At 43.9% G+C, this 236277-nt stretch overlaps 4 protein-coding genes and 1 long non-coding RNA gene across 28 annotated transcripts; 3 read left to right on the top strand and 2 right to left on the bottom strand.

The window, feature by feature from the left end:
- Window positions 1-30480: 30480 nt before the first annotated feature.
- On the top strand, window positions 30481-64991 carry CFAP97D2 (CFAP97 domain containing 2). Of its 2 annotated transcripts, none has more exons than XM_078443205.1 (4): window positions 30481-30574; window positions 44274-44354; window positions 45271-45388; window positions 64458-64991. In XM_078443205.1, exons 1-4 carry the CDS (start codon window positions 30524-30526, stop codon window positions 64475-64477), a joined length of 270 nt encoding a protein of 89 aa, XP_078299331.1. In that variant the 5' UTR covers window positions 30481-30523; the 3' UTR covers window positions 64478-64991. The 2 variants fall into 2 exon arrangements, with proteins under 2 accessions (XP_078299331.1, XP_060492580.1); XM_060636597.2 differs by having other exon boundaries at window positions 64455-64991.
- Window positions 64992-80729: 15738 nt separating this feature from the next.
- On the top strand, window positions 80730-125657 carry CDC16 (cell division cycle 16). Of its 4 annotated transcripts, XR_014135985.1 has the most exons (19): window positions 80730-80932; window positions 82616-82670; window positions 82772-82869; window positions 83811-83849; window positions 84191-84331; window positions 85814-85973; window positions 86927-87018; window positions 87712-87845; window positions 88682-88761; window positions 89805-89854; window positions 91044-91117; window positions 92850-92975; window positions 103209-103361; window positions 104684-104747; window positions 107282-107343; window positions 108459-108594; window positions 110311-110401; window positions 124599-124712; window positions 125252-125657. XR_014135985.1 is itself a non-coding variant. In XM_060636581.2 (18 exons), the coding sequence occupies exons 1-18, from the start codon at window positions 80885-80887 to the stop codon at window positions 114157-114159; spliced, it is 1863 nt and encodes a 620-aa protein (XP_060492564.1). In that variant the 5' UTR covers window positions 80732-80884; the 3' UTR covers window positions 114160-114382. The 4 variants fall into 4 exon arrangements, 3 of the variants coding, with proteins under 3 accessions (XP_060492565.1, XP_060492564.1, XP_060492567.1); XM_060636581.2 differs by lacking the exons at window positions 124599-124712; window positions 125252-125657 and adding an exon at window positions 113900-114382 and having other exon boundaries at window positions 80732-80932; XM_060636582.2 differs by lacking the exons at window positions 103209-103361; window positions 124599-124712; window positions 125252-125657 and adding an exon at window positions 113900-114382.
- LOC144617379 (uncharacterized) lies at window positions 124408-126574 on the bottom strand. 6 transcript variants are annotated; one of them, XR_013557788.1, is made up of 3 exons: window positions 125709-126574; window positions 125554-125618; window positions 124408-124796 (listed from the first exon to the last, which is right to left on the bottom strand). It is a non-coding gene; the product is annotated as an uncharacterized LOC144617379 (long non-coding RNA). The 6 variants fall into 6 exon arrangements; XR_013557782.1 differs by having other exon boundaries at window positions 126404-126574; XR_013557784.2 differs by having other exon boundaries at window positions 124408-125618.
- A 28-nt stretch (window positions 126575-126602) lies between these two features.
- On the top strand, window positions 126603-156954 carry UPF3A (UPF3A regulator of nonsense mediated mRNA decay). Of its 12 annotated transcripts, none has more exons than XM_081790986.1 (12): window positions 126603-126809; window positions 127807-127913; window positions 129252-129358; window positions 132631-132729; window positions 132854-132964; window positions 137178-137233; window positions 137324-137482; window positions 143198-143358; window positions 144983-145280; window positions 146016-146110; window positions 147332-147480; window positions 156158-156245. In XM_081790986.1, the coding sequence occupies exons 1-12, from the start codon at window positions 126603-126605 to the stop codon at window positions 156163-156165; spliced, it is 1557 nt and encodes a 518-aa protein (XP_081647112.1). In that variant the 3' UTR covers window positions 156166-156245. The 12 variants fall into 12 exon arrangements, 10 of the variants coding, with proteins under 10 accessions (XP_081647112.1, XP_081647091.1, XP_081647083.1 ...); XM_081790965.1 differs by lacking the exon at window positions 156158-156245 and adding an exon at window positions 149297-150375 and having other exon boundaries at window positions 137324-137470; XM_081790957.1 differs by lacking the exon at window positions 156158-156245 and adding an exon at window positions 149297-150319.
- On the bottom strand, window positions 156205-183532 carry CHAMP1 (chromosome alignment maintaining phosphoprotein 1). 4 transcript variants are annotated; one of them, XR_009611240.2, is made up of 4 exons: window positions 183394-183532; window positions 179656-179785; window positions 161649-161711; window positions 156228-156313 (listed from the first exon to the last, which is right to left on the bottom strand). XR_009611240.2 is itself a non-coding variant. In XM_060636578.3 (3 exons), exon 3 carries the CDS (start codon window positions 175035-175037, stop codon window positions 172566-172568), a length of 2472 nt encoding a protein of 823 aa, XP_060492561.1. In that variant the 5' UTR covers window positions 175038-175091; window positions 179656-179785; window positions 183394-183525; the 3' UTR covers window positions 171543-172565. The 4 variants fall into 4 exon arrangements, 2 of the variants coding, with proteins under 2 accessions (XP_060492561.1, XP_060492562.1); XR_009611239.2 differs by lacking the exon at window positions 161649-161711 and having other exon boundaries at window positions 156205-156313; window positions 183394-183530; XM_060636578.3 differs by lacking the exons at window positions 156228-156313; window positions 161649-161711 and adding an exon at window positions 171543-175091 and having other exon boundaries at window positions 183394-183525.
- Window positions 183533-236277: the final 52745 nt, after the last annotated feature.

The following is a 236277-nucleotide window of genomic DNA, read 5'->3' as shown; positions in this document are numbered from 1 at the left end:
CCAGAAATGCCCAAACTTCTTATTAAAAGTAAGTAAATACATATCAGGTCAAGACCTGATGTACTCACAGAAACTTTATGAGACAATACCTATTGTGACCAGACATAATGTCTTCTACAATTTTACATTCTATTCCAGATTCAGTGAAACTAATCTTGTTTATTTGATTTTTAATTGATTTCAGGATCCTCAATTAGGCAGTGAGCCACTGGCGTGCTACAGATACCAGTTCACAAGATCCAACCGTTAAATTTTCAACAGTTTTGCCAGCTGGTTGTTGAACAGAATCATTATTAAAAATGAAATTATGGGGCACCTGGGGGGCCCAGACGTTTAAGCATCTGACTTCAGCTCGGGTCATGATCTCCCAGTTCGTGAGTTCAAGCCCCTCATCAGGCTCTGTGCTGACAGCTCAGAGCCCACTTCAGATCCTCTGTCTCCCTCTCTCTCTGCTCCTCCCCTACTCACGTTCTCTCTCTCTCTCAAAGATAAAACAACATTTTTAAGAAATGAAATTATGTAGGGCACATGGTAGCTCAGTCAGTGAAACAACTCTTGATTTTGGCTCAGGTCGTGATCTCGCGGTTTGCTTAGGGGGTCGAGCCCCAACAACAGGCTGGGCACTGACAGCGCAGAGCCTGCCTGGGGTTCTCTTCCTCTCACTTGTGCTCTCTCTCTCAAAAATAAATAAACACTTTGAAAAAGTTAAATTAGGTTATAAAATTACACGCACCGTGCTCTGGAGGCTGCGAATGCCTGTTATGTGGTGGAAATACTACCGGATGGCAGCTGTTTGCACGTCTTCCCACCGTGGAACGCTTGCGCCGTGGAAATTGGCAAACGCTACACACTCCCCCCCTTTCATTTCCAGCGGGATGTCAGGCACTTACCAGCACACGGGTGCTGTGAAGCTCGGTCTGAAAGCCTCCCCTCCCCCCACCGCTAGCTGGCTTCCTCCCCTCCCATTCCACCTCATGCTTGATGGTGAAGAGACTTAAGGAAGGTTGCAGGAGTGGCTGGGTCGGGACCAACGAGTGTCCGAGCAGGAGGGGTGCCCTCTCTGTTCACTCTAGGTCCAGTGCTGTACCCAAAAGTCCTGCCTCTCCTCTGTTCCCCCACATTGCAGGTGAGGGTGCCGGCATGCAGCTGGGCTGTGAGGCTCCGGGGCTGGAAACGGAACCTTCTCCCATCCAGGGCTGATTGCCCCTCTGGAGCTGTGGGCGTGGAGGGTGGGGAGTAGGTGCCAGGACCGGCGGGCAGCCAGACACTGGTCTTCTTGCTTAGGCAGCTGGTGCTCAGCCCACGGTGGGGTTCTGGGCCCGGGGGGCAGTTGTGGGGACTCAGCACCCAGCTTTCCCAGACCTGGTGGGTGAAAACATCTAAGTTCAGTTTGCAACAATAAACAGAACATTAATCTGCATCGAGACTGATGATACTCTGTAGTTTCATCTTTTTAAGAAAATCCTTGAGAATCTACTCCATGAATGAATTGGCCTATCCAAGCTGTAATAAGAGTGACAACGCAGGTGGTAGTGAAACCGTGCCATGCTAGGCATCACACCCTCCACATCACCGGACCCTCACAGCAAGGTGACAAGTCCCTGTGGTCCCTGCTCCATGTAAGTGCAGAAAGTCTAGTGACTTTCCCAAAGTCATGCAGAACTTTAATTTTATGAAATTCTTCTTGCAGCCCTTTGCAAGAAGAAAAAAGTCCAGTGTCCATTGGACACCCTCTCCTCTTGCTTTGAGAACCAAACGTCAGGCTTTTTGAACTTCACACATTGTGCTTTAAACCATCGTGAAACAAATCTGAAGACCTTGCGTGTGGGTCCCAACATCTGAACATTTCACAGGCCGTCCCTGGGTGGGGCGCCTCAGCCTGAGTTGGATGAGTCACCTGCCACCCAGATGCTCACTTCCTTCCTCCTTTCCAGAGCAGGGCTCCCTGCAAAGGGATGAGGACTGTCCCCACTCTGCGGTGCAGCTGCAGTGGCCCCCAAGCAAGTCCTCCGAGTGTGTGTGTGTGTGTGTGTGTGTGTGTGCACGCGCGTGCGCGTGTGTGGCCTGTTTTCCCTGCTTTCACCTCCCTTCACTCACACACACAGGCTCCTTTCACATCCATTGAAATAAGCAACTTTAAAAAAAGTGAAAAAAAGAAGAGTGACTAGACCCAAATGGGAATTAAAAAGTGGATTAAGATGAGAACTAAGGTCTGTGGCCTCGTAACCACTGTTGTTGTGATTGAGGATGTTTTCCAGTCTCACAGCTGTTTTGAACCTGACAACCACAGCCTCCCCTCAATAGTCGATTGAGGGTCCCAGAAGCTAAAGGTTGGTGGGTTTTGTCAGGTGTTGAGGGGGTGGGAAACCGCCAGCACAACTTCTGAGCCAGTAACGGGACGGAGACACCTTGCGTGTGGATGTCCCCGCATTCCCTCTCCACCGTTGAAAAAGGCAACTGACAGCGCATGGGGAGGACAGTGCACAGGTCCATCTCCTCCGGCTCCCAAGTCGGTTAGGGCAGAGCTGAGAGGAGTAAACAGGGGCAGGCCTCCAGCTCAGCGCGGGAGTCGGGTCCTGACAGTTTCCTCAGGTTCTTGTCTCCCTCGTGGGTGTTTTCCGGTGCGTGTCTCCATTTTCCCATGAAATAATCAGAAATACAAAACAAATGGTTGTACAGTGTTTTGAAATTCTTAGTCAAAGGGATGGTACCTGGTTGTTCCTCCTTTTTGAGAGGACTTGTTCTCTTGTTTCATCTTTGTTTTCACATTTTTTGTTCCCTAAACTAAATGCCAACATTTAAACTATTGTGTGATCATCAACACAGGACTCTCAGGACAGGTGTCCACAGGCTTTGCACCAACAGAATTCTCTATGACTCCCAACCACGTCCACAATGCCCTTGAAAGTTTGACTTTTCCCTGGACTTTAGAGGTAACTGGAAAGGCCCAGGTCAACCCAGAGCCCTGGCAGGGATGGCCAGCTCTGTTAGTTTCCTGAAACGATGGCGAAACGCTTAATCCCTGGCTCAGTCCTGGGCTGAGCTATATGCCCTCTGTTAAAAACTCTGAGCGGCTCATGTCACTGCTGATTTTCTCCCCGAATCCAGGAGTCATGGGAACCAAGGTATCTGAGCTCAGTGGGCCGCAGACACTGTAGTAAGAGTGTTGAGCACACCCACTCAACTGCATTTCTCAGTCACATACTGTCATGAGGTAGGACACAAGGTTTCCACTGTGGCCTCGACAGGCTGCTGCGACTGACCAAGTTTTCTTCACGGGCAGAAGCAGAGCTGGGGGCTCAGGGCCCACGTCCCCCACTCCACTGCCTGCAGCTCAGGTTATGCCCAGAGGCCCCATATTCGTGGCTCTCTACCCCTTTGCAAAAGACAACAAGCCCCGAGACCACAATCACACACAGAAGTCACAGGAAGTTGGTATCACATGGGGTAATTTCGCCGGTAGCAGAAAATAACCAATACTATGTGCATTTTATATTAAGACAACTGTGAAATAATGGGGAGATGACAAAATTTTATAGGGCCTCTGTCTTTGCTTAGTCTCCATTTTTTTCCTTAAGAAATAAAAAAAATCCTAAGGGAAGTACAAATCAAAACCACAATGAGATATCACCTTACCCTTGTTAGAATGGCTACTATCAAAAAGACAAGAGATAACAAGTGTCGGCAAAGTGAAATAAGGGAGACGGAGACAAATATCCTGTGATCTCACCTGTATGTGGAATCTAAGAAACAAACAAAGCAGAAACACATTCATAAACACAAAGAACAAACTGGAGGTTGCCGGAGGGGAGGGGTGGGGGATGGGTGAAATAGATGAAGGGGGTGAGGGGTACAAACTTCCAGCTATCAAATAAGTAATTCAGGGACATGGAAAATACATCATGAGGAATGTATTCGACCACACTGTAGTAACTCTGTATAGTGAAAAAAACGTACCATGGTGAACATCACATGGTAATGTATAATTGTTGCATCGATACATTGTGCACCTGAAATTAATATAACATTTTATATCAACTGTACTTCAATTAAAAAAAGAGAGGTTACATTTCTGGTCACACATGTCACAAAAGCACCTTATTTTCTTCTCTGTCCCACTGAAGACATTTCACAGATTTTTTTTACCAAACTGGGCACACCCACACGTCACCCACAAAGCACAGCAAATTCAAAAATGTGGTTGAGTAAACAGGCACCAAAGTCCAGAATATCCTTCTGTATCTTCTTCCCTCAAAAAAATCTGTGATTACCAGTGTCACTGTTTACTGGAGCAAAAGAGAATTTTCTTTTTAATTATACACCCTGCACTCAAGTACTAATTATGCCAATCACAAGTGTCTCCATCACTGCTGATGGCAGAATCTGACTGCAAGTAGTTTGCAAATATATACGCCTGGTGTCTCAGCAACTAAGTCAACTGTTTGGTTTCCTCCAATTTCAAAGAAGGGTGATTAGCATGTGCCACCTGCTGGATATAATGACAACGTCCTCATGTGAACAGAGAAGCCTGGAAGGGGGCCCCAGAGCAACCCGGGCACCGGGGCCTCTCAAGTCTCCGCAGATCTCAGCTGAGTTGAGACCACTCCTTTCGGCCCAGGGAGCTGGTGGTCAGTCCACCATCTGGCAGCTGAGTGGAGCTGTTCCACATCTTCCCCAGCCTCTGGGCTACAGAGCACAGAGCCCTCCCTGGCCCCTCCCCAGACCAGCCTGGAGCCCAGCACCCCTGGAGCAGATTCTCAACCCTTAGCTGCCATCATGTCCCAAAGGGCCAGATGAAAGCAGCCGGGCAACCCCCCTGAGGTCCTGATTCAGCAGGTCCAAGGAGGCCCAGAGCCTGCATTTCCATCCAGTTCCCAAATGATGCTTCACTGTCCTTCCAGGAGCTGGCGACCAACATGTCCAGTCTGCCAGGAACTAAGGAGGGCTCTCAGGACGTGGCACTTCAGCTTTAAAACTGGAGCATTCCTGGGGCAAACCAGGGCAAGTTGGCCTCTTGGGGACCCCATTTTGAGAACAGCCATCTGAAGTATGTACCCCAGTAATGGAGTCATGCTTCTAATATTTACTGTTCAAAACTGTGTATTTTTATTGCAGACTTCCTCCTCTGAGACGTAAATGCATGAGGAAGACAGCAGAGTAAGTCGTGTGGTCTACCACAATCTCCATTCTTTTAACAAAAACTTCATTTTCTCTGAATTGTCTTTATTTTCTTTTAATGTCTGAGAGAGAAAGGGGGCAAGGAGGGGCAGAGAGAGAGAGAGAATCCCAAGAAGGCTCTGTGTCATCAGTGCAGAACCCAATGTGGAGCTTGATCCCACCAACTGTGAGGTCATGACCTGAGCCAAGATTAATAGTTGAACGCTTAACCCACGGAGCCACTCGGGCGCCTGTGAATTGTCTTTAAAAGTAACATGTGAGAACTTTCACCCTCTCCTGCTAAGTAAGTTACGGTTTCTTGGATCATGGAAAATCAATCCAGCCCTAGGCTGGCACATGACAGGGCCTGCTGTAAAACAATGAGTGGACCCATCATTAGTTCTTTCCCAGGACTATGGACAGGGGACACTCAGATGATGAAGCAGGCAGCAGTGGGAACTGATGCTGGACACAAGCACAGGAACAGAGCACCCCTGAGTTGGGGGATCATGTTGTGCACGTCATGTGCAAGTCACAGTCCGAGCGGCAGGGGCCTGAGGTGGAGAATATACACGCAGAAAGTCAGCACTCTTCTTAGTGCAGGAAAAGAAATTGGTGGCCTAGAGGCCCAGGGCACAGAGTCAAACTCCTTCAGCACCCCATTCTGAAGGCCCTCGAGCTGTCAGGGACCCCAAGCAACCTGCAGAGCCAGCCTCTGAGCCCCTCCGAATGTGACTCCAGCTTCTAAGTTTCCTTCTCCCTGGGGGTCACGCCAGGGTCAGTCCACTACCTGCTTCAGGGCCAGCAGGGTGAGTTCTCACTTCCTTACACACACTGCATCAGTTGAGACAGATGATAGATAGATAGATAGATAGATAGATAGATAGATAGATGATAGACAGATATTAGATGATAGATAGATGATATATAGGTAGATAGATAGATGATAGATATTACATGATAGATGATAGATATTAGATGATTGATAGATATTAGATGATAGATAGATAGATAGATAGATAGATGATAGATGACAGATGATATATAAAAGATAGATATTAAATGACAGATGATAGATAGGTGATAGATAAATGATAGATATTAGATGATAGATGATAGATATTAGATGATTGATAGATGACAGATGATAGATGACAGATGATATATAAATGATAGATGATTGATAGATAGGCAGACAGACAGATGATAGGTTCTGGGGTGCCTGGATGGCTCAGTCAATTGAGCATCCAACTTTGGCTCAGGTCACAATCTCACAGTTCGTGGGTTTGAGCCCCCATTTGGCTCTGTGCTGACAGCTCAGAGCCTGGAGCCTGCTTCGGATTCTGTGTCTCCCTCTCTTTCTGTCCTTCCCCGGCTTGTGCACTCTCTCTTCCTCTCTCTCAAAAATAAATAAACATTAAAAATAATAACAAATAAATAAACAAATAATCATTCAAATTAATTTGGTCATTTTAAAAAATAAAATTCATATTTACCTTCAAAGACCAAAATTTCCTGTATTTAAAGACGTTCCAAAGAACGTGTCACTGCTTTGAAGAAGCATAAAAACGCTTTGAAGGGCAGTGGCATCGCCTATGTGCAGCACTGAACGTGTGCTCTGCCCTCTGCCCACTGCCCACCCAGCGTGCAGGCTCTGTGCAGGACCCTGGGTGTGCCAGGGTCACTCGGCTCTGCATACCGCGAGGCCGTCATTGCTGCCGGCACCGTGCCCACGGTGACAGAGCCGGTAAGTGGCAGAACCACGGTTTGCATCGGTCCCTGCCCCCAAGCCAACGCTCAGTCCCCCAACGTGGGAGCCCCTCTACTTAAGCATAAAGGTGTAAAGGTGGTCCTGGGCCCCAAAGCACAAGGTCTTTCCACCATTCTGCTTGGAAGAACTACCTTCGTTTGTCTGAATAAGTTGCCACCGGCTGCTTGAAAATTAAGTGACCCACTGCTTGCCAGCAGGTCTCCTGTTGGTGGAGACATGGCGGTTAAGTGGAACCTGCTTCGGATTCTGTGTCTCCCTCTCTCTCTGCCCCTCCCCCACTCGCTCTCTCAAAAATAAATAAATAAAAACATTTTAAAAAGTTTTTAAAACGTTTTCTTGTGTTCCTGAATAATCTTTCTTCAGGGTCTTCTTCACGAGGCCTGCCCCTCCCTGGGGGCGTGTGCAATCACCAGCTCCCCCCTCACCCTGTGACCTTCTCCGCCTGAGCCACCTCTCACCTTGGGCCTCCACTGTCAGGCAAGAGCCACAGCCTCTGGTCTCCTATTCCATTCGTGGTCCTGGCTTTATGCATATTCTAGTTCCCTTACTGCATTTTAGGAGCGTCTCAGCAAAAGAAAAGGTAGAAAAGACAGTTGTTTGTTTCTAGGAGTTCCCTGTTTTGCTTTTTCCATAGTGGTCGATCATGGCCCTGGTACAAAGTTCAAACCCTGGGGAGGGTAGTGGTGACCTACAGACCTGCCGCTCACCCACCCGTGGCTGCGAGCGCTTCCGCGCAGAGTGGGTGGTCTGTGCGCGTCCAAGTAGAGACTTGTATCTGCACATGTGTAAACACGACCTGCGCACTGGTCCCCACTGTTTGCTTCCCGTCGTCCGTGTTTTTGTTTATCTAAGTCACCAAATACAGAGCTACCTCGCTAAAAAAAAAGCTTCTGCATAGTTTTCCATTGTACAAATGTGTGGTGGCCTGGAGTTTTCTCCTCTTACACCCTCTTGTGCACATTTTTCTCTTTGTCTTTCAGCGCAGGGCACGTGTTCACGTTGGTTAGTGGCTCTGCTCCATGCACTCAGACACGCAGCTCCTTTTGTCCCGGCGTCCTCTGAGCCTGTTTGGTGGCGGCCGCATTCCTGGTCGGGCCCCAGGAAAGGCAGAGGAGGCACAGCTGTGACCCCAAGGCCCCAGCCTAGAAACAGCACGTGGCTCTTGCACTTCCTGCCCACATGAGGGGACCTGTGGACACCTTTGACCCTTTGCCCATGAAGGAAGAGAGAGTGGGATCTGTGCAACTTGCAGACCCCATCACTGACCTTGTCAGTTTGCACTTGCTGCTGTCATGAACCTCTTACAACGTTAAGGCCCGTGTGTTTCTTTTGCTGTGAAATGTCTATTCATCTTATGGCCCATTTTACTTTGGGCCTATGGTCTTCTGGATTAATTTGCTGGTACTCAATGTTGATTAAAGAAACAAAGCTTTTGTCTATGATTATTAGTTGCAAATACTTACCCTGATTGGTTATTTTGCCATTGGATTGTGTGTATGCTGGTTTTTTTGGGGGTGGTAGTGGGGTGACGATATATTCTATTTTTAAGTAATGAAATTTACTCATCTTCATTCTTTTATTTTCTGGAGTTTTGTATCATACTTAGAAAGAACTTCTCCTCTTGTGTTATTTTTCAAATCACTCATATTATCATTTACTCCCTTCATGCTTTTATTTGCTCCAATTAAATTTTTATTTATCTAGAATTTATTTTGGTGAGAGTTGTCAAGTGGGATTGAAGTTAATTTTTCAGATTGCTATTTAGTTATCACAAGACTGCATGTTGACTAACCCTTTAGTTCATGATTTGAAATGTCATTTTTATCAGTAAATTCCTATATAAACTTGAGTATATTTCTGTATTTCCTGATTGGTTCATTTATCTGTCATTTATATATCAGCATAACCCTACTGCCATGACTCCTTTTCTCTATTTACCTTGTCTATTTAAAAAAAAAAATACATACTACATGCTAACATTTTTTTCAGGATCTTTTGCCTGATATGGCTATGTCCATTCTTTCATTGCACACCCTCCGATCTCCTGTTTCAGGTGTGTTCCTGCACATGGCACATTGCTGCGTTTTGCTTTGTGATTCAACACCAAGATTCGAGCTTATCTCGGGGCATTTACTGAGTATCAGGAATGCACAGTTAGCCCTGTTTCGTGTTCTAGTCTTGCTGTCACTGCTTCTTCTTAAGAACTACAGGGTTAGGTTTGGACTGTGTGTCCCGAGATGGGAGGACAATGTTTCTGTTCCATGAGATGTGTTTGATCACAGTTTTCACACCCTTTGTGGCCACATTTTTTTGCAATTGGTTTTACCATATCCTTCCCCTTTATTTCATAGTTTTCATTCTTACTCTATTTCTGTGTGGATCCTGTGCTGGTTTCTTTCTGATTATGACTCATCTTCAAGTATGCTGAGTCCTCCCTGGATCAATGTTTTATAGGAAAATCAGTCTGGAGATCCAATCCCCAAAAGTGGGGTTGGGTGTGAGTGATGGGCAAGTGTGGGTATTCACAGTGCCGCACCCCCTTCCACCTGCCTGTCCAACATGCTGCTTCTGGTAAGAACACCTTCCCTAGTGGCCTTAACCCTACTTCTTCTGCATGTCAAGTGAGGCCCATGCTCCCCCCCCACTTTTTGCTCAGGGTATGACACTCTGACCCGTAGTGACCCACAGCCTCTCAGGGTCTCCCTGCTCCCTCGCCCTGTTTTCTCTGCCCACCCCCCTCTCCCCCCCCCAACCATCTGCAGTAGTGTAGACTCGTAGCTGTGTCCAGCTTTAGTGGAGGTGAAATGTGTTTCTCTTTCTCCTTTTCTTTGTTTATTTTTGTTCTCAGAAAAGAGTGGGGAAATGCCCTGTGCAGTCTGTCATTTCACTGCATGGCATCTCAGTCGCCTTCCAAAGTGTTGCCACGGGTCTGAAGCCAATGTGTTTCCAGATCCTCATATGTGATCTGGTCTCTCCTTCCTGGGGCTTTCAGGTGGGGTCCTCTTCCAAATGTCCTGAGACACCCACTGGCCGGGGCTCGGTGTGGCTCCTTACATCCCTGGCTTTCTCAGCCTGGAGTGGGGGCGGTCTCATGACTCACACCTTCTTGCAGCTCTGGGAAATTTTCCTGGTATGTCCTCATGATTAGTCATCCTTCTTTGTTTTCTCTGGAGCCCTGAGTGCTCAGATACGTTGCTCCTCAGCTGCATGTGTATGACTTTGTCTCTCCTTGCTTATCTCATCTCTCTGTTTTGTGATATGTTTAGCCTTGTTCTCTTCTGTGACATTAAAGTCAGCAATCATTTTTTAAATCTCCTTCCCGTTCTCTACCTGTTTGCAAATAGCATCCTGTTCTTACATTCTGGATATCCAATATTTTCTAGACTCTTTCTGAGACTTTTACTTTAATTTCTCCAAGGTAAGTTGTCTTTGTGAATCTCCATTTCTCTCTGCCATGTCGCTGATTTTCTTCTCAAAGCCTGGTGGTACTTGGGTGCTCACATATGTTAAGAATCAGTGGCTTGCTCTGATGAGCTGCTGTGGGTTCTCCATAAACTCCTCAGAATGGAGAGGCAAGCCAAGAGCTCCGCGCCCACAGACGCGTTTGTTGGCTGTACTTCGTTCAGGATAGTTGGGTGAGGAGCTGGGCAGTAGGCAACAATTTCCCCTCTTTCTCACCCTCTGACATCCCCTGACCTGAGCCAGAATGAGAATGCTTTTACCCAACAACCCCAGACCCACAAAGAAAGCTGTAGCCCAAAGGCTGTTTGTTCAAGGTCTTTGAAGAGGAGCTCTTTGGTGTCTGCAAGCTGGAGATGGGCCTTAAGGGGCGAAGGGAGAGGAGGGCAGGGAAGTAGATGGCAGTTCACTCACAAAGCTGTGGACTCACAACTATGGCCTCTCAGAGTCCCTCTGGGTCCCGCGGCAAGATGGCACCCTCCACCGCCACTGTCCTCCACCCTTCCCACCCACCAACGCCTTCCGCTCCCTTTCACCTTTAGAAACTGTCCTCCTAATCTCCCATTCTCCTTGCTGTGACAGGCTTATCCTCCTTCCTCTTGTTTTCTTCTAGTCCTTGGGGCCTGAGGAGGAAGGAGACCACACACGCTCATGAACCCAGCAGAGACTCCATTCCACCAGGCTCGACTTTGGGACAGAAGCCCCGAGCCACAGTGCCCAAACCTGGGGGGCATTCTGCCTCTTCAAAGCATGCCCTATGTAGTATTTCTAGGGTCCTTCTTAAAACGTGGACATGAAAATTAGACACAGTACTGTTCTAAGAGCTTGAATACTGCTGAGTGTAGAGGGCAACTACTGTCTTGAGTCACACTCTTCTATAGGGTACTCTGTAGCAGGTGATCTTTTTAAAGTCACAACTGTTCTACTGTTGACTCATTTCAATGCATAATTTTTAGGACCCGCAATCATTTTTCCTTGTCCTATTGTTTGTTAGTTTCCAGCTTGTGCTGAGATGCTTTGACAGTGTTGGTCCTTGGTACACCTCTGTCACTACTGAATGTGGCCCCTGTGGATGAAATGGTTTTCTAGGTAAAGGTGAGTCTCAGGAAGGTAAGGTTAACACACAAGTAGTGTATACTGAAGGCCTCTGGGATAGTTTCATTCTGAGCCCCTGTCTGTGTAGAGCTTGCAGGATATCACTCCCTGCTTACATGCTCCCGGATGTGCTGCAGAACACAGGGTGTTCCCATTGACAGCCACTCTTTTCTCTTTCTCCCATCCTCCCGTCCTCCCATCTTCCTGTTCTCCCATTCTCCTTTTCTTTCTGTCTTTCCTTTTTTTTTTTTTTTTTTTGGTGATACTTCTTTTTTAATTCCAACATGGTTAACACACATGTAATATTAGTTTCAGGTGTACAATGTAGTGATTCAACAGTTCCACACAACATCTGGTGCTCATCACAAATGTGCCCCTTAATCCCCATTACCTATTTCCCCCACCCCCCACCCACCTCCCCTCTGATGCCAACACTTTGTTGTCTGTTGGTTTGTCCTTTTTTTCCTTTATTTTTAAAATTCCACATATGCCTGAAATCATATGGTATTTGTTTTTCTCTGACTTATTTCACTTAGTATTACACTCTCTAGCTCCATCTACATCGTTCCAAATGTCAGGATAAGATTTCCTTCTTTTTATGGCTGACTAATATTACATGTATGTATATATCTCCATTCATCAGTCAGTGGACACATGAGCTGCTTCCACAATTTGGCTGTTGTAAATAATGCTGCAGTAGACATAAGGGTGCATGTATCCTTTGGAATTGGTGTTTCCAACTTCTTTGACTAAATCCCACAGCACGGCTGCAGCATGTTCCCATTGACCACCACTCTTTGTGTTTTATCTTCCTGGGTGCCATCTCATCTCTAGTTAGAAGAATGCTTTGTGATGTGAGTAAAAACCCTATGGTTTCACTAATATTCCAAACCCCTGTGCTCAAAATGTAAAGAAAAGAAAAAACTGTCTTTCTGACCATATACTCTTAGCTACATGTTTCACCTGGTGGCTCTATCAGATTGGGGAAAATGTGCTGATTCATTGTCCAGTTCACTGATATCTTTTAAAATTAGATATTGTAGCAAATTTTTCCATGCTCATGACAAAATCATATATATTAGCATGCTATTAGCACTAGTATTTAAGATACCAGCTGTGGACTACTTGAAACTATGGTTTTCATAATTTCTATGAATTCCAGGACATTTTCTTCAAACAAAATTAAGCACAACACCAACATATTAAACATATTCAAGAAGAGCTTCTCTGGTTGTGCGGGAGGCTAATAGGGTGCTGCCCTCTGAGCTGCGCATTCTGGTGGCTCAAAGATCTCCCTCAGGGTACATAATGGTAGAGAAAACACACTAGGAATGAACCAAGAGCTCATTTCAAAAGTGTGTGTGTAAGTAGACATAACTCATAGATAATAACAGAATCCATGGGAGTAGAAAGAATTTTCCAGACAAATAGAGGCCAATCCGGGTTTGCTGGAGCCTGAAGCTGATATAATTTGGTCATGCTGGGATGGAGGTGTAGCATCAATCAAAAGGAAAAGAAATTAAAATTACAGAGACAAAATAAGTAGGGTCTTCCTAAGACCTTGGGGGTCTCTGCAGGGAGGCTCTGACTTAATCTTCTTCAGCTCCAGGGTAAATCTGCATTTTTCTCCCAGAGGGTCCAGTGGCACGGGAGCCAGTCAAACAGCCTGCAGAGAGGTTGGGGGTGGGATGGGAACAGGAATCTTTGGGTTTGGCAGTGAGCAAGTAAGACTACGGAAATCTTAATTAGTGTGGTCTCCTTCAAGATTAGAGGCCGGAACCTGATTGGAAAGGGTCCAGTGAGCATTAGTTGTCAGGAAGCTCCCACAGCAGAGGAAGCAGATCGTGGCAGCCCATGAACCAGAGGAAGGAATGCGGGCACTATCGCCCCCGACTATCTCTGTCCCTTTACTCAGATGCGCTGTGTTAGTAACATGCAGGAATGAAAATCCTTCACCTGTATCTCATTACCTCCAGGAAAGCAACAGCTTGTCTCAACCAAAGGCCTGGTTGAGTCTTCTGCCCAAAAAGAAACAGCAGGTCCAAAATGGACTTACTTGACCCACTGACAGCAAACAAAGGTTTAAATGCAGTTTCAACCTTTCCCAGGAAGGTGACCTTGAGCCAGTCCATCTGGAATTTCCACTAACGAAGCTGCCTGGTAGACCCCCACCATTCCCCAAAGGAAGGTGACCTTGCCTGAAACAATCCACTCTTTGCTAGAAATTTCCTTTGTCCTTTCCTTCTGCCTATAAAAGCCTTCCATTTTGTACAGCTCCTTGGAAATTCTTTCCATTTGTCAGAAGGCATCCTGCCTGATTCGTGACTTAAATAGCCAATTAGATCTTCACATTTTTTCAGTGGGATTTTGTTTTTTCATAGATTTGGTGGCAGCAGTGGGATCTGAAGCAAACTTCTAACAACATTAAGGGGCAAGAAACATGGGTGTGGTACCCGTGAACCCTTTTTTTTTAATTTTTAAAAATGTTTTTATTAATTTTTGAAGGAGAGAGAGACCGAGCGTGAGCAGGGGAGGAGCAGAGAGAGAGGGAGACACAGAATCTGAAGCAGGCTCCAGGTTCTGAGCCATCAGCACAGAGCCCAATGTAGGGCTTGAACCCACAAACTGTGAGATAATGACCTGAGCCAAAGCTGGATGCTCAACCAACTGAGCCACCCAGGCGTCCCTACCCACGAACCCTTTTTAAGTTCTCTGCCTCTCCTGCCACTTCCAAGAGATGTGGGTAAGTTCTTCTCAGTTCTGAGCTCCACTGTCTTTGCCAAGAACTTCTGACCTAGTTGGCTTTTCAGTCCACAATTCCCAATTTGTGGAAACTCCCAGCCCTTGACTCTTTTCCAAAATCCACATGAGAACTGATAGTGACAGGTTGCAACTCTCTTTTATGTGGAGCTCCCCCATCCACAGGTCCCATTGGTAGAGGTTTGCTGGTTCAATCCTTCTCCAGTCCAAGGTTCCACAGGAACTGATAGAGGTACACACAGGGCCTTCCTGTGGCCAGGACACCATAACATCTCTTGGTTACTGATGCTACATTAAGGTGCACATGTTTGCTTTTCTTGTTTTGTGTAGATAAAAGCTATCACTAACAGAGATCTTGGAGGCCAAAAAACCACAAAAATTTGTGGGCATGGGTTAAGCATTTAAAAGCTGTTAGAGGGGCACCTGGGTGGCTCAGTCAGTTAAGCATCCATCTTCAGCCCAGGTCATAATCTTGCAGTTTGTAAGTTTAAGCCCCACATCAGGCTCTGTGCTGACATCTCAGAGCCTGGAGCCTGCTTCAGATCCTATGTCTCCCTCTCTCTCTTCTCCTACCCTGCTTGTATTCTGTCTCTCTCTGTATTTCAAAAATGAATAATAGTTTTAAAAAATTTTTTTAAGCTGTTAGGGTATTTACCACCCAACTCAAAGACTTCCCTGTTAGGATAAGTTGGTCATGGAATGGGCTAGATAGACATTAGGTCACAGGGCAACATCAAGAAAATTTCTGTGCGGCAAGTACACTAAAACACCACACAATCCCCAACAGAGTGGCACATCCCTTTCATCTAATCGTTTGGCTGCCAGAGACTTAAGAGCTTAGCCAAAATAAATAGGATCTTGAAACTCTAAAAGAGGTAGGCATGCCGCCTTCTGGGACATCTGTTTATTTTATGTCTAAAAACTATGGTCCCAGAAACTATAAATATCTACAAAATGCAAAATCTTACTCAGAACAACCTAGAATTACAATGGTCATTATCAGGAGTGTTCCAAATAGATAAGATCAAGTAGGAAGTGCACTTGAAAGTAAGGATTCCCATGGGTGCCTGGATGGCTCAGTCGGTTAAGCATCCCACTTCAACTCAGGTTATGATCTCATGATTCATGGGTTCGAACCCTGTGGATTCTCTGCTGTCAGCACAGAGCCTGCTTTGAATCCTCTGTCCCCCTCTCTCTCTACCCTTTCTCCACTCTTTCTCTCACTCTCTCTCCCAAAATAAATAAAAGAATAATTTAAAACAAACTTTAAATTAAAAAAAGTAAGGATTCCCATATTAAACAAACAGAATGAGATATCTATTTTAGAAATTTCCAAAAGGCTTCAAGATTCCAAAATAGCTTTATTGAAAGTATCATTGCAAAAGGCTAATGAAAAATTAAAGACACAAAAAGGATTTAAACAACACCTTGGCTTCCTTCATTATACCCTCCTAGAGGTTCATCATCACAACTGGCCCAAAAATGGTTATCGCATTTGCAATCAACTGGGACACCAGAAAAGAAATTGTCCTTAAAGGTTTTGTGTAAATCCTTCAACATGAACTCAAATGCCTTCATATTTGCCTTCAAAGGAGGGCTCCCACATGGGGTGCCCCCATTCCCTGCCAGCATTGACAGGCCTCTCATGGATTGTTTGGTAAACTGCTATGTTATTCTCTTAAACAGCTAAAGAAAAGTAAAAAATTAAAATTGATTTTAATTTTGATTTAATTAATTAAATGTAATTTTGATAATTAAAACCTTGCCAAATTCTGGTAGATATGGGAGCCTACAGAGGGCGCCCTGGGAAAACAGAAGCTGGGTGATGATGAGAGTCCTTACCAGAGTCATCTCTCCCAAAAATGTCTGTCTGTAGTGCCCAGCTGAGAGAAGGTAATGACATTTCACATTATCCCTTCCATTCTGACTTGAGACTCATTGGTTATTGACCTCTTTTCTCTCAGGGACAACTACTGCCTTCCTGCTTGTCTTGTTTTATGTACTACGGACTTGGCTGGCTGTCTGCCTGGGATGTGCAGGTTATTGGTTCTTTTTTTGATCACCTTTGGGAGTGACTCTGGGTCTTGGGAAGGTGGTGACCTTTGCTTCCTCTTTGAGGACACCTCCTGTAAGAGGTCCCATGGGTTACTTAATATTTCCAGAAATACTGTTTGTTCCCACTGAAACCTGACAAGATATTTGAAGGAATTTAATAACTCTATGATCAGAAACTTGGCCAAACTGGAAGCCAATATTCAGAGCCTTGTAGGAATTTTTTTAGGACTTCTCTCCTAAGTTAAATATATCCAGAAAGAAAGAAAAACATTCCAACATAAGTGGGTGGGTGTGTTAGTCCTTGATACCATGTAGGAGGTGGCCCAAACAACAATGTTTCTTGTTTTACAAGTGTAGTCTTTATAGGATCAAAGGTGTGGACCCAGAAACAAGACAGAGTCCACCAATCCTTTCTACCAGTCTCCAGACCTCCTCGGTTTATCTCAAAGGGCTTGTAAGTATTGTAAAAATTCTGGTCATAAGAGCACAAAAGTCCTTCTAGAAATATCTTACATTCTTTCCCCATGCCTTTAAAATGTCAGTGTTCTACCTGGTTTTCTCTGGGAGCTCATACATTTTTTTCTAGGCCAGCTCTAGCATACCAGCTTCAGGGAGGTAATTTTCACCAGGAAAAAAAAAGGGTGGTGGGAAGTGCATTTGAAACTTAGAATCATGGCAGTAATTTGAAAATGAAAGCAGAGAGGTCCCTGCTGGTGTCTGTCTGTATGCTCATGCATGTTGATGTATATGTATTGTAGACATGTGGTTTTTTCTATGTCTGGGTGGCATTGCCTAAATTAATCTATAAATGAGCTCTATTTAATTGGATTAAGAAAAATTAAGCACAATATAAATTAAATTCTCAGAAATATAGTAGAAACTAGCCCAAATGAAGTTCAGCTATTACTTAAAAGAGCTAAATTTTTTTTAAACAACTATTTAACTTTTTATATTTGCCTGTGAAGTATTTAACTGTCATTTTGGTTAAATAAATAACTAAGTATTATTTCACAATACCCTGCGATCCTACTTTACCAAGTGTTTTAAAACCTTCCAATATTTTTGACAAGCTTTCTGAAATCAAATTCTAAATAAAGTCTTTTTGATCTTAAACTAATTTTGGGTTTTCCAAAGATTCCCTGAAACATCTCAAAAGGTTTGCTCTCCCCTTATGAAAAAGGAGATGTTAAGCTAATTAGGCTTATTTAATGTTAAATTACATGGAAAACATTGTCATATAAGTAGTAATAGTTCTTTTTATGTTGTATTTGTGTATGTTTACAAGTGTTACAGAAATTGTGGGACATTCCTAGAGCCCTGATATGTACCAATATTATGTTATCAGTCATTATCCGGTTATTATCTTAAAATGTTTTGTGCCACAGAAATAACCAAATTTCCTTGGTAATTCCATTATAATGAATTATCATCAGGTCTTTAATAATGGGCATTTTGGGGTCTTTTGTCATTTACAGAGCATTATGGATTTAGCCTGATCCTTTGCAAAAGTATGTCACCTGCAAGAGGTTGCATGGAAAGGACTCTGGCCAGCACAGGCTTCTGACAAAACTGTAAGATCATAAAACTGAACTGGGTAAGAATTTCCTGACCTGATGGAAAAACTTAATTCAAGCAGAACAGATATTAATAACACAGGACTGAATGAACCGAGAAGAATGGCTACAACTTTCTATGACTTTTTGTTTGAAATATTGCTGATTCCTTAATGTTTTATTTCTCCAGATTTAAGGAAACCCTTTTCTCATAAGCTATTTGTGTCTTACAGCAATTTGGTAAAGTCCACCTTTGTCAAAGATGGAAGATTACTTTCTCTCCCTACTTGATTACTCCAGAATTTGGAAACTGTTAAGTATTCCTTTATGACAGTACTGTTAGTTATTTGCATAAGTTCAGTGAGATCCCATCCTCCCTGTAATATGACAGAATGGGAAATCTTGGTTATATTACCAAGGCTTTGACTGACAGGAATTCATCCAAACTATGGTTATTACAGGTAAAATATGACGGCAAATCTTTGGCTTAGCTTCCTGGCCTCCAGAAGTTTGTAAGAGTTCAATCTGAGGTTTCTTATGAAAAGATCCAGCAAAGCAGTCCTAAAAAGAGCTTATATGCTCAATTGCTATTCTTAGCATACTAATATAAACAATCAGGGCAAGTTTAATACAAATAAACTATTTTAAATGTGATTAGGTCTAGTGAAAAGTGGGCATAATTGTAGAGAGAATAATTATGTTTGCACCTTTGTAGATACTAGATTCTAGTCTTGTTGACCGTCTTTGTTATAAAACCTGTAAACTGGGCTGGATCTTGAGTCCAATTCTATAGGCTAACATTTCCATTTTTCTCCTACCCTTCTGATGTGGAGTTATTGAGAATGAAGATTGCCCTTGACTCCCCTCAACAGGGGCTGTACCGCATCTTCTCACTGGCTCCTGACCACTGACACCACAGTCACACCAGAGGCAGTGAACCTTGGGTACAACCCTCATGGAGAGAAAGGCGCCACCTACCCCTGGTCTGGAAAGGTAATGCTGGCATCCTCCTCTCCCAGACCATTGCTAAGGACTTCTTAGACTGCTGGATTTGTTGTTAGGAACTCTGATCTGTCCACTAACAATGCCACCTTAGCAAGAGTGGTTTGTGCCCCAACAGGATTTATCTTTGTAGTGATTATCGTTGTTCCTGGGCCTATACATGCCTACGTGGCTGGTGCATAACCCAGCAATGCCTCTGACGCTCTCTGACTGTGCCCCTAAGTGTTCACAAACAGATGGGGATACCTCATTGATCAGATTCCCTGAATTTTCATCCTTGATTAGAAAGGAACTTCCAGGAGACTTTCATGATTCAGGATTCACCCCTTTGGCAGGTCCCTACTTCCCTAGTTGAGAGTAAATGCAAACAAGGCTATGCTCAGGAACTTCTTCACTCTTGAAACTACTACAGACTCTGCTGCTAAGGCAATAGCTGCCCCTGAAAAGACTTAGACTCTCTGGTCAAGATAGTTCTTGATACTAGAATAGCCCCTGGTTACCTTTCAGCTGAACAAGGAGGTGTCCGTGCTGTGATCAATGCCACATACTGTACCTGGGCTAACACCTCTGGGGAGCTGAAACTCAGTTATAGAAAACTACCGAGCAAGGCACTGGTTTTAAGAGGTGACTCCTTGGGGCGCCTGGGTGGCTCAGTCGGTTGAGCGTCCAACTTTGGCTCAGGTCATAACCTCGCAGTCTGTGAGTTTGAGCCCCCGCGTCGGACTCTGTGCCGACAGCTCCGAGCCTGGATCCTGCTTCGGATTCTGTGTCTCCCTCTCTCTCTGCCCCTCCCCCGCTCATGCTCTGTCTCTTTCTCTATCTGTCAAAAATAAATAAACATTAAAAAAAATTTTTTTTAATTAAAAAAATAAAAGGTGACTCCTTTAATGAGGTCTTTCTTTGACTTTTAAAATTTTCATTGGTTTGGGTCTTGGGAGCCATAACTCTGGGGTGCACTCCAGATATTGGGAACTATCCTGTCCAGATAATACACTCCCTGGCATGCTGTATTCTCTCAAAAGCTTTAAATGCATGTTCACAGCCACTGACTGCCAAGCAAATGGTCTCCCTAAGCCTGGGTGGTCAGAGAAAGAATGAAGAGAATGACCAACTTAGAAGTGTGGGCCTGACCTGCGAGTCACAGGGGTTCATGAGGAAGAGAACCACAGAGCAGTAGCTGAGAGAGAACCTACTGCCACGAATTCTGAACAAACCCTCAGGCCGAGAGCGCTTAAAAGGGTGGAGCTGTTAAAAACAGCAGGTCCCATTGGGGCGCCTGGGTGGCTCAGTCGGTCGAGGTCGAGGTCGAGCGTCCGACTTCGGCTCAGGTCATGATCTCACGGTCCCGTGAGTTCGAGCCCCGCGTCGGGCTCTGTGCTGACTGCTCAGAGCCTGGAGCCTGTTTCAGATTCTGTGTCTCCCTCTCTCTCTGACCCTCCCCCGTCCCCCGTTCATGCTCTGTCTCTCTCTGTCTCAAAAATAAATAAACGTTAAAAAATTAAAAAAAACAAACAGCAGGTCCGAAATGGAGTTACTTGCCCCATCAACAGCAAACCAAGATTTCAGTGCAGTTTTACCCCTCCCCAGAGTGTGACCTTGAGCAAGTCCGGCTGGAATTTCCACTAGTGGAGCTACCAGAAGACTCCTGTCTTTCCCCAAAGGAAGGTGACCTGCCTAAAACAATCCTTTCTTTTCTTTTGCTAATCAGTAACTTCCTTGTCCCACTTGTTTCTGCCAATAACAGCCTTCCATATCCTACAGCTCCCAGGATTTCTTTCCCATCTGCTGGACAGTAGTTGCCCGATTCATGAGTGCTGAATAAAGGCAATTAAATCTTCAAATTCATTTAGCTGACTTTTGTTTTTTAAGACTTGTGACTTTTACGTCCTTGAAACCAGTCATCTATTTGATGTCTGTGATGTCTTACCACGGAAGCACCTTGGTGCATGTCACCAACACATTACAAACACAAATGTCAAAGCAGAGGAGAATGTCCCTGGACCAAGAATCAGAACACCTGGGTGTCAGGTATGTCTCCGTACCGGCTCGACCTACCGTGTGAGATTGGAGCCATCGGTATTACTAGTTACTGGGTCTGGGTGCCATTTCACAATGATCACGTCTATTTTTAAAAATTAAGCAACCCCAGGCACCTGAGTGGCTCATCGGTGAAGTGTCCGACTTTGGCTCAGGTCATGATCTCACAGTTCATGGATTCAAGCTCCGCACTGGGCTCCGTGCTGACAGCTCAGAACCTGGAGCCTGCTTCGGATTCTGTGTGTGTGTGTGTGTGTGTGTGTGTCTCAAAAATAAATAAATAAACATCTTTAAAAAATTAAAATTAAAATTAAGCAACCCAAGAGTGTCACTGGCCCAAGGATAAGATGGCAACAGAACACTCTTCTGACTTAAAACTCAGTTTTGTCCTGGGAGAAGCGTCAGAGCTCATCAACTTGCTATGGGTGAAGTGACAGCTGGTAAGGAAGAGGGAACAGGTCTAAGGAGGGAGACTAGGGTCCTAGTTTTAAACAAACCATTTAAACCAATATAATTGTATGACTGTAAGCCAATATAACTGGGTTTCTGTCTGAGGAACCCAACATAATGTCCAGATTCTAACTACTCAGTGACTGTCCAGTTAGCCAGGCCATGCAGAACACCTTCATTTTAGGAAGTTCAAAGCACTTTAAAAATTCTTCATGCCAGGGGCGCCTGGGTGGCTCGGTCGGTTAAGCGTCTGACTTCAGCTCAGGTCACGATCTCACGGTCCGCGAGTTCGAGCCCCGTGTCGGGCTCTGGGCTGATGGCTCAGAGCCTGGAGCCTGCTTCCGATTCTGTGTCTCCCTCTCTCTCTGCCCCTCCCCCACTCATGCTGTGTCTCTCTCTGTCTCAAAAATAAATAAACGTTAAAAAAAAAATCTTCACGCCAACGTGAACCTAAAGATCTTGCAAGTATTTCTTTGGTTTTCTAAGGGAGAAATAAAGAAAGCCAGTCAACTAGAAACTGCAGGTTTTTCTATTCAAGAAGACAGTCACCTGCACAATTTCCTGGGAGGACAAACGTGAGCAACGAGCAAAAGAATTACTTCCCCTTATGGTCTAGATTCTCTGGGTTGGCCTGTGTTCATTGCGGATGGCTCAAGACTGAAGGAGAACTTATCAGCGCTTCTTGCAGCGCTAAACCAGTGCCCAGAATGCCACCAGGAGCCATTGACATCCTGATGCCCCTTCTCTGCTCTTCACATCTCTGGAGGCTGTTTCTCCCTGATTCTACGTCCACAGGGTGGAAGGCAGCTCCCTCGACTCCCCAGGTTTTGTGGGTGTCCCGGTGCCAGCACATGCTGAGACAGGCTAGTTGAACCCAAATACCAACTTCAGTTTCTAAAAGGATCGTTTTATTGATCCACTCAACTGAGGCCCAGGCCAGCAGCAGTGATGGGCATTACATGGTAGGACCATGGCAGCCAGGGGCAGGTCTGGGGAGGGGGGAGGGGAGCTGGACAGACCCAGCTGGTATCTGTAACACACACTTATAATAAGATTGTAATGGAAAGAGAGCAGAGATGATGAGATCTCCCCACAGATTTGAAGAAAGCATAAGAATGGAAGTTAAGAAGCCCAAACCCTGACAAGCCCAGGGCTAGGGAGCTGTGTTCCCTCAAGCAGACTCACCAAGACCCCTGAGACACAGCTACCTTACTGAAAATATGAGACTGGGCTCGGACTAATGCTATAACCCTGTCCATTCTCCCTGACTACTCATTCTTCCTTCCATCTGTTCTGACGACCAACCCCTCCCCCTGCCAGAAGTGCTCCTTCCACACTGGTGCTGGCAGGTCTGAGTTCCAAATGGCTGTGTCGAGAAGGAGGTGAAAATAACTTCCAGGACGACAGGGACACCAGGACTCAGCACCCTCGAGGGGGGAGGAGTGGGGCATCCCATCTGAACTCCACCCACCAGATTCTGACATGGGGCCCCCTCCTTCCTGCCCCCACTCCCCCTTGTGAGTTGTTGCTTCAAGTGATGCTCATTTATGGTGGAAGGAATAATGAAAGAAGGTGAAGCAGCGTAGCCTAAGGAAAGGGGTGAAGGTGGAGGGGAGACAGATCACAGCTGTCCTGTGCAGAAAAGCATGTTTCTTCAGCGTGACTTCAACTGCCAGAATTAGAATCAAACAGTAAAGATCACGAAAAGGTAAATTTCAGATCATTTCAGTTAGTTTCTCAGTGAATTCGAGTTGCCCTAAGTTGAAAATGCTTCCACTGGAAACCTGGATGCCCCATCCCTGTAGTTATTCACATATCAGAAATCTATGAATTGAGGAGGGTCAGAGCAGACAGCACTGTTCAGTCTGGAGACCTGGGGACACCGTTGTTTCAAAGTCTTCCCCTCTGGTCCTCTCTTCCTCTCAAAGCAAACCTCGGACGTCAGGTCCCTGTGTCTCACCGACAAGGACGCCGAGGTGCAGAGGTGAGTGACAGCATCAAGACAGAGCTGGGATTCAAGCCTATGCCTCAGACTTCTGGCCCAGGATTCCCACCCCAGGCGGTGCGGTGCGGGTGGAACCAGGCAGGTCCTTAATCACCGTGGCGGGGGGGGGGGGGGGGGGGGGCAGGGGGGGTGCATGTCTCAGCACACACTTCGTTCCTGTACATCCCGGCTGATGGACAGCGTGCTGAGTGCCGATAAGAAAATGATTTGTCAAATTTGATCTGTCTTTCTAATCAGTTTTGGTGAACTTGGCTCAAACTTCCAAACGTAGTTTGAACGGCTTGTTACCCTCTCCATGGCTTCTGTCAATTCCCACTCTTCCCACCTCCAAGGCCCTCATTTCTGAGCCATGTGCATAAATGCTTCTCCGTTTGGTCCTGAACTAGTAGGCACGCACCACACTTCCCCACCAGGAAACCCGTTTGCATCTGGGTTTTGAGAGCTTACAAGTTCCTGAGGACAGCTGTACCACACGACAGTCACTGGCTTCTCCCGCAGCTCCTCCAGCCCTCCGTCTTCCCCCCTCACCCTCACCCCCAGCCCACCCCGGCCCCTCACAGGCACAGACCCTTCCCAAGGGTAGACCTGCCTTCTGCTCCAGCTGTTGGGTACGACCCTTCGACTCTTCGGGCCAGTCTGCCCTCGCCGGAGGCCTGGAACTCATAATAACGATTTATAACAGCCTCCCTTTCATCACACAGGAAAGGGACTGAACTGCTCTGATTTTACGAGACTGACCTTCGGAGAGAAAATCTCCCTCAGAACTAACCTAGTTATTTACCCTGCCTGAAGTTTCACCCATCGGTGGTTCCCAGCTGGGGGTGACTTAGCCCCCATGTCTCCCAAGGGGCAGTTGGCAATGTCTGGGGACGTTTTCGGTTGTCACTCTGGGAGGGAGGAGTGGCTAGCCTCCTACAACGACAGGACTGAGAACCATTCGCGCAGTCCTAAATGTCAACAGTGTTGAGGTTAACAAACCCTGAATTAGCCCATTTTTCTAGTTGCCTCACTGGAAGGTCTTCCAATTAGGCAATAAGCAATCTTGTGAAAACGTGGGAAGGGGTGGGGAGCATTGCTGGGAACAGACCCAGCAATCTCTCCACCCAGATTACCTAGTGGAGGTAACCCTCTCTAAACTCACAGGGCTCTGGGGGAAGGAAGGGAAGGGGACGGAATGACGGGCATGGGCATTGTCCCCGACTAGCCCTGCCAGAGACGAGGCTCCACAGTCAGCAAGCAGAACAGAGATGAGGCCCCCATTCACAGCCACCCTTCGGTCTCCTCACGTGCCAGGAGGGCAGCGCCCCACGGTGCGGCTCCCCAGCAGAAGGTCCAGGCACCCCCGCTCGGGTGAGGGCTGGCCTCTTCTCTCGGTCATCCTCCTTCTAAATTGGAGGAGAAGGTGCAGTTTTTCAGTTGCATTTTCTCCTTTTTCTTGAAAGGAAGGATATGTTGCCAAAAATACTCATGAACTGCTTCTTTGTTTTTATGATGAAGAAAATGCTTTAATTATTTTACAACTGCATCTGCATTTAAATGGCAGCAAGGAACCGTGGGGGAGAAAGCCTGGGGCCCTGCCCCCGCATCCGGGCTCTGGAGGGTCCCCAGGACAGAGTCTCTGGCCCCCCCACCCCGTTGCACTCACTCACATCCCCGTGCTTAGCTCGTGCCACCGTGAGCCTGGCTTCAAGGGTCTGGAGACCAGGGCAGCCACACCAGGCCCGGGAGGACACCCCCCAGCAGCCTCCTGGCTTGTTGGTTCTCCCCCCCGCCCCCACCAGGGCTGGCCGCCCTGCTGACTCCTCTTCAGCCCACACCGCCTCTTCCCTGCACCCTCACCCTCAAGGAGTGACCCTCCCTTGCAGATGACAAGAGCTTTGCCCAAACGCCTGACTTGGGGACCAACAGCAAGTGACAAAAAGTGGCTGCCAGGTAAAAAATAAATTGGGGCTGAGGACAGGGTGCTGTTGCCCACGTGACAGTCTCTGCAGGACAGGGAAGAGCGCCACCCCCAGCCCCGCAGCTCTGCGTCTTTCTGACCCCGCCGCTCTGTGCCCTCCCCTCTCCATGCTGGGGGCTGGCAACTTGGTGGCTTTGCTGGGTTTCTGAGCAAAAGCAGGCTGAAAATCCAAATCAGGACTCTACTCAGCCTGGTGCGGAAGAGGGAGGAGGCAAAAGAAGGGTCCCTAAGATCCTGTCCAGATGACCTAGCCGGGAGCACGCTGTGACCCTGCAAAGGTCACAGTGCTTACAGTTTTCTTAATCTATGGCCTCTCACTGCAGACGCGCTAGCTCGGCCACACACGGTGACGGTGACGATAGTGTCACTGCTGCTGCTGGTGAAGCTGTGATCCATCCACTGGCCGTGTGATCGGAGAGGGTTGTTTGCCTCACAAGGGGATCCATCTGGGGTTGGGGTGAGGGACAGAGTTAGGTTTGTCTGATTCTCTGAATTCAGTGGATGTGAGAAGCAGAGTCGGGGAAGAGATGCTGGGCTGTAAGCACTGTAAGCAAGTCCTAATACGCACTTCAAATGCATTTGTTTAAAATTAACCACACAAATATGATAAAATCCATTTTAAAAATTAAAATTAAAAATCGCTTAATTCCCTCCTATAAGAAGTCAGGTTTTCCAAGATGTCTTCTGGGCTCTGTGAATCTTCCTGAACCTTCCTGACTCTTACATATTGCAAGAGGAATTATTTGTTTCTGCTTTATCGGGTTTATAATTTTCCCAGTCATGATAGTCTCTGCTGCACATTAACAACATGCCGTCTTGTTAACAGGAGCAAGGCCTCTGCCTCGTGGGCACTGGGGGAGCAGCTCTCCACCAGCAGGGATATAGAGTGCACTGAAATTCATCACTAGTGGGCATAGCCTTTCCTCTCTCTAGTCTAACTCCCTGAGAGCATCTCAGGCAGGAATGACGGACCTGAGTGAACCCTCTCAGGACTAACACCGTGGAGATGCTATTGCACTGAGTAAGGTCGACAGTCAGCACCACCATTACCGATGATTGGCGTTTGGAATCCATCACAACACCCAGCACATGTATCCAGTTCAGCTTGAAAGCCCCTCTTGAAGGTCACAGGGACATCCCTGTCTTGTTCCTTGCCTTAGAATTGCATTGCTTCATTTCCAAATACACGGGATTCCTAGTTATCTTTTGTTGTTAATTCCTAGCTTGATCCTACCGACAACATGTTTTACAGCTCCGCACAAGGCTGAATTTTGTAAATTTTGTGGATGTTCCTCCTGTACTAAGAACTTTTGTGGTTTCTGTACCCTGCAGATATTTCCTTTTTTTTTTTTTTACCCCTTAAAACAGTAAGTGTAGTTTCCCTATAATCCATGTCTCATGACCTCAGTGTCTGTTTCTCTGGGGTCTGCTCTGAGCTCTCTGCTGGTTCCAGTTGGAGACATTCAGTTTGCCAGACGCTCATGCCATGGAGATGCCAGAGAGTTTGAGGAGCTTGGGAGGGTGGGAGCATCACTTTCTCTTAGCACCTTGAGACATGGTCAGCCCAGGACTACTTTAGCCAATTTCACTATTTGAGGGCTGCTCAAGCAACGTGAGTTGTGGCTGCAACTTTCCTCCATTTTGGTCCCTTGTCTGTAGTAACTCGGCAGCTGCTTTGGGGGGAAGTCTTATTAAGACAATATCCAGTATTTTCAGTTGTTTTCCCTGGGGGAAGAGCCCAGCCCACCCTTGCTGAAGTAGATACCCCAGTTCTTTGGTTTGGCCTCTCCAGTGACCCATACTCTACAGAGGGCACTGGAGACACATTCATTCTTCTGTGAATCAGTATTTGCCTCCAAAAACTGAATCAATCTGAAGTAATTTGAGATTGTTTTTAAACTACTCTGTCCTGTGGGATAAAAATGAAGTCTGTTGCTTGGTTTTGATCTCATTGCTCTTCTGGGAAGGCAGAGGAACACAAAAACCAAAGCCTGAACTTAAGGTTATAGTCACAAGACACATACAAAGAATTATGAATATTAAGGATTTAATTACCATATATTACTTCACAAATGCTTTATACCATTTATTATATACAATATTATAATCAATTGTACAGGGGCGCCTGGGTGGCTCAGTTGGTTGGGTATCTGACTTTCACTCAGGTCATGATCTCACAGTTCATGGGTTCAAGCCCCACATTGGGCTCTGTGCTGACAGCTCAGAGCCTGGAGCCTGTTTTGGATTCTGTGCCTCCTCTCTCTCTCCCTTTCCCCTGTTTGTATTCTCTCTCTCTTTCAAAAATAAATAAATTCTGTGTCTCCCTCTCTCTCTGCCCCTCCCCTGCTCAAGCTCTGTCTCTGTCTCTCTCAAAAATAAGTAAACATTTAAAAAATTTTTTTTAAATTGTACAATAATGACCTTCACATATTCAGGGAATCACCATTTCAAGGTATTTCTAGTAAACTCAATATTCAAGTCAATACTGAGCCAGAAAACACTGACTAAGGCTGAAGCTAAACATACAGGTATTATCTGAATAAACAAATCAAAATAGGCTTTGCTATTATTTTGTGCAAAGTATAAATAGAAACATTCAAACCTAGATTAATGTTAACAAATTTCTTTAATTAAAAATTCACGAAATACAAAGTGGTATCATGGATTAGATCTCAGAATAGAAAAAGAACATTACTAGAAACTGATAGTGACACTCTTAATTAAACTCCAGACTTTCCAATTTTCTACTTTTATGAGTAATTCTTTTTTTAATTATTTTATTTAGTTTTCAAGTTTATTTATCTTGAGAGAGAGAGAGTAGGGGAGGAGTAGAGAGAGGGGAGACAGAGAATCCCAAGCAGGCTCCTCAATGTGGGCATAAACTTGACACAGATTCGATCTCATGAACCATGACATCATAACCTGAGCCGAAACCAACAGTTAGACACTTAACTGACTGAGCCACCCAGGCGCCCCTATGAATAATTCTTTGATGTGCATAAATCCTTGTCAGTGTTTCAGATTATTTCCTCAGGAGAGATTGCAAGGAGTTACCAGTTAACTGATTTTTTTCTGGTCTGATCTTGTTAAGAATGTGTTATGAACCAACACTTAGTTTGAGCCTGAATGGATGGGTGTGCCGTGCAGCTGACAGTGATCTTTCTGGTTCAGTGTGGGGTACGTCTAGTTCCTCCAATCCTCTGCTGTGGGGCCTCACCAACACGTCAAATCAAATAGCCAGTGTTAATTGGTGGTCAGTCGGTTAAGAGCAAACATAGGTGAGTGGGAGTAAGACTCCTTCCTGAGATCACTTATGTGATAAAGTGCATCAGTAATAATGTGTGTATCACAACCACTCTGAGCACCCACAGTGTTAAGAAAAAAACAAAAGCAAAAGAAACAGAACCTTTAAACATCATTTACTCTGTCCATCTTCTACTTCGCCCTCCAGCTGTGGTCTTTCACACAACCATGAGCAGAGTGGACAGAACACTGCTCACATCCCTCAGGTCATTGGCAGTGATGCTGAGCATGGCCAGGAATTTCTCAGCATGTGTGCCAAGCTCTGGAAAAGAAAAAGACTAGAATCATATAGAACCAGCCCCACAGTCTGAATAGAAAAATCTTGGGGTACATTTGGGGACTTCATTAATATCGATGCCATTATGTCATTAATGGCAGGTGTTCCTTGAGCGTCTGAATATAGTACTGAATATGGGGCTTGACCAATGACAATAACTGGGTAAAGCAAATAAATTATTTTATTTTTTTAAATGTTTATTTACATCTGAGACAGAGAGAGAGAGAGACAGAGTGCGAGCAGGGAAAGGCAGAGAGAGAGGGAGACACAGAATCTGAAGCAGGCTCCAGGCTCTGAGCTGTCAGCACAGAGCCCGATGTGAGGCTCAAACTCAGAACCGCAAGATCATGACCCGAGCCAAAGTCGGATGCTCAACTGACTGAGCCACCCAGGCACCCCAACAAATTAATTATTTTAATAGAATTCCTCTGAATATGATGTATAGATTTTATAGGCTAGGGAATCTTAATGAAACCTATGTCTTAAAGTGCCAGCCGTATTTTTTAGACAGTAATTCTTACATCTATCTTCTGTGTATCCATAATTTTCTTTAGAAAATCAATTAATACCTGTGAACTAAAATAAATTGGTTTTTGAAAAACCCAACTTTTTAACTCTCAGTACATGAACAATTTTACCAGCCTGCAAAGTCTTCTGCCAAACTTTTGAAAAGCATTAGAACCAGCTAAGTGCAGCACCAAAAGCTGGGTGGGAAAAAGGCATATTCTGATTTTATTCCCATCTTATTCTTCCCAAGTCTGACTCAGTTTAGGCCTAGCTAATTCTAAGACTGACAGCCACTGGATCATGCTCATGTGCAGAACACAGTTCTTAATAATGACCCTTTTCTGTTCTGCCTGTTGACACACAGCTGAACAACGAGCCCCTGAATGCGGTTCTGTGCTACAACATGTCCACCGTGGGCATGTGATGACACCCAACAATCTGAAACGAAAACAATATTGTTATTTTGTCATTAGCCAATTCCTCTAATCATGCCATCTCCAATATTATGCCTGTGATTTCAACAAAGATGAACAGCTCAACAGATATTCTAATACCACTGTCACTTCTTCCTTCTCATGGAAAACCTATCCCAACCAGATAAAAACCAGAGAGAGAGGAATGGCTTAAAATGGCTAAAACTTTCTATAACTAACCGTCAAGTCAATTAAACCCATTGCAAGTAAAAATAAATAAATAAATAAATAAATAAATAAATAAAATCTGGAGTAAAAATATCTGTCCAAATTATTATAGGTTATTCAAAGATAGGAAAGGGGGCTGGATGGGAAGCAGGAAAGGGAGGAAGAGAACGGGAAAGGAGAGGGAGAGGAGAGGGAAAGGAGGGGAAGGGGAAAGTCTGTTGAAGGACCAACTCTCTGACCTTTTCCATGAGCACAGGGGAGGTGAGCAGTGGGCATAAAGACGGCGTCACTAAGCTACTTAAGATCTCTTGAGAAAATACCCTTTTGGAACAGAAGGATCTTCAATTCTCCTTTGCTAAGCTTCCTCTTGCCCTTTCTTTTCTGCCTGGCTTGGGCACCATGACAACTGTCAGGTGACCCAGCAAACACAGCCCTCAGCAGCCTGCACCAAGGCCGCCAGTGGAAGGGAGCAGTGGGTTTTGCTGTTTGAGATGCAGGGACAGCGCACCTGGGAGAAAGCCTACCAGCATCACCGGAGAAAGGTAGGAAAGGCAGGTGCCAGGGCACCACCCGCAAAATGCCAGCGCTTTGCCTGGAAACCAAAAGCTAATTTTATTTTCAGAGATGGAACGGTTGAAATGATATTTCCTTAAAAGGTTGGTCATGTGTGTTGCCACACAATAAAAATTCTGTTGAGTGGATTATGGTTATTTTAGGACTCTGAATTATGGCGTGTTTATAAAGTACTTAATTTTTCCTAAATGATTTGAAAGTGTGTTAAGACACAAAGATCCAGGGACCCTCTCCCTATCAAAACAGCATGTTCCAGGGAGAACTAAAAACTGACTTTTATCTCTACTAGGAGATATGCTATTATTTCCATTTATTTATTGCAAATGTGGGTATCATTTGAGAAGGTCACCTTGTGCTTTCAAAATGGCCTGCCGTAGTGGCCACTGAGATGTCAGTGGGGCCATCCAACTCCATGGTGCTCAGTCGGTGCTGTCTCTCCGTGTCTGTGTTTCTCAAAGTTGAGAAATGCTCTTAAGAAGGGAGCATCCTGGGGAGGGGGTATTGCTTTGTGATGTTCTGAAGGCATCTCCCCAGGGCAGGGACCCAGGGTTTCTGCAGAATACAAGATCCAGGCTAGCCTTTCTACTCCTCCCAGGATTCTGCCTGCCTGGGTGGTGGGGACACTGTGTTCTCAGGGAGGTCATACTTACTTCAAGGCTGCTCCAGTGCCCACGCACACCTGGCCCTGCACCCACTAACCTCCTTGGGAGCCCGGCTTTCCTCAGGCTCACCCCCACTTCCTCAGACCTCCGGGCTTCCTACGATCTTCTCTGTGCCCTCTCTTAAGAAGCACACCCTCTTCCCTCTCTGGTTCCTGTGTCTGCCATCTCATGTCACCACATGATTGATGTAATGTGTTTATTTTGTCCTATTTGTTCTCCCATCTGGGAGGACGGTGACTGCATTCTGCTGCTATGATATCCTCAGTACCTAGAGCACATAGTGAGTCACGGTTAGCAAATAGTGGTTGGCAGGGAAAAATTGAAAGAGAGAATATGACAATAAGTACAAAATCAGTTGGCATCACCTCTTTGAATAACAGATAAGAATGTAAATGCCATGAGGGTTTTGTTCATGGATGTGTCCCAGAGACTAGAATTGTCCCCGGCAAGAGGTAGGTGATTGATAAACACCCCCAATGTAAGTGAGTAGCTAGGCTCTATGCCTAAGAGACTGTAAGACAAAGAAGATTTGAAATGGTCAGGGTGGGAAGTGGGGGGCTATGAAGAGGGAGAGCCAGTAGCTGGCATTTGATGTGGGACCCAGGTGTGGCTGTGGAGTGTGAAATCACATGGCCCTGATGAGTGCAGCTCCGAGACGTCCCAGAAACAACATGGTTGCTGGGCCTAAGAAGGCAGCGCTGAAACACTCCGATATGGCGTGGCCAGCAGCAGAGGGCGCGGACCCAGGAACTCATGATCCCAGCATCAGGTGTTAAAGGGAGGGCCATGCGTCTTACCTGGAAGGGAATGAAGTGAAGACAGGGAGCCAGTCTCGGGTACAGTCAACTAAGAAAGCTGAAAAGAAGGGCACGGTGGGTACACAAGGGGGCAACTGGGGCCAGAGGGACCAGTCCAGGTGGGGGTGGTGCCAAGAGTCCCAGCAGAGGCTTTCTGGCGAGGAGAGGAGAGGTCAGGACAGGAGGACATCAGAGGGCAGAGGGTGCAGAGTGCTGGCAGGGCCATCCTGTGGTGCAGACCTCATGGTGGGAAGATGAGATGCTCCAGATGGGGAAGGCCCCAGTGAATGACTGGAATCTGGGCCTGAGCAGAAGGGTGTTGGAGCAGAGGCCACACGGCCCCCCCTGGAGGCAGCAGGGAGAGCCAGCAGGCCTCTTTTTACCACCCCAGACCTCACCACTTGGCACTAAAACTTAAATCCTTCTTCCTTATTAAGAGTAAGAGGAGCCAGCTCTTTATTTAGTTTCTTACCGCTTGGCTTCCTTGGGAACATAAAGGACTTTGATGCACTAGAAGGGGGAAAAAAGATTTATGGGAAAGTGCTGTGCCCAAAGCATCTCTAGAATCCAGTGCCTTGTCGTCAGTCTGGCATCTCAACAGGACCTTCTATCTTAGAGCCTGAACACCCATTCATGCTAAAAATAAAACTAAAATAATCTTAGTATAGAAAAATTGCTACTGATATTTCCCTAACATAATAAAATATGAATATCTCAGCCCTAAGACAGTATCTCAGTTAATAGGGAAACACTAGGGGGACCTGGGCAGTTCAGTCAGTTGAGCATCTGACTTTGGCTCAAGTCATGATCTCGCAGTTCATAAGTTCAGGCCCCACATCAGGCTCTGTGCTGACAACTCAGAGCCTGGAGCCTGCTTTGGATTCTATGACTCCCTCTCTCTCTGCCCCTCCCCTGTTATCACTCTGTCTGTCTCTCTAAAAAATAAATAAACATTTTTTAAAAATAGGGAAACACTCAAGGTATTCCCTATGAAGTAAGAAATAAAACAAGAATGCCTACACTCTTATATACCCTTTTAAATTGTGTTGGAGGTATTAGCCAAAGCAAGTAGACAAGACAAATCCATTAGGCATGAAAATGAAATGAAATACGTATCTGGCTTTTTTTTCTATTTGTAGATGAAATGAGTAAATATCTGAAGAACCCAGGAGAATCAATAGAAAATCAAATTTAAATTGGGAAAAGTAATTGCAACTTATATCACAAAAGGTTAATACCCTTATATGCAAGGATCCTCTAAAAATAAGAAGAAAAATGCAAACCACTCCATATGAAGATGGGCAAGTGATATGAACAAAAGTTCACAGAAAAACAATTGCAAACAGCTCTTAACCTACAAAAAGTTGGTCAATTTCACTTATAACAGAGACATGCAAATGAAATTTGCACTGTAATACCATTTCTCACCTATCAGGCTGGCAAAAATGCCCCGGATTGTTGGCAGTGCTCTGGGAGAGAAGCAGTGTCAGCAGCGCTTGTGGGCACGCAGCAGAGAGCAGCCCCACTGGGGATTTAGTGATACCTAACGAAACTGCACATGCACTTGGCCTCTAGCCCAGAAGTACCCATTCCAGAGGCACACTGGCAAAGATCCAAAAAGAAATTGCGAAAGATGCTAATTGCTGCAATATTTGTAATAGCAAAATTGGAGCTAACCCAAATGTCCATCAAAAACAAGCTGGGTCAGTAAGTTAGGATGATGCTTTTACATGATGAAGTACTATGCAGGTCCAAAAAAGGAATAAGAAACCTCTCTATGGACTACTATAGAATTGTGTCTATAATATATTGTGAGATTGAAAAAGCAACATGGAGAAAGATGTGTAAAATGTGCTACATTTATCCAAAAAAGAGGGATTGAAAATATATCTATATATACTTATATATAAATATATTGACACACACACACCTATTATATATCCTCATATTTTCAGAAATGAAAGGTGTGACAGCAAAATTAGACTTGTCATCAGGGAGCAGGGCAAAGATGACAGGGACCTCTTAGAAAAGGCACTTGTTTGACAGATTTGACTTTGGAGCTAGGTAAATATGTTACATATTATAAAACAAAATTAAACTTAAAAAGCATTCCAAATACCGAAAATAAAATGAACCTGAGTGCAGGTGCAGTTGGTTTCATAACCATATTGAGAGGAACTATTTCAGTTGTCTTTATGTTTTACATTTATGTGTTTCTTTTTTATTGTTGAGGTAGAGTTGACACACAATGCTGTATTAGCGTCAGGTGTGCACCACAGTGACTCGACAGTCCTACACGTTGCTCAGGGCTCGTCACCATGAGTGTGGTCACCATCTGTCACCATACAGGGTTGTTACAGTTCTCTGTGTGGTACTATTCATCTCCCTGACTTACTTATTTGATAACTGGAAGTTTGTACCCCTCACCCCCTTCGTCCGTTTCACCCATTCCCCACCTCTCCTCCCTCTGGCAACCACTGGTTTGTTTTCTGTATTTATGAGTCTGGTGTTTGTTTGTTTGGTTATTAAGAGTCCATATTGTCTTCCTCTGACTTATTTCACTTAACATTGTATCTCTCTGGGTCTACCCATGATGTCACAAATGACAAGACCTCACTCTTTTTTATGGTTGAGTAATATATGTATATAGTATATGTATATAGTGTATATACATAGCATATATATAGTATACATATAGTATATATATATGTGCTATATATAGTGTACATATATGTATATATGTATATAGTATATGTATATACTATTTGTATATAGTATATGTATATACTATTTGTATATACTATATGTATATACTATATGTATATAGTATATGTATATACATATAGTATATGTATATAGTGTATACATATATACATATACTCTATATATATTATATATAACATAGAGGTTCATATATCCTTTTGAATTAGTGTTTTCACTTTCTTTTGGTAAATACCCAGTAGTAGAATTACTGGATCATATGGTATTTCTATTTTTATTTTTTTGAGTACTACACACCAGTAGCACTTCCATACTGTTTTCCACAGTGGCTACACCAACTTGCATTCCCACCGACAGTGGATGAGGGTTCCCTTTTCTCCACATTCTCACCAACACTTGTTATTTCTTGTCTTTTTGATACTAGCCATGCTGACTAGGTTGAAGTGATCTCTCACTGGTTTCAATTTGCATTTCCCTGATGATGAGTGATGTTGAGGATCTTTTCATGTGTCTGTTGACCATCTGGATGCCTTCCTTGAAAAAATGTATTTTCAGGGCCTCTGTCCATTTTTTAATTGGATCGTTTTTCAGCATTGAGTTAGACAAGTTCTTTATATATTTTAGATATTAAACCTTACTGGATATGTCATTTGCAAATATCTTATTTCGGATACTAACCCCTCATCAGATATGTCATTTGCAAATATCCTCTCCCATTCTGTAGGTTCCTTTTTCTTTTTGTTGATGATTTCCTTTGCTGTACAAAAGTTTGTCATTTTGGTATAGTCCCAGTAGTTTATTTTTGCCTTTGTTTCCCTTACCCGAGAGACATAAATATGTTGCCAATGTCCACGAGAAGTCAGTATTATTCTTATGGACCATGGGTGTTTAGGGTGGGATAAAGCCAATGAGTAGCTCTGATGGTGTCATTGAGAACTGGGAATTACAGCTCGAGAGAAGGGAAATACAGAACTAAGACTCATGAGCCCAACTAAATGGAATGGGGTTCTGAACCAGAGCTGGAAGGATCAAATGGGCTTTGTCTATGGCAAAGGCCTTCAAAGAAAAAACCCAGTATAAACAAAACTAGCACCCAGACCATGGTCTCTAAATGTCATTTCCCACTGGAAGAACCAGGCTTTGCTGTAATAATGGTGGATTCCCAGTTGAGATAAGATATTTACAAGATAACCCTGTATCACCTTGTCACTCCAGAAAGCAAAAAAGCTGTCAAAGCTATTAGCATTGTTTAAAAAGCCAACTGTTTGATAAAAACCCTCAAGAATGTAGGGATAGAAGGATCGTACCTCAAGATCATAAAAGCCGTATATGAAAAATTCACTGATAACATCATCCTCAATGGGGAAAAGCTGAGAGCTTTTGCCATAAGGTCAGGAACACGAGAGGGATGTCCACTCTTGCCACTGTTATTCAACATAGTATTGGAAGTCCTAGCCTCAGCAATCAGACACCACAAAGAAATAAAAGGCATCCAAATAGGCAAGGAGGAAGTCAAACTTTCAGTCTTTGCAGATGACATGATACTCTATATGGAAAACCCAAAAGATTCCACCAAAAAACTGCTAGAACTGATCCATGAATTCAGCAAAGTCGTAGGATATAAAATTAATGCACAGAAATAGGTTACATTCCTATACACCAATAATGAAGCAACGGAAAGAGAAATCAAGGAATTGTTCCCATTCACAATTGCACCAAAAACCATAAAATAGCTAGGAATAAACCTAACCAAAGAGGTGAAAAATCTATACACTGAAAACTATAGAAAGCTTATAAAAGAAATTAAAGAAGACACAAATAAATGGAAAAATATTCCATGCTTTTGGATTGGAAGAAGAAATATCGTTAAAAAGTCTATACTACCCAAAGCAATCTACATATTTAATGCAATACCTATCAAAATAACACCAGCATTCTGCACAGAGCTAGAAAAAACAATCCTAACATTTGTATGAAACCACAAAAGACCCTGAATGGCCAAAGCGATCTTGAAGAAGAAAACCAAAGCAGGAGGCATCACAATCCCAGTGTGGTACTGGCACAAAAACAGACACTCAGATCAATGGAACAGAATAGAGAACCCAGAAAAGGACCCACAAACGTATGGACAACTAATCTTTGACAAAGCAGGAAAGAATATCCAATGGAATAAAGACAGTCTCTTCAGCAAGTGGTGCTGGGAAAACCGGACAGCGACGCGCAGAAGAATGAACCTGAACCACTTTCTTACACCAGACACAAAAATAAACTCAAAATGGATGAAAGTCCTAAATGTGAGACAGAAAGCTATCAAAATCCTCGAGGAGAAAGCAGGCAAAAACCTCCTTGACCTCGACCACAGCAACTTCTTACTCAATATGTCTCCAGAGACAAGGGAAACAAAAGCAAAAATGAACTACTCGGAGCTCATCAAGATAAAAATCGTCTGCACAGCAAAGGAAACAATCAACAAAACTAAAAGGCAACCGACAGAATGGGAGAAGATATTTGCAAATGACATATCAGATAAAGGGTTAGTATCCAAAATTTATAAAGAACGTCTCAAACTCAACACCCAAAAACAAATAATCCAGTGAAAAATGGGCCAAAGACATGAACAGACACTTTTCCAAAGAAGACATCCTGATGGCCAACTGACACATGAAAAGATGCTCAACATCACTCATCATCAGGGAAATACAAATCAAAACCACAATGGCTAACGTTAACAACTCAGGCAACAACAGATGTTGTTGAGGATGCAGAGAAAGAGGAACTCTTTTGCACTGCTGGTGGGAATGCAAAATGGTGCAGCCACTCTGGAAAACAGTGTGGAGGTTCCTCAAAAAATTAAAAATAGAACTATCCTACGACCCAGCAATTGCACTGGTAGGTATTTATCCAAGGGATACAGGTGGGCTGTTTTGAAGGGACACATGCACCCCCATGTTTATAGTAGCACTATTGACAATAGCCAAAGTATGGAAAGAACTCAAATGTCCATCGACAGATAAAGGAATAAAGAAGATGTGGTATCTGATACTCGACAATCAAAAAGAATGAAATCTTGCCATTTGCAACTATGTGGATGGAACTGGAGGGTATTATGGTAAGCGAAATTAGTCAGTCAGAGAAAGACAAATATCATATGACTTAACTCATATGAGGACTTTAAGATACAAAACAGATGAACATAAGGGAAGGTAAACAAAAATAATATAAAAACAAGGAGGGGGACAGGGGTGCCTGGGTAGCTCAGTCAGTTAAGCGTCCAACTTCGGCTCAGGTCATGATCTCATGGTTCATGAGTTCAAGCTCCTCACTGGGCTCTGTGCTGACAGCTCAGAGGCTGGAGTCTGCTTCCAGTTCTGTGTCTCCCTTTCTCTCTGCCCCTCCCCTGCTCATGCTCTGTGTCTGTCTCTTTGTCTCAAAAATCTCAAAAAACATTAGGGAAAAAAAAAATTTTTAATGAGGAGGGGGACAAAACAGAAGGCACTCTTAAATACAGAGAACAAACTGAGGGTTGCTGGAGGGGTTGTGGGAGAGGGGATGGGCTAAATGGGCAAAGGGCATTAGGGAGGACACTTGTTGGGATGAGCCCTGGGTATTATACACAGGGGATGAATCACTGAATCTATTCCTGAAATCGCTATAGCACTATGTGCTAACTAACTTGGATGTAAATTAAACAATAAAAAATAAAAGTCAACTGTCTCACTGGCCCCAGAGGGACATGTTGACTATCAAAAAGGATGTCAATGGCAGTGTACTGAAACACATCAAATATGTTTGAATTTTTTACTTCCTAATGATGTTAAACAGAAACACCTTATCCACCCCCTTTGGAAGGTGCTAAGAACAACTTGTTATTTTGAAAATTAGTAAATAAAGAGAATGCAGTTATCCTGCAAAAGTGAAGTGTAGACGTATTCCAGCAAATAAATGTGAAATGGATGACAGAATCAGAATGTTTCTAATTCTCACAAAAACAGAGATAAGCAGAAATGTGTACCTTGTGATAAAATATCATCATGGGGTAGTCTTGCCAAGGAAAAAAAATTGAACCTGAATTTCTAACTATCAGTTTATAGGTAGTGCCAGGCATTCAGTCAGCAAAATCCAGACTAAGAAAGTCTACAGGACAAATTATCTGATTTCCCTACAACACATTGCAAGGGCGGAAATGGAGGCAAAAACTATAATTTAAAGAGGTGCAAGAGATACATCAAGTAAGTAAAATTTATGGACCTTTTGACCTAGGTCCTAAGTCCAACAAGCAAACAAGAGAGAGGAGAGGGGAGGGGATAATAGAAGACATGTGGGCGGTGCCTGAATACTTAATTAAAGAACTGTTGTAGGGGCGCCTGGTGGCTCAGACAGTTAAGCGTCAGACCCCAGCCCAGGTTATGATCTCAGGGTTTATGAGTTCCAGCCCCGCGTCGGGCTCTGTGCTGACAGCTCGGAGCCTAGAGCCTGTTTCCGATTCTGTGTCTCCCTCTCTTTCTGCCCTTCCCCCGCTCACACTCTGTGTGTCTCTCTCTCCAAAATAAATAAACATTAAAATTTTTTTTTAAAAAAGAACTTGTCAACTTGGTGTGATTATGGTATTGTAAGCATGTACTTTTAAAAGGTTCCCTATGTTTTGAAGACATATATTAAGATGTTTAAGGATGAAAAAGATTTGCTTGGCTTGATTTGCTACAATCTCAGGTGGGGCAGGGGCAGTGGGTGGGGGCAGAGATGAAACCGGATTGGCCCTAGTTAGCTTTGGTGAAGCTGAGTGAGACTCCATGGGGGTTTGTTATACTATTTTTCTCATTTTTATTTATGGTTAAAATTTTATACTACATTTTTTTAAATTCATAATTTTGAGTGGAAAAAGCAGCAGAGTGGGTAGGTAAACATGATTTCCATAAATTTAAAAAGATAATAATAGAAAATATTGGTTATGGGTGCCTTCATAGTGGTAAAAATGCAGACACAGGTGGGAAGGATAGGGGCTGACTTCAGGATGGGGTGGCCTGGGGAGGTGCAGGGGGCGGGCTGAAGCAGGATACAGTGTCAGGTGCAATGTGAGGTCTCTATAGGACAGGATGTTTGCGCTTGTTAATTCTCTATGGGGGGAGGGGCTCTTCAATATCGTTGCTCCGGTCTCTGCCCCCTCCCCCCCACACTTCTGAAACACATTGGTGGGACCCGTAGATGGTGCAACGAAGGAGGCAGAGCAGGGTCAAGGCTGCTGATCTTCCAGAGCCATCAGAACGCTCTATTCCATGTGCACACTCGTCTGGCAAAACCCAACTGGAAAGGACTGTTTACACTGTCTTCTAGCCGCACCGGCAGCTGAGGTGGCCGAGGCGAGCCTTTCTGCGTCACCGGGGTGTCAGGCTCTTGCACTCGGCCAGGCTCGGCCGCCTCTCCTGTGCTGTTGGCCCTCGAGAGCCTACACGGAGGATTATGCTTCTCCATTCTAGTACTCCCTGGACTGGACCTTTTCATTCGATAATTCTCCAGTTACTTTTAATTTTTGTCAGAGTAATGTAAGCACTTTTGAAAAAATTAAAAAGTACCAAAACACTTTAAGAAAAACAGCAGTTTCTCCCCATGGCAAAGCCCCATTCCAAGGCAGCCGTGCTCAACGCGTCTGGCAGTTTCTCCTGGTTTTGACCTCCATTTTTCAGAAGAATATGCTCATTTGCCGTATCTTCTCAATATCATCGGTTTTTATTAAGTCAATAACCAGTTATAATGACTATGCAAAACCACTTATTTTTCAGTCAAGTTGTAATTATATCTCCTTTCTTACAATTTCTTATAAGGGTTAATAGTTGCTTTGTTGTCACGTTGCTTGAGTTTTTTGTATATTTGTAGTTATTTTTTCTCAAATATTCCATATTCCATCAGTCATCAAATGCTGATGAATAAATTCTCAAACACTCAAGAACATCAAATAGTCTTTCAGTCCCCCACCCCCCACCCCTCTTCAGCAGTCCTCCCTCCACCTTCCTGCTTCCGGTGGGATGGCACGTTGTGTACGCTCTGGGCCCACTGAGCTGATGATGCGCCGGGAGCTCCCTGTGCCGTCTCCCACGTTGAAAACCCTTTTCCTGGACACCATGCTTTCAGCACCTTGGTTTATGCCCTCGCTGAGATGAAGCACATCGTGCAGGAGCTTCCCAAGTGCAGCAGAGGTTTTCGTTTGCTTGGGTTTGTTTTGTTTTGTTTTGTTTTTTCTTTTCTGTTTTGTCTCTGTGTTAAAAATGCTTTTATTCTCTCATCTCTCTTGATAGAAACTTTGGTATGAGATTCTAGGATCGAAATCACCTTCCCTCAGTATGTTAAAGGCACTGGCCCTCATCCTAAGTTGTGGTAATGAGACATGCTATAACAAATAGGCCCTAACATCATCCTCGTGTAATCCCTGCTCCTGTGCCCGTGTGTGGGCAACTCCAGACCAGCTCCACTCACCTGTGGCTCTTCCACCATCAGGCTCTGTGAGGGGAGAGGACACAGAAAGCACACCTGCTTCCTAGAAAACCTGGCCTAAAACTGGAACTTCACTCTGCTGATGCTGCATTGGCAAGAATTCATCACATGGCCACTCCCAAGTGCCAGGAGTCCTGGGAAATGCTGTCCCTGACAGGACATCCATTTCCCAGGGACAGCTCCAGACTGCGGCTGGGGGAGCATGAGCTATGTTAACGGATGGCCAGCCCTCTGCTGCAGCCACCACCTTCTTTTAAATATCCAGTGCCATTCTGACTCCTGTGTGACTGTGGGTGCTTCTTTCCGGAAACTTCTAGGAAGGACCTCATCTTTATTACTGATGTTTTCACATTCTGTAATGACATGTTTTTATGTGAGTCTCTTTGAGTTCATTCTGATGGATCCTTTCATTTGAGAGAATCTAAAAATTCCTTCCCTTTCTAGGAACCCTACTAGTTACATGTCAGAGACCCAATATCAACCCTCTGGTTTCCTTTTATTTTCTCTTCTGCTGCCCATCTCTCTGTTTTTGGCTCATTTTGGAGAGGTTCCTTAGTTTCATCCTCAGCTCCTTTGTTCAATTTTTATTTCAGTTTTAATTTTCAAGGGCTAATATCAGTAGTCATTTCTTTTTCCTGGAATCTCATTCTTGTTTTATGGACACAGCACCCTCTTTTGTCTCCCCAAGCTTGTTACTTACAGTTTACTTGCTGTTTTTCTCTGATCCCTTCATCTTCCCTGTTTCTTCCACCCCCTGTTAGTGTCCTTATCTCTCTCTTTCATGTTGGAGACATCCTTCCAGTGTCTGGAGAAGGAGGTCGTGGACATTGACTGGAGGCTCTACATACAGGTGGTGTTTGGAGCAGTTTACTCTCCTTGGAGATCTGTCTGGGGAACCTGTGAAGTTTTAGGCACAGGGTTGGGAGAAGCACTGACCCCCACCTCAGCCGCACCCACTTTGCCCTCAGCCAGAGTCCCCCATACCCCATTTCTCCAGAGAAGAAGTTCTGGTATCTTCTGTGGGGAGAACTTGGCCACCTGCCTCATGAGACAGTGAAGACAATGTCAGGGGTCTCAGTTTCTTGGAAAGACTCACAAAAGCCCCCACTCTGGGCCTCTCCAGGCATTTGTGGTTCCTGATATCTCTTGGTGCTAAGCCTGTCAGTGGTTCTTGGAGGTGAACCCTGTCACTTGCCATCATGTCCACCTTGGCAGCTGTCTCCAGCTGTTAGTTACTCCAGTTCCATCTTTTCCATCATACTTTCCCCCAAGATTAAACATCAGTTGGTGATTGTGCCAAGCCAATCTGTGCTATGGTGACTATAAAATGGCAACTTTCCAGTGTCTCCACTCTTTCTTCATCTTTCAACTGTCATGTCTCTGTGCGAAAGAGCTTCCTTTCATTTGTATGTAATGCGCATAATAGGCAAGAGGAGCATCTAGGAAGACAGCGTGTTCCAAAGACCTTGGTCAAAAGCAAGTGCTATAATAAAGCAAGCTAGTGTCATACTTTAATTTTTTTAATTTTTTAATGTTTATTTTTGAGAGACAGAGAGACAGAGCACGAAGCAGGGAGATGCAGAGAGAGAGGGAAACACAGAATCCGAAGCAAGCTCCAGGCTCCAAGCTGTTCAGCACAGAGCACGACATGGGGCTCAAACTCCCAAAATGTGAGACCCTGACTTGAGCCGAAGTCAGATGCTTAACCAGCTGAGCCACCATAGTGTCATATTTTTAATAACCATAATTAGCCTAAAATTTTTACCTGTAGCCCAACTAACTTGCTTCTAGATAGCCCCACCCAACACAGGGTTTACTGGCCACCCCCCAGACTACTCACCATCTTTATTCTTGTCCTGGAGTCCCCAGGCATCAAAGCTGCAAGACTTGGGCCATTCTTCAGCACCCCTTTCTCCCTCATCCCCACCCCAACAGACACACGCCTCCCAGGAGGCCTGACTCCTGCAGACCCTACCCACAGCACAGAGGCACACCTCTGCTCACCACCCCACAGCTGCATGACTGGATGAATACCCCAGCTGTGTGGCCCACCAGCCCACCTCTGGTCTTGTCTTCTTCCACACACAGTGACAGAGAACCTCCAGGTCACGTATGTGTTTGTGTTTCTCCCTTGTTTCTGTTCTTTAGTCCTCCCTCATGTTAAGGGCCAAGCGCCAATTCCTGTGCATGCTTTTCAACATTCTTGCCATCCAACCCTTGGTCTACACCAAGTATCTAGAATATGGAGGAGGGAGATTCCTATTTATTGCAGATGGTAATACAGATAGCCCTCGCGTACTTACTCCATCACATTTTATTTTATTTTTAAGTACTTATTTTAGAAAGAGAGAGAGAAAGAGCACATGCATGACAGGGGTGGAGAGAGAGGGAGACAGAGGATCCTATCCGCACTGAGAGCGCAGAGCCTGATGTGGGGCTCAGACTCACAAACCTTGAGATGTTGACCTGAGCGGAAGTTGGACGCTTTTCCAACTGAGCCACCCAAGGCGTCCCAGCCCAACACATTTTAAACTGTAAATTTCTTCCCTTCTTTGCGCATTTTCTGATGGGAAACTGCAGAGATCGTTTTTGAGTTAATCAATGTTTCAGGTGCCCATCCTGGGCATGTTGCTGGAGGCTCAGAAAGTAGAATGAGGTGGACATGGTTTCACAATTCAAGTCTTAAAGGCCTGACAACAGAATAGAAATGTCTACTGGCAGTTACATTTCATGAGTCCTCACTCCATACCCACTTAATTCTCTACTTGAAAATGACTCATTTCCCAGGGCTGCCCCTTGGCCTCCGGGGGATACTTGGATTCTGAATCAAGCCCGAGCCTCATTCAGGAGTGTCTGTCCAAGGCTGACATGGTCTCTTCAGTGCCACAAACAATTATCTATACTTGTCCCTGGTGCCACAGCCCAGAAGCTGTCCAATCTGAGTTCATGTTAATTGCCGGCTAAAAGTGTGCCTGGGGTCACATTGCCTCTCTGTGTCACAGGTCCAGGATGCCCAGCCCCTTGTGGACACTCGCGCCCCACTGAGCCTCAGCCACCTCTGCCTGAAACTCAAGAAGCTGAAGGTAATGCCAGTTCTTCCTCAGTTGCCCTTGTAACTGAGGAAATGTGGCCTCAGAAACCCCAGAAATGGAAACAGCCGGCTCGGCAAGGGATAAAGGTTCCTGTTGTTGACAATGCCGGGCCATGTCAGCAGCCCGTTAACCTCACTCTGCCAGCACAGGCGGGTAGTAGGGGCATGGGGACCCTTCTCCAGTCTTCCTGCAGACATTTGTCTGCAGAGGAGAGGGCGGAAGGGGCAGGAAGGCGCAGTGGCAGGGCCTTTCTGGAGCAATCGGTACCCTTCCTTCAAACAAGACCATTTCTTGACCTCCACAGATATTTTATTTCTTGAAGTTTAAGCCGTCTGGTGCTCATGGCTATGCTGACAGTAGTGCCTCCAGAACAAAATGCTGTGTGCTCTTTATGTGCCTGTTAGTGATGATATCTGAAGTGGGCAGAGCAGAAGCTAAACGTCATCCTCAAGCAAATCAATAGATCAGTGAACTTTAAAACCTAAAACAAGAGATTTTTCATTTCCTCTAGGCTCCCATCTCTTCTTCTGCACAGTATAAAATCACCTCTCTTAAAACATGAAGTGGTTTCCTCATTAGCATCATTCACTGAGTTTTGGACGGTAACCCAATTTCACAAAGAATCGTAGTGTTCTTGCTGTTACTTCCATTCTGAGCATATGAAATTTGGCCCCTTCCTAACGTATCCCGATTTATAGACAAAGGAGCCTGCATGTGTCATACTCGTTGTTGAAGCTTGCTACAACAGCTCTTGCTGATATTTGAAGAGGCAGTGTAAACCTGCAGTGTGCCCAAGTCAAAGGAAATGTGGGGTTGAAGGAATCCACTAAGTAAATCTGCACGGTAATGGCCTAGATGCAGCTGGTGCTTCCGAAGGCCCCCCATGTGTCTGTGTGTCTGTCCGCAGCTCGAGGAGGAGCGTCTCGCGGTCATCGACAGGGATAACCGCTTGCTGCTGGAGAGGGTGTCCTGCATCATGAGGACCAGGGGACAGACTGAGAAAGAAACAACTGCACATGTAAGAGGTAACTGGGGCTCCTGCACCCCCCAGACAGCACCAAACCCAGAAGGACCCGGAGTGCTCAGCTCCAGGGCCTGCACAGGATAGCTGCCCCTGAGCCAGAACGGGGCCTTTCCTTCCCCTCCAGAGAGCCCTGTGCTTCCTGCTGTGTTGTCCACGAATCAGAGTATTGCCTGGGACTCAGGCTGATTCCGTGCCCACCGCAGAACAGGGACACAAACAGTAGCTCTCAGTGCTGTGAGCTCACCGCGCACCTGTGCTGTCCCACTGTGCTACATCATCTCACTGCCTAACTCTCATACTCAGCCCATGAGGAAGGGTCTATTGTGCTTCTTGGTGTACAGATGGGGAAACTGAGGCACCGAGCGGTGACAGAACTTGGTGAGGACAGCACCTAGAAACTGGTGGAAGCAGGTTCCACCCCAGGGCCTGTGCCTGCCAGGCATTTCTCCTAGGTTTTCATCTGCAAAAGCAGCCAAGGCTGTTGTTTTCTGCCAGCGCACCATGGGCCCAATATTTGTCTGGAAACGGCATCAAAGGCCATGCACTCCTGTCTCCAATGTGGGTGGTGACTGCTCCTGCTTGTTGCAGACGAGGTGGCCACTCCCAGCCTCGTGCTGGTGCTGCTTTTTCCCAACCACATTGTTTTTTACCCAAAGTGCAGTTCTCTGTAGAAATGGAGAATAGTAGGCCTCCATGGTCTTTAAAATCTGCCTATAAAAGTTTGGAGACAATTATGAGTCCTAAAAGCCCCTCTCATTGTCCTTTCCTTTTAAATGCGACAGTTCAGTAGTGACAGTGATGGATAATTGTAATGCAGGTGGGTTTTCAGAAGTGATCAGTCCTCTTAAAACCTTTAGCCTGTACCTGTCTCCAAGAAGCTCAGAGTGGTTTCCAGATTCTGCAATAAATTAAAATTTAGTTGACTCTCAAGCACAGGAATTGCGTCTTATAGAAAGGCTATAGTGGGCCCAGACCAAAGCTCCATGGGAAGAGTGGATCGTACAGTCCTGCTGGGCTGGGTTTATCAAAGTAATTTGTCTCCCAGTTCAGCAGTGGTTCACCTGGGGCTACACTCTGAGGGGCCTGGAAGGATGGGGAGCAGGCCTGCGTGTCAGGAATGGCTCCTATGCTTCATGGCTGCAGCCACTGTCCAGCCTGTCATTAAAAACCTGGAGCTATGGGTAGACCTCCATTCTCCTGGGATAGTTTACATTACATTTGGAATCACTTTCTGCATTAAAGACAGATATTTCACCTGAGTATAAAAATCACTGTTGAGTGATTAAAGCTTAAAAGCTTAAAGCTTAAAGCTGTTATGAGGGAGCCTAGGCTAATAGTTAATCTCCATACAACTCAGGCCAGGATAGGCTCCTACAGGGAGCTTCTCACACAACATGCCTGGATTCTCTTTGATAAGCGAGTCCCTAGCAGCCTGGAGGGGAATCCACACAATCAAATGGCTCCCCCCTCAGAACCTGCCTGATCTGTCACACACAGGAAATAAGGGAAGAAGGAGGGAAAAGAGGAAGCAGAAGTGATCCCGGGAGGTACCAGCCAGTCAGAAGCCCACAGGAAGTCCCTGGGCTTGAACAAGGGAGCCAGACAGAACCAGACTTCAGGAAACATGAAAGGGATGTGAGGGGCCAAAGGTGGCCTGTGAACCGACCCAGCTCCTTCCACACCAGGAAATTATTTTGGCCGGCTTTGCAAGCCACATACCCCCTCCTTGTCTTGCTTGGATTTAAAGCAGCAGAAGACCTCCTTTTCCCTTCCGACATATTTCTCATTGTTCAGCTCTGGGCCATATGCTGAGGACAAAGGGTGGTTGCTTTGCACGTTCAAACTCAAAGCGAATTCAGCTTCGCGCAACTCTTGACGTTTGGAGTGTGGAAGTAGGAGGCACCTAGCTAATTCAGCTAATGACTCATCACAAAGTAATGGTAGAAATGGTGTGTCTCCTTGTGATTAGTTTAATGGAGCCCCAGCAAAAATAAAAGTCAATGATTTCTGTCAAGAATGCATCAGTTTGGGCCTAATAACTGGCCATTTCATTTCTCTGTCCTTTATTTAGTAAAAGACACTTGTCAAGTTAACACAGGGTGTGGAAGAGAATCAGCCAATTTTCAGGGAGATCTTGGCTATTCCCAGAACATTGCAAACTAGTTGGTTCAGATAGCATGGATGTACCTAGCTAGCTAACTACTCAGTAGCAAAAGTCAACACTATAAGAGAAACTATATGACCAACAATTGGGCTTTAATTCTTCATTTTATTTTGTATGGCTTTATTGAGATATAATTGGCATATGGTACACTATATATTTTCAGTGTACCGTTTGATAAGTTTGACGTGCTTTACACCTGTGAGAATATCACCACAATCAAGATAATAACTATACCCATCACTCCTCCAGGTCTCCTGTTCCCATGAATAATTACCCCACCCCTCCTCTCTCCCACCCGCATACATCCACAGTCTTTTTGTCCCTGTGGACAAGTTTGCATTTTCTGAGTAGATCCATGCATTGTCTGCCTTTTTCTGCCATTTATTCCACGTAATAGCATGGTTGAGTGAGTCAATAGACCATTCCTTTTTGTGGCTGAGTAGTGCTCATTGTAGGGAGCCATCACAGTTTGTTTATCCATTCACCTATTGGTGAGCATTTGGATTGTCTTTAATCTTTGACTATTAAACAAATAAGGGTGAAATGAGTATTCATGTTTTTAAAAAATCAAAAACCAGGGGGCCTGTGTGGCTCAGTTGATTAAGTGACCGACTTTGGCTCAGGCTATGATCTCACAGTTTGTGGGTTCAGGCCCCATGTGAGGCTCTGTGCTGACAGCTCAGAGCCTCGAGCCTGCTTCGGATTCTGTGTCTCCTCTCTCTGTCCCTCCCTCACTCATGCTCTGTCTCTCTTTGTCTCTCAAAAATAAATAAATTTCAAAAAAAATTTTTTTAAAAAAATCAAGAACCAATATCTGCCCAAGACTGAAAACTCAATGATAAATGAAGAGCCTTAAATATGAGTCACACAGAGAAAGTCTTCCAAGCATGACAGCATAAGGAGGTCTCTGGACCCACTCCCCAGTAAAACTGATAAAAATTATTTTTAAAACAATCATTTAAGGTTTATGGAAATGGTCCTAAGGACATACACCATATGAAGAAACATTTATCCAAGAAAATCTGCTGAAATGTGATGCGGCAAGAACAGACAGATTCCATAGTATTTGAACTGAGACACACTCCATCCGCCTCCCTCCCAACCCTTCCAGGTTGGGTCTCTATTACTGAGACCGCGTCTCAGGTGAGAGTGGCCCAGAGATGAAGACTCCTTTCTGCCCAGCTCCCACTCAGAAAATGGAGGCTCCAACTTGAGTGGTATTGCTGAGAATACTGGGGCCTGATCCCCTTGGCCTAGTTCATAAAACAGGAGTTTGATGTTGGGACAGTCAAGCCATAAATATCTATGTGTTCTCCCCCACTACAATGGAAGAGCATGGGATGTCACACAGAGAGAAGCTTGCTATTCTGAGCTCCAGAACTCTGAGATTTTGTGTAGGGTGAGATGCAAACCATGAAATAAATGGTTCTTGATGTTCCCTCAAAGCAGCTGACTTCATTTGCAGCAAAGTGTGGCAAGTTCCAAGCATCACTGAACATGAAATAAAAGACATTCAAATTGGAGAGGAAAACAAAAAACTGTCTCTATTCACAGATAATATGATCTTGCATACAGAAAATCCTAAGGAAACCAATTAAAAAAAACCAAAACTATTAGAACTAATACACAAGTTCACCAAGGTAGCAGGACACAAGATTAATATACAAAAGTCCATTGTATTTTTATATATTTGCTATTAACAATCTGAAACTGAAATTAAGAAAATTGTTTCATTTGCAAAAACATCAAAAATAATAAAATACTTGGGAACAAATTTAATAAAGAAAGTACAAAACTTACATTCTGAAAACTATAAAACATTGTTGAAAGAAATTAAAGAATAAATAAATGGGGGAACATCCTATGTTCGTAAGTCAGAAGACTTCATATTGTTAGCATGGCATACTCCACAAACTGATCTGATTCAGTGCCACCCCTGCCAGAATCCTAGCTGATTTCTTTGTAGAAATTGGCAAGTGGATTTGAAAATTCATATGGAACTGACAAGGGACACCAAGTAGTCAAACAATCTTGAAAAAGAAGAACAAAATAGGAGTCATGTATCCTGATTCCAAAACTTTCTGCAAAGCAGTGGTAATCAAGACAATGTGGTGCCAACATAAGGGTAGACATGGATCAATGAAATAGAATTGAGAGTGCAGAAATAAACCCATGTGTCTATATCAATTTATTTTCAATAAAGATGCCAGGACCATTCAATAGGGAAAGAATAGTCTTTTCAGCAAATGGTGTGGAACAATTCTGTATTCATATGCAGAAGAATAAAGTTGGGCTCTTATTTCACACCACATACAAGAATTAACTCAGAATGGATCAAAGACCAAAATATAAAAGCTGAGACAGGGGCACTTGTGTGGCTTAGTCAGTTGAACAACTGAATCTTGGTTTCTGCTCACGTCATGATCTCCTCGTGATTCATGAGTTCAAGCCACACATCAGGCTCACTGCTGTCAGGCTGTCAGTGCAGAGCCCTCTTTAGATCCTCTGCCCCTTCTCTTTGCCCCTCCCCTGCTTGTGCTTTCCTCAAAATAAATATTTTTTTTTTAAAAAGCTGAAACAAAATATAAAAACTCATATAAGAAAACATGGAAGTGAATCTTCCTGCCCTCATCTTTGGTAATGGTATTAGATATGACACCAAAAGCATGAAAAAAGAGAAAACATTAAGCTGGATAAATTAGACTTAGTTAAAATTAAGGACTTCTGTGCTTCAAAGGACAGTATCAAGAAAGTGAAAAGACAGTCCACAGAATGGGCAAAAATATTTGCAAGTTATATATCTGATAAGGGACTTGCATATATTCAGAATATATGAAGAACTCTTACAGCCAAATGATAAAAAGGAAAATAGCCCAATTTAAAGATATGCAAATGATCTGAATAAATATTTCTCCAAGGAAGATATGCAAAAGGACAATAAATACATGAAAAAATGTTCAACATCATTAGTCATCATGGAAATGCAAGTCAAAACCACAATGTGATATCACTTTATACCCACAAGTTTGGCTAGAACCAAAGGCAGATAATAACAAATGTTGGTGAGGATGTGGAAAAATTGGAATCTTTATCCACTGCTGGCGGAAATGTAAAATGGTGCAGCTAATTTGGACAAAAGTCTGGCAGTTTTTCAAATGTTTAAACATAGAGTTACCATATGATTCAGTAATTCCACTCCTAGACACATACACAAGAGAAATGAAAATATGCCCACAGTAAAACTTGTATAGGAATATCTACATCAGTGTTATTCATAATAGCCAAGGGTAGGAACAATACAAATATTCATCAACTGAAGAATGAATAAACAAAATTTGGTATACCCACACACAATGGAATATTATTCAGGAATTTAAAGGAATGAAGTATTTAAAATAGCATAACATGGGGGCATGACTTCGGCTCAGGATGATCTCGTGGTCTGTGAGTTCGAGCCCCATGTCAGGCTCTGTGCTGACAGCTCAGAGCCTGGAGCCTGCTTTGGATTCTCTCTCTCTGCCCCTCTCTCTCTGCCCCTCCCTCGCTCATTCTCTGTCTCTCATTCTGTCAAAAATAAATAAACATTAAAAAAATTGTTTAAATAAAACAGTATAACATGGATGAAGCTTGAAAACTTTATGCTGAATACAGAGAAATGGAAAAACATTCCATGCTCATGGATTGGAAGAATAAATATTGTTAAAATATCAATACTACCCAAAGCTATCTACACATTCAATGCAATACCAATCAGAATTGCACCAGAATTCCTCTCAAAGCTAGAACAAACAATCCTAAAATTTGTATGGAACCACAAAAGACCCCGAATAGCCAAAGTAATATTGAAGAAGAAAACCAAAGCAGGAGGCATCACAATCTCAGACTTCAGCTTCTACTACAAAGCTGTAATCGTCAGGACAGTATGGTATTGGCACAAAAACAGACACAGTGGGATAGAATAGACAACCCAGAAATGGACCCACAAACATATGGCCAACTCATCTTTGACAAAGCAGGAAAGAATATCCAGTGGAATAAAGACAGTCTCTTCAGCAAGTGGTGCTGGGAACACTAGACAGCAACATGCAGAAGAATGAACCTGGACCACTTTCGTACACCATACACAAAAAATGAACTCAAAATGGATGAAGGACCTGAATGTGAGACAGGAAACCATCAAAACCCTAGATGAGAAGGCAGGAAAAAACCTCTTTGACCTCAACCGCAGCAATTTCTTACTCAACATGTCTCCAAAGGCAAAGGAATTAAAAGCAAAAATGAACTATTTTCTGCTCTGGAAAATAGTGTGGAGGTTCCTCAAAAAATTAAAAATAGAACTACCCTACGACCCAGAAATAGCACTGCTAGGAATCTACCCAAGGGATACAGGAGTGCTGATGCATAGGGGCACTTGTACCCCAATGTTTATAGAAGCACTTTCAACAATAGCCAAACTATAGAAAGAGCCAAACTATGGAAAGAGCCTAAATTTGTCAACTGACAAATGTATAAAGATGTGGTTTATATATACAATAGAATACTACTTGGCAATGAGAAAGAATGAAATCTGGCCATTTGCAGCAACATGGATGGAACTGGAGGGTATTATGCTAAGTGAAATAAGCCAGGCAGAGAAAGACAGATACCATATGTTTTCACTCATATGTGGATCTTGAGAAACTTAACAGAAGACCATTTTGGGGGGGGGGGGGGGGTTACAGAGAGGGAGGGAGGGAAACCATAAGAGGCTCTCAAGGACTGAGAACAAACTAAGGATAGATGGGGGGTGGGGGAGAGGGGAAAGTGGGTGATGGGCAGGGAGGAGAGCACTTGTTGGGATGAGTACTGGGTGTTGTATGGAAACCAATTTGACAATAAATTATATTTAAAAAAAGAAAAGAAATGAAAACTTTATGCTGAGAGAAAGAAGCCAATACGTTATATGGTTCAATTTATATGAAATATCCAGAATAGGGAAATCCATAGAAATAAAAAGTAGATTAGTGGTCACTTAGGGTTGGGGGCAGGGAGGGATAGTGAGTTGATAGTTAAAGAGTACAAGGTTTCTTTTTGAGGATGATGAAACTATTCCCATTGACTATGCTGGTGGTTGCACATATCCAAGACATTTGTATGAGATCAGGAAGTTTTTCATCTTAAGAGAACAGGCCTTAAGAGGCTAAATAAAGCTCATTGCTAGGAAGATGGTAGAGTAGGAAACGCCAGGAATCTGTCTCTCTACCTAGACAATTGTGCAATTAAAATCTGTCTGAAGTAACTACTTCGGAGCTCTATTGAAACTACTTTGGAATCTATTGAAAACTTCCAGGGGGAAGATTTGGGCATAAAATTGTGGTTAATTTCAGTCAATATCAGCTCTTAGCAAAGTAGCATCTACACATTGCCCACCCACAGACTCGTGATGGGCAGCTGTACACGTGGTCCTAGAGCAGCCTGTGATAGCCAAAGTAGGCAACAAAAGACCCTTACCTCCAAATATCAGGTCGATGCTGTGATCACTGATTGCTGCTTCTGATCACAAATGTGCAGATGAAGAGGTGACAACCACTCTTGTTGCAAGACCATCCTGCTACTGCTGAAGTGACTTCCAGGGAATTTAAAGAACTAGTGTCCTTTATCTACCCACCTCTTCTCATTTTTCCCTTTCCCCGCTTTGGGAGTCAGACACTAAAGACTCGGACATACAAAAACAACTGCATGTACATGGAAAATTAGAAAGTGTCCTTTGCTCAGAAAAAGGCTCAGAAAAGAAATTAGAAGGTTACACCTCAGGCTGATCCTCAGCACAGAGTTAGCCTATGGCAACAAACAAAATTAATTAATTAATTAATTATAATAAAAACCAACTAGCTCTGAGGAAGGGGGAGAATCTTACTTCCAGAGTTACCACAGTACTGGATCCAAATGTCTAGTTTTCAATAAAAAATTATAAGGCATGCAAATAAACAAGAAAGGCCTATTCAAAGGGAGAAAAAAATGCATAAATGGAAACTGTCACTGAAAATGACCTGATGTCAGATATATAAAACAAAGATTTTAAAACAATGGTTTTAAATGCTCAAAGAACTGAAGAAAGATGTGGAGAAAGTCAAGAGAATTATGTATGAACAAAATGGAAATATTAACAAGGAGATAGAAAACCTAAAAAGAAACCAAAAAGAAATTCTGAAGTTAAAAGTACCATCACTGAAAAGAAAAATTTACTAGAGGGATTCAAAGGAAGATTTAAGCAGGCAGAAGGAAGAATCAGTGAACTTGAAGGTAAGACAAAGGAAAGTATCCAGGCTGAGGAACAGAAAGAAAAAAGATTGAGGAAAAGCACAGAACCTGAAGGACCTCTGGGATATCATTAAGTGGATCAACATATATATTGTGAGAGTTCCAGAAGGACGAGACAAAGGGGCAGAAAGAATATTTGAAGAAATAATGGCTAAGAACTTCCCAGATTTCATCCAAGAAGTTCAATGAACTTCAAGTAAGATGAACTCAAAGAGATCCATGCTGAGGCACATTATAATCATACTTTGGAAAAACAAAGACAAAGAATATTAAAAGCTTCAAGTAAGAAGCAAATCTTACATACAGGGATCATAAATGAGATAATTAGCAGATTAGCAGAGTGTCAAAAGAAAAAAAAAAATGTCAACCAAGAATCCCATATCCAGAAAATCTGTCCTTCAAAAGTGAAGGAGAAATCAAGACATTCCCAAATAAATAAAGGCTGAGGGAGTTCATTACCACTTGACCTTCTCCACCCTGAGTCCTTCAGGGTGAAATTACTAGTTACTATGCAGTAAATCAAAGCCATATGGAGAAATAAAGATCTCAATAACAGTAAACACATGAGCAAATATCAAAGCTACTATTACTGGAAATTTGGAGTTCCAAATCTTATTTTATACATAATTTAAGAGACTAATTTATTTAAAAGAATTGTTATTTTATAGGGCACATGATGTATTAGAATGTAATTTTATGATTGGGGTGCCTGGGTGGCTCAGTAGTTTGAGTGTCCGACTTCGGCTCAGGTCATGATTTCACAGTTCGTGGGTTCGAGCCCCACATCAGGCTCTGCTGACCGCTTGCTCAGAGCCTGGAGCCTGCTTTGGATTCTGTGTCTCCTTCTCTCTCTGCCCCTCCCCTGCTCATGCTTTGTCTCACTCTGTTTCTCAAAAATAAATAAATGTAAAAAAAATTTTTTTTAAAAAGAAAGTAATTTTATGAAATCAATAACTAAAAAGGATGGGAAGACAGCAGTGAAAGAACAGTTTTTATATATTATTGAAGTTAATTTGATATTGATTAAATGTAAAGTGTTATAACTTTAGGATGTCAAATGCAATCCTCATGGTAACCACAAATAAAATAGCTATAGAATATACACAAAAAGAAACAAAGGAATTTAAATGTTTTACTACAAAAAATCACGTAAATACAAAAGAAGACAGTAATGCAGGAAATAAAAGACAAAAAGCTATTAGGCATATGGAAAACAAATAGCAAAATAGCAAAAGTCCCTCCTTATTAGTAATTACTTTTTAAATTTATTTTAATGTTTATCTATTTTGAGAGGGGGAAGGGCAGAGAAAGAGGGGAAAGTGGATCTTAAGCAGGCTCTGTTCTGACAGCAGAGCCTGTTGCAGGGCTCCAACTCACGAACTGTGAGATCACGGACCTGAACCAAAGTCAGACACTTACCTAAGTGCCACACCCAAGTGCCCCAGGAATTATTAAAAAAATTTTTTTTTAATCTTTATTTATTTCTGAGAGAGAGAGAGACAGAGTGCAAGCAGGGGAGGAGCAGAGACAGAGGGAGACAGAATCTGAAGCAGGCTCCAGGCCCTGAGCTGTCAGCATAGAGCCCAATGCAGGGCTCCAACTCATGAACTGTGAGATCATGACCTGAGCCAAAGTCGGATGCTTAACCGACTGAGCCATCCAGGTGCCCCAGGAATTACTTTAAATATAAATGGATAAACTCTCCAATCAGAAGACAAAGATTGGCAGAATGGATAAAAACACATGATCAAACTATATACTGCCTACAAGAAACTCACTTCAGAGCCAAATACATTGAAAGTTAAAGTATGGTAAAAAGTATCTCATGCAAATAGCAACCAAAATAGAGCAGAAGTGGCTATTCTACTATGAAACAAAATATACTTTAGATACAAAAAAGTTTACAAGAGACAAAGAAGGACATTATATATTAGCGAAAGTTTTAATACAAGAAGATATCAAATTATAAACATTTGTGCACCTAAGGACAGACCACCAAAATATATGAAGCAAAAGTTGACATGATTGAAGGTAGAAATAGACAGTTCTACAATAATAATTGGAGACTTCAGTATCCTGTTTACAACAATGCAGAACAACCAGACAGAAGATAAGTAAATAAATAGAAGACCTAACACAACAAGCCAACTAGACCCTACAGACATACACAGAACACTCTACCCAACAACAGCATACACACTCTTCTCAAGTGCACATGTGGCATTTTCTAGAACAGATCATATTTTAGGCCACAAAGCAAATACTAATAGATCTAAAAAGATAGGTATCATACAAAGTATCTTCTCTGACCATAACAGGATGAAATTAGGTATCAGTAACAGAAGGAAAACTGGAAAATTCACAAAATTCTGGGAATTAGACAATAAACACTTTTTTAAAATGTTTATTTATTTATTTATTTTGAGAGAGAGAGTGTGAGAGAACAAGTGTCAGCACGTGGGGGAGGGGCAGAGAGAGAGGGAGAGAGAGAGAGAATCCCAAGCCGCATCTTCACTGTCAGCAAAGAGCCTGATGCAGGGCTTGAGCTCATGAACCATGAGATCATGACCTGAGCCAAAATCAAGAGTTGGACGCTTAACTGAGTGAGCCATCCAGGTGCCCCTAAACAATATACTCATAAATAAGTAATAGGTCAAAGAAGAAAACAAAAAACAGAAAATACTTAGAGACAAATGAAAATGAAAGCACAACATACCAAAACTTATGTGACGTGCAGGAAATTGGTGCCAGTGAGGGAAATTATAGCTGTACACACATTAAAAAAAAGGATCTCAAAGAACAACCCAATTTTACTACTTGAGGAACTAGGAAAAGAAGAACAAACTAAATCTAAAGCTAACAGAAGGAAGGAAATAACAAAGTATAGAGCAGAGATAAATGAAATAAAGAGTAGAAAAACAATAGAGAAAATAAATGAAACTAAAAGTTGTTCCTTCAAAAAGATTTAAAAAATTAACAAAATTTTAGGTAGACACACTAAGGAAAATAGAGAAGAGACTCAACTTATGAAAATAAGAAATGAAAGTAGGGCCATTACTACCAATGCTATAGACATAAAAAGGATTATAGGAGAATGCTATGAAGGATCATATGCCAACAAATTGGATGCCTAGCTGAAATGGACAAATTCATAGAACCACAAAACCTACCAAGACTAAAACATGAAAACAGAGAATTTGAACAGACCTATAATTAGTAAGAAGATGGAATCAGTAATCAAAAATCCCCTAACAAAAAAAGCCCTGGACCCTATAGCTTAACTGGTGAATTACACGAAATAGTTAAAGAAAAAGTAATACCAATGCTTGTCAAACTTTTCCCCAAAAATGAAGAGGAAACACTTCCTAACTCATTCTATGAGGGCAATGTTACCCTAATACTTAAGTTGGACAAAGACTCCACAAGAAAAGAAGACTACATACCAATATCCTTTATGAATATTGTCTCATTAAAATACTAGCAAACTGATTAGCAGCATATTAAAAAGATCATATACCATGACTAAGTGAGATTTATTTCTGGAATACAAGGATGGTTCAACATATCAAAGCCAATCAATATAGTAAACCACATTAACACGGGGCACCTGGGTGGCTCAGTTGGTTAAGTGTCCGACTTTGGCTGAGGTAATGATCTCATGGTTTGTGAATTTGAGCCCCGCATTGGGCTCTGTGCTGACAGCTTAGGGCCTGGAGCCTGCTTTAGATTCTGTGTCTCCCTCTCTCTCTCTGCCCTCCCCAACTCATGCCCTGTCTCTCTCTGTCTCTCAAAAATAAATAAATGTTAAAAAATCTTTTTTTTAAAAAGTAAACCACATTAACAGAATGAAGGGGAAAAATAGACATGATTATTTCAATTGACGAGAAAGAGCATTTGACAAAATTCAACATCCTTTCATGATAACAACAGTCAATAAACTAGGAATAGAATGGAACATACCTCCATATAATAAAAGCCACATAGGAAAACCCACAGTGAATATCATAATGGTAAAAGACTGAGAGCTTTTCCTCTAAGTTCAGGACAATTTTGTTTTCAGTACTTTTATTCAATATAGTACTGAAAGTTATAGCTAGAACAAATAGTCAAGGGAAATAAAAGGCATCCAAATTGGAAAGAAAGAAGTAAAATGATGTCTGGTCACAGATGATATGCTCTTACATGTAGAAGATCTTAATAATTACACACACACACACACACACACACACACACACAAACTGTTAGAACTAATAAATGAATTCAGCAAAGTAGCAGGCCACTAAGTCAACACAAAAAATCAATTGCATTCTAGACATGAACAATGAAGAATCTGAAAATGAAATTACAAAAAATTCCATTTGCAATAGTCTCAAAAGGAATAAATACTTAGGAATTAACTAAGAAGGCGAAAGACTTGTACAATAAAAAGTATAACACATTGCCAAAAGAAATAAAAGAAGACATAAATAAATGGAAACACATGGCATGTTCACAGATTGGAAGAGTTAATATTGTTAAAATGTCAATACTACTCAAAGTGATCTATAAATTCAGTGTCATGGCTATCAAAACCCCAATGACAGTTTTGCAGAAATAGAAAAAAACCCATCCTAAAATTATATGGGATCTCAAGGGACCTGAAACAGCCAAAACAAAATCTCAAAAAAGAACAAGAAGCCTGGAGGGCTCACACTCCCTGACTTCACAATCAGGGAGTTACAGAGTTACAGTAATCAAAATGGTGTGGTATTGGCATAAAGACAGACATATGGACCAGTGGAATAGAATAGAATGCCCAGAAATAAACCCTTACATATATGGTCAAATAATTTTTGACAAGGATGCCAAGACCATTCAATGGGGAAAGGACAGTCTTTTCGACAAATAGCACTGGGAAACCTAGATACCCACATGCAAAAAAAAATGAAGTTGGACTCTTAAACTATAAACAAAAATTCACAAATGTATCAAAGAACTAAATGCACAACCTAAAACAATAAAACTCTTAGAAGAAAACAGAAAAAAGCTTCCTATAATTGGATTTGGCAATGACTTCTTGGAGCAGTGCCGGGCCCTTCCTACCCCTCCGCCTTTGCTCCACACCACTCCTCTGCTGCACGTTCCTTCACACATCGTGTCTTTAACCCCTTTGCCACCCCCCCCCCCCCCAGCCATCAGCCTAATGGATGATTCTACCTCAGTGTCCCACCCAGTTAGATCACATGCTCAAATCTAGTGCCACTACCCGTTCTCTGTGACTTTGGGTACGTTTTAACCTCAGTAAGGCTAATGATAGAGTAGCTAGCTCTAAGGACTAAGTGAGATAAACATACTCCACAGACTCTAAGATACAACCCCCCCCCCCACTTCCATGCACACATACCCCTAAAGGGCTCTGAAATGGGAATGCATCTTACAGGGCACAGCATGGTAGCGTTTTGCATGCAGCCCTGCCTCTGGCCTTCTCATCCGTCACCTGGGTCCCTGCAGTGGCCACTCCACACACATTCTCTCTCACCTGCTCTCCACCCTTTCTCTACAATGATCCTTTCGAAATGCAAGAATGTGCTTTACAGCCTTCTGTGGCCCTGCGCTGCCTGCACAGTAAGTCAGGACTCCTCCAGCGGCACCTGGCCCTCCAGGGTCCAGCCTCTGTCAGACTCCTAGATGCACCTGCCACCGGGCATGTCCTTCCTCTCCTTGCCATCCTGCTCACACCTCTGTCGTTTCAGGGTTCTGTCCCAGCATCACTTCTGATTGCCACTTCTTCCCTCTGTCCTCAGGAAGCCCTGAGCATCCCCACCTCTGTGTCCCCAGCACATCGACACCACTGAGCTGCTTTTCCTCCTCTTCACTGTGCCTGTGTGCTCTCTCCCTCACCTGGGCCGTGAGGTCACCGCTCACCTCTGAAGCCCAGCTCCTCCCCAACCAGGCACCTGCAGCAAGATGCACTACCAAATGTTTGTCAGACAAGTGAGAAAGAGGAAATATACCGTCTCTGGGAGCCCTTCCTGCCTTCTGAGCACTCCAGCCCATTCTCTCCAATGCAGTAGGAGGGCTTCCACTGGTTTTAACTCCGTCAGTACTTCAAGAACTATCTACGCTGTTTTTTGGAGTCTAAGCAGGGGGAGAAGAGAACAGGGACTTCATGGAGTGCAAAGAGAAAGGAAAACCACTCTGGAAAGGATCACAAACCGAGAGCTGTTGTTACACAGAGCCCAGAGGTGGCAGAAGACCAGGAAGGGCTGACGGGCACAAAGTTCTGGAGCAACGTGTCCTGGGAAATTGAAGACACGCACCGTGACAAGGTGCCTGTGGTTTCTTGTTTGCTGCACATCCACAGCTATTTGAAATTTCCATTCGCTTCATTGGAGTTATGCATTTGGACTCACTGATTCTTTCTTGTTTTATGGCATTTTATTCTATTGTCTGAAAGCATTTGCCAAACGGTCCTCTCCTAATACTATTAAGACCCAGCACATTGACTCAGCTGATGAATGCACTGTTTCCTCACACAAAGAAGTCATAAGGAGATGAAAATGAACTCAACTGATTGATTACAGGTTGAGGGAGAGAGATATGGTGAAAAATAACAACTTAGCAAGATGGTATGCAGGAAATCATGTGACAGTGCCAAATAGGTTATGGCACACTATGTCGAGAAAGGCAAAGAAAATTAATAATTTGAAAAAGTTTGCCAAATAATTTAAATTCTAAACTCTCCCTCTTTATCTTATCCTTCTTGCTGGCAAAACCCTAACCATGAATGAAGAAAAATAAGTATTTAATTTTGTCATTAATGTCATCTGTAATTAAATTAATTTGCTTATTGGGGCGCCTGGGTGGCTCAGTTGGTTAAGCGTCCGACTTCGGCTCAGGTTGTGATCTCACGGTCTGTGAGTTTGAGCCCCGTGTCAGGCTCTGTGCTGACAGCTCAGAGCCTGGAGCCTGCTTCTGATTCTGTGCTCCTTCTCCCTCTGCCCCTCTCCTGCTCACACTCTGACTCTCTCTGACCTTCGATAATAAACAAACATTAAAAAAATTTAAAAAATTAAATTACTTTGCTTATTAATGTCCTGAGTGAATCAATTAAAGACTTGTAATATCGTCACTTACTCCTCTTACCTGAATATACAGCCACTATGTTGTGGGACATTTCAGCAGATTGCTTTCCCTCGAAGTCCAGTCCATTGTAAGAAATTGCATAGACACCAAAGTTTAAATAAACACCCCCCAGCTCCAACGCCCCATCCCTGAGCAGGCCCCGTAGCCCGGCAAGCCCAGTTCCCTTGTCCAAGACGCCCTGCTCCTTTAGCCCCTGGCCACTGGCCCCACAGGCATCTGGGTTGGCACTGGGAGGGATTTGAGAAGCCCCAGCTTTCCTGCCTGTTTGCCTTGGACATTTCTTACAGAATCTGGAGGTACGGAGAGAGTAAAGCACCTTTCCCAAAGATGCATAACCAATAAATAATTACTAATTGCTGAGGCATTTGGAAAATCTAATTTATTTTTCAATTTACATTGAAACCTTGAATATTTCAAGTCTTTATTTTTAATTACAAAACTCATATTTATTTATTGTGAAAAATAAAATGTCAAACAGTAGAGTGTGTAAGTAAAATGTGGGGCTGCCTTTGGATTGAACTCCTGAGAACTAATCACTGTTAACTTGCTGATGAACGTTGACTTTTATTCATCATTTATATATATCTGTTTATTTAAACAAAAACGGGATCACAGTCTACTCAGTTTTCTGTAAATTGCTTATTTTCATCTATTATGTATCATGGAAATAGTCTCGTGTCAGTACATAAAGATCTCCATTCCTCCTTAGCAGTTACAAGGTAATTTTTGTAGAGATACACCTTAAGTTATTTAATCAGTTCCATAACTACAGAAATGTACGGTGTTTGCAGGTTCTCACTATTCCAGAGGAAACTATGACAGTAGTCCTGGTGCATGTGTCTCTTTCCATGTCATTTCTGTAACTTATATGCCTAAAAGTAAATTGTTTAATCAAAAGGTATGTACATTTAATTTTCTGATACTACCGCACTGCCCTCCGATACAGTCTAGCAACTTGCACTTTGCAGCGGAAGTCCCTGTTTCCTCACAGTCCTGCCAGCACTTGGCATCATACGTGTTTTAGAGTCTCGCTCCATTCAATTTCTATGTATTAATTGTCCGGTGTGGTTTTTTTTACTGGTCTGTCTCTCTTCTAGTTGTTAATATGTAATGGCTGTTTATATATTATCAATATTTACTTTTTTCTATTATCAATGACACAAATATTTTTTGCTACATTATTATCATTTCACCTAAGTTTATTTTTAGGGAGACAAATCAGCCACTGTTTTCTTTTATGGCATCTAGTTCTAGTGCCTTCCACAGAAAGGGGAGAGCACTTTCTCCCCTATATTCTCCTATATTTTCTCCTAATGCTTTTATGGTTTTCTTGATTTGCTTTAAATCTTTAATTAATATAGAATTTAATAAATATGGAATTTTTTATATTGTGTTAGAGATCAAAGTTCATTTTTTTCCAAATTTATTGTGAGTTAAAAATAGCAGTTTGCAATATCAAAAATTTTCATACTCTTTCTATTTCACACCAGCTGCTTTCCGGAGGCTTCCACTCCCAGCAGGTGAACAGCATGTGTCCCCCACCCCACTCCCCGCATCACAGCAGGGAGGGGGGACCGCCTCCTCCTCCTCCTCCTCCTCCTCCACCTCCTCTTCCTGGGGCAGGAACGCTGGTCTCTGGCCCCAGTTCTTGGCGTCCTGGGCCCAATCTACTGGGCCTCGTGTTTTATTCGTCTCTGCTGCCTCCTTCAGTTGGTTTCTGTCCCTCTCAGGCTCGTTTGTTCTTTGACATCACGGTATACTTCATATCTGTGTCATTTTATTTCAGGTTTGTGTCTTTAAACAGAACACTGTAAATTTGCTTTATAGTCTAGTCCCAGAGGCTTTTTCCCCTCAGTTTTATCCATTTGTTTATTGATGTAAGTATCGTGTTTGCTCTCATTTCTGGTTTTTTTTTTCTATGTTTTGTTTCCTTACTTTTTCCTCCTTTATATTGTTTTCTTTAGCAAATGTCAAGAAAATGCTTGGAACCTATGCTTCAAATCCATCCTTCACCTATTTACGTTGACTCTTGAAATTCCTCTTTTACAAAACAGGAAACAGATAAAGCCCAAGAGCAAAAGGAGATGTTAAGATAAAGTAAAACAAAGGAAGGGAAAACAGGCTCCTAGAAATAGTGTTTCCTGCAGCTGCAGCGCAGAGACTGCACTTTATTGAAGTGTCAGCTCGAGGCACCTGCTTGATGCAGTCGGGGAAACAAGCCTGGGCACAAAAGTACTCACAGTTCTGACAAAGACCAGACCCTAGGGATGTGGGTCTCCTGCTGAGGTTATCCCTTCTGCAAGAAAAGACAAACAGGGATAGCCTAAGGAAACAACTGATTGCCTCTGGATCCCAGATCAGAAACAATTACCATCTGAGCGTCCCAAATCAAAAGATGGCTCTGTCACAAGCATCCTTCCTGCCCTGTTTTAAGTCCCCAGGGCCTTCAGCTTCCATGTCTGTATGTGCAGGAGGAAGAGGGTGACAGGCCCAGGGGCAGAGGGAAGGACGCCCGCTATGGGATTCCTCAGTCAAAAATTTCTTTCCTGCTGTTGGGTCTGTTGGCTTTGAAGTAGAAAGACTTTCTCTAAGGGTGCACTTGCTTTTCCCCCAACAAGTCCCAGCCTCCCAGCCTTGGAAACATCAGGCACATAGTCAGCATGGAGGTGAGGGTGGGGTTAGCAGGACACTTTTACAGGAGAGCTCCTCCCTTCAGAAAGAAAACCAAAATCAAACTATTTGAAAACCGTAGGGCTAGGGAGGAAAGAGCTGTTTTATATAAAGGACCAGAAGGCTAGAAAATGGTCCAAGAATCCACAGGAGCCCTTCTTGACCAGATACCCTTCCTTGTCCAAGAATGTTCATAGCAACACTATTTATAATAGCCAAAAAGTAGAAACAACCCAAACATCCATCAGCTGATGAACAGGTAAGCAAGGTGGTAGAACCAGCCAATGGAATATTATGCAACTATAAAAAGAATAGAGTTTGGATATGTGCTTCTTTGTGGGTAACCCTATAAGACATCAGACTCTGTGAAAGAGGGCAGATCCAAAGGGCATATACCGTATGATTTCATTTAGATGAAATGCCCAGAATATGAAAACCCAGAGAGATGCAAAGTGAGTTAGTGGCTGCCAGGGTCTGTGGGAGGGGAGGTGGGGAGCAGAAGCTAAGGGGCACGGTGGTTTTCTCTTGGTGGAGAAGGGTCGTAAAAGCTTCTAAGCTGGATTTGGTGATGACTGCACAACTCTGAACATAACAAAACCACTCATATATATAGCTTAAAAGGAATAATTGTATGGTACAACACTATAGCTCTATGAAGCTGCTATGTTAAAAAAGGATTATATGATTGATTCTAAATGAAAAGAATTGTCAGTGAATTGAAATACCCCATTTCCCTTGCATTCTAGTGAATAGATGTTTTAGTGCCCTTCCCTAGGGAAAGTGTTTCTGATATGTAATTCTGGTCCAGCAGGAACTGAAACTGGGATTTAGCAAGGCCACATCCAAGCCCAAACCCCAACATCGAAGGAGGAGGGGAGGACTCAAAACGCAAAGTGGGAAAAGAAGGCAAATCTGAGCGGTGTGGTGGGAGAAACTGCGAGGCAGCCACAGGCTCCCTGAAGCCACAACAGTGCTGGTCCTCGGGGTGCCGGCTCAGGAGGTCGGCCAGGCCCTCCTCACCAATATCACACGGAGGACAGCTGCACGTGTGCATAAGACAGCACTCCAGAACTACGTGTGTTTACACAGTGTGCCTGACAGGCTGATGCAGCAGAACTATTCTTTGTGCTTCCAGGCTGATAACTGGAAACCAGTTATGCAGAGAAGTAATACTGGGAGCTAAAGGGCTTTGAATTAGATTTTTTCTCTGGCCTCTAACACTTACTCTGTCACCATATTTGTGCCGTTGTGTATTTGTTTATAATTCTCAAGTGGATTGTGTAATTCCCCTTAAAAACCTGTGATTGTTACTTTAACAAATATCTAAATAAATCAGTTTAAAACTCCTCGACATGAAAAAACTAGCCCTGATTCCAGAACACATAACGTGGAGATGTGAAAGGAATCAGTGGGCCTTGGTCAGATGGATGGAGTGTGGCAGGTGCCTTGGAGACGGCTCACTTTATCCGTCACGTCCAGGCAGGACCATGCTCACGCCGTTCTGCAACAGAGAACGTCTATCCTGTATCAGCACCTGAAACAAATGATTGAAAGCCTCATACACACTTTCATTCATTCATTCAACAAACTAAATCTAAAATTGAATTTGGTGATGATCGCACAACTCTGAAAATACCACAACCACTCAATATACACTTTAAAAGGGTGCCTTTATTGTATGAAATTATGTCCCAATGAAACTGCTGTGTTTAAAAAGATAATCTGATTAATTTTAGACTGAGTGGATGTGCTGGGCACTGAGTAGACCTGGGGTTCAAGATGACGAAGACAGACATGGACTCTGCCTCACAGAGCTGGACCCCTCGGTGATGTCACAGGACATAATCACTCTTCACCATATTCAACTCATACTATAAATTGAGGTTGAATTCTCCACTAAAAAAAAAAGAGAGAGAGAGAGAGAAAGGAGCCAATTTCATTCCTTTATGCATAAACCCTTTAAAGCATTCTTGTAGATCAATAGTGAGTCTGGTTTCAGGTTTCTGTGCCTAAACAGAATCACCCCAGGTCCTTCACTGCTCCTTGCAGGCAGGGCCTTTAGTCAGTGGCGTTTAAAATCACCGACCTGGAGTCAGACAGCCCTGGATGTGAATTTCGACTCTTTTCATTTGCTGCGTGGCTTTGAGCAGATTACTCAACGTCTGAATCCATGGAGCAAGGTAGTGCTAGAAGCCAGCTCACGGCTGCACATTAGGCCTTGTGTGCGAGGTAGGTGTGGGCTTCAGAATCCCTCCCTTTCCTATCATGAAACCTCAAACTGGGCACAATGCTGTGTCGCGTCTAGTGCTAAATTTGATAGGAAAATGGTCTCTTGGTAATGATAGTATACCTGATCTACAAGCCTTCTTGTTTGCATCTTCTGTACAGTCATCATTTTCATGCCTTGGTCCTCTTCCCAGTGACTACATTATTCCCAGAGTTGTGTTTAGTGTGTCTCTGCAGCCCTGCCCTGAAAAACCCCAATGCAGTGAAATTTAAACAATCTACCACAGAATTGCAAATGTCGCTATTTGGACATGACAACATTGGTCTATTTCTCTGCCTGCCCCTCCCAGAGAACCTCAGTCTGTGAAGACTGCCAGGTGACTCCACATGGGCAAGAAGCAGCTCTCTTCAAAAACAGCAGGGACCTTCTCATTCCAGGAAGGCTCAGAGAGTCTTTAGTGGGCGAATGGGTCTTACTTCACACACGCCTCTCAGAGTGAAAACTGGCTATGCAGGAGCTCTGATTTTGAAATTAACTTGAAAAAATAAGGTACCAGGTGTGTTTTTAGGTGAAGAGATGAGTTTGTCCCATATTACACTGTGTGCCAAATCAGTTTAAATATGTAGAACTTTCAAATGTTTTAAAATCACCATAAATATAAAGAATGGGAATAATGATGGGTTGGGGAAGATGAGGGGGAGCAGGAGGACAGCAGGAGAACAGCAGGAGGGACAGCAGGAGGAGAGGAGGTGCCCTCTGTGCAGGGTGGGCTCTGGGTGAGGCAAAGAGGGGCCTTGTGTAGGGTGGAGGATTGATCCCTGGGCCCCTCCTCTGTAACACCCAAGCCTCCAGGGACAGCTGCACAATGCAGTGGCCACTCTCTTTTCTCAAAGACAGTGACACATGGGGCTGCCAGAAACTCTGAAGTCTATTTTGGGACCAGAGTTAAGTTTTTATGTAACTCATAAGTAAATTAGGGATAATCACAAAAAGTACTGACCCTCAAGACAGTGGCTGAAACAGAAAGCATAATAGTGGTTATTAACCTGCCCCCCACCCCACCCCATTGATTCTCAGGCTGTATGATCTGGACCTCATGACAAATGTCCTTAACCTGACCAATCTCCTGTCCAGCCAGTAACTTGCACAGATATGAAGTCCCAGGCCAGCTATGGTCCCTTACAACGCTTTGAGGAAACCAGTGGATATGTGGAGAAGTGGCGGTCCCTAGTGGCGCTCCCTGGAACTGCGGTTCCAGCTCCTGAGTGGAAATGCAGGAGGGGCGGTAGGCTCCAACCACAGAGGAGTTCCAAATTGTCCAAGGGTCTGCCGTTTCAGAGCTTCTCTCTTTCTGCAAGTGTGGTGATGCTGATGCTCATTTTCCCAAGCCTGAAACCCTGCTCTCCAGCAGGATTACTGTCCCTGAGCAATAGACAGTAATACCCAGTAAAGTTCCTGTAAAGTCCTGTGGGCATGAGTTACCTTAACTCCCACTGACATAGGTATGTGATGTGACCCCCAATCGCGTCCCTAACTTTGATCGACTGAATAAAGTAATTAATAAACCAACAGTACTCCATAACAGAAGTATGCTCAAACTACCGTACCACATACACTTGACTGTTAGAGGCCTGGCAAAATGAAGAAGTAATCAATTTCCCTGTGCTCAGGTGAACACACACAGTCACAGAAGCAAACAGTCACCAGTACTTTAAAGATTCCGAAGTGATCATTCACCCTAAACTGTTTCCCCTAGAACTTGCATTTGCCCTAAAACCCCACACTTAGAGTCACTAATGGAGGAAACGGCAGAAGTCATTGTTGCCCTGACATCCGACTTTTAGCGGTGGCTTTGTGCTGATCAGCTCTGTGATCTTGCGCAGGTTAAGTTATCCTGGCAGGGTCCCATTTTCCATCAGAGTAGGTATTACAAAGCTGTACATTTATAAACTATCATAAAACCTCAATTTATATTAACAAACATTATTTATCTATGCGGGGGTTAATTCAAAAGACAATTGTTAACCAAGATTTTGTTTTCTCTTCAGGAGCCTTGGTAAACTGTTATTAAAGAGAAACTTCCAGGGCCCTGGTGTCTGGGCAACCATTGCCCAGCTCTGCTGGAGATGCTTAACAGACCATGAGAGCCTGACTGGGTCACTGACCGGTGTCTAAGTAGGTGTTTGGTGCAGACACTTAGCAAGCCTGCAGGACAAAGGAAAATCTGTTATCAGTAGGAGAGTCTGTGTTGTTGACTTTTGAATAATTACTTATGCCCTTCCAAAGCCTCAATATTTCTCCAGTGTCAGCCAACAAGAGTCTACCAATTCTCAAATTACTCCAATTCTCAAATTACTGTCCTGACTGTATTTCTTTTTTTTTTTTAATGTTTACTTTATGAGAGAGAGAGAGAGAGAGAGAGAGAGAGAGGGAGTGGGGGAGGCGCAGAGAGAGAGGGAAACCACAGAATCCGAAGCAGGCTCCAGGCTCTGAGCTGTCAGCACAGAGCCCTATGTGGGGCTCGAACTCACGGGCCATGTCCTGAGCCACCATGTCGGACGCTTAACCGGCTGAGCCACCCAGGCACCCCGTCTGTATTTTATGGACAGTTTAAGGAAAGAATTGTAAAACAGAGATTAATGTATATACAATTTCATAAAATTCAGTATTGCATAAAAATAACAATGTACAGTTGTTCCCCAGTATTTGGCTGACTTCAGACTAGTTACACATCAGAAAAAATCTTAGGTTAGGTTTAGAACCCCTTGATTGAAAATTTGTTATCTAATATAATTTGTGACTTGATTGGTGATCTCAGTGTCCTGTTCTCTTTCTTTACATGATTCTTCATTGTCCCATTTTGAAGGCAGTGGGAATTATTCTTGTAAAAGAGCGGGCAATTTGAGGGTTAGTCATCCTTCCCACGGCCCCATGTCACTCTGCTAGCCTTTGCAAACAGTCTATAGCTGTCCCTTGGCCTTTACCACCCCCTCAGACACTGAGCAGTGATTGGTGCATTTAGGTCATGGGTATAGGTGCAAGGGAGAAAGTAGAAGAAAGATTGTGCCTAACACACACACATGCCATCCTGGTTGTACATCTTTTTCAATTGCTGCCACCTAAAATAATGCACCTCTCCCTGCACGTGGTAAGTCCGATAAGCACCATGGGCACTGACTACCATTTAACCTCACGTGCTTGCTTAGAACCGTGAAGATGAATGTGGTGGTTACAAAGTGCACAGGTGTTCATCTGATGAAACATGAAAGGCAGAGAAAGCAAATTCAAATTCTGATGAAGCTGTTATTATGGAAATAAAAATGTGTCGCTCCTTCTGTGGTAGGATACCAGTGTAGCCAACCTACCATGCAGCAGCTGGCTGGGCCTTGGTACCCCAGGGCCCATGAGGGCTCACAACTGCATGCCTGGTGACTAAGCAGTGGAGCATCTGAGGTGAGGGAAAGGCTTGCACCTTCTTACTGTAACTGGGGCAGAAGAGGAAGAAGAAGGAGGAGGAGGAGGAGGAGGAAGAGGAGGAAGAGGAGGAGGAGAAGAAGAAGAAGAAGAAGAAGAAGAAGAAGAAGAAAAGAAGAAGAGGGAGAGGGAGGAGGGGGGATGAGAGGAAGAAGAAGAAGAAGAAGAAGAAGAAGAAGAAGAAGAAGAAGGGGAGGGGGAGGGGGAGGGGGAGGAGAGGAGGGGGAGGTGAGGAGGGGGAGGAGGAGGAGGAAGGTGTGTAATCCTGGCTAGCTGACAAGTGGGCCAACTGGCCAGGCTGAGGCTGGCCTGGAGTTGCTGTGCAAATAACAAGCCACCCTCCCAAGGGCAGGTAGGGAGCAGGTGTTAGTATGTTAGGTTTTAACGTAAGGATTTTGGTGGAGGAACACAGCCCTCCAGTCTGTAGCAGACACCTAGTTTATGCTTGTGCTTTTTCTCCACCTATGCCCACTGCCACATCATCATCACTGATCTGATCATCATGCTTCTTAGGTTAGACCTTCTTCCACCATTATGTTTCCCCTACCACGCTTACTAACTTGGTAAACTAATATAGCTTATAAATATTGCTAGCAAGAATGTTTGAAATGAGAAATTATATTAACTAAAACATTTTGGGACTCATTAATGGAAATGTTACCAAGTCGCCTGAGTGGCTCAGTCGGTTAAGCATCCAACTTCAGCTCGGGTCATGATCTCGTGGTTTGTGAGTTCAAACACTGCATCGAGCTCTGTGCTGACAGCTCAGAGCCTGAAGCCTGCTTCAGATTCTGTGTCTCCCTCTCTCTCTGCTCCTGCCCTGCTCATGTTCTGTCTGTCTGTCTCTCTCTCTCAAAAATAAATAAACATTGGGGTGCCTGGGTGGTTCAGTGGGTTGAACGTCTGACTTCGGCTCAGGTCATGATCTCACGGTTCGTGGGTTTGATTGAGCACCCCCTACGTCGGGCTCTGGGCTGACAGCTCAGAGCCTGGAGCCTGCTTCAGATTCTGTGTCTCCCTCTCTCTCCCTGCCCCTCCCCTGCTCATGCTCTGTCTCTCTCTGCCTCTCAAAAATGAAGAAATGTAATAAATTTTTTTTTAATAAATAAATAAACATTTAAAAAAATAGAAATTTTACCATAGTGAGGACACTGCCTGCCCCTCCAGGGGACTGCTGTGCAAGCACAGGATTCAGAGTGAGCCAGCTCCCTCCACGTGAGGTGCACCCAATCCCTGAGGCTCAGACCCCATCCTCCACTGATGCACCCACGACACAGGAACGTGTGAAATGATTAACATGCTGCATGGAAGATACTTGGAAAATGGAGATGTCTCATACAGATATTGGTTATTACTTAAAGATCCTTAGGACTTTGAAACGAAATGTCCATGGTTGAGATTCTTCAGACAGTCAAATGCCTCACCAATCCTCTTGGTTTAAATGCAGTGAAGTGGAGGGGCACCTGGGTAGCTCAGTCGGTTGAGTGACTCTTGGTTTCTGCTCAGGCCATGGTCTCATGCTTTGTGGGATTGGGCCACACTGTCAGGCTCAAGTGCAGAGCCGGCTTGAGATTCTCTTTCAAAATAAATAAACCTAAAAAAAAAAATGCAGTGGAGTGGATTCCATAGCTGTTGTCAAGAGCAGGAAAGAACAAGATGGAAAAAGTGATAAGCTGTACTTTCAAGGTATGTATTTACTCAATGAAGTCCCTTTGCAGCAAAATGTGTGTGTGGGAGAGCCTGGCTGTGCAGAATGGGGTAGTATGTGTGCACTTCAACACATCTGGGAAACATCAACATGATTTAGTTACTAAGGGCCTGTAATCCAAACTGAATTCAGTGTTGTTGTTTTTTTTTTGTGTGTGTCTTTTTCTAAATGAGTTTAGAGAGAAAATTTTAGACTATATTTGTGATTTTGCTAATTATTCATCTCAAATACATAACTTTAACCAGGACATATATATTAATAAAAATATTCAATAAAGACTCTAAACATGAAGTCAGGAAGGACAAGTTGCCTGGCCAGCCTTACCAGGTCTATCTGAGGTTCCAAAAAATGTGTTCGGTGACCTGGTTACTGCCTTTCAGCTGTCACATAGAGCTGAATAGGCACAAAGGTAAGTGAGAACAGACTTCAAATGGCACTGGATCAGACCATCCAGTTTGGGGATGGACCTGAGAGATGGCTAAGAGAGATTTCCATGCTGCAAGTTTCTATCCCTCAGACTTGCTAGCAAGGCTGCTGCTAATAAATGGCATTAAAATATAATGTAACATAGTGTGATGCAATATACACTGATATACTTATGTATTTTAATTACAATATGTTCAGCGTGATTCTAAGCACCTTACATAAAGTATTTCATTGAGTCTTTACATGCATCAATCATACGAAGTGTGAACTGTTATCATCCCATTTTATAAATGAGGAACTTGATGCACAGAGAGCTTGAGGAACTTGCCCAAATCTGAACCAAGGGAGTCTAACTCCAAAGGCCCTTGTTCTCCAAACAGCACACTGTTGCCTCCCCATGGTGTGGCCTTGCCAGATGGTTCTGAGAGGTTTTTTTTCATTTTCATATTTTATTGTAGTTTGGTATGGACATGAAAATTGTTTTATGTCCTATGGCAAAGTAAAAATGACCACTAGTTACACGCTTTATATAATATAGTAAATTCTTAGTTTTGGCACTGAAATTCTCACATCACAGGCAAATTGGGATGGTGGTTACCTTATAACTTGTGTGCTCAGCACAGCGCAATTAGAAATTGTGGGATTAGGGGTGCCTGAGGGCTCGGTCGGTTGAGTGCCCGGCTTCAGCTCAGTCATGATCTCACAGTCAGTGAGTTTGAGCCCCACATTGGGCTCTGTGCTGACAGCTCAGAGACTGGAGCCTGTTTCAGATTCTGTGTCTCCCTCTCTCTCTGCCCCTCCCCCCCTCACACTCTGTTCTCTCTGTCTCTCAAAAATGAATAAATGTTATTCTTTATCCAGCAAGGCTGTCATTCAAAATAGAAGGAGAGATAAAAAGTTTCCCAGACGAACAAAAATTAAAGGAGTTTGTGACCACTAAACCAGCCCTGCAAGAAATTTTAAGGGGGACTCTCTGAGGGGAGAAAAGATGAAAAAATATATATATAAATAAATAAATACCCAAAGCAACAAAAGATTAGAAAGGACCAGAGAACACCACCAGAAACTCCAGCTCTACAAGCATCATAATGACAATAAATTCACATCTTTCAGTACCCACTCTAAATGTCAGTGGACTCAATGCTCCAATCAAAAGACATAGGGTAACGGAATGGATGAGAAAACAAGATCCATCTATATGCTGTTTACAAGAGACCCACTTTAGACCTAAAGACACCTTCATTGAAAATAAGGGGATGGATGGGGGTGCCTGGGTGGCTCAGTCGGTTAAGCGTCCAACTTCGGCTCAGGTCATGATCTCACACTCCATGAGTTCAAGCTACATGTCGTACTCTGTCCTGACAGCTGGGAGCCTGGAGCCTGCTTCGGATTCTGTGTCTCCCTCTCTCTCTGCCCCTCCCCTGCTCATTCTCTGTCTCTCTCTGTCTCAAAAAAAATAAAGAAAGAAAGAAAATAAGGGGATGGAGAACCATCTATCATGTTAATGGTCAACAAAAGAAAGCCAGAGTAGCCACACTTATATCAGACAATCCAGACTTTAAAATAAAGACTGTATCAAGAGATGCAGAAGGGCATTCTATCATAATCAAGGGGTCTATCCACCAAGAAGACCTAACAATTGTAAACATTTATGCTCTAAATGTGAAACCCCCCAAATATATAAATCAACTAATCACAAACATAAACTCATCAATAGTAATACCATAATAGGAGGGGGCTTCAACACCCACTTACAGCAATGGACAGATCATCTAATCAGAAAATCAACAAGGAAACAATGGCTTTGAATGACACACTGGACCAGATGGACTTAACAGATATATTCAGAACACTTCATCCTAAGCAGCAGAATATACATTCTTCTCCAGTGCACATGGAACGTTCTCCAGGATAGACCATATACTGGGACACAAATCAGCCTTAAGTAAGTACAAAAAGATTGAGATCATACCGTGCATATTTTCAGACCATAACGCTATGAAAGTTGAAATCAACCACAAGAAAAAATTTGGAAAGGTAACAAATACTTGAAGACTGAAGAACATCCTACTAAAGAATGAATGGGCTAACCAAGCAGTTAAAGAGAAAATTAAAAAGTATATGGAAGTCGATGAAAATCATAACACCACAACCCAAAACCTCTGGGACGCAGCAAAGGCAGTCATAAGAGGAAAGCATACAGCAATCCAAGCCTTCCTAAAGAAGGAAGAAAGATCTCAGATACACAACCTAACCTTACGCCTTAAGGAGCTGGAAAGAGAACAGCAAATAAAACCCAAAACCAGCAGAAGACAGGAAATAATAAAGATTAGAGCAGAAATTAATGCTATTGAAACCAAAAAACAGTAGAACAGATCAATGAAACCAGAAGCTGGTTCTTTGAAAGAATTAACAAAATTGATAAACCACTAGCCACTTCGATCCAGAAGAAAAAGGAAAGGACCCAAATAAATAAAATCAAGAATGAAAGAGGAGAGATCACAACCAACAAGCAGAAATAAAAACAATAATAAGAGATTAGGAGCAACTATATGCCAATAAAATGGGTAATCTGGAAGAAATGGACAAATTCCTAGAAACATATACACTACCAAAACTGAAAAGGAAGAAATAGAAAATTTGAACAGACCCACAACCAGTAAAGAAATCGAATTAGTAACCAAAAATCTCCTCCCAAAAACCCAAGAGTCCGGGGCCAGATGGCTTTCCAGGAGAATTCTACCAAACATTTAAGGAAGAGTTAACACCTATTCTCTCGAAGCTGTTCCAAAAAATAGAAATGGAAGGAAAACTTCCAAACTCTTTCTATGAAACCAGCATTACCTTGATTCCAAAACCAGACAGAGACCTGACTGAAAAGGAGAACTATAGACCAATTTCTCTGACGAACATGGATGCAAAAATCCTCAACAAGATATTAGGCAACTGGCTCCAGCAATACATTAAAAAAATATTCACCATGACCAAGTGGGATTTATACCTGGGATGCAGGGCTGGTTCAATATCCGCAAAACAATTAATGTGATTCATCCCATCAATAAAAGAAAGGACAAGAACCATATGATCCTCTCAATAGATGCAGAGAAAGCATTTGACAAAATACAGCATCCTTTCTTGATAAAAACCCTCAAGAAAGTAGGGATAGAAGGATCATACCTCGAGATCATAAAAGCCATATATGAACGACACAACGCTAAGATCATCCTCAATGGGGAAAAACTGAGAGCTTTCCCCCTAAGGTCAGAAACAAGACAGGGATGTCTGCTCTCACCACTGTTATTCAACATAGTATTGGAAGTCTTAGCCACTGCAATCAGACAACACAAAGAAATAAAAGGCATCCAAATTGGCCAGGAGGAGGTCAAACTTTCACTCTTTGCAGATGACATGATACTCTATGTGGAAAACCCAAAAGATTCCACCAAAAAACTGCTAGAATTGATTCATGAATTCAGCAAAGTGGCAGGATCTAAAATCAATGCAGAGAAATTGGTTGCATTCCTATACACCAACAATGAAGCGACAGAAAGAAAATCAAGGAATCGATCCCATTTATAATTGCACAAAAAAATCCATAAAATATCTAGGAATAAATCCAAGCAAAGATGTGAAAAATCTATGCACTGAAAACTATAGAAAGCTTATGAAAGAAGTTGAAGAAGACACACAAAAAAATGGAAAAATATTCCATGCTCCTGGGTAGAAAGAACAAATATTGTTAAAATGTCAATACTATCCAAACCAATCTACGTATTCAATGCAATCCCTATCAAAGTAACGCCAGCATTCTTCACAGAGCTAGAACAAATAATCCTAAAATTTTTATGGAACCAGAAAAGACCCTGAATAGCCAAAGCAATCTTGAAAAAGAAAACCAAAGCAGGAGGCATCATAATCCCAGACCTCAAGCTGTACTACAAAGCTGTAATCAAGACCATACGGTACTGGCACAAGAACAGACACTCAGATAAGTGGAACAGAATAGAGAACCCAGAAATGGACCCACAAACGTATGGCCAACTAATCTTTGACAAAGCAGGAAAGAATATCCAATGGAATAAAGACAGTCTCTTCAGCAAGTGGTGCTGGGAAAATTGGACAGCAACATGCAGAAGAACAAACCTGGGCCACTTTCTTACACCATACACAAAAATAAACTCAAAATGGATGAAAGACCTGAATGTAAGACAGGAAACCATCAAAATCCTCGAGGAGAAAGCAGGCAAAAACCTCTTTGATCTTGCCCACAGCAACTTCTTACTCAACATGTCTCTGGAGGCAAGGGAAACAAAAGCAAAAATGAACTACTGGGACCTCATCAAAATAAAAAGCTTCTGCACAGTGAAGAAAACAATCAGCAAAACTATAAGGCAACCAACAGAATGGGAGAAGATATTTGCAAATGACATACCAGATAAAGGATTAGTATCCAAAATCTATAAAGAACTTATCAAACTCAACACCCAAAAAACCAATAATCCAGTGAAGAAATGGGCCAAAGACATGAATACACACTTCTCCAAGGAAGACATCCAGGTGGCCAACCGACACATGAAAAAATGCTCAACATCACTCATCACAGGGAAATACAAATCAAAACCACAATGAGATACCATCTTACACCTGTCAGAATGGCTAACATTAACAACTCAGGCAACAACAGATTTTGGCAAGGATGTGGAGAAAGAGCATCTCTTTTGCATTGTTGGTGGCAATGCAAGCTGGTGCAGCCACTCTGGAAAACAGTGTGGAGGTTCCTCAAAAAACTAAAAATAGAACTACCCTACAACCCAGCAATTGCACTACTAGGCATTTATCCACGGGATACAGGTGTGCTGTTTTGAAGGGACACATGCACCCCCATGTTTTCAGCAGCACTATCAACAATAGCCAAAGTATGGAAAGAGTCCAAATGCCCATCGATGGATGAATGGATAAAGAAGATGTGGTATATATATACAATGGAGTATTACTTGGCAATCAAAAAGAATGGAATCTTGCCATTTGCAACTATGTGGATGGAGCTGGAGGATATTATGCTAAGTGAAATTAGGCAGTCAGAGAAAGACAAAAATCATATGACTTCACTCGTATGAGGACTTTAAGAGACAAAACAGATGAACACAAGGGAAGGGAAACAAAAATAACATAAAAACAGGGAGGGGGACAAAACAGAAGAGACTATAAATATGGAGAACAAACTGAGGGTTGCTGGAGGGTTTGTGGGAGGGGGAATGGGCTTAATGGGTAAGGGGCATTAAGGAATCTACTCCTGAAATCATTGTTTCACTATATGCTAACTAATTTGGATGTAAATTTTAAAAAATAAAAAATAAAATTAAAAAAATGAATAAACATCAAAAAAAAAGTTGTGGGATTAGTATCAGATAATATGATATTTAAGACTTTTCCACTTTGGGCAAGTAAATTTTCATAACTTTCTTATGCTATTACCTGTCTGTTTATTCATATACATTTGTGTATTTATATATTTCATATTATTACATCATGATAACACTTCCTCCATTGTGTTAGATGTGAGATTACATGAGATAATGTGTTTAAAACACAGGGAGTAGTACATTATACTAAATACTGCATCACCCAATAACAACTTAAAGAATGAATGGATGAATGCAAATATTGAATCTTACCTTACTGGCTAGGTGTTGAATCCTAAACTAAGACGTGGTTTTCAGAGTTAAAAAGGTTCATAACCAAAAATGACTATCAGTATATTTAGGAGCTTCCTTGATGGTCTCAGGAGTCTACTTAAATCCTATATGATCCTATAAACAAAAATATATCATTTCTTTGGAATAGCTGCTGTAGGAAATAGATTCTTATCCCATGAGGGTTTTTTTTTTTTTAATGTTTATTTAGTTTTGAGAGAGCAAGAGACCGAGAGAGAATGAGAGGGGGAGGGACAGAGAGAGAAGGGGACAGAGGATCCAAAGCAGCCTCTGTGCTGACAGCAGAGAGCCTGACACGAGGCTCGAACTCATGAACCGTGAGATCATGACCTGAGCCAAAGCTGGATACTTAATCGACTGAGCCATCCAGGTGCCCCATGGTCTGAGTTTTTTATAGGGCTTCCTTAGTCTGTACGTTTATTACTCCTCTGCCTCTGGTTGCATCTGAAAGGTCTGCCCTCCCCATCCCAAGGCTATCCTCCAGCAAGGAGTGGGTACATCACGGGCTATGGTGCTGGAAAGAAGAGACAAGATGGTCCTGGGAAGGGTGGTCCATGTACTTTAAATTGGCTTCAAGTAGGAAGGGTGGGTTTTCTCTGATCCACCTATATTTCCTACCCTGTGTGATAAAGGCATGCCTTTGGGTGACTGACTTGGTTAAGCAGTGTGGAGGGCAGAGTAACAGCCCCAAAGATACCAAATTTCTGACCTAGTGAATGTTGTTTCGAATGGCAAAAAGGACTTTGCAGAGGTGGTTAAGGATTTTAAAGAAGGCAAATGTCCAGGGTTATTTGGGTGGGTGCAATGTAATCCCAAGGGTCATCATAAATGAAAGAGAGAGGTAAGAAGATCAAAGTCAAAGAGAGATTTGAAGATGGATAATGAAGCCATGCAGGCGGCCTCTAGAAGCTGGAAAAGCCAAAGAATTGGATTCTTCCCTAGACCTCTGGAAGGAACACAGCACTGCCAACACCTGGATGCTAGTCAGGTGAGACTTATTTCAGGTACTGACTAGAGATTAGGAAACAAAATTAAAACTTTGCCCAAGTGTGGTTTGACTAATAAAGGAAATTCTATTTATTTTCCTTTCCTCACATTCATCCCTAGCATTTGCCTTCAAGGAACACACAGACTTCAGAGTGATATGGAAAAACGAACAGGCAGTTACCATCGTGTTTCTATGAGGAAAATACAGAGTGTTACTAAAAAGTATAGGAGGGACACACAATCCCAACTTGGGGAGCTCAAAGATTTCCTAAATGAAATGGCCATTGTATTAATCTGAGTTTCCCAGAGAAATGAGCCATGGAGAGAGGAGTGTGTGTGTGTGTGCGTGTGTGTGTGTGTGTGTGTGTGTGTGTGTGTACATATATAATTTATTATAAGGAATTGTCTAATGCAGTTATGGAGGCTGAGAAGTCTCAAGTCAGTAAACTGGGGACCTGAGAGGACCAATGGTGTGAGTTTCTCTGAGTCTGAGTCCCAAGGCAGGAGAAGATCAATGTCTCAGCTCAAGAAGTTAGGCAGAGACTAAATTCTCTTTTACTCTGCCTTTTTGTTCTATTCAGGCCTTTAATAGATTAGATGAGGCCTACCCTTATTGGGGACGGCAATCTATTTACTCAGTCAACTGATTCAAATATTAGTTTTGTCCAAAAACCTCACAAACATACCCAGTATCATGTTTGACCAAAAATATGGGCATCCTGTGCTCCAAATTGACACATAAAATTAACCATCACAGCCACTCAGGTATGACGTGAAGGATTAGTTTGTATAGCATCATAATCCAGCTTGGTCCGATGAATATAACATGAAACATTTTTTGTGAAATATTTGTTCATAAAAAGAACAAAGCAGGTTCTGACAGGGAAATGTCTCTAATGTATACAAGTGAACAAGGCAATTCTCAGAGTTATTACACATTACATCATCATCGTTTTAGAAAAGAAAGATGTTTGTAAATGTGTATATGTACATTCAAAGCACAGAAAGGAGAGTATAAAGTGTATAACAATAATTGACAGTGATTCTTTCTGGGAAGATGTGAAGGAAAGGGAAAGATACAGAAGAAGAAATTTCAACATGTTACCAGTGTATATGCATGCATAGAAAAAGACATGGCAGATTACTCACAGAAGTGTTAAGAGAAGAATTTTTGAGTGAGTGGGATTCTTTATGGGTAGTTTTATATTCTTTTAGTTATTCTGCATTTTCTTTCTTTTTTAGGCCTTTTATTTATAAAGGTTTTAGCTACCTTTAAAAGGTAATACATGTACATAGTCTGAAATTCAAAAGGCACAAGATACCTAGGGAAAATCCTCTCACGTTTGGAAATGACATGGTGATTTATGGGAAGGAAGATTTTATTCAAGCCCGGGAACTATCACCATAGGGTTAGGGACAACTGTGATGGAAATCCGCAGTGAGGAAGAGATCCGGCTCAACTTTGAATACTGCACAAGCCAAGCGGGAATCTATAGCCAAGGAGCAAGGTGGGGGTCTCTGAATAGAATATTATTAAGAGGAAACATCAGAGTTAAGGTGGGGGGGGAGGGGAATTCGGTCTAAACGCACCCATGCGGCGGCGCCTGGGTGACTTCGTGGGTTAAGCCTCCACTCTTGGTTTCAGCTCTTCATGATCTCACTGTTAGGGTCACCGTGGTGAGATCAAGTCCCGCTGTCGGCTCCGCGCTGACAGTGCAGAGCCCACTAGGGACTCTCTCTCTGCCCCTGCCCCACTCACTCTCTCTGCCTCTCTCAAATAAGTAAACTTACAAAAATAAAATTTAAAAAGATAAACCGAACCAACAGGACTCTTGCTGAAGGCAAGCCGAGGTGATCAGACCCCACTGGGGGATGCAAGCGATGAGGACTTTGGTCATACGTCAAGGGAGAGCACACATGGAGGGTGGGGGATTCCGGCTGAACTGACACGGGAATTCCTGTTAAAATGGGTCGATGCAGAACGGCACGTGGAAGTCCAACAGTGAGGTCTGGTTGCACCGGGGTTGAGGGTCGCCTGAGTAGGGTTCAGTCAGTGGGCGAACCCTCGCCAGTGGAATCAGGGTGTGTGGTCCTTGGGGGGCTGGCGTCCCTCACTAAGCAGGTGTCAACACTTCCCTTTCATTGCCGAATCCCACTCCATTCAAAGTTTTAATTGGCCAGCCCTTTTAGCTTACTTGTTTTTGGTCACTGCTTCCTCTACCTAGGGCTTCGGGCCCTAGGGCCGCAAGACAACATGACGGGGAAGCGTGGCGACCCCCGCGGCGATCCGGGAGGTGGGCCACCCCCCTTCCCGCCCCCGCTGCCACCCGGCTGCCGGCCTTGAGCTCCCCGCCCCCCAGAACGAGCTAAAGAGCGAACGGCACCCGGACACAACAACCGGCCGTGCTACCAGAGCCCTCCAGTCGGGAGAAAAGGCGTCCGTGGTCCCCAAACCCCGGCAACCCAAGGGTCAAGGGAGCGTGCCGGAACCATCAGCGCACCCCCAGTATCTGGAGCCGGAGGGAACGCGTTTGCGGAGGACTTCCGGGGCAGGGCCTGGCAGGAGCGGAAGATCCCGGCGGCGCCGGACAGGGAGCTGGCGACAGCTGTGCGGGCTCGGGGCGGGCCCGGTTGGCAGCGGGAAGGAGGGCGCGCGCGGGGGCGGTGGACCACGCTCTGCCGGATTCTCCGGCCGCGCGGCCATGAACCTGGAGCGGCTGCGGAAGCGTGTCCGGCAGTACCTGGACCAGGTGGGCGGCCCAACCCGGGGAGCGCAGGCCCCGGGGCTCGTTGAGGCCAGCGCGCCCGAGCCCTTGCCCGCAGGGTAACTGTCGTCAGGGTCTTGCTGGCGCTTCGTCCGGCGGGGCCTGGGCTGAAGCCCCGGAAGGGAGGGAGGCAGCCCCTCAGCCCTCTCTGCATCTGGGAGGATGAGGAGCCCTGGGAGCGCAGGCCACCAAAGCGCAGCGCGAGCTTTACACGTGTTGACTCCCGCTCTGCAGCCGTCCTAACTGCTGCGCGCAGTGGGTGCTCAGTACAAACTTAGTGCTCAGTGGAAGTTAAAGGGTTATTTTAGGAGGAGAGTTGCAGGATGGCCTTTGAATTTAGCTAGCTAATGGAAAAGTTTCGAGAAGCTTAGTTGTAATTCTTATTTGGCAGAATTCAAGTGAATAAAGATACAAACAAGCCTGTTGTGTCAAATCAGTACTTTAACAAATTCATGTTGGGACGCCTGGATGGCTCTGTCGGTTGAGCCACACGGACTTCAGCTCAGGTCATGATCTCAGGGTTTGTGAGTTCGAGTCCCGTGTAGGGCTCTGTGCTGACAGCTCAGAGCCTGGAGCCTGCTTCGGATTCTGTGTCTCCCTTGCTCTCTGCCCCTCCTCGGCTCGCACTCTGTCTCTCTCAGGAGGAAATAAACATTAAAAAAAAAATTTTTTTTTAATAAAAAATAAATGTTAACTCTGTCTGTATTCCCTGCACTGCCCATGAATGAGCAGCAGTTTGTTTAGGAAGTGTCTCCAGAATCAGCAGCATTACTTTTATCCACAAGGTCAGGTAGTTTGTTTGTTTGTTTGTTTGTTTGTTTGTTTGTTTGCTTTTAACATTTAGTTTTTGAGAATGCTAGCAGGGCAGGGGCAGAGAGAGAGGGAGACAGAGAATCCCAAGCAGGCCCTGCGTTGTCGGTGCAAAGCCCAGCCTGGGGCTTGAAACCACCAACAGAACCCTGAGATCAGGACATGGGCCACCTAGGCGCCCCAAGGTCATTTAGTTTTATAAAATTTATACTCTCCAAATAAGTTGAAAACCAGGAAGGGGAGGGAAAAGCTTATTTGATATGAAATGTTTCTAATGGATGTGACATAACACTGCCAGATGCCTGCGGTATGTTAGGGTCCTGTGTTGGTGAGTCAGTTGAACTGAACAGGTGCTTCTGAGCACTTTCTTTTTGGTTCTGGGGATGTAGTGAGAGATGAGACAGGTCCGGTTTCCACCCTGGGGGCACCTACCTTGAGCAGATTTGTAACCATTCCATAAGCATTCCTTTTCCCAGATTGACTGGTGACAGAGTACCTAGCTGGTGTTCAAGAACTGTACAAAGACAGAACGTTGCTAATGAGGAGATAACTGCAAAATAATTGTTTAAATTATCTACTGTCTTAGATACCTGCTTATACATTTTTACAATGTATAAGTTTAAAAAAATCCTACCTTCTTGAGCTGTATGTATCAAAGAGCCTACAATAATGTTTTTGTACCTTTGAACCAAAACTCACCTAGCTGAGATGTAAAATGGAGATAAGATTGGTAGACCTTTGCTACATGTAAAAAATTGTATTAAGATGTTGATTTATTATATAGCATTCTAACGATATTAGATATCTGTTTAAAACTATTGAAATAACAAGGTGGTTACTTTTTGTGTTTTGATACAGCAACAGTATCAAAGTGCTCTATTTTGGGCAGATAAAGTAGCTTCACTCTCTCATGGTAAGTGACAACTTGTAATTTTTTTTTCTGATTTCTATTTTAAAAACTTTTCTATCTTTCCTTGTGCCTCTGACCATTTATGTGATTTTTTTTCCTTCCAGAGGAACCCCAGGACATTTATTGGTTGGCTCAGTGTCTTTACCTGACAGCGCAATATCACAGAGCAGCTCATGCACTTCGGTCACGAAAACTGGACAAAGTAAGTGATTGTGTGAACTTTAAAACTTCCCAAACTTTTCAAAAATGCTGTTAGATGAGGGGCACCTGGGTGGTCAGTTGTTTAAGTGTCTGACTCTTGGTTTCAGCTCAGGTCATGATCCCATGGTTTGTGAGTTCGAGCTCTGCATTGGACTCTGCACTGACAACATGGAGCCTGCTTGGAACTCTCTCTCTCCCTCTCTACCCCTCTTGAGCCCTTTCTCTGTCTCTCTCCAAATAAACTTAAAAAAAAAATGAAAGGTATTAATTAAAAAAATATCATTAGATTAAATGTCAAAGTTATTTAAAAGGATTCAGTTTTTCTTATTGAATGTAAAGAAAAATTGTCTTATTCCTAATCTCAGTCACTTTTGTCCCCCAATCTAATCACTCAGTTTTGAAAATTCTGTTTTCTAAGTAACTCTGAAATTATGGATATTCATTTCCATTTCATTACTGCTCATTCATGTCAGGCCTTTAATTTGTTTTGTTTTAGCTTCTTGTCTCTTTTCTTTGATAATATCTTTCCCACTTCCATTTTCCCTGACTCTTTTTAGCAGTCTTTTAAACTATCACAAGAGTGGTCTTCCTAAAACACAGAAACACAGACCTGATTGTAGCACTGACAGTATCAATCAGTGATTTCCCACTGCCTACATAGGCACCGGAGTCCCTGTGGTTTCTCTCCGTCGGTGTCGAACCCACCACCACCACCAATACAAGTAACATGTGCAAACTGACTGTTTGCAATCCCATAGAGGAGTGCCCCTGCTCAGTGCCTGGAATGCTGGCCAGCCCCTCCACCTCTGTCCCTTGCACATGTTTTCTTAACTGCTAGTACTTTTATGCCGTTCTTCCAGAGTTTATATAGTTTACGTCTCACGAGTACTGTGTTTGCATCTTCCTGCCATAACCTCCTTAACAGATTGTTTTCTCTCCTAGCTGTATGAAGCATGCCGCTACCTTGCAGCTAGATGCCATGTAAGTATGCCATCTGTTTTAATTTTCTTGGTAAAAGTTTAATTATGTTGCTGTTATACAGAAATCTGGTGGTGGAGCTGGCAAATTAGTAAAGTATTCATGAGGAAGTGTTCTTTTCTTTAGTATTGTGTGCTATAAAATATTGATTCTCTATTTACCAATATCTGACATGCATGAAGAAAACTCTGCCTTAGAATTTGAAATTTTAAGCTCTACATTTTAAATATAAGTAATGAATAGGTATATTCTATGACCCTTTTAAAATTGACAGTATTTGCTTGTATGTCTAGTGTTCGAAGTGATAGGTGATAAACAGTAGTTCTGGCTTTTGCACAACACAGTATGCTGCGAAAGAGCATCAGCAGGCACTTGATATTCTTGACATGGAGGAGCCAATCAACAAAAGGTTATTTGAGAAATACTTGAAGGATGAAAGTGGCTTGAAAGACCCCTCCAATGACTGGGAAATGTCACAGTCCTCCGTAAGTAATGCTGCAATAAGCATACTTCAGTAACATCAGTAAGAATTACTCACACGACATGCAAAACATAAATCACTTTCTTTTATTTCAGTATCACCATGTTAAAACAGTTCAGTTGCCAACTTACTTAATTTGCCACTGAAACACAAGAAGACTCCGAGACATTTCTGAGTCATTAGATGGAAGCTATAACTATGTCCTCATATGCTTGAGTCTGAAATAGGCTGACTTGAGAGCTTTCTTCTCATTTGATGCCTTAAATTACTCCCACAGATGGAATAACTTTTCTCTTTCTTACTGTGTTTCAATACCTACCCCAGGAAACCATAGTTTGCTTCTTTCCAGGGAGTGGTTTGGTGTTACTCTTTATGTAATTTGTTTACTTCAGTTTGTATACTTCATACCTGCCTGAAATTGCAAATTCCTTGTTGGCAGAGATTATATAATGTAACATAATAAATGACATTCACAGATTACTAATCTCGACTGTTATTATTTTTTCTTTTTTTCTGCTTTTTTTTTTAACAGCCTTCTTGAGACTATTTATGTGCTAAGGAGCACGTTTATTTTTCTGCTAATAAAGGTATTTATGAGGGAGTCTGGTATTACCATTATTATTTTTGGACTACATACCATTTACCTGCTAAGAAATACATGGTTTGTAATGCATTATTTATCTTATGAAATTATTATTATTATTAGTATTATTTTTTACAAGTCATAAGATACTGCATTGGTGTAAGATTCTCTTGTTACATCCTCTTATTTTTAAGTTTGGATTTTATGATGAGTCTTCTTTGTCCCTTTACCAGTTTTAGCTGCCCGTCTCTGGATCATCTGTAGGTTTAGTTGCATGTTTCTTGAGGTTCAGAGTCTAGAATCTAGGTTGGATTGCCGCCCACATCCTCTTGTTAGTGGTAGTAGTGAGGTGGCTACTCTGTGAACACCTCACATGTACTTGCTTTGCAGAAGACTAGCACCTCTGCTTCTCACAGGGCCCTGTAAGTTAGATGAGGAAAGGAAACTTGTCTAGGGTCACTAGGAAGCATCAGAGCTGGGGTTTTAACTCAGGTCTGTCCAGTGCTACAAGTTCATGACCCTAATCGCGGTACCTTATTGTGCCAGTTTTTCAGTGTTTATTACTAAGATCCTTTCATTGCGACCCGCCTATCAAACTGTCTGAGTTTAATTTAATATTTGTATTCTGCTTGCTATCTAAATCATTACCCTCTTTGAGACAGAACAGATAAGGAACCAAGTAGCAGTGACGTGCTGTAGTTCTAAAGATTGTTGAAGTGAGGAGAGCCTAGGGAAGATAGAGAAGTTTTACTTCGCTTTCCTGTTTCTGTTAATTTGTTGGGATTGAATAAATTATTTTAGAGGTCAAGAGAAGTCTCAGCCTTAAGATAATAGATCATTCTGATCAAAAATTAAATTTCGACGTATTGATTTAGTACATGACTCATCATATTTTTCCAACAGATAAAGAGTTCTATTTGTCTTTTACGAGGGAAAATCTATGATGCTCTGGATAACCGAGCCCTAGCTACCTATAGCTACAAAGAAGCGTTGAAGCTGGATGCCTACTGTTTTGAAGCATTTGATCTTTTAACATCACACCACATGTTGACAGCTCAAGAAGGTTTGGAAACTCAGGTGTTTTCATGTTTAGCACAATTAATATCATTTGGATTTTTTTTTCTCTGAAACCTATACAATCAAGAGCAGACTATGCATGTTTAAACAGACCTGAAGCACATTGCAAAGGACAGTGGTGGATTGTGCAGTGCCCTTTGCTGTCAGAATCTTTAGGGTTGTGATGTGGTGAGGTCATCTTTTTGGGAAGTAACTTGAGGTAGTGTAAACCAAGATCTCAGTATCTGATTCAGAGATGCCCAACATGGCTTTACCTCAAAGCCTTTAACAACATCAGGGTGCAGGTCCCAGCTCCAGACAAGTGGAATGGAATCTCTGGCAGTGGGGCCCTGGCGTCAGATGTTTTAAAGCTCTCAGATGACCCTAAGGTGCAGCTAGGCTGAGAACCACAGACCTAGTATGTCAGCAGTAATATGAGGTGGATATGTGCAAGAAACACAGAGAAAATAGGGATGTTTTGTTAGTGGGGTTCAAGCACATTTTAGTCTATCTAGTGTAGTAGTTCTCAGGTTGATTTTGTGCCCTAGGGACACTTTTGATTTTTATAAATTGGGGACGGGATGGGAGGTTGCTAATGGCATCTAGTGGGTGGAGGTCAGAGATCCTGCTAACCATCCTGTGGTGGCGTGGGACAACCAACCGACAGAATTATCCACACAGAGTGTCAGCAGTGCTGAGGCTGGGAAACTGGCTGGGTGGTTCTTACATCTGGTGGTGACCAGAATCGCCTAAAAGGCTTCATGGCTTAACCCTCCAGGTGGTTCTTATCATCTGGGTCTGGAACCACTGTCTTAGATTTTCAAGTATATTTTGATCTTGTTATTCTCTCTTTTGAGTTCGATTTACTTAGACCAAGAACTATAGAAGAATATTTTTTATTGATGCCTTTTTTCCCCCATAAATATTGTGAGGACATTCTTTTTTCTTAACATTTTTAAGAGAAAGAACTTCTTGAGTCACTACCTCTTAGCAAGCTCTGTACTGAAGAACAGGAATTGCTACGCTTTCTATTTGAGAACAAATTAAAAAAGGTGAGTAAAAACACAAAATTAGTTTTGCTTTATGTAAGTATTTTACTAAATTTGGCATCTATTCTTTTACTAGTTAAATTTTTAAAACTTAATTTTTATTAGCACATTTGCAAGAATAGATTTTAGATTACTTGAAATAGATGATATGATTCCTTAAAAAGTGTCCAAAAACATGTCTTTTTTCTAGGGATTCCTTATGCTAAAAGATTGAACTGTAACATAAGTGGGACGTTGTGTGAAAATGAGGATTTTTTTCTTATGCTTAGTGAACTTTTTTTTTTTAATTTAATTTATTTCTGAGAGAGAGACAGAACATGATCGGGGGAGGGGCAAAGAAAGAGGGAGACACAGAATCTGAAACAGGCTCCAGGCTCTGAGCTGTCAGCACAGAGCCTGACGTGGGGCTCGAACTCAGAAACTGTGAGATCATGACCTGAACCGAAGTTGGATGTTCAACTGACTGAACCACCCAGGCGCCCCTGAACTTCTAATTTGTAAAATACTTCCTGCCCTGGAATTCCGTGATAAAATTGAGAGTCCAGCTGATTAAGAGGAGGGCTGATAAGATATAAAGTCAGGGCTCCCAGAGGTTCACACCTGCCCTGTGTAAACCCTTGAGCCATTGGGCCAGATCGAGTCTGCCGTTTGATTTGTACTGCGCATTGGGTTCATGTTTCCTTTTCTCTGTTGCAGTATAATAAACCCAGTGAAACTGTCCTCCCCGAGTCTGTAGATGGTTTGCAGGAGAATCTGGATGTGGTAGTGTCTTTGGCTGAAAGACATTATTATAACTGTGATTTTAAAATGTGCTACAAGCTTACTTCTGTGTAAGTATATCCACTTATTTCTGTGTAGGAGCATAGAGTCCATTCTCATTTTACCTAAGAAGTATGTAGGACTGCTTTGTGAATAAGCTTGAACTAATTGGTGATAATTGAAGTTGCCTTTACAATTTGCAGAGTTTACTAGAAGGGTTATTGTTATCTTAAAAGAGCAATTTACAGACACAGGTTTATGGGCACTTATAGGTTTAGTCCATTGCCTTGGGAATAGACAATTCCCTCGTCTCAGTGTTTTATAATTTGCAAATTTGAAAATACCATTCTGGCACATAGTCTCATAAAATCCCTTCTTTGTTAAAGTAGGGACTAGTCAAATCCTGTAGATGCTGGATGCTCAGTCAGGCTTACTAAGTAGCTAAGCCATCTCCCTGCCGCCCCCACCATACCAGTTTTCCAGCGCACATGATTCAAACTTGTCTTGTAGCTAAATTACATATGCTATTTTTAACAGATCTTTGGGATTACTTAACATCCTTGAATTCACAAAAATATTAATTGACAAATACTTACGATCTGTTTAATATTTCATATTGTTTTTAATCCTTCTTAGTAATTAGACTGCTTATTTTGTAATTCTGTTGATTTAAAATAAATGTATGTGATAGTGTTTATTTTTATTCCTTCTAAATAAACCAGAATTTTCCCTTTCATTTATAAGATAATCATTACCTTAATTGAGCCAACCTGAAGGTAATGGAGTTAAAAAAGTAAAAAAAGTATTTTACATAAAGATGTAATGACTGTTTAGACATAGCTATTTTAATGAGGTATGTTCTGTTATGTATTGCTTCTGGCATGGTAAATGTTGCTTTGACTTTCAGAGTGATGGAGAAAGATCCTTTCCATGCAAACTGTTTACCTGTACATATAGGGACACTTGTGGAGCTGAATAAAGCAAATGGTAATTTTTTTTTAATCAAAATAATAATTGTTAAGACAAAAAAATTTTCTGTAACTCTTGAAATTATGTCTCATAAGTCCTGGATAATTGAGATTGCAGTTAACAACATAATGGAGTTCTCTGACAAAAGTAACAGCTAGTGTAAGAAAAGCTTATCAGAGTGATTGAGGATCAATTCTCTTATGCCTACAGAACAGTGTTTGTTTTCCCTTGCTTCCTGTTGTCAAATGTACTTTATGGTTTAAGTTGTATAAGCTTTAGAGTATCGGCAGATAGTTTTTCTTTTTTTTGTAAAATCCTAAGAAAACTGATAGAAAACTGATAGAAAATAGTTTAGAAACTGGGTGGGGGCAGAGTTTTTGCTTGTGTTTCCTATACTTTAACATTTCAGAAACATTTTAGTTATGTTTGGATGTTATTTGCCCTTAAATCTTTTAAGCTGTGTCAGGAGTTTAAAAAGCCTGACACTCCAATTCCAAACCCCTGCTGCTCCGGGTGTGGTCTATGGACCAGCAGCATCACATCTCCTAGAAGCTTGTTGGAGATGCGGACACTCCGGCTGTGCTGGTCTAACGGATCCAAATCTGCACATAGGAAGCTTCATCATGATGTGTTAGGACTTACACGTTACTCAAGAAGAAATCATCTTGCTGATTTGAAACTTGAAAGTTTGATCACTCAAATTGGTTATGGGTAGTTAAGATGGTCCATAATAAGGGCACAGAGTGTGTGATACCAGTTATGAAGATAAGCGAAGAGCTTTGAAATTACTTCTCAAGCACCATGACGTGCTTTATCATGAGAGACTCGTCCAGTTTTCCAGTCACTCCAGAAACACTCAGTGTCCACTTGTAGGGTAAGACGTTGGTGGGGGGCTGTGAATGAAACAACTGTAGTAGTTGTATATTTTATTAAGTAAATAGAAAACTATGAAAGTGTTACTATGAGAATAAATTTGTTTGATCATGAAGAGTTGTAACTAGAGGAAAGTCATATCTTAAAATTGACTGGATCTAATTCTTTTTTTCTTTTTTTTAATGTAGAACTTTTCTACCTTTCTCATAAATTGGTGGATCTGTATCCTAGTAATCCTGTAAGTAAATGTAAACCTTTTTTCTTATGGTGTTTTTTTCTTACCTGAACTCTAAAAAAATACTTAACTGGCTTTTAGGTAGTAACTTATATTTAAGTTCAAGCAAATAATGTTTGTTTATTTATTTATTTATTTATTTATTTTTTATTTTTTTATTTTATTTTTTTTTACATTTATTTATTTTTGAGAGACAGAGTGAGACAGGGTGCAAGCAGGGGAGGGGCAGAGAGAGAAGGAGACAGAATCCAAAGCAGGCTCCAGGCTCTGAGCTGTCAGCACAGAGCCTGACACGGGGCTCGAACCCACGAACCATGAGATCACAACCTGAGCCGAAGTCGGATGTTCAACCAATTGAGCCACCCAGGCACCCCCAAATAATGTTTATTTTAAGGTGTTGGAGGAGGACCTCCTAGTGCTGATAATTAGAAGTAGCGTTAGCTTTTCAATCCATGAAAGTATTTAAGTATCTTGAAACAATAGCTTAAAACAAAAATCCTTTTATTCTGGTTACAGAAATAATATATGCTTATTTTAATATACTTGATATACAGAAAAATAAAATGTTGAAAATGAAAGTCATACTCTCACCTCTTGTAAGTGATGCTAATAATTACTTGGTGGCTTCCTCACCTTGCACGTACAGCATAACTTACTGAATTGTGCAGTAGTTGGGTCATTGGGTCTCTTAGGCTACCTTGGAACACAACTGGGACCCAGAGATTAAAACTAATTCAGGAACTGTGTCCTTAGAGACAGAAGTTAGGGATCAAAGCCTAAGCCTCACCCAAGAATCTCTGCCCTTGGCCAGTATGAAAATAATTTAGAAAGAGGCAGAATCAGTGCAAGAGAAGTCTGCTAATGAGGTCGAGCCTGCATAGTGCTGGTGAGAACCTGGGTGGAGCCAGGGAAGACACGACTCAGGCTGGTGTTTGTACCAAGTGTGAAGGAACTTCATCTTGTATCGAATGCTGCAGGGACATCATTGAAGGCACTTTGAGGAAGAATCTGTTCTTTTTTCATCTAGGACCCTTAGTAAACAGCCTGTCTCAGAGAAGTTTCTAACTTGAACTAGAATAACTTGAGCTAGAACACGTAATGGAATGTGTAGTCCACCCTCTGGCCTGGTATGTTAGAGATTTCCAGTTCCAAGTCAACCATCTTTGGTCACAGTAAATTTTGAACTTTTTAGGTGTCTTGGTTTGCAGTGGGATGCTATTATCTCATGGTTGGTCATAAAAATGAACATGCCAGAAGATACCTCAGGTATGGATCTGTTGTCTTTCTCCCTCTGTAACGAGCCTATAGTAAGGGATTTCTTGTTCATCCTTTTTAATACGATAATTAAGTACTTTAAAAGCAGTATGAAAGGATAATTTTTTTCAGATTCAGTTCAGTTGCATCAATTATGTACCTTTTTTTTTTTTTTTAATGTTTATTTATCTTAGAGTGAGAGAGAGTGCACACATGAGAGCAGGGGAGCGACAGAGAGAGAGTGAGAGAGAGAATTCCAAGTAGGCTCTGCCCTGTCAGCACAGAGCCTGACATGCGGCTCAAATTCACGAACTGTGAAATCATGACCTGAGCCAAAATCAAGAGTCAGCTGCTAATTGACTAAGCCACCCAGGTGCCCCAATTACATACCTTTTTATAAGATGTCATGAGGGGATATAAAAGTCAGTGGTGTAGACCTTATTCTCAAGGAATTTACGATGTGTGTAAATTATAAGTGAGAAGAAACATGAAACAATAATAGACGTTTGGAAGGTCCTGTTTTTCATTTACAGAGTTACTCGGCACCTTTTAACTTTAGGACTTCTTTTGTTAATACTTGTGAAATTACATGAAACTACATGAGATTAGGGTCACTAAATGTGACTATAAAACAGAATTCTTGTCATAGTGAACTGGTTTATATAAGGATCTGCTGTGTGCAGCCCAGTCAAGCTACTTTATAAGTGTGATTTCAGCCACATGAACAAACTGGAAAGTGGATCTAAGAAAAAGTGTGTAAACTTTGGACATAGATTTGAATTCTAATACAAGCTCTACCACTTGCTAGCTGTGATTCCTTGGGAAAGTTAATAACCTCTGACCCTCTCTTCTTTAAAAATGGGAATGATACAATACTTGTATCCCAGGATTGTTAGGAAAATTGGTAGGATGACTCATAAGGATCCTGCACTTGGAAAAACAGGGAGTTCTCTGGTCAGTTGAATGTTAAGCATTTTAGAAGAACTTGCTTGTGCTTTTTCCTGGAGTAGGCAGATGATTCAGATGTGATAGTTCCTCTGAACTGTGCTTCTCTGATTTAGTGATGGACTCCATGTGAATCAAGGAACATTTGAGTGATAGAAAACTTAGAAAATAAAATGCTGGGAAATGGCATCTCATTATTTATATTTTCCTTGTTTTGTGGTGTGTTCTCTTTATTCTGGGTGTCCTGGGTCACTGGGTGTCTGCTGATTGAAGACTACTTATGACGGCTTAAGACTGTGTGGTGCAGTCTGCAGGACCAGGGTGTTCTCCTGCTGCCGTCCACAGGGTGTCACTTAATCTTCCCAGCCTCAGTATACTGATGTTTAAAATACAAATAACGATTTACCTTGTAAGTTACTAGGTGATGCACATGAAGCATTTCACATGGAGTCTGGTGTAAAATATGCCCTCATTAAATGGTTGTTGCTACCACAATTACTGAAACAAAGCTCTTGGATTAAGTAATATTTGTAAATTCAGAGTGTATTTGTATTTGTAAATATAGAGTGCCAGTGGGTTCAACTATTGGACCTAAAAAGTTGTGGACCTCTCTTAAAATGTCTTAAAATTTTGCTTGTACTATTAAACATTCTTTTATTTCAAATGAGATTAACAATTGTTATGTAAGTATTTAATATGTTAAGAGCTCATTTATTTAATTCCAATATCCTTGAAGCTATCAGCTTATATAAAATTAACAAGAATGAATCTCTCACTAGAATGACGTTTCTTGTTTCAGCAAAGCGACAACACTTGAGAAGACTTACGGGCCTGCGTGGGTAGCGTACGGACACTCATTTGCAGTTGAGAGCGAGCATGACCAGGCCATGGCTGCTTACTTCACAGCCGCGCAGCTCATGAAAGGGTACGGCAGAGTGCGTGGTGAAATCCGTGAAGGGCTGCTCTTGCTAACAGAATGACGATTCTGTTACTACTGTCATTGCCATTTGGTCGCTGAACTAAACAAAAATATCTTATTTGTATCTTGTTAGTAGCTTATGATTGAACATGGAGGGAAAGAGGCTGGTGTAGTGGTTTTGACCTAGCAGGTCACTTTCACCAGTACAGAATGGCACTAGGAAATTAAGCTGAGGGAAGAAAGGAGGGTTAGAGGCTCCTTCTCACGCAGGAATGAAAGTATTCGTGAGCAAATATGTTATCTTTATCCTATTTATGTCCAAAAGGTATTTGATGTAGGCTTTGTGGACTGTATTTGACAGCGTTCTTGATTTTATTTACTTACTTTTTATTTATTTTTATGAGAGAAAGCATGCGCGTGTGCGCATGAACCAGGGAGGGAGGGGCAGAGAGAGAATCCCAAGCAGGCTCTGTGCTGTCATTGCAGAAGTTGATGCGGGGTTCCATCTCATGACTATGAGATCATGACCTGAGCCTAAATCAAGAGTCAAGACACTTAACCAACTGAGCCACCCAGGTACCCCTCCAGTGTTCTAGATTTATATCAATATTAAGAGTATTGATATTAAGTGATATAAGTGCACCCTAAGAGTATCTTACTTTGTGGTGGGGAGTCAACTCTCCTGTCAACTCTCTTTGGACTTGCCTAACACTTGTCCTAGCCCTACCACGTGGTGTTCTTTTGTGTGGGCTGTGTCCGTTTCTGGAGAGGTAGTAGGAGTGCAGTAGTTCCAAGGGCTGGTCTGGAGTCAGACTCCTGGGGGTCTCAGCCAAGTATGTACCCTCTTGAAAAATAGGGAGAATTGCAGTACTTATTTTCTGGGAATAATTGAGACAATACCAGTTAAAGACTTGGAACAATGTCTGACATGCAGAAAGCAGTCAGTAAAAGTTAGCTGCCTTAATTTCTTTGCTTATAGTATTCAGAAGTGGGATCATATATTTATCTTCATTGAACGTCATCTCGTTAGGTTTGATTTACCTTTTCTATTTCCTTACAAGCATTCTAAGTGTAGTCACTGGGGTAGGGCTTTATATATGAATTTGGTCAGGGTGAGGATATATAATTCAGTCCTAATACCAACGTATTATTAGAAATAGTTCTCCAGGTTAAAATGGTTTCAGCAGTTACTGACCCACCTGAATGGTCCTCAGTACCAATCATGGAGAGTCCATGAATTTCCAGCTTATCCACTGTGATGTGTGAGACCTTTCTTTCCCAGTGTTTTGCTAAAACTTGGCTCCCGTGTCTACCAAGACCTCTAATCTATCAATCTGGTCAATTGGCAGAAAAAAAAGTCTCCACAATTTACCTTGGGTTGTTTCTCACTATTTTTTTTTAACGTTTATTAATTTTTGAGACAATGCGAAAGACACAGTGCAAGCAGTGGAGGGGCATACAGAGGGAGACACAGAATCTGAAGCGGGCTCCAGGCTCTGAGCCGTCAGCCCAGAGCCCGACGCGGGGCTCGAACTCACAAACCGTGAGATCGTGACCTGAGCCGAAGTCGGATGCCCAACCAACTGAGCCACCCAGGTGCCCCCTTGGGTTGTTTCTTATGAACACAGGCTAGAGTGTGCTTTTTAATTTTATTTATTTTATTTATTTATTTTTTCTGGGTGCTCACAAACCCAGAATAGTTATTGTTTGTCAGTTTCTACCTAAGAATCAAAACTAATTACAGAATTTTCCAATGTAACAAACTACATTCAAGTAAATTTTCAAATCTGCTCACCAAGATAAGCATTATTCTTTTCATTTCTTCCCCATCAGAACAACTTTGCATTCTCTTAACTTCCCTGTGTTTGGATAAATGTTTGAAATTGTGTAAATACTGTAAGTGTTCCTTTATGATTTCTTCTTTGAGCTACTGGTTATGTAAGAGTATGTTGTTTAATTCTCACATATTTGTGAATTTCCCAAATTTCCTTCTGTTAGGATTTCTGATTGAATTCCATTGTGGTTAGAGAGCATATTATATGTATCTCAGTCCTTTCAAATTTATTGAGGCTTGTTTTATGACCTCACATGGTCTATTGTAGAATGTTCCAGGTGCACTTGAGAATCTGCTTTTTTGGGGTGATTGTTGTACTGCAGTCCCTTGGGTCTGATTGGGTTCTAGTGTTGGTCATGTCTTCTGCTTCCTTGTTTATCTTTTGCCTAGTTATTTTATCCATTGTGGCAGGTGAGCTGTTGAAACCTCCCAACTATTATTTTTGAATTTTGTCTTTTTCCCTCCAATTCTGGCAGATTTTGCTACATGTATTTTGGGTCTCTATTGTTAGGTTTTGAGTGCAGTGAGTCTTTCACTATTATAGGAGGTCTTTCATTGTCTCCGGTAACAGCTTTTGTCTTAAGTCTATTTTGTCTGATACTAGTATAATCACACCAGTTCTCCCTTGTTACTGTTTGCATGGTCTTTTTCCATCCTTTTACTTTTAACTTGTGTCTTCAAATCTAAAGTAGGTCTCTTATAGACAATATGTAGTTGGATCATTGTTTTATTATTCATTCTGCCAATTTCTTTCTGATGGAATTTTATGTGTTACTGTGTTATGTAATTACTGGTAAGTAGGATTTATGTTTACCATTTGCTCTGTTTTTATGTCTTTTTTGTTCTTCCTTGTTACTGCCTTTTTTGTTAGATATTTTGTAATATACCATTTTAATTCCTTGGTTTTTCCTTATACTATATTTTTTGAGCCTTTTGTTTTGGTTTGAGTTTTTAGTGGTTATCTTGGGGATTACAGTTAACATCTTAAAAGAATCTAGTTTGTAGGGTGCTTTCCAGCACCAACAACCAATTCTCTGATTATCTGGACACTAGCTGGGTCCAGTTCTGACTGGTCAGTTCAGTTCTGACACTACCCGGATTTAGTACAGACCCTTCACAGGTTAAGCACTCAGTCCCATAAGACTGCTGCTCCCCACTTCAGACGCCAGTGGTAAGTCCCAGACCACTTTCACTTCTGACTGGCTAGAAATCGGGGGTTCCCATGACCCTCTCCTGAGATTTGGTGATTTGCAGAATGACCCACAGAACTCAGGAAGGCATTTTACTTAATTCTTCTGGCTTGTTATAAAGGGTATACTCCAGAATAGCCAGACAGAAGGTATCCACACCCTCTGCAGGCAAGCCACTCTCCCGGCACTGCACTGTGTTCACCAGCCCAGATACTCAGTCTCTTTGTTCGCAAGTTTTTATGGAGCTCAATTTCCGGCCCTTCCCTTCATGGGAAGTCAGTTGGAACTTTTGTTCCCACCCTCTTATCACTTGGTCTTCCTGGTGACCAGCCCCTTACAAGGCTGTTTTGGGGCCCTACCCTGAGTCACCTTCATTAGTATAAACTCAGGTGTGATCAAAAGGGGTCACTGTGAATACCAAAGAGACTCCTATCACTAAGGAAATTGCAAGGGTTTTTGGGTGCTCCGTATCAAGAACCAAGGGGAAGACCAAATACATTTCTTACTTTACCACTGCAACTTAATTCCAGTTGTATAAAATTTTACTCTTCTGCAGTTCTGTTTCTTTCTGCCTCCTTTGTGCTCTTATCACACAGATTACATGTTACACATCGTAAGCCCCCAACACAAATTTATGATTGTTCTATTACTCAGTTATCTGTTAAATCAGGTAGAAGAATTGCAAACAAAATATATTTGTACTGTCTTGTGTTTACCTAGGTGGTAACTTTTATTAAATTACTTAAAAAAAATTTTTTTTTAAATTTACATCCGAGTTAGCTAGCATATAGTGCAACAGTGGTTTCAGGAGTAGATTCCTTAATGCCCCTTACCCATTTAGCCCATCCCCCCTCCCACAACCCCTCCAGTACCCTCTGTTTGTTCTCCATATTTAAGAGTCTCTTCTGTTTTGTCCCCCTCCCTGTTTTTATATTATTTTTGTTTCCCTTCTCTTGTGTTCATCTGTTCTGTGCCTTAAAGTCTCATATGAGTGAAGTCATATGATATTTGTCTTTCTCTGACTGACTAATTTCATTTAGCATAATACCCTCTAGTTCCATCCACGTAGTTGCAAATGGCAAGATTTCATTCTTTTTGATTGCTGAGTAATACTCCACTGTATATGGAAACCACTTCTTTATCCATTCATCCATCGATGGACATTTGGGCTCTTTCCATACTTTGGCTATTGTTGATAGTGCTGCTACAGATATTGGGGTGCATGTGTCCCTTCGAAACAGCATACCTGAATCCCTTGGATAAATACCTAGTAGTGCAATTGCTGGGTTGTAGGGTAGTTCTATTTTTAATTTTTTGAGGAACCTGCATACTGTTTTCCAGAGTGGCAGCACCAGTTTGCATTCCCACCAGCACTGCAAAAGAGATCCTCTGTCTCCACATCCTCGCCAACATCTGTTGTTGCCTGAGTTGTTAATGTAAGCCGAATATTCTGACAGGTGTGGTTTTGATTTGTATTTCCTTGATGATGAGTGATGTTGAGCATTTTTTCATGTGTTGGTTGGCCATCTGGATGTCTTCTTTGGAGAAGTGTCTATTCATGTCTTCTACCCGTTTCTTTACTGGATTATTTGTTATTTGGGTGTTGAGTTTGATGACTTCTTTATGGATTTTGGGTACTAACCCATTATGTGATACGTCGTTTGCAAATATCTTCTCCCAGTCTGATGGTTGCCTTTTAGTTTTGCTGATTGTTTCCTTCATTGTGCAGAAGCTTTTTATTTTGATGAGGTCCCAATAAGTCATTTTTGCTTTGCCCTTGCCTCTGGAGACGTGTTGAGTAAGAAGTTGCTATGGCTGAGGTCAGAGAGGTTTTTGCCTGCTTTCTCCTCGAGGATTTTGATGGTTTTCTGTCTCACGTTTAGGACTTTCATCCATTTTGAGTTTATTTTTGTGTCTGGTGTAAGAAAGTGGTCCAGGCTCATTTTTCTGCATGTTGCTGTCCAGTTTTCCCAGCACCACTGGCTCAAGAGACTGTCTTTATTCCATTGGATACTTTTTCCTGCTTTGTCAAAGATTAGTTGGCCATACGTTTGTGGGTCCATTTCTGGGTTCTCTGTTCTGTTCCATTGATCTGAGTGTCTGTTTTTGTGTCAGTACTGTACTGTCTTCATAATGACAGCTTTGTAATACAGCTTGAGGTCTGGGATTGTGATGCCCCTTGCTTTGGTTTTCAAGATTGCTTTGGCTATTCAGAGTCTTTTTTGGTTCCATACAAATGTTTGGATTGTTTGTTCTAGCTCTGTGAAGAATGCTGGTGTTATTTTGATAGGGATTGCACTGAACATGTAGATTGCTTTGGGGATTATCGACATTTTAACAATATTTGTTCTTCCTATCCAGGAGGAGTCTTTTTCCATTTTTTTGTGTCTTCTTCAACTTCTTTCATAAGCTTCTATAGTTTTCAGTGTATAGATTTTTCACCTCTTTGGTTGGATTTATTCCTAGATATTTTATGGTTTTTGATACAATTGTAAATGGGATCGATTACTTGATTTCTCTTTCTGTTGCTTCATTGTTGGTGTGTAGGAATGCAACCGATTTCTGTGCATTGATTTTAGATCCTGCCACTTGCTGAATTCATGAATCAATTCTAGCAGTTTTTTGGTGGAATCATTTGGGTTTTCCATGTAGAGTATCATGTCATCTGCGAAGAGTGAAAGTTTGACCTCCTCCTGGCCAATTTGGATGCCTTTTATTTCTTTGTGTTGTCTGATTGCAGAGGCTAAGACTTCCAATACTATGTTGAATAACAGTGGAGAGAGTGGACATCCCTGTCGTGTTCCTGACCTTAGGGGGAAAGCTCTCAGTTTTTCCCCATTGAGGATGATCTTAGCGTTGTGTCGTTCATATATGGCTTTTATGATCTCGAGGTATGATCCTTCTATCCCTACTTTCTTGAGGGTTTTTATCAAGAAAGGATGCTGTATTTTGTCAAATGCTTTCTCTGCATCTATTGAGAGGATCATATGGTTCTTGTCCTTTCTTTTATTGATGGGATGAATCACATTAATTGTTTTGCGGATATTGAACCAGCCCTGCATCCCAGGTATAAATCCCACTTGGTCATGGTGAATATTTTTTTAATGTATTGCTGGAGCCAGTTGCCTAATATCTTGTTGAGGATTTTTGCATCCATGTTCGTCAGAGAAATTGGTCTATAGTTCTCCTTTTCAGTCAGGTCTCTGTCTGGTTTTGGAATCAAGGTAATGCTGGTTTCATAGAAAGAGTTTGGAAGTTTTCCTTCCATTTCTATTTTTTGGAACAGCTTCGAGAGAATAGGTGTTAACTCTTCCTTAAATGTTTGGTAGAATTCTCCTGGAAAGCCATCTGGCCCCGGACTCTTGGGTTTTTGGGAGGAGATTTTTGGTTACTAATTCGATTTCTTTACTGGTTGTGGGTCTGTTCAAATTTTCTATTTCTTCCTTTTTCAGTTTTGGTAGTGTATATGTTTCTAGGAATTTGTCCATTTCTTCCAGATTACCCATTTTATTGGCATATAGTTGCTCCTAATCTCTTATTATTGTTTTTATTTCTGCTTGTTGGTTGTGATCTCTCCTCTTTCATTCTTGATTTTATTTATTTGGGTCCTTTCCTTTTTCTTCTGGATCAAAGTGGCTAGTGGTTTATCAATTTTGTTAATTCTTTCAAAGAACCAGCTTCTGGTTTCATTGATCTGTTCTACTGTTTTTTGGTTTCAATAGCATTAATTTCTGCTCTAATCTATTATTTCCTGTCTTCTGCTGGTTTTGGGTTTTATTTGCTGTTCTTTTTCCAGCTCCTTAAGGCGTAAGGTTAGGTTGTGTATCTGAGATCTTTCTTCCTTCTTTAGGAAGGCTTGGATTGCTGTATGCTTTCCTCTTATGACTGCCTTTGCTGCGTCCCAGAGGTTTTGGGTTGTGGTGTTATGATTTTCATTGACTTCCATATACTTTTTAATTTTCTCTTTAACTGCTTGGTTAGCCCATTCATTCTTTAGTAGGATGTTCTTCAGTCTTCAAGTATTTGTTACCTTTCCAAATTTTTTCTTGTGGTTGATTTCAACTTTCATAGCGTTATGGTCTGAAAATATGCACGGTATGATCTCAATCTTTTTGTACTTACTTAAGGCTGATTTGTGTCCCAGTATATGGTCTATCCTGGAGAACGTTCCATGTGCACTGGAGAAGAATGTAAATTCTGCTGCTTTAGGATGAAGTGTTCTGAATATATCTGTTAAGTCCATCTGGTCCAGTGTGTCATTCAAAGCCATTGTTTCCTTGTTGATTTTCTGATTAGATGATCTGTCCATTGCTGTAAGTGGGTGTTGAAGTCCCCTCCTATTATGGTATTACTATTGATGAGTTTATGTTTGTGATTAGTTGATTTATATATTTGGGGGGTTTCACATTTAGAGCATAAATGTTTACAATTGTTAGGTCTTCTTGGTGGATAGACCCCTTGATTATGATAGAATGCCTTTCTGCATCTCTTGATACAGTCTTTATTTTAAAGTCTAGATTGTGTGATATAAGTGTGGCTACTCTGGCTTTCTTTTGTTGACAATTAGCATGATAGATGGTTCTCCACCCCCTTACTTTCAATCTGAAGGTGTCTTTGCGTCTAAAGTGGGTCTCTTGTAAGCAGCATATAGATGGATCTTGTTTTCTTACCCATTCTGTTATCCTATGTCTTTTGATTGGAGCATTGAGTCTATTGACGTTTAGAGTGAGTATTGAAAGATTAAAAAAATTTTTCTTTTAATGTTTATTTTTGAGAGAGAGAGAGCGCGAGTGAGTCACGGAAGGGCAGAGAGAGAGGGGGACACAGAATCCGAAGCAGCTCTAGGCTCTGAGCTGTCAGCACAGAGCCAGACATGGGGCTCAAACCCACAAACCGGTAGACCATGACCTGAGCCAAAGTCGGACTGAAGTCTTCTAAATTCCTTTTTTTAAAATGTGGGATTTGAGTTACTGTATAGTCTCCTTTCATTTCAGCGTGAGGGACACCCTTCAGTGTCTCTTTGTCTGCAACAATATTTCTCAGTTTTTTGTTTCTCTGAGAAATGTTTAATTTCACCCTCATTTTCAAGGGTAGTTTTATTGGGTATGAAATTCTTGGTTGGTGCTCTGTTTCTTTCAGCACCTTGAATGTCCTCCCTCCGCCTTTCCTGGTGTCCAGGTATTTGATTACAAGTCAGGTGTTAATCTTATTGGGAATCTCTTGTACGTCACTGGTTGTAGTTTCTTACTGCTTTAAAGTCAGTAGTCTGGGAGTGCCTGGGGCGCTCAGTCGGTTGAGTGTCCAACTTCGTCTCAGGTTATGGTCTTGCGGTTCGTGAGTTCAAGACCCACATCAGGCTCTGTTCTAACGGCTCGGAGCCTGGAGCTGCTTTGGATTCTCTATCTACCTCTCACTCTCTGCCCCTCCCCCACTCATGCTCTGTCTCTCTCAAAAAATAAATAAATGTTACAAATTAAAGTCAGTAGTCTGACTATGACTATAATATGTCTAAGTGTGGATCTCTGAGTATCCTGCTTGGAGTTTTTTGTTTGTTTTTTTAATTTGAGGTGTTTTGGGCCCAAATATTCTTTAGTATCTAATATTCTTTCTGCCACTTGCTGTTTCCCTTTGCCTTCTGGTGTTGTCATCGTGTATATTTCGGTTTGCCTGATAGCATCCCACAGGTCTCTGAAGCTTTGTTCATTTTTCCTTATTCTTTTATCTTTATGTTCCTTAGACTGGGTAATGTCAGTTGACCTAACTCCAGGTTCACTGATTCTTCTGCCTTTTCAAACTGCTGTTGAACCCTTCTACTGAACAACCCTTTTCGTTATTTTATGTTTCAACTTGAGATTTTATATTTTTGTTTTCATATAGTTTTTTAAATGTTTGTTTATTTTGAGAAAGAAGAAAGAGAGAGTGTGTGCACTCACACACGTGAGTGAGAGAGAGGCAGAGAGAGGGAGAGAGAACCGCAAGCAGGATCTGGCTGTCAGCACAGAGCCTGATGTGGGACCCAATCTCACAAACCGTGAGATATATGACCTGAGCCAAAATCAAGAGTCAGATGCGTAACTAACTAAGCCACTCAGGCACCCCTCTATTTTCATATTTAAAATAGCTTATTTAAAGTGTTTGTCTAAAAATAATAATAAAATGTTTGTCTAGTACATCCAACATCTGGTGTTTGTCAGGACAGTTTCTATTGCCTGCTTTCTACCCACTCCCCTGGATTGCCAATCGTTTCCTGGGTATTGGCATGTTTCACCTGTCTTTGTGTAGTAAACAACCCTCAGATTGTTGTTTAGATAGTTAGCTTCTGAAGTTCTGAAAAATTTATTTTGACAATTAGGCAGTGTTGATACTGCTTTTTCTGGTGTCGAGTTTTGGAGGTGTTTACTTGGCCATTTTGGAAGTACTTCCTCCAGGTAAATCCTTTTAAAGCGTCCTTCATGAACCTATCTGTAGGTGATAGACTCTTCACCTGAGCTGATTCTTGATTAAAACCAAAGCACCTACCAACCTGTTGGTTAGTATTTATAGACTTTCTTGGATTCATCTTCAAAAAAATATTATTTTATTCTGTTTGTTTTAATGTAATTACTGGTCTGGCAAGAGATTCAGTTAAGAAGTGGTTAGTACTTGCTCTGTACCTACAACTGTTTCAGAGGATGTGAAAATGGGGTATACATGACATACTTTTGAAACCCTTGGGGATAGAACTGATAGTAATTGAGATAATAGGAATGGACACAAGGGAGATCCATTTAGGTTAGAAAGTCCGAAGCATTTCCTAAAGGGAAGGGTCACTTGAACATGTCACAAAGGATAAATAGTAGAGGAGGGGGAAGACAGTCAAGGCCAAAGGTATGACATTAGCATCGTAGAAGAAAACAGGAAGCACAGACCTGCCCTTCTGCTTAGGAGAGTTTTGGTTTTTTTTTGTTTTTACTGTAGAATGATGAAAAATAGATAAGTAAGTAGCTTGCTGATAGATTCTAGAAGTGGTCTGAAAGTGATAGATTCTAACAGGTCTGAAAACCTATTAGACATTTATTACGTATTAGTAAATGAAGTGTTAGGAAAAAAAGTAAACACATTATTTTGGGCTATGTTTAAGTTATTTTGCATACAGGATTTGAAGTTGGTAAATTAATTTCTGCTGAATTATAAAGTTTTAGGTGTTGCATATGTGAAATTCTCCAATATTTTTAGGTGTCATTTGCCAATGCTCTACATCGGATTAGAATATGGATTGACCAATAACTCAAAGTTGGCTGAAAGATTCTTTGGCCAAGCGCTAAGCATTGCACCAGAAGACCCTTTTGTTATGCACGAGGTTGGCGTAGTTGCATTTCAGAATGGCGAGTAAGTCTTGAAAGGCCCAAAACCCTGTTTTCTTTCTGTAAATGAAATAAAACCAGTCACTAGAGTTTAAGTGATTAGGGACTCTTCAATAGATTTTTGTTTTTAAATGTGTATTATTTGAAGAGAAGGAGGCAGACATTAGAAAAAAAAATAGAAAGTGTTATTGTGGAATTCTTTAAAAATACTGTACTGGGGTTTTGGTCCCCTGGGAGGTGGGCTCCTGCAGACTCCATTCCAAGACTGGACAGTTATTGCTGACTGTCCAGTAACCACACCCTGTAGGGTGCCTGGAGGCCTTGCAGAACCCTCAGTCAGTCATCTCCTTGTTGGTTAGGAGTTGGAGTCATACACTGAAGGGAGATTGCCCACAGCTGTGAAACAGAAATGAAGTTAATCCAAAAATTAAACTAATTAGAATGGCCCAGATTCCTGGTCATTTGAGGCATTAGTGTAACCTTGGATATTTGTAGAATAATTCAGTATCATGCTCTAAAGAGAAAAATGCCTGTAGTGCTTTGCACTAAATTATACATAAATTTAAAAACAACAAATTAGTACTACTGTGTTTTTTATGGCATGTGTGTGTATTCTAAGAATTGGATTATCTAGTGTTTACAAAAGCAAGTTTGGAGCTGTTGTAAAATGATGTAATATACAGACTGTTGGTTTGTAGCCCAGGGCCCGCTCCTGGAGTACTTTCATACTTACGTGCACGTTCCCAGCCAAGGTCATAAGTGACATTCTGCCTTCCTGTTTCTGCTCTCATACTGTAAATGAGTTTGTGGGTTTTTTTTCAGTGCCACATTTTTCGCATTTTTGTGTTTTTTGTTGATGATTTCACTGTTTGAAATGATCCCCAAGCCTGGTGCTGATGTGCTGTTAGTGACCCTAAACACAAGAAGGCTGTGATGAGCCTGTGTTAGATGAGCTGTATTGCTGGCTGTGAGTTCAGTGTCCGTAAATCAGTTTGTATGTTAAATAAGGTATCGATCAACAGAAACACATATAAAACAGGTTATATGTTGAATGGTTGACCAGAGGTTTATAGGAACCTGAGCCTGTACTTTTGCCAGGAGCAGTAGTTCAGTATTTGCTAAGGCAGTGTTCACATTGACTTTATAGAATGTGATTACCAGGAATAGTGATAATTAACCATATCCTAAAATCTTGAACTCCTATAATGTTAATGCCATAAAATTCATTAATTTCACCTTTAAAGTTGAATTTTAATAAACTATTTACAGAAGCTTATCTCGTTTTTTCTTAAAATGTTTATATTTGCTAATTTTGAATAACCTGCAACCTTTTCCCCTCTATTTTAGATGGAAAACAGCTGAAAAGTGGTTTCTTGATGCATTGGAAAAAATTAAAGCAATTGGGAATGAGGTATCTTATGTAACATCTGTAACTCTTGTGTGTGTTTACTGTTGAATGAGAACAATAATATGGACAAAGTCTTGCCTGGGAGATAAAGGGCTAATATTTATCATGGCAAATGTCTTGTTAATGTTTGAATTTCAGGCATTTATTTTGCTGCATGGTGTAAAATGAGTTTGTTTCTAACTGGGAAGGTAGATGTCAACTGTTTGCTTCCTAGGAGGCTTTGATATGTGGGAGTAATCAGAATATATTTGATGATTTTTTGATATGGGGAATATGTGACAGTTAGTGGATACTAGTGGGCACTGTAGCATCTAACATAAGATGTCCTCTAGAACTGAAGAGGCTCCTCTTGAATTAATGGGTAAGTATACAGCACCCACCTCTGTAGGAATAAGGCCAGGTATCATTTTATTCAGACCTATCATGGCTCTTCCTGACCTTGTAGTTACTACATATTTAGACCTCTCAAGGTTTGAAACATTTTGCTAGGTTCTACCATATGAAAGACGTGTGCTCATGAATTAACCTTCTGCTAGCTTGGATGTGTATATGTGGGTATTTTTGTAAAATAATATTAATTTTAGATACTGTCAACTTCTGTAGGTAAGGGATTTGCATATTGCTACTCTTCTAGTTCTTGATTCTTTTTATTCACATCTATTTTGTTTTGTGCCATTCTGATTGTCACTTCCCATTTTTACTCTGTTCCTATTTGGGCCGCCTTGCTTATAACCCACATCTTCCTTGGTGCTCGTTCCCTTCACTGACACAGACACAGCTCCCTTGGGGTCCCTGCCAAGTCTCTTATTTGTCATACATATGAACTTAAAAACACTGTATTTCTGTGTGTTGGCACATCTTTTATATAAAACAGGTTCTTTTTTTTTTTTTTTAATGTTTATTTTTGAGAGACACAGCGAGCTGGGGAGGGGCAAAGAGAGGGAGACAGGATCCAAAGCAGGCTCTGCGCTGACAGCAGAGAACCTGGTGTGTGACTCGAACCTACGAACCATGACCAGCCGAAGTTGGATGCCTAACCAACTGAGCCACCCAGGCACCCCTATAAAACAGGGTCTTGAACAGCTCAGTCTTGGGTGGTCTGGATAATAAATGTGTTTTTGTTATATGGGATGGCCACATACCACCTTGCTAGTTTTCATAGTAGGATACCTTAGGGCCTTGCTGCTCTAATGGGACCAGCTGCATCAGCATCACCTGGAAGATCACTAGAAGTGTAGGGTCCCAGGTCTACTGTGTCACGTCTGCAGTTCTAGCAAGATCCAAGATTCTCATGCTCAGAGAAGTTTAGGATGCACTGTCACAAACTACACTTAGAGTTAAAACTATATTCGTTGATGATCGGAGGGCACTGTGGAGCCTTGCAGAAATTTACAGTAATGGCTTTAAGTACAAATGCCCAATGCTACTGAAAGTTATGTGAAAAGGGGGAAATAATGTTTGCCTTCAGTTGTAAACTACAGCAAATGTCCAAACAGCCAAAGGGAAGCAATGTGCCTAAGAACCATGAAGGGTTTGTTTTCATTCTCATAGGCCACACCTCCTGGAGCCAGGCTCATGGGAGCTGGAGACTATGGCTCAGATCTGTTGCCTGGTTAGCTCAGACTGACTGATGTGTGTTGACTGTGTCCTAAGCTCTGAGCTAGGTGTTGGGAGGAAGTAGGAAACTGACGTGATAGCTCCTGGCCTTAGACCTGTTGGGGATTGCAGATAAGTAAATTGGCGGTAATGATACAGTGCACAAAAAAGGCCATGATTGAGGAAATAAAGAAACTCACACAAGGGAGCAGTTAACCGGAATTTGAGGATGGGCCAAGAAAACCTCGTGGATACAGTTGTGACATTTCAGTCCTAAAACATGAGCAGATATGTTTTGCCAAGCAGAAGTGAGGAAAAGAGTGTATTAGGTATAGAGAATGGTATGTGCCAAGTTGGAGCTAATCGAGAATGTCAAGAAATGGGTCAGGAGGGCTGAATGTGGATCGTCAAGGGCCTTGTACCTTATCTTGAGGTGGTTGGGCCCAGACAAGACTTGTTACATGGAGGTTGGCGTTATGCTGGGGCAGCTGATGAATAAGCCTTCGGTAGTTGCTAGGGGTTAGGGTTGACATGGGTGCCGGGCATGAGAGGCAGGCACTTAGAAGGGCGTGAGGTTGGGGAGCTGGGAGGGCAGGAGAGAGGGTAAGAGATGGACGGGTGGCATGCTGGATTTGCAGTGCTTATGAGGTTTCCAAGTGGGAATGTTTAGTAGGCAGATGGAAAGCTCTGGGCTCAAGATACAGAATTTGAATGCCAGCACAGACGGGCTCATTAACAGTGTTGTGGTAATAAAATAACAGCATCCTCAGGAAGTCTCTTCTAATAGGAAAGAAAGATGGAGAATCCACAAATACTCTGCTTTGTGCTGTGCAGGCACCGCCAGAGAGGGCGGCCTGCTTCGCTGTGTGCAGTGGTGTGGTTGAATGGGCGTGACTGGAAAGTGGCACATGAGTCATGGGTTTGGTGTTGCTGTGTTTCAGGTGACGGTTGACAAATGGGAGCCTTTGTTGAACAACTTGGGGCATGTCTGCAGGAAGCTTAAGTAAGTGAACTAGGACCATTGAAGAAACATTCTTTGCGATTAAACGTTTACTTAATTTTGTGTAGCCTTTCTCCATGTTTTGTTTTGTTTTTTAAGATTTTTATTTTTAAGTAATCTCTACACCTAACATGGGGCTTGAACTCATAACCCCTAGATTAGGAGTCGTATGCTCTACCAACTGAGCCAGCCAGGCACCCTTCTTTTCCCATATTTTTATTTTGAGGTCCTCCAGCTTTGTACTTTGCTTCTCAGACACAGCAAGCATCAAAATAATTATCTCTAGTGAGTTTTATTATCTCTTTTTTTATTATCCCTGGTAGTATAATTTTATTTTAGAAATATAGAGAATTACAATTCTCTAATAAATTTCATTTTCTTAGATAAAAAAATTGGTATTCAAAATTAATTTGGAAGAATTAGGACAGTAGGGTTTATTTAAAACCATATCCATATTCTAACTTACTGTTTTTCTCTAGGTACCAGTTTTATGATGTGATAAACAGCATTGCAAAAATAGATTCTTTGGTTCAGTATGTTTGGGAAACTCTAGGTTACTCAAAATTTAAGAGGTTTTTCTATTTCAGGATATGTTGGTGTCTTGAGTATTCATTATGAGCTGCAGCATTTCCCAAACCTTATTGAACCTTCTTCTCACGAAAGATTTTACAGGGCAGGAATTCCAGAGAACTTAGGAAAATGCTGTTCAAGTGACTTCTTTGGACCTTAAAGCAAAAACCTTTGGTTGCTTTTAACCACCCCCAGTGTGGGAGGTTTGTCTGGCCCCAAAAGAGACCTTGCAGTGTGGTGGGGCACAGGACCCAGGGCCAGAGGTTATGTTCTGGCTCATGTCTCCCACCTGTGTCCCTGTGAGAGCACCTTCAGCTGGCTGGGTGAGAAGGGCAGGAAGATCCATTTAGGAAGGCGTCAAGGTACACGAAGGTGGTATAACCATTCTGGATGGTTACGGTGATGTACCAGATTGTTTTTGATGTTGGCACATAGATGAATACTCATCTTAGATCTAGAAATTCAGTACTTTCACTGTACCCACTAATTATTTTCTCTTTCTTCCCGTTCTTTCTGCTCTCAACTCCCTGTCTTTTCTTCTCTCACAGAAAGTATGCCGAGGCCTTGGATTATCACCGTCAGGCACTGGTGTTAATTCCTCAGAACGCGTCTACCTATTCTGCCATAGGGTATATCCATAGTCTGATGGGCAACTTTGAAAATGCTGTTGACTATTTCCACACAGTATGTCTAGTTAACATTTACCACTTTTTTTTTTTTTTGAGAAGATCTTTTCTAGCCAGCATTGTATTTACCATTTTAAAATTCTTCAGACGACTTTGTGGTTTCTTCTTTCCTTTCCAGAGAAAAGCATGTGTGTGTGATACTCATCAAACTAGAGACAAATGTGAGACTTGGGTCCTAAGTGTGCAGTCAGACATACATGTGTGCATGAGGTTTGTGGGCCTCATCTGAGCTGGGCATCACATCTGGGCAGGAGAAAAGAAATTCTGGTCTCTCTGTTTAGGACTTATAGTTAAAGTCCTAAAGTCCTTGGATCACTTTTTTTTTTTTTTTTTTAATTTTTTTTTTTTAACGTTTTATTTATTTTTGAGACAGGGAGAGACAGAGCATGAACAGGGCAGGGTCAGAGAGAGGGAGACACAGAATCTGAAACAGGCTCCAGGTTCTGAGCTGTCAGCACAGAGCCTGACACGGGGCTCGAACTCACAGACCGAGAGATCATGACCTGAGCCGAAGTCGGCTGCTTAACCGACTGAGCCACCCAGACGCCCCACCTTGGATCACTTTAGTTGGTGAACAAAACATCTGTGTCATCACAAGGAAAGAATCTCACGTCATACTTCACTAGACCTAAGACACCATCAGTAATCAGGTTGGGTGCCCCGCCCCCCAACACACAGACAAACCTTTAAACTTTACACAATTCTTTCCAATCTCTCAGTTTTTTGGTACTTAGAAAAAGCACTCTTTTGGGGCACTCTTTTTGGGCATATTAGGACATAGGTTTTTTTTCAGAGATGACTCTAGTATCTACATAAAAAAGAAAATATAAGTGAAATAAATACTTAAGATGCTCTATTCTTTACATTCAGAGTTTGGTTCTTTTAAATCACTTTCGTACCAGGCGGTCAGTGTCCCTGTTTTCCTGGGGCTGGCACGTATACCCTGCTCTTGAAGGTTTTTCCCAAAGGCGTTGACTATGCAAATCTTACGCTGCCAGAAGGTGTCAATGCAAGGATTTTAGGCAACAGTCTCAGTTCCTGTATTTTTGAGTGTTCACGTGGTTTCAAATCTAGTCTGTACATCACCATGGCTACCCACGCAAAACACCCTCATCAGAGCTGTGGCCAGCTGACAGCAGTAGTAAGAAACCACCAGTAGTTTAAAGCGTCCCAAGTTCAGAAATGTTAGAATAAAAAAAAAAAAAAAATGGGTCTTAGAATTGATGAAATAATGGTATTTGGAGAGAAAGATAAAATCTGAGAAAATGATAGGGTTGGTTAGAGATTTTCAGATGAGATCAAGTCCTGAAGATGCCATTATGATAACTAGGATACTGAGCTAGGCAGAAGTGTGGACTGGGCAGCTTTTCTGGGTTGTGTGATATTTCGAATGTGTGTATTTGAAGATTCTATAATTTACCTCTCTTCTGTGATGTAATTAATGCAGAAGACTTAGAAGGCTCTATGTGGAGACAAAGTTTTGAAAATCTTTTTGGAGGACTGGGATTTCAAACATAAACAGTGGTTTGATAACCCTACATGTGCCCATCGCCCAACTGCAACAGACATCAACTCATGGCCACTCTTGTAGGCCCCCCCCCGCCCAACCTCTGATTCCCTGTAGTGTTTTGAATGGAGTCCGACAGGAATATTTTTAAATGAAAGAGAAGGAAATACATTTTCTTGTAATAACCATGGTGAATCTTTTCTGCAGGCCCTTGGTCTTAGGCGGGATGATACATTTTCTGTTACAATGCTTGGTCATTGCATTGAGATGTACATTGGTGATTCTGAAGCTTACATTGGTAAGATTATAATTAATTACTCTGATTGACATTGCATCCCATTCTTTAGATTGTTGTATATCTCTGTTTAGGTTTCTCAAATCTCATGTAAGGTTTTAAGTTTAACTTTCTAACCATTTAACTATATTATTAAGAAACTCCATTTATTTGTTGGAACAATTCTGTGGGAGTTAATGGCTCATTAAGTGTTCAGTTTATAATTGAGTACTTGGTATATGCAAAATACTATTATGGAGTATGTGTAAAGTGCTGTGATATACAAGAATCAATCTAATTAATTGCAAGGCACCTGGCTGGCTCAATTAGTAGAGTGTGTGACTCTTGATTGCGGGGTTGTGAGTTCAAGCCCCACGTTGGATGTAGAAATTACTTAAAAATAAAATCTTAAAAAGAAAAAGTGTTAAAACAATCTAAATTGCGTAATGGGAAAAAACCTTAGAGACTTTTAATTTCCAATAGTTTCTAATTTCTAATAAGTAATGAAAACACTCTGGCCTTAATACTTTATAATGAGGTTTGTTGCATATTAATAACATTAATTTTTGCATTTCAGTGGACTGTTAAGTTGGCTTACATTCACACATTACAGTGCTGTGTAATTTTTTAAGTATTTTTTTTGGTAATGATAAGCAAGTGTTAAGATAAATTTGGGTAGAATTGCTCTCCTTGGGCCTTCATTTAGTGACAAACATTGTAAGGTAAAGAGGGTGTAATGAAGTTAAACTCGAGGTCTGGACTTTGGGGTAGGCAAAGATTTCTTTCACAGGACACAAAACCATGAGAGGAAAGCAGTGTTCAAGTAGGTTTCAGTAAAATTAAGAACTTTGTTCATCAAAACACTGTTATCAGAGTGAAAAGGCATGTCATAGACTGAGAGAACTTACAATTTATAGACTGGTCAGAGCTTGTGTCTAGAATACAAAAAATCCTATAAATTGGTGAGAAAAAGTTCAGTCAAAAATGGGTCCAGAATGGGCAAAATACCTGAACAGGAGCCTCACCAAAGAGGCTGTCCGCCAAAGCAAATGAATGTGCTTACTGTCGTTGCATATTATGGAAATGAAATTAAAACCATAACAAGATGTCATTGCACACCTGCAAAATGGCTACAAGTGAAAACACCGCTAGTGCCTAGTGTTGGTAATGACGTATACACCTGGTATGCTTGTATATTATTGGTGGTTGGTGCTCATAGCAGGTAGAACCACTTTGGAAAACTGTTCAACGTATCTGCTAAAGTTAAACAGACCTGTTAAAGCAGTTATCTGTTGCTGCCTAATAAGCTACACCAACCGACAAGGATGTATTACCTGTCTCAGCTCTGTAGGTTGATTGGTGGCTCATTTACTGGTCTCATCACTAATGCAGCTGTGGTCAGCAGTCACTTGATGGGCTGACGGGCTAAGATGGCCTTATGCACAGATGGAGACCTCAGCCAACCCAGCTGGGCCTCTCATGGGTCTTTCAGACTTCTCCATAGCATGGAGGTCTCAGGGTTCTAACAACAAGAACTAACGCCTCAAGACCTCTTGAAAGCTGGAAGTTTCCTAGAATCACTTCCGTCACATTCTGTTCAGCACAAGTCATGTGATCGAGTGCATTGTCATCAGGGGTGGGGTGTGATTCATTGGGGTGTTAGGGTGCTGACCTACCATGCTGCTCTTAAGCCATAGCAGTTCTCCTCCCAGGTGTGTGCCCAGTGGATCAATGTCTCTGTAAGCGAATGCTCACATGCAGAGTTGTTCACAGCAGCTGTTTGTAACCACACCTAACTAGAAATAACTGGATGTCCATGAGTAGGAGAATGGGGAAGTGAATTGTGGCAAGCATAAGCGGTAGAGTACTACACAGTTAAAAGGACCAACGATGAAGTCACACTGTAACCTAGGTGAATCTCCCAGATTTTGACAAAAAGAATATATACTGATAAATTCCATTTATGTGAAGATTAGTTAATCATAAGCAAAACTGATCAGTGGTGATAGAAAAATTAGAGTGGTGATTCCTTCTGGTTTGGGAAGGGGAGGTGTTCACTGGAAAGGGCGTGAGGTGGTTTTCTGGGAACTGAAGGTGTTTTCTTTGTGGTCTGGTGGTGGTCATGTGGTTATATGTGTATGTGAGAACTTGCCCAGCTCTGCACACTTTTTACGGTGTGTATGTTGTGGCTCATTTTTGTAAAGCTAAAACAGAAAACTTGAGCTCTGGCACCCTAAAGACCCTGAGTTGGTATCTCAACTCTGCCACCAAGCCCTGTGGCTTTGGGCAAGTCTGAGCCTCAGTTTCCTCTTTTGTTTGAGGAGGGTCTTACAACAGGCTTAAATGCAAAATTCTTACAAAGCTAAGGAAGGTCTGGAGGTAGGGTACTGAGTGAGACAGACATTTTGCCTGTCTTCACGAAGATAATGGTCTTACAGAGATTTCCAAGTGTATTAGTCATTACTTACTATTTATATATATTTTTTATTCAGGTATAATTGTCATGTAACATTAGTTTCAGGTGTATACCATAATTCAGGATTTGTACATATTGTGAAATGATCACCACGGTAAGTCTAGTTAACATTCATCACCATACATAGTTAGAAATTATTTTTCTTTTGATGAGAACTTTTAAAATCTTCTGTCTTAGCACCTTTCAAATGTGCAATACAGTATTTAATCACTGTGCTGTACTGTTTTTCTTTTTAGAAGGCTTGTTATTATCTGTCAAAACACCTGTTGCTGAAAGCTATTAGTTTGAACTGTGTAAAATTATTTTGTGTCAGAAATGATTGAACCTAATACATCTGTTGGAAATCTCTTCTCCATCATTCATAAGATTTTGATGTGTGGAAAGTGTATTTCCCCTCACTGTGTTTCTGTGTGCATAAGGGTGCAACTGCACCGATGCCAGAATGCCAGTGGGCTGTTCTTGTTTGTAACATGCAAGGGCAAGTGCCTGCTGTGGCTCCCTTGTGTGTGGGGGCTTTAGGGATGGTGCCGCTGCCACATGGGGCTTGAAGTACATGTGCTTGTCAGTCTCCCAGCAGCCGCCCTTGATAATCGAGAAAAAGAATAGGAGGAGAGTGATTGGAATTTCTCCTTCTGAGCTGTACTTGTGCTCGTAAAAGTACCATTGGACTTAGGTGTGCCTGGGTGGCTCAGTCCGTTGAGCATCCGATGGCTTCCGCTCAGGTCATGGTCTTGCAGTTTGTGGGTTCCAGCCCCTCATTGGGCTCTGTGCTGACAGCTCAGAGCCTGGAACCTGCTTTGGGTTCTGTCTCCTTGTGTGTACCCCTCCCCTGCTTGTGTTCTCTCTCTCTCTCTCTCTCTCTCTCTCTCTCTCTCCCTCCCTCTCTCCCTCTCTCCCTCTCTCCCTCAAAAATAAAAATAAACATTAAGAAATAAAAAAGTACCATTGGCCCTAAACGTTGGAGGTGGTGCTACATACATGATGATGGAAATGATAGATAATGACAGGGTTTCTTATTTTATTCTCCTTGTGGTATTCCCTTTTAGGAGCAGACATTAAAGACAAATTAAAATGTTATGACTTTGATGTGCATACAATGAAGACACTAAAAAACATTATTTCACCTCCGTGGGATTTCAGGGAATTTGAAGTAGAAAAACAAACTGCAGAAGAAACGGGGCTTGCACCACTGGAAACCTCAAGGAAAACTCCAGATCCCAGACCTTCCTTGGAAGAAACCTTTGAAATTGAAATGAACGAAAGTGACATGATGTTAGAGACATCTATGTCAGACCACAGTAGTTGATTGCAGACAGATCTCCATTCCATTTTGCCTTGGGGGAGGTTGGGGTTTCCTCACACCCTTGTCTTGTCTTCAGAATTTCCCATTTCTTAACACGAATCCAGACTGCACCTCTACATTTAGGAATGGGGGCCTGCCAAAAGAGACTGGACTGCACACCTTTGCAACAGGTGTTTTCTGACCCTACAAAACAATTATAGGTAGAGGAATAAAGAGGTAAATTGTGTATTATGTCTGTTTTTCCTTTTTCAATAAACTTTCATTTTCAGAATAATTTTAGTCTTATGAAAAAGCTTCAGAGACTGCACAGAGAGCTCCCATAGGACCCCCAGACGGTTTCTCCCTGTTCTCGTCTTATGTGACTGTGAAACCTTTGTCATGACAAAGAAGCGCACATTGGTACGCTACAAGTAATGGAACTCTGAGCTTTATTTGGATTTCACCATTTTCCCATTAATGTCCTCTTCCTGCCCTGCATCTTATCCAGGGGCCACACTGCACTTAGCTGTCACATCTCCTTGGGCTCCCCTTGGCTGTGACCATGTGTCAGACTTCTGTGACCTACAGGGATTTGAGGAAGACTGGTCAGATGTCTTGTAGAATGTCCCTCAGTTGGAGTTTGATGTATTTCTCATACTGGACTAGGGTTATTTGTTTTGGGGAAAAAGTACACAGATGGGAATGAAGTATCTTTCTCATCACATGTCAGAGGGTATATAATATAACATGACTTATCACGGATGGTGTTAATCTTGACCATGTGGTTACAATGATGTCTACCAAGTTTTTCCACTGTAAAGTTACTGTTTTTCCCTGCCTGTAATGTGTGATTTAGAAGCAAATCATGAAGTTCAGCCTATCCTCAATAGGACCAAGGTTGTTTTTGTTTTTGTTTGTTTGTTTGTTTTTAGGACCAAGGGCTCCACCATCTGGAGGGGGGTCTATCTGCACATATTTGGAAGTCTTCTGTAACAAAAATTCGTGTCTTCTCCCATTTATTCAGCCATTAGTTAAGTATTATCAAAAATGAATATGTATACATATGTATATGTATACATACTTTGTATTTTAAGTTATAATCCTACACAATATTATATTAGGGCTTCATTTCTTTTTTTTTTTTTTTAATTTATTTATTTTTTTTTAACGTTTATTTATTTTTGAGACAGAGAGAGACAGAGCATGAACAGGGGAGGGGCAGAGATAGAGGGAGACACAGAATCCGAAACAGGCTCCAGGCTCTGAGCGGTCAGCACAGAGCCCGACGCGGGGCCCGAACTCACGGACTGCGAGATCATGACCTGAGCCGAAGTCAGACGCTCAACCGACCAAGCCACCCAGGCGCCCCAGGGCTTCATTATTTCAACTTTGGCCATTGGGACCTCCTTGAGCCTGGCTCCTGTGTCCCTGTGATATAACCCCATCCATTTTTGTTGTGATTCTTTGTTCTGGTAAAATACACATAACATGAACTATGGGCTTTAGTTAATAATGCATCACTATTGATACAAATGTCGCAGTGCAAGGTGCGGATACAGGTGTGGTGGGGAGCATGTGGGAACTTGTGCTTTCTTTTCCATTTTTCTGTAACCTAGTGCTCTAAGAAATTATGTGCATGTGTGGGTATAGATATGGGTAGGTAGCCATTTTAACCAATTTCAAGTGTACATTTCAGTGGTACTTATTTCCAGGTTTTTTTCATTCTTGCAAATAAGTTTTGTACCCATTTGGGCAGGAACTCCACACATGTCCTCCCCCCAGCCTTTGGTAACCTCTAATCTACTTTATGTCTGAATTTGCTTATTCTAGACCATGTAAGTGGAATCACACAATATTTGTCCTTTCGTGTATAACTTTACCTAGCATATTTTTTTTAATGTTTATTTATTTTTGAGACAGAGACAGAGCATGAACGGGGGAGGGGCAGAGAGAGAGGGAGACACAGAATCGGAAGCAGGCTCCAGGCTCTGAGCCATCAGCCCAGAGCCTGACGCGGGGCTCAAACTCATGGACCACGAGATCGTGACCTGAGCTGAAGTCGGATGCTTAACCGATTGAGCCACCCAGGCGCCCCCCTAGCATATTTTTTTAATAAAAGTATTTATTTTTGAGAGAGAGCATACAAGCTGGGGAGGGGCAGAGAGCAAAGGGGACAGAGGATCTGAAAACAGGCTGTGTGCTGACAGCAGAGAACCTGATGTGGGGCTTGAACTCACAAAACCTGAGATCATGACTTGAGCCAAAGTCGGATACTTACTAGATGCCCCTATCAAGCATATTTTTAAGGTTCATTCCTGTTGCAGCTTTTACCAGAACTTTATTCCTTTTATGGCTCAATAATATTCCATAATGTACATCACATTGATTTATGGATGGATATGAGTTATTTCCATCTCTTGGCTATTGTGAATAATGCTGTGAGCATGCGTGTGTAAACATCTGAGTCCCTGTTTTCTGTTCCTTTGGGTATTTGCCTAGGAGGGGAATTGGCTCATGTGATAATCCAGTGCTTTTTATTTTTACATTTTTTTAAATATTTATTTTTGAGAGAGAGAGAGAAACAGAGTGCAAGCAGGGGAGGGGCAGAGAGAGGAGACACAGAATCCAAAGCAGCTCCAGGCTCTGAGCTGTCAGCACAGAGCCTGATGTGGGGCTCCAACTCACAAACTGTGAGATCATGACCTGAGCCGAAGTCGGATGCTTAACTGACTGAGCCACCCAGGGGCCCCATTCAGTGCTTAACTTTTTGAGGAACTGGGCAACTTTCTACAGCAACTGCCCATTTTACATTCCCGCCCCCAGAGCATGAGGTTCCAATTCCTCTGCACCCTCACCGGGACTTTTATTTTTTGTTGTTACAGTCCACTCCAGTGGGAAGTAGCTGTTTCATTTGTGTTTCCCTAATAACTAGTGATATTGAGCATCTTATCCTGAATTTCCTGGCCATTTGTATGTCTGTTTTGCAAAACTGTCTATTCAGATCTTATGGCCACTTGTGTGTGTGTGTGTGTGTGTAAGTTTATTTTTGAGAAAGAGAGAACACAAGCAGGGGAGGGGCAGAGAGAGAGACACAGAATCCAAAGCAGAATCCACACTCAGCACAGAGCCCAATGTGGGGCTTGAAGTCAAACTGTGGAATCATGATCTGAGCCGAAATCAAGAGTCAGATGGTTAACTGACTGAGCCACCCAGGTGCCCCCTTATGCCCACTTTTAAATTGAGCTGTTTCTTTTTGTTGTTGAGCTATAGGAGTCCTGTATTGGTTTTGAATATTAAATCCTTGTCAGATATGTGATTTGCACATATCTTCTCCCATTCTGTGAGTTGTCTTTTCACTCTCTTGATAGTGTCCTTTGATATACAAATTTTTAATTGAATGAAGTCCAATTTATGGTTTCTTTTGTTTATGGTGTTTTTGGTGTCATATTTACAAAACCATTGCCAAATCCAAGGTTATGCAGATTTTCACTAAAGTTTTCTTCTAAGATTTCCATAAATTTAGGTCTTTGATCCATTTTGAATTAATTTGTCTAAATGTTGTAAGCTGTGTTCAACTTCATTCTTTGGTGTGTGGATATTCAGTTTTCCCAGCACCATTTCTTAAAGAGACTGTCTTTTCCCCATTGAATAGTGTTGGCATTCATGTCAAAAATCAGATGATGGTAGGCATATCTGGGTGGCTCAGTTGGTTAAATAAATGTCCAACTCTTGGTTTTGACTCAGGTCTTGATCTCACGGTTTGTGAGTTCGAGCCCCATGTCAGGCTCTGTGCTGACAGCATTGAGCCTGCATGCAATTCTCTCTCCTTTCGGCTTGCTCTCTCTCTCTCTCTCTCAAAATAAATAGACTTAAAAAAAAAAAAACTTAATTGATGACAAAGATGAGAGTTTATTTCTGGGCTCTGGATTCTATTCCATTGGTCCATATGTGTATCCTTAGGCTAGTTCCACACTGTTTTGATTACTATAGCTGTATAAGTAGGCTTTGAAATTAGGGTGTGTGAATCCTCCAACTTTTTCTTTTTCAAGATTGTTTTGGCTGTTGTGGCTTCCTCGAATTACCATATGAATTTAAATGTTTGTGTTTTTTTCCCCATTTCTGAAAAAAGATGGCATTGGGATTTTCAGAGAGATTTCATTGAATTTGTGTGTCTTCTTAATATTATATCATCTAATCCATAAACAAAAACTGTCTTTCCATTTAATTGTGTCATCTTGATTTCTTCCAGCAGTGCTTGTAGTTTTCATTGTGCAAGTCTTTTACCTCTTTGGTTAAATTTATTCCCAAGTATTTTATTATTTTTTTGGATGCTATTATAAATGGAATTGTTCTCTTAGTTTCCTTTTTTTGATTGTTCATTCCTAGTGTATAGAGAAACAACTGTTTTTTGTGTGTTGACTTAGTATCCTGAATGTATTTATTAGCTTTAACAGTTTGTGCATGCATGTATGTATGTGTACATGTAGAGCTTTCTACATAACAGGATCATGTCATCTGCAAATAGAGATAGTTTTACTTCTTTTTTTGAATTTGGATTGTATTTATTTCTTCCCACTTGCATAACTTCTCTGGCTCGAACTCCAGTATTACATTGAATAGACGTGAGAAGCAGGCATCCTTGTCCTGTCCTTGATCGTAGGACAGGCTTGATCCAAGGCTTCAGTCTTTCACCATCAAGGGTAATGCTATTGTAGGTTCTCATCGATGCCCTTCACAGTTTTGGAGGAGTTCCCTTCTATTCCTACTCTATTGAGTGCTTAGTTGTTTCATCAAGAAAGGTTGCAAATTTTGTCAAATGCTTTTTTTTTTTTTTTTTTTTAGGTGGATGAATGTGATGATGAGAGGTAATGAGTTCTAGGATTTCAGGGCTGTTGAGGGAAAAACATGACCATAAGGTGGCAGTAGCATATTTTATTTGGGCAAGTGTATTTGAGCGGCTCTTTGGGGGTGATGTGGTAGCAGTGTGGCAGGAAGAGGAGGTTAGAGAAGACTGAAGCGCAGTGGCTGTGTGGTCCTTCATAGTCCCAGGGTGTGTCTTATGTACAGGTTGCAGATGCTGCGTGTAGATTTGCCCAGTATGCAAAACAGGCAGGCTCTAGATGGCTAAAGATACGCTTGTTTAAGCTATATTTAAAACAATGATATGTGTAAAAATTGGACTTGGCATTGTTGGGCTTGAGCTAACCAACCCCGTCTGCTGTGAAGAAGTAAACAACATAGGCTTCAATATACAAGGGCCACATCTCTGGTTCACTTATATAACGTCTTGAAGGTTTTTTCCTTCATTATATTAATGTGATAGTTTACATTGATTTTTTTTAATTTGTAAAAAAAAAAAAAAAAGTGTTTATTTTAGAGAGAGAGCGAGCAAGCGAGCAGGGGAGAGGCAGTGAGTGAGACAGAATCCCAAGCAGGCTTCACACCATCAGCATTGAGCCCGATACAGGACTCGAACCCATGAACCATGAGATCATGATCTGAGCCCAAATCAAGAGTCATGCTTGACTGACTGAGCCATACAGGTGCCTCCTACGTTGATTGATTTTTGTGTGTTGGACTACCCTTGCAATCCTGAGATAAATCCTGCTTGGTCACATTGTATGATCCTTTTAATAGAATGTTGAATTTGATTTAATTTTTTGTTGAGTTTACATATATGCTTATAAGAGATATTTATTGGTCTGTAGTCCTCTTGTAGTGCCTTTGTCTGGCTTTGGTGTTGGGGTACTGCTGGCCTCATAAAATGAGTGAAGTAGTATTCTCTCCTCTTCAGGTTTTTGAGAAGAACTAATGTTAATTCTTTAACAGTGAAGGCTTTTGGTCCTGGGCCTTTCCATGTTGGGAGGTTTTTGATTACTGATTCAATGTCTTTACTTGCTAATAGCTGTTTCCTCTTGAGTCAGTTTTGGTAGTTTGTATGTTTCCAAGAATTGTCCACCCAGGTTGTTCACTTTGTTGGTTAACCATGGTGCATGGTATCCTGTTACAATCTTTTTTATTTCTGTAAAGTCTGTAATAATTTCTCCTCTTCCATTTTATGATTTTAGTAATGTGAGTCTTTTTTCCCCCCCTCAATCTGGTTAAAGGTTTGACAGCTTTGTAGCTCTTTTCAAAAAGCCAACTTTTGATCTTGTTGACTTCCTCTGTTGTTTTTCTAGTTTATATTTCATTTCCACTCAAATATTTATTATTCCTTCCTTCTGCTAGCTTTGGGTTTAGTTTGCTATTCTTTTTCTATTTCCTTAAGGTGTAGAGTTTTATTATTGAAATAAGATTTTTTTAACACAGTCATTTACAGCTATAAATTTCCCTCTGAGCACTGTTTTTGCTGTAGCCCCTAAGTGTTATACTGTGTTCTTGTTTTCATTTGTGCTAAGGTATTAGCTAATTTTCCTTGTTATTTCTTCTTTGACTCATTGGTTGTTTAAGTGTGTTGTGGGGCGCCTGGGTGGCGCAGTCGGTTAAGCGTCCGACTTCAGCCAGGTCACGATCTCGCGGTCTGTGAGTTCGAGCCCCGCGTCAGGCTCTGGGCTGATGGCTCGGAGCCTGGAGCCTGTTTCCGATTCTGTGTCTCCCTCTCTCTCTGCCCCTCCCCCGTTCATGCTCTGTCTCTCTCTGTCCCAAAAATAAATTAAAAACGTTGAAAAAAAAAATTAAAAAAAAAAAAAAAGAGTGTGTTGTTTAATTTACCACATATTTGTGAGTTTTCCAGTTTTTCCTGTCTTAGGATTTCTAGTTTTATTCCATTGTAGTTGGAAAGAATATTTTGTGTGATTTCAATCTAAGTGTTTAAGACTTTTCTTGTGGCGTAATTTATGGTCCTTCCTAGAGAATATACCCTGTTCACTGGAGAAGATTGTATTCTCTGCTTTTGTTGGGTGGAGTGGTCTGTGTAAGTCTGTTAGGTCTAATTGGTTTATGGTGTTTTTCAAGTCTTCTATTTCCTCATTGATCTTCTGCCTACTTATTCCATTATTGAAAATAAGGTGTTGACGTCTGAAACTATTATTATAGAAGTCTATTTCTCCCTTAGTTCTGCCAATGCTTGCTTCATGTATTTTGGGGCTCTCTTATTGGATGCATATATATTTATACTTGTTATAACTTTTGACCCTTTTATCAATATATAATGTCCTTTTTGTCTCATAACAGTTTGCCAGCCCAGCTCTCTCCATTACTATTTACATGGAGTAATTTTTTCCATCCTTTTACTTTCACCCTTTTGTGTCTAAAGCAGGTTTCCTATAGACAGCATACTAATGGATCATATTTTTTTTATCCATTCTGGTTTTTAATTGGAGGGTTTGATCATTTACATTCGAAGTAGTTACTGATAAGGAATTTGTCTTGAGCTGCCATACAGCTATTTGTTTCTGTAAGTGTTACATATTTTTTGTTCCCTCCTTATCTTATAGTTGATTTTGTGTGTGTGATGTGCCATTTTGATACTCTACTATTCTGGGACTTTTTGTTTTTTTTCCTCATGGCTACTCTGGGGATTACAATATCTGACTTAAATTTATAACAACCTAATTTGAATGATTCCAATTTAGTTTTAGTAGCATACATACACTGTTGTTATACACCTCCCTCCCTTTCTTCTTATTATCACAGATTACATCTTTTTTCATTGTTCCCATTAACATTGATTTATAAATACTATTTTATTCATTTGCTTTTTAAATCATATAAGAAAAAAGGAGTTAGAAACCAAAAACCAAAAGTACACTAATACTGGCTTTTATATTTACCTATGTAGTTATCATTACTATTGTTATTTCTTGATATGATTCCAAATTATTGTGTAGCTTTCTTTCATTTCAGCTTGAAGGGCTCCCTTTGGGATTTCTTAAAAGGGCACTTGTACTAGTCTACCAGTGATAAACTCCCTTAACCTCTGTTTGTTGGGGATGTCTTAATTTCTCCTTCCTTCTTGAGGAATGGTTTAGCCAGAAAAATTTTTGGTTGACAGTGTTTCTCTTTTAAAGCTTTAAATATGTCATATAATAAAGGGATAGGGTTATATGTTTCATTTGTTGTAACCCTTGCAAGCCTGCATCCTGACTTCACCAGGTATATTATCCTATGTTTTTGTGGTTTCTGAGACATTCGTTCAGAGCATTAACAAAGTATTGTACAGAAATGAATTTTCCTGGCACCTGCAATGGTTCCTTAAACATCAACTTTTTATCTTAATCTAACATGTATTCCATATTCCTTAAGAAGCTAAGGCAAAAAAAAAAAAATAATAATAATAATGGCTCTCATTTCCTGAGGTCTAACTCCAGGAGGTCTTTAAAGTAAGTTGCCTGGGGGGCTCAGTCGGGTAAGCGTCCAACTTCCACTCAGGTCATGGTCTCACAGTTTGTGGGTTTGAGCCCTGCATCAGGCTGTGCTGACAGCTCAGAGCCTGGAGCCTGCTTGGGATTCTGTTCTCTCTCTCCCCCTCTCTCTGCCCCTCCCCCACTCGTGCTCTGTCTCAAAAATTAACATTGAAAAAAATAAGACTTTGTACATTTGAGGAATTTGAGTGCAGCTATAGATGCTTCCAAGGCCCAGCATCCTAGCTATTGTGTGTTTCAGCTTATGACAGCGAATGTCAGTTTAGTGCAGTAATGCACTTAGGTCGTGAGTTACCTGCTGCTCTTCAGACTCAAATAGTGTTCTGAGTTTTCATCTTTCTATTTAATGGCTTTTTTATCTCTTCTCTATCAGGATCACATGTGCCTATTGTTATGCCTCCCCTCTTTAGCTGGGGCTGGAAAATCAAATGACTGAACTTAAAATAGTAATTTTTAAAATAGATAAAAATATAGGTATTAATACTTTTTTCAAGTTTATTTTGCCTTCCAGATAAAGTATTTCTTCCTGTAATTTCTTCATTGATCACATGGTATGTTTTTTTAAGTTTCCGAAAAAGCAAACTCCTGATAAATGAGCCTCATTACCATATTGACAGTGCTTTAAGAAATGAAAGGCAAAATCCAAGCTGTTTTTCAGGTCAGCAGTCTAGTACCAATGTTTAGGCTTCAGAGAGTATCAAAGAAAGGTAATGTGTAATTGTACTGTCAAGTAGTTTTCTATACCACCCAATATTTTACTCTCATAATGATGCATGGTTTACTAAAAAGGCATCCTTCTTGCCAACTTTAAAGTGATCATGCTGTCATTTTCAAAGGGATATGGGAGTGTTATGGTCACCTGCTGCTTTAAACCAGTGCCATTTACCAATTAGATGTGCTCCCAAGTAAAATGTAGCCTTTCCTGTGACAAGCATTCACCCCAGGATCACATTGATGTGTGGCAAAGCAAAGTTACCTACTTTATTCACTCTGACATTTGGAGATTATTTTCTTTTATTGTCTGTAGTTGTGTATGTAAAACAATGTAAAAGAAAACATATATTACAGGCTTGGCAGTATGTAGGAATCTAGACTTTGTGATGTACTTATTTTTTCATATAAAATCTTAAGCTATTTTGCAAGTGTATTTCATTCACTGTATCTTGAAATTTGTACTATAAGATTTTTTAATTTACAGAATAATTTCATAGTCATACCTGAATTCTAAAATTCTGTCATTTTTGGGAAACCATTTCTGAGAACCTTATTTGTTAATAACAGGAAGTAAAGAATCTGAGGAGTCTTTAAAAATTGACCATGGTGGCCGTTGGCTAGGGGAAAAAAAAAACATTTGGGCATTTTGCTGTCCAGATTGCAGTACACATACAGCAAACATGTGAGTGCCTGTAGGTGCCAGCTACAGGCCTGGACTGGGCACAGAGTTGGATAAAGACATAGTTCCTGCCTAAGTGAAGGCACAGTTCTAGGTTGTTAGGGAATATTCAGCATTGAAACAATGCAGTAACTAGTAAATGGAGGTATGCTTGAATTTCTGGGGATCTTGAATCACTTTGGCTGGGAAGATGTTGGGTTGGGATGAGAAAGACTTCAGGAACGTCCTTCAGGAAAGGGCATTCCAGGCCGAAGCCATAGTAAACCGTGGCTTCACTACGGGGGCACAGTATGGACACAGGAATACCACAAAGCGTTGCACATGACTTGGGCCTAATGAGAACTCCCTTTCTGAAGACAGTTCTTTTCTCCATTTGACAATTTTGCTTTTTGGCCTAGTATAGATGTGAGTAGGTTTGTGGTATGAGGTTTAGAATCCTTATCTCAATTTAAAAACCTCACCAAAGAGCAAAAGATACTTAGATGACTGTGTCAACCTGAAAATAAAGAGCCACAATGAGAGGCAAATGAGTATTTATTTGGGACCAAAGAGTTGCAGTGTCGGGAGCACAGATTCAGGAAAGCAAGGTGGTTTTCATGAGGAAAACAAATGACATGATTTAAGGGAGAAATTTTTTTTCTATGGGTGTTTTAACAGGCTAGGCTACTCTGGGTTATATACTGACTGAGTGCTGATTCTGTCTTCAGAAAGTCCACAACCACCAGACTTGTGATCCGGATGTCTGTTCTGCTGACTTTTCAAACAGTTGCTTAAAACAACTGCCGTTTTACCCAGTGCAAAGGTTTTGGCCCAGTTCAAAGGTGAGTATGGCGGTTTCTCTCCACTGGCCACTCAGACTCGATTTTAAAATGGCTCCAGTAATGCCAGTTTTTCAGTTGGTTAGTCTGAATAATATCAAGAAATTAGAAAAGTAAAGACCTGCAAATAGATTGAGAGCAGTTTTTTAAAAGTCCAAATATGTGCTCTGTAAAGACTGCTGAAACATTCCAATTTTTCAAATGAATGGGTTTCACGTTTTTCAACATCAGCCCCTTCTGCATCTACCTCCTTTCCGTCTTTTGTATTAAAAGATTTTATTTTTTAATTTTTTTGACATTTATTTACTTTTGATAGAGACAGAGCACAAGTTGGGGAGGGGAAGAGAGAAGAGGAGGCACAGAATCCAAAGCAGGCTCCAGGCTCCAAGCTGTCGGCACAGAGCCCAACACAGGGCTCGAACTCACAAACCGGCAGATCAAGACCTGAGCCAAAGTCGGACTCCTAACCGACTGAGCCACCCAGGCGCCCCTGTATTAAACGATTTTAGGTGGCAACCATATTTTCCTTCTTTTTATCACAGGTTATACCATCAGAGCTTTTGATCAGCATACCTAAACTGCCTGTACGGAGTTGATTTGAGACCAAAAAAAAAAAAGAAACCGTGGAGCCAGGGTGGGCAACCTTATCATAGGTGTGTTTCTAATAGGATTCCTTTAGATTTATGAAATATTGACAACTGCTCCTTGCCCCCTTCATGGGGTTTTAGAAAACTGCTTTGGAACTGCTTTTTGAGTCTTGGCTCATTTAAAAGTCACATTCCCAGTGTGTTCATTGGTAGCGAGTAGTTTAAGGATAAAGCACTAGAAGTAGGCCTGGACTTACCTCCAGTATCTGACAGTGACTCCCTTCATCTCTGTTTGTACTCGGAAGTTCTCGGGAGAAAGATGCTATGAATGACAAATACAGCCAAGGTAATTAAAAAATAGGAGAAAATATGAAAAAACGTGGCATTTAAAATTGAAGACCTGATGGGGCACCTTAGTTGGCTCAGTCAACTAAGCATCCACTTCAGCTCAGGTCACGATCTCGAGGTTTGTGGGTTCAAGCCCCGCGTTGGGCTCTGTGCTGACAGCTCAGAACCTGGAGCCTGCTTTGGATTCTATGTCTGCCTCTCTCTCTGCCCCTCCTCCACTCGTGCTCTGTCTCCCTCTCTCAAAAATAAACATCAAAACAAAACTGAAGACCTTCTATACATTCTAATCTGAAGTGCTACTGCCTCTTAAGTTCATAAAAGAAAAATATATGAACGAGAACCTGGCTTGGTTGCTGTCCCATTAATAGCTTCGAACAGTTGTGTAAACATTGCTGCAAATCCTTCAGGCCCCGTTTTGTGGGTGCCCTGGGTCTGAGCAAGGCACTCGCCCCTAGAATGCGGGGCTCAGAGATGAATAAACCCTCTTTCTGAGCCGGCCACTTTCTGCTTCCAACTGCGGCGCATTTATTCTCCTCCGTATGGGGAAGCCATTTGTGCTGTTTGCCAACCCCTCCATTCTTCTTAAGTGCTGTTCTCTGAAGAAAGGTTCAGATTTCCTTGGAAAATAAAATAGCTGTAAAATGTGAAGCACGTGTATGTAATTCTCAGGAACACTTAGCCAAACGTGCTCTGGTCCCTAATTTCCCGCCGACTGGCTACTGGGAGAGGCCTTTCGACCCCTTGCCGTCCCAGACCTACCCGGGCTGCCAGGGCCCACCTCGGCTTTACGTCCCGCGGCACTACCAGGTTGAGTCCCCTGGGACAGAAGGATGCCATGCTGGACGTGGAACATCATGGGTCGGGGGAGCGGGGGGAGGGAGAAGGGGCGGTGTCGTCCCAGTTCTCGCGAGGTTTCGCCCTGGGAAGGAGGCAGAGGCGGCTCCGCGGCGGGTGCGAGATGCGCTCAGAGAAGGAGGGGGCCGGAGGCCCAGGGGCTGCCGTTGCTGCGCGGGGCCCGAGCGGGAGGGAGAAGCCGTCGGCCGTGGAAGTCCAGTTCCGCCGGGAGTCGCCGCGGCGAGAACCCGAGGCGCCACCAGCCTCGTTCTTCGTTTGCGGGGACGGCACTTGCAAACATCGCGAGGAGAAGAAAACGGTCCTGAGCAAGGTGGGGAAGGGGCGGGACAGATAAGCCTCGCGAGAGGAGGAGGGTCTTCAACAGGAGAGGCGAGGGCGTCCCTGCAAACCTCGCGAGGAGAAGACGGATGCTCTTCAGCGTGGCGGGGGTGGGGCCAATGGTTGGGGTGGTCTCGAGGGGTGGGGCTAAGAAAGGTGGGTGGGCGGAGGCGAGGGGCTGCGGGAACGGGGTTGGGCAGGCAAACCTCGCGAGAAGAGGGATGGTCTGAGAGAAGATGGGGCGGGCTCAGGGTTTGGAGTGGTGGGAGGAGGTGATGCCACGCGCGGCGTGTTCTGGGAGCGCGGGTCCCGGCTGGGCCAGCCGCTTCAGCACCGCGGACAGCGGTTGGGGGAGGCGGGGACGACGTGCAGCTGGAACCGTTTCCCGTTCCGCCAAACGCGGCCTTTTCTGATATGGAAGGAGGAAGAAGAGTGCGTTCAGCCTGTGTTGTTTCCGATTGGGGCTGCCACGCTGAGATGCTGGGCCACGGGGAGGCTCTGTCCTCGGCCCGGGCGATGCGAGGGGGCGGCTCGGCGAGGGTCCGGTCCTGTCCAGGGAGGGCGGCGGGAGGATACTGCGGGCAGGGGCGACAAGTGCGCATCGCAGGCGGAGGTCCCTTGGCAGGAAGAACCGGTGCACCGCCGGGCTGTTAGAGTTGCTGTTGCTCTGCGTGCAGGGAGAATGTAGGCGGAGGTTTTATTTTTCAACTCGGGCATGGACAGTAAGCGTCATGCCAAGAGTTGTCTGGTTTCCTGAAAAGGAGCTGCTTTATGCACCCCTTTTTCTGACCTTACTGATTCCGTTTAGATTAGTCAGCCCTCATTACCCTTTTGACAGCCATGTTCTCCATGCATGTATTTCTTAGCTTTAAATGTGTGTTTCTGCTGGACTCCTGGTTGAGATCTCCTTCTGAACCAAAACACAGGTGACATTCAAATTATTGAGGCAATGATAGTGAAACAAAACCCACCCAGAGTCCTTTCTACAGGTGGTCATTCGGCGGCTTCCTCCCAGCCTCACCAAGGAGCAGCTGGAAGAGCAGCTACACCCACTGCCGGCACATGATTACTTTGAGTTCTTTACTGCCGATTTCAGGTGAGAAGCTGCTTACCAACATTAAGAAGCTGGGAGGTCTTGTCACTTGGTGAGAGATTAAGATTATTATAGATGATGAAAGCTATGTTTATTTCCATCTTCTTTCCTACATGTACTCAGAAATCAGTGCAGACCTTTATTTCTGCAAATTGTTTCCAAGTAGGCAGATCATTACATTCTACTAGCACCACCATAGTCTAAAGAGAACAAACACCAGAGACAGAAACAATATTCCAGCCCCCAGAAACCGACTTGTGCTCCCTTAAATCACTGAGACCCCTGTCCCCACCTCACACCTGCCAGGTTATATCTTTTTTGATTCTCTTTTACATCTTGGTAGTAAGGTGGCTCTGACAACACTTTCACACTTCTAGATTTTCTTTTTATTAACAATGAAAGAGCAGACCTCATGTTAGACCTTCAACGGGTGATAGTTCAGCTAGAATTTTGTGATTTTTCACTGTTTTTATTATTACCTTTATTATCATTATTATCCTTTTTATCTTCAGTGTCATGAGTGCCATGAGTTTGTTATGGTAGCCATATAAACTTTCCTTCTGAATAAATACATTTAAGTTAAAAATGCCAGTCCATTCAAAGAAAAATATCACAGGTAAATATAGATTTGGTTTTAAAAAAATAGATGATTTTCAAATGACTAACCTTTAAGAAAACTGGTACCATTAAAGGACAGGCACTGGACTCAGAGCGACTCAGGTTGAATCATAGTCCTATCTTTAACTAGCTGCACCTTTTGCACATACTGAATTTCTCTGGGCCTCAGTGTTCATGTCTGTGAAATGGGGTTGAAAGTTCCTGCCTATGAAGGAAATTGGTAGTTGTGAGATCAAGGAGAAAGAGTTAGTTCTTCTATAGTCCCCATACCATGTGCTACAATTAATATCCCTTTAACATACGTAAAAGTGGTCATCAGTGAAGAATATCTTGTAAATATAACGTTTTCAACTGTGAATGAATCATGATTAGGTTGTATTACATCATCGTGTGTACTAAGGAAAACCTTTAAATAACTTTGCCTGTGATTTTCAACCTCGGAAGACCATTATTTTAACCCTGGTTTTGTGTAATAGAGAAACTGACCTTAAGTGTCTTTCCCAAGTTATTAAAAAGATCTCGGGTAATGTTTTGTTTATTTTTGGTTTTTTGTTTTTTTTGCTAAAGAATACCCAGATTATTGTAATTAAAAGAGAAGTGATTCTTTGGCATAAAGGTTTTATTTGAAATAGTTTGTTGCATCTAGAAAAGGAAAAGAAAATCAAAATTAAAGAAGCCATGCATTTTTTTGCTAACAGTTTTCACTGTTATCTTTTATTTCAGTCTTTATCCTCATCTCTACTCAAGAGCATACATTAATTTTAGAAATCCTGATGACATCCTTCTTTTTAGAGATCGTTTTGATGGATATATCTTCATTGACAGTAAAGGTTCGATTGTTGGCTTTTTAAACTGTTATAATCTCTAACTACATTAATTATGTTTTGCTGGAATGTTTGTGAACTGTAATTAAGTTCTCAGATACCGACTTAAAATAAGTTCATAAATTTTTATTGTGTTACTGTGGTTATGTGCTTGTGTTGAAAATTGAAATTATGTGTAAACCAAAGAACTCCGGCAAGTCTTTGTAATCTATTTATGTATTATCAGAGAGTGAAGTTTTTCATATAAATGAGTTTCCTGGATAAGTGAGCTTCACTTTCTTTTGTACCAAAACTGAATTGCTTTGTTCATATTCAATATAAGTCTTTTAATTTATATTATTCACTTATATCTATGTCTTAAACAGAGAACTTTTTTAATCATACATGTCTGGATTATGTCATGGGGGATGGGGATTGTAGTAACGAACATCACTTTCTCACTGTTGAACAGCTGCCCGCTGAGACCATGATATTTATCTCTACTCTAAACGGTCCCAGTTCTCTGTACTTTTGGGTCCTCCCTTTGTCCTCCTTTCCTGTCAGACTGTCAACTGTTGTGTCCACTGCAATCAAGTCTGTACACCTGTATCAGCATATTCTCTGTACACCTTTCACCAGCCAGCCTCCTCCCACTCCACCCACCGCACTACTGATAAGTGTTTTCTCCTCCACTGAGAGGGAGCAAGAAACCCTCAAAGAGTGACTAGGCCAAGAGATTCTTTTCTTTGAGCAAAAACAAATTTAATGCTTGAACTATTTGACATTTGTGTTAAATGCTTGTTTGTTCAAGTGCCTTTTTCCTTTAGTTTTTAAAAAGTTATGGTAAGATACGCAAAACTAGATTTACCATCTTAGTCTTTCCTGAGTGCACAGTTCAGTAGTGTTAAGTACATTCACACTGTTGTGCAGCCCACTTCCAGAACTCTTTTGATCTTGTAAAACGAAAACTCTGTACTTGTTAGATAACTCCCCTCTCCTCCCCCACCCCCAGCCCCTGGCATCCACCTTTCTGTGTTTTGTTTCTATGAATTTACTACTCTGGATACCTCCTATAAGTGGAATCTTACAGTATTTCTCTGTTTGTGCCTGGCTTACTTCATATAGCCTGGTGTCCTCAGTGTTCACCCATGTTGTAGCAGGTGTCAGAATTTCCTTTTTAAGGCTGAGTAATATTCGGCTGTGTGTGTACCACATTTTGTTTATCCATTTTTCAGTGGACCCTTGGGTTGCTTCCAGCTCTTTGTTGTGAACAGTGCTGCTGTGAACATGGTGTGCACGTATCTCTTGGACACCCAGCTTTCAGTTTTTTTGGGTGGATACCATTGTGGGATTGTTAGATCATATTATAATTATAGTATTAATTTTTTGAGGAACTGCCCTACTGTTTTCTGTAGAGGCTGCTTATTTTCTCTTCCTGCTGATAGTGCACAGGGTTCCAGTTTTTCCATATCCTTGCCAGCAATTGTTGTTTTCTGGGGTTTTTTGGTAACAGACATCCTAGCGGGTATGAGGCAGTATCTCATTGTGATTTTGATTTGCATTTCCCTAATGCTTAGTGATGTCGGCATCTTTTTGTGTGTTTGCTGATGTCTTCTTTGGAGGAAGAGAAATGGAGGGATGTTCAATTTCTTCGCCCATTTTTAAATTGAGTTGTTTCTTGTTAAATTGTAAAATTTTTGTTATTATATTATAGATCTTAACCCCTCATTGGATATATGATTTTTTTTCCCCATTCCATAGGTAGTCTTTATATTCTGTTGATGTTTCAGTGCTTGCTTTGGCAGCACATATACTATATTCTGTTGATGTTTCTAATGTGATGTCCAATTTTTCTTTTTTTATTTTAGTTGCCTGTACTTTTGGTGTCATATCTAAGAAGTCATTGCCAAATCTAATGTCAAGCTTTTACTCCATGTTTTCTGCCAAGGGTTTTATAGTTTTAAGTGTCATGTTTAGGTCTTTGATCCATTTTCAGCTAACTTTTGTCTATGATACTAGGTAAGAGTTCAACTTCATTCTTTTGCATGTGGTTATCCAGTTTTTCCAGCACTATTTGTTAAAGAAGATTGTCATTTCCCCATTGAATGTCATCTCCCCAATTTCCCCATTAGAGAGAGAGCACGTGTGAGTGAGGAAGAGGGGCAAGGAGGGGAGAGAGAGAGAGAGAGAGAGAGAGAAAGAAAGAAAGAAAGAGAGAGAGAGAGAGAGAGAGAGAGAGAGAGAGAAGGAGAGAATGAGAGAATGAGAATCTGGAGCAGGCTCCATGCTCAACAGAGCCCAAGGTGGGGCTTGATTCCACAACTCTGGAATCACGACCTGAGCCAAAATCAAGAGTCAGATGCTCACTGACTGAGCCACTCAGGTGCCCCAATACCATACTGTTTTGATTACTGTAGGTTTGTAATAAGCTTTGAAATCAGGAAGTGTGTCAACTCCTATTTAATAACTATCTATGTCCCAGGCATTGTTGATGGAGCAGTGAATGAGACATTGTTCCTCTCTGTCCAAAGCCCTGCTCTCCTCCTGGTTCTTGACTTTCTCCTGGATAGTTTGGGTTAGCATCGAAATATCTTTCAGATAATAAGAGTTGCAATATCATAGTCACGTGACCATTCCTGACGAGGCTGAAGGTGATTACTCAGTGAATTTAGTACCAACATGAAAGTGTTCCATGTGTTGATTAAGTGTATAGCAGGTTATCTTGGTGAACATTTCTTGGTATGTTTTTCCCCCCCGCACATAATGACCAAGTCAGTTTCTCATGGCTTTCATTGTAAACATTCCTGTTTGAAGCAAACCCTGTCTGATTATTGTGCACACCCTTCGAAGCCCCTCTTTTAGTCAAGTGTCTCTTGTAAGCAGAGTAATTCCCTTGAACTCACATAACAGATTGATAATGGCATTAACCTTTTAAAATTAGAAGAAATTTAAATGTGACTAAGAAATGTATTTAAAGGTACTCCACGATAAACTCTTCAGTGGGAAAGAGAGAGTTTATTAACATTGAGTTAATGTAGAATTCACCATTTGATGAATTTTGAATGCATTCAGTTTTGTAACCACTACTAACACATGAAAAATCATTTTATTTGATAAATAAATGCTCGTCCTTTGTTCATGTCTGGAGTTTGACATGCTAAGGTTATGGTTGCTCGAAATATAGTTAAAACAGTTAACATTGTCATTGTTATACGCGGTCTTTAAGAAAGCAAACGTTATTTACTAAAATGAATGTAGTGGAATTTCAGAATGGCTTTTGCAATTTGTTTCTAATACAGGCCTAGAATATCCTGCAGTGGTAGAGTTTGCCCCATTCCAGAAGATAGCCAAAAAGAAGCTAAAGAAAAAAGATGCCAAAACCGGAAGCATTGAAGATGGTGAGTCCTTTTACAAAGGCTGAATTAGGAAACTGCCAAATCAAATACACTGATCAGATATAATTCGTCTACCAGATATGGGGAGGAGCATGTTTATTTTCCATTTTTCTTTTTAAATTTACAGATCCGGAATACAAGAAGTTTTTGGAAACTTACTGTGTGGAGGAAGAGAAAACGAATGCCAATCCTGAAACTCTTCTGGGAGACATGGAGGCAAAGACAAGAGAGCTTATTGGTCTGTTTGCTCATTTCTTCTATTTGTTGAGACGTGTACCTACAAAGCTTGTATTTCTTTTTCATGAGTATTTAAAAATACACGCTCATGACAGGCTTGGCAGGAATGTAGAATGTTTTCCAGTTGTAACAAAAGGATGGCAACCCGTGAAAATATTTCTGCGTGTCTGTTGATGGAGAGCACCAGAACTTCCAGTCATAGGCGTTTTGTTGACAGTTACGATGCTTCCAGACGAGCAGTAAAGAAGACCGTGGAGTGCTCTGTACCTGCTACATCAGGGAGGGAGTGCTGTGTCTCAAGATTGAAGTCAGTCATCTTTCTCAAGAGCAGTCCTAGAGATGAGATGCTTTGCCCAAGTGTGAGGCCATGTTGTTACTGTTCAGAAAATACCAAGCGCTCTGAGAGAGCAAGCAGACAAGTGGATAAACCCATCCGGAGCACAGAGTCTGCTTTGAATCAGGCTTCAGCCCTTTTTTGCAAGCAGCATATTTTAGAAATGGCTATCTCCTGGTGGCAGGTTGTAAACTTACCTGGTGTCTCCCTTGCTGTCTGCTCCCACTTGCCCCTGCTCTTCTATCCCTCCCTGTGGCTGTGTCCCACTTGCCCATCAAGATGTCTAGAACGGGATGATTGCCCTGTTAATAGTTTACATTTTTATTTACCCATCTCTCCCCACCCTCCCCCCCAGTAGAACCGTATTTTCATATTGGTGGTCCCAGTAGTACATGGTTAGACAAGGTTAGGTATTCAGTAAATGTTTGTTGAGGAAAGTAGTAAGAGAGGTTAACATTTGAAATGGTCTTCATTAGTCAAGTAATGAAGGTTTATGTTTTGTAACAGCTGATTTAATGTGTGGCTCAAAAGATTTTTAATCACTAAAGCAAATATTTGTAAAGATGTGCTTAGGGTACATTTGCTCATTTTTGGTCAGCACATGTTGACTGGGAGTAGGGAGTGAGCATGGCCACGGCCGTCACGTAGCTGCCCTGCTCATGGGCAAGACTGCAGTAAACACCCGAAAAATAACCAGGCTTCAAGCCAGGACATCTTCATGGGGCAGTGCCACGATGTGGTGAAATAATCCTGAGTGGGAAAGACCCTCTGAGTCCACATTTGAGCTGAGAGCAGCCATGCTAAGAGGTGGGAGAAGAGGGGACTAGAGATGAGAGCTGGGAGCTGAGCTGCGGGCCCATAGGAGCGGGATACATGCCTGTGTGCTTGGTACACGGGTGGGCCTCAGGCGGAGCGGCTGGAGAGGCAGATGAGTGAGAGGTTCGGAGTTTATTGGAGAGACAGCTGGAGACCATTGAGGGAGTGGCGTGGCTTGATTAGTTCTCCCCGTCGCTCCATACATGATGGATTGTGGATGCCCTGAGAAGACATTGGGCTTCCAGTGGGGAGGCTTTGCTCCAGTCCAGGGAGGGCTGCTTGTGCTAGCCAGCAGAGTCCACATAAGCTCTGGTGGATTGGGTGTGGGAAGAAAGGAAACAGAAAGAATCCAGGCCCCCAGGAGTTTTACCCAAACAGATCAGTGGATGGGGGCACCATCACTGACCTGGGGCAAACTGGGGAAGGAAACTTACTGGAGGCAAATTGAGATCTCACTGTAGAGCATGTTAAATTTAGGAAGAGCTTAGAAAAGAAGCAAATTAAAAATTTACAGGACTTGCCCTGTCCCCCACCCCCCCACTATCATTTCTTTCCTACTTTGCTATAAAAGCCTTTGTACAGGGTACCCACAGAAAAGGACCAGGAGCTTCCACTGGTGGATAGTTTTGAGGCAGGCCTTGGTGGCCAGACACACACCATCCAGCTGCTCCAGCCACCCTCCCACACAAGGGGGACATCCTTTCCCATTCCCAGCCCCTCACCTTGTTCCTGGTGCACAGTAGGTGATCATAGTGTTTTACTGAATGAGTAAGTGTGATTCAGAATCTGTGCCCATTGAAGTTTGAATCTTAATCAGGCAATTCATGGCAGATTGCCTTTTTCTTTTCTTCGATTTTGGCCTTCAGTGGACTCTTATGATCTAGTCTGAGCAATGAGGGTTAAATGGAAATATTAAATCCCTCTGAAGTTGCAGGTTAGTGCGGTGGCATGGCAGGGTCTGTGGAGCGGACAGACCTGGGCTCAGGTTCCAGCCCTAAGACTTAGCAGCTGTGTGGCCACACCTGAGCCTTAGCATCCCTGCTGCCACGTGGTGGTGACAGTGCCTAGAATGGAACAGCTCTCTGTGAGTGGTGAGAGTCATGCTGTTGGATAAGTTAGTGTTATATTACATGGCCATGCACCTTGTTTAACAAATGATACATTTCTGTGGTTTGTAAAGCACTTTCTTATCCAGGGTCTCATGTACCCTTCATATCGATCCTTTGGGGTAACAAGGGAGGTGTTTGTAGAAGGGGGAAGGCAGGTGGGATCTCGGTGTTAGCTCCCCCACCTACCCAGGGAGATCTTGGTCCTGCTCTTTGCTGACAAGTCCAGAACTCCCATGGTGAAGAGCAGATCCTCCCTATTTGAGGTGATTGCCTATTACAAAGGGCATTGGCTGTGCTCATCCTGAGCCAGAGTTCATGGTTAACACAGGAGCCACCCAGGGAGGAAATGGGCTCCTCTTGGCCCCTGTACTTATGATGAAACGTGGGCATTTGCACAGTCCTGAATCCAGGGCAAAGCTTTCTTGGCAGAAGCCATTGGTATATTATGTTGCGGTGTTCAGGAGTCTTTAATTCCAAGGTAAGAACCCGTGCCCAGGGGCTTTCTTGTAGAATTTATGATTAATTCCTGATCCTTAGAATTCTGGAAATGTATGTCTTGGCCAGCCTTCAAGTGCGCCCAGGGATTCTTTCTTCCCTCACTTAATCTTAGATCTTGAAAGAGCTGTAGCATAGACCCAAACCATCTTCTGCCTTCCCACCTGCATCCACAGCCACTGCCATAGGGAACACATGCTTCTCAGAAGCAATCCCTTTGAGAGGCTATGCCCGGAGGCCTGCCACAAATGGGAACCAAATTTCAGGTTAGGTCAGACAGGTCCAGGGCATGAAAACTGAGGATCAGGTTTGAGTTTATGGAGAGGTTCATTCCTGGGTGGCTAGTGCTGCTTAGATAAAGTGCCATGGGGTGGGGGGCAGTGTCACTGTCTAAACTTTTACACCTGGTTATTCTGGTTTGTAGAGTGTATATCATGAGAAATCACAAGAATCCACATTGCTTAAAATCATTGTCTAGAGAGCAGAAAAGGAAGAAACTCCCAGAATATATGTTGAATCAGTGAATCTATCAGCGGGCTATGTAATGTTTTAAAATATCCGCAAAAATGCAAAGATACTTGGGCGCCTGGGTGGCTCAGTCAGTTAAGCGTCTGATTCTTGATTTCGGCTCAAGTCATGATCTCACGGTTTGTGAGTTCGAGCCCTGTGTTGGGCTCTATGCTGACAGCATGGAGCCTGCTTGGGATTCTCTCTCTCCCTCTCTCTCTCTCTCTCTCTCTCTGCCCACCCCCCTCCCCCGCCCCCAATAAATAAACTTAAAAAAAATAATGTGAAGATACTCGTAGCATTCAGGAAGTCTAATCCATTGTACTCATTTTTCTTTTTTGCTTTTATGGCGTCTTTGTGAGTAACATGAAGCCTCCCTTAAGAATCAGGAGTTCGGGGGCGCCTGGGTGGCGCAGTCGGTTAAGCGTCCGACTTCAGCCAGGTCACGATCTCACGGTCCGTGAGTTCGAGCCCCGCGTCAGGCTCTGGGCTGATGGCTCAGAGCCTGGAGCCTGTTTCCGATTCTGTGTCTCCCTCTCTCTCTGTCCCTCCCCCGTTCATGCTCTGTCTCTCTCTGTCCCACAAATAAATAAAAAAACGTTGGAAAAAAAAAAAAAAAAAAAAAAAAGAATCAGGAGTTCGTTGCCTACTGTGTGTAGAGTTGTCAGTGCCTCCAGATGATGTGATTTTATAGTGCTGGAATAGGAATTTCTCCAGGTACAATGTGTGCACATCTAAATTGTATTCGTTTATTTATTATAAATATTTTATTTTTAAGTAATCTCTGCACTCAACGTGGGGCTCAAATTTCCAACCCCCAAATCAAAAGTTGCACGCTATGCCTACTGAGCCAGCCTGATTATTTAAGGATTAAATTGAAAACAAGTATTTAAAATAAAGGAAAGAAATCATATTTTAGAGTTAAATACTACATTCGAATTTTTGTGTTTTAGCTAGAAGAACCACACCTCTTTTGGAATATATTAGAAATAGAAAATTAGAGAAGCAGGTAGGTTGACCTTTTTACCTGATAAATATCCTTCCTGTCTCTGCCACATTCGTGCAGACAATTTATACACATGCTTTTCCACGTCTTCAGAGGATTCGAGAAGAGAAGCGAGAAGAGCGAAGGAGGAGGGAGCTGGAGAAGAAGCGCTTACGGGAAGAAGAAAAGAGAAAAAAGAGAGACGAGGAGAGGTGTAAGAGAAAAGAAGCAGACAAACAGAAGAGAACAGCAGAGAGAGAAGTAAGGATTAAGGTAATCTTGAGGGGACCTCTCCTTTCGTTTTTCCAAAAGTAGTTCTGCTACAGGCACGCCTTTTAGGTGTTTAGCTCTTGCTACTTGTAAGGAAACTTTCAGCCTTGTCTCTTACTATTATAGTTCCATTTCTCTGCGATACAGCAGTGGTTCTCAAACTGTGTTCCCTGAGCCCTGGGGGTTCCTTGGGCATGCTGTGGGGGAGGTGGAGAAGGACCACCCAGCGGAGCCCCACACTTACATGTCAGAGTTGGGGCTTCTGCTTACGTTTCCATCAGAGAGAAGACTTCCTGACTAAAACGTACATGTTTGGAAACCACTGGCCCCATGTGCACTGGCCTTTCTAGATGAGGGCTCACTCCTGGTGTTGGGTGTTACCATTTTCTTTGCAGGAGCAGCAATGTTTCTACTCTCTTGCCCAATTTCTCCTTTGACTGATGCATTCATATGGAAGGGTGGCTTCATGCACAGAAGGAGGTCTTTCCAGTGTAAAATATGTTGCCCCAGTTTGAGCCAGCCCTTACTTCTTAGTCTTCTGCTCAGATGACCTTATTAATCCTAGACTTCAACCTAATGTGCACCTCCCCTCATTGCACAAAGGGTTTGAGATGCTTTATAGGGATTCATTAAAATTATATCAGAAAAAGAAAAGATCAGGACTTGGGGGAAGATAGAGTAGAAAGGGAAAGGATGGGGAAGAGATCACAGTCACCATAATTGAGCAATAGACTGGTTTCTGGTATGCTTGATCAGAAACAGTGTCATTATCCATGAAGGAAAAACAGGCCAGTTCTTTAAGGAAGGCGAGGCTTTTTCTAGGCCTTTGCTTCTAAATCAGTTTCTCCTGTAGGTGGTCACATGAGGCTCACTGGCTGAAGGGAACAATTTCTTCACAAAACTTGTACAAAAACACACAACCGTGTGTATCCTTGAGGCCTGGCTAGGTTTGCTGCAGGAACAGGTAGCCTCACACCAGTTCACGCAAGGAGTCTGTTGGTGGCGGGCTGTGGCTGTCGGTCACCACTTACCGTTACTGCCCAGGACCCGGCGACCAAGGCTGCACCTTGGCATTTGCTTCCACAGCCCTTATGACCAGGCAGGAACGTGTGATGCTGCAGGTCGTATGCCCATGTTTCTCTTCTGCCCACGTTTCACTGGCCAAAGCAAGTCACACGGCGGTACCTAACCTCAGGTTGGGGGCATGTTTAGGAAGCACTAGGAGGAGAACCAGAAGTATCTGATGAACAGCACTAAGGAGTAATTTCCAAAGACTGTTTCTTCAGGTGTCTCTCTTGAAGTTTAAAGGCAGTGTTGAAAACCTTATCTAGATGAAAGGTGTGGGGCAGGTCATGTCCCTCGAGCACATTTGCTGCAAAGACAGCACCTGGATGGGCAAGATGAATGGGGAACTGATTGTCCCACAGAAAGTATCTCCTAATCTGATAGCATTGATGAAATTGAGGAACCCAGCCAAGACTATCAAATAAACACGTTCATTCCCCCTCCGTCAGCAAGGACATAGCAAAACCAGGGTATTCCTCAGGAAACAACTCTGAGGTCGTGTTTTTCATTCGTCCTTGTAGTTTTAGTGAACACACAAGTCTCCCAACAAAATTGTAGCAGATAGACTTCCTGTAACAAACTTTTCATCTCCAACAGCATAAATCAACAGCCCTGGAAAGGTAATCAATAAAATGAAACCTTAATATTACGGAGAAACCTTAAGCATTAATCCTGACAGAAATTCAGTTCTGTCATGGCCAGGCACCGAATAGATATACGTTTAATAGAAATTTTGTGGCCACCGATATGGAAATATTATCTAACCTTCTCATTTATCTTTCTAAACATGGAATCATAGCTAACCCAGTGCCTAATCTTTACACTCTCAAAAGTACTTTTGTCAGTAGTGCTGAGAGTTTTTCAGGAATAATGACACTTGTAGCTTATAATTTCAGTTGTAATTTTAAGTAAGGCTTAAAGTATTTGGAATGTAGCATTCATTTTACTTTTACATTTTAAATTATGGAATTAGGAGCGCCTGGGTGGCTCAGTCGGTTGAGCATCCGACTTTGGCACAGGTCATGATATCACAGTTCGTGAGTTTGAGCCCTGCCTCGGGCTCTGTGCTAGTAGCTCGGAGCCTGGAGCCTGCTTCGGATTCTGTATCTCCCTCTCTATCTGCCCCTCCTCCGCTCACACTCTCTCTCTCTCTCTCTCTTTCTCTCTCTCTCTCTCTCTCTCTCAAAAATAAATAAGCATTAAAAAAAAATTTACAAAAAAAAAATTATGGAATTAGAGTCCAAAATAAGTCAAAGAAATAAAAAACAAAATTATATCACTAAAAGTAAACATATGTTCCTTCCTGTAGAAAAAAAGGAGCCAAAACATAAAGAAAGCAAGAGAAAGGGTTATTCTTGTTCAAATCTGGTAAAACAAAATCTTGGTGGCAGGTTAGACCACAATGGCATAGGTAATCAAGCCTGTGTCCTTAGGGGAGTGTCTGGTGTCTAGACCTGATTACCCACAGCCACGCCCAAGGTTTGCCTTTAATGAGCATCTGTGCTCATTTTCAGGATTTCTGACTTAAGAATCATTTGGAGAGTTAAAATTCTTTTGTAACCTGAAAAATAAAATCAGTGAAGAAATGCTAAAAGAGTTTATTAATATAATAAAAATACAGATGCAGAGAGATATCCTCAGGCTATTTTTAACATAAAGGAAACTGTGATACAAGGAAAGCAACCCAGCTGTTTTTATTTTCCTCTGAGGACTCTAAAACTAGGTGATGAGCTTAAGCTGAAGTAGGAAGTTAGAAATACAATACAAAGTTACAAATACAATTCCTGAGTACACAAGTTGTGGACAATAGATGACGTTATTAGTTGTGTGATCTTTTCTACAAAGCTTATTAAAAACCAAGGTGGACTTCGTGGAAGCACGCAAGACCTGGCCTCTGTTCCTCCTCCCTCTCCCTCTTCCCTTCCCCGCCTCCCTCTTCCCCTCTTCTTCCTCCTCCCTCCATCCTCCTCCTTCCTCTCCCCTCCCTCCCTCTTCCCTCCCCCACCTCCCTGAATCTCCTGCCTCTCTGTCTCCTCCTCCCTCTGGTTTCACCTTAGGCCTCTGCTTGCTTCCTTCTACTGGGAGTTTCCCCCAAGACTTACAGTTTCTCTTAAGTGTCTCGTTCTCATTATCTGGTCTCTATTCATGTCTAACCTCCACAGAGAGTCCCTCCATGACCCCCTTGAGAACCCATTCCTGCTCTTACTCTCACCCCACATCTCTCTGGGGATTTGTGTGTGTGTGTGTGTGTGTGTGTGTGTGTGTGTGTTTTCTGTTCTATTAGTTGTTTGTAGCATTTCACACCATCTAAGATTATCTGGTTCACTTTTTCTATTTTGTCACTGCGTACACCGTTCTCCCCCTCCCCCCCATGGCCACCACTGCCTCAGCTAGAATGTACTGTGGATTCCTTCACCGTGGGCACTTGTCTCTTACTCACAACTGTATTCCTAACACCTAACACAAGGACTTTTTCCCTAGTTCTGGCACATAGCTCCTAAAACCCTTGCAACCCCCGGAGTGATAAGAGCATCTTCTCTGTGCCAGTGAGGTGACAGGTTGGCTGAGGCCTTGGTAGCTTCAGGATAAGAGCTGATTGTCAGAAAGACTGGGTGTGATTAGAGGGTTGGAACACTCAGCCAGCCCTGTGACCTCAAGAGATGGGAGAGGGCTGGAGATTGAATTCAGTCCCCAGCCACCAATGATTTAATCATTTGTGGACATGTAGTGGAGCCTCCATAGAGTTCCCTAAAGTATGGGGTCCAGAGAGCATCCAAGCTGGTGAACACATCAAGGTGCAGGAGGGTTCTGCTGATGGAGAGGGCCTGGAGGCTCTGAGCCATTCCCCCGTACCTTGCACGGAACACCTCTTTGATCTAGCCGTCCCTGCACTGTGTCCTTTGTAATAATCCAGTGACCTAGTTCCTGCACTGTGTCCTTTGTAATAATCCAGTGACCTAGTCTAGCTGTCCCTGCAGTGTCCTTTGTAATAATCCAGTGACCTGGTTCCTGCATTGTGTCCTTTGTAATAATCCGGTGACCTAGTGTAGCCGTCCCTGCACTGTGTCCTTTGTAATAATCCAGTGACCTAGTTCCTGCACTGTGTCCTTTGTAGTAATTCAGTGACCTAGTCTAGCCATCCCTGCACTGTGTCCTTTGTAATAATCCAGTGACCTAGTTCCTGTGAAGTTTTGCTGAGTTCCACAAGTTCTCATTCAAGAACCCCTGAATATATAGCCAGTCAGTCATAGGTGCTAGTGGCAACTTGGGACTTTTGACTGGCATCTGAAGTGGGAACAGTTTTGTGGGGTGTGACATTAATTGCAACTAGGTGGTGTCAAAACTGAAATGAATTGTAGGATACCAGTCTGTGTTGAGAGTTGGGAAATGGTTTTGGAAAAGACACCACACATTTGGTTTCAGAAGTATTGCAAGTAAAAACGATTCGTAGGTGCACTAAATTATTCATTGGATGGATGGGCAGGAACATAAACTGTTGTACTTCCCTGTGGTTTACTTCTAGGACCAGCATGTAATGCTTTTTTAGTTAAAAATGTGTCAATAGATATGTGAAAGAAAATGTGTCAATTCATAGAGCCCACAGACAGGAGAAGACTATGTAAGGTACTGCAACTTCCAGTGCTTGGCCTCACATTTTACCTGTTTTCTTCTTAAATGAACTCATGTAGTTGAAACTTACCTGTGTGTCATTTTGCTGTAGTGCAATTTAAAATACGTTCACTTTTTCAAGTTAGAAAAAAATTCTCAGAAGTGTACCTTCTGTTTTTGTTTATAAACTGACTTGCCTGTGGCAGTTGAATTTCAAAGAGTAAACTACACAGAGAACAGCGAGGAGGGCCCAAATTCCACGACAGCCGCCTGCTCAGCCTGATTCAAGAAAGAGTAGGAAGTGTTCTGAAAAGTCTAAACTATTCTTTTTTTATTTTTTTTTTTAAATTTTTTTTTTTCAACGTTTTTTTATTTATTTTTGGGACAGAGAGAGACAGAGCATGAACGGGGGAGGGGCAGAGAGAGAGGGAGACACAGAATCGGAAACAGGCTCCAGGCTCCGAGCTGTCAGCACAGAGCCTGACGCGGGGCTCGAACTCACGGACCGCGAGATCGTGACCTGGCTGAAGTCGGACGCTTAACCGACTGCGCCACCCAGGCGCCCCGTAAACTATTCTAAAAGTCATCAGTATAATGCAGCATTTTAAACAATGCTTTTTTTCCTCGTTACAAAAGCAATACTTGTTAATTTTGGAAAAAAACAGAACTTGTTGATACAAGAAAAGAAGATCATTTCAGTCCCACCACCTGGACACCACTGTTAACAGCGTTGCCAGCCTTACAGCTGTTGTGTGTGTGTAAACATAGAGACCAGGTCGTTCAGTTCTGTAGCATTCTTTTGTTGTGTCAGCATGCGTGTCTTCTCACATCAGCCGTCCTAAATCGTTGTTCATAATGATGGTATTTCGTTGACTGACTGTTCCCGTATTTAACCAAAAACCTGGTTGCTGTACCTTTAGCTTACATTGTTTGCTATTCAAACACTTGTGCTCAATGTTGCTTTATGTTTTTAATTTTTTTTTAAACAGCTTCGTTTATACCATATTCTAAAAGTGATATTTTACTGACATTATAATTTCTTAGCTTCTTAAGAAACCAGAAAAGGGAGAGGAACCAACCACTGAGAAGCCAAAAGAAAGAGGAGAGGAAATGGATACTAGAGATGGAGAACAGGAGTCCTGTCCTGGCTGTGCTGTCCGGAAGCCCATGCCCTTGGGGAGCTCGCTGGAGGAGCCCAGGGAAAAGTGAGCCTGTGACTGTCACTGTGTCAGAGTCGTATGTGTCCTTTATCGTATTTCAAACTGTTTGTGGAATCGGGTTTTACCAAGATAATGCTTGCCCACATCCTTATTTCTTCTGGGTCACGCTAGGGGCTTGGTAAATGCATTTCGTCTGCAGCCTCAAGTCTGTCTTCAAAGCAGGAACATGTCCTGCTTCTAGTTCCTTAGCCGTTCCAGTCCTTGCTCCCTTTGGATTCCTGTTATCACTCTTTAGGTCTTCAGGATCTCCTTCCCAGTCTTTTGTCCAAGTGCTAGGATTCCTGTGTTGGTGTTACCATCCCTGTGGCCCTCCCGTGGAATCTGACCAGCAGCTGTGTGGATCCCAGTATTGCACTAGCCCTGCCTGTCTCAGGCTAGGGGTCCTTGGGGCATGTACTTCTCTGTGTGCTTGTGACATGCGGCTCACGAAAGGAGCTTGAGCAGGGCTTGTGTGGAATGGGACAGACACTGTCCCATTGTGCATGGGGGCCAGAGAGACCTGCCAGAACCTTGTCAGGTAGGAGCCCCTCCCTCTCGCCCCTGAGCGTCCTCAGGGTTTGGTCACCTCCCCACAGTCAGTGGGGCCACGTGTGTCTGGGCTTCTTGTTCCCCTGGCCCAGGGCTCTTGCTCGTGCACTGCATCTGGACACCCATGGAGCTTCCTGGATCCCAGGGCTGCTCTGCTTCCAAGGGGTCCAGAAGTGAATTTGCACTTGGATGTGAGATGGCAGGGTTGTGGGGTTAGGCTGCCATTTGCCCAGAAACATACCAGTCACAATGAATTCTTACTGTCTTTCTTATACAAAGAGTTGTGATAAAAAAAAATTTTTCCCTCTTTTTGGGGATTCCGGTTTATTGCTCAGTTTATGAAATTAATTTATGCATGATTATGAAATCTGTGATCTGTTAGGACTGTAGTTTCTGTTATATGTGTTTGTATTATTATCGCTTATGATATAGCAGTGCCTTTCATCATGTTTCTGGTATGAATTCTCACTTTGCTTATAGATCTTTTTCTCCCCAGCAGTCCTGCTGCTTCTGTTTTGTGGGAAGTCAAAAATAGTGTGTGAGGACTTTTGCCTGTTGGTTGTGGACTTTAAGAAGCAAAGGAGCTAAGGAGCCACTTATTTATTTACTATTCATTTAAGAGTTTGATATATGTATAAAATTAGTAAATTTCAATTAATTGTAGCTACGCTTGAAGCAGAAACAAGGCTGTCAGTATCAGCTCTGTGTCATGATGAATGTGTACCTGGGGCCCTAGGAAAGTCACCTGACCACTTTGGTCTCCGGTACTCTATCTGTAAAGGGGGTTGTTAGTCTACTTTGGGGGGTTACTAAGAGTTAGAAAAGTAAGTATACATAGTTCCTCACCACAGTGCCTATTCCTACCTGTCATTCAAGTTTAACAGTAGATACTGTCGTTACCATTGTCAGTTCATCTTTTAGCAGTTTTTTATTGAATGCCTATTATGTGCCCACTTGGCAGCGTGGTGATGTGCAGACTGAGGTATTCCCCGCCTCTTCTGGAACTTGCGGTATGGACGGGCAGACAGGTTCTCGTCAAGCAGTATACCTGAGGTGACTGATAATTTGAATTGAATCACAGGTCACAGAATGAGAGCAATGAAGAGCAAAGGGAGTTGGACCGAAGATTCAGAGAAAAAGACCTTGAAACACAAAGATGCCACTTGGATGACAGTAGAAAGCAGAGAGCTCACTGTGAGTTTGACACGTTTTCGCGGAGAAATGAGGAGGAGCTGAGATGGGGGAAAGGAGGCCCCCCCGACAGAGGGAAGAAGGGGAGCCAGGACAGTGGCAACGCTGTGGAGGCAGCAGAGTGGCCCGGGAAAGAGCAGAGGAGTGAAGGTGGCCCAGCAGCCAAAATGGAGCGCCCAGGAAACAAGGTTCTTCTGCTTGTTTGGGATCATCTTTCATTCATCAGCCGTAAAAGCACAAACAGCACACCTGCGGCTTTATGCCTGCTTTATCAGACGGAAGTTGTTTTAGTTAGCCCAAAGAGAGAAATCTGTGTAGGTGTCGGGGACTTAGGGTCATGCACTCTGCCAGTGGGAAGTCTGCCCCCACTGGGTCCTGTGCTCTTAGGGAGTGCACTGCCCTGACAGTTTGCATTTCATGACGCTTCAGGGAGCTTTCTTTTATGTGATTAACAATGTAGTGATTATTAGTAGATGGTCAAATGGCTCATAAATACTCATCAGTTAGGTGTGCACAGTCAACACAGGATTGGAGTGGCCTACTTAGACCAACAAACGGCTTTTCTTTCTTTTTTCTTTTTTTTTTCCCAGAAGTTTGAGGTTAACTTTTACTCAGATCACATTGTTGTAGAGAAGCACTATTAATGGGGTCCCCTCCCTATAGGGCCAGGCCCTGTGGTGCCAGTGAGTCCCCCACAGCCTGGCCGCCCAGTGTCCAAGGGGAACACCCTCGTCCCACCCCATTCACAACCTCGACAGGGACACTGTCTGCTGTCTGCATGGTTTCGTCATTGCTATATAAGTGCTATGTAAGTGGAAGCATACAGTGTGTGACCTGAGACTGTTTTTCTCAGATCTGCCTTCCCTTCCAGTCACCCAGGGTGTTGCTGGTATTAGTGATGTTGATTTTTAAAATGTTTCCAGGGCAGGCAAAACCACAGGCAAGAGGAGAGCCTTCTTCACCCCTGGCTAATCACATCTGTGTCACCCAGGAGTTTCTCTAGTTTCCTTAATCTCAGGTACACCAGAACAGCCATGGGTCTTTTTGGTGGGAGGTGTTTATATGAACACTTGTTTTCAGCTCCCTTTTTTTGTAGCAGCAGTGAGCACAGCTTTAGGCGTTGGGAGTCCTCTCCATGAACTCTGTGATGCTGTGGTGGAAATGAGGCGCCTTGTGCATAATGGCTCCTTCTTACGAGGCCTGGCAGGTTACGATGTTCTTTCAGTATCAGTGTTGACCCCCATCTGTGCACACCAGTGCTGCCCTGGTGAGAGCAGGACCTTGTGTGTTGGCCCCGGGCAGGAGGTGGCATGTGAACCCTGCCCTTCTCTCTGCACCCATGGGTCCTGCCAAGGCCTTTGCCACTCTCCTCCCTGGCCAGGCTTCCACTGGGGAAAAGGGCTGCTAAGTGCCCTGGCAGTGACTGTGGGGCCCTGCAGAAACACCTCCCCAGATATGCCCACCCAAGCTGCCCTGTCCTTGGGCCCCCAGGTGGCCACAGAAGGAGTGTAGGAGGCTTCCTTGAGGGGCTGGAAGCTCCCCTGAGCTGGGGTTTGGTTGTTCCTCCTCTCCATCAGGGCAGAGCTACCTGGCTTCTGCTGTTCTGTCCTTCCCTGGCCTCACTGTGCTGATATCTGGAAGCAGTTCCGTAGTGTCTTATTCACGTTGCTCAACCATCATTGCGTTTCTTCACCTCTAAGACTTGAATCAGATGATGGGTTGGTGTTTCCTATGAAGGGGCAGTTCAGAAATAACCCACATAGAAATCACTCATTACAGACATCAGTAATTATTTAGTTCATGGCCTTAAAAAGCCGCCGCTGAGGGGCCATGCCTTGCTTTGTCTCAGGCCACGTGTTCACCCTGCCTGGTAATTTAGAGGGGCTGAAATGTGTAAGTCTTCACCTCTGCCTGGGAGGGCAGACGCCGTGGTTCTGCTGGTTCCAGGGAGATCTGGGTTTGCACAGTAACCTTTTCCCAGATACTAATTTTTACCTTTTTTCAAGTTATTTTAAATATTAACTGTCTTTCTGTTCATGGCTTTTTTTTTTTTTTTTTTTTTTTTTTTTTTTAGCTTCAAAGTGTCTGGTTTCTGAGATGAGATAGTGCTGTGAAAAAGGCAGATTTTTAGTTGATTTTTTTTTAGGTAATTAGAGTTATCAGACCCTGGAAGTAGAGAAGTTACTCCCTCCTGTGTTGCTGGCCTTTGGAAGGGTAACCCACTGCTCTGTCCTGGCAGGACCGGCCGGCCTTGCAGCTGTACCAGCCAAGAGTTCGCATCCGAGCACGAGAAGGTGGTAGGGGAACTTCTGTGGAGTGCCCTGGCAGGAACAGGGATGAGGCTGAAGATTCAGCACAGGGGGGTTCCCAGAAGAGCGAAGAGGCGGGGTGAGTCAGCGCATATGTTTGGGACCTTCCATTCGGCATTCTGTGGGTTAGAGAGGGCATTCTGGAAATGTACAAATCAGCCTTGAATCTAACCTGCAAAGTGAATTTACTCCTTATAAAGAAATCAGAAACTAGAAATATAAATGTGGCATAGAAACATCTAGAAACCATTCTTAAGAAAGAAGCAATCTTTTAAAAAATTGAAAAGTTGTCATAGATTTTATTATTTTTAGTATAAAGTAGTATGTATCATTTAGCCAAAATAACCTGTACTTTGAGTTCTACACATTTGTAAGTGATCTGTTGGGATTCATATCACGTAGTATGTGAGCTATTGTTCGGGGGAAGGGAGGGCTCTCATTCCATTGTAACTCGGTGATACAGACACCTGTGCCATCTGTCCTGAAGATTCCCTGAAGTCTGTATTGTGTTATAGCCCCTGTGATAGGAACTTAACACTGTATAAAATCTGACAGCTTTAAGAATTGCCCTTTTAGCAATGTGGTCACTGACTTTTTTCACAGTCTTTTGATGGATGTGCTCATGGTGTATAACCACCGTGATTTAAGGGTTGCTGAGACAACGTAAGGGCATTATTTTGGGACAAGGATAACTTAGTTATGGCATCTAGGGTTTTTCTTTTCACAGTCTGAGGCAGTTTTATTTTGAAATGACTCATTGGAACTTTCTGCAGTTATGTGTTCTACAGTATTTTTTAATGTTAGTGAAATTTTTAAACATTAATGTATTTTTGGCACTATGCTTTGAACCACTTACTAAATAAAAATTTTAGTTGCTATGAATTTGAAGTCCAGTTGTACTTTTCCTACATCAAATTTTACATAATAAAACATTGCTTTTTAAAATGTAGCTTTAGGGGCGCCTGGGTGGCTCAGTCGGTTAAGCATCTGACTTCAGCTCAGGTCATGATCTCACACTTCTTGGGTTTGAGTCCCACATCGGGCTCTGTGCCGACAGCTCAGAGCCTGGAGCCTGTTTCAGATTCTGTGTCTTCCTTCTCTCTCTGCCCCTCCCCACTCTCGTGCTCTGTCTCAAGAAATGAATAAACATTTAAAAAAAATTTTTTTTAAATAAATAAAATGTAGCTTTAGTTATCTGAGAATTTTGCTGGTTGTATCTATTCCTTTCTAGATATGAAACATTTATCAAAAAACTTAGAATACTCATTTATCATTTTAAAAATGTCTGTCAGACATATAGTCTATTCCATGGCATTGCTATGCCCTTGCTCTTGACTCTGGAGCTCCAAGAATTTGGCGGGGGGAGGGGGCAAAGGACTTGCTGTGATTTAGTGAGGTCTATGTGACCTGGTGGGGTCATCCCTGATGGAAAAAGGGTAGGTGGGTAGTAACTATTTAGATGTTGCAGGCTCTCTGGTCTCTGTTACAACTTGCAAACTCTGCCATTATGCAATACATAACAAATGGGCAGGGCTGTGTTCCAATAAGATTTTATTTATAAAGATACATAGCAGGCCATATTTGGCTTGTGGATCGTACTTTGCTGACTCCTACTTAGACTTTGGATCACACTGGATTTCCTGATCAGTGAGACACTGTGTCCTCACTGCTGACTTGGGCTTTGATCTGTAAACACAAGTACAGCTCAAAATAGAATAAGAATAAAGCCTTGAACATAAGACCTGAAACCATCAAATTTCTAGAAGGAAACACAGAGGGTTAGCTCCTTGATACCGGTCTTGGTGATAATTTTTTATATTTTGACACCAACAGCAAAGGCAACAAAAGTAAAAATAAACAATGGAACCACATTGAACTGAAAAACTTCTTCACAGGAAAGGAACCTATCTATAAAATGAAGAGGCAGCCTATGGAGAGGAAGAAGATATCTTCAAACAACATACCTAATAAGGGGTTAATATCCAAAATATGGAAAGAATTCATAGCAACTCAATAGCAAAAAAAACCAAATTACCCAATTAAAAAAGAAAAAGGAGCAAAAGACCTGAATAGACATTTTTCCAAAGAAGACATCCAGATAGCCAACAGATGCGTGAAAAGGTGCTCAGCATCACTCATCACCAGGGAAATACAAATCCAAACCACAATGAGATACCACCTCACACCTGTCAGAGTGGGTAAAATAAAAAAGAGAGCAAGTCTTGGCAAGGATGTGAAGGAAAGGGAACCCTCATGCAGTGTTGGTCGGAATGCCAAATGTTAGAGCCACTATGGTTTGCCAGCGTGGAGGTTCCTCAAGAAATTAAAAATAGAACTACCATATGATCCATCAGTGCCACTGTGGGCATAGATCCAAAGGGAATTGGAACCACTACCTCAAAGAGATATCTGTTCACATGGTTGTCACAGATTATTCACAGTAGCCAAGGTGTGGAAACAGCCTTAGTGTCCACTATGGGTGAATGGATAAAAAAAATGAAATGAGTATTATGCAGCCTTAAAAAAGGAAACCCTGCCATTTTCAACAACATGGATGAACTTGGAGAGCATTATACTAAGTGAAGTAAGCCAGACAGAAAAAGACAAATACTGCCTGCTATCCCTTATATATGTACAGCCTAAAAAAAAAAAAGTCAAACTCATAGAAACAGAGTAAAATGGTGGCTGCCAGGGACTAGGGCATGAGGGAAATAGGGAGAGGTTAGTGAAGTTCTGTTATTCAGTTATAAGATTAATAGGTCAAGGGTCTAATGTATAACAGTGACGATAGTTAATACTGTATTGTATAATTGGAATTTGCTAAGACAGAATTTTCTCACCAAAAAGAAGTAAATATGTGAGGTGCTATTTATTACTCAGTGTGAATCCTTTCATAATGTATGCATTTTACCAATCAATATGTTGTATGCTTTAAATATATATTATAAATTTACTTGTCAATTATACCTCCATGAGGCTGGAAAATAAGTAAATAAAAAGTAGCTACATCCTGTGAAAGATTCTTGAGATCTGTCCCCAGGGCTTCGCAGAAGTCACTTTGAGATTACTGATTTAAAACAATAATACATTTGTATAATGGACTACTTCGGTATAAAACACTTCCATGTATACTCCCTAGTTTTGGCTTAGACTCATTTTTAAGATGGTTGGACAGGACACGACACACATAATCTCCCTTTTACAAACTAAGAAACAGGTTTAGAGATGTCCAGCACTTGTTGCTGGCAAAGCCAAAAGCTGTTTTCATATTCGTAAAGTTTTTACTACTAATTACCCAGAAATAAGTTTTTGAGTTTATCACATGTCTAAGAAATGATAGAAATGTTAAAGAATATTCTTCACACGGGCATTGCCCATGGGAGCCCGTATTGTGGGGAGGGCTCACCATGACCAAGGAGTGGGGTGGGGTTGGCCACCTGTTGGTTCACTTTCTAGTAATTCCTCTGCAAAACTTTCTTTTTTCTGTTTCTCATTTTGGATTTGTTTTTGGTTTTATTCAGCTACCTAAGTATTTTATTTTTATTTTTATTTTTCAGAGAGAGCACGAGCAAGGGAGAAGGGCAGAGGGAGGGAGACAGTTAATCCCAAGCAGGCTCCATTCTAAGCACAGAGCCTGATGCAGGGCTCGATCCCACAACTCTGAGATCATGACCTGAGCGAAAATCAAGAGTTGGATGGTCAACCGACTGAGCACCCCCCCCCGCCCCGAGGCACCCCACAGCTACCTAATAATTTTAGTAATTATATTTAAACATGAACATAGCAAAGCAGAGCATTAACTATCAGTATTTTTTTTTTAATTTTTTTTTTAACGTTTATTTATTTTTGAGACAGAGACAGAGCATGAACAGGGGAGGGGCAGAGAGAGAGGGAGACACAGAATCCGAAACAGGCTCCAGGCTCCGAGCTGTCAGCACAGAGCCCGACGCGGGGCTCGAACTCACGGACCGTGAGATCATAACCTGAGCCGAAGTCGGACGCTTAACCGACCGAGCCACCCAGGCGCCCCAACTATCAGTATTTTAATGGCTCTCAGTCTTGCTAGTAAATTAGAAACACCAACTGACTGAAGTAATGCCTCAAATCTGACGTGAAATAGGTACCTTGAAGAATCTCACATACATCTTCGGAAATAAGTTTTCACTTGCTTGATAATAGTATTACCAAGTAATTGTCTCCCACTTAATGAATCACATGACAATGAAACACTTGGGGAGGGTGAGGTAGCTCACGGGGCAACAGATTCTTTAATACAAGTCTCAGGAAGTCTAGTGGATCATGTGGCCCCAGGAACTAAGGAGAGGAGTGGTTATGGCTCAGCCGCAGTCGTGACATGGAGAGGACCTCGGGTGGAGAAGGGCATGAATTTCTTCACATTACGCCATGAGAAAGGATTTTTTATTTTCATCTGTATGAGTGAATTCTCATTTTTAAGTCTATTTTCTTAACTCTGATGAAAAGAGAGGTAATTATACTTTAGACAGATTTGTTTTCTGTTCTATTCTTCCTGTCTTTAAAATTAAGAACATGTCAGAGATTAAAATGGAGAATTTAAATGGATATTTGATCTATTCAATCTGTGTTAATTACTACCAAAAAAAGAAAAAAAAAAGAGCGAAAATAAGTTTATTTTCAGAACAGTGTTCAGAGTCAAGAGGGTTGTTTTTTTGTTCGTTTGTTTTTCCCCAAACAAATTAGCCTGCTTAAATCTACCAGGTAATTTCTTCCACCCAGTGTCAGCTTTAGTAAGGTTTAATGATAGTCATTATTATATGAAAATTCAGTTTAATTTTTTTTTTTTTCAACGTTTATTTTATTTTTGGGACAGAGAGAGACAGAGCATGAACGGGGGAGGGACAGAGAGAGAGGGAGACACAGAATCGGAAACAGGCTCCAGGCTCCGAGCCATCAGCCCAGAGCCCGACGCGGGGCTCGAACTCACGGACCGTGAGATCGTGACCTGGCTGAAGTCGGACGCTTAACCGACTGCGCCACCCAGGCGCCCCTGAAAATTCAGTTTAAATCCTTACTTTTAAAAGTTTGTCACTTCAGTCAAGTTTAGAAAAATGCTGTCTTCTCTGTGTGTTTCTGTTGGCCTGCATTTTGGTGGAAAGCTTACAACTTCTTGTAAGTGTCTATCCTTCTTTGTGTCAAAAGCATGTTTGTCTTGTAACATGTTAAATTTCTCCCCAAGTTCTTCACTGTTACACATCTAAAAAAATAATTACATAAGTAACTTGGTATGACTAAAGGGATAAAAGGTAAGGCATCTTGGCCAATTTAAACACAAGCAGTCTACCCCATAGAAGAATGGCATTTTTCAATGATAATAGCATTTTTAGTAGAATAAATTATTGTCAGGATAGAAAAATCAAGGTGCCAAACTGAGAGCCGTGTGCCTACATATAATTTGCCCAGTTATACATGCACGAAGTAGCCACTTCCTGCATCACTGGGACCATGCTTTTTTTTTTTTAACGTTTATTTTTGAGAGACAGAGCGTGAGTGGGGGAGGGGCAGAGAGAGAGAGGGAGACACAGAATCTGAAGCAGACTCCAGGCTCTGAGCTGTCAGCACAGAGCCTAACGCGGGGCTCGAACTCACGAACCGCGAGATCATGACCTGAGCCAAAGTTGTATGTGTAATCGACTAAGCCACCCAGGTGCCCCAGGACCATACTTTCCTGAACCAAAAAATGGAACAATTGATTTGACAAAGGATTCTTGTGTCACTCGGGTGTGAGGGCCAATGTAGAAGATGCTGTTTGGGTACAAAACTGCTGGTGTTTCTTAGATGTCTTAACAGTGATAGAAACCATGATATTCACACTCAAGCCTTACTATGGACTGAACTTGGTCTCCACAGGGTTCACATGTTGAAGTCTTAACTGCTTCCTCAGTGTGGCTATATCTGGAGTAAAGAAGTAATCAGTGTTAAATGAGGTCATAAGTATGGGGCTCTGATCTGATAGAATTAGTGTCCTTGTAGGAGGAAACACCAAAAGGTGTAAGTTAGGAATGCCTCACTAAGAACCAAAACAGCTAGCACCTTGATCTTGAACTTCCAGCCTCTAGAACTGTGAGAAGTGTCTGTGGCTAAAGTGGCCCATCTGCAGTATTTTTTTTTTTTTTAATTTTAATGTTTATTCATTTTTGAGACAGAGACAGAGTGCAAGTGGGGGAGGCGCAGAGAGAGAAGGAGACACAGATTCTGAAGCAGGCTCCAGGCTCTGAGCTGTCAGCACAGAGCCCGACGTGGGGCTCGAACCCACAAACTGCCAGATCATGACCTGAGCCAAAGTTGGACGCTTAACCAACTGAACTACCCAGGTGCCCCCCATCTATGGTATTTTGTTGTGGTGGCTGGAGCTGTGAGAAAGGCCTGTCACTGGAAACCCAAGGGCTAAGAGTGTGCAGGACATTAGGAAGGAAACCAGTGGTGGCTCCCCTCTCCTGGATCATTCCAACAAGATTTGGTCATTCCTGTGTTATGAAGGAAATTCCTCAGGCAAAATTGCCATATCAAAATATAAAATGGAAATATCCTCACACTCAGCATTTGAACTCCTAACACTGCACCCTACAGACAGACCTGCACATGTACAGACAGTAAGCATGCCAGCTGTCCCTATGCTCTGCCCACTGCTCCTCAGCAGCCATGGCAGAATACAGACATTGAAATGTCCACAGTGTGTCACAAAATTACAAGTACGGGATGTGCTTTAAATAGTTCATAGATATACAGGATGTCTGTGCTAGAAAATGTCTGGAAAGATGTGTACCAACATGTAAGAACACGGTCAATCAATCTGCAACAAAGGAAGCAAGAATACACAATGGGGACAGGATAGTCTCCTCAGTAAATGGTGCTGGGTCTGGACAGCTACGGGCAGAAGAATGAAGACGGATCACTTTTCTACACCACACACAAAAATAAACCCCAAATGGATTAAACATCTAACAGTGAGACCCGAAACTGTAAAACTCCTCAAAGAAAACATAGGCCGTAATCTCATGGATTACTCAGCCTTAGCAACATATTTGTGGCTACCTCTCCTCAGGCAAGGGAAACAAAAGCAAAAAGAAACCATTGGGACTACACCAAAAAGAAAATCTTTTGCACAGCAAAGGAAACCACCAACAAAACAAAAAGGCAACCTACAGAATGGGAGAAGATATTTGTAAATGACATATTTGATAAGGGGTTAGTATCCAAAATATATAAAGATTATACAAATCATTACTGGAAAAAAATAATCTGATTAATAAACAGGCAGAAGACCTGAATAGATATTTTCCCAAAGACACAGATGGTCAAAAGACACATGAAAAGGTGCACAACATCACTAATCATCAGGGAACTGCAAATTAAAACCACGATGAGAGATCACCTCATCCTGTTCAGAATGGCCAAGATCAAAGACAAGAGATAACAAGCGTGGGTAAGGATGTGGAGAAAAGGGAACCTCGTACACTGCTGGTGGGAGTGTATTGTGGAAAATGGTACAGAATTTCCTAAAAAAATGAAAAATGGGAATACCATATGATTCAGTAATTCCACTGCTGGGTATTTTCCCAAAGAAAATGAAAACACTAATTTGGAAAGTTATATGCACCACTATGTTTATTGCAGGATTATTTACAATAGCCGAGATATGGAAGCAGCCCAGGTGTTTGTGGATAGATGAATAAAGATGCGGTTTGTATATACCATGGAATATTACTCTAGTCACAAAAAAAGTATGAGATCTTGTCATTTGTGACAACCCGGTTGGACATAGAGGGTGTTATTGTAAGTGAAATAAGACAGAAAAAAAAGTAATACAAATGATTTCACTCCTATGTGGAATCTAAAAACACAAACAGAAACAGACTCATAAATACAGAGAACAAACTGGTGGTCGTTGGGGGCCAGGGGCGATGGGTGGGAGGGATGGGCAAAATGGGTGAAGGGAGTTAGTAGGTACAAACACAAAACATACTCAAGCTTTTAGGAAAAATACAGGAACTATTCCACAATTTAATAGCAATTGGAGGTAGGATTAAGTGATTTTTAGTTGTTTTCTAACTTGTAAATAATGATTATATACAAAGATAGATTTTCATTGCTTCTCATTCCTAAGGAATTCAAAATTTATTTATTACCAAATATCTACAGATGCCTGAAACAATATGTGTAAAATTAGGAATTTGAAAAGTAATTCTTTCCCCAGGGATCTTTGTTAATCTGCTGCCAAGTTTCTCATTGAAGGACACTGGTGAAAACCACCCTTAGGAATTTCCATGCAATTTCTTTTTCTGTTTTTAGTATTTGCTTAAGTTCAATTAGAAACTGTATTAGTACTGTTTTTAACATTCTCTTTAATATGTGTGTTTTAACACCATTTACCTTGAAATGCAGCATGATGCATTTCCTTTTGCTAGAATAGTTTTGCCTACAGTGCTCATTGACCTTATATTTTACAAAAAACCACTTTATCTTTCTTTCTTGGTGCTACTTTTTCCTCTTGAGCATAACTTAACCAGTTTCTTAGGCTGTAAGTAAAACATATTTTATCATTGCCAAAATCCAGTGCGTCATTACATGAAGTTAAGGTTTTCTAAATCATGTCCTTTCTCTTTGAAATTCTGTGTAATATTTACCAGTAAAAAATACATGCACACACGTGTGTGTGCGTGTGCGTGTGTGTGTGTATATAATATTTTAAGGCCTTACCTTTTGGAATTTTTTTGCAGGTTTTTGAGAGCTGCCCAATGTCATCCAAATCAAGAAAAGAGAAGATCTGTAGCATTATGTTGTCAGGCATGTGAATTAACAAATCAAATTTTCATGACGCAGATTCAAAGAATAATCCAATGATACTTCTTTCCCAAACACATTGTGCATCTGCCCTAAACATCAGTGAGAGAGAGAGACAGAGACGGGTAGACACAGGCAGAGACAGACCAGGTTATAATAGGCCAAATCAGTCCCACACACTCTCAAAAAACATCACTTGATTTGAGGAGCACCTGTGCTTCTTCACAGAGGGTATACCTATCTTTGTAACAAAGCCATATTCCCACTGAAAAATGGGCATCATTAAGGAATTCCAGTGTCCCTCAAGTGAAGTAACAGCATCTCACATTTATGATGCTCTTTACTTGTAGTCTGACAACAGTCCTTTGAAGAGGCAGTGTAACCACTCTGGGAGGTTCCTGCATTCCTTCGTCACATTCTCTCCAAGCGCCTCTGTGTGGCAGGCACTTTTGTAGGTGTCGGGCATAAGCAGTGAACACAGCAGACCAGTCCCTGCATTCTCAGGGCTCATACTCTTCCTTAAACATACAAGGAGCTGAAACCCCTAAAAGGTAGGGTCTTCCTCGAATCTTCCAGGTCATAAGTGCCAGAACCAGATTGTCTAGATCAGAAACCCTTCATCCGAAATCCATGTTGAGTGTTGATATGACACTGTTGCTCTAGTGGCCATCCATGGCCCCTAAATTAGTCTCCCTGATATTATGAATAAACAAGATCATACTCTTTCTTTCTATGGAATGGTCTATATTAAATGTTTGTCAGATACTCAAAGGAACAACTTTTAAAAAGCTGTAAGTGTCATACATTAGGCTCTTTGTAACCCAGCACTAAATTGTTGTCACCATTATCTTGCCATAAACATAAAATGGAGTGATTCAATATTCTAGGGAAAAACTGTCACCTTAAGTGACAGATAATGATATGTATTTTCTCTCCATTGCCAAGTAGCCATGTGATTCCTGTCGCCTTCCTTCTTCCAAGCAGATCCCCCAGCAGCCTGCTTCCTTCTGACCAGGGCAGACCCCAGATGCGGCCAGTCTGCTCTGGGCCTGGGCCTGGTCCTGCTGGCTGTCACTGGTCAGGTGATGGGCACATGATGTCAGTGAGTGCAGGGAGGGCACAGGGCAGACCTAACTCTATCCTCCCGTATGTGGCCAAAGAGGCCCAAGGGTAGTCAGCCTTCACACAGAGCCAAAATGAAGAGGTGGGAAGACCCCAGGCTCCTGACCATGGTGGTCGAACTGCCCACCTCCTGTGGGCTTCTGTTAGGTGAGGGGGGTGTCCCTTGTGTAAACAGTTTGAGTGACTGTTTCTATTACTTGCACACAAATCTGACCCTGGACGAAAGGTTTTGTTTTGTTTTAATGTGTGAGGAAGCTTTCATTCACCCCAAGGAAATCCACTCTTTGTACAACAGTGTGATACCCCACCCCCAGCAGCTCCTAGAGGACTTGTCAGAAATGCACATTCTCAAGTGCTGCCTAAGAACTACTGATAATTTAGGTCTCAGCTCTTATCCTCAAGGTGGTTCTGAAGCCTTGAGAAACCCCACCATACTGCCTATCAGACCCAGAGGCCCCAGCAGCACACAGCCATTACTTCCACTTACAAACGACTATGAAGAGAAACCCCAAAGGCTCGAGGTTCTAATGGACAACCAATTGATAGGTCGTAATGTGATAGAGCTGTGGTTCCTCTTGCAACTTTTGCAAATTAATCAAGAAATATTTAGAAAAATGTGAAGTCATCCAGGTTTTCCTAGAACCTAGCATTTCCACTTAATACACATTTCAGTAACCATCTTGTGCTGCTTCTAAGATGTGAATTACAAGTTCTACCCTCTAAGAATAAGAGAGATGACTGCATCTCCCCCTTCCAGACCACAGACACAAACCCTCACCTGCCAAGGGCAGCTTTACAGCCTACACACTTACTTTATTCCTTCAGTGACGACCCACTTGTCTGGGTGTGTATACTGTGCCGGGGACAGATGCCACATGCTCATGTTACAAAGCACAGGACTTGTGCTGATAATGAGCTCTCTGTTTGCCAGGAAAATCCACACAAGTGGATGAATAGACCATTACAGTTCACTGGCGTAAGGACTGAAATAAAGTGTGGACAAAGAAATGTACCTTTTAATCAATCATCTTCTCCCCAAGTACACTGATCTATTGGGGTCCCTTGCTCCTGGCAACAGGAAGCCAGAGCTTGACGTCATAACCCTGACTCAAGAGTGATGCAGAGGCAGGCACAATCAGGCCATCCAAGGCAGCAGCCTGTGGTGGTGGGGATAACGGCACCCAGTGGGAGGGCAGTGGTGCTTCCCCAGGGGCCCAGTACGTGCTCACTACACTGCACCTGGTCTGTTGGTTCTGAGACTTAGCTCATTCTCCAGGCTTCAAGTTCATTCTCTGGGCCACTTGAGATCCTTCCAATAATTTCCCTTCTCTGCTTAAGTCAACTAGGATTGGTTTCTGTTGCTTAAAACCAAGAACTCTAAAGGAAAACTGACAAACAGGGAGGGAGTTAGAGGCAAAAGTAACACAGGGAAAGCTGAAGGAAGAAGTTACACTGGCCTGAGCAGAAATACCATTAGTATCCAGCAAAAAGAATCTGGCAGCCCATACCCTGTGGTGGAAAGTGGCTAATCACCTGTGGTGACCTGGTATCAATATCTGTTGTGGATTTGTTCAGGTTTGCTCCATTGCGATCACCACGGAACAACGTGAAAGGCAAAAGCAATGCAAGATTGTAGTGTCGGGTGGTGATTTCTAACAGTCCTGAGTTGCAATGTAAGCAGCAAACAAAACAACCTGAATTCTTAAAACATAAACCCTGAGAGTTGCTATGCAAGGGGTAAAACAGGGTTGAAATAGCCACATATGTGACAGTTCGTTCAGTAACACAGAAAGAGTGTCCTCTGAACCAGAATGGAGGTATTTAGGAGTCTTTGACAGGCTCACCAACACCCAGACCCACTGTTACTCCCATGCTGTCCCGTCCCCAAGGAAACAGATCTTATGTTTCTCCCCACGCCACCACTGTTTTCAGACCTGAAGTAGCCAATAACAAAGTTGATACTGGAACAACTTGGCTTCCACACAAAAAGAACACAGCCCTTTAAGAATTCATGTCAGCCAAAATGAGGGTAACAAATGAAAGAATAGATTCTGAGGGCAGGAGTCTAGAGAAGAAAGAAAATGATACTAAGTTGGATTGAATTCATGGATAGTGTGTTGGTTTAAACAAAGGAGAAGTTCTAGTTGTTTGCTCGACTGGCTACTAGGGGCCTAAACTCAGTGGTGGCCAAGTGAAGTTGAGAGGCCAAAAATTCCCATCACATTTAAGGTGGACTCTGGAGTGGGCTGGAGGATGGCCGCAAAAGATGTCCACATCCTAGTCTTTGGAGCCTGGGGAGAAAAAGGGTCTTTGTACACGTGATTAAATTCAGGATCTGAGAGGGGGAGGCAGGGAAAGATTTTACACCCAGGTATGCAGAGAAGGTGATGTGCAGATGCTGTTACGAGCCAAGGAAGCCCAGCCCCCACAAGTTGGAGGAGGCCAAGATCAGACTGTCCCCCAGAGCCTCCAGTGGGAACAAGCCCTGCTTATACTGATGGTGGGTTCAGCCTCTAGAACTATAACAGAATAAATTTCTGTGCTTTTAAGCCACTACACTTGTGGCCATTTGTCATGGCAGCCAGAGGCAACTAATACAGGTACCCTGGCTTAAATGGGAAAGGAAGACTCAGGAGTTTAGTGTCAAGCCAGGAAGCTGAACATAGCAGGCAACAGGGCCAGTGTAGTGATCAGAATGGCCCTGCCCCAGATAATTCTGGGGGTGACTGATTACCAAGTGCCTAGGTTTGAAAAGGATAAACTGCCCACTAGATTCCTGCTTGGTTTGCGTAGTTAAAACCTATGTCAGGTCTTGTGAATATAGGCCTGACTTGAGCAACAATCAGGTAGAGACATGTCCCTTCAACCAATTTCTAGACTAGAATAATTCCACAGATCAGAGATCCTCCACCAGCCAGGAGGTTAGCTACACTCGAAGGACCTTGTGAGAACCTACACGTTTGTTATGGGACTTTTCTTTCTGTAGGCATTTACTGCAGATTGGCAAAGATCCACAAGCTTGACTCTGTTGGCAAGGCTGTGTCTCCGTTGGCAAGATTCAGGGGCCAGTATGCCGCAGGAACCCAGCTCACTGACATCTTGGGAGCAACTGTGGAGTTGACTGTCTCAAGTAGAGGACACAAGGGACCAGCATGGGTGTCACCAGTTGGGGTCACTTTAGGGACGGCACTGCTGTGAACCTGAGTAATCTGAGATAACCTGTGCCTCGGTAGCATCCTTCCTGCCCCTTGCTGTGTCCAACACACACATGCTGCCTCAACAGTCACCTCTTTGTGTCCTTGTTTCCTGCTGAGGTGGATGTCCCCTTAGCTACTGAGATGCCTCTCCTTTGTATCCTCACTTGTTGGAGAGTACAGCAGCTTGAGCCCCATGCAGACCTTCTAATCCCACAAGGCTCCCAGGCTCCACCTGCACCTAAGGGTGTGAGCCACCTGCTATGGACCAGTCTCCCCAGTGCCCCAAGTACCCAGATTCCCCTGGGAAACTCACTCTTCATTTAAGAATCAATTCAGTGTTGGGGCACCAGGGTGGTTCAGTCGGTTAAGCGTCTGACTTCAGCTCAGGTCATGATCTTGCCATTCCCCAGTTCCAGATCTGTGTCGGGCTCTGTGCTGACAGCTTACCTGGAGCCTGTTTCAGATTCTGTATCTTCCTCTCTCTCCCTCTCTCTCTCTCTCTCTGCCCCTCCCCTGCTTGTGCACACACACACTCTCTCTCAAAAATAAACATTAAAAAAAAAAAAAAAAGGAATCAACTCAGTGTCCACTCATCCCCTCATAGCACTAGTTTTTCTGTTACCACTCCCCTCTGCCTTTGAACACCACAGAAGCAAGCTGCTTTATTCATTTCATATTCCAGAGCCTAACACTGGTTCTGACACAGAGTAGGCACTTTTAAATGAGTGAACAAATCAATTCACCCTTTGTTGGTTCCACTCTGGGACACTCTCAGGAAAGAAAAGCATCTGACCATGTGGCCCATGGAGGACCCCTATCAGCTCCTAGACAGGTCTCATGGATGCTCTGCAGCTCTCCTGGGGGCTGCTGCAAACCACAGTCAGCCTGTACAAGTTCAGCCAAGTGGGACACGCCCTGGCTTCCCTCATATCCATGAGTCAGGCCTCTAGTGCCAAGAACAAGGGCTTTCTTTAAATAGGGAGGAAGGAGCAGCCATGATGCCCAAGGTGACTTGAAAATGCCACATGCACCCTGCGTCCCCTCCACCGCAGCCCGTACTTGCCCTGCTGCTGCTCGTTCAGCAGGAAATCTGTGGGGGGCTCCTCACCTCTCTTGGGAGGGTCATTTCTTATTCCAGGCAGAGAGAATCCATCCATGACTTCCAGGTAACCTGCCCAAAGAAGCAGACACACACATTCTGGCACAGGTGTTGCCCACCATGGGAGCCAGTCAGTGGTGGTCTGCTATAGCAGCCTGACGAAGACCTAAGCAGAGAAGGTATAATGTCCCTCTGTGAACTGAAAACAGCAGCATATTGGCAACTGCTGAAGCTGGTATGGGTCCATGTTATTACTCTCTCTCCTGTGAATGTTTAAAATTTCCAGTAATAAAATGTTAAAAAGAAAATTCATCTCAGATGGGGATTTTTTTTCCAGTTGGTTCATATGTTCACAGATGAATTGAAAGAATACCTTGTCCTCTTCTGTTTTTCATTTTTATGGGTCTAATTGCTGAGACTGTGTTGATGTATGAGGGAGCAGAGGGTCTTGTTATAAAAATGCCACCTAATTCTTTAAATTTCTTTCAAGTTATACACCAAATGTTCCAGTTATCTATAATCACAAATTACTTCTGAGGGTTTACCATCTGATAATCCTCTGAATCTTACTGAAAGCAAAGACCTGCCTTATTTATTTATTTATTTATTTAACTTTTTTAATGTTTGTTTTTGAGAGAGAGAGAGAGACAGAGCATGAACAAGGGAAGGGCAGAGAGAGAGGGAGACACAGAATCTAAAGCAGGCTCCAGGCTCTGAGCTGTCAGCACAGAGCCTGATGCGGGGCTTGAACCCACGAACTGTGAGATCATGACCTGAGCCGAAGTCAGATGCTCAACTGACTGAGCCACCCAGGCACCCCAAAGACCTGACTTTTTTTAAATTTTTTTTTTAACGTTTATTTATTTTGGAGACAGAGAGAGACAGAGCATGAACAGGGGAGGGTCAGAGAGAGAGGGAGACACAGAATCCGAAGCAGGCTCCAGGCTCTGAGCCATCAGCACAGAGCCTGATGCGGGGCTTGAACCCACGAACTGCGAGATCATGACCTGAGCCGAAGTCGGACGCCCAACCGACTGAGCCACCCAGGCGCCCCAAAGACCTGACTTTTAAAAGGATTTGTTATTCAATCAGTAGACTCATTAATTTTCTGTTCCTGGGAAGCAGGCACAGAAGAAGACTTTACCAGGACTTATCAAATAACTACTAATCACACCTGCTACCCTTTCATTCTTAGAGGTAAACAGTTTAATCTGATCTATTCAAGAAAACTTGTTGGTGGGTGGAGTTCAAGGCAGTAATTTCAGTACATGTTTGTCAGTACAATATTTTTACAGAGAGTTTACGAAAGCCTTGGATTGTAGATTTAATTAATGCAATTTATGGAAAATAGTCACCATGTAACCTCTGCCAATTAGTCTTTGTTTTTAGACCAATGAGTCAAAATCAGGCTTATTTTCTCAGAAAAGCATAACTTTGTTTTTTTTAAAGTTTATTTATTTTGAGAGAGACAGAGAGAGAGAGAGAGCAAGTGGGGAGGTGCAGAGAGAGGGAGAGAGAGAGAATCCCAAGCAGGTTTCATGCTCTCAGCGTGGAGCTAGACACAGGGCTCCATCTCATGGACCCGTGAGATCATGACCTGAGCTGAAACTAAGAGTCAGACGCTTAACCGACTGAACCACCCAGGTGCCCCCAAGAGTTTTAAGTAAACTTTACACCCAACATGGGGTTTGAAACCACAAACCAGGGATAAAGAGTCACATATTCCACTGACTGAGCCAGACAGGTGCCCCATAACTTTGTTTTCAATTCAAATAAATATGAAATTTATGTCTCAAAATGAGGACAAATTTATACAAAGGAATCAGGAACACATCTTGTTAAGAGATTACTAAATGCAGTAAAGTCAAGATTAAACTTATGTAGAGCTAACAGTCTGTTTCTTACTACCTAAGGTAATGCAGTATAATGTGTAGCTAAACTTAGGAGTTTGTGAAGCAGGGAATATGGTAATGGGAGCTATGTTGCTTCAGTAAATAGCAGTACATGAGTATATGAAACTCTAGTATTGGGCTTTAGGAATAGTTAATTTATTTAAAAACTAATCAATAAACCCTTTAATTTTTGTTCTGTACTACTACCAAACATTTTACACATATTTAATAGTCAAATATATATTGCTAAAAACGATTCTGCCTGGCAACTAATCTATATGTTTATTTTTTAGTCAATAGCAAGTAGAAATATTGTATGAAAAATGACTGCAATTGGGAAATAAAGTTGATAAAAAACAGATTTTCAGCGGCTATTTCAGCCTTCACTAAATACACTGTTGTTCCCCAAATTCTCCTTTGGGAACCGGCTCATTTGCTTATTCTGTACTCACAATCTGATTAAGTCTAAAACACATTCATTCTGCTTTTTTAGCCTTTTGGAAATCATTCTGTGACCTCAAGCTCACACCCTTCTCTGTGTTCCTAAACTGTCTCTCAAACCTCCTCCTGTGTGTCCTTGAACTCATCTTAGAAGCAGTATTATCATTCAGGTGTGTTGCAGACAAACCATGTGATGTGCCAAAGACCAGCCAACCCATAAGGGAAAGAGGCCTTTGCTGCACCAAATTACTGGTTCTTTCTGCCATTTGTTTGCTCACCCCAACCCTTAAATGCCATCCCTCTTCCAGCTTACTACTTAAGAAATTCCAGCTTACTACTTACTACTTAAGATACAGGAAAATCTACATCCCTTAAACATGAGAAACGTTTGGAAAGTTGTGTAGTCTCATGATACTTTATGCTTGCCTTGAATTCTGTCCAGAGGAAATCCCACCCGTTTAGAGTGGAAGAGGCTGGGTGAGACCAGCAGAGGCTGCCATCTTTCCGCCCAGCCTCCCCTCTGTGCTTCTCCTCTGGCAAACATGGCTTCACTAATGACAGGAAGCTCCAAAGGTGAAACATAGGCAGTAGAATTCCCCACTGGGAACAAATGTAATTTTTTAACCACAGACTTCAAGTACTGACTCAGGCTCAGACTCACAAACCATGACCTGAGCTGAAATCGAGTCGGATTTCAGACTGAGCCAAACAGGCAGCCCTCGTGGACCACAATTTAAAGAATTGAACTCCTTTGGCTTTTTCTCTGCTTGTTTAGATATTGTTTTAAAACTAAAATTACATGACAGGACATTCCTGCTTTACTACGAATGTGATTCACAATGGGCACAGTCATTGTGCCCTACTCCTGTGTTCCCCAATAGCTCCATGAGGGTGGGCTGGCTGGGCTATGGGTAAGCCTGAGGGCTTAGCATTCATGGTTTATAATGCTGGGTCTCAATTGTGACTGTATTTGGAAACATGTGAGACTCTGGAAAACACCCAAGCCTGAGTTCTATACCCAGATTTCACTGGCCTGGAATGGGGCCCAGGAACCAGTAGTTTTTAAAGCTTTCCAGGTGATTTTTTTTTCTTATTAAAAAAAAATTTAACATTTATTCATTTTGAGAGAGACAGAGCATGAGCAAGGGAGGGGCAGAGAGAGAGAGGGAGACACAGAATCTGAAGCAGGCTCCAGGCTCTGAGCTGTCAGCACAGAGCCCAATGTGGGGCTCGAACTCATGAACTGCGAGATCACGACTGGAGCCAAAGTCAGAGGCTTAACCGACTGAGCCACGCAGGTGCCCCATAAAGCTTTCCAGGTGATTCTAATGTGCAGCCAGGTTCAAAAATAACTGATAGGTAGCACAGTGTCCATGGGAAAATGCTGGGTAGCAAAGAATGCCAATCCTCTACTCCTCAACAAATATTTGAGAAAATGCTACTTCCAGGAATATGACATGCAAGTCTCTGCCCTCAAGAAGAGGGAAACACTCCAGTAAAAGTCAGCAACAATAGGTGTCTGGGAGCCTTGGAAAAGGTGTCTTGCCCAGCCTGGAAGCAAGAAAGGTTTCCTCAGTGAGGAAGTAGTGCCTGGGTTGAGTTTTAAGCAGGACCCAATGTCTCACTTACATGGTGACTTACACTCACATGGTGTGTGGGGAATCAGATATCTTGCCCACTAGAGCTCCGACATCAGCTATGACTCCAGGGTGGGAGTCCACCATTGGATATTTTCATGGTGGTTACGTGTTGGCTATTTGTAATTCAGATGTTTGATAGAAAGAAATCCCCAAAGGCCCGCAATACCTTGCCAAGAGGAGGTAAGCCATAAAATCTTCATCCTTCAATATTACTTTCCCTACCAGTGGTGAAAATTCTCATTTGCACAATTCAATTAACGTTTGAGTAACAGTGGCATCTAACATTTACTAACTGCTCTGAGCACTTTATGCTGTCTTATTCCATAATAACCTTATGTGGTAGGTCCTGCAATCTATCCCATTTTGCCTATGAGGATAACAACTCACTCAAGCTCACATTCAGGCATGCACACACATATACACACACATTAAGTGATGAAGGCAGGTACAAATGTAGGTCTGTCTGAATGCACAGCCCAAGTTCTCAACCACTATGCTCATTATCCTCAGCAGGAGAGTAAGTGTGTGCTTATCAAGCGTTAAAGCTATAATGTCCAACAAAGTAGGTCCTTAGCTTTGCTGGTGCCTTACCTCAGTTTTGTTAACAGTCAGATGGTGGGAGTCCTTGCATGGAGAGGGAGCCTGGCTTCCAGTCTCATACATAATATAGGGCAGGAGAGAAGTCATGGGTTCCTTTTGCAGTTCCACAAGCACAAAGAGTATCCAAGGTCAGGCTGGTTTCTATGCTCACCACTCCTGCTTTTTTCTTCACCAGCAAGAGCAGGTGACCTTTACTCAGGAACCCTGTTCCAAGCAAAGTGCCCTCTGCCTCCTCCTTAGCAGGAGCAAACAAGACTGGAAGATGATTGGCTTTGTGTTGTCACGATACATCGCATAAAGGGACTCAGCTGGCCAGCATCAGGTTCCTGGTAGCCTTTCACTTGCATGTGTGTGGAAAGTCCATTCACTCATGTATTCAACTAGCATTTATTGAGTGCCTACAATGTGTCAGGCACTGTGGAGTCAGCAGACCCTGTCAGTTCCTGCCTGCCTCACTCTGCTGGCTGTGAATTTGAGATGGTCATTTAGCAGAGCCAGCTCTGCCTGGCAGAAGAGAAGAGCCCCTTCGCACCAGCAAAACCCTCTGGGGTCCTGCCCCCCCCCCCCCGCTTTTTTCCCACCTATAAGGGGGCTCGTGAACTGTCCTCAGTTTATCATCCAGTTCTTTCTTGCTGAGGTGGAAAGTCTCTGTCTGATCCACTAGAGGAGACATTGTGCTATTTGTTTCCCATATGCTCTGTAGCTCATAGGGCATATTGAAAGTTTGTCCAGATTTCTTCCCCTCATTCCTGTATTTTTCCCTTTTACATTTAGTTGATTTTTAAAAGTAAAATGTTTGAATTCTTTATTTCCTTTTGCATGAAATCTACAGCAATTTTCTTTGTGGGTACCATGGGGATCAACATCTTAAAGTTATAACATTCTAATTTGAATTTGTAGCAGCATAAGTTGAATAAGCATACAAAAACTCTGCTCTCTTACAACTCTATCCCTCCCCCTTTACGTTGTTGATACCACAAAATTACAACTTTATACACTGTATGTCCCCAAACCAAAACTAATTCTTCTAAATGCAGTAGTCTCCTGAGTAACGTAGAAAACAAGACTTGGAGTCACAAAGCCAAGTTACAATAATACTAGTTTTATAATAATTTTTTTCTTTATATGTATTTAGTCTCTGAAATCACTTAGCTAAGAAAAAAGTACAGTTACAAACCATTGTTATAGTACCAGCATCTATAATTGACCATACGTTTACCTTTATGAAGATATTACTTTCTCCATACAGCTTCAAGGTAGTGTCTAGTGTCCCTGCAGGACTCTGCTGAACATTTACTGTGGGACATATCTAGTGGTCACAAACTCCCTGAGCTTTTTTTTTTCTGGGAATGTCTTGATTTCTTCTTCACTTTTGGAGGACTGTGTTTGCCAGATATTTGATTCTTGGTTGACAGGTTTTTTTTATTTTAGCACTCTTACTTTGACCCAGTGTCTTCTGGCCTATAAATTTTGATAAGAAATCTGCACATAATCTCATTGAGGATCCTGTGTATGTGACAATTTTCTTCTCTCTTACTGCTTACAAGATTCATTCTTTTTCTTTCAACTATAATGTGTTTCTGAGTTCATACTTCTTGGAGTTTGTAGAACTTCCTGGATGTTTGGGAAGTTTTCAGCCATTTATTTCTTTGAATATTTGCTCTGCCCCTTTCTCTCCCTCTTCTGGGACACCCACAGAGTGTATGTTCGTCTACTTGGTGTCCTACAGGTCTCTTAGGTTCTGCTTGCTTTTCTTCAATCTTTTCTTTCTGTTCCTCAGCCTGGATATATTTCATCATCCTGTCTTTACGTTCACTGATTTTTCTGTTTGCTCAAATCTGCCTTTGAATCCTTCTAGTGAATTTTTCATCTCAGTTGTGGTATTTTCAGCTCCAGAATTTCTTCTTGGTTTCTTTTTAGGTTTTTGATCACCCTGTTGGTATTTCCATTTTGTCCATACATCATTTTGTTGACTTTCTCCACTTCTCATTAGGCCTTTGAGCATCTTTAGGTCCATCGTTCTGGAGTCTTTGTCTAATAAATCTGCCATTAAGTCTTTCTCAGGGACAGTTTCTGTTCAAGTTTTTTCCTTTGAATGGGTCACACTTTCCTGTTTGTCTTATATTTTGTGAAACACTGGACTTTTGAATCTAAAATGTGTAACTGTGTAAATCAGTTTCTCCTCCTTTCCCAGGATTTACTGTCTTATTATTGTATGCTCTACGCTGAGGATCAGCCTGAGGTGTAAAGTGTCTTATGTCATTCTGAGCCTTTCCTTGGGCATTCATGGCCACTTTCTAATTTTCCCTGTACATGCAGCTGTTTTTCAAAGTCCTAGTCTTTAAAGTCTGGCTCCCCAAAGGGGAAAAGCAAAACTGAGGTCAGGGCAGTGGGAGATGGGTGGGTGGAGTGCTGCCCCTTTAAATATCCTGAAAGTCACTTCAGCCGGGAGGTGGGAGTGGGGTGGGGGAAGGGGATTGCATTAATGGGGGAGATAGAATGAGAATGCCTGTCTGCCTGCACCTCTTTGATCAAAACTAGCAATCAGCAAAGCACAGATGCCCAACAATTTGGAAGACAGGGTCCTTTTTACCCACCTTAGTTCCTGTAAGTTGTGGGCAAGATGCTCACATGGCCAGGGGTGGGGGGTGGGTAGCTGCCACTGTGTGAAGAGCTAAAATTTACTGTACAAGTCTTCCCCTGGAAGTTGTGAGCCTTCAAGAGACTGGAGTTCCAAATAGTTACATCAGACAGGTTCTATGAGTGTAATTGTTGTCCACATGAGGGGGGACAGATTCCTGGGGTGTCCCACTCCACCATCTTCCCAGAATCCTCACTGGAATTGATTGGCTTTTACTACCTTCTTATTTCACATGACTAAAACTCTCCCATTTATACAAACCAGGCCCACGACAAGCATTCGAATAGATTGGGTGGTGATGGAAGCAAAAGTTGATTAAAATTATGCTCAAACCAACTAAGCCATTAATTGGTGAGGATCAAAAGTGTTGACACATCTGATTTCATTCCAATGACTTTTTTCAGTTTTCAGATTTAGTGTAGTGTCTCCAGTCTGAAGAATTTGTAACGAAAATGTTACATTCCTGCACTGAATCAATACTAAATGAGGCCCAATTCAGCCTTACAGGGTTTTTCTGTTCTTTCTCCAATTCCTAAAATACAGTGCAGTTTGGCAAGACTAGCATTGGAAGGTGGAGGGAAATGTGCCAGGCTTGGTGAGGATAGCAGTTTAACAGGAAACAGAGGGAGCATTTTCTTGGGGAAGAAAAAAATGAGCAGGGGGAGGGTTGGAAGGCTGCTTGAGTAAGGTATGGTTTGCCAATGGAAGATCCTAAGTAACTGGACCTTAAATGTGCAACATAAAAATCAGTCTTGTGGAGACCTTACTTGTGTGTAAAGGGTGAATGGGGGTTGACACTGGAGTCCCCAGACTACAAGCAGTCTACGGTACTAATACATGTACACAGTGAGGTGGCCACAGAAGATATACTGCTGAAGAAACCTAGCTTGCAATAGGTCAAGCAGAGGAATCAAAACCCCAAATTTCAAGCCCAGGTCTAGCAGGCGGTAGCCCCAAAAGACGTCCAAGTCCAAACCACCAGACCCTGTGATTATGGCAGTTTATATGGCAAAGATTTAGGGCTGCTAATCCGCTGCCTTCAAAACAGGGAGATCATCCTAGATTATCCAGGTGGCTTAATGTAAACGTTAAGGGCCCTTACATGGAAGAAGGAAGCAGGAGATGTAGGTGCTAGCAAGCGGGCCACGAACCGACAGAAAACATAAAGGGAAGGGAACGGATGCTCTTCTGGTGCCTCCAGGAAAGGCAGCCCAGCTGACACCTTGACTTTGGCCCTGTGAACTACAGAAATGTCGGAAAACAAATTTGTGTTGTTTTAAGCAACTAAATTTCATGTCATTTGTTATGACAGGAAGGGGAAACTAATACACTGCATACTCAAAGTTACTCAACAGAAATTGCAAGATTGAGAAATGGGGACAATTTCAGGGTTTTTAAGATCTAGGGATGTAACTCAGCTTAAAAGATGCCCCTCTTCACTTTACGATCTCTGATGATCCAACATGGTAAGCACCCATCTAGGCCTTCATCTAAGACAAAAGCTACAATCCACACCAATATTTAAAACAAAAGCAGTATCTGCTAAAGACACATCATAGTTCATGTACTTAGGGTCAAATTAATGAAAACTAAATAGGCCACCCTAAAATGTAATGGTGTCAGGTCCATGAGTGTTGAGCGAAAGATGGTACAATTTTTCGTATTATATAAAATAACTGGATCGAGTTCATTTAAAATAGTTGTAATTACATAGGAAAATAAAATGAACATGTAGGGCTGCATTGATTAGAGTTGGGATGCTATCATATAGAAACCAGAATTATCAAGGTTGAAAAAAAGGGTATTAGGTTACTTTGACCGGAAGAGGTAAAAGGAAAAAAAAGTGGAAAGCCACAAATGAGATGAGCCAAGAACATGGTGGCTTAGAGGCCAAAACTATTTGTCACCCCCTACTTTAGCATAACATCCTGTGTTACGAAAAAACTCACCTAAGATGGCAAGTCATGGGATCTAGTTGGCTCCACCTTGAGCAAAAGTCTAGGAAGCGTTCTGTGAGAAGTATGCAAGGTCCTAAGGAAAATGTGTTATACATAACACAATTGGTCTGAGACTGCAGGCTTCAAAAGGGTTTCTGGGTGCTGCACATTCTCTTTTTCAGTTGTAATTTTAATCAAGTCAGTATAGATGAGAAAAAGACCACTGTATATCCAAGATATCCCATCTGTCCTGTTGGCCTAGAAGGAAAACTCAGTAGTAGAAGCTTGCTCTCAAGGTGCCCAGTGTGAACTGAAAACACCATCAACTACTCACAGTGCTTTCCCTGCCAGACTGTGCTCAAAGAGGGGAGAGACCTGGAGCCTGTAAGACCTTCCCAGTATTCTGTAAACACTACCTTCTCGATTGGCATGCTAATTATGATGCTATGAGAAAAAGTGCTCCCTGTTCAAAAACGTCTAGAAACAGCTTAATTAAAAGTAGTCTCCCAATCCTCATGGCACTAAATGTTTCACGAGTCAGCCAGGATGTGGATATTCCACAAGGAGCCTCACCTAGGGTAGCTTCTCCCTCACTTACCTGACCACAGAGCTGAGAAAACACAGCTTAGAAAATGCTTATCTAGACATGAAAATCAGCATGCTGAAAAAAGGGAGTATGGGAAAGAATAATGGAATCTGGGTATTATACAATGAAAATTACACAAAAGAAGACACACACATGAAGATACTGCTGACATGAAAGCCTTTGCTTTTAATTTGGTCGATACACATTTGACAAAATATTTTGGAACAAAATAACCCACGAACAGGTACAAGGTATTTACAGTTACAACCGTGGAAAACAGACAATTGACTTACTCTCAAACAGAAACGTCTACTTATAAAATTTTCTACTGTGAATCTGGAAGACTCTTCAGTTCCTACTCATTACCAGGTCTGAAATCCCAATAGGTGGCGCATGAGGCCCAGGGGCAGAAGTGTAGTTCTGACACATTTGGCAGTTAAGGATCATCTATTGGTGTGAACTCACAGGTAAGAAAAGAGCCAGAATGGAGCGGGGGGGGGGGCTGGGGTGTCAGTGCAGTGTGGAAGAACCCAAAGGGAACATCTAAGGACAAGACCTAAGTCTAAGTCACACTCATCTTTCCCAGTCTCCTAGAGGAGAAGGCTGCAAACATTTTCAAACTTACTTGACCCCTCTTCTTTTAGCAGAAAATCAGCAACCCTGAGACTCCAATTTTCCATGACGTAAAAGCTAATAAACATCTAGAACTGCTCAAAATTCTAACTTTATATGATCAAATAGGAACTTCAAAATAACTTTTATGATCTGAAAATAAGGAAAGAGAAAAAATTTCATGCCTAATTGTTAAACATTCCAACTAATAATTTCCATTGTCTGAAGTCAGTTTCACAAAAAAAAGATACACTTTATTAGATGTTTTAAATCGAGTACAACTTGCTCTGGATTAAGTGGACCGCCTACATCTTCATATTATTCAAATACATTTAAAGAAATTAGAGAAATCTGAATCCACCTGGAATATAGTTACGAATTTATTAACTTAACAAGACAGCCACATAAACAGAGGCCATGAAAAAAAGGACCAAATGCTTACCCTTTGTAACACTACCGAGACAAACACGGTACATCATACACATCAACATCTACCATTCCAACTATGCTACTTAACTAGGCTTTACAGTTTCAACAAACAACTCTGTAGATCGTATATCCACGCCAAGTGTAAAAATCAGATTTGCTGCTCCTCCAGTGGCTGTTCAAGAGCTTCCATTAGCTTTTTATTTGCCTCTTCATTATGCCGGCTTTGACAATGAGTTAAATGTTTCTTAAAGCCTCTTGGGAAATTTGATTCAAAATTACAACGTGGACATTTAAGTAAACTTTGCCCATGGGCTGCTACATGATTTTTAAGGAGAGATTCCAAAAGGAAAGCCTTTCCACAGATTGTACATTTGTAAGGGCTGTGAACATTATGCTTATTAACCAAATGATGCAAAACAGCACCTTTTTTCATAGCTCGACAGCAACAAATTTTGCAATAATACTTTCCTTTTCCACGCTTCATATATTTTGCAATCTCTTCTTCAGAGATAAAAGCCTCTTTTTCTTCAGTAAATTGTAATACATTTTTGGACTGCTCTGGACTGGTCATGTCCATTTTGTTCTCTTTACTAAAATCAATAGATTCCACATCAACCTGCTCTTGATCGCTGCTTGATTCTTGGCCCTTGCTGTCTATCACATCTAAATCTGCTTTTATATACTCACTGCTACTAAGCTCGGCATCTGAGTTCTCTTGGTTGTCTTTCTTGAGCTTCTTTGAGGAAGGAAATAAAGTGTCTTCTAAGAGTTTCTTAGGTGTAGCTAGTAGGTCTTCCTGAACCAAAATATCACACTTTTGATCATCTATGGCATCTGTCTGTAGGTCATCACCAAGCTCAACTGCCTTCTGGGATTCTGAGAAGATAGCAGACTTGGGAAGTTCTGAGAAAAGGGCATGTTTCCGGGGCTCTGGAAAAAGAGCACGTTTTCTTGGTTCAGGAGAAGCAGGAGGGGCTGTTTTGGTGGGCTCAGAAAACAGGGCAGGTTTTCTAGGTTCAGCATCAAGAGAGAGAACAGGCTTCCAGACATCAGAGGTGGCTTTGGGGGACTCAGATGGTCCAGGTTTCCGGGTCTCAGGGAAGATAGGTTTCTGAGGCTCAATAAAAAAGGAAGACTTCCAGAGATCAGGGGAACCACCACGGGAACTTTTCTGGGACTCAGGAAAATCAAGTGAAGCAGGAGAAGTTTTCCGCTGATCCGGAGATAGCTTCCAAAGCTCTGGAGACCCTGAAGGTTTTCTGAGCTCTGGAGATCCCGCTGGACTGCGGATCTCTGGGGACAATGGTGGGCCTGGTTTACGAAGCTCAGGAGATAAGGGAGGTCCTGCTTTACGAAGCTCAGGGGACACTGAGGGAATGGTCTTCCAATGTTCAGGTGACAAGGTGGGAGTTGTCTTTCGGAGTTCTGGTGGGCCAGACTTCCACGACTCAGGAGATGCGGGGGGAGACTTCCAGGAACCAGGTGAGACCGATGAAGACTTCCAAGATGCGGGGGACACAGAGGGAGCTGGTTTCCATGGTCCAGGTGAAACAGAAGGAATTGGCTTCCAAGGACCAGGAGACACAGCTGGAGCAGGTTTAGCCGGCTTCCAAGGTCCTGATGATGCTGAAGGACTGGATTTCCAAGACCTTGGGGACCCAGGTGGCCCTGGCTTCCAAGAACCTGGTGACACAGCTGGGGCTGGTCTCCTGGGCTCTGGGGAGGCAGCAGGGAATGGCTTCCAAGGCTCAGGAGATTCCGATGGGGATGGCTTCCTTGGCTCAGGGGAGACAGTCCGGGCTGGCTTCCGAGACTCCGGAGATGCAGTTGGGGAAGGACCCCAAGGTTCAGGGGAAGCAGCTAAAACTGGTGACTCTGGAGAAGAGGCTGAAGGTGGCCCCAATGTTTCTGGGAAATGGGAGTGTTTCTGGGGTTTGGGATTAGGAAGAGTGGCCTTTACTGGCTCAGGAGATAAAGGAGTAAGTTTCTGTGGTTCTGGAGAAGGAATAGGGACTGGTTTCTGAGATTCAGAAACAACAGGGACTGACTTCGGAAGTTCAGGAGAAGAAAGAGAGGCAGATTTTGCAGGGTCAGGAGAAGGAAGAGAAGGTATCTGTGGCTCAGGAGAAACAACAGGGCCAGGCTTCTGAGGCTCCAGGGAAGTGAGAGGAGCAGGTTTTGGGGATTCTGGAGACAAAACTGGGCCAAGTTTCTGTGTTTCTATGGAAAGGGCAGGTATAGATTTTGGGAGTTCTGCTGAATTAGAGGGTATTTTCTGGTGTTCAGGAAGAGGAGGGCTCTTCCCAGGATCTGCTTCTTTGCTTAGCTGAGTTTTTGGTTTCTCATTCCACTTCTCTGGGCCTGCGTGTTTGGATGTGATGTGATAGTACACATTAGAGTACATCTTGCTGGTGAAGAAGCATTTATGGCAGTGGAATAGCTTTGCACTTTTCTGGTAAAATATCATTTTACCTAACCCACCAGCATCCATTTCATCACAAAATTCTGGATGGATGGTGCCCATGTGGATTTGCACATTTTCATAATCTGTGCCTCGGAAACTGCAGTGGTCACACTCCAAACGTGCTGAGGGCTTACGGAGTTCCTGGAATACTTCCATTTCTCTTTCTGTTACAACACACACGATTATATTCTTTTAAAACTTTCAATAGTGCTGCAATAAAGTAGAAATTAATTATTTTCAGGGAACATAATTTTAAATAAAATGCTGTCCTAGAACTTTTCATTCTATAATCGCTTAATTTTAAGTCTAGAATGGTACGTGCATTTATCAGATAATATCTCAACAAAGATTTTGAAGAGAAAAGGTAGATGGAATTAATTTTTTTCTTTTTAAAGTAGTGGAGTCCTAACACAGGGCTTGAACTCATGACCCTGAGATCAATACCTGAGCTGAGATCAAGAGTCAGATGCTTAAATGACTGAGTCACCCAGGTACCCCGAGATGGAATTAGTTTTTAGCTGAGCCTCAAAACTGCCTTTACATATATCATCTCATTTAATCCACCTAACACTATGACTCAGTATTAGTATTTTCATTTATAGATGAAGAAACAGGTTCGGAATGGTACCTTACCCATGTTCTAGACTACCAGTGACCCAAGCCTGACCCCAGAATTACCCAGCGTGTGCCTTACACCTTGACTCTATAACTCTGCATCAACAAGCTGTCAGCACATAAAGTTGAGCAAACATCAAAATTAAAGCTAGGCAAATTTAAGGCTGAGCAAGAAAACTAGATCCATTTCAGAAAGCACTCATTAATCTAAAATTATGAAAAGATGGCTTTTTAAAAATATCAACACATTTTATAATATTTTATCCATCCTAATATTTTATTCTTTCATTTAAGATTAATTATTTTCTGTCCCCTGCTTTTCTAGGCACTTGGGTTTAAAGATGTGTCTTGTACTATGGTGCTAACATTAGTTGCACAGGTAAGTGTGAAGGGCAACACAGAAAAGGCTGTCAAGGAAAGAAGCTCCAGCGTAGATCCTGAATGATGTAAAGGAGTTTGCTTAGCAAAAGGGCAATTCAGATAGAGGACATCCTTGAAGCAGGAACTTGCTTGCCAGTAATTATGACTTTTTAAAAGTTTAAATAAGCACGTTTTCTAGGATGGTGAAAAGTAACAGAAGCTCAGAGTTAGAAATATACTCATTCGTGCAGAACAAGATATTTACACAGTATCACTTGCTCTAAGACTACACAATCTCTCACAAAGACATGCTACACAAATAGGATTCTAAACACAATATTCTACAACCTGCTCATTTAAGTAAGAGCAGGTGGCTCAAGAGAACCAAGACCAGGCTCCTGAGGCTTCAGGTAAAGCAAAGAGAGGAGCAGGTTTTGGTGATTCTGGAAACAGAACTAGGCCAAGTTTTCATGTTTCTATGGAGAGGGAAGGCATAGGTCTCAGGAGTTCTGCTGAATTATGACGAGCATTTTCTAGGACATTTTTACATAGAGGAAGCACTATATTTCCTTGTACATATCTTGAATATGAGGGTGCTGCTGAAGGGAAAATTCCTACAAGTGAATTACCCAGTTCAAAGGCTCTTTGCATTTAAAACTGACACATTTCACCCACCTCTCAGAAAGTTACAGTAGTACTGCACACCAACCAACAGTTCAGGGGCAATTCCCCAATCCCTCAAGAACACTATTATTAACTTCTAATCTTTGCTACTTCTAGGGTGAAAACTGGAGTCTCATCATCGTTTTAACGAGCTGTTCTTTAATGAGAAAGAGTGAACATTTTCCCTTTTTATTACACATGTGTATTTCTTTTGTAGGGTATGCCTTGTCCTTTTAATTATCTGTAGTCTTTGCATAAAATAAATCAGTCCTTCTACTGAAGATATGTTCCTAGTTTACCATCTCTTGACTTACGGTATGTGTGTGTGTAGGTGTGCATGCGTTGTTTTCACACACAACTGGTTCACATACAAATGAAAAACTTAAAGGTTTTCCTTACGACTGTTTTAAATCATGCTTTCCCACTCCATTACTTTTAAAGCAGTCTACATATTTTTCTTGTGATTTTGATGGTTTCATTCTTTTTTTTTTAACATTTGTATTTTTACTCCATCGTGTATAAGGAGTGGGATAGCCTATTTTTTCAGCTTATTTTTTCACCCCAAACGGACAGTTCAGTTGTCTCTGCAACCCTTTTCCTCACTGATGTGTAATGTTCCATTTAGCATTTACTAAATTTTGTGTTTATGAATCCATTCTGAACTCTTTTCCTTTTTTTCCTTTTTCTTTTTAATTTTGTAAGGTAATCTCTACTCCCAACGCGGGGTTCAAACTCATGACCCCAAGATCAAGAGTCCCACGTTCTTCCAACTGGACTCTATCCTATTCTCCACCGGCTCCATCTGGTGTGTTCTTCTCAGTATGGGAACCCAACAACTGCTAAAACAGATTCTGTAACACATACAGTTTATCCAAATGGATCACAAAGTCTTTTCCCATTACATTATGTCCCATCCTTTACCAAAAGTACCAGCCACTCCCCAGGACCCACAATGTGCTCTGTGCTAACAGTAATGAAGGGTCAAAATGTATTCCTTCCATGTTACTGCTCCTCAGAAAACAGTACAGAGACACTTCTTATGTTCACAGGATCGCCCTTTAATAATTTCAAAAACATTCATTTAAAAGATTTAACAGGGACGCCTGGGTGGCTCAGCTGGTTAAGCATCTGACTTTGGCTCAGGTATGATCTCAGTTTGTGAGTTCAAGCCCTGCACTGGGCTTTGTGCTGACAGCTCAGAGCCTGGAAGCTGCTTCAGATTTTGTGTCTCATTCTCTCTGCCCCTCCCCAACTTGTGTTCTGTCTCTCTCTCTCAAAAGTAAATAAATGTAAGAAAAAAAAATTTTTTTTAACAAAATAAAAGACTTAACATTTCTGGGGCACCTGGGTGGCTCAGTCAGCAGCTCAGGTCATGATCTCGTGGTTGGCAAGTAAAACATGTAGAAAGAACATGCAGGCTAACCTCAGACCCAATGTTTCATAAAACTAGAAGAATGTTAAAAGAATAGGGAAGATTTATCTTAATAATCCCACCTGGCAATAAGCGGCCCTAATGAACAGTCAAGGCATGCTCATATTAAATAATGGGGGATATCACATCATTGTAGTATAATATTCCCTATGTCGTATGTATTATGACACAGAGGTTAAGAGCTCAGGCCTGCTGGGTTTGAGGGAGTCCTAGCTCCATGATACGGCTTTTGTTAAATTGCTAAACCTTTCTATGCTTCAGTTTCCTGGACTCTAAAATGGATGTGATATTTTGTAGCATGTTCAGAGTTAGCACTCAGTGTCAGCTATGATTTATTATATTAGAAACTACAAGAGTACCCTCTAACAAATACTTCATTTCTGGTAAATAAATATTCCCAAATGATCTTGGTAACTTTATGACTGACCAACACACAGTATCTCATCCCAAATATACTCAGGTCCCACTCGTGACAGGAAGAGGCTTTTTACTTCCATGACTTCAGAAACTTATTAAACAAAACTATGGAGACTTTTCCCATCTTCTCAAGAAACTGGCATACAGCAAAAGTATCTTACTTAGCGACCCCTCTCCTTTCTTTCCCTAATATAGTCCCATCAATGAAACGATTTTATTTTCTATATGCTAACTCACCAACTTTTACCAATACTAACTCATAAAACAGAAGTTATCAATGAACCCAATAAGTGTACAATATGGGGATCAGATTATGAACTGTAAGGGTATAGAGCATTTCCTTCTACTACCACAGAAATGACTGAGCACAATATTCTATTGCCAGGAAGGTTTTACCAAATGAAAAAGAGGATAACACAAAAGCACAACTCATAAATAGACACCTCTGACACAGTGCAACAGTAGAGAGCTGGTCCCCTCTTCAGCCACACCCCCGGTCTCGACTACTACCCAAGTCCTGTGGATCTTTTCTACCGGCAAAGCTCTACCACTCTTTCTCCTTATTTCTATCTTCCATCAGTTGTACCTCTGTTTCTTGCCTCTCTGGAAATTGTACGCTCACTACATTTTACAGCTGCTCCTGTAAATGAGTCCGTCTTTGAGGAATACCATTTGGCCTAAGTCTGCTGGCTTCTGCCTCGGGCGGCCTCCAGCCACCTCAGCTTCTCTGACTGGACGGTCTCCTTTGGTCTTTAATTGTTGCCTAAATCATCAGCTCTCCCACCCTTCATCTAGTGCCACCCAATCAGAATCTCACCCATCCCATTCTCTTTCAAGCTCCTCACACTTTAAAAGTCCCCAGCTCTCCCACCTGCCCCTATTTCCTCTTCCTGTCACCAACTCTTCTGGCCAATCTCAAAGTGCCTACTACCCAAACCTGCCTACTCCCACACCTCATTATCATACTCTAGAAACCTCTTAAAAAAATTAAAAAGAATGGTAAAAAATTCACTTCTCAAACCCCAAACTCTGTCATATAAATGCATATCTAGCACACATTCCCACATTATTACATATGAGTGTATATGCTTTTATAAGTGGTTTTTCCTTACGAAATCCAAACACTTTTCAAAAATGTTCATATCTTAAAATATTCTCCTAAACATTAAAAAGCAAACAAAAACATATGCTAAGTAAAGCTGGTAGAAAGACACTATGAATCCAGGACAAGTGCTTTTACAACAGGGAAGAAATAGAGACCAACATGCTATCCCCTGGTAGACTTACCAGCTATCTTCCTAGAAGTCTTAAAAGTCTGTCTTCAAAGGGCAGGCAAGTCTACATGGCTTTCTGACTTAACTACAGAAAAAAGCCTGTAGTACATGAAGAACAGAGATACAGAGATGAGAAGTTGGACCTGAAAAAAATAAAGGAAGTATAATCAAAACTACATTTCTGTGGTCATCTGTGGCCCTGTAATAGAATTCTGCCTATTTTTCTCGCTGTCCTGCTCCCTGCAACAGTGACAGGGGTCCAATCCAATAAGCTGAACACTTGCTTTACTGAAATAATACCAAAGGTGACCGTACCATGATGCCACCCATGTCTAATTCCACTTTAAAATCCACTACAGAATTAACGCTCATGTGTTTAACCACAGCACTCTCCAGCCCACCATCCCACTTCAGCTGATGTGACAGCACTCAGCAGACAAAACCAGGCATGTAAAGCTCTTCACGATCTGTCTGGCCGCCGACAGGTCTAAGTACTGACCCATCTGTAACTCCCCCACAAACCAAGCGTCTGGACCTTTGCACAGGCATCGCCCCTTCTTTACACTCCCTGTCTTGCCACCCAGCCATCAGACCCCTCACGCAGAATTACTTCTTAATAATGGCCACTCCCACCCCCCATCCTCTTTGTCTGCGCACCTCCAGTGTAGCCTTCACCCTCTGGCAGGAGTCTGGCTCTCTGAGGGCAGGGTCTACCCATTCACCCTGTAGCCCTTGCACATCCCGGGCACACGGTGTATGCTAAGAAAGTATGTGTTTGTTACCTCTAAAACATCTGGTCATGAAGACTGGAGACCTGACCTTAGGTTCACAAGATTTTAAAACTAGAAGAGACCTAAGCTATCATCTAGCCTTTGAACATTGGGATTTAGAGCAGAAAGACCTCAGGGAGCAACTACTTTAAAACTCAATTTATAGCTGAGGAAATTCAAGCCTAAACATTAAGTAACTTGCTCAAGATGAAGCAAATAATGAACATCTGACAAAGGACCAGATTAAAGTTCTGCCATCTATCCAGGTTCTTTCTAACACACCTTGACTAATACCCTGGAATTTAGTAAGATCTTGACAAGCCAGTACAGCGCACAAAATCAGGAAGACGAATCTACAGAGAACTGCATTCCATAGTCTACACTGGACAGAAAGTCCCAGTAGATCGCTGTCTCTAGCTCTGAGCAGGAAGGACACTTAAGTTCATAACACAGGGGAACACGCAAACAAAAGCAACCAGGATGGCAGGCAGTCTTTAAAAACATGTATTTTGGGGGGCGCCTGGGTGGCTCAGTCGGTTGAGCATCCAACTTCGGCTCAGGTCATGATCTCGCGGCTTGTGAGTTCGAGCCCCGCGTCGGGCTCTGTGCTGACGGCTCAGAGCATGGAGCCTCTTTGGGTCTGTCTTTCTCTCTCTCTCTGCCCCTCCCCGTCTCACACTCTGTTTCTATGTTTTTAATAAACATTTAAAAATATAAATAAATAAATAAATAAATAAATAAATAAATAAAAAACATGTATTTTGGGATTACAGAAACTGATTAACTTCAAAAGTGGAAGAAGTATGGATTAATAGGTAAGGTGTCCTAGAAGCAGCAAGTGGAAGCCAGCAGGGTTACAAAGTACTCAGTCATGGACTAGAATGACTGGCCCTGCCAGGTAAGAGCCCTCCCTAATCGTAAGTCAATGATCAGCAAGGGACTGAAAGGGTCGTCAGAGGACTTGAGTCCAAACCCTTCACTTTAAAATGAGAAAAGTGATGCTGACGGAGAAAAGCGCCCAAGATCACAACACTTAGGTCAGAGGAAGTAACACAAGATCCTGATTCTGGATCTCTGCTGTAACACCATGAGGTCTTTCCCATGGGGACTCCTGAGTACAGGCCAGACACACAGATTCCTTCTGCCCTCCCACCCAAATTTCAGAGCTCCTAAGCCTAAGTATGAAGGTAACTCTACAAAAGTTTCCCTCATCCTACTTTCTGCCTCTACAGGCTACACGCAGTCCCTAAAAAAGTTCTGTCATTAGTGGTTTGCCAGTCCACCACATCACACTTATCTCCTATCCAACAGCTTCATTAGACTCTAACACCACTAGTTGTCTTTAAAAACATTCTGATGCATAGTTTTAAAAATAAATGCACAAAATTATGTATAGCACAGTTAAAACCAATCAGGTTCTATTATATATCCAGTAGCATTTCTCTTCACCCCTAAATGTCAATTGAAAAGTAGTAAACTTTATTTGTAGTTTTAGGTTAAAGAAGAAATTGAATGCAAAGTTTCAGCTTTCATATACCTTCTTTCCTCCTCTGCACACAACTTCTGTTAGTATTTGTTATAACTGAGGAATGAATACTGATATATTATTGTTACTGAAGTGCAGAGTGTAGTTAGGGGTCATTCTACCTGTTGTACAAGTCTATAATTTTCCACACACACTGTGTCACATACCTAGCATTACAGAATGGACAGAATGTCACAGCCATAACAATTCCCTGTGCTCCTCATTAACCACTGATCTCTTTACTGTCTTCCTGGTTTTGCCTTTTCCCGTACATTTTAAAAACTTATGGCAAAACACAACAAAATTTACCATTTTAACAATTTCAAAAGCACAATTCAGTGGAATCAAGTGTATTGCAATGTTGTATAACATCACCATTGTCCATTTCCAGGACTTTTCATTAGGACAAAGAGAAACTCTGTACCCATTAAACAGTAACTCCCCATTCCCCCCACCCCTCCACCTCCGCAGCCCCTGGTAATCTCTACTCAATTTTCTGTCCCTATGAGTGGAATCATACATTTGTCCTTTTGTGTCTGGCTTATTTCACTTTCCACATCTATATTACAGCATGTATTAGAATTTTATTCCTTTTTATGGATGAATTACATTACACAATTTGCTTTCCATTCATCTGTTGATAGACATCTGGAGTATTTCCGCCTTTGGCTCATTTTGAATAAAGCTGCTAGTAACACTGGTGAACAAATATTTGAGGCCCTGCTTTCAATTCTTTAGAGTTTAGCCCTAGGAGCGGAATTGCTGGGTGTTAGAGTAACTACGCTAAAATGTGAGCAACCACTAACCCTTTTTCCATACCTCCTGGCTGCACCCCTTTACGTGGCTGCCAGCAATGCACGAGTGTGCCCCCTTCTCCACACCCTCCCCAACACCTGTTATTTTTCTTTTGATGACAGCCGTCCGAGTGGGTGTGAAGTGGTACCTCATTCTGGTTTTTATTTTCCTAACTCTGATGTCTGGAAGCATCCTGCGGAGCATCCTGTGACGTGCTCACTGGCCAGCACTTGCCCGTTTTTTAAAGCCAGGTTGTTTCTGTTGTTGAGTCGTAGAAGTTCTTTACATATTCTGGGCAGTAACCCCTTCCCAGCTACGTGATTACGTGTCTCCCACTCTGGGTTGCCCAGCTCATTTTTAAGCAGCAACAATGACAAAAGCCCACGCCGACTAGGTGCCGCGAAAACTGCGTCCTGGCCCGTAGCGGAAGGAGCGCTTTCCTTCCCGAGCCGGTTCCCGACCTCCCCGCGGGATCGCGCAGAGCGTTTCCCGCCTCCCGCAGAGAACGCGGGGCTCGCCCCCCGCTCCGAGGCCCACCCCGCCGGCGGACCGGGCGCAGGCCGCTCCTCGGTGCACGCCCCGGACGGGGTTCCCCGGACTCGGGCCTTGGCGGAGGCGGGGTGGGCCCCGGCCCGGGCGACAGTCCCGCCCCGCTCCTCACCGGTGGGCCTCGGCGGCGTCCAGACACTCGAATGACCTCGGAAGCCGCGCTCGCGGGACTCGACTGCTCCGCGAGGCCCTGCACCGCGGCGGCCTCCCGAATGGCTGCGCGGCGCAGGCGCGGGATGCGGGCGCGCGGGCGTGCGCGCGGCCGCGGGACGGTCCGTGGGGGCTGATGGGAAGCTAGTTTGTCGTCCCGCGCCCTCCAGCGCCGCCCAATCAGATCGCAGATCGCCGGGCGCCGTTTTGGGAGTACGTTGGCGTGCGGAGCAGCCCGCCCTGCCTCCGGAAGTTACGCGCTCAGTCCCGCCCCCGGAGGATCCCGGGCGCCGGCCAGGGTTGGGTCTACAGTGCTGACCTGACCGAGTGAGCCGCGGTCTCAGCGGCTGTAGTCCTTGTTGACTCCGGCAGGTCGACGGTCCGATCCCCGGCCTAAGGTCGCCTGGCCGCTCTGTTTCTCGCTTCTGCCGGTTCCTTGAGGTGAACACGCCCGCATACCTCGAATGGCCGGCCGAGACGGTGCTGCGCAGCAGATTCATTGTTGCGAATGCCTAGTAGACTTTGCCGTCGAACCAGCAGCCCGCGGGGTTGTGCAGTCGGTACCCACTCATGCTCAGTGCAAGGCTTCTCCAGTCTGCTGTTTTGACCTCCCATTCACTTGGAACTGAGGGCCCTGCGTTCTTTGATTTTTGAGAATATTCTGACTTCTAATATTTAAATAGTGACAGGCGCATTTTAGGGCATTTGCAGGTTTTTGCTTGTGTAGCAGAGTGATCCGTTAGTTGTGTTTAGATTTAATAGCCTCGAAAGAAAACTGCACAATTAAAAGGGTTAAAACTATATATATATACATATATATACACACACGCAAATATATACACAAATATATATATATATACACATATATAAATACACATGTATATGTGTGTGTGTATATATATATATATATATATATATATATAGTGTGTATATATACATATATATATACACACAATATATACATATTGTGTATACACAATATATATGTGTGTATACACACATATATATTGTTGCCTGGGCCTGAAGACTGTACCTGCCAAGGTACACTGTAAACACACTCCTGGGAGAGGGAGGAGGAACCATTCATCTTGTAAGGCACAATAAACAAACATTTTAGAATCTCTTTAAAAAAGAGCATTTTGGGGCACATGGGTGGCTCAGTCAGTTAAGCGCCCGACTTCATAATCTCACAGCTCGTGAGTTCAAGCCCCGCATTGGGCTCTGTGCTGACAGCTTAGAGCCTGGAGCCTGTTTTGAATTCTGTGTCTCGCTCTCTTTCTGTGCTCCTCCCCCCACTCATGCTCTGTCTCTCTCCTTTGAAAATAAATAAAAACATTAAAAAATTTTTAAAAAGAGTGTTTTATTCAGGTCTAGATTAGGACAACTTCCTGTGATACACAATCTTCAGTATAGGGTTATATACATATTTTACATTAAAAGTTCCATTTTATTAGGCAAAGAACGTTTCCAAGAGTTGCAGACTTTAAGTTTCCAGTATATGCAGCGCTGTGTGACTTTAATCTTGAAGGAATCAGGGAAGTTTCTTACTTTTTCTTATCTTTTTGTGTTAAGAATGCACCTCTTTTGTTATTTTATTTAATGAAGCAGACATAGTGTGTGCTACGGACCTTGGTAAATGTTAAGTAGTTTCCGGAAGCCCAGGAGTAGGGTCCCCAAATGTTAAAAGCTGAAAATTTCCTTTACCTGGGAAAACACCTCCCACTCTCCCAAGTCCAAACTGTGACATGAACTTTTATCTACTAACACAACAAAACTTTCTTTGTGAAAAAGGAAAGTTGAACACCGCATTAAATATACAGAAAAAAGACAAACAGCTTATTTACAAGAGAAGAAACATAGATGTCCAATAAATAGTGAAAAAGTCTTCAGCCTTAATAGAAATACAATCCATACTCTTTAAGCCATAAATTTTAAATGTAGAAATGAGAGAATCTTTTCTCTGACCACTTAGTTTTACATATTAACTTTTGAGATTGCTGTTTTTCTCATTTTAGGCCTGTATTTTAAAAGTATTGTAATAATTACGTGTTGCTGCTGTATCAGTGTTACCAAAATAACTTTCAACTCTTATTACTGTTGTTACCCCTAAGGCCTCCCCCTGGAAGGTAGTGTAATTTGTACTCACATCACACAATTTCCAGTTAAAGAACTGGGTAGTGACCAGAGACTGATAGCAAGATAACAGTGTATTATTTCTTTGCTGAAGATCTGCCCTCCTGGGGTGGTTTGTCAATTTGTGAACTGTTTGCGGACACAGACTTGTTCTGAGCTCTGCTATCTGCAGATGGAAGTCCCTAGGGTCTGCACCTGGTTGCCAAGTGTGTGGATGCCTCTGGAGCGCTGGAGTTCTGAGTTTCTGTTATTTAAGAACCTTTTTTTTTTTAAACATTTATTTATTTTTGAGAGAGAGTGTGTGTGTATGTGCGTGGAGGAGGGGCAGAGAGAGGGAGAGAGACAGAGACAGAGACAGAGACAGAGGTTCCAAAGCAGACTCTGTGCTGACAGCAGCAAGCATGCTGTGGGGCTTGAACTCATGAACCTCAAGATCATGACCTGAGCCAAAGTTGGATGCCCAACTGACTGAGCCACCTGGGTGCCCCAAGAAGCTTCTGTGGAGCTTTTTACCTTCTGTTTTGAAATCCAATTTCAGAAACAAGGTTCATGGTGGCTGCAGGCCAGAATTTGGCTGTGGTACTTGGTTTTTTCCTCAAGTGTTAGAATGAGTTGTTTTAACAGAACTCTGAACAAACAAGCCTCTAGCGTAGGGCAACTCTTGGAAGCCAAATGTAGATTGTGATGGGGCAGTAATTCGGTCCATTTTAGTGAGAATTTCTCTATAAATGACAAAGTAACATAGCAACAAAATACCCTCTGCCATTATTTTGAATTGAAATTATGTAAACAAAGCTATCATAGAGTATATGGATAATTCAAATGAACTCCCAATTATTGAAACCTTAGTCTTAGAGCCTGTCAGTATATTGCCCTAAACCTGAAGTAACCTAAGAAAGCACAAATTAGCCTCATAAAACCCTGTACTAAAACTAGACCTTACAGACTTTTAAAGTCCACTTTAAGTCTCCTATTTAGGAGACTTAAGTCCTATTTAGAAACTTTAAGTCTCCTATTTAGCACATACTTCATAACTTATTTGGGTGTTTTCTCAATTCCTGCTAGATTCTAGGGTCTAAACTTGAAGTGGGGAGCAGGTGGATACAGGAGAACTAAAGTTGCAGCAAGAAGTGATCACCTCAGTGTCCTTGATGGAGGAGGACACAGCTGTGCCTGTGCGTATACTCAAAGCTGACACAGAATCACAATTGCAAACACAGTGCAGTCTGTGAACTGAAGGTCTAAAATCGTACAGAATTTTTGTCAGAAAAAGGCAGACTTAAATTTCCAATCCAAACTAGAGCATTAACGTACGTCTCAAGGAACATCAGAAAAATGACAGAGAAATAAATACAGACATTTACACAGGGTAACTGTGGCATTCTGTTTCTCAGTTTATAATTGTAAAGAGCTGCTCTTCACCTGCTAGTGTGTTTTTCCCTCTTAAGTCACATCTAGTCCTTCAATTCATTTCAACAACAGGGCTGCCTAGATTTAGGTGTCTCTGGTTTTCTGTCTTTCCCATAGAATATATAAGTTACTGATGTTAGTATTATAATGAAAGAATGATAACTTGTTCTTTGGGAGTTATTAGGGATAAACATTGTCCATTTTTCAAAGCAAAAAGTTCAAATAGCCACAGTTCTCACATTTGTCTTTGATACAAGAAGGGGCTTCTATAGAGGTCCATTGAAAGCTATGTCTCCTACTTTGTGAAGATCTGGCCTGCAGCTTGGATAGAGCAAACTGTGATGCTCTGGCCTTTCTGCTCCTTTTTTTTTTTTTACTATCTGGGAAGCTCTCTAGTCACTGAGAGTGGATTTTAGGTGAACAAGTGGCTGGAGTAGCTATAAGATCACCCCTCTCTGTCTTTAGGCCAGCCCCTGGGCCTTTCAGAGAGCTTTGTGTGTGGAAAGGGTGGACCTGTTTGCCTTCGCCTATTTATTTGGACTGCCTGCCTTGTTTTCAGTTTGTTGTCCACCTCTGTGATGGTTAGCACTGGCCTTACCAATATATATATTTTAAACTTATTTATTTATTTTGAGAGAGAGAGAGCATGAATGGGGATGGGGAAGAGAGAATCCCAAGCAGGCTCTGCACTGTCAGCACAGAGCCTAGCATGGGGCTAGAACTCACAAACTGATCATGACCTAAGCCGAGGTCAGCTGCTTAATTCACTGAGCCACCCAGGTGCCCCTGCCCTTGCCAACATTAAAGGTAGCGTTCTTATTGTCCCATGAGTAGTTGGAAGCAAACAGAAATTTCAGAAGTTCATAAAAAGGCCTAAGGGAGATAGATGTTTGTTCTGCCACAGAAACCAGATGATAGCTGTCTTTTCTGAGGCTACCAACTTCTTTTCAAAATTTAAAATGCAGAAGATACCACAAAACCAAAGACTATAGGGCCAAAACTTTGTAGTGTAATGTTTGGATTTACAACTTTTACCTAGACTGACATGTTGACTCACTGCTTTTTCCTTACTCCTCAGGAAGCAAGCCTTCCTGACTGTGGGGGTTCCTTGAAGTACGTCATGGATGATGGAGGACCCCAGGGCCATCCTCACTGTGACAGGATTTGTCCAATGCACCTAGGTGGCCACATGATTGGTGTTTTCTCAGGAATAAAGCATTACATTGAAGAAGCTTACATAATTCAGAAGGTTTGACATGCTATGGAAAAAGAAGGGAACATGGAACTTGGAAATTAGCTGAACTCTAACTGTGAAGACACAGCTGAAGCTCTGGGAAATATTTTCTTGCTTGAAGTGGATCTATCCTTGCTTCCAGAGGGCAGCAGAGGAGGGGAAATCAGCTTGGACACATTTTTCAGGGCATCTTGGTTTGTTGAAAAAGAGGTACCATGATGCATTTTAATGTGCTTTAAGTTTATTTTAAAAGAAAAGCAAAGAGTGAACACCAAGCATGAATGCCATAGTATTTACTGCTTTCAACCATCTTGAACTGTTTGGTGCTATTCAAATCAAAGTTCTATAATAATGAGAAGGTCTATTCTACTGAATTACTGTGACTAGAATTAAACATATACTCAAATGCACACACTCACATTCACACCTCCATCTTTGAGCATCACTGCCATATAAACTGTAGTGAATTCCCAAACTGCAACTGATCATGTTATTTAATGAATCAGAAAGCACCTTTAAAATCACCTGAGGGATGTGGCGTCTAGGTGGCTCAGTTGGTTAAGCATCTGGACTCCTGATTTCTGTTCAGGTCATTATATCATGGTGAGATCAAGCCCCAGAGGTCATGATCTCATGGTCGTGAGATAGACCCTCACGTTGAGTTCTATGTTGGACTCCATGCTGGGAGTGGAGCCTGTTTGGGATTCTCTCTATTCCTCTCTCTCTGCCCCTCCCCTGCTTGTGTGTGCACTCACTCTCTCTTTTATTTTTTTTAAGTTTATTTATTTTTGAGAGAGAGAGAGACAGCAGGGGAGGGAGAGAGAGAGGGAGAGAGACAGAGAGACAGAGAGAGAGAGGAAATCTCAAGCAGGGTCTTCACTGTCAGTTCAGGTGCTCGAACTCATGAACTGTGAGATCATGACCTGAGCTGAAACCAAGAGCTAGATGCTTAAGTGACTGAGCCACCCAGGTGCTCCCTTCTCTCTCTCTTTAAAAAATAAAATAAAATAAAATCACCTGAGGGCTACAGGTCATTTTATTAATACCACTCCCATTGGGTTGTAGACATGTGGATGTGCCATTATAAGGTAAGTTAGAGTTGAAATATTACTAAAAACCCTTTTATTGAGAGCTTGCAGGAGAATCTGGGAGCAGTATTTTTTCTTTGCACCATGTAGAGCTCACCTCCACAAGGTTCTGTTCTCAAGTACTCAAAGAAGAGGAACCTTTGCTGGTGTGGATGGTGTTTCTGGTTGCCATGGTGATAATGGTTTGGGGATGTGTGGTGGTTGATGAAATAAATATTAACTTATAGAATTGAGTATGTCCCAGGTGCTGGCTTGGTATGAACTATTCTGCAGAGACAATGGCTGAGAATGAACAAAGTGAAAACCGGTCTGGAACACACAGGTAAGGGGTTGTGCAGAGTAGGGGGTAGGGGTCACAGCCCTGGCCAATTTACCTAGGTTTAGAAGGTGTGAGGGGTTGGTGGTGTTTCACCATAAGTAATTTCACAGAAGAATGGCTTTTGGATGTTGATGTATTTTGTAGTTGGTAGAGAAGTCAGAGAGAGGGCACCCCATCTGTCTGAAAGGATCTGCAAATCTCAATAGACATGACAGCCTGAGTGCTCTTAAGAAGGTACCTGGCTTTCACAGGGCTCACTTTGAGCCTGCACGCAGGACTGATTAAGACAATAAAAAGAATTGTTCTAAGGATGGGGTATTGGAAGAATGATGCACTTTGTAATCTTGGGAAGAGGGTGGATCTGGAGTCCACTGTGGAGTTACTTCACGAGAGTGGTGGTGAACCTGCAGCGTCTGGCTGATGAGATACCGGCCTTTTTTTTAATGAAGTATGGGCGTGGTTTCTGTGACTTTGTTCTAAGGGCTGGAATTTCCAAGGAGCAGGATTGTTAAGATGTAGGTTCCTGTAAGAGTTGATGCCTGAGGAGTGGGCAAGTCCCATTCTGTTGCTGGGAAGTATGTCTCTAGCGGCTGGAGTGGGTATTACAGGCATCTGGTAAGTGACGGGGTGGTTACAGGGGACAGCAGGCTGTTGTCACTCATGATCTTAATGGATGTATTCCTTATGGAGAGATGTTAGATTTTATGGATAGATGGATAGGTATCCTCATAAAGTGTGATTGTTGAGTTTAATAGTAGATATATTTTTATTACTTCTATCAATCTCCTTGTAGTTGGTATTCCAATGAGCCGTGTGTTACAATATTGCCTGCGTTTTATGTATTTGCATATTGAAAATGTTGATGACTCCCCTACAAATTGTACACTGGAACATCCAATTAGTTATTAATACAGTTTTATTTTTGACAATGAAGTAAGTATCCTCCTGTGATTCTTAGCTTAAGCCAGGGGGAGGGAGCCCTGTTTGGTACCAGTAGTGAGTAATGATATGGGAAACTTTCAGCTGTTAATGTTTGTCGTCCTTGCTCCTGGGCTCCCCAGAGAAGCTACAATTTAACATTTATCAAGGTCAGAATGACCTGGCAGAACTTCAGAGCATGGACTCTATTTCTTCCCTGAGCACACATTGTATGTCTGCTTCATTAAACAAACATACAAAACAAACAGACAAAAAACCACAAAGGAGGATTTTGAACAGAAGATAAGAAAAGGAAAGAAACATCCCTGGTTCCCATAAGATTAAAGTCACATAGCCCTGCACATACCAAAAAGATAAGATAAAGTCTGTAACTTTCTGGAATGTCCTTTGTCACATAGATTTGTAACTCTCTATTGAAAAATCATGTAACCCTGTGCCAAATGTTCCTTCTCCTGAGCATTCTCTTCTTTGGGAATATTGTGTATGTTGGCAGCAGCCCTAACTTGAGCTCAAATAAAACTCTTTTTCCTTTCTCTTTAAAAGGGTTTCTTGGGGCGCCTGGGTGGCTCAGTCGGTTGAGTGTCAGACTTCAGCTCAGGTCATGATCTCACAGCTCGTGAGTTCGAGCCCTGCGTCGGGCTCTGTGCTGACAGCTCAGAGCCTGGAGCCTACTTCTGCTTCTGTGTCTCCCCTCTCTCTGCTCCTAACCCACTCTCATTCTGTCTCTCTTTCTCTCTCAAAAATAAATAAACATTAAAAAAATTTTAAAAAAAAAGGGTTTCTTCATTTTGTGTCGATAGTACCATAGTCACTCCTGGGGTACATTATAACATTCTGTTGGGAGCCAAACTCGATATTTGTTATTGTGAAAGAATAAGGAGTCCATGAATTGTTTCATATTGTATCCTGTTTCATATTCCATGAGTCCTGGTCTTAGTTTCACACCTCCATGAATCACACAGGGTGTGTTCTCTGCAAAGGGTATGTTTGAGACAAGGGGCAGCCTCTGTGCAGCTGGCCAACTCTAGCATCAGAATGCTGTCAGTAGGGAGTTACTGGGACCCTAACTCTGAACCTGTTCATGACACACAGAGTAAATAGATTCTAGGTTTATACCCTTTGGGGAGAAATTTTGTATCTATGATGACAACCTGAAGAAAATTTGTAACCTCTAACCTTTAGCCTACCCCCTAACCTGAACCCTGAACCTCGAGCCCAAACCCCAATCTGAAACCCTAGCCCTAAACCTTGAACTGCAAACCCAGACCTCTAACTCCAACCTGAATCTGAACCCTGAACCCAAAACCTGGACCTAAGCCCTGAACCTGGAACCCCTAACCCCTAGCAGTGTTAACAATAGCCAAAATGTAGAAACTATGCAAATGTTCATCAGTGGTGAGTGTATAAACAAAATGTTAAGGTTTAGACTTAAGATTTTATTGTTAAAATACACATGCATTGGGGTCAGTGCAAGGCTTGAGATCAGGGCCTGTGTTTCATCCCCCTTTTCCATCTCTCTGGCCCTCCATATTGGACAGGACTCACCCAGGATCACACATGCATCAGAGGTTGATCTGAACATCGGTCTTCTGCCCCTTCAGCCCTGGGTACTAAGAGAAAGAGAGTCAAATGTCCACTTGGTCCCTGACTATTTCAGATCGAACTCAGACCCAGTCCAGCATTGTGGAGAGCCTCAGAGATTACACAGGATTCTTCCACCCTCTCACCTGGTGAGGGTGTTGCTGGCCACACTCTGCCTGGGCAGCCCTAGGTTTCAGCACAGCCCTGACCCACAGGGCACTCAATGGACATGTGTCGGTTTATATAGGTCTGAGTGCAGCATCCTATAAGGCCCCATGTGCAGCTTTTCTTGTGGAATGGGAGGGGCCTCCTGGCACTGGCTGTATCCCTGGTCCCATTGGAGCCATCAGCAGTAGACAGTCAGGTCTCAGACAGGACAGCCCTTGGCCTCTGACCATCCAGGCAGGCATCTGTGGTCCACCAGCTCAGGTCCTAAAAACCCCCATAGCCAATTACTGAGCTGACTATGCTCTTGGCAATTTAACAGGTCTATGGGCAGTGTAGACCGGTCCACAGGATGTTTCCATTCCCAACGTCTGTGTGGTTGAGACAAATAACTCTTCCCTCCTAGCCTCCTATCCTGCCAAGAGATATAATAACCCTCCAAATGTTGAATGTGGCCTTGGCCACAAGAGCCACATAGCAGACTGGCCCTGTAGTCCTTGGCCTCTCTGTTGTAATGTAATCTTGGACATTTATACTTGTTAAGAATCAAGAATATAGGAGGAACTGTGTTTCCCAGCAGGCAGTTTCTCACTGAGGCTGCATGGTCTCAGAGAGCCACATGCATGACTCCAGGACCATGGCCTCCAGAAAGCCTGCCAAGTGTGGATTCTGTGCTGTGGAATAATCCTGGAGTCTCCCACTCCTTCACTGAGCACTAATTTCCTTACCTTCCTCACATGTGGTCTCTGCTCTTTGTAAAGGAGAGAGAAGAGATTCGAAGATGGGACAATTTGTTCTATGACAATGTGTAATTAATGTGGCCAGGGGCAGGTGTGACTCCTGGTCTCCTTCTGAGGGTTAGGGTTAGGGTTAGGGGTTAGGATTAGGGTTAGGGGTTATGGTTATGGTAGGGTTAGGGTTAGGGGGTTAGGGTTAGTGTTAGGGTTAGTGTTCCAGTTAGGGTTAGGGTTAGGGTTAGGATTTAGGTTATCATTAGAGTTTGGGTTAGGGTTAGTTTAGGGTTAGGGTTACGTCCCAGACGGCTCCAGGTGCTGGACTCACCATAGGGCACTTGTCTCCCTGAAGGTCTGAGTCGAGTGGTCAAGGGAGGGTGCCATTTAGGGTTAGTCTTTGTGTTGCAAGTCTAGAGGCCTCTATGGGCCTATGGTCCGGTAGTCTTCAGGAATCCTCTTTTGTAGCTACATTCGTGGTTTTGAAATGATTCTGTGATATTTTAGTTTCCATGTTGAGTATTTATCCACCATTTCTCGATCCCATTTGTATTGTGTCAGAATGTGGAATTGGTTCCCTATGCGGAGAGGACCTTAGTTACACTTTGAATTTGGGTCAGGGAAGTTTGTAGCGTCCAAGTGATACCAGTCCTGTGTCTCTCTGCATCGATGAATTGAAGGCCCATGCATGTTGGGAGTTAGGTGTAGGGTGGGGGTTAACGATGAGGTGAGATTTAGCTTCACGTGTATACCGAAAGTAACAGTTAAGATTAGGTTTGGTCATAGGAGGCTCTTGGTGCTATACATCCAGTAGGGAAGTTGTTTCCCCACAGGGCTGAGTGGGTGGTCTAAGGAGCATCCCAGTGAGGCTGAGTTTTGGGTGCCAGGGTCACTCCTCGGTTAGACCTCAAGAAATCCCCTGTGGATCTCCTTCTGTCTTTGGAAATGACACGGTGATGTTCCAGTTTCCATGGCGAGTAATCTTCCTCTGTTTATGGTCCTCACGTCCATTGTGTCCTTAGACTTAAGAATGGGGTCCCCACTGGGGAAATCTTTAGCCAAGGTTAAGGTTCGGTCCATCGATGTTGCCAGTGCCGAAGTGACACCAGTGCCGTGATCACCCAGGAAGGCTGAATGAGGTCCATGATTGTGCGGGTCATGTGTAGGGTTAGGTTTAGAGTTGGGTTGAGGTTTAGTTTGAGCAGTATGCTGAGTGTCATGGTTTAGGTTAGGGTTAGGTCCCAGGAAGCTCCAAGTGCTTAAACTCCAGCAGCGTAGTGGTCTCCTCAGAGGATTGAGTATAGGCCTCATTTGAGCGAGCTGTTCAGACTTAGTCTTTGCCAAGGCCAGCCTCGTGTGTGTGACATCTTCAGTTTGGCCTCATCAACCCCCTTGTGCAGCTCCATGCGGGCATTTGAAATGTCATGATGATGTTCCATGTTCCATGCTGAGTAATCCTGCACCACTTTGGGCCCTTTGTTTGTGGTGTTCTCAGAGATAGGAATTGGGTCCCCAACCAGAGAGATCCTTAACTAGGGTTAATATTCTGTCCAGGGACTTCACCAGTGCCAATGTGACACCATTCCTGTGTGTTGTGAGCATTGGGTTAGGGTTTGGGTTTGGGTTTGATGTTAGGGGTTAGGGTTACGGTTAAGGTTGTTGTTAGGGGTTAGCGTTAGGGGTTAGAGTTAGGTTTATGCATTAGGGTTGGGTTTAGGGTTAGGGTTACTGTTTAGGGTTATGGTTAGGGGTTAGGGTTTGGAGTTAGGTTTAGGCGTTAGGTTTGGTCTTGGGTTAGGCTTAGGTTTAGGTTTAGGGCTTGGGTTTGAGAGTTAGGGTTAGGTTAGGGTTAGGGTTAGGGTTAGGGTTTTCATTAGATTTAGGGTTAAGGTGAGGTCTAGGTCTAAGACATTGGTTAGGGTAATGGGTCGGTATTTGGATCAGGGGTTAGCGTTAGGGTTAGTGTTACAGTTTATGGTTAGGTTTAGGGTTAGCTTTAGGTTTTTTATTTTTAGGGATAGTGGATTAGGGTAGGGTTAGGGCTTAGGCTAGGGGTTAGTGTTCGGTCCCAAGAGTTTCCAGTCGCTGAACCCACAGCTTTGCCGTTATCTCCCCGAAGGGCTGTGTTGAGGGCACAAGGGAGGGTCCCGGTCAGATAGTATTTGTGATCTAAGGCCGTAGATCTCTATGGGCCAGTGGACCGGTATGCCTCAGGAATCCTCTCGTGCAGCTGCAGCTGGGACTTGGAAACGACATGGTGATGTTCCAGGTAATATGCCAGGTGATCCTGCACCGTTTATGGACCCCAGGCGAGTGGTGTTGTCAGACCTTGGTGTTGGGTCCCCATGGGGAGAGAGCCTTAGCTATGGTTAGTGTTCTGTCCAGGGACATTGTCAGGGCTGACACGACTCCAGTCTTCTGATGTCCCTTGAGGGCTTAAGTGAGGGCCCATGTGATGGCGCGGGTCCAGTGTAGTGTTAGGGTTCGAGACAGGGTTATGTTTCGGTTGAGGTTTCTGGTTAGGGTTAAAGTTAGGGTGAGCGTTAGCGTTAGTTCCCAGGAGGCTCCAGGTGTTGAATCCACAGCAGTGCATTTGTTTCCCCGAAGGTCTGAGTTGAGGGCACAAGGGAGGGTGCTGGTCAGGAGTAGTCTTCTTTATAGCAAGTTCATGTTTACCTGAGTTGAATGGACTCCCTGAGTCTGCCCTCAGCTCTGACCGTGCTTGAGGCTGTTCTGGTTATAGTTAGGGGTAAAACCCGGAGAGAGTTACGCAGGAAATTTCATGGCGGCTAAGGTGGTAGACATTGGAGAGAAAGTGTTCTGAACCTGGAAGAGAACAGTCTCATTTCTCCCAATCCACAAACATCTGCCATCTTTGTTGTCTACCACTCTTCAGCCGCCTCCTCCCTTCATTGGGTGCTTATAAGCAGGCAGGTGAGCAGGGGCCATTCCCACTTGAGGGGGCCTTCCTGAGAGTTGCATCTTCCAGAATTTCATTGCAGGGCGACTTTTAGTAGAGTTTTGAACAAAAATGCAATAGCCATTTGACCAGTATCACCCAGGTAGAAGCGCAGCACCACTGCCAGCAGGAAGTGACCTTCTGGTTGGAACTGATGCTGCCCAGAACCTACCGGGAGGGTAAAGAAGCTGATCTAGACTCAACACAACTTGAGCTTGTCCACTTTTGGGGCTTACACAACAGAGCTTTGAGGAAACAGCCTTTGTGTTATAGCCTAGTACACACACACATCTGTATGGGTATATATGTGGCCAAAAGAGAAGTTTCACAAAACACTTCTTACATGTGATGTCTTAGGATTTCTTTAAAATCGATCTTTGCCTCTGTAAAATGGATATCACAACCTAATAACCTGATTTCACAATCCATTAGGCGGTCACAGTAGCTAAACAACACTTTTCTGATGTATAATTTATCACGGCAGCATTGAGAGTTCTTTCCAAACGAACATCATACTTTTACCTAATATCACATCTTACTGTATTATTTCTATCTGTAATGATTAAATTATCTGCTAATTGTGGAGAGTTATTGACACAGAGTGGTATAGGCATTTGGGGGAATCAATAATTTGTCCCTAGTTAAAGCATTACTAAACTGTGGTCGCAGAATTTCCATCTGTCGCCTCTGTCCCAGGGACTTCCTGCTATTTACCCAAGGATTCTTTGCTGGTGTCTGTTTCTGTGCTCTGGCTGAGTTTCTCTCTTTTCCCTGTCACTTCCTTGGGGCTTGATTTGCCCTTTGGGAATGGCTTCTGCCACGTTAAACTTCCCCTTCACCTCCTACATTTTCTCAACCTCTTTTGCTTTCTTAGGCATCTCTTCAACTGCTCTGGTTCTCTCTGCCTCTTCCAGTTGGTTCGTTCGCATGAGCTAAATGATTGTGGACTCACTGTTAGTACAGTCACCACACATCATCACTGGGATGGCTCGGCCCATAGCAGCTTGTAAAAGCAGGGCCCAGGAAGAATGGGCAAACCAAGTAGGGATAAAGAAGTTACCCTTCGGTAATGGAAGACTCCATATTACCTAAGAGGCAGTGTCTGTGCTAAACACTTTCCTGGAATGCTGGTCAAGTCAATTCTTGGCTTTAGCAGATAGTGCCCTGCAGTTAAGAGACAAAACATACCTAATGCCTTGTTTCCTGAGATTATTTCAAACATGAAGCTAATAATACTTACCTTGTATATAAAAGCTTTGGGTATTATGACAGTGGTAAAACACCTCGAAGTTCTCATAACCTGTGACCTTTGTCCTTACTTGTCTTAGTATTCTGTTGCTACATAATAAATTACTACAAACTTATTACAGTAAAACCTTGGATTGCAAGCAACTCATCCTGCAAGTGTTCTGCAAGACAAGCAAACATTCCTAATAAATCTTAAGTTGATAAACAAGTGATGTCTTGCAATACAAGTTGTACATGATGCTGAATGTCATGTGATCACAACTGAGCCAGTGGTTCTTGAAATTTGTTTTGATTATACGAGTGCTTTGGATTACAAGCAGTTTTCTGGAATGAAGTATGCTCGCAAACCAAGGTTTTACTGTATATTTATTATCTTATAATTTTTATAGATGACAAGTCTGGGCATAGCATCTATGAGTCCTCTGCTCTGGGTCCCACAAAGCTGAAATAAGGAAGTTGGCTGGGTTGTGTCCTCATCTGTAGCTTGGGGTTCTGTAAGTTCATGCAGGTTGGCAGAGTTCAGTTCCTTGTGCTTGTCAGACTGAGGTGCCAGTTTCCTCATTGGCTGGTTGGTGGTTGCAGTCAGCTCCTGGAGACCACCCTCAGTCCAAGCCATGTGTGCCTCTGACAACACAGTAGCTACTTCTTGAAGCCAGCAGGAGAGCCTTAAATAACATACAACCTTACATGATATTCTATAATCATGGGGGTGGCCATTTCATCATATTCGTAGGACCCCTTGCTAGGGGAGGGGATCGTGCACACCACATACACAAAGAGGTGAGAATCTTGGGGCCATCTCTGAAACCTGCTTGTCATATTATCACATTTATCATGAATCCAGCGTAATTGCTGAGGATTCTCTTTACTGATGCATGATAGAAAAGAGTTTCATCTCTTTTCATTTACAATTAATTGTTTGGACTCCACCTACCCTAAAAGCAAGAAGTCCTTTTTCTCCCTTGAATGCTCCCCTCTTTCTCCACACAGATGTGCACACGCACACACACACACACATGAGCACACACATATTGGTTACCCAGGACCATGGAGATTCTTGAGGAGGAGGGCACCACAGGGTCACTGTGGATGATGCTGTGCATCACATTAGCAGAGGGTGCTGTTTGGGCAGTGCTGGGTCCTTGCTGGTCCAGCCCTGGCCCAGATTCCCTACCCCCACCCCCAGCCCCCTGAACAGGGAAGTTCATCTCCTCTCATGCTCTATGCTTAACCACTCTTCTCCACAATGCAACCACAGTCCCTGTGCGACTGGGACTGGAGGGGCAGCAGGTCCAGCCACCCCAGAGCCACACTCCTCCACCACTGAGGCCCTTGTGCTGGCCCAGGTCATTGCCAGGCTGCATTTCTGTGTGGTCTCTGCTCAGATGTCACCTTCTCAGTGAGTCATCCCTCAACTCCTTGTTTAAACTTGTGTTATTATCTACTACCCCCTCTCCCTTGCTCTCAGCCTGCCAGCTCTTTATTTTTCACCACGGTGGGACTTACTGCCATCCAACACAGTTCATATATATTTTTTTATTTATTATTTGCCTCCCTTTTCTGGATAGAAAGCTCCTCCTTGGCAGGGACTTCTGTCTGGCTTTTCATTGTTCTATCCCTCGCGCCCCATCCGAGGGTCCAGTGCAAAGCTAAGCTCCTTAGTAGCACCTTGGTGTGGCTTTTTAATGGATGCATAGATTATGAGAACCCACGGCATTTTTTAAATTTATTTTTTATTTTTATTTTTTAAACATTTATTTATTTTTGAGAGAGAGAGAGAGAGAGAGAGAGAGACAGAGTGTGAGCAGGGGAGGGGCAGAGAGAGGGAGACACAGAATCAGAAGCAGACTCCTGGCTCTGAGCCATCAGCGCAGAGCCCGACACGGGGCTCAAACCCACAAAGTGTCAGACCATGACATGAGCCAAAGTCGTATGCTTAACTGACGGAACCACCCAGGCACCTCTAAATTTATTTTTTAATTTAAGTATAATTTATATACAGTGTCACATTAGTTTCAGATGTACAATATGATGATTCAGCAATTCTATACATTACTCAGTGCTCATGAGAGTAAGTGCACTCTTAATCTCCTTCACTTGTTTCACTCTGCCCCACCTACCTCTCCTCTGGGAACCGCCAGTTTATTGTTTGTATTTAAGAGTCTGTGGATTTGTTTGCTTCTTTTTTCCTTCGTTCGATCAGCAGCATTTTTAGGCACACACTTCAGTGTTCTACTATGTGTTGATTGATTAAGGCAAGTTAAACAGATCACCTTATGTCACCGATTGACGGAAGCATCTCATGGAAATCATAACAAGTTCTATCTAGTACATAGAAGTCCGTGTGTGTGGATTATGGGAGGACTGGATGTGAAAACATCTGTATCATATGGAGAATGAGGTACTGGTGGTGGTGATGACTGGGCAGGAGTCTCTCAGATCAGTTTTGTCCTTGAAGTGATAGATTTAGCAGCAGTTGGGTGCTGGGTATTTAAAAAGATAAACACAAGAGGGCTCCTAGGTGGCTCATTCAGTTAAGTGTCCGACTCTGGGTTTTGGCTCAGGTCATGATCTCTCCATTCGGGAGTTTGAGCCCTGCATTGGGAGCTGTGTTGATGGCATGGAGCCTACTTGGTATTCTCTGTTGCCTTCTCTCTCTGCCCCTCCCCTGCTCACAGTCTCTCTCTCTCTCTCTCTCTCTCTCTCTCTCTCTCTCAGAAATAAATAAACATTTCAAAAATAATAATAATAAAATAAAAAGATAAACTCAAGCCCTGGGAGCCAACCAAGGAGAAACGGCATAGGAACTCAGGTCTGCTGAGTTTCACTATAACTCCTAACTCTCCGTCTTAACTAATCTTCACTAATACTTCCCAGGGAGCTATTTTCTACACAATTATTCATAAAGCAAGCCAATTTGTACCAGAATTATCTACAGATTCAGTGTCTAAGATCCTGGATCAAATTGTGTATTTCTCCCGGCCATTTTTTAAAAGAAGAAAGTTGGCAGGAACCTAGATGACAACTATATGATCATCCAACATTACTGAGAAACAGTCCACCTTCTCCCTTTTCCCCACCTATGGCCACATGGACTCAAGTCACTGCAGTGACAGTTTCTCTGGACATTCCAAGGTGCAGAACCAAGGGGCTTCAGCTTTCATAGTCATCTCTCTTTTCCAAAAAAAGGGGGTGGCAGGCATCTTAAAGGAAACTGGGTTGACTCCTTGGAGCCTGCACTGAGTCCGAAGGGCCTTGACTGGGCAGCTCTTCTAGGGGAGGAATAGCCCCTGAGCCCCGCCCGCACCTCGCAGGGCCCCAAGCCTCAGGCACCCTGGAGGGGAGGGGGGCAGTGAGACAAGGACAGTCCCGTCAGCGGAGTATATAAGGATGCAGCACTGTAAAGGGGTCCTGCCCTCCCACCCCTTTCACTGGGAAACTACAAAAACTCAGTTATGGGGAAACTGAGGCTTGCAGAGGTCCAGTAACTTGCCAGAGTCCCATAGCCATTAAGTGGCAAGACCAGAACTAAATTTGCTAATCTGTCTGACTTCATAAGCTCTGCTTTGAACCTCAGGGGACTTGCCAGTGGCGTGCTCCCAGCTTTGGACCATCATCAGGGCTCAAGTGCTGAGCAGGGTCTACAGCATGTAGACACGGGTCTGTTGAACTTCCTTCCCATTGCAGTGCTGGCGTGACTCATGCTGGCCTTGGTTCACAGGCCCCACGAGAAGGGAACCATTGTGATTCAGCATCTGGAGATGGTAGTGGCGTTTTGAATCACACTGATCTGCACTGGCCAGATCCATCTCTGCACCTTCTGTTTGGGCCACCAGACAGCACTCAGTTCTGGTTGGTGAAGTGCAGTGGTGGCGTTTCTGCCCGTTGCCCTGAATTGGCCTGGACCTCATGACTGGTTCGGCCTTCCTTCCGACCCAGGATACTGACTGGCCTCGGCCCCCTCTCTCCTACAGATGCCGCCCTTACTAGGACTGCTGTGGCTCCAGGTACTGTATGCAGGCCCTCTCCATACAGAGGCTGTGGTATTTTTGGTAGGTTGCAACCCCTCCTCGTCTCAAATGCCTTGGTCTACCACCCACCCCACAAAGGCTCTGCCAGCCTCAGTATTGTCATGTCACCTTCACCTGAGGTCTTGGTCTCGGGGACAGTCTCAGTCAAGCACACAGGTATGTTCAGGTTGCCTCACCAAGTTTGAAGAAAGCTTGTTCCCGTTTTCACAGGCGGTGGCTGGAAAGAAGAGTTTGTCTTTGGGAGATAGGCTGGAAGACTGTTGTTCTCCAGAAGCTGCTGTGCCAGTTTCTGAGATGGAGCTGAGGATGACTGTCTGAAAGACTCAGAATTAGCCAACTTGTCATCAAGTTGGTGCTGCCTGGAAGTCATTCCCACTCATGGTGTCAGCTGAGTAGATAACTTTCAGGACAGACAGCCTGCATCCTTGTCCCTCTTCCAGCTGTCTTAAGGGAAGTCTGTAAAATTCTACCTTGAGAGGGGATGAGGGAGTGACGCTGATGAAGCATCCTGGAAGGGGAGAGGTGCAGTTTCCATTAATAACAGGATTCCCCAGGGGATTGCCCTCTTCAGAGGGTGCCTGCTTGGGGGTGTGCCTAAAAATGTATTTGGGTCTGTAGTTGAGAGACACTGCTTCAGATCTCAGGGACGGAAGGGTGTGAGTGGGAGAGGATGTGCCTAAAACCAAAAGAGCATTTCCTGCACCCACAAACCCTCTCCTCTGCTCCACTGCAATGGTAGTGTCATCCAGGCAAGCTCCACAAAGAGTTAAGACTTAAGCTTCTCTATGACTTTTAGATTCCGAAATCACTGACTTCTGAAGACTTTAAGACTTTTACTAATAAACATGTTACAGCAGCCACTTGAAATTTTTTGTGAGGTTTTGTCTTTCCCTTCTGACAACTGTTCCCAAGTTTGATTAGGGAAAATGCCAGTAAGTGGGATTCCACATGTCACGTTGTCTTTGATAAGATAGCCTGCTTCCATATCACCATCACCACATCCTTGATGGGGCATTGGCCATTTGGGGGCTCAACACACCTGTCACATCGGGCCCTGGCCTGGCCCCCCTTATGGTTGGCTTGGACATCCCCTGTCTTGATGTCACTACCTCTGGCAAGCCCTTCTGAACCAAGTGCCATGTTGGTGCCTAAAACTCTATAATAGAAGGTAAATTTTTTTTAGCCTAAGATCTTCTGAATGTAAACATCTCTGAATACACTTCAAGTGAAGTGGGCCAGTACCAAAGCAGGAACCGGGAGGACCAGGATAGTTGGTATTTCAGAGCTTTGCCTAGTTTCATGCATGCTTTCCCTCAGAACTTTCCTCCATGGGGCCTTGTGGTAGAAGGAGACAGGACTGTCTGGGGCAAGAGTCCTGAAATGCTTAGGAAGTTATGCCAGGTTAGCCTGAAGCACCAGATGTTCCTAAAAATGAAATGTTCCTAAAAATGAAAAAAAAAGCTTGTCAAGGTTTAGGTATCAGGTGCTTAAAAAATTTTTTTTATACATTTATTCATTTTTGAGAGACCAAGAGAGACAGAATGCAAGTGGAGGAGGGGCAGAGAGAGGGAGACAGGATCTGAAGCTCTGAGCTGTCAGCACAGAACCCAATGTGGGGCTTGAACCCATGAACTGTGAGATCATGACCTGAGCCGAAGTCAGACACTCAACCAACTGAGCCACTCAGGCACCCCATCAGGTGATTTTTTTTAAAAATTGAGAGTGCAGGAGAAACATAAGGGCCTAGAAGCTAGAGCATATTCTGTTGGCTTTCCCAGGAAACATTACCTGAGCCAGCAGCCAAGTGCCTTTTAGAGGCCAGCCAGGGTAACTTATCAGAGTTGGGACACATTGGTAAGACAGTATGCAGTGAATGAGCAGGATCCCTGCACAGAGACATCTTATGAGTGCCATCAAATGGAGTGCCAGATGACAGAAGAGGAGATTCTGACAACAGGTTCTAAAGTGGGGGTACATCCAGAGAACAGCTGGAGATGTGAGTCTGAGGTGCCCCAGCTAAAGTCAAAGGATGCTTGGGTCCGGCTCCTATGCATTCCTTCTCTCAGTAAACATGAAGTGTCTTGTACACACCAGAGCCCCATGGAGAGGCACTTAGGGTAGTCAGGCTCCTAAAAGAAGCAGGTGTCTAAATAGGTAATTCTATGTGGAGAGTTTTAAAATGGTGTTCTGGAAACACAGGATGGAGCCTCTGATCCCAGAAAAGTTGGGAAAAGCTGCAAAGCTTCTGACTGGGTGTCAGAGAGGGTGTTCTGTTCAAAGGGACCAGCATGTTGATGGGACAAGGAGGTAAGAAGAACCAACAAGGTGAGAGAATGGCAGGAGAGTCATGTGGGAGGCAGGTGTTTGCAGGGGAAGCATAGGAGATAGGAATATGGAGCTGGACATAGAGGGAAGGAAGGGCTACTCTCCAACCTTGGTCCCACCTCGTTTTTTTTTTTTTTTTTTTTTTTTTTTTTTTAATTTTTTTTTCAACGTTTTTTTATTTATTTTTGGGACAGAGAGAGACAGAGCATGAACGGGGGAGGGGCAGAGAGAGAGGGAGACACAGAATCGGAAACAGGCTCCAGGCTCCGAGCCATCGGCCCAGAGCCTGATGCGGGGCTCGAACTCACGGACCGCGAGATCGTGACCTGGCTGAAGTCGGAGGCTTAACCGACTGCGCCACCCAGGCGCCCCGGTCCCACCTCGTTTTTAAGGACTTCTGTCTCCTTACCATAGAACAAAGGTTTGGAGGAGAATGCTTCCAAAACTCCCCCCAGTTCTAAAATCTTGAGTAATCTTTGACCAACGCAGTCTGAATGAAATCTTCATGGTTTGAAGAACTAGACCAGTAGCACCCTTGAGTAGAGCTGGAAAGTACACTATGAAGGAGTAAAAACCAGCAGGGTTATTATGTGCGTGAGCCCTGCCGCTGGGGGTCCCACTCACCTGGGTCTGCATCATGGTTCACCTGATGTCTGGGATGTGCATTCAGGGAGAGAGCTGCTGTGCTGAGTGCTGGGGGGAGGGCAAGAAGGGATTGAAAAAACACATTGAATTGAAGAAACCAGATTACTTTGGATAATAGAAAAGGCATGAACTTCCTCCCTTCATCCCCGCAAAGCTTCCAAAACCTGCTCAGCAATGAAAGGGAACATCTAGAGCACAATCACCCTTTAGTGCTTCAAAGAACAGCTTTTCTTACTATACTCTTCTTTTTCCCCTTCCTCTCTTTCCTTGTTCTATAAGCTCATTTTCCTGACCCCTTGTCAGTTTCTCTCTTAAAATAAGTTCTCTCAGACCAGTATTTCAATGAGGAATGAATCTGATGATTGATACTGAAGCTGGTAGTCAGTCTCCTACCTTTTGACTTGTTCTGCCCATGCCTGGTACTTACTTGGTCTCTGTTAGTCTAATGTGCAATATCAGATGAGGTGCCACAATATCATTCATATCTGGCTAGGAGAAGAATAATTCCATGTGATAGTGGAACCAACACTGTGGCCTGTCCCATGGAAGAGACCCCTATCTCAGATTTCTTGTGCATTTTTCAAAACCAGGGAGCCCATCTCTTGGGAGTGAGTGGTAGCGCTGTTTGAAAAACGCTATAAATCCTGTATGTAAACCCTTACGCACAGTCAGCCTCTCTGTGCTCAGATACTTACAATTCAGCCCACTGTTGAATGTAAGATTACCATTGAGTTCACCCCAGGGAAATTAGTCTTAAGAGCCGAAACAGTTCCCTTTGTGATTCCAAATCTCGGTGCCGAGATGCCAGGCCCTTGCACAGTGGGATTCTTTGGTATCCCAAGACAGCAGCCCCCTCGGCCTCTCCCCCTTCGGCGGCCCACAGCAATCCTCTGGGAACAAGGCCGAAGCGACTCTGGTCTCGTGATCTCCCTTGAGGGCTGAAGTGAGGGCCCATGCGATGGGGCGGCTCAAGTGGAGCTTTAGGTTTCGAGACCGGCTTAGTTTTCAGTGGAGGGTTCTGGTTCGGGGTAAGGTTAGGGTTAGGGTAAGGTCCAAGGAGGCTCTAGGGGCCGAACCCACAGCAGGGCAGTGGTCTCCCCGAAGGGCTGAGTTGACGGCACAATGGAGGGTGCAGGTCAGGATCAGCCTATGGCTGCCAAGGACACATAATTCGATGGGCCCCTGGTAAGGAGGCCTCAGGAATCCACTCGGCAGCTACAGCCCGGCCTGTGCAATGACATGCTGAGCTTCCAGGTTCCATGGCGAGTGAGCCTACACCGCTTCTGGACCCCAGGCGCGTGGTGTTGTCAGGCTTTGAGATTGGGTCCCCATGGGGAGGGAGCCTTAGCTAGGGTTAGGGTTCGGTCCAGGGACGTCGCCAGGGCCGAAGCGATTCCGGTCTCTTGATCTCCCTCGGGGGCTCAAGTGAAGGCTTATGCGACGGGGCGGATGGAGGGTTTGGGTTCGAGGCCAGCTTAGGTTTCCGTAGAGGGTTCCAGCACGGGGTAAGGTTAGGGTTACGGTTAGGTCCCAGGAGGCTCCAGGCGCCGAACCCACAGCAGGGCAGTGGTCTCCCCGAAGGGCTGAGTAGAAGGTACATGGGAGGGGGCCAGTCAGGATCAGTCTTTGGCTGCCAAGGACAACAACTCCATGGGTCCCTGGTCGGGGAGACCTCAGGAAACCTCCGGGCGGATGCAGCCAGGCCGGGAAAACGACATGCTGAGCTTCCAGGTTCCATGCCTAGTGAGCCTGCACCGCTTCTGGACCCCAGGGGCGTGGTGTCAGACTTTGGTATTGGGTCCCCATGGTGAGAGAGACTTAGCTAGGGTTAGGGTTCGGTCCAGGAACTTCGCCAGGGCTGAAGCGACTCCAGTCTCGTGAACCTCGAGGGCTGAAGTGAGGGCTCATGTGACGGGGCGGCTCAAGTGGAGGGTTAGGGTCGAGGCCAGCCTAGGTTTCAGTGGAGGGTTCTGGTTCGGGGTAGGGTTAGGCCCCAGGAGGCTCCAGGGGCCAAATCACAAAAGGGCAGTGGTCTCCCCGAAGGGCTGAGTTGAGGGAACAAGGGAGTGTGCCGGTCAGGATCAATCTTTGGCTGCAAATGCCACAAGAGTCGATGGGTCCCTGGTAAGGGAGGCCACAGGAATCCCTTCCGGCAGCTCAAGCCAGGCCTGGAAAACGACCTGCTGAGCTTCCAGGTTCCATGGCGAGTAAGCCTGCACCGCTTTTGGACCCCAGGCACGTGGTCTTGTCAGACTTTGGGATTGGGTCCCCATGGGGAGAGAGCCTTAGCTAGGGTTAGGGTTCGGTCCAGGGACGTTGCCAGGGCCGAAGCCACTCCGGTCTCGTGATCGCCCTTGAGGGCTGAAGTGAGGGCTCATGCGAACAGGCGTCTCAAGTGTATGTTGAGGGATTGAGGCTGGCTTAGGTTTCGGTGGAGGGTCCCGGTTCGACGTTGTGTTAGGGTTAGGGTTAGGTCCCAGGAGGCTCCAGGCGCCGAACCCACTGGAGGCTATGGTCTCCCCGAAGGGCTGAGTTGAGGGCACAAGGGAGGCTGACGGTCAGGATCTTCTGTTGCTGCCAAGGCCTCACACGTCGATGGAACCCTGGTCGGGGAGGCCTCAGGAATCCTCTCCGGCAGCCGCAGCCGCACCTGGCAAACGACATGGTCAGTTTCCAGGTTCCATGCCGAGTGAGACTGCACAGCTTGTGAAGCCCAAGTGCGTGGTGTTGTCAGATTTTGGGATTGGGTGCCCATGGGGACAGTGCCTTAGGTAGGGTTAGGGTTCGGTCCAGGGACGTCGCCAGGGCCGAAGCGACTCCGGTCTTGTGATCTCCCTCGAGGGCTGAAGTGAGGGCCCATGCAGCAAGGCGGCTCAAGTGCAGGGTTAGGGTTCGAGGCAGGGTTAGGTTGTGGTGGAGGGTCCCGGTTCGGGGTACAGTTAGGGTTAGGGTTAGGTCCCAGGAGGCTCCAGGCGCCGAACCCACAGCAGAGCTGTGGTCTCCCCGAAGGGTTGAGTTGAGGGCACAAGGGATGGTGCCGGTCAGGATCCGTCTTTGGCTGCCAAGGCCACACAGGTCGATCAGCCCCTATTGGAAGAGGCCTCCAGAATCCTCTCGGGCAGCTGCAGCCGGGCCTGGGAGACGACATGGTGAGCTTCCAGGTTCCATGCTGAGTCAGCCTGCACAACTTCTGGACCCCAGGAGCCTGGTGTTCTCAGACGTTCGAATTGGGTCCCCATGGGGAGGGAGCCTTAGCTAGGGTTAGGGTTCGGTCCAGGGACGTCGCCAGGGCCGAAGCGACTCCGGTCTCGTGATCTCCCTTGAGGGCTGAAGTGAGGGCCCATGCAGCAAGGCGGCTCAAGTGAAGGGTTAGGGATCGAGGCAGGCTTAGCTGGAGGTGGAGGGTCCCAGTTTGGGGTAGGGTTAGGTATAGCGTTAGGTCCCAGGAGGTTCCAGGAACGAACCCACAGCAGGTCAGTTGTCTCCCCGAAGGGCTGATTTGAGGGCACAAGGGACGGTGCCGGTCAGGATCCGTCTTTGTCTGCCAAGGCCACACATGTGATTGGGACCCTGGTCCAGGAAGCCTGCGGAATCCTCTCGGGCAGCTGCAAACGGGCCTGGGAAATGACATGGTGACCTTACAGCTTCCATGCCGAGTCAGCCTGCACTGCTTCTGGCCCCCAGGCACCTGGTGTTCTCAGACGTTGGAAATGGGATCCATGGGGAGGGAGCCTTAGCTAGGGTTAGGGTTTGGTCCAGGGACGCTGCCAAGGCCGAAGCAACTCAGGTCTCGTGATCTCCCTTGAGGGCTGAAGTGAGGGCCCGTGCCAGAAGGCGGCTCAAGAGCAGGGTTAGGGTTCGAGGGAGGCTTAGGTTGCGCTAGAGGGTCCCGGTTTGGGGTAGGGTTAGGTTTAGGGTTAGGTCGCAGGAGGCTCCAGGCGCCGAACCCACAGCAGGGCAGTGGTCTCCCCGAAGGGCTGAGTTGAGGGCACAAGGGATGGTGCCGGTCAGGTTCCGTCTTTGGCTGCCAAGGCAACACACGTTGATCGGTCCATGTTTGAGGAGGCCTCCGGAATCCTTTTGGGCAGCTGCAGCCAGACCTGGGAAACGACATGGTGAGCTTCCAGGTTCCATGCCGAGTCAGCCTGTACCGCTTCTGGACCCCAGGCGCCTGGTGTTCTCAGACGTTGGAATTGGGTCCCCACGGGAAGAGAGCCTTAGCTAGGGTTAGGGTTCGGTCCAGGGACGTCGCCAGGGCCGAAGCTCTCCGGTCTCGTGATCTCCCTCGAGGGCTGAAGTGAGGGCCCATGCAGCAAGGCGGCTCATGTAGGGTTAGGGTTCGAGGCAGGCTTAGGTGGAGGTGGAGGGTCCCGCTACAGGGTAGGGTTAGGTTTAGCGTTAGGTCCCAGGAGGCTCCAGGCATGAACCCAGAGCAGGTCAGTGGTCTCGCCAAAGGGCTGAGTTGAGGGCACAAGGGACGGTGCCCGTCAGGATCCGTCTTTGTCGGCCAAGGCCACACACGCGATTGGGACCCTGGTCCAGGAGGCCTACGGAATCCTCTCAGGCAACTGCAGCCCGGCCTGGGAAATGACATGGTGAGCTTCCAGGTTCCATGCCGAGTGAGCCTGCACCGCTTGTGAAGTCCAGGTGCGTGGTGCTGTCAGATTTTGGGATTGGGTACCCATGGACACAGGGACTTATTAGGGTTAGGGTTCAGTCCAGGGACGTCGCCAGGGCCGAAGCGACTCCGTTCACGTTATCGCCCTCGAGGGTTGAAGAGAGGGCTCACGAGACGGGGCTGCTCAATTGTAGGGTTAGGGTTCGAGACGTGAGGGCACGGTGGAGGGTACGGTTCGGGGTAGGGTTAGGGTTAGGGTTAGGTCCCAGGAAGCTACAGGCTACGAACCCACAGCAGAGCTGTGTCTCCCCGAAGGGCTGAGTTGAAGGCACAAGGGAAGGTGCCGATCAGGATAAATCTTTGGCTGTCAAGGACACCCACGTCGATGGGCCCCTGGTCGGGGAGGCCTCAGGAATCCTCTCGGGCAGCTGCAGGCGGGCCAGCGAAACGACATGGTGAGCTCCAGGTTCCAGGCCGAGTGAGCCTGCACCGCTTCTGGACCCCAGGCGCATGGTCTTGTCCGATTTTCGTATAGGGATCACATGGGGAGAGTGCCTTAGCTACGGTTAGGGTTCAGTCCAGGCAAGTGTCCAGGGACGAAGCGACTCCGGTCTCGTGATCTCCATCGACGGCAGAAGTGAGGGCTCATGGGAACAGGCGACTCAAGTGTTCGTTTTGATATCGAAGCCGGCTTAGGTTTCGGGGGAGGGTCCCAGTCCGACATTGGGTTAGGGTTAGGGTTAGGTCCCAGGAGGCTCCAGACGCCAAACCCACAGCAGAGCTGTGGTCTCCCAGAAGGGCTGAGTTGAGGGCACAAAGTAGGCTGCCGCTCAGGATCAGTCTTTGGCTGCCAAGGCACACACGTCGATGGAACCCTGGTCGGGGAGGACTCAGGAATCCCCTCGGGCAGCTGCAGCCGCGCCTGGGAAACGACATGGTGAGCTCCAGGTTCCAGGCCGAGTGAGCCTGCCCTGCTTCTGGACCCCAGGCGCATGGTCTTGTCCGATTTTCATATACGGTTCACATGGGGAGAGTGCCTTAGCTACGGTTAGGGTTCAGTCCAGGCAAGTGTCCAGGGACGAAGCGACTCCGGTCTCGTGATCTCCATCGAGGGCTGAAGTGAGGGCTCATGCGAACAGGCGACTCAAGTGTTCGTTTTGATATCGAAGCCGGCTTAGGTTTCGGTGGAGCGTCCCGGTCCGACATTGGGTTAGGGTTAGGGTTAAGTCCCAGGAGGCCCCAGACGCCGAACCCACAGCAGGGCTGTGGTCTCCCAGAAGGGCTGAGTTGAGGGCATAAAGTAGGCTGCCGCTCAGGATCAGTCTTTGGCTGCCAAGGCACACACGTCGATGGAACCCTGGTCGGGGAGGACTCAGGAATCCCCTCGGGCAGCTGCAGCCGCGCCTGGGAAACCACATGGTCAGCTTCCAGGTTCCATGCCGAGTGAGACTGCACCGCTTGTGAAGCCCAGGTGCGTGGTGTTGTCAGATTTTGGGATTGGGTGCCCATGGGGACAGTGCCTTAGGTAGGGTTAGGGTTCGGTCCAGGGACGTCGCCAGGGCCGAAGCGACTCCGTTCTCGTGATCTCCCTCGAGGGCTCAAGTGAGGGCTAATGTGACGGGGCGGCTCAAGTGTAGGGTTAGGGTTCGAGACCATGTGAGGGCCCGGTGGAGGGTACGGTTCGGGGTAGGGTTAGGGTTAGGGTTAGGTCCAAGGAAGCTACACGCTACGAACACACAGCAGAGCTGTGGTCTCCCCGAAGGGCTGAGTTGAGGGCACAAGGGATGCTGCCGCTCACGATCACTCTTTGGCTGCCAAGGCCACACACGTTGATGGAACCGAGGTCGGGGAGGCCTCAGGAATCCTCTCGGGCAGCTGTAGCCGCGCCTGGGAAACGACATGGTCAGCTTGCAGGTTCCATGCCGAGTTGGCTGCACCGCTTGTGAAGCCCAGGTGCGTGGTGTTGTCAGGTTTTGGGATTGGGTACCCATGGGGACAGTGCCTTAGCTAGGGTTAGGGTTCGGTCCAGGGACGTCGCAGAGGCCGAAGCGACTCCGTTCTCGTGATCTCCCTCGAGGGCTCAAGTGAGGGCTAACGTGACGGGGCGGCTCAAGTGTAGGGTTAGGGTTCGAGACCGGGTGAGGGCCCGGTGGAGGGTACGGTTCGGGGTAGGGTTAGGGTTAGGGTTAGGTCCCAGGAAGCTACAGGCTACGAACCCACAGCAGAGCTGTGGTCTCCCCGAAGGGCTGAGTTGAGGGCACAAGGGAAGGTGCCGATCAGGATAAGTCTTTGGCTGCCAAGGACACCCACGTCGATGGGCCCTTGGTCGGGCAGGCCTCAGGAATCCTCTCGGGCAGCTGCAGGTGGGCCAGGGAAACGACACGTTGAGCTCCAGGATCCAGGCCGAGTGAGCCTGCACCGCTTCAGGACCCCAGGTGCATGGTCTTGTCCGATTTTCGTATAGGGTTCACATGGGGAGAGTGCCTTAGCTAGGGTTAGGGTTCAGTCCAGGCAAGTGTCCAGGGACGAAGCGACTCCGGTCTCGTGATCTCCATGGAGGGCTGAAGTGAGGGCTCATGCGAACAGGCGACTCAAGTGTTCGTTTTGATATCGAAGCCGGCTTAGGTTTCGGGGGAGGGTCCTGGTCCGACATTGGGTTAGGGTTAGGGTTAGGTCCCAGGAGGCTCCAGAAGCCGAACCCACAGCACGGCTGTGGTCTCCCAGAAGGGCTGAGTTGAGGGTACAAAGTAGGCTGCCGCTCAGGATCAGTCTTTGGCTGCCAAGGCACACACGTCGATGGAACCCTGGTCGGGGAGGACTCAGGAATCCCCTCGGGCAGCTGCAGCCGCGCCTGGGAAACCACATGGTCAGCTTCCAGGTTCCATGCCGAGTGAGACTGCACCGCTTGTGAAGCCCAGGTGCGTGGTGTTGTCAGATTTTGGGATTGGGTACCCATGGGGACAGTGCCTTAGCTAGGGTTAGGGTTCGGTCCAGGGACGTCGCCAGGGCCGAAGCGACTCCGTTCTCGTGATCTCCCTCGAGGGCTCAAGTGAGGGCTAATGTGACGGGGCGACTCAAGTGTAGGGTTAGGGTTCGAGACCGTGTGAGGGCCCGGTGGAGGGTACGGTTCGGGGTAGGGTTAGGTCCCAGGAAGCTACAGGCTACGAACCCACAGCAGAGCTGTGGTCTCCCCGAAGGGCTGAGTTGAGGGCACAAGGGAAGGTGCCGATCAGGATAAGTCTTTGGCTGCCAAGGACACCCACGTCGATGGGCCCTTGGTCGGGCAGGCCTCAGGAATCCTCTCGGGCAGCTGCAGGTGGGCCAGGGAAACGACACGTTGAGCTCCAGGATCCAGGCCGAGTGAGCCTGCACCGCTTCAGGACCCCAGGTGCATGGTCTTGTCCGATTTTCGTATAGGGTTCACATGGGGAGAGTGCCTTAGCTAGGGTTAGGGTTCAGTCCAGGCAAGTGTCCAGGGACGAAGCGACTCCGGTCTCGTGATCTCCATGGAGGGCTGAAGTGAGGGCTCATGCGAACAGGCGACTCAAGTGTTCGTTTTGATATCGAAGCCGGCTTAGGTTTCGGGGGAGGGTCCTGGTCCGACATTGGGTTAGGGTTAGGGTTAGGTCCCAGGAGGCTCCAGAAGCCGAACCCACAGCACGGCTGTGGTCTCCCAGAAGGGCTGAGTTGAGGGTACAAAGTAGGCTGCCGCTCAGGATCAGTCTTTGGCTGCCAAGGCACACACGTCGATGGAACCCTGGTCGGGGAGGACTCAGGAATCCCCTCGGGCAGCTGCAGCCGCGCCTGGGAAACCACATGGTCAGCTTCCAGGTTCCATGCCGAGTGAGACTGCACCGCTTGTGAAGCCCAGGTGCGTGGTGTTGTCAGATTTTGGGATTGGGTACCCATGGGGACAGTGCCTTAGCTAGGGTTAGGGTTCGGTCCAGGGACGTCGCCAGGGCCGAAGCGACTCCGTTCTCGTGATCTCCCTCGAGGGCTCAAGTGAGGGCTAATGTGACGGGGCGACTCAAGTGTAGGGTTAGGGTTCGAGACCGTGTGAGGGCCCGGTGGAGGGTACGGTTCGGGGTAGGGTTAGGGTTAGGGTTAGGTCCCAGGAAGCTACAGGCTACGAACCCACAGCAGAGCTGTGGTCTCCCCGAAGGGCTGAGTTTAGGGCACAAGGGAAGGTGCCGATCAGGATAAGACTTTGGCTGCCAAGGACACCCACGTCGATGGGCCCCTGGTCGGGGAGGCCTCAGGAATCCTCTCGGGCAGCTGCAGGTGGGCCAGGGAAACGACACGGTGAGCTCCAGGTTCCAGGCCGAGTGAGCCTGCCCCGCTTCTGGACCCCAGGCGCATGGTCTTGTCCGATTATCATATAGGGTTCACATGGGGAGAGTGCCTTAGCTTTCCAATCACATCTCATTTCACAATGCTAGAAGTGTTTGACAACCTATGCAGGGCCTATGCGGAAAGTGCCATACACTCAACTCTGTGAGACAACACTGTGGGTCTCCACGTTTCACCTAACCGCTCGTTTCGCTTAGTGAGAAGGGCTCGAAAACCTACGTGGGTACTACGCAGAGAGGGCCCTGTGCGCAACTCTGTATGTAAAACAACACTGTGGTGAGACCCTCCTTCCAACAGCATCTGGGTTCCCTCGCTAGAAGTGTTTGGAAAGCTACGCGGAGCCTAGCCCGAAAGTATCTCCCACTGCGCTCTGGCAGATAACACTTGGTGAATGAAAGCCGTCGTTCCGCTGACATCTCGCTTCGCTAAGGTACACGTAGCTCCAAACGTTGCGGGGCCTACAACGAGAGTGCCATATACTGAACCCTGTGAGACGACACTGTGGGGACACAATCTGTCTCCTAGCATGTGGTTTCACTAAGCCACACGTGTTTCATAAGGCTTGCAGGCGCCTAGCGCACGGGACCGTACGCTCTCAACTCTAGGAAACAACACTGTGGGGAAACCGTCCTTCAACTACCATGTGGTTTCTCTAAGGTAGAAGGGTTTGAAAACCTACGAGAAGCCTAACTGTTGAGCGCCGTCTACTCAACTGTGAGAAACGATGGTGTGCTGAAACGAGCACTCAACTAGCACCTGGTTTCACTAACTTAAGAGTGTTCGGAAACTGTTGGGGGTCTACGCGGCAAGGGCCCTACCCTCAACTCTGTGAGACACTGGGGGGGAGACCACTTTTCAAATGGCAGCTCGTTTGCCAAAGTGACAAGGGCTTCAAGACCCATGCGGGGCCTGCGACGAAAGTGCCGTAGAGTCAACTCTGTGAAACAACACCGTGGAGACGCCACCTTTCAACACACCTCTCGTTTCCCTTACTGAGAAGAGTTTCAGAAACGAGGGGCTTCCTACGCAGAAAGCGCCATGTGCTCAACTCTGTAAAACAACACTGTGGTGAAACCATCCTTCAAATAGCATCTGGGTTCCCTTGTTAGACGTGTTTGAAAAGCGATGCGGAGCTCACACCAAAAGTATGAGACACCCCACTCTGTCAGACAACACCTGCGGTGTGTGTGGGGGGAGGGGGGAGGGCGGAGAAGCCGTCCTTCAACTAACAGCTTACTTCACTATGTTACCTGTGGCTGCAAACCGTTCGTGCGGGGCCTACAGCGAAAGTGCCATACACTCAACTCTGTGAAACAACACTGTGGGGAGACCGTTTCAACTAACACGTGGTTTCACTAAGTTAGAAGTGTTTGAGAAACCCGTCGGGGCCTAAGCACAACGTGCTATATGTGTGTGTATATATATATATATATGTATATACACAGAGCACTGTCCCACTGCACATTGCAGGAGCCATCTTCTGGCTAACAGCTTGCATCACTAACGTAGAAGTGTTTGAAACCCTCTGTGGGGAGCCAGGGGGAAAGTGACATATACTCGACTGTGGGAGAGAATACTGTGGACTGACATCACGTTTCACTGGGCAGAGGTGTCTGAAAACCCATTCGGGGCCTATGACGAAGGTGCCATATACGCGACTCTGTCGAGAGGCACTTTGGGGAAACCACCTTTCAAATAACATCCCGTATCGCTAAGTTAGATTTGCCGGAAATCCTCTGCGGGCAAAGAAGGGGCAAGTGACATTTACTCGGCATTGTGAGAAAGTCCTGTGGAGAAGCCATCTTGCAACTAACATCTTGGCTCACTGAGGGAGAACTGTTTGAAAACCTATGCGGCGCCCACATGTAAGGTCAGTGCCACAAACTCGGCTCTGTGAAGGAACATCTTGTATCGCTAAGTTAGACCAGCAGTTTGAACAAACGCCTATCGTGGGGCCTCAGTGGAAGGTGTCATATACTCGACTCGGGCAAACTGCACTTTGGAGGAACGCTTTCCACTCACCTCTGGTTCCACTAACTTGGAAGTGTTTGCAATCCCATGTGGGGCCTAGACCCTCAGCGCTGTGAAACAACACTGTTGGGGAAACCGTCTTTCAACTACATTGGGTTTCACCAGGTAAGAAGCGTGTGAAGGAAGCCTGTGGGGGCTTTATGCGGCGCGTGCCACTCAACTCTGTCAAAGGTTTGCCCTTCGGGGAAACCATCCTTCACCTGACATCTTGTATCACTAAGTCAGAAGCGTTTGAAAACCTATGCAGGGCACGATGTGGAAAGTGATATGTACTCGATACTCTGAAAGAATCCTGCAGAGAAACCATCTCTCAGCTGACATCTTGTTTGACTAAGTTGCAAGAGTTTGAAAGCGTATGCAGACGTACACGGCAAGTGCTCTGTCCTCGACTGTGTGAAACAAAACCGTGGAGGGCGGAAGGGGGGGGGTGAGGAAACACCTTTCAGCCAACATCTCCTTTCCCTAAGTGGGAAGAGGCGGAACAGTGATGGGAGGCCTATAGTGAAAGTGCCATACACTCACCTTTGTGCAGCTGCACATTTGGGGAAACCGTCTTTCCAGGAACATCTTGTATCACCAGGTTGGCATTGTTTGAAATCCTATGCGGAGAACGACGTCGAAAGTGACCCTCCACCCCGTGAAGGTGTACTGTGGAGAGACCACCTTTCAGCTAGCATCTCGTTTCACTCCGTTCCAAGTGTTTGCCAACCTACGTACGGTGGCTTGCGTAGAAAGTGCCCTTACACTCCATCATGTGAAACACGGTGTGGCGAAACGGTCTTTCTCCTAATATCTTGCTGCACTAAGAGAGAGCTGTCTGACAACTGTGCGGGGCCTGCAAGGTAGGTGCCGTAGAGTCACCCGTGTGAAGGCACACTCTGAGGACACGACCTTTTAGCTAACACCTAGTTTCACTCAGTTCCAAGGGCTTGAAAACCTGCGCGGGGACTGCGCGTCAAGTTCCACGTACTCAACTCCGTCAGACTTCACTCTGGGGAAGCCAACACTCAACTAACAGCTTGTATCAATCACTAGGTTAGAAGAGTTTGAGAACCTATGTGGGGAACGATGTGGAAAGTGACATATACCAGCCACTGTGAAAGAATCCTGTGGAGCAACCATCTCTCACCTAACATCCGGTGTCACAACGTTGGAGGTGTTGGAACACCTATGTGGGGGGCGGGGGGGGGGGGGGCTATGTGGAGAGTGAAGTGCCATGTACACAAGTCAGTCAATCTGCACTCTACGGAAACCATCTTTCCACTAACCTCTGGCTCCACTAACGTGGAAGTGTTGGAAAACCCATGTGGGGCCTAGAAGGAAAGTGCCATACCCTCAACCCTGTGAAACAACACTGTGGGGAAACCATCTTTCCACTCACATCTTGTTTCACTAAGGAAGAAGTGTTGGCAAACCTGTGGGGGCTTAGGCGGAAAGTGTCATACCCTCCACTCTGTCAAGCAGCCTTTGGGGAAACCATCTTTCCACTACCATCTTATTTCACCATGTTAGAAGTGTTTGAAAAACTGCTGGGAACGAAGATTCGTCTTCAACGGAATTCTCGAGTTCCTCAGAATTCTCGATTCAGAGAAAACATACTGTGGAGAAACCATCTTTCAACTCACATCTGGTTTCTGTCAGTTAGAAGTGTTTGAAAAACTTACGCGGGCCCATGCGGAAAGGGCCGTATACCCAATCCTGCGAAACAACCCTGGAGAGTAACCAGCTTTCACCTAATGTGTGGTTTCGCTCAGTGAGAACTGTTTGAAAACCTACGCGGGGCCTACAGGGTAAGTGCCATATACTCAACCCTGTGATACAACACTGTGGGGAAAATATCTTGTAACTAGCCTGTCGTTTCACTACGTGAGAAGAGTTTGACAACCTATGCAGGGAATGATGTGGAAAGTCACATATACCAGCCATCGCAAAAGACTCCTGTGGAGAAAGCATCTTTCAACTAACATGTTTCACCAAGTTGGAAGTTTTGAGAAGCTATGCAGGGCCTCCAAGGTCACTGCCATATACTCATCTCTGGGAACCAACACGGTGGGAAAGCATCCTTTGAACTAACATCTAGTTTCACTAAGTTAGAAGGGTTTGAAAAATTATTCAGGGACTGTGCAGAAAGAAAGTGCCATATATTCAACTCTGTCAAAACGGCACTTTGGGGAAACCGTCTTTCAACTAACATCTTGTTTCTCCATGTTGGAAGCGTTTGAAAAACTGCTGGGAACGACGACGAACGTGCCATACACTCAACTCTGTGAAGTAACACTGTGGGGGAAAAACCATCGTGTGGCTAACATCTTGTTTCACTGAGTTAGAAGTGTTTGAAAACCTCGGCGGGGACTAGGTGGAAAGTGCCATATACTCAACTCTGTCAAACTGCACTTTCAACTAACGTGCAGCCTACACAAGACACGAATTACACGGAAACCCACACATATCTCACACATACCACAGTACCCAAACACACAACACACAAACCCAAAACATTTAAGGAAAACACACCACACACGGCCACCCGTGCAATACACTCAAGACACTTATATAACACACATACACACACACACACACACACACACACACACACACCCCCTGCACATTCCACACACCTGGCACGCCGCATTGGCCACCTTCCTACGACATACACACCTGCATGACACATACACCGTCTACACATGCATACATCACACACACCACATGCTCACCACACACTCACCATGCATATGCCACAGACATGTCCAACACACATCACACATGCCCCACACACCCACAGTTACCCCCCTCGCACAGTATTACCACACTCCACACATATACAGCACACGGTTTCCAAACAAACCACTGCCCGTATACCACGCATACACCCTCCACATGCACACCCCACACCCCAAACCCACGCCACTTATACGGAAGACAGATGCTCCCTCCTCTACACGTCGACTACCAGGACACCACACACACTGCACATAGAGACACAAATGTGACACATATGCCACACAGCCACATCACTCCTACACCGAACACACAACAGGGTACCAACATACCTCGCTTGACACGTGAATACCACACAAACACCTCACCCAGTCACCACATACACACCAAACCACTTACACCTCGCACAGACATCTTCCACACACTACTTACTACACCTAATACACGGACCACACATATACCCACCGTACACTACGTATAGCCCACAAACACACCCCGTATATACACCACATACATGCCAAACTCATACCGCACACAACGCACTTACACTACACAGACACCGCATCCACAATACACACACCATGAGAATCCATACATCTATGAAGTACGGACACCACGCACACCACACACACACCACACTTTTACTGCCCAAACTCCACCCGTATGCCACACCACAAAACCACACGTGCACCACATACAAAACACACATGCCATAGAAAGACCATACACGCACATACGTTCTATGCGGCGCATACCTAGCTGATATACTACAATCACAACACATATATGACCCTTGAAGACAACACAGAAGGACACATACAGCACCTCCAAAACACTGACACACCATACACACACCACATTCACCACACAAATAACATGCACAGACACAAACGTTATATACAACATACGTGCCATCCATACTTTAGAGATGTAAGATGTTAGCTGAAAGATGGCTTCTGCAATGTGCAGTTTGACAGAGGGCACGACGGGTTTCTCAAACACTTCTAACGTAGTGAAACCAGGTGTTCGTTGAACCCGTTTCCCCACAGCGTTGTTTCACAGAGTTGAGCATATGGCACTTTGGCTGTAGGCGCCGCATGGTTTGCAACCCCATGGTGACATAGTGAAGTAAAATGTCAGTTGAAGGACGGCTTCCCCAAAGTCTTTGCCAGAGTGCAGTGTAAGATACTTTCGGGGTAGGCTCCGCATAGGTTTTCAAACACTTCTAACAGTGAACCATGATGCTATTTGAAGGATGGTGTCACCGGTGTTGTTTTACAGAGTTGAGCATATGGCACTCGTTGCGTAGAACGCACGTAGGTTTTCAAACCCTTCTCACTCAGTGAAACGAGCGGTTGGTTGAAACGTGGAGACCCACAGTGTTGTTTCACAGAGTGGACTATAGGCACTTTCTGCGCAGGCCTTGCATGCATGGGTTTTCAAACACTTGTAAGTTTGTGAAACGAGAAGTCACTTCAAAGACGGTTTCCCTAGGGCGTCTCATAGAGTAAGTCCCTTTGGGGTGTAGCTCCTCATGGTTTTCAAACTGACACACGTTAGTCGGAAGATGGTGTCCCCACTGTGTTCTGTCACAGAGTGGAGCATATGGCACTCTCCTCACAGACCCTGAATAGTTTTCAAACACTTTTAAATTAGTGCAACCAGATGTTAGTTGAAATATTGTTTTAGCACACCATCGTTGTTCACCGTTGAGCGTAGAGGTATGGCACTTAACCAGTTGGCTTCTCATAGGTTTTCAGACACTTCTAGCTCAAAGAAACCACATAGAGGTTGAAAGGTGGTCTCCCCAACCGTGTTGTTTCACGGAGTTGCGTGTTTGGTACTCTCCACCCAGGCCCCGCATGTGTTTTAAACACTTGTAACCGAGTGAAAGCAGATGTTGGGAGACTGTCTCTCGACCGTGACGGTGCCCAGGGCTATGTGGCACTTTCGGTGTGATCCCCGGATGGCGTTCAAACACCTCTAACTTAGTGTAACAAGAAATTGGGTGGACGATGGGTTCCCCACAGTGTTCTGTCACAGAGTTGACTCTATGGCGCTTACCTCTAGGTCCCGCCTAGTTTTCAAGCCATTTTAACGTAGCGAAACCCGACGCTTCACTCTTTTTTTCCAGAGGTGAGTATAAGGCACTTTCCCTGTAGGCCCCGCACGTATTTACTAAAGTTTCTCACGTTGTGACACGTAGCCGTTAGTTGAATGATGGTATCCCCACGGTACTTCCTAAAGTTAGGTACAAGGCACTGGTCGGGGTAGGCCTACGGGGTTTTTCAAACACTTGTGACTTAGTGAAACAAGATGTTAGTTGAAAGATAGTTTCCCTCAAGGGCTGCCTGGTAGAGCTGAGTACATAGAGCTTTCCACCTGGGCTCCGCATAGGTCTCCAAGCGCTTCAAACTTAGTGAATAAGACGATAGGAGAAAGCTTTCCCTAAGGTGTTTCATGGTATTGCGTATAAGGCACACTCGGTGTAGGTGCTGCATTTGCTTTGAAACACTTTTAACTTGGTGAAAGAAGATGTTAGTGGCAAGATGTTTCCCTCACACTTTTCTGTTTCACAGAGTTGAGTGCATGGCACTTTCCCCGTAGGGCCCACGTAAGCTTTCCAATTCTACTTGGCGAAGCAAGAGGTTAGTTGCAAGCCGGATACCATGGGTTTTCAAACACTTCTCACTTTGTCAAATCAGATAGATGTATGTTACTTGAAAGTCGGTTTCCCCACGGTGTTGTTTCACGGAGGTGACGCTATGGCCCTTACCCTGTAGGCCCCGCATAGGTTTTCAAAGAGTTCTCACTTACTGAAACCGGATGTTAGGTGAAAGACTCTTTCCCCGTAGTTGTTTCACAGAGCTGCGTGTAGGCGTTTCCGCCTAAGCCCCGCAGAGGTTTGCAAACGCTTCCAACCTACCGAAACAGGATTTTAGTTGGAAGGTGGTTCCCCCACAGCGTTTCATACACTTCAGCCTATGGCGCTTTCCGTTTCGTCCCCACATGGGTTTTCAAGCACTTGAAACCCTATGCGGTGAAAGCAGATGTTAGTTGGTAAAAGGCGTCACCACACTGGGGTTTCACAGCGCCGAGGACATGGCAGTGTCTTTGCGGCCCCGCAAGCGTTTGCAAACACTTCCCACTTAGTTAAACCAGATGTTATTTGAAAAGTGGTTTGTCTACAACGATCCTTGACACAGCGAGGAAAGTGCGCTTTGCTTTTTAACTTCTTTTTTAAAGTTCCTTTATTTTTTGAGACAGAGAGAGATAGAGCTGAACGGGGGAGGGTCACGGTGAGAAGGAGACACAGACTCTGAAACAGGCTCCAGGCTCTGAGCTGTCAGCACAGAGCCTGACGCGGGGCTCGAACCCACGGACCGCGAGATCATGACCTGAGCCGAAGTCAGACGCTTAACCGACCAAGCCACCCAGGCGCCCCGCTTTTTAGCTTCTATGCCTAGGATTCCAACATTTCTAACTTTGTGAAACAAACAGATGTTTCCGCACAGTGATTTTACACCGCGTTAAGTATGTGACACTTTTCATAAATAAGCCATTTATCAACTAACATCTTGCTTCGCTGAGAAGTGTTTGAAAACCTATGAGGAAAACGAGATACACTCCACGCTGAAATCTTACCGTGGAGAAACCATCCTTCAACTACCATCAGGTCTCACTATGTTAGAGGTATTCGACAACGTATGTGGGGCCTACGAATAAAGTGTCATATACTCGAGTCTGGCAAATAACACTGTGCGGAAACCATCTTCCAACCAGCATCCTGTTTCAGTACGTTAGACCCCTCTTAGCTTGAAGACCCATGTGGGGCCTACACCGAATGTGCCATGCACTCAACCCTGGGAAACAACCGTGTGGTGAAACCATCTATCCACCAACGTCGGGTTTCACCAAGTTAGAAGTGTTGGAGGGCCCGTGCGGGGCCAACACCGAAACTGCCGTATGCACGACTGTATGAAACATCTTTCAACTGGCATCTGGTATCCCTACGGTTAAAACCATCTTTGAAACCTATGCGGAGCCTATGCGGAAAGTGCCACACACTCAACTCTGCACAAGAGTCTGCTCAAACCCTCAGCCAACTAACCTCTTGTTGCACAAGGTTGGACCAGTTTGAAAACCTATGCGACACCTTCAGGGAAAGCGCCTTGTACTCAAATATGGGAAACAACAACATTTTGGGGAACCCTCCTTCAAGAAACATTCGGTTTCACTAATTTGGACGGGGTGGAAAACGTACGCGAGCAACTATGAGAGAAGCGCCATATCCTCCACTCTGTGAGACAACACTGTGGTGAAACCATCTTTCAACTACCATCTGATGTCACTAATTTGTAAGTGTTAGAAAACCCACGCGGGCAACGAGACGGAAAGCGCCATCACTCAGCTCTGTGAAACAACAGTGTGGTGAAACCATCCTTCAACTAACATCTCGTTTCACCGTTGGAAGTTTCTGTAACCATTTTCGGGGAATTACGATGAAAGTGACATAGACTTGATTGTGTGAAAGAGTGTTACGGAAAAACGGTCTTTCAACTAATATCTTGTTTCACTAACAGAAGCACTTGAAACCCTAGGCCGGGTCTATGAGGAAAGTGCCGTCTACTCAACTCTGCGAGACAACACTGAGGTGAAAACCTCTTTCCACTACCATCTGATTTCAGAAATTTAGAAAAGCTTAAAAACTGAAGAGGGACCTAGAGGAAGGTGCCATATACTCCACTCTGTGAAACAATACTGTGGGATAAAAATCTTTCCATTAACAACTTGTTTCACGGTTAGAAATGCTTTAAAACACACACTAGGGACTATGGGGAAAGTGACATATACTCGACTCTAAAGACTGCTTGTGGGGAAACCATCTTTCAACTAACTTAACGGTTTCACGTTGCTAGGCGTGTTCCAAAACCTATGCATAAAGTGCCACATAGTCAAGTCTGGCAGACAACACATCTTTCAACTAATGTCTTGTTTCACGACACTAGAAGTGGCTAAAAACCCATGCGGGGACTACAGCCAAAGTGCCCGGTACTCAACCCTGTGAAACGTTTGTGTGGTGCAAACGTCTATCAGTTAACATCTGGTTTCGCTAACTTAGTGTGCTTGAACACCCGTGCGGGGGGGCGACATCCAGAGTGCCACATACACGCCTGTCTGATACGTTGCGGGGGCAACCATCTTTCAAGGAACAGCCCATTACGCTAAGGTGGAAGCGTTTGAAAACCTGTGAGGGGCCTAAGCGGAAGGTGCCAAATACCCATCTCCCTGTGAAACAACACTGTGGGGCAACTGTCTTTCAGCTACTACCTGGTTTCACAAAGTCTGAAGTGTTTAGAAACACTTGAGTGGCCTCCCCGCAAGGTGCCATATACACGACTCTGTGAGGAGACCACTGTTCGATTAACATCCGGTTTCACTAAGGTTCAAGTGTTTGGAAAACTGTGCTTGGGATACACGAAAGTGCCATATACTCGATTCTGCGAAGCAGCAGTGTAATGAAAACAATCGTTCAACTACCATCTTGTTTCGCTAGGTTCCAAGTGTTGGAAAATCAATGCAGGGCCTATGGTGAAAGCGCCGCATCCTCAACTCTGTCACAACGCACTTTGTGGAAATGGTCTGTCCATTGACCTGTCGTGTCGCGTAGAAGTCTGTGAAGGTCTATGTGGGGAACGATGTGGAGAGTGACACGTACAGGACACTGTAGAGAATCCTGTGGAGACACCCTCTTTCAACTAACATCTTGGTGCACTAAGTTCGAAGTGTTTGAAGACCTATGCAGGGACTACGCAGAGAGTGCCATAAGCTCAACTCTGTAAAACAACAGCGTGGTGATACCATCCTCCAAATATCACCTGGGTTCACTTGTCAGACGTGTTTGAAATGCCATGCGGCCGCTACACCGAGTGTATCTTACATTGCACTGTGTCAAACAACACTTGGAGGAAGCCGTCCTCCAACTCACATCTTATTTCCCTAAGTTTGATGTGTTTGAAAACCATGCGGGGCCCACAACGAAAGTGCCATATACTCAACTCCGAGAACAGACACGATGGTGACACAGTCTTTCTCCGAGCATCTGGATTCGCGAGGTTACAAGGGTTTGAAAAGACGGGGGGAGGGGGCTTAGGTGCATAGCACCATAGGCTCAACTCTGTGAGACAACATGGGAGAAACTGACTTTGAACTAAAAGCTGGGCCACTAAGTTAGAAGTGTTTGAAACCCCTGGGGGGGGGGGGGGGCCTCTGAAGACCGTGCCGTATACTCGACTCTGTGAAACAACACTGTGGGAAAACGATCTTCGACTACCAGCTGGTTTCTCTAAGTGAGCAGTGTGTGGAAATCCTGTGCTCTCATAGGATTGCCTAATCGCAAGGTGCCCTATACTCAACTGTGTGAATACCAGTGTGGTGAAAGGATCGTTCCACTACTATCTGGTTTCACTGTTACAAGTGTTTGAAAACACATGCGGGGCCCATGTGGCTAGCGCCATACGCGCCACTCAATCAAACAACACTGTGGTGAAACCACCTTTCAATTAACTTCTCACTGAGCGTGGTTGCAAGGGTTAGGAAACCTAAGTGTGGGCCACACGGAGAGTGCCATACGGTCAAGTCTGTGAAACAACACTGGGGAAACCATCGTTCAACTACCATCTGGTTTCCCTAGGGTAGAAGTCTTTGAACACCCACGGGAAGCCTAACGGTTAAGTGCCGTGCACTCAACTGTGAGAGACAATGGTGTGGCAAAACGATCTTTCAACTAACATCTGGTTTCCCTGCTTCAAGCCTGTTTGAAAACTATCCAGGGTCTATGAGGAAAGTGCCATAGTTTCAACTCCGAGACACAACACAGTCGGGGGAAACCCTCTTCCAACTAACACGTTGTTTCAGTAAGTTAGAAGTGTTTGGAAACCACGCGGAGATGACACCGAAAGCGCCACCAACTCATCTCTGTGAGACCCTGTGGAGGAACCATCTTTCAACTGACATCTCATTTCACAAAGTGACAAGCGTTTGAAAACCCATGTAGGGCCTGCGCCGAAAGTGCCACCTAGTCAACTCTGTGAAACAACACTGCGGGGACTCCACCTTTCAACTAAACTCTCGTTTCACTTAGAAGTGTTTGAGGACCGTATGCGGTTCTACGTAGAAAGTGCCATGTGCTCAACTCTGTAAAACAACACGGTGGGGAAACCACCCTTCAAATACCATCTGGGCTCCCCTGTTAGAAGTGTTTGAAAACTTCTGCAGCGCCGACACCGCAAGAATCATACACTCCACTCTGTCAAACAACACCTGGGGAAGCCGTCCTCCAACTCACATTTTAATTCACTATGTTAGATGTAGATGCAAACCATGTGGGGCCTAGTCCGAAAGTGCCATATGCTCAACTCTGTGAAACGGCACTGCGGGGGGAAAGATCTTTCTTCTAGCCTCTGGTTTCACTAGGTTACAAGTGTCTGAGAAGACCCACGGGACCTAGGCGCGTAGACCATGCACTCAACTCTGTGACACAACACTGTGGTGAATCCATGTTGCAGCTAACTGCTCTTCACTCAGAAGTGGTTGAAAACCTATGCCATTTCTACAAAGAAAGTGTCATATGCTCAACTCTGCACAACACGACTGCGGTGAAACCGTCTTTCAAATAACATCCGGGTTCAGTTCGTAGGAGTGTTTCGAAACTTGCCGGGGGTGGGGGTTGGGGGGGGGGGGGCTTAGGCGGAAAGTGCCATCTGCTCCACTGTCAATTTTTTTTAGGGAAACCGTCTTCCAACTAATATCTTGTTTCACCATGTTAGACGTACGTGAAAAACGTTGCTAGGAACAATGAGGAAAGTGCCATGTTCTCGACTCTGTGAAAACACACTGTGGAGAGAACCGTCTTTTCAACTAACCCCTTGTTTGCCTAAGTTAGAAGAGTTTGAAAACGTATGCAGACGTGGACGGTGAGTGCCATATACTCGGCTATGGGGAAAAACACGGTGGGGAAAACACCTTTCAACTGACATCTCAGTTCACTAAGGCAGACGTGTTTGAAAACCTATGGAGGCGTATGTAGAAAGGGACGTACACTCAACTCTGTGACACAACCTTGCGGGGAAAGCATCTTCCAACTACCATGTGGTTTCACTAAGTTGGAAGTGTTTGAGAAGCATCCGGAGACTACAACGAAACTGCCGTATACTCAGCTCTCTGAGACGCTGTGGGGGAAAACCATCTTTCCAATCACATCTCGTTTCACAATGCTAGAAGTGTTTGACAACCTATGCAGGGCCTATGCGGAAAGTGCCATACACTCAACTCTGTGAGACAACACTGTGGGTCTCCACGTTTCACCTAACCGCTCGTTTCGCTTAGTGAGAAGGGCTCGAAAACCTACGTGGGTACTACGCAGAGAGGGCCCTGTGCGCAACTCTGTATGTAAAACAACACTGTGGTGAAACCCTCCTTCCGACAGCATCTGGGTTCCCTCGCTAGAAGTGTTTGGAAAGCTACGCGGAGCCTAGCCCGAAAGTATCTCCCACTGCGCTCTGGCAGATAACACTTGGTGAATGAAAGCCGTCGTTCCGCTGACATCTCGCTTCGCTAAGGTACACGTAGCTCCAAACGTTGCGGGGCCTACAACGAGAGTGCCATATACTGAACCCTGTGAGACGACACTGTGGGGACACAATCTGTCTCCTAGCATGTGGTTTCACTAAGCCACACGTGTTTCATAAGGCTCGCAGGCGCCTAGCGCACGGGACCGTACGCTCTCAACTCTAGGAAACAACACTGTGGGGAAACCGTCCTTCAACTACCATGTGGTTTCTCTAAGGTAGAAGGGTTTGAAAACCTACGAGAAGCCTAACTGTTGAGCGCCGTCTACTCAACTGTGAGAAACGATGGTGTGCTGAAACGAGCACTCAACTAGCACCTGGTTTCACTAACTTAAGAGTGTTCGGAAACTGTTGGGGGTCTACGCGGCAAGGGCCCTACCCTCAACTCTGTGAGACACTGGGGGGAGACCACTTTTCAAATGGCAGCTCGTTTGCCAAAGTGTCAAGGGCTTCAAGACCCATGCGGGGCCTGCGACGAAAGTGCCGTAGAGTCAACTCTGTGAAACAACACCGTGGAGACGCCACCTTTCAACACACCTCTCGTTTCCCTTACTGAGAAGAGTTTCAGAAACGAGGGGCTTCCTACGCAGAAAGCGCCATGTGCTCAAATCTGTAAAACAACACTGTGGTGAAACCATCCTTCAAATAGCATCTGGGTTCCCTTGTTAGACGTGTTTGCAATCCCATGTGGGGCCTAGACCCTCAGCGCTGTGAAACAACACTGTTGGGGAAACCGTCTTTCAACTACATTGGGTTTCACCAGGTAAGAAGCGTGTGAAGGAAGCCTGTGGGGGCTTTATGCGGCGCGTGCCACTCAACTCTGTCAAAGGTTTGCCCTTCGGGGAAACCATCCTTCACCTGACATCTTGTATCACTAAGTCGGAAGCGTTTGAAAACCTATGCAGGGCACGATGTGGAAAGTGATATGTACTCGATACTCTGAAAGAATCCTGCAGAGAAACCATCTCTCAGCTGACATCTTGTTTGACTAAGTTGCAAGAGTTTGAAAGCGTATGCAGACGTACACGGCAAGTGCTCTGTCCTCGACTGTGTGAAACAAAACCGTGGAGGGCGGAAGGGGGGGGGGTGAGGAAACACCTTTCAGCCAACATCTCCTTTCCCTAAGTGGGAAGAGGCGGAACAGTGATGGGAGGCCTATAGTGAAAGTGCCATACACTCACCTTTGTGCAGCTGCACATTTGGGGAAACCGTCTTTCCAGGAACATCTTGTATCACCAGGTTGGCATTGTTTGAAATCCTATGCGGAGAACGACGTCGAAAGTGACCCTCCACCCCGTGAAGGTGTACTGTGGAGAGACCACCTTTCAGCTAGCATCTCGTTTCACTCCGTTCCAAGTGTTTGCCAACCTACGTACGGTGGCTTGCGTAGAAAGTGCCCTTACACTCCATCATGTGAAACACGGTGTGGCGAAACGGTCTTTCTCCTAATATCTTGCTGCACTAAAAGAGAGCTGTCTGACAACTGTGCGGGGCCTGCAAGGTAGGTGCCGTAGAGTCACCCGTGTGAAGGCACACTCTGAGGACACGACCTTTTAGCTAACACCTAGTTTCACTCAGTTCCAAGGGCTTGAAAACCTGCGCGGGGACTGCGCGTCAAGTTCCACGTACTCAACTCCGTCAGACTTCACTCTGGGGAAGCCAACACTCAACTAACAGCTTGTATCAATCACTAGGTTAGAAGAGTTTGAGAACCTATGTGGGGAACGATGTGGAAAGTGACATATACCAGCCACTGTGAAAGAATCCTGTGGAGCAACCATCTCTCACCTAACATCCGGTGTCACAACGTTGGAGGTGTTGGAACACCTATGTGGGGGGCGGGGGGGGGGGGCTATGTGGAGAGTGAAGTGCCATGTACACAAGTCAGTCAATCTGCACTCTACGGAAACCATCTTTCCACTAACCTCTGGCTCCACTAACGTGGAAGTGTTGGAAAACCCATGTGGGGCCTAGAAGGAAAGTGCCATACCCTCAACCCTGTGAAACAACACTGTGGGGAAACCATCTTTCCACTCACATCTTGTTTCACTAAGGAAGAAGTGTTGGCAAACCTGTGGGGGCTTAGGCGGAAAGTGTCATACCCTCCACTCTGTCAAGCAGCCTTTGGGGAAACCATCTTTCCACTACCATCTTATTTCACCATGTTAGAAGTGTTTGAAAAACTGCTGGGAACGAAGATTCGTCTTCAACGGAATTCTCGAGTTCCTCAGAATTCTCGATTCAGAGAAAACATACTGTGGAGAAACCATCTTTCAACTCACATCTGGTTTCTGTCAGTTAGAAGTGTTTGAAAAACTTACGCGGGCCCATGCGGAAAGGGCCGTATACCCAATCCTGCGAAACAACCCTGGAGAGTAACCAGCTTTCACCTAATGTGTGGTTTCGCTCAGTGAGAACTGTTTGAAAACCTACGCGGGGCCTACAGGGTAAGTGCCATATACTCAACCCTGTGATACAACACTGTGGGGAAAATATCTTGTAACTAGCCTGTCGTTTCACTACGTGAGAAGAGTTTGACAACCTATGCAGGGAATGATGTGGAAAGTCACATATACCAGCCATCGCAAAAGACTCCTGTGGAGAAAGCATCTTTCAACTAACATGTTTCACCAAGTTGGAAGTTTTGAGAAGCTATGCAGGGCCTCCAAGGTCACTGCCATATACTCATCTCTGGGAACCAACACGGTGGGAAAGCATCCTTTGAACTAACATCTAGTTTCACTAAGTTAGAAGGGTTTGAAAAATTATTCAGGGACTGTGCAGAAAGAAAGTGCCATATATTCAACTCTGTCAAAACGGCACTTTGGGGAAACCGTCTTTCAACTAACATCTTGTTTCTCCATGTTGGAAGCGTTTGAAAAACTGCTGGGAACGACGACGAACGTGCCATACACTCAACTCTGTGAAGTAACACTGTGGGGGAAAAACCATCGTGTGGCTAACATCTTGTTTCACTGAGTTAGAAGTGTTTGAAAACCTCGGCGGGGACTAGGTGGAAAGTGCCATATACTCAACTCTGTCAAACTGCACTTTCAACTAACGTGCAGCCTACACAAGACACGAATTACACGGAAACCCACACATATCTCACACATACCACAGTACCCAAACACACAACACACAAACCCAAAACATTTAAGGAAAACACACCACACACGGCCACCCGTGCAATACACTCAAGACACTTATATAACACACATACACACACACACACACACACACACACACACACACCCTGCACATTCCACACACCTGGCACGCCGCATTGGCCACCTTCCTACGACATACACACCTGCATGACACATACACCGTCTACACATGCATACATCACACACACCACATGCTCACCACACACTCACCATGCATATGCCACAGACATGTCCAACACACATCACACATGCCCCACACACCCACAGTTACCCCCCTCGCACAGTATTACCACACTCCACACATATACAGCACACGGTTTCCAAACAAACCACTGCCCGTATACCACGCATACACCCTCCACATGCACACCCCACACCCCAAACCCACGCCACTTATACGGAAGACAGATGCTCCCTCCTCTACACGTCGACTACCAGGACACCACACACACTGCACATAGAGACACAAATGTGACACATATGCCACACAGCCACATCACTCCTACACCGAACACACAACAGGGTACCAACATACCTCGCTTGACACGTGAATACCACACAAACACCTCACCCAGTCACCACATACACACCAAACCACTTACACCTCGCACAGACATCTTCCACACACTACTTACTACACCTAATACACGGACCACACATATACCCACCGTACACTACGTATAGCCCACAAACACACCCCGTATATACACCACATACATGCCAAACTCATACCGCACACAACGCACTTACACTACACAGACACCGCATCCACAATACACACACCATGAGAATCCATACATCTATGAAGTACGGACACCACGCACACCACACACACACCACACTTTTACTGCCCAAACTCCACCCGTATGCCACACCACAAAACCACACGTGCACCACATACAAAACACACATGCCATAGAAAGACCATACACGCACATACGTTCTATGCGGCGCATACCTAGCTGATATACTACAATCACAACACATATATGACCCTTGAAGACAACACAGAAGGACACATACAGCACCTCCAAAACACTGACACACCATACACACACCACATTCACCACACAAATAACATGCACAGACACAAACGTTATATACAACATACGTGCCATCCATACTTTAGAGATGTAAGATGTTAGCTGAAAGATGGCTTCTGCAATGTGCAGTTTGACAGAGGGCACGACGGGTTTCTCAAACACTTCTAACGTAGTGAAACCAGGTGTTCGTTGAACCCGTTTCCCCACAGCGTTGTTTCACAGAGTTGAGCATATGGCACTTTGGCTGTAGGCGCCGCATGGTTTGCAACCCCATGGTGACATAGTGAAGTAAAATGTCAGTTGAAGGACGGCTTCCCCAAAGTCTTTGCCAGAGTGCAGTGTAAGATACTTTCGGGGTAGGCTCCGCATAGGTTTTCAAACACTTCTAACAGTGAACCATGATGCTATTTGAAGGATGGTGTCACCGGTGTTGTTTTACAGAGTTGAGCATATGGCACTCGTTGCGTAGAACGCACGTAGGTTTTCAAACCCTTCTCACTCAGTGAAACGAGCGGTTGGTTGAAACGTGGAGACCCACAGTGTTGTTTCACAGAGTGGACTATAGGCACTTTCTGCGCAGGCCTTGCATGCATGGGTTTTCAAACACTTGTAAGTTTGTGAAACGAGAAGTCACTTCAAAGACGGTTTCCCTAGGGCGTCTCATAGAGTAAGTCCCTTTGGGGTGTAGCTCCTCATGGTTTTCAAACTGACACACGTTAGTCGGAAGATGGTGTCCCCACTGTGTTCTGTCACAGAGTGGAGCATATGGCACTCTCCTCACAGACCCTGAATAGTTTTCAAACACTTTTAAATTAGTGCAACCAGATGTTAGTTGAAATATTGTTTTAGCACACCATCGTTGTTCACCGTTGAGCGTAGAGGTATGGCACTTAACCAGTTGGCTTCTCATAGGTTTTCAGACACTTCTAGCTCAAAGAAACCACATAGAGGTTGAAAGGTGGTCTCCCCAACCGTGTTGTTTCACGGAGTTGCGTGTTTGGTACTCTCCACCCAGGCCCCGCATGTGTTTTAAACACTTGTAACCGAGTGAAAGCAGATGTTGGGAGACTGTCTCTCGACCGTGACGGTGCCCAGGGCTATGTGGCACTTTCGGTGTGATCCCCGGATGGCGTTCAAACACCTCTAACTTAGTGTAACAAGAAATTGGGTGGACGATGGGTTCCCCACAGTGTTCTGTCACAGAGTTGACTCTATGGCGCTTACCTCTAGGTCCCGCCTAGTTTTCAAGCCATTTTAACGTAGCGAAACCCGACGCTTCACTCTTTTTTTCCAGAGGTGAGTATAAGGCACTTTCCCTGTAGGCCCCGCACGTATTTACTAAGGTTTCTCACGTTGTGACACGTAGCCGTTAGTTGAATGATGGTATCCCCACGGTACTTCCTAAAGTTAGGTACAAGGCACTGGTCGGGGTAGGCCTACGGGGTTTTTCAAACACTTGTGACTTAGTGAAACAAGATGTTAGTTGAAAGATAGTTTCCCTCAAGGGCTGCCTGGTAGAGCTGAGTACATAGAGCTTTCCACCTGGGCTCCGCATAGGTCTCCAAGCGCTTCAAACTTAGTGAATAAGACGATAGGAGAAAGCTTTCCCTAAGGTGTTTCATGGTATTGCGTATGAGGCACACTCGGTGTAGGTGCTGCATTTGCTTTGAAACACTTTTAACTTGGTGAAAGAAGATGTTAGTGGCAAGATGTTTCCCTCACACTTTTCTGTTTCACAGAGTTGAGTGCATGGCACTTTCCCCGTAGGGCCCACGTAAGCTTTCCAATTCTACTTGGCGAAGCAAGAGGTTAGTTGCAAGCCGGATACCATGGGTTTTCAAACACTTCTCACTTTGTCAAATCAGATAGATGTATGTTACTTGAAAGTCGGTTTCCCCACGGTGTTGTTTCACGGAGGTGACGCTATGGCCCTTACCCTGTAGGCCCCGCCTAGGTTTTCAAAGAGTTCTCACTTACTGAAACCGGATGTTAGGTGAAAGACTCTTTCCCCGTAGTTGTTTCACAGAGCTGCGTGTAGGCGTTTCCGCCTAAGCCCCGCAGAGGTTTGCAAACGCTTCCAACCTACCGAAACAGGATTTTAGTTGGAAGGTGGTTCCCCCACAGCGTTTCATACACTTCAGCCTATGGCGCTTTCCGTTTCGTCCCCACATGGGTTTTCAAGCACTTGAAACCCTATGCGGTGAAAGCAGATGTTAGTTGGTAAAAGGCGTCACCACACTGGGGTTTCACAGCGCCGAGGACATGGCAGTGTCTTTGCGGCCCCGCAAGCGTTTGCAAACACTTCCCACTTAGTTAAACCAGATGTTATTTGAAAAGTGGTTTGTCTACAACGATCCTTGACACAGCGAGGAAAGTGCGCTTTGCTTTTTAACTTCTTTTTTAAAGTTCCTTTATTTTTTGAGACAGAGAGAGATAGAGCTGAACGGGGGAGGGTCACGGTGAGAAGGAGACACAGACTCTGAAACAGGCTCCAGGCTCTGAGCTGTCAGCACAGAGCCTGACGCGGGGCTCGAACCCACGGACCGCGAGATCATGACCTGAGCCGAAGTCAGACGCTTAACCGACCAAGCCACCCAGGCGCCCCGCTTTTTAGCTTCTATGCCTAGGATTCCAACATTTCTAACTTTGTGAAACAAACAGATGTTTCCGCACAGTGATTTTACACCGCGTTAAGTATGTGACACTTTTCATAAATAAGCCATTTATCAACTAACATCTTGCTTCGCTGAGAAGTGTTTGAAAACCTATGAGGAAAACGAGATACACTCCACGCTGAAATCTTACCGTGGAGAAACCATCCTTCAACTACCATCAGGTCTCACTATGTTAGAGGTATTCGACAACGTATGTGGGGCCTACGAATAAAGTGTCATATACTCGAGTCTGGCAAATAACACTGTGCGGAAACCATCTTCCAACCAGCATCCTGTTTCAGTACGTTAGACCCCTCTTAGCTTGAAGACCCATGTGGGGCCTACACCGAATGTGCCATGCACTCAACCCTGGGAAACAACCGTGTGGTGAAACCATCTATCCACCAACGTCGGGTTTCACCAAGTTAGAAGTGTTGGAGGGCCCGTGCGGGGCCAACACCGAAACTGCCGTATGCACGACTGTATGAAACATCTTTCAACTGGCATCTGGTATCCCTACGGTTAAAACCATCTTTGAAACCTATGCGGAGCCTATGCGGAAAGTGCCACACACTCAACTCTGCACAAGAGTCTGCTCAAACCCTCAGCCAACTAACCTCTTGTTGCACAAGGTTGGACCAGTTTGAAAACCTATGCGACACCTTCAGGGAAAGCGCCTTGTACTCAAATATGGGAAACAACAACATTTTGGGGAACCCTCCTTCAAGAAACATTCGGTTTCACTAATTTGGACGGGGTGGAAAACGTACGCGAGCAACTATGAGAGAAGCGCCATATCCTCCACTCTGTGAGACAACACTGTGGTGAAACCATCTTTCAACTACCATCTGATGTCACTAATTTGTAAGTGTTAGAAAACCCACGCGGGCAACGAGACGGAAAGCGCCATCACTCAGCTCTGTGAAACAACAGTGTGGTGAAACCATCCTTCAACTAACATCTCGTTTCACCGTTGGAAGTTTCTGTAACCATTTTCGGGGAATTACGATGAAAGTGACATAGACTTGATTGTGTGAAAGAGTGTTACGGAAAAACGGTCTTTCAACTAATATCTTGTTTCACTAACAGAAGCACTTGAAACCCTAGGCCGGGTCTATGAGGAAAGTGCCGTCTACTCAACTCTGCGAGACAACACTGAGGTGAAAACCTCTTTCCACTACCATCTGATTTCAGAAATTTAGAAAAGCTTAAAAACTGAAGAGGGACCTAGAGGAAGGTGCCATATACTCCACTCTGTGAAACAATACTGTGGGATAAAAATCTTTCCATTAACAACTTGTTTCACGGTTAGAAATGCTTTAAAACACACACTAGGGACTATGGGGAAAGTGACATATACTCGACTCTAAAGACTGCTTGTGGGGAAACCATCTTTCAACTAACTTAACGGTTTCACGTTGCTAGGCGTGTTCCAAAACCTATGCATAAAGTGCCACATAGTCAAGTCTGGCAGACAACACATCTTTCAACTAATGTCTTGTTTCACGACACTAGAAGTGGCTAAAAACCCATGCGGGGACTACAGCCAAAGTGCCCGGTACTCAACCCTGTGAAACGTTTGTGTGGTGCAAACGTCTATCAGTTAACATCTGGTTTCGCTAACTTAGTGTGCTTGAACACCCGTGCGGGGGGGCGACATCCAGAGTGCCACATACACGCCTGTCTGATACGTTGCGGGGGCAACCATCTTTCAAGGAACAGCCCATTACGCTAAGGTGGAAGCGTTTGAAAACCTGTGAGGGGCCTAAGCGGAAGGTGCCAAATACCCATCTCCCTGTGAAACAACACTGTGGGGCAACTGTCTTTCAGCTACTACCTGGTTTCACAAAGTCTGAAGTGTTTAGAAACACTTGAGTGGCCTCCCCGCAAGGTGCCATATACACGACTCTGTGAGGAGACCACTGTTCGATTAACATCCGGTTTCACTAAGGTTCAAGTGTTTGGAAAACTGTGCTTGGGATACACGAAAGTGCCATATACTCGATTCTGCGAAGCAGCAGTGTAATGAAAACAATCGTTCAACTACCATCTTGTTTCGCTAGGTTCCAAGTGTTGGAAAATCAATGCAGGGCCTATGGTGAAAGCGCCGCATCCTCAACTCTGTCACAACGCACTTTGTGGAAATGGTCTGTCCATTGACCTGTCGTGTCGCGTAGAAGTCTGTGAAGGTCTATGTGGGGAACGATGTGGAGAGTGACACGTACAGGACACTGTAGAGAATCCTGTGGAGACACCCTCTTTCAACTAACATCTTGGTGCACTAAGTTCGAAGTGTTTGAAGACCTATGCAGGGACTACGCAGAGAGTGCCATAAGCTCAACTCTGTAAAACAACAGCGTGGTGATACCATCCTCCAAATATCACCTGGGTTCACTTGTCAGACGTGTTTGAAATGCCATGCGGCCGCTACACCGAGTGTATCTTACATTGCACTGTGTCAAACAACACTTGGAGGAAGCCGTCCTCCAACTCACATCTTATTTCCCTAAGTTTGATGTGTTTGAAAACCATGCGGGGCCCACAACGAAAGTGCCATATACTCAACTCCGAGAACAGACACGATGGTGACACAGTCTTTCTCCGAGCATCTGGATTCGCGAGGTTACAAGGGTTTGAAAAGACGGGGGGAGGGGGCTTAGGTGCATAGCACCATAGGCTCAACTCTGTGAGACAACATGGGAGAAACTGACTTTGAACTAAAAGCTGGGCCACTAAGTTAGAAGTGTTTGAAACCCCTGGGGGGGGGGGGGGCCTCTGAAGACCGTGCCGTATACTCGACTCTGTGAAACAACACTGTGGGAAA

The sequence above is a fragment of the Panthera onca genome, chromosome A1, assembly GCF_046562875.1.
Source record: "Panthera onca isolate mPanOnc1 chromosome A1, mPanOnc1 haplotype 2, whole genome shotgun sequence".
Taxonomy (NCBI): Eukaryota; Metazoa; Chordata; class Mammalia; order Carnivora; family Felidae; genus Panthera; species Panthera onca.
The sequence above is the reverse complement of the archived record's forward strand: the minus strand, read 5'-3'. Positions and strand labels throughout refer to the sequence as shown.

Coding starts and splice junctions, on each gene's coding strand:
- CFAP97D2 (XM_060636597.2), top strand. CDS start 30,524: ATGCAGGGACAGCGCACCTGGGAGAAAGCCTACCAGCATCACCGGAGA. Junction 30,575..44,273: donor ACCAGCATCACCGGAGAAAG/GTAGGAAAGGCA, acceptor TCTGTGTCACAG/GTCCAGGATGCCCAGCCCCT. Junction 45,389..64,454: donor AACAACTGCACATGTAAGAG/GTAACTGGGGCT, acceptor ATTCTGGTCCAG/CAGGAACTGAAACTGGGATT.
- CDC16 (XM_060636581.2), top strand. CDS start 80,885: ATGAACCTGGAGCGGCTGCGGAAGCGTGTCCGGCAGTACCTGGACCAG. Junction 87,846..88,681: donor TGCTACAAGCTTACTTCTGT/GTAAGTATATCC, acceptor TTTGACTTTCAG/AGTGATGGAGAAAGATCCTT. Junction 104,748..107,281: donor TTAAAGCAATTGGGAATGAG/GTATCTTATGTA, acceptor GCTGTGTTTCAG/GTGACGGTTGACAAATGGGA.
- UPF3A (XM_081790957.1), top strand. CDS start 126,603: ATGCGCTCAGAGAAGGAGGGGGCCGGAGGCCCAGGGGCTGCCGTTGCT. Junction 137,483..143,197: donor AGAGAGAAGTAAGGATTAAG/GTAATCTTGAGG, acceptor ATAATTTCTTAG/CTTCTTAAGAAACCAGAAAA. Junction 145,281..146,015: donor TGGAGCGCCCAGGAAACAAG/GTTCTTCTGCTT, acceptor AAATGTTTCCAG/GGCAGGCAAAACCACAGGCA.
- CHAMP1 (XM_060636578.3), bottom strand. CDS start 175,037: ATGGAAGTATTCCAGGAACTCCGTAAGCCCTCAGCACGTTTGGAGTGT.